This window comes from Panthera tigris, chromosome C2 (genome assembly GCF_018350195.1).
Source record: "Panthera tigris isolate Pti1 chromosome C2, P.tigris_Pti1_mat1.1, whole genome shotgun sequence".
Taxonomy (NCBI): domain Eukaryota; kingdom Metazoa; phylum Chordata; class Mammalia; order Carnivora; family Felidae; genus Panthera; species Panthera tigris.
The window spans coordinates 103,569,081-103,857,438 of record NC_056668.1 but is presented as its reverse complement, the minus strand read 5'-3'; the positions used below and the strand labels follow the sequence as shown (position 1 = coordinate 103,857,438).

Here is a 288,358-nt window from a genome sequence, read left to right as displayed (position 1 = left end):
TTTAAATTTAAATAAAATTTAAATTTTAAATAAATTTAAATAAATTTAAAATTTAAATAAAATTAAATAAATTTATTTAAATAAATTATCAGAGCCACAACATGCAAGAGATCAGAGATAAAAATACACAAGCTTAAAAGAGCATACTGTCATTAAAGGCCAGGTAACAGAAGAGATCAGAAAGCCAGGAAGTTAATTTATAGCTTAAAGGGAAATCGGGCACTGAAGGTCTGAAAGCCAAGGCAGGTAATTTTGAGAGAAGGCCCACAAGACTAGAGCAAGGACTAACAGATCTGATTCTGAGGCAAGGTCTCCTTCACACTCCCCAGGAAGATGGAAAATCTCCCATTCAAAGTCTGTGATCCTTTGACTGCCAAGTAGATTTATGATCACCTAAATGCATTTTGTTAACAAGATAAACTGAATTATGCATTAGGGCTGTTCTATGGCTCCCTTAACTCAGTTCTCCTCCTTGGCTAGTAACAAGTGGGCAAATTGAAATGTGCATGGGATGGGGCACCTGGGTGGCCCAGTCAGTTGAGCCTCCAACTTCAGCTCAGGTCATGGTCTCCCAGTTTGTGAGTTCGAGCCCACATCAAGCTCTGTGCTAACAAACAGCTCAGAGCCTGGAGCCTGCTTCAGATTCTGTGTCTCCCCCTCTCTCTCTCCCCCTCCCCTGCTCATGCTCTGCCTATCTCTGTCTCTCAAAAATTAATAAATATTAAAAAGAAATTGAAATGTGCTTGGGGACAGCTGATAGTTGTTTAAAAGTCAGGAGGTAAGTATCCCATCCCATACCTCAGATGTGGAACCAAGGTGCCTGAGTGCTTGAATCACATGAATGCTGAAGAGGTTGCTCTAGGGAACGTTATCATATTGCTGGGATCAGCTGTGTACCTAACAGAACTTAAATTTCAAAGTCCACAGGAAGCATAGTTAGAAAGGACTTCCCTTGGCTGCTGTGTATTTACAAGGCAGTTACTTAATAGATCAGGTTGCATATGGCTAGCCACCTCTGAGAACCTGGTTGGGGAGGATTACATTACCAGAACCCCCATGCTTGCTTATTAACAAGGAGGGGACTGGAGCTCCTAATACTGAAGAATTTGAGGGAGTGTTCGTAGACACAGATCTCGGCCTCTATATATGGGCAATACCATTGTTTCCATCTGTTCCGGGGACTGTGGTTAGAACAGGGCTCATCCTGCAGATTTGAGGTTGAGAAATGGTGAGCACTAAGGAAAGGGGAGGGGTTATCAGAGGTGAAAAAATGAAGGGGGAGTCAGGGAGTGGAGCAGGACAAATCCAGGGTGCAGATATCCAAAACATAAGGGAGGTTCCCAAACGCAGGTTATGGGATAGTTTAAATATCAAATATCAGGCAAGCTAAGGGCAGAACAGAGCAAGCAGAAATGTCAGAATAACAGTTCTGAGATGGAACCCTGTGTCCGATCCAAGGATTGTCTCATCCCAAGACTCCTTGGTTATTCCTTGCCAAAAAACACTTGCCTCAGCATGAAGAAAGAGCTATACTTCACTAACAAGAGTGGATTCTGACAATGTATATTTATTGAAGCTTACTGATGTCAAAATATGCCAGATATCCAGTGATCAGCTTGAAACAAAAGGAAAAACAAATGTGTGTGTGTCCATTTCCATCAGCATCCATAGGAGTTAGAGCTAAAAGAGACCTTGGAGATGCCCTAATCCAGCCCTTCATTTTACAGATGTGCAACTGAGGTCCAGAGTGGCCAAGTGACTTGCCTGAGTACACACAGTGAGTGGCAGCGCTGGGACAGGAACCTGCACCTCCTGATATTCTGGTCAGTGCTCTTTCCATAAACAGGGCTTTAATATTCACCAAATATTAAATTAGACTGAGTCTCCGGAGCATCAGCAACCACAGAATCATAAATTCAAAATCCCACAGAAAGGAGGAAGTGGGACACCCCTCAAGAGTAGGAAGTGAAATGAGAAAGAAGAGCACTGAAAGTACTGAAAGAGTACTGAAAGTTTAGCAAAGAGATTTATATTTGCCCTGGAAAAGCAGATGTGTGATCTGGGATGTATTAAGGAAAGCATTCAGCCAGCAGTAATAGAAATCCCAAGCTTTGAGGGCTGAAATGACTGGGGTCAGGCGTGTATTTTTCTCACCTAACAAAAGATGTCTGGAGACAGGCAGCTGCTGGCAGTGGTTTAGGAGCCCCACAAAGTCAGAGGCAGCACCCCTGTGATTCTCTTAGCTTTCTCCTGGTCACAAAATGGCTGCAAACACATATCCAGACAGGAACTGAGTTACAGGCTACCCCTCACTGCAAGGAAAGCTAGGAAAGGAAATGTTTAGGTTCTTCAGTACTTATAGTAGACATGAGCAAGGGAGAATGTGTTTAGAATGGGTGTTGGGGGAGGCAGTTTATAAACCTCCACCGATCCATCCTTGTGGCAGACATTACTAATCATCCAAACTTGGTTAGGGCCTCCAAACTCTTCCCAGTGGAGTTTTCTTTCTTTAGAAAAAAAAAAATGTTATCGTTTTTTTATTTTCGAGAGACAGAGACAGAGTGCAAGCAGGGGAGAGGCAGGGGTGGGGGTGGGGGGTGGGGACACAGAATCTGAAGCAGGCTCTAGGCTCTGAGCTGCCAGCACAGAACCCGATGCTGGGCTCAAACCCACGAACCGTGAGATCATGACCTGAGCCAAAGTCGGATGCTTAACTGACTGAGCCACTCAAACACCCTCCAGTGGAGTTTTCTAAGCATGTTCTCCCAACTAATCAAATCTGGCTCATGAGATGAAGCCCATTTGCTCTCCCTGTTTATTTTCTGCTTTCGTGGCAACTCTGAGGCATGACAGGAAAGTTCTTTTAATAAAGATAATAACAGAGTTTAAACATCCAAACTATAGACACACAGGAAGAGTTGGGATGGTCTTCAGTCTGACTCTTCATTTTACAACTAAAGAAACGAAGCCCAGAGTGGCTAGGAGTCTCATGCATGGTTACACAACAAGCCAGTTGAATGTGGTCATTCACGAACCGCGAGATCATGACCTGAGCTGAAATCAAGAGTTGGAGGCTTAACTGACTGCGCCATCCAGGCACCCCACTAATTCAAATTTAAGTAGTCACATGTGGCTAACAGTTACCATATTGGACAGCACAATTCTAGACCTTTCCTCCATTTCCTCCCCAACTCATTCCTCTTTATCCCTCAGACGCCAGGCTCAATCACAACTTTGATGCATAGTTTTTCCCTCTAGTCTGGAACCCCATGTGGTTGCCTGGACCTCATCTCTTCTCTGGCGTAATGTCACTTTCTAGTTTTGGCAACTCCACGATTCAAAGGGAAAAGCTCTGCTTTAGCCCTAGCTCCACAGACCCTCGTGGATGGCCCCCTCCTGATCACCACATGCAAGGGCACCAGGAGATTTAGGCATTTGCCATCCCACTGGAGACATTCAAAATAATGTTCTGAGGGTTCTTTGCCCTTTTGGCAAAGGAGAGTCACAAAATTATAAGTTTGCCCTCAGATGCCTTCATCTTTGAAGTGAAGCTTATGGGGGGTGGGGGGGCATCGCAACAACTAGTCTGTGGGAAATCTTCCCTTCTGTGAACATTGAACATTTGGAAAACAAGCCTGGACAATAATTCCTATTCTTGCCACTCTAAAGCATCTAAGTAATCACTCACTCACTAGAATGAAGCGATATTTCCATGGTATAGTGATCCCATCCTTGGTGCTTTTAGTGGATATGCATCTGTCTGGAGATGAAGGGTTCTTTTGCCTGCCACCATTGGAATCTCAGAGGCCAAAGGCTGGAGAGGGCATGTGGGCTCCTAGGATAGGTTGCACTTTCCAAAGTTGACCACGACAATAGCTCCCTTCTCATATTCATCACCCCTTGAATCTGGGAAGGCTTGTGACTTGGGAAGGTAAGTGACTCACACTTGGAGCTAACCCACCACGTAAGAAGTCCAGCTTCTCGGAGACTGCCATGCTGTGAGGATGTGCAAGCCAACGGAGACGAGGCATGTAGATGCCCCACTGGCAGTTATAGTCTTCTGTACTCCCACTGAGGCATCGGACATGTGAGTGGGAGCTTCAGACCACCCAGCCTTCTAATCTCCCCAACTGAGGGCCCAGACAGGTGAAGCAGAATAAATCCATCTGCATTGTACCCATTTCACATTCTTGGCCCACAGAATCTCTTGAGTATAACAAAATGGTCATTGTTTTATGCCACTAAGTTGGGGGCAATAATACCCACAACTGTTTCATGAGTCCCAAGGAATGAATAACAAAACACTGATCCTCACCTCCCTGCCAGCAGTTCCCAAACAGAAAGCACCCATCACCCCTACCTTGACTAACTGTCAGTCATTGCCCTAGGGTAAGGTAGAGTGGGTCTGGAAGGACTTTTCTGACAGGACAAATGTCCTAGAGGGCTGACATTTCCTAAGCCAGGTAGTATGATGAGTAGTTTACTACCTCAGAAAGGAACATAGGCTCCCACATAGAGGGCTTACAGTGGCAAGCTTGTGACCATGAGCTGGTGAGAATTTGGACTGAAATATTTTCCTGCCCCTGGAGCTTACCTGCTAGTTTAGTGATAACCCCTCAAGTAGAGGCCTCATTGGTAAAATTACTAAATTCTCTAGGACTTAGCTCAAAGAAAGCTCCCTTCTAAGACAAGAGACACCCCGAGTAGCTGAACTGGCTCGGGCTTTCATCATGGAGATACAATGGACAGGAGGCTTGGGAGTGAGGAGGAGGAGGTTGCCTTTGGAGGGAGAACTGTATGAGAATAAGACACTTTCCCCCCACCATCCTAGAGGGGAGAGAAAGTGGGTGCTGTTTTGTTCCTTAAGGATTCCTGATTAAACACTGAAGTTTAGAAAGGAGGTCCCCAAAAGACTTGCTCATAAAATTTGGGTTTTATTCCAGAAAGGGAGACTGATGTCTTGTCCTTTGGTTGGCTATTTGCTTGGTTACTGGGCTCCTACCCAAGTGCATGCAAATTGGACAAGGTGCACTGGGGAGAGGTGACATGGTAGATGGGGTCGTGGGAGGGGTGCAAGCATACCTCTCACATTCCCAGGTCTCAGAGAGATAAAAGAGGGCTCTGACCCAAGCCCTCAGGCACCACTTTTGGAGTATAGGAGGAGAACGTTGGGGCTAGAGGGTTACCAGATTGCTGAGCTTGGAGTAAAGAGACCTGCACAGCTGAGGAGCCTAGGGAAAGGCATTGTCTTGGAGGTGCCACCAAAGCCATGGATCAAATGCCATGGGGGGGAGTAGGGGAAGAGGCTGCCGACAGGGAAACTGGATCAGTGGTGACAGCAATCAGGAAGGGGACCAAACTTCAGTGCAGACTCTTGCTTAAGGAGACGGTCTTCCCTCTCTGAAGACACACGGCAAGAGGAGGTGGGCGGTGAAGGCAGCAGACCCCTACCCCTCCCACACTCCAGGCCCCTGGAGCCATGGGCTTAGCCTGGACTTAGGAAAGGAGGAAGATTTGAATCAAATATGAGGTTGAAGTTCTAAAACAAACAGAACTGAATTTTAACTGGATCTCACTATTTTAATAACTGAAATAATGCAGAGTTACAGAAGTGGACTGAGATGACATGAAAGAGAGCCCTCAATCCAGCCGCAGAGCATTGCTGGGAACAGATTTTAGAAAAACAAAGCTGTTTTATCTATGCACCCTCATGGGTTGAATAACCAGCAATCAAACTGGTTACACACTTAATTGACTCTGGGGCAGAGACTGCAGTGGGTAGGGTGTGAGTACTGGGTCTCACGGCCCTGGGGCAAATGCCGAGGGACCTTCAGCACAAGAGAAGTCTCTGAGCTCTCAGTTTCCTATTCGTAAAGTAGGGCTAACATATCCCATGTCCCAGACTTATGAGATGTAAGTGGAATCACGTCTGTACACATCCAAAAATAAAAGAGTTGCTTTTCCCTGTTTGCTCCTCTCTATGTCATCTTCCTGGTAAGGTGACCTCCTTCCTCCTTCCTACCCTCCTCTGTGGGTTGCTGTGCCTCGCCTGTCCATGGCTGAGCAGGTCTTCCCACTCCTGTGGGAAGCGAGGTTCTTTCCCACTCAGAGAGAGAACTCCCATTTTCCCCTCTGGTCACCCTCCATTCCATGCCAGATAAGTTCCCCCTGCAGGCCCTCAGCAGTGAACACAAGACACATCTTCTTTCTGCCTCAACAACTATCCTCTGTCCCTTTGAGAACCCATGGCCCCAGAGTTAGCACAGCCGCCAGAGGACAGACAGCCTGTTTTCCTTAGGGACCCTCAAAGAGGAGCCACTCTCCAGACCGCCCCCCCCCGCCCCAAGCCATTGACTCTTCTCAGCAATGTCATCCTGAAACAGCTGGGCTTAGCTTGCTGCACAGTGCCTTGATGGACATTTAAAAAAAATTGAGGCCTAACTTATCTATGGCAAAGTGCACAGATTTCAAGTGTACAATTTGATGAATTCTTACATATGGATATACCCGTGGAAGCACTTCCTGGGTCAAGGTTTTTAAAAAGCATATCACTCCAAAAGACTTCCCTTTCTCCTTCCCAGTCAATCACTGCCTCTGCCAGAGGCAACCAGCATTCTGATATTTAAAACCACATATTTGTTCCATCTGTTTGAACTTCTGCATAGAATCATACTGTGTGTAGTCTCTCCTCTCTGACTTACTGTGCTCAACATGTCTTTGAGATTCATCCATGATGCTGCATGTTACCAGTAGTTTGTTCCTTTCAATTGCTGAGTGATATTCCACTGTATGAATATACTATAATTGGTGTAATCGTTCACCTTGATGGTCACCTGAGTTTGTTTTCAATGTTTGGCAATTAACAATAAAGCTGCCATAAACATTCCCATCATGTGTTTCTATAAACATAAACACCCAGGAGTGAAATGATGAGTAATGGGGTGGATGCATATTTAGCTTAAATAGATATAGTGGGCATTGAATGAATGTTATTTGTTAGAATAAATGAGTGAATGAATGAATGACACCTCAGTGCCACGACTCTCAGATACTAACATAGGAATGTTATGAGTTTGGGGTAAAGGGGGGTTTATGGTAAATAAAGCCCTTTTGGCTGGCAATGGTTTCAGGAATGAGCATTCCTGAAGGGGGCTTCAAGGGGCAGGAAGGGAGAGGAGCCTCATGAAAGACCACCCCCTGGAAGAAGCAGGTTGTTGGGGGGTGGTGTGAGGTGCAGGCTGGCAGGAGATTTCCTTCAGTGCTGAGATCAGGGCGGGGAGAAGGGGGTGCCCAGGACGGACACAGAAGCCACACACAGCCGTGCCACAAGGAGAGCAGTAGAGTATGCTCCCACGGATTCTCCGGCATGGTCCCTAATTGGTTGCCTTCACCATGGGAATCTTTAGTCATAAAACATTTAGCTGCCAAAGCATTATCAATTCAGCCATATGGATAATGTATCAGCAATGGAATCCACAATTAGTGCAGCTGTCAGTCAAGGCCGCTCTGGGGAAAAACAGTAAGCCCAGAGCCCTGCCCCTCCCTTGCTGTTCCAGCTTCCCCTCCAAGATGAGATACCCACCCAGTGCCACCTGCTTTCTACAAGCACCGTGGGGTCTGCTCTCAAAGCTTCCCTTGGCCTTAGCTACCATCACTTCAGAACTGGCAGACCTCCCCTCCTCCCAGGAGTACTGGAATACTTTCTGTACCCCAACAGGGGATTGTGGGAGAGTAATTACTCTCTGCAATTAATGGTGAGATTTCAGACATTGGGAGGAAGGGGAGTTGAAGAAAGAGCATTGGAGATGTCCCAATCTCCCAAAATCTCACCTGGTCTGCCTCTGCATGTGATGGGTCCTGCTGATCACACTTCTCTGCACTTCTGGCTTTACTATTAGCCTCAAAGTAAAGATCCTTAACCTGCCTTACATGCCCCTTACTTAACTCCAGGCCTTGGCCCCACTGCTCCCTTCATTCTGACTACACCATCCTTCTCTCTGTCCTCCACACTCCAGTTCTTGTCTCAGGGCCTCTGCAAACATGGCCCCAGCCAACTTGTGCCCTCCCCCTACCTCCCACCTCTTGCCAATTCCCTTTATTCCTTCATCTCAACAGACTGTCATTCTTGGTCTTCCATTCTATAGAAGGTGCCCCTCAGAAACACAGGTGTCCTGCTTAGCTCTTATGACTATTGAAATTTTGAAAGTCACTTGTGTGGTACTTGGTTGACATCTACTCCCCCACAGGAACATAAACCACATTCGGACGTGGGTTTTCGCTGCCTAACTCAAGGGTCGGCATGTCATATACACTTATTACTCTAAACCTATGGCATTAAGGAAGGGAACAAATGGTCTCTATTCACCCCCATGCCACCCGTTTTAACTATCACCTTAAGGTAAAGTGGAACATCATTATCATTACTATCATTAATGGGCCAAAATCTTTAGTCATACAATCTCAATTGTTCACATTTGCTAGGGGAAAATGCTAGGTTTGTCTCTTCCCTTTGGAAAAAAAAATTTTTTTAAAGATGATTTTGCCCAAGCACTGGAATTGAGTTACAATTAGCCCCAAGGTTCAACTATCAGTTTTGATATTGTAACCAGCAGGAGGCTCTTGCCTGGTAGTTCTCAAAAAGTGACAGTTCTGAATTAGTCAAATTATCTAGTTTGTTAATCATTCAGCTCCTGGGCTTTCCTTTCTTCTCTCCTCCTCTGTCCATGGGTGATATTTGTTAAAACTGGCCCCACAAAGGGGGCCTGGGCAATGACCATAGAACCCTCAGTTGCCCAAGTGTTCGAGCCATATACAGCACATTCAGGCAGGAAGGAGCCCCATGAAAATGACTCTGGCACCCCCAACCAGGTTTTGCCACTCTGGGTACTAGAATATGGATGGGAGCTCTTTGTCAAGGTGACTCAACTCTAGAGACAAATAAACCTCAGATTTAGTCTCCTCTTTGCCGCTTACTGGTTGTGTGACCTTGGATAAGATGCTTCATCTCACCCAGCCTTTGCTGATCCCTCTGGTGACAGATGTTTATTGTAAAAACTGTCTATCTCTAAGCAATGAGACTTAATTTATTTAAATTTTTTTGTACCTAAGGTTCCTTATCTGCAAAATGGGGACAATAATATCTATATCATGGGGTTGTTATACAGATTAAATAATTTAATATGCAAAACTCTGCTAAAAAGGTGAGGTTGATGTTGGTGATGATAACATTACTAATAATGGTGTTGGTGGTTTTATACCACCGTGAGTAAGTGTCACATTCAGTCAAACTTAAGTCAAATCCCAGGTGTATGACCTTGAGGAAGTTAGTCAATCTCTTTAAGTTTCCACTTCCTCTGCAAAACGAGATAATCAATCTTGGAAGTGGGATGATAAGGAGTGCCTCCCTCATAGGGTGGTTGTGAGATTAGTGTTCAGTGGGGGTCCTGGCGTGTAGTAAGTGGTCAACAAACGGTAGCTGTTGTTATTGTTGAAATCGTTACTATTACACAACACCACAAGGGAGTCTTTAACTTGAGACCTTGTAGAGATGGCAGAAGGATCTTTTGGAAATGCCTGAGCTCACAGTCTGTACTGATAATAGATAACTTGCAAGGCAAAGTATAGACAATGGTCTATAAAAGAAACAAGGACCTACTGTCGATCTCTGGTTCCCCTTACTAAGCAGCATCCTTAGCCAGGAGGAGTTGGGCTAACAGTCTCAGTGCTGGTCCTGGCCAGTCAGCGTTTGGGGGGCCCACACTGCCCTTGTGCCAAGCCTGTTGTTGACGTCTGGTCCAGAGCCCCGGGGAGCTGAGTCTTAGTCATTGCTTAAGCTCCTGGCCAGGGAATGTTCTGAAGGAGGTTGGGTTTTACTTGTCGACAGGAGAGGAAGGACTGCAGAAGAGCCACTTTGTCCAGACTGTGCTGGCTCCGTGGCCTGCAGGGCATCCTCTCTCTTCCAGGACACACAGTATAAGAGGTGGGCTTCAAAGCCCCTCCAGGAGGGGAGGTAGGGGGGTGGCCTGGAGTCTGCCTGAAAAACAATCCCCCATTTAAGCCCAACAAGACACTCCCTGTGACTATCAAACATTTCCCAGCAACAGCCCCTGAAACAGCTCAGGCAAGCTTATCCTTGCTCATCACTGCTTAGTTACTTAGTGTCTAATATCTGGAGCAGCAGCGTCCCATCTGGTCCTCCTGCAGTGCTCGGAGGGAGACAAGATAGTTACAAGGCATCTTGAATTTACAGTTAAAGTGACAAAGGCCAGGGGATAGGCTTTGCTCAGGGGCAGACAATGATTAAGCAGAAAACCCAAGCCTCCAGCTGTTGTTTTTCTAAGTCTTGGGCCACGTCGCTCTCCTATAAGGAGGCATGCCATAGCCCTTGCTGACCTCAAAAAACACAGCTCACTTCCCGCTGCCACCACCCCTGGCCACCTTCCTGTTCCTCAGACAAACTAGCCCTTTCCCGGCCTCTGGGCCTTTGTACTCTCTGTGATCCCTTGGCTTAGAAGGTGCTTTCGTATCATTGGGAGTAGATGCCACTTCAGTGTACCTGTCACTGCCTCTAAGAAGCCTTCCCTGGTTACTCCAAAGGAGCATTATTCACCAGTCATTCCGCATCTCATCATCCAGCCCAGTGCCTTCATATTCCTTACCTCAGTCATTTTGTTTATTTTTGTCTCCTTCATTTAGGCAAGGAGCCTCAGGAACTGTGTTCGCCGCTGCCTCCCGGCACTTGGCACACAGCACCATCCTCAGACTCAGCAGCTACGACCCTTGCACTGGGCCCTGAACCAGTGCCCAGAGGACCTGCATTGGGCCCTTGAAGCTGTGTCCTCCCCACAGGGCCAAGCCCACCCAGAGCCACTGCCTGCCCTTCGAGACCAGACTGTGGGTGCTCCAGGGTGAGAATTCCCTGGCCACGTGGCCCCAAACCGCTTCCAGGGCTTGTGTGCGCCTTATCTCCCCGAGGGCGGATCACTCCACTGCTGTGAGACCCTGAAGCCTGAGGAGTGGCCAAGGGGGAGCATATGCAGCTGAGGCTCCTCAGACCCCTAGGCAAACAGGACAGGATGGTGGGGGAAAGGGGGAGGTTTCCAGTTGAGGGCTAGAGGCCGGAGGATGGTGAGGAAGCTCTCCATGCAATGGAGCTTTGATGCAGAGCTCCAAGGAGCCCTAGAATGATACATTTGAACCTGGTCTTCCCGGTCATTATAAGGGTATATTATTGAACAGTGTGTTATTTTGATTTGTAACTTAAAATTTAGACATATGGCATGTGGGCCTCCAATTATTCTCTCATCCAGAGCCTGACAAATGTTAGGAGCAGGCCCACTAACATACAGCAGACAACCATTAAACATTAGCCAAATAAATGTATAAATGAATGAATAACGTTTAAGCCCCTACACCAAAGCTTCTGCAGTGGCCACTAGGGGAAGTTTCCACAAAGAGTAAAGCCAACCAACCCTCTCAGTCTGGATATGTACAACCCAAGCAACGAGCTTATGCCATGGTGGGTCAAATCAAACTTCCTTGGGGATTGCTGAAGAAGAGTCACCTCACTTAGAACTGTAGCCAAAATAACCCTCCAATTTCGAAGGTGGCCTAGAAGGCAGCTTTGAGTTTTTCCATGGATTTTATTCCTCCTACTAGGCCTTCCTTCAACCAGTGTTGCACATGTGGCATATAGCTCCATCCTATTTTTCTAGAAACTATGGGGCTTGTGGATAAGCCCTGCTAAGATAATATATTAACAAAAGAAGAAAAAAGAGTTAATTTCATAAAATGCAGTAACTGCTAAGTCAACTCCTTTTAAAACATTTTAGAGATTTTAAGGTCAAGAATTAATGGTCCGCTTACTTGAAAGGAATCAATTTATTTCTTCAGTGTTCATTTTCAGAATCAATCATTTTGCGTCACCTAGAGAACTTAAGAAATTGAACCTGAGAGCACATTACCGTAAAACACTCGTCAGTCTATGTATGACTTCCAGCTACTACAAGTCTTTTTCACATAAATCCCAAAGATAGTTGATTTCTCATTGCTTTGCTCTCAGTGTAATGGCTGGTAATAATGTAGTTCTGCAGAGGCATTCTAAACAATGAGTAGCAAAGCACAGGGCTTGCCGGGATCAATTCAAACCAACAAATAGCTAGAGCAAATCTACATGGGTCAGGCATGTACTAGGTGCTGGCAGGGGCTTCCAGTGTCACTGAGCAGTACCAGTGACCAATTCAGGAAATGCGTATAGAAATATGTATTTACTTTTCCCTCCACTAGCTGAGTTATCCAGAAAGATGGGTGTGTTTGGGGTCGTGAATTATTTAAAGATTTACGCTGAAAAGTTGGAGAGCAATAATTAGATGTCAATGTAACTTTGGTCACATTTGTTAGGTTTCTGCTGTATGAAAACATCCAACTGATGTTTTCCTAAAGGCTGATGCTATTATCCCAATGCTGCAACTAATAGGTTAGGTGACTTTGGGCCAGTCACTCCACCTCCCTAAGCTTCAGCACGGATGGATGTCTCCAATGCCAATAGACTAGAAAACGCTGTATTTAATCAACATCACCAGAGGTTCAAACAGATCAGCTGCATGGCTTTGGAAGACAAAACTCCAGATGAATGAGGGGCATTTACTCGGGGGCATTTTGGCAGTTGCACACCCAGGGAACAGTGCTGACAGCAGATTAGTAAGGGCGGCCTGCATAGAGAAAGTCTTAATAATTCAAGCCCCTAAGCATCCTCTTTACTGAGAAGTGGCTGTGGATTAAATACACATCGAAATTACACACTCATCCAAATTAGATTTCAGGCTGAGTGTCATTATTGAAGCGGAGAAAATACAGCTGCAGCCCAAGGTCACCTGTTCTCAACCTTCAGTGCTGATTGGATCAAGGTTAAATTCTCCCAAACTGCCACATAGTTCACACTGCATCTGTTTGGATGTAATGGGACCCTTAGGGGGTGGAGGCACTAACTGCTAGTTGCAGGGGTGGGGGATGGGGGTGATCCCACCCCAGACTGTTCACTGACTATATATTTGACCTTGAGAAAATTCATTTTGTTCTATGATCACTAAGGTCTTGCCCACCTCTGACATTTTACAATCCATCACTTCTTCCTAAGGAGAATCAGGCCAAAATTGATGCTTTGGACATTCTTTCTCAAGTAGTCAAGGCAAAAATGTAGCCATGATTCCAGACATTGGCTGCACATTGAAGTCACCCGACGAGCTTTAACAATGATTGATGTAGGGTCCCACCCAGAGATTCTAATTTAGCTGGTCTGGGGGGTAGCCTGGCCTTTAATTTTAAACTTTTTTTTTAACGTTTTATTTATTTTTGAGACAGGGAGAGACAGAGCATGAACAGGGGAGGGTCAGAGAGAGGGAGACACAGAATCTGAAACAGGCTCCAGGCTCTGAGCTGTCAGCACAGAGCCCGATGCGGGGCTCGAACTCACGGACCGCGAGATCATGACCTGAGCCGAAGTCGGCCGCTTAACTGACTGAGCCACCCAGGCGCCCCTTAAAAGCTCCCCGGAGATACTAATGCATGTCTAGGCTAAGAACCCCTGCTTCAGGGAGAAAACTACATGGGGTGTGTGCCTGACACTGTTGGTTACTCTGTCATTCATAGATCAATTTTCCCTTCTCTTCATCTTATAAAAAGGCTAGAAAACTAAAATAATTTCCTCCTTAGACTCCCTTGCAGCTAAGAGGCCCATGTGACAACTTGTGACCAATGAAATAGAAGTGGAATTCCCTGGGTGGAGATCCCAGGAAAGTTTTTTAAAGGCGGGGATACCCTTTGGCATCTGCCCATTGCTTTCTTCTTCTATTCCTTCCTGTAATGCAGACGCCATGTCTGGACCTGCAGCAGCAATATTATCAGCAAATAGATAAGAGCCAAATGCTAATGTAAAGATGGCAGAGCAGGAAAAGAGAAGGGGCCTGGATCCTTGGGGTCTTCATGACCTGTGGTATCTGTCCTACTGTCTACCCCAGAATTCCTTGATGCATGAAATAAATTAATCCCTTTACTTATTTCAGCCACCATCAGTCACATCTCCTCTTGCATACAGCCCAACGCCACCCTTAAATGATACAGAACACGAAAGGTCTTAAAGAGTGTCCACCTTCTCAAGGTCTCAATTCTATAGCACAGACACAGAGTGAGAGACGATTTGCTTAGTTTAAAAATGGCCATTACACCTAAACTACTTTTACTCTTAAGCAAAAAGTCATGTTACTTGCTGTGGAAGGGTTCCCCACAGGGCTTATACTTTGACAGAATCGCCTGGAGCCTAGCTACTTGCTTAAGGTTATGGATCTTGAAAAACTGTGCTAATATTTAACTACCAATGAGATCCCAAACTGCCTCCCCAAAGCTGGCTAGGTGAAAGGCCTAGTGTGCTCAAGCATGTAAGGGTGGGGAGCTGAGAGTACAGTTGTATGGAACAGAGGCTCAATAAACCTCAGCAGCTTTCTTAAAAGATATGATCTCTCTCAATAACTAGCCCCAGAATCTATGCTGCCAGGGTGGGGGTAGGGGCAGTTACTTCTCTTGCAGCCTTCACTTCCTCACTTGCCCTCTAAGTCTCCTTTCTACATCCATACTCCTACACTTACAGGGAAGAGACTAAGTGTTAGCCATCCATATGTCCCCTGCACCTAGCAGAGAATCTGGCAGAAAGTAGGTGCTCACTAAATATTCGTTAAATGAATGAACACACACTTGTCCTCCCACTTGGCTCACACTCGTCTACATGGACCCACCATCTGTGCAGTGAGAAATCTAATTTGTTCCACTTACTAAATTGTTTTCTTCTCTTACTACCTTCTCCAGGTGACCCTACTGCCATTCCTACCTTCAATGCTGGTGTTAAGAAAAAGAAATGGGAAAACAATGGGAGAGATTTATAGATTGAGGGAAGTGATTTTTTGTTTTTAAGGACATGTGCATCTGTGGATGGTAGTAATCTAGTAGAGCAGGACAGGTTGAAGATTCAGAGGAGGGAGAGGAGAAACAAAAGGAAAAGGTCCTTGAGAAGGTGAAAGGGGACTTGAGTCAGGGCCCAAGTGGGGGCTGACCATTGAAAGAAGGAAGAGTACTTCCTCTACTGAAACAGGAGAGAAGGCAGGCCTATGTCAGTAGACTCGTAAGTTTGGCTTCTATTTTCCTAATAAAATAGAAAATGAGATCCTCAGCTGAGAATACCAGAAGCAGTAAAGGTACGGAAAATTGAGAAAGAGGAGCTAGTTTCTGAGATCCAATCAACCCATCAAACTGTCTTAACTGTCTAATACCAACTTACACAGAAAATGGGCATGGAGTTATTTTCTTGCACGAAATCAAAGTAAGTTTCTGCAGTCTCCCCCTACATTTCAGCATCATCAATTCCTACCTTTGTCCTTGTGATGGTAAGGGAAGAAGAGGCAGAGAGTCTAATTTGGGCTACAGCAAGTGAAATTTGGGAAATTCAGAGAAGTCAAAATGAAGCCACCTAGAACCTAAAATATGGCGATTGAGAGAAGCAAAGATTTAATAAGTAGTTTTGAGGTCTCTGGGCATCCTTTGGCAAAGCTTCCAATGCTTCTATAAGACTTATAGTAGAAACAGTAATCTTAACATCCCAAGATTATAGTAATTTTACCTTAGTCAACCCCAATCCATTCTACATGGTGACATTAATAGAGATATTCTAAAATACAGGGGTAGGAGTGTAGGAGGTAGAGAAAAAAAACTATGGGGTAGTTTTCCCTGTTTAGACCCCACAAAATTCTCTAGGAATACCTCCTAGCACACTGCAGGGAAGGGAAAGAATGGAAAGGAAGGGAAGAAGAGTCATCTCCAAAAAGAGGGTAGGTAGGAATTGCATTCTGGCCCAGAACCAAGAATGAGGAGGGGCCTGAACTTAGATCTAGTCCCGAGGAACCATGATTCTTGGGTTCACTTGTACACAGAGAGAAGGCTATGAGGCCCACAACTTGTGTGCAGAACTGAAGAACAATACTGACTTACATTATTCAAGAAAGCCCATGCCTATCCCCTGCTAATTCAGAGGCCGCTGTGGTTAATTCCCATCTTCTTTCTCCTTTGTCTATACTTCTCCCAGTCAGAACTTCTACATCTTCTTCCCTCTTCTCAAAGTGATCCCAGGGAGGGAAAAATCTAGATAACTCCATAATCTCAACATAAGTTTCAAATATTTGACCATGCCTCTTCTCCTGTCAAAGTGACTGACACTTGTAACATCAGAAATTTGTGGAGTTTCTGTGGAAGTAGAGTCTTGTGGTGGGTGCCTTTGTAAAGCACTAGCTTTAACATTGTGGAATTTTATCCACTTGAAAAGACTGCTATTTGTTAAGGAATTAAGATTAATGAGTTGACATGCTTTTATGATGGGAAAAGAGATAATTTTGAAATCTATATTCAGCCTTCTTCGATTGAAATATGAAATCACATGGCAGAGCATCTGGATGGTCTCAAAGCAGCGGTTGGCCAGAGTATGGGACTCAGTGGCTTTTGAAAGTGCACATTTATGTATTTAAAAAAAAAAAATTTTAATGTTTATTTTTGAGAGCGAGCGAGAGAGAGACAGAGACAGAGGGTGCGAGCGGGGGAGGAGCAGACAGAGAGAGGGAAACACAGAATCCAAAGCAGGCTCCAGACTCTGAGCTGTCAGCACAGAGCCCAACGTGGGACTCTAACCCACAAACCGCGAGATCATGACCCGAGCTGAAGTCGGACGCTTAACCGACTGAGCCACCCAGGCGCCCCTGAAAGTGCACATTTACTTTTAAACGAAAAATAAAAAGAAGAATGTTGGAGCGTAGGTAGCGGTAGTTATGCCGAGAAAATTTGCCTAGAGTAATCTGACATCATGGGAAATATCCTAGATCATTTGGCAGAGGAAATCCAGTTCTTCCACCAAGGGTGGTAGGAGATAATTCTAAGGAATTTAATGGATTAAAAGAAAAAAAGTAAGAGAGCAAAAGTAGAGAGAAAACAACAAAGGATGTTGAGACACCAAATATATATCTGCCCTTGGATCACAATTTTCTCTGCCACTGGGCATCTAACCACCCCTCTCCCATATATATTCATCTTCATTCACCTTTGACTCTCCAGTGATTTCCAATGGATTGTGGTTAGAATCCTAACAGATCTTGTCCAATGGTCTTCAATCAGGATCCCAATGAAAGACAAGCCAAGAACCCCATTTGCTCCTACTCTATTTGGAATACCTCCACATTCGCTCAACTTTCTATTAATGCCACTGACTTTGGAATTCTGGATAACAAATATAAGAAATTGGTTCTGTTGTCAAGCATCCTGAATAGCTCCTTGTTATCATCACCAAGATCTTAAGTGATGTGTTGTCCCCCTTGTGAGCTCATTAATCTCTGCTTTCCAGGGGGAGCTGTACAATTACAAAGAATGACTCAGTGGAGGTCTGTAACAGCTGTCTGACTGTAGTACCACCAGGCCACAGGCACACTTTCCTGAGTGGACCGGGAATGCATATTAGGGGCAGGCAGGGCAGGCAACAGGGGGTTTGAGCTAATCAAAGTGCAACGCTTGTTTAGAATTTATTGACGTGTTGTTAAATGTGTTGCAGTTTTTCCTAGTATGATGGCCATTTGTTTATTGATTTTTCAAAAGAGCTTTCAATATTGTGGTTTGTTTATCATGGGGGTTTGAGCTGTTGAAAGTTGACCTCAAAATTGATGTAATTAACTGGTTTTCGTTTGCTCTGTTTAATTGATGTTGTATTGCAGACAAAAAAAGTGTGTGTGGAGGGGGGGTATCCTTTTATAGTTAGCTGGATATTGTTTTTGGCTTTTAGAGCCTTCTGGTTACTCAACAATAACTTTCCAAATGTTAGCTCCACTCTGATTATTAGCTTTATGATGATTACTTTGCCATTATGCCTAATCAACAGCTGTGCGGAAACTCATTTTAATCATATTTTTCCTGCTTAGAAATTAGCAGATGAAGCATAATTACTACCAAAGAGCTCTCCAGTTCTGATTGGCTGCCTCCTGTCTAGTGTTATTGAAAATAAAAAATGAAAACAAACTTAAAGAACACATAAGGCTTTTATTTTTACTTCATAAATAAAGTATGAACTCTTGACTTTTTTTCCCATCTGGAGGCTGACAATGAGTTTCTCATTTCTCTATCCTGAGACCAAACATTTTTACCAGATGACAGTTATTTCATGAACTAGATTAATTAAACTAGATTAAAGGTGATCTTTACAGCATGTGACTTAAACAGCCACAGAGTTGTGAAGGATGGCAACATTTCTTAATTCCTTCTCCAGAATTTAAATAATGGACTTTTCCTTTCTAAATATTTCATAGAAGGATCAGAACTTTGCACAAGACTGGGGCTGGAATGCCTCAGAGAGACCATCTAATCTAGGGCTTGATTGTGGAGTAGATGTACCCCAGAGGGCTTCCAGAAATTCCCAAGGAGACCATGGCTCCAAAGAAGTTAAGACCCATAGAACGAATCCACCTCTTTTGTTTTACAAAACTAGAAACTAAGAGGGCCTCAGAGTCAGTGGTGGCAGAGGCAGGATTGAGAAGCAAGGTTCTCAGGACTTCCTGTGTCTCAGAGAAGCCACCACTTTCTCTCATCTGGCATCACTGTTAGCACCTCTTCCTGGAGGTTCAGCACCCCTCATGACACTGCCCTCTGACTTCTGCTCTGACAATAAATTTGGATGACGGTATGATGTGCAGTGAGATCCATTGGACAAATGAGCCATTCCGACCTCAAACAGTGACCAAAGATGATGGACGGTTGTTTGTTTCCCTGGTACCACTGATATTGAGTGCAGTCAGGAATTGATGAGCCATGGTTTATAAAAACTCCACTTCCAAAATGAAATGGTGGGTCTACAACACCATCAAGGACCAGCCGTGCAATTAAGCACCAGTCTTTAGATTTAAATGCTTTTGGGATGCCAAAGATTGCCATACTATTAACCAGTAACAGTTTGGAAGCTGTTGGAAGTACAATCCATATAACTTTATATAACTTCCTTGGGTTTCAGAAGTTATTGATACTTGATTATGAAATAATCTTACAACATCGGAATAAACATGGGAAGAATAGGTGAAACCTTCATTGTCTAGAATATCTTTTTTTTTTTTTAAGATTTTATTTTTAATTAATCTCCACACCCAACACTGGGCTTGAATTTACAACCCTGAGATCAAGAGTCGCATGCCCCACCGACTGAGTCGGCCAGGGGCCCCCATGGTCTAGGATATCTTACAGGTCTGAACATCAAAACAAGCAAACAAACAAACAAGCAAATAACCTACAGAGCTGATACACTGGAAAGCAACGTTGCTCAAACTTTATGTGTTAGAATCACCTGGAGGTTTTGACAAAACACAGATTGCTAAAGCCTACCCTGAAGTTTCTCATTCAGTAGATCTGGGATAGGGCCTGAGAATTTGCAGTTCTAGCACATTTCCAAATGAGCCTGATGCTGCTGATCCAGGGATCACACTTTAAGAACCACTTGTCCAAAGCTAATAATTATCAACTGCTACTGGCTTTACAGTACCATCTTCACACTTACATATACCACTAACGCTTGAATTAAATGCCTCTGAAATGCCTATCCCTAAGCAATCATCTGTCTGTCTGCCTCACCTTCCATTATACACACATCTGCCCCTTCCTCTTGTTCCCTCTCCCAAGCCATACACACAGCCTGCATTCCTTTAGGACGGGGGGGAAGGACAAGGGCAAAGGAGATTGATTTCTTTTTTGGATCTCCCACAAAGTCTAGCATAGTGTCTGTAAAGCTTGTTGCCTTGATTTGCAATGGAACAAAATTCAAGATAAGGGGGATAAGGGACTTTAAAAATCCACTCAGGCTTTAAGGTTTCATTATTCATCATCTCCATGGCAGGCACGGGTTAGCTGTTCACTAACTCCATTTCCCCCTGTCAATCCAGTGTACATAGCTGCATTATACTTTCCAGCCTCTCCTGGAGTAAGTTGTAGTCTTGTGACTGATTCCAAGTCAATGGAATGTGCATCGTTTCTGGGACTGACCACCCCACCCACACAGGATCCTCCTTGTTCGTCCCTCTCCAGTGGCTGTAGACAGTTTAGCAGATAAAATGCTGGTGAAGGACCCTAACATGAATGCAGCCTGGCTTCCCAAAGCACTGCTTGAAGGAGAATTGCTCCAATCAGGACCTGTTTTGAACTTTCTAACGGCTACAAGTAAACTTCTATCATCCACTAAGATTTTGGGAGTGCCTGTCTATCCTAGCCATAAATGATTCTACAGCCACAGCTCTTATTTCACAGGTGTCTAGACTGCGGAAATGGCATCTGTGGGGTCTTCTTGTTTCTGACTCTCTCTCTCCCTCTTTATTTGTGAGCATCCAACTCATTGTGTCTTGATGTAAATGGCTTCCGCTGTCACAGTAAGAAACTCCTCAAAGCCTTTAAGCCTGCCACCAACTGACAACTCTTACCCTGTTTTCCATGCGGTCCACATCCTATGGCTAACCATCTAAGTTAAGCACCTCTTTGAACACAGAACTGTTCATTAAGCACCCCCAATATGCCTACACAGTCCTGGACGTCTTTAGAAGAGGACTTACAGAGAGGTCAGTGCCCTGAGGTCTGCAATCCTGCTGCGTGAGTTCTATTTGTCTCTCCTGGCCCTGAAGAATTCAGATTCCCTGGGGCTCTCATTCTGGCTGAAAATATGATTAGGAGGTTTACTCCCTATTTGTGCAAAAGAGTCCAGGAACTTGGCAGAGACTAATTGTTCCTGACTCTGAAGGCCCTAGCTAAGATCCTTTGGAGGCCCTTGTGAGGAAGAGAGAGGAACTATTGCTTTTGCAAGTGTCCTATGTCCAGGTGTTGTATTGGACACTTTATGTGCATTTTTTAAATTAGTGCCTGCCCTGAATCCTTCTGACTCCAAAGCTAGTGTTTTTTTCTAGCATAGCATATAGTTTCTCAAAAATCTTTCCAGGAATATGCCACAGTGGGGAAACTCCAAACTCCTTGTGAGAGACACTATTTTTTTTTTTTATTCTTTTAAGTTTATTTATTTTGAGAAAGACAGAGAGAGTGTGGAGGGGTAGAGAGAGAAGGAGACAGAGAATCCCAAGCAGGCTCTACATTGCCAGCACAAACCCCGATGGGGGGCTCAAACCCACAAAACCATGAGATCATGACCTGAGCTGAAACCAAGAGTTGGACGCTTAACCGACTGAGCCCCCCAGGTGCCCCTTTAATTTTTTTAATATTTATTTATTTTTGAGAGAGAGAGAAGGTGGGAGGAGGATCAGAGAGAGGAGGAGACACAGAATCTGAAGCAGGCTCCAGGCTCTGAGCTGTCAGCACAGAGCCCAACATGGGGCTCAAAGTGGTGAACTGCCAGATCATGACCTGAGCCAAAGTCAGATGCTTAACTGACTGAGCCACACAAGTGCCCCTAGACACTCCTTTTTTTTTTTTTTTTTTTACCACCAGACCCCTAGTTGTGGTTTAGTTAGGTTTAGAATGTGCCCAACTACTAAACTACATATCCCAGATCCCTTGCCACTAGGGGCTGGGTACACAACTCATCCTAGCTAATATGGTGTAAACACAATTGTTTAGGTAAAGCTTCTAGGAAAGCTCCTTAAAGCAATAGCAGATAGCTAGAATATAATTTTTTTCTTTATTTGTGTATGTCTTTTTAAAAATATTTTGTCCTTCTTTCTTCTTCCTGCCTGAAACTCAGATGTCATCACATCTGGAGGTGGAGGTGATATATTATAACCGTAGGGCAACAAAATGACATCACAGAACCGCATACCAGCTCCATGCTGCCTCCCTCTGGATTTCCTTTACATGAGAAAAAAATGAAAACACGTATTTATTTAAGCCACCATTGCTTCAGGTTTTCCATTACTTGCAGTCAAACAAGATTCTAAGTGTTTCCCCTTTGAACCAATATACTACAGAAATGGTAGTAGATCTCCCGGCTCTTCTTGCTAAAACACATACCAGGTCTTCTGGCTCCTCTTTTCTCCCAAACCACACCCTCTAGAGTTTCTCTGGAGGGTCCCTACTGATGGGACTGTGGAGCGTGCAGGCTGAGATCCCAGCACCGAATAGGCACCAGCCAAAAGGGCAGTGTTTGTCTTCAAATGGATTCACCCTCCCACTGCAACTGAATCCTCCTACCCCACTTGAGCAAGCAGGCAATTATGTATTTAAAAGGACACAGAACAGCACTTATATGCATATGCCTAAACTACTAAATCATGGCATAGGTAATGGTCTTTCAGCTTATTTCAAACAACTATCAAGATTCCCCAGTTACACAGGAAGTTTTCCAAATGAGGCTAACCTGGCTCTAATCATACCAGGGTCCTTGCAATAGTGACAGTAGTGAGGCATTGTACCTTGCATGGCTTCTTCAGCAGCAACCATTGCATGGAAACAAAGATGAACAGCATGAGAAGACTGTTTATGAGACACATTTGAAACGCCCCAAGGATTCACAGAAATAACTGGGGAGAGACATTTGCTCTGATTACTATGGCTGTGTAGTAAATCACCCCAAAACTTACAGGCTTAGAACAACAATAAGAAATCAGTTCCAGGAATTCAAATGGGGCACAGAAGGCTGGCTTGGCTTTGTTTCTCAGCGTCCACAGCCTCGCCTGGCAGACTAAAAGGCAGGAAGCTGGAATCATCAGAAGATTCATTCATTCACATGTCTGGTGGTTGATGCTGGCTGTTGGCTGGGGGCCTAGCTTGGGCTGTCATCTGGAGAATCCACATGAGGCCTCTCCATGTGGCCTGAGTTTCTCACAACATGTTTCTAAGGGCAAGTGTCCCAAGAGAGAGGACCGTATTACCTTTTATGACCTAGCCTTGGAAGTCATCCTGAGTCACTTCTCTATATCCTATTGGTTCAAAGGAAGGAACCATAAACTCCAGCTCTTTAGGGAGGCATGTTAATGTCACATTGCAAGAGCACATGAGATGGAATACACACACACACACACGCGCACACACACACACACACACACACGCATCAGTACAGTTATCTTTGGAAAATACAATCTGCCACAACGTCGAAAAAATTTGGATGCCCTACTTTTATACTGGTGGGTGGGGGGTGGAGAGGGGAGGCAAGAGACAGGGATATACGGTTATTGCCATAGACCAAGTGAGAACTCAATGACCTATTCAATTTTATAGTTTGTATGTATTCTCAGGCCCTTGCTATCTTAGACAGTTTGGGCTATTATAACAAAGTACCATAGACTGGCTTATAAACAACAGAGATTTATTTCTCATAGTTCTGGAGGCTGGGAAATCCAAGATCAGGGTGCCAGCACAGTCGGGATGAGGACCCTCTATGGGGTGGCAGATTGCCAACTTCTCATTTCTTACTCACATGAGAGAAGGAGTAAGGGAGCTCTCTGGGGACCCTTTCATAAGAACACTAATTCCATTCATGAGGGCTTCACCCTCATGACCAAATCACCTCTTAAAGGTCTCATCTCCTAATATTTTCACATTTGGGGTTGGGATTTCAAAATATTAGTTCTGAGGTGACACAAACATTCAATCCATTACACGTGCATTTATTCCATTGTTTGGACTATAAGATCTGTTGTCCACATTTGCATTATTGTGTCTTTTCCTGTCCCAACTCCTCCTTCCAGCTCCGGCTCACATTTCTCCTCCTTGGTAGAGCTGACCGCCCCCCTCGCCCCCTTGCCTCTGCTGCTGCTCCTTGCCCTCCTCGCCAAGCTCACAGAATTCATTTCTGTTACACCTAAGTGGTTATATTACTCCTAATCAACAGTAGTTAATATCAAACATCAGTGGGGTATTATCTGAATATCCATTCTCTGATGTTCTTTTAAGCATCTAATATTTAAGTGTAAATTTCCAATTATATCTAGAAGTATATATTGACTTACTGTAACTACAAACCAAGATGCAGTAAACATGCTCGGAAGAGCTTGCCAAAATGTTACTCTTAAGAGCCTATTAAGGAGCTTTAATATTTTATTTTGGATTATGCAGATAAATTTTATAAACAAGGTTGTTAAAAAATAATGGGGATGAGAAAGCCTTTCTATCTCTTTCTTTATATCTGGGTAGAAGGATTAAAATACAAATCTAAGTCTTTACCCTACTGGGCAAGAAGTGGGGTGATTCTTGTTCAGTCCAGATTGATACAGAGACTCCCTGACTCCATGTCACTTCTCAGCAATGACCAACATCTACCGAGAGCCTATCATGTACCGGTTAACTTTAAGTACATCATCTCACTGGATTCTCACAATGATCCTGAAAAGGTACCATTATCCCAATTTCACAGAGCTAATAAATGGCACCACTTGGATATGAACTCACACTTGCCTAATTCTAAAGCTCTGTACTTTAGACCACCCGGCACACCCTCTCTACTGATGCTGTGGTAGGTTACATGCTACAGCCTTTTTAGGTGGGAGTTCACCAGGCAGGCAGGGATCTCCAAGCCCTACTGGAAATAATAAGATCAGAGTTCAAATCTTAGCTCTTCTTTTTTTCTGTGACCTTGAACAAACCACTCTCGAATCTCATTTTCTTCTACATCTATTCATTGAGCACTTACTATATATCAAGCACTTTGAATTATCTCATTTAATCCTCACATAACCTTATAAATTATTACTATTATTTACTATTATTACTTGCATTTATAGAGGAGGAAACTGAGGTTTTGGGTAGTGAGGTGACCTGTCCAAGACTGTAGAACTGATGGTAGAGCCAGATAAACCCAGGTCTGTCTGACTCCACACCTTCAACTCCTGACCACCCACATAACTGTCCCTATTAACACTTCCTCATCCATCTTGTTATAACAAACATGATATATTTGTGCAAGCATTTTATAAATGTTAAGCACGAAACAAGTGTTAGCTATTATGATTCTGGTTATGATAGGAAAACTGTGCGGGAAAAGGAACATTGACTCTCTGGGAATAAATGTCCACATAAACAGAGAAGTCTGGAATTCTGGAGCCAGTGTTCTCTGGAACCAAACAAAGACCGGCAGCCAGAATGTTGTGTTATTAGACGGTTCCACTTAGCACTATCCATTTTGTTCAGCTTTAAGAAAAAGTAAATCACTGCAAATGTCTTTCCAAACTGCTTTAATTATAGATTAGCCTTGTCAATCTTAATAAAATTGTGCCTCTGTTTGAGGTTTATATATGGAAAAGTGCTCACAAGCAATTACTTTTATTTCCCAAGTCTGTCATTTAAAAAATTCTTATATTCACAGCTTGATCCCCCTAACTCTATTCTTAGACTCATTTTTAGTCTGACTCTGTCTACGACTAATCCATGGCCTCATGATATTGAACAATTTAAATGTCACATTAGTGACATAGTCATTGATTTTATATTTCTGTGCAGACTAGTAGACTTGAAGATGAAAACAGTGAGGACTGTACTAAAAATATGTATTTACTTCTGAATAATCTGATTTTATTATTAAAACAAGATGAACTTTTTAAAATTAAGAAATCTTCAAGACTCACAATTCTAGGGTGGCTCAGTTGGTTAAGTGTCAGACTTCGGCTCAGGTCACGACCTCATGGTTTGTGGGTTTGAGCCCCGTGTTGGGCTCCATGCTAACAGTGTGGAGCCTGCTTGGGATTCTCTCTCTTGCTCTCCTTCTGCCCCTCCCCTACTGGCACTCTTTCTCTCTCTCTCAAAATAAATAAGTAAACTTTAAAAAAATAATTAAAAAATAAAAATGTTCATGGTTCTACAGAATGCTCTTAATTGGTGGCGAACAGCCCTTTCAGATTTTCTTGTGGATTTACTGAAAAAGTGGTACTTGCTTTGTTACCCTGGCAAACCCAGTCCATGGGAATTTAGCCTATACTGAAGAAACCTAGCTTCTTAAAGTATTAACTGGAGTTTCAGCTAAGAAAAAAAGTGGCAGTGAAGGAGTGTGGGGGGAGTTCCTTAGTCACATAAGTTAGGAAAATGCTACCTTCTATTGTTCCCTCTTATAGAACCACAATGTACCTTAACAAATTAAAGGTTCTGAAAAATCCTGCAGTAGTGAAGCTCATGTAGTTTTCTATAACTGGACATTTCCCAAACTTATTTGACCACAAAATGATTTTTCCAAATAACAATAACATCACATAGAACTTATCCTCTGTTAGACTTTGGTAAAGGCTATTATAATTGATTCTGAAATAAAAACGTCTGGGGCATGTGACCAACTACGTGAACTTCCTAAGACATATTATAGCTAAGAGTATAATTTTTTTTATTTTTTAAAAAAAATTTTAATGTTTGTTTATTTTTGAGAGACTGAGAGAGAGAGAGAGAGAGCACGAGCAGGGGAGGGGTAGAGAGAGAGAGAGAGAGAGACATAGAATCCAAAGCAGGCTCCAGGTTCTGAGCTATCAGCACAGAGCCTACATGGGGCTTGAACTCAGGGACTTCGAGATCATGACCTGAGCTAAAGTCGGATGCTCAAACAACTGAGCCACCCAGGTGCCCCAAGAGATTTACACTGAGATTACATCCTAAAGGAACTTGGTGATGCAGAGTAACACTGAAAAGCTCACAGCATACTCTAAAGACCCTACAAATTTGGCATTATTTATTTACATCACAACTTACTCCAGAAAGATTTGTTGTAACTTATTACATAAATATAAATGGCAAAATATGAATAAGACTCAAAACAAAAAATAAATTGAATTAGAAAATCAAGGCTATAATAAAGAAAAAACAAATATGGGGGGGAAAAGAGGAGGGACCAGCACAAATGTCACTAAACTTTAAATTTAGTTCTGAGCTGCCCAGCAACCAAAGCAAAAAGGGATTCTTGGCCATTTACATAATTAACCATGATGAAAAAGAAGAAAGTTTTAACAGGTCCAGTCTATAAGGAAAACAAGGCTTTTTTGAGCTGAATTCTAAAAGCAATCATTCAAAGGGAGAATTTCATTGGAGACATAATGCCTCCAGCCATTTTCCAAATGCAGTAACAAATTTATGTGGCTAATTCTTATAGCATTGCCAATGATAAAGCTCAGGGCCAAATATTAAATTCTACAAAGTTAATGGGTTCCATTTGTCTTTGGCTGATTCAGGAAGACAAGTTACAAATCTAATAAAATCATGATAGCCCTAAGACAAATTAGCTTTGTACTTCACCATTTTCAAAATCAAACTAACAGGCAAGAAAAGATAATGCACTCTTTTTGGTTAAATAAAAATAGCTAACACTTACATAGACCTCACTATGTGCCAAGCAGTATTCTAAGCACTTTATATATATCCATTCATTTAATCTTCATAACCACTCTGTAAGGTAGGTATTACATCCTTTATTCTACAGATGGGGAAATACACACTCAGAGATTCAGTGCTCAAGGTCACAGAGCAGTACTAACACTGTCTACTGTGCAGCAGTAGACAACTGAGGCCAACTAGCAACTGAGGCCAACTTTTCCATGTAGATGGGTGGGAGAAATGGGACTAGTTTTAGGCAACTGAGGGGGAAATACTACTCCCTTCAATCTATAGAATCAGAGGAATCATGTCATTTGTTATCACTGCATCCCGAGAGCTGTAGAAGATGGTTCAAGGCCACTGTATCAGTCAAGGTCCAACCAGAAAAAGAAATCATTCTGAGTATTTAAAACAGAGGGAATTAAATTAAATACAAGAAACTGGTTACACAGAAAGAACTAAGAAACCCCCAGGAAAGTGTGAAGCAGTCCAGAGATTAGCAACAATGGGAAGGAAGGAGCCTGGGGGCTGGCATTACCTACAGCAAACCTGCCCATGGGAGCCATGAAGGGAGCCATCAAAGAGCTCCAGGGCTCCCACTCAAGCTTCTCCCTTTACCCCTCTCCAATCTTCCACTGGCTGAACACTGCCAGAATCCCGATACCCTCTAGGGATCAGACCTTCTATGATACAGGACAGAGCTGTGAAGGGTGAGAAATGGATCTAAAGCAAAAATGCCCAAGACTGGCCCAGGTGTTAACAGTATAAAAGTGAAATTCTGTCTTCCAGTAGCTGGAGCATATGGGCCCCTCAGGAGGCAAATGGCCGGTAAATAACAGCTTCAGAAAAACCAGGGAATAGTTTCTTAGGAGAGGGGTACATGTTGAAAATATAAACAGGTTCATAAACCTAGGTAAATTAATTCCATAAAAATGCATTCAGTATCTATTGTGTCCAAGTTGCCAAGGCAGTCTCCTGCATGGTGTGGCCATGGCCCTTTGGAGTTCTGGAAGCTCTTCATGGATGTGCTCCCAACTCTAATCAATTCATGCTGTCCTATCTGAGCCCCACACCTGTATGGTGGTGTCTATCCCATGGAATGGTGAACAGAGTGGGTCCTGTGACTTGTGTGCAGCAGGATAAACCTTCCTGCAGGAGGTTAGAAGAGTGACCCAACAGCAAATCAGGACTATAGAAAGATGGCTTGCTTACAGGAACATTTGAGAAATTTGCCTCATGAATTTTGAATAGAACACAGGCAGACCGGGAGGAGTTGCATTCAAACAAAAACACAGCCATGAGTGGGGAGGTAATGTGGGTGCAAGGGAACCCTTCAGGTGAGCCCTGCAAAGTCGTCAAAAGGGTGCCAGTACACAGAAAAATGGGAAACCACTGTTCTACAGAGGCACAGACACAACGCCTACTACTGTGAACTGATTTCTAGAAACCTGAAGTTTAAGATATGAACACAACCGAAGCATGAGGTAGAAAATGAGAATTGCCCCTTTTGTAGCAACATGGATGGAACTGGAGAGTGTGATGCTAAGTGAAATAAGCCATACAGAGAAAGACAGATACCATATGGTTTCACTCTTATGTGGATCCTGAGAAACATAACAGAAACCCATGGGGGAGGGGAAGGAAAAAAAAAAAAAAAAAAAAAAGAGGTTAGAGTGGGAGAGAGCCAAAGCATTAGAGACTGTTAAAAACTGAGAACAAACTGAGGGTTGATGGGGGGTGGGAGGGAGGGCAGGGTGGGTGATGGGTATTGAAGAGGGCACCTTTTGGGATGAGCACTGGGTGTTGTATGGAAACCAATTTGACAGTAAATTTCATATATTAAAAAATAAAAATAAATAAATAAATAAATAAATAAATAAAATAAAAAAAATAAAAAATAAAAAACTAAAAAAAAAAAAAAAAAAAAAAAGAAAATGAGAATTGCCGCAAATGGGAGATGGTGTTAAGGGGATTCCTAGAAAAAAGAAACAACTTCTAAATAAGGAAGGTGGACTTGGGGATGAGTAGTATAAATTATGGAGGGTAAGTGACATTGGAGTTGCATCTGATTTGGTTTTGACCTGCAGAGATGGGAAAAGAAAATTCCTGGTGGAGGGAAGGGACAACATCTCTAAAGCAGGGAGTTGGAGAGCCGAATCAGGCAGTCACTTATTGAAGTAAAGAGTGCAGGAAGGGAAGGGGTGGAAAATAGAAATGAAAAGGAAGATTAAGATCATACTCAAAAAGGCCCTTTTAAAATTCATAGTCAGGTAAATCTACAATGGAAATTGTTAACTCACAATTTGAACGTTTGGTCTATATTGACAGCCTTTAAAGGCAAGTGTCTTGGAACACCATTGTCCGTGTCATTTAACGTTAGAAGCAGGACGCTGGGTACATGTTCCACAGCCCTGTCCAGGGATTAATTGCTAGCTCAGAGGCAGAGACACTAGTCCGGCTGCCCTGTAGCTATAAAGTCACAGGCAAGGTGCTGAGCAAGAACAAGCACTTCACACTCGATCCAGGTGTGCAGAGAATATTCAGAAGAAAGCATTAACAACCAATATTTCCTCATAATTAACGGGAGGCAAAGGGTATATTACTAGTTTCAAGTTAAAATAATGGAGTGTAAAAAGATTTCACCTTATTCATTTCATGCTATATGATTTTTCTGCCAATGTGAGCATTTGACTGGTACATCAACCTACTGACAAATATATTCTAACTTCAACAATCTGACCATTTAAAAAAAGAATGAGTGAGAATGAATTCATTCAGCTGATATAACTGGAATTCTAATTTCAGATCTTCTGGCTTCACTAAATATATCTCATAATATTTGCGGTTTAGTTTTTATATCTCCAGCAAAAGAGAGAGAGAGAGGGAGAGAGAGAGAGAGAGAGAGAGAGAGAGAGAGAAAACTTGCCATGAGAAATTGATAAATTGCTATAAAGCAAAATTTAAATTTAGAAGGCTACACCACTCATAAATAACATTGTATAGTCATTTTGTGTTTCAGAACCCAGTATAGCCTTACTTTTTCAAGCATATAACTTAGCATTATTGATGAGCACTGGACGGCTTAGTTCATGTATAGAGAGAATGGAACACAATGAAGGAGGGGAATTTCTTTTTTGTTTACAGAAATGCATACAAAAATGGCTGGCCTGTCATATTATCTAAACCATTATTAATGTGTTACTGAAAATGGCCAAAAAAGTGACAGAAATTATTTCCTCAGAAGAGTCTTGTATTCACGGTCTAGACCACAATCCAGTTCAACCCTCATTTTCCTTATAAATTGGCTGGTCTCTCATTGCAGCAGGGATTGTCAGAGAGATGACAAGTGTCTCGCCCACAGAGGCCCCTGAGCCATGCCCAAGTCAGGGAGTAAGATGCTTACTCACCCTCTTCGAGGAGCCCTGGATTCCACTTTCAGCGCAGCCACCCCTTTGCTCTGGCTCTAACCTCTCTTCACCTGGAAAAGGGGATAAGAATAACTTCAGCCCATCACACAGGAATGTAGTGAGGAGAAAACAGAACAATGCACACGGAAGTGCTCTGAAAAGCTGAAAGATCAAATACAAATGTAGATGTTAGTATCTTCATAAGGCCTTGAAAGTACTCAACATTTTGTTTCCAATTTCAAGCCTGGGAGAAAGATTTCTATTTCCTTTTGCATCTAATTTGAACAAAAGATACAAACATCTCACTTTGACTTTTCTCCTGCTTCAAGCATTTGGCTTGAAGAAGCGTTTTTGTCAGCAAGCTGCCAACTCATAGAGTTGAAAGGAAATCCAAACCTCATTCCAAGTCAGGGGTGTGGAGGTAGAGAGGATAGGAAACATTGCTGGAACTTTCCTGGTGCAAGAAGAAACTGTTCGGACTACAGAAGTAACTATAATCACACAACCTGTTACTGACCCTGCAGAGAACCAGATATGATTTAAAAATTGAACAACAGGAAGAGACGGCTTGACTCTTTCAAGCTAATCAAGGTGAGTATATCAACGTTGAGGTAGAAATTATGTAGGTTTTGCCCCCAAGCATGAGATGACAGTGAATTGTCTTCCCACCTTGGGAACTTGTCATCATGCAGTTTCCTCTGCCTGGAACACACCTTTCCTCTTCACCTTGTCTTTTCTTAAAGAGCCATTTTTTTTTAATTGATTTATTCTTGAGAGAGAGAGAGAGAGCAGGGGAGGGGCAGAGAGAGAGGGAGAGAAAGAATCCCAAGCAGGCTCTGCACTGTCAGCGCAGAGCCAGACCTGGGGCTTGAACCCACGAACTGTGGATCATGACCTGAGCTGAAATCAAGAGTCGGATGCTTGGGGCACCTGGGTGGCTCAGCTGGTTAAGTGTCTGATTCGGCTCAGGTCATGATCTCCTGGTTCATGAGTTTGCACCCCATGTCGGGCTCTATGCTGACAGCTCAGAGCCTGGAGCCTGTGTCTCTCTCTGCCCCTCTTCTGCTCATACTCCATTTCTCTCTCTCTCTCTCTCTCTCAAAAATAAACAAAACATTCAAAAAAAAAAGAGTTGGATGCTTAACCAACTGAGGCACCCCCTCAAGGAGCTATTTCTTAGGGAAGACTCTCCTGCTGACACCTCCACCACCCCCCATTCCAGTTCATGTGTCCAGTGTAAAAAACGTGAGCAAGCTAAACTCCTTTATAATCACTGACCATTGTTGGAATTAGTGATTCATTAACTTAACTGATGAGTGTCTGTTGTTCTTTCTCCCCTCCCCAGTAAGCTCTGTGAGGACAGGGAAGAGTTTGACTTTATAGAATCCCCACAACAGAATACAGCATCTCCTAACTCAGAGAGGGCCCTCATTAAATATTTATTAAATAAGTAATCAAAGAAATACGATCTGAAAAGAACGTCAAAGCAGATTATTTCAGATCACAAATTATTTCTATATAAGCACATTGATGTAAATATATGGTGCATTACAATAAAATCCTTAATTAACTGTTGCTCAGGGAGAACATATTGCAAATGGAGGGAAACCATAAAATGAGAAGGTTAATAAATCAATTTTAATAACAAGTTAATAGTAAGGAAATATGTTGCACGCTCTGAATAAAGATTTCTTATGGATTGGATGGTTTCCAAGGTCCCAACTGCCCATGTTTAGACATTTTGAAGAAGGGACGTGAAAAGGGCAGAACAACTGCTTCCCAAGCTGGAAGGCACATCTCCTTGTCAGTGAACATCAGAGAGAAACTCCCTTCTGGACCAGGTATCACGTGATAGAACAAAAAGTTACATGATGAGGCCACCCAATCTTTCTCAAGCTATCAGGACAGTTCCCAGAAGCGCAGGTAGGACAGCGGCCAGTTTTGTTGCAGCCTGTTTACTTTCTTCTGTTTTAAAAAGTTGAAAAGTAGCGCTAATTTGACATTCATTCATATGAGTGTAAATAAATGAGGAGGATAAAATTTTCAAACAATATTATTTAAGCACTACAGCAAGATAAAAGTTAGTGTTCTTAACTGCTATCAAGCTATACTCCGAGACCAGTCTTTTTTTGGATAAAAGTCAGTTCCCACCCCCCTTCCATCTGTTTTTTTTCTCTTGCACACACTTATTTACACCCAATTTGGTGCCAATTTTCAACAAAGTTAGGTTTCCTTTTAATTTTTACATTACGATCTTCCTTTATCTTTCAGGTATTCTATGGGACGTAGACCTATATGCTATCTTCCTCACTAACTGGAATTTATAACTATCTGTGAGCCAAGTCTGCCCCCACTCATTTGTGTGTTAAACAAATATAAAGAATAAGGACGCTGAGTAATAAAGATCATGTCTCTTCTGGAGCTTTTAAAGCTATAGTGTTTCTTTTTGTTCCTTCGAAAGGTTGTACGCGATAAATTACATTACAAATAAAAATGAATCAAGTGAGACTGAGAGGTCAGAGAAGAAATACAGAGGCGCCAGTTTCTGTAGAGGGTCTTTAATGGATGGTATTTTGAGGCATCAATTTGGAAAGAAAAAAAGTAAGTAAAAGTCCATTTCATACTCATTTTGCAGACCTCATCCTTTTCTTTGTTTTCATACAATTAACTGTGCCAGTGTTTTATTTTATACAAGATCTATGTTGATCTTCTACTCTGTCCTAATATTATGCAAACAAATTCTAACTCCTTAAAGGCAGACAGAAATTAAGCCATTCAAATGCTGTAGTTTAGTAATTTCAAAATAACAGTAAGTAAGGCATTTTCACCTATGTATCACCAGTCATGACACTCCCCCCTTAATTTTTGTCATTGTTCCTACTACTACTCACAGAAATCCTAAAAGATCAGATAATAAAGACCCAAACAGGTCTTTACATTTTTTTCAATTTCGAAACTAAAGCCCATCTCAAACTATGAACTGCCTTCATTCTTGAACTTACTTTAAAATTGTCAATTTGTTTTTTCTCTGGGAAAGTCAGAATAAGTCATGACCAAAGGGGAAACTGCCACTTGTTGCCCTTTATGGAGTCTCTCCTTCACTCCATTTAATGGCAAATGGGAGTGCAGACCTGGGTTTACTCGATGCCAGTGGAGGAATCCTTTTTTTTTCCCCCATAACAACAAACATCTAGCAGAGTTCCTTGAATATAGAAAATGTTCAATGTAAATCTGGCAAAAAAAAAAAACAAAAAAAGAGGAAGAGTGAATAAAAGAATAATGCAATTTTCATTGTTTAAAAATGAATCATTTCCACTCCTTTATCTGACTATGATTTGAAACCCCTTGATAATCAAGCTTTACCAAATAGTTTTAATGACTCAGTACAGAGAAATAGACCAGGGTACAGAGAAATGTGGTTTTAGGAGAGCTTAGAAAGAAGGACCTGTGCTCAACCAAGTTTCACATGAAACTTGGCAGTGGCATTTCCAAGCTTCTCCAGAAGCAAAAAGGATTGTTTTAGAGTATAAGGCAAAGTAAGGTGTTCCCAGGAGCAGAAATATTTTAAATGTTTTCATTTAGGCAGGGCAAATGGCCTGTTTAAATCAAACGAGGACCCCTAACCTTGGTTCATAAGGCTATTGGGGAGATACAGTGTGACTTACTCTGAGAAAAACCTGCTTTTATCTGGCCTACATCTGAATCCTGCTTGTCTCTACATTTTCCTTTGCTTTTACTTTTTTCTCTCATTGACTATGGAATTTCCTGTTTGATTTTTCTATAGGGGTCCTGGTGTGTAAGGGGTGAAGAAATGAATAAATTCTAATCCTAAAAAGATAACTGTTTCAATCTGCCTTAATAAAAGCACAAGTTCCTGGCTTCTCCACGGTGTCACTCTAAGACGCTTCTTGAGGCCACCACCCAGCAGATAAGTTGCTTACTGGTCAGGAACCGCGGCAACTCTCCTCCCTCCCGTGCACTAAGGGTCATCCCCAGGGAGTAGTGACTTCAAGGACAGGTCTTTCGTCCCCTGTGCTAAGTGAGAGCACAGACGCCCTTTAAAGACAAACTTTGCAAACAAGAATAACCTTGAGAAAGACCCTTATACGCAGATCAATGCTCAGGAACGGTGCCAACCACTTACAACTCCCCTTTGACATTTCACAGATGTGTTTCACGCTAGGGAAGAGGCCTCCTTCTACACCGAAACCCAAATCCATGCTTTGTGTCTTGGGTGCAGTGGGGGACTTATCGGATGAGCCGCTGGGGAAATACGTGCCCCCTATGCTCTCTTTGGTCAACTAGAGTCACCTTGGCAGAGGGTTCCCCTGCCTCCCAGGGGATACTTCTGTGGTGCCTTGACCTAAGCCTCTCCCGGGAATTCTTTATCTGTTCGGGAGGTCTTGTGGAGTGCAGCTTCACAGTCCCACGGATCTGCCCAGAACCATCCGGCGGTCCCCAGCCCCCAAGCTCTGGGACGGCTTCGGGGCTGCGCTAGCCATTAATGGACATCATCCATTTTTAATCAGAAAGATCAGAAGAAAGATGGTAAGCGAATCCCAGTCGCAAGTCAATTTAAATAACATTCCTGGGGAAATCCAATCACTTAAAACTGAGACACCTACGCTAGCAAGAGCCCCCGCCCGACTAGCAAGGAAGAGCGCGACGGCTGAATTAATCAAGATCAGGGGGCTCCAGAGCTGAGCGCGGAGCGTTAACCCTTCCAGCCCCGGAGAGTGACAAGGGGGCTTGCAAAAGCGCGGACGGCCAGGGCGAAGATGCCCACGGCAGCCACGCACAGGCTGCCTCTGCCATCTTGGGCGGCTCCGAACGCCCAGAGCTCTACCCGGGAGGCTGGGCGCTCGCGGTTAAGGTCAGAAGCTCAGGAAGCCGCTCCGGCTGCGAGGAGAGGCCGCCTCCCGCAGCCTCTACGCGCCTTGGGCTCCTCCTTCCGCCCAAGCGTGGCCAAGTGAGGACTGCTCCGGCCGCAGGTAGCCGAGGCGCGGGAGGCGGCGCGCTGGACCCAGCGGAGCGCCCAGGGAGGGGCCGACGGACACGCGGACAGACGGATCCCCCAACCCCCGCCCGGGACATTAGCAACGGTCTGCGCGGGCCATGTGGGGGCCCGGGGTCACAGCCGAGGGCCTGTCGGTGGCGCCCGCACCGCCGCCGCTGCTGCCGCTGCTGCTACTGCTGACGCTGGCGCTTGTGGCGCCCTCGCGGGGCGGCGGGGGCTGCGCGGACCTGGCGTGTGGCGAGCGGGAGCGCTGCTGCGACGCGGCCAACGCCACAGCGGTGCGCTGCTGCAAGCTGCCGCTGCACGCCTTCCTCGACAACGTGGGCTGGTTCGTCCGCAAGCTCTCGGGGCTGCTTATCCTGCTAGTGCTCTTCGCCATCGGCTACTTCCTGCAGCGCATCATCTGCCCCAGCCCACGCAGGTACCCGCGCGGTCAGGCGCGGCCCGGGCAAGCACGGCCCGGGCCGCCGGGGGGCGCGGGGCCGCCGGGGGCCGCGGGGCCGCCCGACGACGACGACGACGACTCGCCCGCGCTAATGCGCGACGAGGCGGCTGCCGGCTCCCAGGACTCACTGCTGGACAGTGGAGGCGGGGGCCGGGGAGGCGGAGGGCGCTCGGCCCCCTCCTGCGCCTCCGAGCACGAGCTTCGCGTAGTCTCGCCGGTCTTCCTGCAGCTGCCCAGCTACGAGGAGGTCAAGTACCTGCCCACCTACGAGGAGTCCATGCGGCTGCAGCAGCTCAGCCCCGGGGAGGTCGTGCTGCCCGTGTCGGTGCTTGGCCGCCCACGAGGCGGCGGCGCCGGGGAGTCAGACGGCGGGGAGGGCCGCTTCCCGCTCATCTGAGCGTCTACGGCCGCTCGAGGACCGCGCGGACAGAACGGGGCTAGGTGGGCTGCGGGTGGGACGCAACGGCCGAGGTGGTACCTGCCACCGCCAACTGCCTCAGACCCCGCCTGGTACCCGGGCCGAATCGCCCGTCGCTCGGCGACTGGGCTGGAGTCACTCCCGTTTCCCGCCCCCACCCCCGTTCTTCACCCCCCCCCTCGAGATCTTAAGTTTCCCTACGTTTCATTCGGTTCAAGGAAACGTTAGGCGCGCGCGGCGGGGGCCACAGCAGCGGACAACCCAGGAGCGCAACTTCGAAGGCCGTCCCTACCCTCAGCCTCTGCTCAGACTGTGTTCACTCGTAAGTGCCTGCTTTCCGAATCAAAGAGAACACGTGAGCCCTTTCGTGAGTCGGGAGAAAGGTAGCAACCTTTAGGGATGAAGGGAAAGGGACGCAGTTCCATACCTCTCCCTCTTGCCCAGACAGGTCACGGTCTCCGAAGATAAGCCAAGGGCTAGGAGCCGTGGGGGTGAGCCACCACTGGAGACTGCTGCGCGCGGTCGGGGAGATCAGCTCCTAGGTATGATTGAATCCCTCCCTTACGGAGAACACCCACCCTCCACCAAAAAAAACTTGCTATCTTCCTGGCCAAGTATAGTCACAGCTGATGGCTCACAATTTGATGAGGAATACCCAGGATATCCAGTTAGGGGGTGTACCTATTGAAGATACAGCATTTAGGTATATTGAAGACCGTATTTGTAATAAGGTACAGTTGGGCTTTTGATTTTTCAGTTACTGAGAAGATACTTATATTTATTTGTCTTTTATTTTTATATTTTTACCATGGATTGAACGTATCAGGAGTGTGTGCAGTTAATGACATGATAATCGTCTTTTCCTCTTTTTTAGGTCTTAATGGCCTAAATTGTCATTATTGTTTAATAAAATGTTGGACATTATTTCATTTACAATGGGGGAAAAAAGGAGGCATGGTCAAACGAGACAACATATGTGACATAAAACACATGACGGATATCTTATTTTCACTATTTGAGATGAATATATTTTATTTTTAGTACTGTGTCATAACATATAACTTTTTGTAATAACTATAGATTGTGTAGTCTAGGTCTTAATTGTGTCATTCACCACATAGTTATATGTAGAAATGATTGATACACGTATGCCGTACCATGAAGCATGATGTCATGCACTTTTCCCTCTATTTTAAAATACATTCCACAACATGATACAAAACATAAGAACTTGTGACTTGTGACTTCTCTTCAAAGCCATAATTGTGCAAGTAATGTACTACAGAAGGATTTAGTCAACCTATCCTAAGAAAAAAATAAATGTCATTGTTTCAGTTCCACCATCCTATGAAATGTCCTTTAAGCAAATGGTAATTTAAAATAATATATTAAAATGCATTATGTATAATGTACATATGTATATTGTATATGTACAATATACACATTGTATACCATATAATTATTATACTTTATGATTGTCATGAAAAGTAGGAAACAAAAGGTTTCTCTGCTTGTGGAAAGATGAGTGTTATTAAGAAAGATTTTACACGGGAACCACACATATGTACCTAGAAACACTGATTTTATGATCGAAAACTTTGACAGTCCTGAAATTGTATTAGAAGAAACTGATGATTTGATTAATTTGAGAAATGATTTAATTGAGAAATTACTGTGAGAAAATGATTTAAACTTTTAAAGGCGAATAGAAAAAGTCTGGCAGTTCTAAGAAATCTTAAAATGTCTGAATTGTAATAGAACAGAATGGTTTACTCTAAAGTTCTAAAAGCTAATGACCCTGTCATTGAAATCATTTGAAGTGTATTAAAGCATAGAAAAACATTAAAATCTTTCTCTCTGTAAATTGTATCAGATGTGTGACTATATGGTATGTATTAAAATATGAAATGTGTATCTTTGTTATTTATAAGCAGTCTTAAGCTGTGAGTTGGCAAAACAACGAGTTGAGACTACATGAATTGACAATGGCACAAGATTTAATGAAATCATAGCATATTGAATAATTGCGTATATTCATGTTAGTCAAACACTATAAATCTTAGTTTTACGTGTGGCTATCAATACTACCCACCATTCAAACAAACTGGAAAGTTGCCTTAATCTTTTAAATTATTTATCCTTTGAGGGTACACTGTTTTAGACACTTCTTCAAATTCCCCATATCTGAAACATCAACATAAATATCCATATATATATATCCATCCTGTATGTTGTTGCTATTACTAACATCTTGACCTTTGCAACAAAATCTTGTAAAAATATACTTATAATATGAATCAAGTATATTTCCTTTGTATCAACTATGGAACAATTCTCTCCCTAAGATTCAGAATGTCTGTAACGTAACAGTAATCATGAAGGAGATTACACTAAATTTTAAAATTACAACAAACTACGTTTGGTTTTTTTTCCTAGTCATCACATAAGCTTTTATGCACATCCCTCATTTAATAAAAATGAGTTTGACTCTGTGTTTTTCTTGCACTTCATTGATTTACCAAGCACAATTTTGTGGGAAAAAAATTCTTAAAAACTATTTTTATTAACGATGAATGAATGTGTTTCATGGTAACACAAACACATATATAACACACCACGTTAATACAGAACCTGTGTATTCACATTGCTAAAATATCTGGATAGAAATATTTTTAAGGTACTACGGGCAGTATTTAGATGTTCAATTTTATAGATACTACCTGGAAATTATTTATTACATAGAACTAGTAGAGAATAGAAATGTAAAAAACATTAATGTAGAAAAGTTATTCTCTCACTTGAAAATAATTCATGATATAATGATTTTACTTATTTTCAATCTTTTATATATAGGTCAGAGCACAGGTATATATATATATATATATACACATATATATACATATACACACATATGTATATATATGTGTATATATATGTATATATTTATGTATGTATAAAATCACCAGTTGCTTAAAGACATGACTATTTTCTGTTTATATTTTTATATATTATATAATTATACATGTGTATACACACACACACATATAAAATAATCTGCTTAAAAGCAATTTTGTTGTTGGTGTTCAATATCATGACAAAGGGGATAATGTCTTCTTGAGATAGAATGACAGTTTTAAGAGGCCATTAAATCAACCATGGAAAATGGCTTTGGCAATTATGCCAAAGGGCATGAGGTGTACTATATAAGGAAAACAAGATTCAATTGTAAAGGCTGAAGGGAATATTAAGGAAATGGCCTCGACAGTTTAAAAGACAATATGCTAAGTACCTTAATGTACTTTATGTATACAGTTTCTCTCAAGTGGAATTAATAAAGGAAACAGTTCATAGCTGGAACTTATTATGTTATAAACATGAATAGGGTGTTCAGATTTATACAATGTTCTGTACTGATTTCTGTATAAATTTTATGAACATAATTAATTTGGATTTCCAGATTGAAAGAAACAATGATGAATCGTTTTATTTTGAGCAGCCCAGCGTTAACCATCTCTGCAAAACTGTAAGTTGCTGACAACGAATCAGTGATAGAATATTTGGCAAGTTTATATCTGACTGCACTAGTTTACAATTTACTTTTTCATTCTCCTTTCATCCATTGGTAAAAGATGAAAAGCTAAGGGAAGGTATTTTATCAACAAAGAATGAATCAACAAGCAGCTAACTGTAAGGAATTAAGATATCCTTTCCTCCATAAAGATGGAGGAAAATTTTTAAAAAATAATTAAGACATCCTTCCATCTTTATGAAGGAAAGGATGTCTTAATTCCTTTTTTAAAATTTTGCCTATAAAGTAATCAAATGTCAAATAAAACCAATACTTTGATTATATTTAAATACATATAGAACCTAATTTTATTTATTTTCTTTTACTTACAGAATTTGCTTAAAAAAAAAAAGATTTTATTTTTAAGTAGTCCCTACACTTGATGTGAGGTTGGAACTCACAACCCTGAGATCAAGAGTCGCTTGCTCCACTGACTAAGCCAGTCAGGCCGCCCTCAGTTTAAATTTTATGACAAAAATTATACTAGGATGGACATTTATGTTTGCCATCAACCTAAAGATTATCACTTTTTTTTCCTCTTCAACTTCTTAGCTAAGCACCTTCATTGTCTTGATTTCTCCTAGTTCTTATTTTCTTTGTATGTTGTTATTATCTTGCTTTGAATTTTCAGTAGATGTTTTCACTGAAACACATGTTGTAGGACTCCAAGTTTCTCTTTTCTGTGATTTAGTATCACTCTGGTTATGGCTTGGCCTTTTGCACAGTTTCTTCTTTTGATAAATGTTATTTTTCTGAAGTGTTTTCTTTGTTTTTCTGTTTGCATCTGACTTATCTTGGTTTCCAGTTTTGAGCCAGGTAGTTTTCCTTTTTATTCATGGAAGGACTGTAAACATATTTTTCGTTCTTATCCATAGAGATTTTATCTTGTCACTGAGCAAATGATCGTATCTTTGCATCCCTCTAGAAAGAATTTTCATTTTTCTGGATCTCAAACGGTAATTCTTGATTTACCTTTTTATATTTTGCTTCCTCACTTGAAATTTTCTAGAGAGATTGTCAGCACTTTTCTCCCTGTCTTTCCCCTAAAAATGTGCCCTCTGCTATATTTATAAGGGCAGAGAATTAGACCCTTGAATCTTAGTAGTGACAGGGACCTTATTTTGGCTTCCAAACCTCAAGGACATTATTTGTCCATTGACTGCTATATCTTTATGCTTCTAGGTTTTCCTCACAGGCATCTTTGTGGTTTCCTCTGTGTCTGTCATTTTATCTGAGGAATAGTTAACTGTTTTCTTCTCATTCTTGCTCACAGACATTCTACTTGTTATACTAGATAAAAGATCATATCCTTCTGTTCTTACAGAGAGGACCTTATTTGAGCCTTTAGACCTCAAGGATAGTTTGATTTACCATTGATTGCTGTATCTTTTACATTCTTACAGATTTCTGCATGGGCTCTGAACTTCTGTATGTAGTATCACAGTTTTACTGAGTAGATTAGACAGTACCTCTAACTTTACATTTCTTTTATTCCTGCCTCTAGATGATCTTGAAGAATCCCTACTGTAGTGGTTCAGATTTTATCTAAGGAACTGTGAATAGTTTTATCTTCTGCCTCTTTGTTGGCTATGTTTGTTTCATCAGAGAAAGGATTAGAACTCTCCACGTTAACACCTGTTTTATTTTGGTTTGTGAGAATTTTTTTCTTATGTATTGACCAAAGATTTTACCAGATCAAAATTAATATTTATTATTTTCCTGGGTCCTAAAAGTATCTTCTCTTCATTTGTAGGTTTAGCTTTTTTCTTGCAAACTGTTCATTGGTTTGTCACGTTTCTCCACGTGCATGACCCCTGTTGAGCTAGCCAAATGATCAGATTCCCATAGATTTACACCAGTTTACTTCTTCCTCTGATGTTACAGTCTGTGTCTTTTTTCCATAGCTCCATCTTCTGAGTTTTTCTCTTGGAAGCTCTTCACAGTATTCTTTTAATTTTTCTTTATTTGAAGTATTTCTGTTGACATAAGCATCTGAGACTCTAGAGTTCTATATCTGTGTCTGGGATATAGGGACAATGCTGACTCAGCTTTGCTTGAAAATTAACCTCATATTTCTTTACATTCATCTCTGCACATTACCTGTTGGACTAGGCAAGTGTTTAGATTCTTGAAACTTTTATGTTTTTTAGGGTAAATCTTGTTCTTTGAGTAACTCCATCTTGCATGTTCTTAGGCCACACATCTTCAGTTTGAGAGGCATTAATTTTGGATTCATATTCACAAGGACTACAAGAGTTTACTTGGCTGAGATCTGGTCCACCCTTACTTTTGTGCACCGAATCAAACATTTCTTCAAATCCACTATAGTCACCTTCCAAACATCATGTCTTTTGTTTGAAGTCTTCAAGTGCATTCCTCTTTTTTCTTGATGGTTTCGATACAGTACTAATAACTATTGGCTCCAGATTTTCTTTTGGTGTTTTTTTTTTGAATGTTGTGTGGCTTTCTACATTTTCTTTTGACTGAAAAATATGTACACCATCCCGTGTATGTTCTAATATCTTTTCCTAATACTTGGTTTTCTTTTTTTTTTTAATGTTTATTTATTTTTGAGAGAGAAACAGAGTATGAGCAGGGAGGGGCAGAGAGAGAGAGGGAGACGCAGAATCTGAAGCAGGCTCCAGGCTCTGAGCTGTCAGCATGGAGCCCGATGCAGGGCTCAAACTTGCGAACTGTGAGACCATGACCTGAGCCAAAATTGGATGCTCAACCAACTGAGCCACCCAGGTGCCCCTCTACTACTTGGTTTTCCTGAGTATTTTTGACATCTTTTATTATAGCTATTTTAGGTTTTTCTTATAATCTCTCTGATGTATCTGAATCCTTCCTAAGTAAGGTTATGAGGAAGCTTTTAAAATTTGGAGTTGCTATATCGTAATGCCTGCTGACTCTTCTACTGGCTGCACCTTAGCAGTTTTCCTAAGGTTCTCTTTCATGCCTGTAGGATTTTCTGCCAACTCCCACTTCTGCTTTGGAGCTGTCTTGAGGTTCTTGACACCTGTCAAGTCTTCTCCTGGGTTCTTTTCTTTAGGAGTTTTGTCTGTTGGTGCCCATTGGGTCTTCTCTAGGTTCAATCTTTTCCACAGAAGTTTTCAGAAGTTTCTTGATTGTTGGTTCAGCTAATTCACATTCTCCCTGGGACAGCTGGTAGCTGTCCCGAGCTTCTTGTTGATTGTCTTATATTCTAAGGGTCCACCATTTGTTGTGTGATTTTCATAAGGCCCTTGGTTCCTGTTGAGTCTTCCACTGGGTCCACTTTTCCTAGGCATTCCAAACAAACTCCTGATAGCTCTGAGTGAGATTTTCACCTTTCCACATTTCCATCTGGGAGAGAAGGAGTTCTGGTTACTTTTGCTCTCTGGTTGTATTGCTCGCTTTGGTGTTTTTATGAGCTCTTTGATGCCTTCAGATCTTGTATGGAGTCTGCCTTTTCCTCAGTTGTCCCCAGTGGTCTCCCAAGGGTTCTGAGATTTTCTAATGGTTATGATTTGTGCTTTGGACTGTTCTAAGCTTTTTGTGGAGGTCACAACCATTTGTTTATTCCTCTAGTCCTGTTGGTGTTTGTAGGAATTCTCTGATACCTGCCAGGTCTCCCAAGGTTCTGGTTTCACTTTAGGTGTTTTCAGTAGCCTCCTGACACCTGCTAGAATTTCTACTGGCTCTGGGTTCAGCTTTCAAGTGTTCTAAGCTTTCTGTGAACATAATCATCATTTATTTGTTCCACTGGGTCTTTTGGTATTTATAGGAGCTGATAGCTGCCAGGTCTTCTTCCTTGGGTTCTGGTTTTATTTTAGGTGACTTAAGCATTCCTGTGAGGATTCGTAGTTTTTGCTGGGTCTGGTTTGTGCTTTGGCATATTCCTAAGCTTTCTGTGAAACGTATCACCATTTAGTTGTTCCTGTTTATTTTGGTGTTTGAGGGAGCTCTCTGATACCGGCCAAGTCTTCCACATGTTCTGCCTTCTCCTCAGGTGTTTGAAACCACCTCCTGAGGAGTGTTAGAGTTTCTACAGTTTCTGGACTGTTTGGGGGTCTTCCTAAGCTTTTTGTGGACACCTAATTTCATTTCAATCTGTTTATAATTAAGAATTTCATAAGTGAATTTCTGAAACTTATAGTATTGTGTGTGAGTTCTGGCAATTAATTTTGGTAGGTTAAATATCGTTTCTAGCAACTCTACCTCAGATTTAAAATTTGGTAGCAATTTATATTGTAGCTATTTTTCCAAAGAGTGAAATGCAAACATGTGCACTATTTTAGACATAAGCTTGGCAGCTGCTGTGAGAAGTGGCACTATTCCCTTGCTACCATGATAATGATAACAATGATAACTATAATTCATTGGATGTTTACATGTGGCAGGTGCTGTTCAAGGCATCTTTCATATATTATCTCATTTAAAATTCATAACAAGAGGAGCTAAGGACTAACCCCATTTTATAGATGAGAAAAGGGCAGCCAGAGAGGCTGAGTAGTGTGTCCAAAGTCACAGGGATCATAAGTAGAAGATCCAGGAGGCAGATCCAGCCTCTCTGACTCCAGAGTTAGTACTCTTAACCACTAAATTTTCAACATGCAATTAATTTAACCTCGTAGAATATTTTATTATTAGAGCTGTGGCTATAGCTGCAAAGCATCACATTAGAATCGTCTTTATTTTTTCACAAGCAAAATATGGTAGCTATTATTTGTTATTTGCTGCTCAAAGGAACTATTATTAGGGGTGCCTGGCTCAGTCAGTTGAGCATCTATCTGACTCTTGATTTGGGCTCATATCATGATCCCATGGTTCCATGAGTTCAAGCCCCACATTGAACTAATTCTGTGCTGTTAGCACAGAGCCTGCTTGGGATTCTCTCTCTCCCTCTCCCTCTGCCCCTCCCACTGCTCGCATGCTAGCTTTCTATCTCTCTCTCTCTCTCTCTCTCCCTCCCCCTCTCCCCCCACCATAAAATAAAATTTTAATTTAAAAAGGTCAAAATTAAAGGAACTATTATTAAAAATATAATGGAATCTAGGCCAGAAATCTTTAATGACTCATAAAATTGTTTGTGGAAATGCATAAATGTTTTATGGATAAAACCTGAAATGGTCAAGAAAAACAACTCATATATTGTTTTTTTGTGTTTCGTTCAGCCAGTTCCTTCAACACCCAAGTGTGCCTCCTTCCTGGTCTGACTTCATTAATTTTAAAAATTGAAAAACATTTCTTTAAAATAGCTGGCAAATCTTGTCCAGTATCTTAAAAAAATAACAAAAATAAAGAAAAAAAACAAAGGTTTTTGTATGCTCAGCATAAAAATGAGAAACATTTCATTCGAGTCTAACATTATAACTAAATCCTCAATGCCAGCTAATATGGAAACAAGGACAAAATAGCTTCCTAAATTAAGATTGTATTTATATGCTTGTGGTGGAATATGGTTGGTAGAACCTCCTACAGAATAACATAATGATTTAGAGTTGACTGCCCATGTGAATCTCCAGACTCTAGATTTACTAGTTATGTGACCATTAGCAAGTTGCATGACTTCCTAAGGCTGTTTTCTCTTCTGTAAAGTGGGGAGACTACCCACCTCAGATGGTTGTAATATTAAAGTATGTATAGGAAGCACTTAACATTCGTGGGGCCTGAGACAGAAAAATGTATTTCAAGTGCCAGTATATACACACTGGTTGACACTGGGTTCTTGGTATGAAATTCAGATAAAGTTGTGGAAATTCAAAAACTCCCAGTTAATCATGGGCACCGATGATTTGTGGATTAAGAGTAGAAACACTTTGATGAAAAACAAAAATTAACTGCACTTAAAAAAGTTGTCAGCTCTTTTTAATGACTGGTTTTGGCTGAGGTGATAGGCTGTGGGTGAAAGATTATGTAGGAAAAGAGAAATGGGATTTGGACAGACAAGGAAGAGTTGGAGTGGCAGACGAAATAAAATGGGAAGGGTTGAGAGTGTGGATACCTTGATGTCAAGGAGCAAGTGTAGTGGGAGAAAGGTAAGAAGTGCTAGAGGTAGGCCAGTGGAGTAGGAAACTGGGATACTGGATCTTGAGACTTCATACATGGAGAAGCTGTGGGTGAGGACAAAGTTGAAGAAGTGGTCTTGGAAGTGGGTCCTAGAGAGTGGACACAAGGCCTGTAGAAATAGAAGAGGGTTCAAGTTTCTGGGGGAATATAAGGAAAAGTAGAGGAGAGCAAGTCAGTGATGGCAAATGCATGGCCCAATGAACATTGAAACCCACCTCAGGTATGATAGAACTGAGTCTGACATAAAAGTGTTTAGACATTTCTAATTTTTAACCTGAAGAAGAGAAAGCCAAGGGAATATAACTGTCATGAAATATTTAAAAGGCAAACTTATAGAAGTGAAATTAATCTTTTTTTTTTAAACAGGGCTCCAGAAGGTAGAATGTAAAGGTAAAAAAAAAAAAAAAAAAAATCAAACTACAAATACATCAATTTTCCCATCTGCCCATCCACTCATCCATACACTATTCGTTCAGCCACCCAACCATTCTGTAACTTACACTGAAACTGATTTGAGGTCGTTTGCAAAAAGGACACACAAAACAAGATCCTCAAAAAGTAATTAAAGGAACCAAGGCAAAAGGGAAAAGCAAAGCTGCAAAAATAAGGTCATACCTTGGTTCTGAGTTTTATAGCAGGAAATAAAAAGTTCAATTAAAGGATTCAGTGTTTGTAAGTAAAAACCAGAGGTGCTTGAGAGAAGCATAAATCTTCCTGGTACTGAAATCTGGAAGAAGTTTCTCCTGTAAGTTCTCATAAAGAGGACACTGTAGGGACACCTGGATGGCTCAGTTGGTAGAGCATGCAACTCTTTTTTTTTTTTTTTTTAAGTTTATTTATTTATTTTGAAAGGGGTGGAAGGGGCGAGAGGGAGAGAGAATCCCAAGCAGGCTCTGCACTGTCAATACAGAGCCCACTGCAGGGTTTGATCCCACAAAATGTGAGATCATGACCTGAGCCAAGATCAGGAGTCAGAGGCTCAATTGATTGAGCCTCCTAGGTGCCCCAGAACATGTGACTCTGGATCTTGGGGTCATAAATTCATGTTGGGCGTAGAACTTACTAAAAAAAAAAGGTGGGGGGCACCTGGGTAGCTCGGTTGGTTAAACAGTTGACTCTTGATTTCAGCCCAGGTTATGATCCCAAGGTTTGTGGGTTCAAGCCCTGCATTGCGCTCTGTGTTGATAGTACAGAGCCTGATTGGGATTCTCTCTCTGTCACTCTCTCTGCCTCTCCCCCATTCACATGTGTTCTTTCTCAAAATAAATAACTTTAAAAAACACTGTAATGTCAAGAATGACATATTCAACCATTTTTACACTAAGTATGTTACATAGGGCTTTTAAACATGAGATCCTCAGTATAGGCATAATATTGTAGATCAGTACAATTTTGCAAGGAACTTAAATAATGTAGTTCAGTAACTCTTAACTCCTAATTACTTGGTCCAATCCCAAAACAGGTTATAGTCTAAGGAATAGATAGCCATATAACTTCCAAATACTTCTTCCAAATATTTCCCCCAAGTGTTTTAAAAGTCATTTTTGTTGGGAGCGGTTGGAAGATGGCGGCATAGGAGGATGCTGGGCTCACCGCGCGTCCTGCTGATCACTTAGATTCCACCTACACCTGCCGAAATAACCCAGAAAACCGCCAGAGGATTAGCAGAATGGAGTCTCCGGAGCCAAGCGCAGACGAGAGGCCCACGGAAGAGGGTAGGAAGGGCGGCGAGGCGGTGCGCGCTCCACGGACTGGCGGGAGGGAGCCGGGGCGGAGGGGCAGCCTGCCGGCCAAGCAGAGCCCCCGAGTCGGGCTGGCAAAAGCGGAGGGGCCGGACAGACTGTGTTCCGACAGCAAGCGCGACTTAGCGTCTGGGAGGTCATAAGTTAACAGCTCTGCGCGGAAAGCGGGAAGGCTGGAGGACAAAGGGAGGGAGAGCTGCTGAGCCCCCGGACGGCAGAGCTCAGCTTGGTGGGGAACAAAGGCGCTCGCCAGCGCCATCTCCCCCGCCCATCCCCCAGCCAAAATCCCAAAGGGAACCAGTTCCTGCCAGGGAACTTGCTCTCTCCACGCAAACACCCAACTCTGTGCTTCTGCGGAGCCAAACCTCTGGCAGCGGATCTGACTCCCTCCCGCTGCCACAGGGCCCCTCCTGAAGTGGATCACCTAAGGAGAAGCGAGCTAAGCCTGCCCCTCCTGCCCCCGTGCACCTTGCCTACCCACCCCAGCTAATACGCCAGATCCCCAGCACCACAAGCCTGGCAGTGTGCAAGTAGCCCAGACGGGCCAAGCCACCCCACAGTGAATCCCGCCCCTAGGAGAGGGGAAGAGAAGGCACACACCAGTCTGACTGTGGCCCCAGCGGTGGGCTGGGGGCAGACATCGGGTCGGACTGCGGCCCCGCCCACTAACTCCAGTTATACACCACAGGGGAAGTGCCCTGCAGGTCCTCACCACTCCAGGGACTATCCAAAATGACCAAACGGAAGAATTCCCCTCAGAAGAATCTCCAGGAAATAACAACAGCTAATGAACTGATCAAAAAGGATTTAAATAATGTAACAGAAAGTGAATTTAGAATAATAGTCATAAAATTAATCGCTGGGCTTGAAAACAGTATAGAGGACAGCAGAGAATCTCTTGCTACAGAGATCAAGGGACTAAGGAACAGTCACGAGGAGCTGAAAAACCCTTGAAACGAAATGCAAAACAAAATAGAAACGACGATGGCTCGGATTGAAGAGACAGAGGAGAGAATAGGTGAACTAGAAGATAAAGTTATGGAAAGAGAGGAAGCTGAGAAAAAGATAAAAAAATCCAGGAGTATGAGGGGAAAATTAGACAACTAAGTGATACACTAAAAAGAAATAATATACGCATAATTGGTATCCCAGAGGAGGAAGAGAGAGGGAAAGGCGCTGAAGGGGTACTTGAAGAAATAATAGCTGAGAACTTCCCTGAACTGGGGAAGGAAAAAGGCATTGAAATCCAAGAGGCAGAGAGAACTCCCTTCAGATGTAACTTGAATCGATCTTCTGCATGACACACCATAGTGAAACTGGCAAAATACAAGGATAAAGAGAAAATTCTGAAAGCAGCAAGGGATAAACGTGCCCTCACATATAAAGGGAGACCTATAAGACTCGTGACTGATCTCTCTTTTGAAACTTGGCAGGCCAGAAAGGATTGGCACGAGATCTTCAGTGTGCTAAACAGAAAAAATATGCAGCCGAGAATCCTTTATCCAGCAAGTCTGTCATTTAGAATAGAAGGAGAGATAAAGGTCTTCCCAAACAAACAAAAACTGAAGGAATTTGTCACCACTAAACCAGCCCTACAAGAGATCCTAAGGGGCATCCTGTGAGACAAAGTACCAGAGACATCACTACAAGCATAAAACATACAGACATCACAATGACTCTAAACCCGTATCTTTCTATAATAACACTGAATGTAAATGGATTAAATGCGCCAACCAAAAGACATAGCTATCAGAATGGATAAAAAAACAAGACCCATCTATTTGCTGTCTACAAGAGACTCATTTTAGATCTGAGGACACCTTTAGATTGAGAGTGAGGGGATGGAGAACTATTTATCATGCTATTGGAAGCCAAAAGAAAGCTGGAGTAGCCATACTTATATCAGACAAACTAGACTTTAAAGGCTGTAACAAGAGATGAAGAAGGGCATTATATAATAATTACAGGGTCTATCCATCAGGAAGAGCTAACAATTATGAATGTCTATGCGCCGAATACCGGAGCCCCCAAATATATAAAACAATTACTCACAAACATAAGCAACCTTATTGATAAGAATGTGGTCATTGCAGGGGACTTTAACACCCCACTTACAGAAATGGATAGATCATCTAGACACATGGTCAATAAAGAAACAAGGGCCCTGAATGATACATTGGATCAGATGGACTTGACAGATATATTTAGAACTCTGCATCCCAAAGCAACAGAATATACTTTCTTCTCGAGTGCACATGGAACATTCTCCAAGATAGATCATATACTGGGTCACAAAACAGCCCTTCATAAGTGTACAAGAATTAAGATCATACCATGCATACTTTCAGACCACAATGCTATGAAGCTTGAAATCAACCACAGGAAAAAGTCTGGAAAACCTCCAAAAGCATGGAGGTTAAAGAACACCCTACTAACGAATGAGTGGGTCAACCAGGCAATTAGAGAAGAAATCAAAAAATATATGGAAACAAACGAAAATGAAAATACAACAATCCAGATGCTTTGGGACGCAGCGAAGGCAGTCCTGAGAGGAAAATACAATCGCAATCCAGGCCTATCTCAAGAAACAAGAAAAATCCCAAATACAAAATCTAACAGCACACCTAAAGGAAATAGAAGTAGAACAGCAAAGGCAGCCTAAACCCAGCAGAAGAAGAGAAATCATAAAGATCAGAGCAGAAATAAACAATATAGAATCTAAAAAAACAGTAGAGCAGATCAATGAAACCAAGAGTTGGTTTTTTGAAAAAATAAACAAAATTGACAAACCTCTAGCCAGGCTTCTCAAAAAGAAAAGGGAGATGACCCAAATAGATAAAATCATGAATGAAAATGGAATTATTACAACCAATCCCTCAGAGATACAAACAATTATCAGGGAATACTATGAAAAATTATATGCCAACAAATTGGACAACCTGGAAGAAATGGGCAAATTCCTAAACACCCACACTCTTCCAAAACTCAATCAGGAGGAAATAGAAAGCTTGAACAGACCCATAACCAGCGAAGAAATTGAATCGGTTATCAAAAATCTCCCAACAAATAAGAGTCCAGGACCAGATGGCTTCCCAGGGGAGTTCTACCAGACGTTTAAAGCAGAGATAATACCTATCCTTCTCAAGCTATTCCAAGAAATAGAAAGGGAAGGAAAACTTCCAGACTCATTCTATGAAGCCAGTATTACTTTGGTTCCTAAACCAGACAGAGACCCAGTAAAAAAAGAGAACTACAGGCCACTATCCCTGATGAATATGGATGCAAAAATTCTCAATAAGATACTAGCAAATCGAATTCAACAGCATATAAAAAGAATTATTCACCATGATCAAGTGGGATTCATTCCTGGGATGCAGGGCTGGTTCAACATTTGCAAATCAATCAACGTGATACATCACATTAATTAAAAAAAAAGAGAAGAACCATATGATCCTGTCAATCGATGCAGAAAAGGCCTTTGACAAAATCCAGCACCCTTTAATAAAAACCCTTGAGAAGGTCGGGATAGAAGGAACATACTTACACATCATAAAAGCCATTTATGAAAAGCCCACAGCTAACATCATCCTCAATGGGGAAAAACTGAGAGCTTTTTCCCTGAGATGAAGAACACGACAGGGATGCCCACTCTCACCGCTGTTATTTAACATAGTGCTGGAAGTTCTAGCATCAGCAATCAGACAACAAAAGGAAATCAAAGGCATAAAAATTGGCAAAGATGAAGTCAAGCTTTCGCTTTTTGCACATGACATGATATTATACATGGAAAATCCGATAGACTCCACCAAAAGTCTGCTAGAACTGATACATGAATTCAGCAAAGTTGCAGGATACAAAATCAATGTACAGAAATCAGTTGCATTCTTATACACTAACAATGAAGCAACAGAAAGACAAATAAAGAAGCTGATCCCATTCACAATTGCACCAAGAAGCATAAAATACCTAGGAATAAATGTAACCAAAGATGTAAAAGATCTGTATGCTGAAAACTATAGAAAGCTTATGAAGGTAATTGAAGAAGATATAAAGAAATGGAAAGACAGTCCCTGCTCATGGATTGGAAGAACAAATATTGTCAAAATGTCAATACTACCCAAAGCTATCTACACATTCAACGCAATCCCAATCAAAATTGCACCAGCATTCTTCTCGAAACTAGAACAAGCAATCCTAAAATTCATATGGAACCACAAGAGGCCCCGAATAGCCAAAGTAATTTTGAAGAAGAAGACCAAAGCAGGAGGCATCACAATCCCAGACTTTAGCCTCTACTACAAAGCTGTCATCATCAAGACAGCATGGTATTGGCACAAAAACAGACACATAGACCAATGGAATAGAATAGAAACCCCAGAACTAGACCCACAAACGTATGGCCAACTCATCTTTGACAAAGCAGGAAAGAACATCCAATGGAAAAAAGACAGTCTCTTTAACAAATGGTGCTGGGAGAACTGGACAGCAACATGCAGAAGGTTGAAACTAGACCACTTTCTCACACCATTCACAAAAATAAATTCAAAATGGATAAAGGACCCGAATGTGAGACAGGAAACCATCAAAACCCTAGAGGAGAAAGCAGGAAAAGACCTCTCTGACCTCAGCCATAGCAATCTCTTACTCGACACATCCCCAAAGGCAAGGGAATTAAAAGCAAAAATGAATTACTGGGACCTTATGAAGATAAAAAGCTTCTGCACAGCAAAGGAAACAACCAAGAAAACTAAAAGGCAACCAACGGAATGGGAAAAGATATTTGCAAATGACATATCGGACAAAGGGCTAGTATCCAAAATCTATAAAGAGCTCACCAAACTCCACACCCGAAAAACAAATACCCCAGTGAAGAAATGGGCAGAAAACATGAATAGACACTTCTCTAAAGAAGACATCTGGATGGCCAACAGGCACATGAAAAGATGTTCAACGTCGCTCCTTATCAGGGAAATACAAATCAAAACCACACTCAGATATCACCTCACGCCAGTCAGAGTGGCCAAAATGAACAAATCAGGAGACTATAGATGCTGGTGAGGATGTGGAGAAACGGGAACCCTCTTGCACTGTTGGTGGGAATGCAAATTGGTGCAGCCGCTCTGGAAAGCAGTGTGGAGGTTCCTCAGAAAATTAAAAATAGACCTACCCTATGACCTAGCAATAGCACTGCTAGGAATTTACCCAAGGGATACAGGAGTACTGATGCATAGGGGCACTTGTACCCCAATGTTTATAGCAGCACTCTCAACAATAGCCAAATTATGGAAAGAGCCTAAATGTCCATCAACTGATGAATGGATAAAGAAATTGTGGTTTATATACACAATGGAGTACTACGTGGCAATGAGAAAGAATGAAATATGGCCTTTTGTAGCAACGTGGATGGAACTGGAGAGTGTGATGCTAAGTGAAATAAGCCATACAGAGAAAGACAGATACCATATGGTTTCACTCTTATGTGGATCCTGAGAAATGTAACAGAAACCCATGGGGGAGGGGAAGGAAAAAAAAAAAAGAGGTTAGAGAGGGAGAGAGCCAAAGCATAAGAGACTGTTAAAAACTGAGAACAAACTGAGGGTTGATGGGGGGTGGGAGGGAGGGCAGGGTGGGTGATGGGTATTGAGGAGGGCACCTTTTGGGATGAGCACTGGGTGTTGTATGGAAACCAATTTGACAATAAATTTCATATATTGAAAAAAAAATAAATATAGTCAAATTAAAAATAAATAAATAAAAAATGGTTAAAAAAATAAAGTCATTTTTGTTGTTTTTTAACATTACAAAAATGGTATTTAAATACACACATTGACCCTAAAGACTCTACCAAAAAAAAAAAAACCTTAGAACAAATAAATGAAGTCAGTAAAGTTGCAGGACGCAAAAACTTGTACATCCTTAAAATGAACTATCAGAGAAATTAAGAAAACTATCTCAGAATTGCATCAAAAAGAAAAATATACCTAGGAATAAATTTAACCAAAGAAGTGGAAGATCTGTACACTGAAAACTATAAGACACTGATGAAAGAAATTGAAAAAGACACAAATAAATGAAATGATATTCTGCTCATCAATTGGAAGAATTGATATTGTTAAAATGGTCATATTACCCAAAGTGGTGATTCAATGCAATCCCTACAAAATTCCAATGTCTTTTTCACAGAAATAGAGCAGTCCCAAAATTTGTATGGAAACACAAAAGACTTAAATAGCAAAAGCAATCTTGAGAAAGAAGAACAAAGCTGGAGGTATCACACTTCCTGATTTAAAACCATATTATTGGGGCGCCTGGGTGGCTCAGTCGGTTAAGCGGCCGACTTTGGCTCAGGTCATGATCTCGTGGTCCGTGAGTTTGAGCCCCACGTCGGGCTCTGTGCTGACAGCTCAGAGCCTGGAGCCTGTTTTGGATTCTGTGTCTCCCTCTCTCTGACCCTCCCCCGTTCATGCTCTGTCTCTGTCTCAAAAATAAATAAACGTTAAAAAAAAAAAATTAAACCAAAAAAAAAGATATCTATACACTTCCATGTTCACTGTAGCATTATGTACAATGGCCAAGCCATGGAAACAACAGATGAATGGATAAGGAAATTGGATATACATAATGGAATATTATTCAGCCATAAGAAAGAAGGAAATCCTGCCATTTGTGATAATATGGATGGACCTTAGGGCATTGTGCTAAGTGAAACAGATGAGACAAAGATGAATACTGTATGACCTCACTTACATGCAAACCTAAAAAAGACAAACTCATAAATACAGAGAGAAAATTGGTGGTGGGCAGAGTTAGGGAGGGGAGATAAAATGGGTGAAGGTGGTCAAAGGATACAAACTTCCAGTTATAAGATAAGTAAGTCCTGGGGATCTACGCTACAGCATGGTGACTATAGTTTATAATATTGCATGGTATATTTGAAAGTTGCTAAGAGAGCAGATCTTAAAAATTCTTATCACAAGGAAAAAAATTTTGTAACTGTGTGTGGTGATGGATGTTAACTATACTTACTGTGATCATTTTGCAATATATACAAATATCAAATCATTATGTTTTCCACCTAAAACTAATATGTTATATGTCAATTATATCTCAGTTAAGAGAAAACTCACTTCCCAAGCAGTGGACCAGGTTGTTGAGGATCATGATCCCAGATCCACTGCTTGTTAGGGCTGTGGTTTCAGTTGAATTGTTTAACTTCTTTGTGCCTCAGTTTCTTCTTAGGAAGCTAGAAGTAGTGCATCAGAGGGTAAAACTCTTAGAGCCTTGCACCCAGTAAAATCTATATGTGAGGTGGCTGGTATTGTCGCTGCAAATGGATTTAAAAGAGGAAGGGTCAAGGCTGACTTAGGCCATGAAGGAGTTTTCTTCACTGAGCTCTGAAGAGCTCTGAATTCCAGAATGTGTCAAAAGCCAACCTTTAGTACTTACCAAAAGCCTTAAAATCTACATAGACTTGATTGAGCAGTTCCCCCATGAAGAATATATCCCATGGAGATAATCAAGGGCCTATGCAAAAATTTGATTACAAGAGATACTCATTTGAAACACTGCTCTGATGGTGAAGTATTGAAATATTGAAAACTCCCTAATTATCCAATAGTAGGACACAGATTAAATAAATTCTGCTCCATCACACAAAGAGTCATGCTTAGCTTTTAAAATAATGTGTTAAGACATCTATTAATATGGGAGAACGTCCATGATATGTCATTAAATGAAAGGAACCAGTAATAAAATCATATAACAAACACAGAGACGAGAAAATTTCTGTTTTTAAACCCATATTTCATGCCACTACACTGAGATATTCCAACAAATGTATAGAATCTTCCAGCCCTTTTATGTTTAAAATTTCAATTACTCAGATACTAACAAGTATATCTTCCTTTAAAAAAAGAAAACATTATGAATAGTACTTTTAGGGAGGGGCCAAGATGGTGGAGCAGAATAAAAGTTCTCTACTTCTCTCCTCCCTGAAATGCAACTAGATCAGCAACAAATGATTTTGCACACCTAGAAAATTGATCTGAGGATTAACACAACAATCTGCATAACTTGAGCCACAGAACTCGGCAGGTATGCGGTGTGGATAGGTGAACTAGGGGAGAGAGAAGCCCTGGAGGGTAGGGAGCTGTTTTTGTTTGCAGAGAGAGGACAGAGACTGCTGGGAGAGTACAGGAAAGCACTCACCCTGAAAGCAGCTGGAGAGAAAGAGAGAGTGGAAACACCCACATGGGCTGAATAAGAAAGGGAGAAAAGAGAAAGGAGAGGGTTTCAATACCATTAGGACTCTATAAATAGGAGACACAGAGTTCGAAATTCCACAGTTCAATACCTGGTGGTGCTCTGGTGGGAAGTGGACAGCGAAGTCCGAAGTCCGAGGGGTCCTGGGCCACACAGGGAGAGGTGGTTTCCCTGCAGGGAGGATATTTGATAGAGAGGGTGCAGCCTCCCCAAAGGAAAAGGTCCCAGCAGACCCCAGAGAATAGTCCTCGTGTTGGAACAAGGACTCTGGAGTGAGGTGAAGCCTGGCGCCAGTCTTGTGTTGTGATTTGCCATAATCTCTAAACCTCTGCTGCTGCGCAATTGCGTGAACTTTTTCTGGGGTGGGCTGGCACCAAGACGCAGTCTCTGGGCCTCTGCAGCAGCGCGATCACTCGAGTGTTCCTGGGGGTAAACCAGCACCCGGCACCCGGCCATTGCTCGGTGAGACCCTCCCCTAGAGGATCGGAGTGGGCCAAAGCTGCAGGGCCTTTAGAAGTGAGGGGTTAGGAAACATCCCCGTTGGATAAAATTTGGGAGAGAGGTGCTGCCTGGCAGGCTGACGGCTTGGACATGGACAGTGTAGAAGCAGGAGTGGATGGAAGCCAGAGACAAAGGAGGAGTGTCTGGTGGCTAGTCGCTGAGAGCACAGAATTCTGATGCTAGCGCCTGGGAAGCTGGGTGACTCCATTTTCTCTTCTCCCATGCCTGCGCATATGTGCACACGAGCGCCACACCAATCTACCACCATAAGCTAGGAAACGCCACCTAGTGGAGAATGGAGCCATTACACTGAGCCCCGTCCAACTGCGGCAACCAAGCTCTACAGGACAACCAATAGTCTCTCCACATGCTTAGTGTACAGACTATAAAGTGCTTCATAGTTTGACTTCTAGGGGAAACTGGATGTAATTTCATTCAGATTTCATCCTGTTCACTGGTCCAACTATTCATTTTTTTTCTTTTGCTTTTCTTTTCTTATTCTTGGATACCGATAGCGAAAAATTTTATTTTTATTTTCTGTTTTTATAAAAAATTTAACTATATTCTTTATTTCTTTTTGTAAATTTTCATTCTATTTTACCTTATTTCATTTTATTCTATTTTATTGTATACGTTTTTTTTTAAAGTTTTCTTCCTTTTTTTTCTTTCCTTTTCTATCAAGCTTCTTTCAGCAACCAGATCAAAACACACCTAGGATATAGCTTCCTTTATTTTATTTTTTGTGTTGTTTTTAATTTTTTAATTTTTAATTTTTATTTTAGTAATTCTTTTGCTTCTTCCAAAATGATGAAAAGAAGGAATTCATCCCAAAAGAAAGAACAGGAAGAAATGACAGCCAAGGACTTAATAAACACAGATATAAGCAAGATGTCTGAACTAGAATTTAAAATCACATTAATAAGAATACTAGCTGGGGTTGACAAAAGCATAGACTCCCTTTCTGCAGATATAAAAGAAGTAAAATCAAGTCAGGACGAAATTAGAAATGCTATAACTGAGATGCAACCTCAAATGGATGCCACAGAGGCAAGGATGGATGTAGCAGAGCAGTGAATCAGCAATATAGAAGACAAAATTATGGAGAATAATGAAACAGAAAAAAGAGGGAAACTAAGGCGAAAGAACAGGATATAAGAATTAGAGAACTCAGTGACTCATTAAAAGGAATAACAGCTGAATCATAGGAGTCCCAGAAGATGAAGAGAGAGAAAAAGGGGCAGAAGGTTTATGTGAACAAATCATAGCAGAAAACTTTCCTAAACTGGGGAAAGACACAGACATCAAAATCCAAGAAGCACAGGGAACTCCCATTAGATTCAACAAAAATAGACCATCAACAAGGCATATCATAGTCAAATTCACAAAATACACAGACAAGGATAGAATTATGAAAGCAGCAAGGGAAAAAAAAAAGTACTTAAACTATAAGGGAAGATAGATCAGGTTCACAGCAGACCTATCCACAGAAACTTGGCAGGCCAGAAAGGAGTGGCAGGATACATTGAATGTGCTAAAACAGAAAAATATGCAGCCAAGAATTCTTTATCCAGCAAGGCTATCATTCAAAATAGAAGGAGAGATAAAGAGTTTCCCAGACAAGCAAGAACTAAAGGAGTTCGTGACCACTAAGCCAGCCCTGCAAGAAATTTTAAGGGGGACTCCCTAAGGGGAGAAAAGATGAAGCAAAACAAAAAAGAACAAAAGCAACAAACACTAGAAAGGACCAGAGAACATCATCAGGAACTCCAACGCTACAGGTAACACAATGGTAATAAATTCATATCTTTCAGTGCTCATTCTACATGTCAATGGACTAAACGCCCCAATCAAAAGACATAGGGTAACAGAATGGATAAGAAAACAAGATCCATCTATATGCTGTTTACAAGAGACCCATTTTAGACCTAAAGGCACCATCAGATTGAAAGCAGATGAAGAACCATCTATCATACTAATGGTCACCAAAAGAAAGCTGGAGTAGCCATACTTATATCAGACAATCTAGATTTTAAAATAAAGACTATAATAAGAGATGAAGAAGGGCATTATATCATAATCAAGGGGTCTATCCACCAAGAAGATCTAACAATTATAAACATTTGTGCCCCCAACCCACATGGAAGCACCTAAATATATAAATCAATTAATCACAAACATAAAGAAACTCATTGACAATAATATAATAGTAGGGGACTTCAACACCCCACTTACAGCATGGACAATAGATCATCTAAGCAGAAAATCAACAAGGAAACAATGGCTTTGAATGACACACTGGACCAGATGGACTTAACAAATATTCAGAACATTACATCCTAAAGCAGCAGACTACACATTCTTCTCGAGTGTACATGGAACATTCTCTAGAGTAGTCACATACTGGGACACAAATCAGCTCTCAACAAGTACAAAAAGCTTGAGATCATACCGTGGATATTTTCAGACCACAACACTATGAAACTCAAAATCAACCACAAGAAAAAATTTGGAAAGACAACAAATACTTGGAGATTAAATAACATCCTACTAACCAAGAATGAATGGGTTAATAACCAAGAAGTTTAAGAACAAATTAAAAAGTACATAGAAGCCAGTGAAACACCACAGCCCCAAAACTCTGGGGTGCAGCAAAAGCGGCCATAAAAGGGAAGTATATAGCAATGTAGGCGTTCCTGAAAAGAACGAAAGGTCTCAGATACACAACCTAACCTTACACCTTAAAAGCTGGTAAAAGAATAGCAAATAAAACCCAAAACCAGCAGAAGAAGGAAGATAATAAAGATTAGAACAGAAATCAATGCTATTGAAACCAAAAAATAAACAAACAAACAAAACAAAAACAGAAAACAGTAGAACAGATAAATGAAACCAGGGGCTGGTTCTTTGAAAGAACTAACAAAATTGATAAACTCCTAGCCAGATTGATCAAAAAGAAAAAGGAAAGGACCCAAATCAATAAAATCACAAATGAAAGAGGAGAGATCACAACCAACACTGCAGAAACACAATAAGAAGAGAGTATTATGAGCAGTTATATGCCAACAAATTGGGCAATCTGGAAGAAATGGATAAATTCCTAGAAACATATAAACTACCAAAACTGAAACAGGAGGAAATAGAAAATTTGAACAGAATCATAACCAGTAAAGAAATTGAATTGGTAATCAAAAATCTCCCCAAAAAACAAGAGTCCAGAGCTGGATGGCTTTCCAGGGGACTTCTACCAAACATTTAAAGAAGAGTTAACACCTATTCTTTTGAAGCTGTTTCAAAAAATAGAAATGGAAGGAAAACTTCCAAACTCATTCTATGAGGCCAGCATTACCTTGATTCCAAAACCATACAAAGACTCCACAAAAAAGAACTACAGACCAATTTCCCTAATGAACATGGATGCAAAAAATTCTCAACAAGGTACTAGCCAACCGGATCCAACAATATATTAAAAGAATTATGCACCACGACCAAGTGGGATTTATTCTTGGGATGCAGGGCTGGTTCAATATCCACAAATCAATCAATGTGATACATCACATTAATCAAAGAAAGGATAAGAACCACATGATTCTCTCAGATGCAGAGAAAGCATTTGACACAATACAGCATCCTTTCTTGATAAAAACCCTCAAGAAAGTAGGGATAGAAGGATCATACCTCAAGATCCTAAAACCCATATATGAAAGACCCACTGCTAATATCCTCAATAGGGAAAAATTGAGAGCTTTCCCCCTAAGGTCAGGAACAGGACAGGGATGTCCACTCTTGCCACCGTTATTCAACATAGTATTGGAAGTCCTAGCCTCAGCAATCAGATAACACAAAGAAATAAAAGGCATCCCTGGGTGTCTCAGTCTGTTAGTCATCTGACGAGGCTCAGATCATGATCTCATGGTTCATAAATTCGAGCCACATGTCGGGCTGTGCTGACAGCTCAGAGCCTGGAGCCTGCTTTGGATTCTGTGTGTGTGTGTGTCTCTCTCTCTCTGCCACTCCCCTGCTTGTGCTCTGTCTCTTTCTGTCAAAAATAAACATTTAAAAAAAAGTTAAAAAAAATAAAAGTCATCCAAATTGGCAAGGAGGAAGTCAAAGTTTCACTCTTCATAGATAACATGATACTCTATATGGAAAATGCAAATGATTCCACCAAAATGCTGCTAGAACTGATCCATGAATTCAGCAAAGTCACAGGGTGTAAAATCAATGCACAGAAATGAGTTGCATTTCTATACACCAATAATGAAGCAGCAGAAAGAGATATCAAGGAATCAATCCCATTTACAATTGCACCAAAACCCATAAAATACCTAGGAATAAATCTAACCGAAGAAGTGAAAAACCTATACGCTGAAAACTATAAAAATCTTATGAAAAAAATTGAAGAAGGCACAAAAAATGGAAAAAATATTCCATGCCCATGGATTAGAAAAACAAATATTGTTAAAATATTGATACTACCCAAAGCAATCTACATATTCAAATGCAATCCCTATCAAAATAACACCAGCATTCTTTACAGAGCTAGAACAAACAATCCCAAAATTTGTATGGAACCAGAAAAGACCACGAATAGCCAAAGCAATCCTGGAAAAGAAAACCAAGGCTGGAGGCTTCACAATTCCGGATTTCAAGCTGTATTACAAAGCTGTAATCATTAAGACAGTACCGTACTGGCACAAAAACAGACACTCAGATCAATGGAACAGAATAGAGAACCCAGAAATGGACCATAAACATATAGCCAACTAATCTTTGACAAAGTAGGAAAGAATATCCAATGGAATAAAGACAGTCTCTTCAGCAAATGGTGCTGGGAAAACTGGATAGCGACATGTAGAAGATTGAACCTGGACCACTTTTTGACACCATACACAAAAAGAAACTCAAAATGGATGGAAGACCTAAATGTAAGACCGGAAGCCATCAAAATCCTTGAGGAGAAAGCAGGCAAAAACCTCTTTGACTTTGGCCACAGCAACTTCTTACTCAACATGTCTCTGGAGGCAAGGGAAACAAAAGCAAAAATGTACTATTGGGACCTCATCAAGATAAAAAGCTTCTGCATGGTGAAGGAAACAATCAGCAAAACTAACAGGCAACCGACAGAATGGGAGAAGATATTTGCAAATGACCTATCAGTAAAGGGTTAGTATCCAAAATCTATAAAGAACTTATCAAACTCAACACCCAAAAAACAAATAATCCCATGAAGAAATGGGGAAAAGACATGAATAGACACTTCTCCAAAGAAGACATCCAGATTTCCAACCGACACATGAAAAAATGCTCACCATCACTTGCCACCAGGGAAATACAAATCAAAACCACAATGAGATACCACCTCACACCAGTCAGAATGGCTAACATTAACAACTCAGGCAACAACAGATGTTGGCAAGGATATGGAAAAAGAGGAACTCTTTTGCACTGCTGGTGGGAATGCAAACAGGTGCAGCCACTCTGGAAAACAATGTGGCGATTCCTCAAAAAATTAAAAATATAATTACCCTATGACCCAGCAATTGCACTACTAGGTATTTATCCAAAGGATACAGGAGTGCTATTTTGAAGGGGCACATGCACCCTAATGTTTATAGCAGCACTATTGACAATAGCCAAAGTATGGAGAGAGCTCAAATGTTCATCAACAGATGATGAATGGATAAAGAAGACATGATACACACACACACACACACACACACACACACACTAAAGTATTACTTGGCAATCAAAAAGAATGAAATATTGCCATTTGCAACAACATGGATGGAACTAGAGTATATTATACTAAGCAAAATTAGCCACTCAAAGAAAGGCAAATATCATATGATTTCACTCATATGTGGAACTTAAGATACAAAACAGATGAACATAAGGGAAGGGAAGCAAAATTAATATAAAAACAGTGAGGGGAACAAACCATAAATACAGAGAACTAACTGAGGGGGTGCTGGTGGGGTTGGGCCAAATGGTCAAGGGGCATTAAGGAAGACACTTGTTGGGATGAGCACTGGGTGTTGTATGCTGGGGATGAATCACTGGATTCTACTCCTGAAATCATTATTGCACTATATGCTAACTTGGATGTAAATTAAAAATAATAATAATAAACATTAAAAAAATAAATAAATAAAATTTAAAAAAGAGAAATTTTACAACAAAATCCCCTCTAACCACTTCTACCCTCAATCCCTGTCCACTCCTTCAACTTGAGATTTAACCACTGTGTAGTAAGTATCCTTCCAGAATATTCTCTGTATAATTTTACTACATAGAGATGTATTCATAGTAAATATATATAATGCTATTTTGCACATAAGGTTTTTGTTTCCATGCAATCCTATCACATATGTAGCTTCCTGTAAGCACCACCACAATCAAGATACAGATTTATTCTATTTTTACAGAGCTTCTCATGCTAGCCTTTATAGACTCATAGCCACAAACACCCTCTCTAATTAATCCTTAACTTTTAGCATCCACTAGTCTGTCCTCCACCTCTATGTTTTGTTATTTTTAAGAACATTATATAAATGGAATCATATAGTAAATAATCTTTACTATAATTCCCTAGACATCTACCCAAGCTGTTGTGTGTAGCAATCATTTTAACTACTGAGTAGTATTTCATGATATGGATGTACCACAATTTGTTAAACCATTCACCCATCTAAGCATGTTTGCATTGTTTTCAGTTCTTGGTATTATGAATTGAGCTACTATGAACATTTTTGTTTCTCTGGGATAAAAAGCCAAGAGTGTAATCATTGGGTCATATGGTATGTGCATGTTTATTTAGTATTGCCAGAAACTGCCTTACTTCTTCTGCTACTAGCTGTAACATTTGTTTTTACCAGCAATATATGAGTGATCCAGCTTCTCTGCATCCCTGCCAGCATTTGGTGTTACCACCAGTTTATTTTAGCCATTCTGATTGTTGGAGTTTCAATTTGCATTTCCCTAATGGCTAAGATGTTGAATACCTTTTCATGTGCATAATTTGCCATCGTATGTCCTCTTTGGTAAAATGTCTGTTCATGTCTCTTGCCCATTTTGTAATTGTTTCTTTATTATTTTATTTTATTTTTTACATTCAGATTTGATAATTCTTTATATATTCTGGTGCAAGTACTTTGTCAGACACGTGCTTTGCATACTTTCTCTTAACCAGTGACTTTTTAAGAATCTGTTTTTGTCAAATTTATACATGCACATATTTAAGTAGGGAAATAGTTAAGGCTATGAAAATAGGTAAGGCTGTGAAAAACAGCAGGACTGAACTTCTTGATGTCCCCCTCCCTAGAAGCAACCATTTTCAACTCCTTTAGCTGGCTCTTTTGCTATTTATGGCTACATCACTAAATAACATGTTTATTATTTCTTGATTTTTTTGGCATTATTTATGGCCTTGCCACTATGAAAAATGTAGATTTCCCCCCCTTTTTATTACCCTTCCATTTATCCCTCTCCAACATGTGCATCCCATTTCCTCCAAAACAAGCCCACAATCCCTTATCCCCAATTCTAGATCCAAAACACTGTTTCATAATTCACCCAACCTGAACTCATTTGACAGCAGAACTGATGAGAAACTACTTCTAATTTTATTCCTATTGCTTAATGTAAATATTCATGTTACACTGCAGAAATATCAATATGGTTGAGTAGGGAGTGATAGCTAAGACCCTTCTGGGGATGTTTTGTAATAAACTATGTGCTGTATTACAAAAAAATTTGAATAGCCATTGTATTTCTTAAACAAATTTAAATTCTGAAACATGTTTGGCCCAAGGGTTTTGGATATGGGATTATGGACCTGAATAATTATAATTTTAGATAAATATTCAGTGTTTACATTATTATGACTATGTAAATAAATTCAGAGGTAAACCATGTTATGTATGATTGATGATACTATTAATGTCAAAACCATGCAGAATTACTTTTATAGATTAGCACATTTTAAATTAAGTTAGAGAAGGATAACATAAACTCATAGAATAGGAATTTTATTTGATGGTTTTCCTATATGTTATTTGGCAGAAATTTAAATTGATCATCACTTCCTTGAAGTGTTTGCTCAAATTATACGTTTTCAGTGACACCTTCCCATTACACACTATTTTAAATCACATCCCCCCAGCAGCTTTCTATCTGCTTTGTGCTTTGTCTGTTGGTATCTGACATGCCATATTTTTTTAGTTATTTGTTTATGGTCTGTCTCCTTCCCACTAAAATGTCAGCTTCACAAGAGGACAAAAATATCTGTTTTCCTCACTAGTATGTCTCTGTCACCTGGAACAGTGCCCAGGCCACAGTAGGTGACATATTGAATAAATGAATTTTGGTGTTTGAAGTGTAGGTATTCATCAAGAATGAGAAAAAACAATTTTTTTAAGTTATTTATTTATTTATTTATTTATTTATTTATTTATTTTTAAGTGATTTCTATACCCAACATGGGGCTTGTACTCACTACCCCAAGATCAAAAGCCATATCTTCTTTGACTGAGCCAACCAGGTGTCCCAATAATGAGAAAAAAGATTTTATTCTGGGCAAACAAGTGCCACAAAAAGGAATTTTATTGACTTTTAATTATAATGTTTTTATTCTGACTGCTTTTGTCACTATTTTGACTGAGTAATGTTACTAGACTTATACAACAGAATTTTAGTTTCATTGCAAATACTGTTTACTATTTCTGTTAAGTCAGAGACAAATTCATTATACTCCTGAATTCATTAGTATAATGCTTTTTAAGGTTATCTTTTGTGACACAGCCATTCAGAACACATAGCAGGTAGAAAAAGATTATACTTTGTGCATTTTGTTGTGCATATTTTGTTTGCATTGACCTTAAAAACACAGAAAATGAAGAGAAAATAATATGTTAATGGTACCTATTGAAAAGCAGGGGGGGGTGTGATACTGGAAAATTGGCAGATTTTACTATTATGGGTATATAAAAATTCTAATTTAATCTAGCACATTATAAATGTTACTTAATCTCAGTGAGATGACATTCTAACATTTCATGCTAGACATGTGGAGTTTCCTGACTTGCAAACTCTAGTTAAGTGTGCAACGTCTGTCCAGGTCATGATCTCTGGTTTGTTAGTTCGAGTTCCACATCGGGCTCTGTGCTGACAGCTCAGAGCCTGGAGCCTGCTTCAGATTCTGTGTCTCCCTCTCTCTCTGCCCCTCCCCTACTCGTGCTCGCTCTCTCTCTCTCTCTTTTCTCTCTCAAAAATAAACATTAAAAAGAAAAGTATGTTACTTTACAGTAGAAGATTATTAGAAGACCATTTTAGATCATCTAGAACATCTAGAAACATCTGAAAAGTTGTATTACTCTAAAATGTTTGGAAACGGTCTATTGTAGAAATCACTACATTTAAAAAATTATGCACAGTGCATAGTAAGCATATGATGGCCAGACAGTGATGTCCAACAGCTCAAACCAAGTTGTACGGACAGAGAAGTTTTAGAGTAAAGCAAGCAGAATGAGAAAATGACTTTGTTACAGGCAAAGAAGGTGAAAATCTCATAAATTTTTTAGACCAAAGGTCATTTACCACTAAGCAGGAGATACTGTGGGCAAGGAGAAGGTAAAGATGGGTCTTTTATTTTTTTATTTTTTTAATGTTTATTTTTGAGAGAGACAGAGCATGAGCAGGGAAGGGACAGAGAGAGAAGGAGACACAGAATCCGAAGCAGACTCCAGCCCCTGAGTTGTCAGCACAATGCCTGACACAGGGCTTGAACCCACGAACCTGGAGATCATGACTTGGGCCAAAGTTGGACACTTGACCGACTGAGCCACCCAGGTGCCCCAAGACAGGTCTTTTTAAAAGAGTTGCTTTCATCACCTTGTCTTTGGCTTCTGCAGATGGTCTTTACAGAAACTCGACAAGTGATTCTGCCACAATTCTATCTACAGATCAACAAATCTGCAGAACAAATAGAAATATGTATATTTTTATTATGGATATTACCTTTTTATGCTGTATACCTTGTAAATTCTGATTTTTTTCAGTGTAAGAATTTACAAGGAAAATATGATTGAGGTATTTATCTAAACAGAATTTATGTAGCATACATTTTCAGAAATGAATATATTTTCTATATGTACAAAATGGCAGATATTTGAAGATATACTCATGGTAACTGTTTGCTATGGTAAACCATTTTCTAAAATATGCTTGCTTTAAAACTTGCTTACTTTTTGTTACAATTTATGTTCCATATTACATACCATACTCTCTGTACCAAAGCATTTTTGGAGGGATCATAATGCCCTCAAAATACCATTCATCTGTAACAGGGCCAGACCCCAGGTATTCTGCATAAACAATCTTCTTTAATGTTTATGAAATATACAAAATATTTATACATACATAAAAAACACTAAGATCAAGCCACCCAAAATGTATGAAATTATTAGTTTAAACCAAACAAGAAACTTCTACAATAGATATTTTTTGAAGCATAAGACCAAAGAACATATAACTGAAAGTTATATTGTGATTTAATAAAAGAGTATCTCTGGTCTTTGTCCCCCCACTTCTGGCACAAAACTTCCAAAGCCCTTGGAATTTCCTGAGAGATGGAAGTGTGTTATGCTAATAAAGTGACTCTAGAAGCCTCTAGATAGCTCCAGGGTGGGTGCTGGTCACCAGAAAAACCAGCCAGGTGAGTAGAGGACTAGATCTTCCAGCCACCTGGCCTCCAGGGAGAGGATGAAGCCTGGATATTAATCACAAGACCAGTGATTTTATTAAGCATGCCTGTGTAATGAATCCCTATTTAAACAAACAAACAAACCCTGGGACATTGACACTGGGAGAATCCTCCCGGTTGGTGAACACATTGATATGCTGGGAGAATGATGTGACCAGATTCCATGAGGAGAGGGCAGAGAAATGCAAGAGTTAATGGGATTAAGGTGCCAATCTGGACAAAAACTGATATATTGGAACAAGCTTTATGTGAAGTGGTTATGACTCTTATCTGAATGAATTATGGGAATGGATATTGTGTGTGGGGAAAATTACCTAGCATTATAAAACAGAAGGCATGTACATCCTTCCTTCAAGCCATATTCATTAAACATGTAAAATGGGAATGAATAAGATTGCCCAGGCCCATGTAATATAGAACAGAAGCTAGGGTGCTGTTAGGGACAAATCCTCCACATAATAGCCACATGTGGAGTGTAAACTATGCCTTATCACAAAAGCCCGTAAGCACCTCCCAGACATGACTACTGGGATTTTGGACTAGAGAATTTCCATTTGGAGGAGCAATTACTAGCTTGCTATGAGACACTAATTGAAACTGCCTCTGAATGAAGAACATAAAATAATCTTGAAACCTGAAATATCCAGGATGTCTTGGGTGATATCAGAGAAACACTCTAATGAGGAAGGCAGTGCCCAGAAGAGTTCTATAACAAAATGGAAATGGTTTGTGCAGGAACACACCAGCAGGGGAATGCACGGAGTTACACAGCATATTCCTGAGCAGGTGGACTCTTTTCCCCAGGAATGACTCTGGAACCATGTGAAGAGCTGCAGGATTCGATCATCACTTGGACGGTGCCCTGTGAACAGCTCTCAACTGACTAACAAATAGCCGCTCGGCTGATAGACGGCAGTTTTGTCATGAACACACAACATGCTGTTTGGAAGGCCACCACTCTGACTAAAAACGATAAAACAAATGGGGTTGGTGAGCTGCACTGCATGCTGTTTACCCTTATGGTCAGGCAAAAGGGCAATGGAAGATTAGCCTATAAAGGGGGGTGCCCTTACTGGGCATGGCCCCATGGAAATCACTATGGGAATCTGAAGGGTGCATTAAAGTGGGCCATGTCAGTGCCCATCAGAAGAACCCTCTTCCAGCATCAGAAGATGATTAGAATCAATGAGCAGATACCCTGGTGTGCTCACTTGAGGTAGCCACTTGGGTTAATGAAGGGAGTGGACTGAAACAATGCAGGGATGGGCCAAATCTAGACATACTCCTTTTGTACCCTCTGAGGCACAAAATGACAACAAGAACTGTTTTGTCTGCCAACAAGAGAGATTTAGAGGCTGCAGATGGCTATGGGGAAGATTCCTGGGGTGGGAGGGAATCCTTGTACATAGATGGCAAGTCAGATTGATGTCTGTAGCCCTGGAGGGCTACAAGTGGGTCCTGACAGAAATAGACACTGACTCTGGGTTGTGCTTTGCTGACCCAGTGGTAGATGTAAATGTTCAGAGTACTATAAAAGAAGTGGAGCAGAAGATATTGCACAGATTTGGACCACTGAATCACATTTCTTCAGACTAAGGAACACACTTTACAGTCCATCATATCCAACAATAGGCAGAGAGATATAGTAGTCTGCCTTTATCCGCAGGGGTATGTTCTGAGACCCTCAATGCATACCTGAAAGTGTGGTAAGTACCAAACCCTAAATATACTATGTTCTTTCCTATACCTACATCCCTATGATAAAGTTTAATTTATAAATTAAGCACAGTAAGAGATTAACAATAACTACTAAGGAAATAGAATTATAAGAATACACTATAATAAAAGTTATGTGAGTGTGGTCTCTCTCTCTCTCAAACATCTTATTGTGCTGTACTCACCCTTCTTCTTGTGATAATGTGAGATGATAAAATGCCTCCATGATGAGATAAAGTGAGGTGAATGACCTAGGCATTGTGACATTAGTGTTAGGCTACTATTGACCTGACAGTAGGTCAGAAGGAGGAATACCTGCTTCTGGACCATAGTTGACCATGGTTAGCTAAAACTGGAAATCAATACTGCAGATAAGGGAGGACGACGGTATCTTCCTCAGAGTAATACTTTGGTAAAGTATTAGAACAGGCAATCGAAACACTGGTTGTCCAAATGGGGAAGGGGGGGATAGGGGGAGGATGCTGGTATGACAACTATACTTTTTTTTCCTTTCCCATTATCACACTTAACTTTCTTTTTCCTACCTCATACAGTGGTCCCTGGGCCAAGGCTGCAACTATATTTCTGGAAGCAGGAATGATTCCTCAGCAACAAATTGTTTAAAAATATTTATATCAGAATTCCCAAGGGCCTGATGGGTGAGCTGTGCTTTCACTCTATCTGGCAACATTGGGGCTAACGAATCCAGTTATATTGCCTATTGGTAGAAATAGCCCACTAGTCCTGTACCTGTATAACCCTACCCTATATGAATGGGAGTAGACTTCGGGGGAGGCCTTTGCTAGACTTGTATTGTTGTCTGCAAGCTAGACCAGCAAAGTGGCTGAACCTAAGGTCCCTTCCAAAGGTGAAAAGGTTTGGGTATAAATGGAGAGGAGGAATAGTGGCTAAGAATAAAGGTATGAATAAATGTGTCGTGCAGTGTGAATAAAATGTGTTTCTAATATTAATGCTTGGAAAGAAGCTCAGAGCAAGAGATATTGTCTCTTAACTCAATTATAACAAATGCCTGAAAATGTGAAGCTGAGACCACTCCTGCTTTTGGAACTTGACAAGACCACATGGAATGAAGCCTGTAAACCTAAGTGCCCTCACTCTGAGAGACATTATGGTCATTGTATATGATGATTATTGGACTAATTACTAGAGACTGCATGGGATTCTAGTAATGTGCCAGAATCTTTTGGCTCTTATTTTTCAGTTTATGTCTATCATAATGTGATATGATATAACCCACTTGGATTGTTGGGAAGATAATACTGATACAGATAACCATACTGGGAACTTGATCAATAGCTCCCTATCCTTACCCCACATTGATTCCTTTAAATATTGCTGCATTTTTTATGCTCAGTTAGGTATGTACCTTTGCCATAGAAGATCCTATGGTCAAAGAGCAGGGGATGGTCTGAATATACCTGGTCTGAGGTGGGGTGTGTAGGGGGTGGGTGGTACAGAGCTTTCAAAATCTTTGGAATTTCCTGAGTGATAGGAGCACCTTTTTTATGCTAATTAGGTGACTACTCTGTGTGTGTGTGTGTGTGTGTGTGTGTGTGTGTGTGTCTGTGTTATGGAAGCTAGATAGCTTCAGGATGAGGACTGGTCAGCAGAAAAACCACATGGTTAGAGTGCTAAAACTTTCAACCACCTGACCTCCAGGGAGAGGAAGATTTCAATCACATGGGCAGTGATTTAATTAATTGCACGTATGTAATAAAACCCTGATGAGAAATTCAGAACAGCAAGTCCTACAAAAGCTTCCCGATTGGTGAGCACATCAATGTTCTGGGAGAATGACGGTCCTAGATTCTCTTCTCTCTACAAAGAGTAGGCATAATGAAAAACTCTATGCCCCAACCCCGTCCCCCACCCCTCCCAGACCTCACTTTTCTCCTAGACTTTATGCATCTCTTCTGCTTGGCTGCTCCTGAGTTATATCTTTTATAATAAAACTATAATTAAAAGTAAAGCATTTCAGTGAGTCATTCGAAGTACCAAACCCAAAGGGGGCATGGTAGAAACCCCCAAATTTGCTGCCAAGTCAGAAGTGTGGGTATCCTGGGGTCCCCGCATGTGGCTGACAATTGAAATAAGAACAGTCTAATTGGGAATGCTGTCCTTTAACTTGTGGGACCTGACACTAACTCTGGGTAGTATCAGAATTGAATTGTAGAACACCTTGTTAGTATCCGAATTGTTAGAATGCAGACATTTTTCATATTTTTTAACTATTAAAACTGTAGTAAAATAAATATGATATAAAATTTACCCTTTTAATCATTTTTCTTTTTAAACTGTTTATTGAAATATAACATTATATAGAAAACATTAATAAGTACAACTTATAAGTAAACTGCTCAATCATATTTCACAAACTAAACTCACTCTTGTACCCAGCATCTGAAGAAGCAGAATATTTCAACATTCCAGAAAAGAAAAGAAATATGTTGAAAAGACAAGAACATTTTCATAAAATAAATATACATTAATTAAAATGAAAATGAGAGAGGTAATCATTTTCCAGTGAATATGCATATACCCACTCTATAATATGCCTCTCCAAAATTTACATTATGGAGGACTTTCTAAGGAGTATTTGGGTTAATGTTCAAAAGCTTCTGTGGCAATATTTTAGGACATACTGAAAGTAGTCAAACAGGTTTATCATTTAAGGAGATTTTCACAAATTCAGACTCCAGGACCCTAGTGCGTGAACATTCTCAAGTCAGGAGAGTAATGAGAAAAATATTTCTTGTCCATTCTAGATATATTTCTAAAATTATGGTGCAGATATATATATAACTTACCATTTTAACCATTTTTAACTGTACCATTCGGTGGCATTAAGTATATTCACAATGCTGTGCGATAATCGCCACTGTCCATTTCCAGAACTCATTCATCCCAAACAGGAATTCTGTACTCATTAAACAAGAATGCCCCATATCCACCTCCCTCCAATCCCTGGCAACCACTATTCTCCTTTCTGTCTCAACGAACTTCCCTATTTTAGGTACCTCGTATAAGTGGGATCATTCAGTAGTCTGGGTTATTTCAGTTAGCATTATTTTCAAGGTTCATCCGTGTTGTAGCATGCATCAAAATTCCCTTCCTTTTAAAGGCTGAATAATATTCCACTGTATGTATATACCATATTTTGTTTATCCGTTCATCTGTTGATAGGCATCTTTTTTTTGTCCTTTTTGCTACTGTTAATAATCCTATGAATACTGATGTACAAATGTATGTACTGTTATACATTTTCATAAATCCATCCTCATGTATTTTTGTTGTATAAGTAAACTTTTGGAACATCTTATGATTTAGTGGTGAAATAAAAATTAATGCTATCATACATTTTAAAGGGTCCAATGGTTTATTATGAGCATTAATATTTGTTCATGCTGATGATTCAGGGATAAAATAATGGACAAAAAACTGGAATGTAAGCAATACTACATAGGTGTATCATAAGTATATGAGAATATTTTGCTAATTATTGGACTAAACTATATAAAAGATGAAACTGCATCAATTATTTTGTGCTTAGTCTTTCTGAATGTATTTTTAGTGGTAAATACACAGCAAGTACTTATACTTAAAGATTCTGCCTTTTTCTTTAGCAATAAAAATACAATTATCCTTGGTTAATCAGAATGTTTCAAAAGGTAAAATTTCTTAATGGTAAGCAAGGAATTTAGTGCTTTAGACCTATATGCTTGCTGGACTGGCTGCTTGATGATTGCTCTCGTTCTTTGGTAATTTCCATCTCAATTTTGGCTTTGATTTTCTCCCAATCTATTTGGAGCTGCAAAAGAAGAAAAGAAGAAAAATACTGATATAGTATAACACAGTTTTGCTTAATCCAAGGTAACCAAGAGTAAACAAAAAATAGAATGATGGCTTCTAAATCACTAGAGAAAAAAGAGAGCATGAAAGACAAGTTAAGGGGCACCTGGATGGCTCAGTTGGTTAAGCATCCGACTTCGGTGCAGGTCGTGATTTCCAGGTTCGTGGGTTCGAGCCCCGCATCGGGCTCTGTGCTGACAGCTCAGAGCCTGGAGCCTGCTTCAGATTCTGTGTCTCCCTCCCTCTCTCTCCCCTTCTCCCACTCACTCTCTGTCTCTCTCTGTCTTTCAAAAATAAACAAATGTTAAAAAAAAAAAGAAATAATGCTTAAATAAAAAATACCTTTAAGAATAAGACCAAACAGAACAATTACCACAATTAAAAGGAAAGATTCTCATCATGATTCAAAACACCAAAATCTAGGTGTAGCTGTTGATAAAACTACATCTAAATAGTCTCATGGAGCCTTCAGATTCTGCATAGGTGCCTCAGGGACAGGGGGAGAAGGTGGACTGTTCTCCTCCAAACAAGAGGAAAAATGGACAGGGCCCTAGCCATGAGGCCATGTTTCAAATGGGTTAGCATTTTACCTTTTTTTTTTTTCACTGAGGTTTCCATTAGAGCCTAGGTATGAGTAAGAATAGGGGAGCATTTGCTTCTCCTGAGCATACTCTGAAAAAGGGACTCCTTTACAACAACTATTAAAGTAATACAGACATGGTGATGGTTTAGACAACAACAAAAAGATATTAAAGAAAGTGCAGTGCATAATCAAGGCTAGGGGACATGTAAAAACAATCACTGAAAAGTGGTACCATTTTTATGTTTCCATTTTTTTAAATCTCTATGCCCAACGTGGGGCTCAGACTCAAAACCGGGAGATCAAGTCACATGCCCCACTGACATGGGGCCATTTTTCCAGCCATGCCTTCTACCCTGCCTTTCCCCTAAGCTGATTATACTTGCTGTTAGCTATGGACTCTGCCCTGACATCTGTGAACAATTTCTTTAGGAAAAAGCATTCTATTGTTTAGAAAAATTTGGAGATGACTACTTTAGGAATGTGTGTTGTCCCAGGCAAGGTACAGAAAAATTGGGTCCTAGATTAACCTAATTCCGATTTACAATGAAATAAGCCCCAACCCCTGAGACTGAGCCAAAAGCGAATAGGTTTTCATCTTCATATAGGGGAGTTGAGTGAAATAAGTAGCATTAAACCAGACTTAGGTACTACTTGCTGCCTGAGCAGATTTATTTTAAGTAACTGGGAGATAAGTTTAACCTTATCAGGGCTCTGTGCCTCTTTTATGCTAGAAGTTGATAAAGTATTGGTTCTTTTTTATTTCAATATCTTTCATCTAAATTTCTGCATGGCAATTTGTGGATATTTTTGCCACTTTGAAAAAGAGACAATTCCATATACTAGTCTATAATATATAAAATGGATGAATTAAAAGAATCCCTCTCACTCATAGAAGATGAATGTCTGTGGTAAGATGCAAGTGACCGCTCAATGAAAGGCAGAGCAAATGTTAAGACTATTTGAAAGACCCATTTTTCAATCAGGCCAGAACTTGATATTTTTAAATGGCAAAACACTCTATGTCTAACAAAACATTTGCAAAGAGAAAGACAAAACTTGATAAATGCCTTGGCCTTCTTCCAGCCTTAAATTGACTTACATATGTTTTTCAGATCAATCACAATAAAACCATATATTGACCGTACACTGAGCAACTGTTGCTCTGTTGTACCAGAAGTCCCTCAAGTAAATTGATGCCATCTATACTATCACTTGTTAGAGTACAAATGAGGGAGCCAGTTGACAGTTATCCTATTGAAAATGAATGCTTCACTTTCACTTTGGCATTTATCCAGTTTTAGAACAGTGTTCTACTGCTAATTTAGTTCTTGGACTAGAATACTTTTACTAGTGGGTTTTAGATAAGGATGTACTCATCATGACAGCTTTCAAGTGACTGATCTCTACACCAAGACACATCTTTTCCTATTATAGGGTGTGTTAGTACTATTTGGTACTTCTTATTCTAGTCCCTGGTAAATTCTTCTTATTCACATAGAAGTAATTTCAAAAATCATACCAAATGGCTTTCCAGAGAATACAGTGGCCACCAGACATGAATTTGCTTAATCTCCTTCTTCACACAAATTTACCTACATTTGTATTCATCTCTCTTTCCCTTCTGTCTCAGGCCAACCTCTTCACATACATCCCTGATCCCATCTTCTTCCACTCCCCTGGGACATCTGCCTTCAGTTATATTACTCACATTTTCAATTTCCTTGCTACACTGGCTGCTGCTCATCATCCTTCCCCCTCAATTCTGTCTCCCTGCAAACTACCACCCTCATTCTTCTTCTCATTCCTGACTCTCATTTTGTCCTCAGAACACTATAATGTGACTGTGCTCCTACCACACTTCATGAACTTTTCACTAAAGCCACCATCAAGTGTTTTCATTCCTCATCCTACATATGATTCGATTACTCATTCAATACATATTTAGTGCTTACTATACACCAAGGATTGTTCTAGGTGCAAGGCTTCAGCAGTGAATTAATTGATAAAAATCACAGTCTTCATAGAAAGATAAGCAAAGACAAATAATAGTGGAAGATCTAAAAATATATAAAATGTGAGAAGTGGTAAGAGTTTTGGAAACAGGGAAAGGAAATACTGAGTGCCAGGGGTGGAGTTGGGGGAAGGGGGTGTTGCATTCTTTTTTTATTTTTTTAATGTTCATTTATTTTTGAAAGAGACGGAGACAGAGCGTGAGCAGGGGAGGGGCAGAGAGAGAGAGAGGGAGACACAGAATTGGAAGCAGGCTCCAGGCTCTGAGCTGTCAGCACACAGCCCGACGCAGGGCTCAAACTCATGAACCATGAGATCATGACCTGAACTGAAGTCAGATGCTCAACCAACTGAGCCACCCAGGTGCCTCTTTAAAAGCCTGACGTGGGGCTTGAACTCACAAACCGCGAGATCATGACCTGAGCTGAAGTTGGGGGCTTAACTGACTGAGCCACTCAGGTGCCCCTAAAAATATATAAGATGTGAGAAGTGGTAAGAGTTTTGGAAACAGGGAAAGGAAATACTGAGTGCCAGGAGTGGAGGTGGGGGAAGGGGGGGTTGTATTTTAAACAGAGTGGTAGGAAAAGACGTCCCTGAGAATTTGACGTGAAGACCTAAAGGAGATTAGTGAGTCCATGGGAATATCTGGGGAAGAGCACACTGAAAAAAGGAAGAAAAAGGTCCTGATGTAGAAGCATTCCCTAGATCTTGTTGACCAAAGCTCTCTGAAAAATCTCTGACTATATAATACCATTTTCTTCTGGTTTGTGCTCTCCTTTCTCAATGTTCTCAGTCTTTTTTTCCTCCTGTTTCTTTTCCCTAGACAACCTCTTTTTTTAAGTAATTTATACTTTGTTTTACTTAATTTTTAAAAAATTTATTTGAGAGAGAGAGCATGTGTGCATGTGAGTGGGGGAGAAGGGTAGAGGGTGAGGGACAGAGAGAGAGAGAGAGAGAGAGAGAGAATTTCAAGCAGCCTCCACTCTGAGTATGGAGGGGAGTTTGATCTCATGATCCTGGGATCATGACCTGAGCCAAAATCAAGAGTGGGACGCTCAACCAACTAAGCCACCCAGGCACCCCTCCCTAGGTAACCTCTTAGCTGTTAGTATTTGTATTCATCAGGATTCCAACCACAACTTTTTTATACTTTCCTAGGAGATGACATCAACTTTCATACTTTCAACTATGCCTATATGGTCATGACCATAAATTTATTTATCATGCCCTGATTCCTCTTTGTCAGTATCCTTCAATGTTCACAATTATATTTCCAATTGCCTATTAGATATCTCCATCTGGATACCCCACAGGGACTTCAAACAAAAAAAAATGTATATTTTCATGTATTCAAACTCAAAAGGTCTACAACTTGTATATTCTCATGTTCCTTATCTAGATTAATGGCATCCCTCTCCATCTACCAGTCAACCACACCAGAAATGTTGAAGTTGTTCTCAAATGTCTTGCCTAACCAACCTAACTACCACCCCAACCATCTCCTGGTGAAACTATTATAGTAATCTCCTAACTGGTCTCCTAGTCACCACCCTTACCTCTGATCCATCTTCTACACCAAAAGGTATCTTTCAAATCATTCTCTTGATTGCAAACCTCCAAGCCTTCCCATTGCCTGCATTATGAAGTCTATTCTCTTAACATGGTATTAAGACCCTCCAATGTCTGGTCCCAACCAATATTCCAACTACTCAGTACCCAGGATCCAGAGCAGTTACTAGGGACTCCTTCCCATTCTTTCAAGACCTCACACATATGGTCTTATTATCATATATATCCTTTAACACTGACAAAATCCTACTCAAGATAATTTTGTGGAAAACTCTTTAGTTTCCATTTATTTTGAGGAATCAGGATTTTAAAAGGGAAAAGCAATCATGTTACTTCCTTTTAATGACTTCACATATGTCTTAGGATAGAGTCCAAAATCCTTAATTTGCCCTATGAAACCCTCAAGTTAATCTCCCTTTTGTTCTTTACTGTTTCCCATTTAAGAGCTTTCTCTCTGCCTGGAACATGCCCATCCCCACTTCCTCTCCCACCCCAAATCCAGTCAGCTTCTACTATTTATTCTTTAGAGTTCAGCTCAAATATTGTTTGCCTTGCTTAGAAAGTCTTTGCTAATCCCCACCACTCTAGATCAGGTTCCCTACACATCAAGTTTTTTTTTTTTTAATGTTTATTTATTATTTTTGAGAGAGAGAACGTGAGCGGGGAGTGAGCAGAGAGAGGGGGGAACAAAGGATCTGAAGCAGACTTCACACTGACAACAGACAGCTTGATGTGGGGCTTGAACTTCTGAACTGCAAGATCATGACCCGAGCTGAAGTCAGATGCTTGACCAACTGAGGCACCCCACCCATCAAGTTTTATAGCATCTTCAAGCCAATGATCACAATTGAAATTAACAACTGTATAATTAACTATAGCTTCCATTGAATATAAGCTTCATAAAGCTGGGGTCAGTGTCTGCCATATTTACTTTTCTATTTGAAATAGAAGGGGAGTACATTGTCTGCAGAAAGTACTCAATAAATATTGAATGAATAAGTAACTACCTACCAGATGAACTATCACCCACCAATATATATGTAGATACATAATAGATATAGATATAGATGTAGATACCTATATATGTAGATACATATATAGATATATATGTAGAGACATATATAGATATATATGTAGAGACATATAGATATGTAGAGACATATAGATAGATACATAGATATATATGTAGATACATATATACATATATAGATACATATATAGATATAGATATAGATATAGATATAGATATAGATATAGATATAGATATAGATAGATACATATATAGATATATAATCATAAGATTACAAGGCCTTAAAACCTGCAAAAGAGCTTAGGTAGTAGCTATGCCTAACGTGGTTTGTCTGAACTAGAGTGCTGGCTCTTCTGGATCTTCTTCAAAATTCTATACTTTCTGAAAGTCTGTTCTCAAGTTGTTGGTTTGCTTATATTTCCACTGTTTTCTTTCTCCTAGAATAATGTTTTAAACATTTCTTGGTTCTTCTACTTTTCTTCTTATACACAATATATTTGGTAGATTGTATATTCCTCAAGTGAATTTTATTGGCTGACTTACAAATTATTTTACAAATATTTACTGTTGTAGACCAGGTACAATGACTCTAGTTGGGGTCTTAGAAGACAGTCCACCTTGTATAAATCCCAGGTTTCCATATTTTAAACTAGAAATGCCCAAATAACATTTCAGGGCTCATGAATACAAACATATATGAAACTTTTGACTTCGTATAAGCTTCCACATTATGTACTATGAACCCACCAGAATTCACTAGATATCTAGAATAAATTTCTTAGTTTTTAAAAATGCTCTCTTAACACTTAGCAAATAAAATGTTTATATAATCAAAATTTTGGCTAAGGTAGATAAATAGCGGGAAATTTTTGAGTAAAAAATAATTTTCATCTTAAAATACTGCTTTATAATTTCTAGTTAGCTTCCAAATTACATTTATGAGGGAAAAAAAAGGATACTAGAATGTAGGACCATAGGGAGTCAAAGTAACCTATATAGTTTCAGGATTAAAAAAATCTCTGAAAATTTCTGCCACTCTTGTGATTGAAGTATTACATTTTGGTTAACAGTTGAATACATAGATAATAAGAAAGAAGATAAAAATGTTAAATTTTTGCTATCTAAAATACAATTTTAATTATAATGATGTAATAATTATAATATAAATTACAATAATTATAAGTTTGTGGGGAAGAGTTATATTTTCTATGTCCTCCAAAGCACCTAATGTGAAAATACTGAAAAATATATTGATGGCAAGGATGATGAAGAGGAAGCAGAGTAGTATGTATCTGCTTAAAATTATGCCATAAAGTAAATTTAACATGGGTGCTCAGTTTTAACATATCATCATATTTTCAAAACCATGACAAAAAGATCAGGTGATGGGTGATTCTCTAGGCTGCTTAGCACTGTAGTGGTGATGGCTGCTGTCCTACTCTGTAGATTAGAGTGTAGTCCTCAGAGGTCCCAGGGACCCTGAATTTGTCCCAGTAGTAGAGCAAGCTCTCATAGCCCAAACTCCTAGAGGATTCATTTTTAATAGTGAAGCTTCAAATGAAACAAATAGTCTGTGGAGCATCTGTAAAGTACACCTCTTCCTACCAAGAAACAGACAACTTGTGTCTGTCCTGGATCCAGATGCTGAAGTTGCATTGCAGAACTCCAAGAATGGTTTCAAAGGCTTTATACCTTGAGAGCTATTCTGAAGTCCAAAAATGCAGATCATGACACTCAGTATTCTAAATATGGTGTGAGGCAATAGAAAATATATAAATTGGTCGCTGCTCCCAGTTTCTGGCAAAGAACTCCTAGAACTCTTGTAGTTTCCTAAGTGATAACAGCACTAGGAACATCTTTTGTTCTAATATTTGGTCTTTGACGTCAGTTCCTGACATGGGGTTTTCTGAGTGATAGAAGCATCTTTTGTTTTAAAGACACAACTCTGGGAGAGTCCTTGGATGGCTTCCCGATGAGGGCTGATCACCAGAAAGACCAAGTCATGATTAGAAGCTAGGAATTTTCAGTCCTGCTCCCATTCCCTTGGGAAGGAAGAAAGGTTGAAAATGGAGTTAATGGCTGATCATGCCTATGTGATGAAGCCTCGATAAAATACCAAAGTACAGGGTTCAGAGAACTCCTGGGCTGGTGAACACATCCACACTGGGAGGGTAACATACCCCAACTCTGAAGAGACAGGAGCTCCTGAGGGTAGGACCTTCCCTGACCTTGCCCTAAGTATCTTTTCATCTGGCTATTCATCTGTACCCTTTATCATATCCCTTAATAAACTGGTAAACATTAGTAAATGTTTCCTTAGTTCTGCGAGCCACTCTAGCAAACTAATCAAACCAGAAAGGGGGAATGGGAGCCTCTGACTTATAGCAAGTCAGTCAGAAGTACAGGTAACAACCTGGATTTGTGACTTGCATCTGAAACCTAAGGCAGGGGTTACTGGGACTGCAGATCTATAGCTGGTCAGTCAGAAGCACAGGTGATAATCTGAGCTTGTAACTGGCATCTGATGGGGAGTGAGGGCAATCTTGTGGGAATGAGCCCTTTACCTGTGGAATCTGATACTATCTCCAGTTAGGCAGTATCAGAGCTGAGTTAAATTGTAGGACACACAGCTGGTGTTGGAGACTGCTTGTTGGCATGAGGGGAAACCTCCACATGTTAGGTGACCAGAAGTGAAGTGTTCTGTGTGAATAGTAAAGAAGACTTACAGGTGAAAGACTCATAGCAGGGAATAACTGTGTTTTTCCCTACATAAGAGGAGAAAGACTGAGTTTATCAAGTCATATGATAAATGTATAATGTTGGCTTTAGTAGAAATTGTAGGAACCTTCTTCCTACCTTCTTTCCTCTTCCTAAGGTTCCTCTAATTTACTCTGCCCTTTAGGACAGGTCAGAACATTCCATTTTATTCCATCTCCAAGGAGCAGCACTCCCACATAGTCTACAAGCTCCACAAAAACAGAAGCCATATCTGACTCAGCATCCAGCATAATACCTGGCCCAGAGTGAGCACTCATAAACATTTTTTTAATAAAATGAATAAAAGGCTGAGAAAATCAACTGGTTCACAGAGGTGGGAGGAAGGTTGCCCCTGTCTTGGGATTGTAAGTCTCTTGGGTCTGCATGGCTAGAAGTGAACTCTCTTTCTGTAGCCTGAGCCTAGATGGATCTAAGCAGGTAGCTACAATAGTCCTGCTTTAGGCACTTGGGCAAAATGCACATGGGCTGATACATACTGGAATGACTTTCTTCTAATTATAGTGATGAAACCTGAGATTCTGGTAGGGATCTGAGAGGCAATGGTTTAGCCTTCTTTGGTTCTAGACAGTGAAGTCTACCTGGGCTAGGCTCCACTCTGGGTGCAAACTAGCTCCCTAGAATTTTGCAAAGTGAAAAAGTATCCATTTTCTGGCCAATGCCCTCTGTGCTTATATATTTCCCCTGGAGCAGAAGGGACAGCTGGTGGAAGACAAAATTTAGGAGTTAGAAACCTTTATCCCAGCCATTTATATTGCTTATCTAAAAATATCAATTAGCACCCAACCTTAATACAAATTAAATACGAAAACAGATTTGAGTTCATCAAAACATGGCTTTAAGATTCCAGAAAAAAATCAGTAATATAATTATATAGTCAAAATAAGACTATAATATCATAAGGCAAAAAGTGATTTTGAGATTATGGTATGAATTATTCCAATTTTGTCTTATTAAGATGAATATTATGTATACTTACAAAGCATATACATTATCGTAAAATACTGTATAATACTTACACCTTCTGCATACTGCAAATACCGTTTATTAGTTTCCTGTTTACCAAATGTCTCCAAAAACTTTTGCCGGTAAGCAAGAACTGTATCAACGTGTGTTTTATATTTTACAGCCAATTCAAGTGCCCTATAATGAGAAACAAAACAGATAATCAGCATTGCTTGGATTAGAGTTTTGGGGTAACAGAGTGAGACAAATGGTCTATGTTGTTCCCTTTCCACTCATCCTTCAATATGGAACACCATTCCCTACCTCATCCATCTTGCAAATTCCAACTTATACTTCAAGGTCCAGATCAAACATCATCTCTTCTCCCTGACCAGCCCTACTTGTAGAAATAAAAGACCATTATCTTATCTGTGCTCCATGACATTTTATGCATACTATTATGACAGCACTGCTTACAGATATTATAATTATTTACGAGTCTGTTTCTTCCATAACCTGTACATTAACTGAAGGGAGATCTAGGTTTCATTTCTCTTTGGTGAGTATACCATAGTCTATGTATGGTAAATGTTCATTGAAAAATTAATTGAAATCACAATAAAATTCAAGTGAATGAACTCCCCCCCCCCAATGTACGTGGTTCCACTATCTTGACAATTTTTTTAAGTCTATAATTTATTCTGCTCCAGAATTTATTTATCTACAGTCTAGAATGTATTCTGGTCATGCTGATATCCTTTATGATAACACAGCAAATTTAAAATATTATAAAACCAAAATTTGTGGATAATACAAATCTGACAAAATCTTTTGCCATTTGATTCTTAGAATAAGTTAATACCCATTTAAATTTTATAATCCAATTAATATCTTTCAACGTAACTTAAGTTATTTTCAAGGTAATATTTTATTTAAATAGCAGGCAAGAACTAAATTAATTGCTAAAATCAGTGGTACAATACCAAAGACATAAAAATCTATGTATTGATAATTTCGAGGGAAATGAAAAGATTAATCCTCAGTTCTTGGCCTATTTGTGTATGTAGGTTTTGGAAAGTATCTCAGCCCATGATCCTGTGCATAACTCGTATGAGTTGAGTCAGGAAAAATCCAGTATAGTATAGCTCTCCTACACTGTTCACTATAATCTTGTTTTAAAGTATGGGAAATGGCCATCATAATAGCTAAAGCATATCCTTTTTCAAGTTCCCTTGCTTTCTCATATGATATATGACTTCTGAATAGGTCAATCATGATTTATGTATCAGAGCCAACTATTGTAAATCCGTTGTTTAGACAATACTGACTACTGACTAGATTTTTGCAACATGTGACCCTTCAGTAGGAAAATGTTTCATTTTTAGCATGCTTTGGTTTGACCTAAATAGTCACTTTAAAAAGTATTTTAGGGGTGCCTGGGTGGCTCAGTTGGTTAAACGCCCGATTTCTGCTCAGGTCAGGGCTCTGTGCTGACAGCTCAGAGCCTGGAGCCCACTTTGAATTCAGTGTCTCCCTTTCTCTCTGCTCCTCCCCTGCTCATGCTCTGTCGCTCTCTCCTTCAAAAATAAACACTAAAAAAAACTGTTTTAAGTATCTTAGATATGCTGTGTATATTAATTGACAGTTGATAGAAAACCGAGAGAAATATTAAGACAATATGAAAAGTTATGAATTTAAGTCAGGTGTAATACAAATGATAATGCCAAAATTCAGCACAATGATTTCTTATAAAAGTATATGTACATATTGCTAAATCCATGGATCAGTATTTGCTACCCATTACAATCTCCTCACAAAGTTCCCTCATTCCTCTGTGACTTTAAGTCTTTCAGAGAAAAAGAGGGACACAGAGAAGAATGTAGAAGTACTGCAATTTAGAGAAACAAGTGAAATGCAAGAAGGCAAAAACCAATTTATAGAGTATCAAAAGAGGAGAAATAGAAGTAAAGATGCTTTAATCCTTATTTTTTTAATTTTTAAAATGTTTTTATTTATTTTTGAGAGAGAGAGAGAGAGAGAGAGAGAGACAGAGTGCGAGTAGGGGAGGCGCAGAGAGAGAGGGAGGCGCAGAGAGAGAGGGAGACACAGAATCTGAAGCAGGCTCCAGGCTCCGAGGTGTCAGCACAGAGCCCAATGCGGGGCTCGAACTCACCAGCCGTAAGATCATGACCTGAGCTGAAGTCAGATGCTCAATGGTCTGAGCCACCCAGGCGCCCCATGATGCTTTAATCCTTCTAATCCTCTCTCATGTCACCCTCCATATATCCCTAAGGCTCTGACTCCAGTGTGGATGTGTGAGTGGAGACTCTGGTGAACCAGTCCTCTGGCACCTGAAAAATGCCATTTCCCATTCCTTTTTTATGACTGAACATGACTGGGGAAGGAATTTTTGATTGTACAAAACCAGAAGTATTCCAAGTGGGGAATACGTAACCATTTTTTGGTTGGGACTTTTCAAAAAGAAAATTATCTCCAAAGAGATCATTGTCATGGAACATTAGTACATTTAATTATGTATGAAGGATAAAATATAATGTCTAATACCACATTTAGATACTAGATGTTAAGTATTATCTATATTATAGTCATTATCATTATATAAAATATGTATTAATTATCTGATTGAAGAGCAATAGCTAAAGGCAAACATTCAAATTATATGTGCTATTTTAAATGTTCTCTAAAAGCATACACTGGGTAAGAAATGTTTCTTTATCACACAGAGAAGGAAATTCACTCCAAATTATATAAGGGTTATGGGAACAGCATGTCTTTAGCTTTAAAATGGTTATTTGGCAACCAAACAAATGTGACATTAGATTATGGGGCTGGAATAAATCCATGTATCCTCTCTGATTTTAAATAGAAGGAAGTTATATAAAAAGATTTTGTAACTTCAAAATATGATCTTTTACATAACTTTAATGAAGCAAAATCACTTTATATAACTGGTAGAAACAGAGAAATTGTTTTTTATTAATACATAAAGTTTCTAGTGTCTCTCTCTCTTAACTTCCATTTTTGAGAACAGATTACTACCAAATGTCCAAAGTGAACATCAAGTAGATGACCTGCTTACCTACAACTCTTCAAGGGCTGCAACTTATTAGGTTGCAGGTAATTTTCAAATTCAAATATGAATAACAGAAGCACAAATCAGCAAGACTGCTTCTCAAATGGAATAAACATATTAACAAAATGAAATGTGCTCCCTTCTAAAGGTTTTAAACAAATATAGAAATTCAGGGCTCTTAAAAGAAATCTAATATATTTGTCATCCAATGCTTAAATTCTATCCTTCCAGTATTTTAATTAATTAATGGATCTGGGCAATGATTATTAATGGCTGCTAACATCACAAAAAGAAAGACAACCAGTCATTGTGAAAATATATTCAACACTACCTCTGTGATACGAGGTGTTCCCAAAAGGGGAAAAAAAATATTAAACCTAAATCTAATCAAGTTTCTAGATTCAACACCAATTTATGGTTAATTCAAGCGGCAAAGGAACGTGTCAAATGACACCACAGAGATGCAATCAGCAAAATCCAGATTATAGGAAACTCTAAAGCCCCAGTTTCTGTAGTGGGAAAATTATAAGAAAACATAAGAAATAGGAAAACCTATAAATTAAAAGAAAAGAACATATCTAGGAGTCATAATGTATGGACATTTTTTGGATCTTGAATCAAACAAACAAACAAACCACAAAACAAAATAAAACATTGATGAGATGATCAGAGAAATAAGAACACTGAAAGGAATTATTGTTAATTCTTTAAAGTGTGACTGTGATATTGGTTAGATTTTTAAAAACCTTGAGATACATACTGAAATGCTTATAAATAAAGTGATATGATGACTGGGATCTGCTTATTAAAAAATGGTAGGGTAGGGGTAGATAGATAAAAGTGATGAAAGACATGTCAAACCTGAAAAAGTCAGCATGCCAATTTTATAACATAGTAACTTCAGGTGTGTATAAGCACTGCAGCCTCTTCCCTGAGAGATGAATACCTGAGAGAGTGAGGGGAGATACCTGATATGCCACAGCAAAGAGCAGTGTGCCACTCACTCTCAGAAAGCAATGTGTCAAAGCCTCATGTAGAGGAGAAGGCTACTACTGAGCACTCCTCATTTCAAATCTGATGGACTTTCTTCCTTAGCAACACAAATTTCTCATGGTTCTTCTCTCTGCCTGTCTGACTGCTTTATTCAAATCTTTCAACAGATTTCTTTTCTTTCACCCAACCCATAAATGTAGTTGATATCTTCTCACTCCACACATTTTCTGAGCAATTGTGTCCATTCTTTTCTTTCAACTGCCCTCCACTTGGCTAATGGCTGCTAAATCTACATCTCCAGTTCAAATCTTGCTCATGAGCTCCGGGTTCATTAATCAACTATTATCACATATCTCTTCACAAAATTTCAAATCCAACATGCCTAACACTGAACTCACTATATTGCCTTCCAAACCTGCCAATATTACTACCATCATCTATTGGTAGTAATTCAATCTGAGTTATTGAATAACTCATTCAATCTGAGTTATTGAAATCAGAAAATTGGAAGACATCCTAGATTCTCTTTTCTTCTTCACACCTCAACTTCTAATCAATCACAAGTTTAGCAAAGGCATAAATCTTCAATGGCAAACTACTCACAAATATAAATGTGAATAAATTCTTCTGTGATGTTAGGAAACTATTAAGTACAGTGGAAAACGTAATTTACCAAGTGGTAGATAGAAGAAACCATTAAGATCAATTGGGTTTTAGAATTGGTGAAGAACATTTTTATTACCTTTCCCAGTTATAGAGATTAATATTGATCTGGATCGCTTGATAAATAAGGCCAGCCTGAAGAAGTACCATTTCAGCCTCCTGTATGTTCCCACTAAACATTAGTATGTGAGCCATTTTTGATTCTTTAGATGGAAGATCTTTTATAGAATTGATGTACTGAACCTTATCAATCTAAAAAAAGAAAAAATATATGAAGTAGAGTAACAGAAAGGGAAGAAAAACTGCAAACATATAGGTAAGTAAACATTATTTACTTCACCAATTGCTGCATAGGCTATTTCTGCGGTAGTCATATCTCTATTAGCAACTGCCATAGCAGCTAGGCAAGCCCACATGGTTTGCTCCTAAAGTGAAATAGGAGAACAATTATTTCAACTAGAAGCAGAACTGCCTTAAAATAAACAGTGACTTAAAATATATAAAAGTTAACATTTTAATGAAAAAATTAAAAATTGTTGAGCATGGCACTGAAAAAACTAATAATTTAATAAATTAATCATGTGGAAATTTCACGTGGTACTTTGTTGAAATATATTAATAACACATAGAGAAATTCTTTTGAATACAAATTATTACAAAATTTCATTTCTAATTATCAAAGATTTATTTTTGAACTTATGATACACTTTTAAGATAATTCAAGGTTATAAACCCTCCAGTATTTCTGATGAGGTCAAAGAATGTAACTTACAAGGAGCCAGAGAAATAGTGAGGTTCTCAGACAATGCTATTACAGCAGATTTCTATCAATGACTCATTGTAAGGGAAAGCATCTAAAGGTCATTTTAAAAGTATTATTTTAAGCAATGCTAACCCATGTAAAATTAAAAAGTTCTGGGGTCAGGGGCGCCTGAGTGGCTCAGTTGGTTGAGCATCCAACTTCAGCTCAGGTCATGATTTTGCAGTTTGTGAGTTCAGGTCCCGCCTTGGGGTCTGTGCTGACAGCTCAGAGCCTGGAACCTGCTTCGGATTCTGTGTGTCATTTTCTCTCTGACCCTCCCCCTTGTGCTCTGTCTCTCTCTGTCTCTCAAAAATAAATAAAAATGTAAAAAAAAAAAAATTAAAAAAAAAAGTTCTGTGGTCAAATATGTTTGGAAAATACTGGATTCAACCAAGTGGATTCAACCAAGTGGGAAATGCTGGTCTAAAGTAGAGGTTCTAGGGGCACCTGGGTGGCTCAGTCAGTTGGGGTGAGCATACAACTTCGGCTCAGGTCATGATCTCGCAGTTCGTGAGTTCAAGCCCCGCGTCAGGCTCTGTGCTGACAACTCAGAGCCTGGAGCCTGTTTCAGATTCTGTGTCTCCCTCTCTCTGCCCCTTCCCCACTCATGCTTTGTCTATCTCTCAAAAATGAACAAACTTTAAAAAAAAATTAAAGTAGAGGTTCTTAACCTTAGGTGTACAAATCATCTGAGGAATTTTAAAAATATGCCCAGGGTTCATTCCAGATCTAATAAATTAGAAGCTCTCTTGGGATAAAACTTGGGAATCTGACTTTTTTAAAAAAAAGTTCCAGAGAAGATGTCTATATGTGCCAGTATAGAGAAACTACTCATTTAAATTATAGCTTCTTTAAGAGTAAATCACACAACAATATCTACCCCCCTGTGTTGCTCATGTCTTCACTTATTAAAAAAAAAAAAAAAGAAAAAAAAAAGACACGATCTCATTTGCAATTTTCCAGCCCTTAGCTGTTACCATTTCTTTTTTTTTAATAGTTATTTATTTATTTTGAGAAAGAGAGAGAGAGAGATTGCGAGTGAGTGGGGAGGAGCAGAGAGAAAGGGAGAGAGAAAGAATCCCAGGCAGGTTCCCCACTGTCAGTGCAGATCCCAATGTGGGGCTCAAACTCATGAACCATGAAATCATGACCTGAGCTAAAGTCGGATGCTTAACCTGCTGAGCCACCCAGGTGCCCAGCTGTTACCATTTCTTATCCTGCACAAAGATATGTGTAAATACACAATATATACACAAATATGGATCTAAAATAAAATAAAGTACCTTAACAAAACGACAAAGTCTTACACCATCTTCCCATTTTGAACTGCTTACATATTCATGGAGAATACCAGGATATGGTGATATGCTGATGTGAATCAGTGAGCCATCAGCTCTTCTTATAGTTACCTGATTTCCAACAAAACTCACAATATGGGGATTTTTACTAAATTCACTGTTGGGAAAAAGCAAAGTATAATTTATATTCTGAGCAAAATCTTTCATATACTAATTAGGGGAGTTTACACTTGACACAGATATAAAGTCTCCAAATCTCTAAAATTCACTCCCAAAAAAGTTAACTTCAGGGAGAATGTATATATTTAAATAAACATTTGAATATAACTTGCTCCAGTTGGAGCAAAATATAAAAGTTTAATGCGGCAAAAATTTATTATTTGGGAGCTATGCCTAAAAGCATTTGAAATAAAATTTTTTCTCTAAGCCTTAAGGTAAATTATACAAATGATTAAAAAACAGCTTCAGTTTTTGAAAGTATAAATGAATAGAAAATTAAGCTGATTCTAAGATTATTTTCTGATAATAAAAAGAGGTGAACTTGAAGTAAAGTAACTTCATTAGTTTAAATACTTTTAAAATGATGCTTCTCTGGTTTTGCTAAAGTTGTGAATTGAATATTAAATGAACTCAAAATAGATTTGAAAGTTAAGCTAAGTTTTGGAGTTGAGAAGTTTTGTATTCTTATTTTGTCAAGAGTGAGAGATCTTGCTATTTCCTAGAGAATTTAGGAATATACATGTATTTTCTGAAGCATATAAAATTAAAAAAAAAGACTCTTCATTAACCTTATATACTTTTCTATCTTTAATATTAATTTAGAAATTCAATTCTAGAGACACATAAATTCCTGAAAGTACAATAATTAATAATTTATGATAATCTGAAAAAGAATAAAGATTGACACTTTATGTACCACTGAAAAATCTTAAAAATGTCCATATTAAAATCACTAAACCACACTGAAAAAAAAAACCACCTGAGTTTTTTTACATTAGGCTTGCAACATTAGGCTTGAAAATTATATTTATGTAGGGAAAATTATATCCATAGAAGGAGCAAATAAATATAATAGTATTATACAACACTTTCAACTTGACCCCCAAACTTAAATCTCATCAAGCTAGCTTTAGCTGAACAATTTGGTAGAGTGAAAGGTACCTTTCAGGATTGACATCAAAGGCAAAAACATGACACTTTAGAGTTATTTATCACTATAAACAATTCCAACAGTAAATGCAGTTACCTTGCATCCCTTTCATATAACGTTTTAGGCAAAATGTCTCTGTCGACATAAACTGTATTGGGGTAGTACCACACTGTAAATCGAGTATCCTGAAGTCCACAAAGGATATTGCATGTATCACTCCATGCCAAAGTATGCACCATTGTTCCTTATTTTAAAAAGAATGTTAATGTACGATTAGTTCCACTATAATAAGTATTAAAATATTTTAAAAATCAACTGACACACAGGACCCCATCTAATTTCTGGTAGGTATGACTCTATTTTCTGATTGTATAATGGTGAAAACATTTGCAAAAATTCACTTAAAAATTTATGGGAATATTTGAATATTTTACCTAGAACCATCATTTTTTTAATTTGCAAGTCTTTCTTTCAATGCATTATTCAGAGATTAATTCAAGCAATCAAAAATTTAAATGTATTATAATTATTTTACCAAGTTTGATAATTTGTTCTTCCTTCCCAAATCGTTTCACTGAGGTGATATAGAGATCTCTATTTTTATCAATGAAGGCAATTTTTCTGTCATTGGTAAGTCCTTTTTGATCCAGAGCAATTTCCAAAATTTCATTCTAAAATTTAGAAAAAATGAAAATATTGGATTAGTTTTAGTGCTTGATATCAGATCATTTAAATTATTTAATTATAAAAATGTGTTTATTTAAAGATCAATTAAATATCACTCCCTTACTTAGAATGATAAACTGTCCCTGATAAATAATTTTAAACTACTGATTTAATTCATAAGCTAAAGCACAGTTACTTTTTTTTAATTTACAGGGGAAAGATGCCCCTTAAAACACTATAATATAATGTATATATTTTTGAAACTCTGGAAGCTGAGAAACACTTTTGTCCTCCTGTCCCACCTTTACTAGACAAAGTGAAAGGGTGAGGCAAGTCTGAATATCACAAGAGAGATCTACTAATTACATTTATGTTCCATAACAAAATGTACTCTAAGAGCCTATATTTTAAAGACTTATAAGAATACATTTATGAAAATATCTCATGTTTTAGACCCTTAAATTTTATAGATTCTCTCACATTTATTTCCTGTGAAACAGGAAACAACCTAGTGCTATAGGTATCACCATACTTACTTTATGGACAAAAAGACTGAGATGCATAGCCAGTAATTGATTTTGCTCAGAAAAAGCTGGTAACAAGCATATTTAGAATTTAAAGTCCAGATTTCTGACTTTAAGATTAGTATTTTGTCCACATAGCAAAGTATTTCTGGCATATGACGTTAATCTATTACACTGTTATACTAGCTACTGAAATGAATTTCTTTATAACTTGGAAATGGTTCAGTGTGGATTCATTTCAACTAAATCCAAGAGGGATTTATTTACTGCTTACTATGTCTTAAGACTTGCTAAGACTTAAAAAAAATTTTTTTTTTACACTTGCTAGGATTTGTTTTGTTTTTTGAAGGTGTTATGATTGTACCTTAAATGTCCATCATTTGAGCACATGTTGAATAAATTCAGATACATCCATAAAATGTTACGCTGTATGGTTGTGGGAAAAGGATTAGGAAAACACTTTATATATTGATATAGAAAGATCACCAGAAATAGTGTTGTGTGAGAAAAGCAATGTACAGACTTGTATGTTACATTTTTGTAAAAAAGGAGTTAAAAACATATATCAATTTTGTTTGTATATGCACTAAAAATCTCTGAAAGAAAAAGGGAGTTTAATAATGGTAATTACCATTATGAAATGGAATTGGATTGACAGAAAGGGGTGTAGGAGGGAGACTTTTTCACTGTATACTTTTCTATAATTTTTCATTTCTAAACCTTTTGAATTTATTTGTTATTCAAATTTAAAACTAATAATTACAAAAATTAGAAAAAATATATAGTCAGGCTTCACTAGTGGCATTGAACAATAAAGTTAAAAACATCTTTAGACCCAAATATATCTCTTACTAGAATAAATAAAATGTGTTCCTTTATTTACTTTATTTAAAAATTTTTTTCATGTTTATTTATTTTTGAGAGAAGAGAGACAGCATGAGTGGGGGAGGGGCAGAGAAAGAGGGAGACACAAAATCTAAAGCAGGCTTCAGGCTCTGAGCTGTCAGCACAGAACCCGAAGTAAGGCTCGAACTCACAAATTGTGAGATCATGACCTGAGCCAAAGTTGGAGGCTTAACTAACTGAGCCACCCAGATGCCCCTCCTTTGTTTATTTTAATTTTTTTAATGTCTTTATTTTATTTTGAGAGAGACAGAGTGCGAGCAGGGTAGGGGCAGAGAGAGAGGGAGACACAGAATCTGAAGGAGGCTCCAGGCTCTGAGTTGTCAGCACAGAGCCTAATGTGGGGCTTGAACTCACAGACTGTGAGATCATGACCTGAGCTGAAGTCGGACACTTAACCAACTGAGCCACCCAGGTGCCACCGTCCTTTGTTTATTTTAATGCTAAAAATCAGAAACCAATAAGCAATTCACAATTTGGGGTCTTTTCGTACTTCTATGGAACTTTTTTTCCAGTTTAACTACAGTGTTAAAACCTAAAGAAAATGCTGGCTAAGGACAGGTCAATGAGAAAACTGCAAGATGTTTAGAAATATAAAAACATTTTTATATACTGATAGGTGCTAGAAGTTTAATCAAGATAGTACATTTTATTAAAAAGCAGTAAAGAGCCTGAAAAATAGACATGTAAGTCAGATTCTTTTATCCAATTAATTTGCAATTAGTTTTCTATTACAGAGTTTACTAGTGCTTAGTCTTTATGACATTTTTTAGGCAAAATACTCTATGTAGAATGCATACCAGATTTAAATATAAGACTAATTTCTATGTTTTATTTTCCTTAAAATGAAAACACTAAATTTAAAAAAGGAAGTAAACAGTGGCTAATTAACTTTAGAAATAGTTAATGTCCATTACCTTATGAGAAAGAAGCTTCCCGTCACCTAATGGTTTTCCAGTTGATGCCTCAAAAAGGAAGATTACTTGAAAAAAAAAGTAAAGCATTAGTTAATATATTATATTAGAATTTTTATTGGTAAACTTTAATCCTAATGAGAAATTATTTAACTCTTTGGACCATACAGTATCTATCAGAATAGAAGAGCAGCATTAAATTCCTACTTATATAACAGGGTCATATTTCTTAGAATACTTCTTCCTAAACATACATTGCCTAATTAGAATAGTTATTAATGGTATGGCTTCACTTCTCCACAGGATTGACAATGGAAAGTCCAAATCTAGATGTAATTTTTAATTTTCAGAACTCTGATACAGACGAATATAAGATCATAGACAATCATATTTTACAAAAGAAAAATGTGTCAAGTGCCTACTATAATACTAGGCAAGGTGTTATGCACTGTTCCGTTCCCTGTGGTCAGTATACTACTGTGGTGTAATTAGTAATTTGCCCGGTTTTTGTCCTGTGTTCCTGGCAGGAAGCTTCAACAACCCTTGGAATATCCTGAGTGACAGGAATGTCCTAGTTATGCTAATGGGGAGACTCTTGGTGGGCCCTAGACAGCTTCAGAATTTGGTGTGTGGGAGGGGCCTGGAAGTTGAGTTCAATCAATGTGGCTAATAATTTAATTAATCATGCCCATGTAATAAAATCCCATAAAAACTCAGTGTTGCTTCCTCATTGGTGACAATATTGATATACTGGGAGGGTGATGTGCCCTGACTCCATGAGAGGGCACAGGAGTTCTGTGTTCCTTCCTAGGCTTCATCCTGTGTGTATCCTTTGTAATAAAACTATAATTCTATGCATAGCACCTTCCTGATACCTGTGAGTCATTTTAGCAAATTATCCAATTTGAAGGGGTCATAGGAGTCCCTGAATTTGTAGCCAGTCAGTCAGCAAAATGGGTGGCCTGAGGACTCCCTGAGACTTGTGGCTAGTGTCCAAAGTGAGGGCAGTCTTGAGGAAAATTTTGCCTTTAAGCTTTTGAGTCTGGGTTAACTCCAGGTTATTAGTATGAGAAACTAATTGTAATACACTCAGTTAAGGTAAAAATGGAATAGTTGGTGTCTGGAAGGGTAGGATTCACTACACCAACCCTAACTCATAAAAACATGTGGCTTGGGGCACCTGGGTGGCTCAGTCAGTTAAGTGTCTGACTTTGGCTCAGGTCATGATCTCATGGTTCATGAGTTCGAGCCCCATGTCAGGCTCTGTGCTGACAGCTTAGAGCCTGGAGCTTGCTTCAGATTCTGTGTCTCCCTCTTTCTCTGCTCCTCCCCCCGCTCATGCTCTATCTCTCTCTCCTTCAAAAATAAATTAAAATATTAAAAAACAAACAAACATGTGGCTTGGGAAGAGAAAGAATGAAAGAATGGGGATGAGGAATGTCTGACTCTTAGAAGCCACAAGGTCACCCATGGTATGAAACAGCAGCTAAGCTGCAATTAGCTGTGAGAAGTTAAAAGTCACCTATGGAATTTGAGATGATGGATCCATCTCCTGGGGGAGTTGGCTCACTAGATGCATAAGAAAATGCAAAATAATAAGAAAAGAGAAAAATATACAGTCCCATAGTTATTATAATATCTAATAGATAAAATGAAAGTAAGAGATGGGTCAAATATAGATTCTGGCCACTCTCAAATACAGCCTCTAGTATCAGGGGCCTCACTGAAGCAAGGTGTTCGAGAAGATCCTGATTCTGGTCAGCCTGAGGTACAGCCACTATCCTCAGAGCCATTTCCCAAGGAGAAAGTTATGCTAAAACAAATTATAAAAAAGGCTAAAATAATTAGACAATGACAGAAAGGAACATTAGAGATAAGGCATATTAGAGATAGAACCATCAAGGCCCTCATTCCAGCAGGGTCAAAAACTAAGAAATAGGATGAATACAGCAAACATCGGTGGGGTCAAAAACCAGAGGTTGGGTGAACCAAAGGGAGTCCATGTTCATGTTGGTCTCCCAACATTGAAGGTCTTTAAACAAATCTGCTTTATTCATCCTAGTTTGGAGGAATCTGGAAAGCTGTATGGCAAAATAGCAAAGAAAAACCTCACCTCCAATTGTCTGGGGTTACTCAATTTAATCAATATATGGGTTGATGAAAAGGACCAGTTCCTTGGCTCAAAACTCTATTGGGGACCAAGGTCTTATGCACAGGAGTGGGCAAAATGGTCAGGGGCAGAACAGAGAAGTTTCTAGGACTCCTTGATACGAGAGTCCGATGCACTATGGTACCAAAACCCACTGGTGAAGTTCTAATGGGAAATACAATTAAATTGAGAGAACATAGGAAAGCAAGGGTTAATATGGTTAAGGTGAAGTCTGAATGAACATTGGAGTGTTTAAACAAGAATTATATGAAGAGGCTGTGTCTCCCTTACCTGAACGTTTAATGGGACTGGGATATTATGTCTGACTTGGGAATATTTCTGCTACCTAGTGTTGTAAAACTAAAACCTGTTAAGCCCTACCGGAAGTCAATTACATTGAGAGGATAGAGAAATGCAAGAACTAATGGGACTAAGTTGAATGTTTAAATGAAAAATGGTATATTGAAGAAGCTTTATGTGAAGTGGTTGTGTCTCCTTTACCTGAATATATTATAGGGATAGATATTGCACCTAACTGGAGAAAGTTTCCCCTATCAAGTATTGCAAAATAAAAGGCATGGAAAATCTACCACTTAAACAATGTTAACAAGACATACAAAACAGAAACCACTGCCTGGATACATACAGGCCTTTAATATCAAATGGTATAGAATAGAAGCTGGAGGGCTAATAAAGATACATTCTCCGTACAGCAGTCTCATGTGGAGTATAGACCGGAGCTTATGACAAAAGCCTGTGAGCACCTCCCAGTGGCAGCTACTAGAACTCTGAACTAGACAATTTCCACTTGGAGGAGCAATTACTAGCTTGCTATCAGACATTAATTGAAACTGCCTCTGAATGAAGAACATAAAATAATCTTGAAACCTGAAATATCCAGGATGTCTTGGGTGATATCAGACAAACACTCTAATGAGGAAGGCAGTGCCCAGAAGAGTTCTATAACAAAATGGAAATGGTTTGTGCAGAAGCATACCAGCAGGGGAATGCACGGAGTTACACAGCATATTCCTGAGCAGGTGGACTCTTTTCCCCAGGAATGACTCTGGAACCATGTGAAGAGCTGCAGGATTCGATCATCACTTGGACGGTGCCCTGTGAACAGCTCTCAACTGACTAACAAATAGCTGCTCGGCTGATAGACGGCAGTTTCGTCATGAACACACAACATGCTGTTTGGAAGGCCACCACTCTGACTAAAAACGGTAAAACAAATGGGGTTGGTGAGCTGCACTGCATGCTGTTTACCCTTATGGTCAGGCAAAAGGGCAATGGAAGATTAGCCTATTAAAGGGGGGTGCCCTTACTGGGCATGGCCCCATGGAAATCACTATGGGAATCTGAAGGGTGCATTAAAGTGGGCCATGTCAGTGCCCATCAGAAGAACCCTCTTCCAGCATCAGAAGATGATTAGAATCAATGAGCAGATACCCTGGTGTGCTCACTTGAGGTAGCCACTTGGGTTAATGAAGGGAGTGGACTGAAACAATGCAGGGATGGGCCAAATCTAGACATATTCCTTTTGTACCCTCTGAGGCACAAAATGACAACAAGAACTGTTTTGAGGCACAAAATGACAACAAGAACTGTTTTGTCTGCCAACAAGAGAGATTTAGAGGCTGCAGATGGCTATGGGGAAGATTCCTGGGGTGGGAGGGAATCCTTGTACATAGATGGCAAGTCAGATTGATGTCTGTAGCCCTGGAGGGCTACAAGTGGGTCCTGACAGAAATAGACACTGACTCTGGGTTGTACTTTGCTGACCCAGTAGTAGATGCAAATACCCAGAGTACTATAAAAGAAGTGGAGAAGATATTACACAGATATGGACCACTGAGTCAAATTTCTTCCGACCAAGGAAGGAACACACTTTACAGCTCATCATGTCCAACAATGGGCAGAGATATAGTTTCTGAGAGTAGTGGTTTGGTAATTAGAATTAGAATGGGCAATAAAAACAATGATTGTCTAAAATGAGAAGAGAGGGAATATAGGCATGAAGAACTAGCTTACACGCCTTCATGAGTGTGTACTCACATTCAACATGAAGTGAACAAAGAGTGTGTCCATACTAGATAAATTCCTCTACAATTTCAGTGGAAATAGAGAACAGAGGGTGAAGAGGATGCTAGTATGACTATGCAATTTTTCCCACAGTGGGAGAATACTGGTATGATACCTATACTTTTTTCTTTCTTCCCCACATCACCTCAATGTTCTTCTTAACTTGATACAGTGGTCACAGGACAAAGGATACAACTACAATTATCAGAAGCAGAGATGATTCCTAGGCTGTTTTAACCTTCATGTCTATATTTCTAAGGACCTGATGGAGTAGGTTGTGCTTTCACTCCATCTGGCAAATTTGGGGCTAAATGTGAGTGCAGCTATACTGCCTAGTGGTAGAGATAGCCCACTAGTTCTATACAAATGGAGAGAAAGAGAAATAATAGCTGAAAATAAAAGAATAACTAAATGGGCATGCAATGGGGGAATCCAATTTTATATTAATTCTTCAAAAGAGTCTCAGCGCAAAAGCTAGTATTATTTGTTTGTTTTTCCAATATAATTAACTTACAGGGTTATATGTTGTTTCAAATAAATTAAATAAATAAAAATAAATAAAAATGTAAAAGCTGATATGGTTTAGTAGATCAAATACACCAGATGCTTAAGAAGGTGAAGACAACAAAAGACTCACTTCAGACCTAAACACATGTAGATTGAAAGTGAAGGGTTGGAAAAACATTTATGATGAAAATGGAAGCAAAAAGAAAGCTGGGGTAGAATACTTATATCAAACAAAATAGACTTTAAAAAAAGACTTTAACAAGAGACAAAGAGGATACTACATAATGATAAAGGGAACAATCAAACAAGAAGATATAACATTTGTAAATATTTATGCACCCAACGTGGAAACACCCATATATATAAAGCACCTGTTAACAGACAAAGGAAGAAATCTATGGTAACACAATAATAGTAGGGGACTTTAACACCTCACTTTCATTAATGGATAGATCATCCAGACAGAAAATCAATAAGGTAACAGTAGCTCTGAATGACATATTGAACCAGATGACTCTAACAGATATATTCAGAAGATTCCATCCCAAAACAGTGGAATACTCATTCTTTTCAAGTGCACATGGAACATCCTCCAGAATAGATCACATGTTAAGCCACAAAACAAGTCTCAACAAATTAAAAAGGACTGAAATCATATTATGCATCTTTTCCAACCACCTGGTATAAAACTAGAAATCAATCAGAAGAAAAAAATCAGGACACAAATACATGGAGGTTAAATAATATGCTAGTAAATAATGAATTGGTCAACCAAGGAGTCAAAGAGAAAATTAAAAAAAAATACATGGAGACAAATGAAACCATAATAGTCTAAAATCTTTGGGATGCAGCAAAAGCTATTCTCAGAGGGAAGATTATAGCAATATACACATATCTCAAGAAGCAAAAAATAAATAAATAAAAACTCAAGCAACCTAACTTTACATCTAAAGAAGCTAGAAAAAGAACAACAAAGCCCAAAGCCAGTAGAAGAAAGGAAATAATAAAGATTAAAGCAGAGGGGCACCTGTCTGGCTCAATTAGTAGAGCATGCAACTCTTGATCTCAGGGTTATAAATTCGAGCCCCATATTTGGTATAGAGATTACTAAAAAAAAAAAAATTTTTTTTTAAACCCTGGAACTCTATACCCATTAAGCAGTCCCTCTCTCTCTCTCTCTCTCTCTCTCTCTCTCTATATATATATATATATATATATACACACATATATATCATAGACACTAAAAAACACAATAGAACAGATCATTGAAACCAGGAGCTGGTTCTTTGATAAGATCAACAAATGAATCAGATCAGAAATGAAAAGAGAAATAACAATTTACACTACCAAAATACAAAGGATTATAAGAGAATACTATTAAAAATATATGTCAAAAATTAGACAACCTAGAAGAAATGAATAAATTCCTAGAAACAAATAACTTTTCCAAACAGAAGCAGGAAAAACATAGAAAACTTGAACAGACTGATTAATAGCCATGAACTTGAATCAAAAGTCAAAAAGCTCCCAAAAAACAAAAGTCTAGGACCAGATGGCTTCACAGGTGAATTCTACCAAACATTTAAGAAGAGTTAATACCTATTCTTCTATAACTATTCCAAAAAACACAAGAGAAAATATCTTTCCATTTATTTATGTCACCTTCAATTTCTTTCATCAAGGTTCTATACTTTTATTTTTTGTAGTGTCTTTATCTGTTTTTGGTATCAGGGTAATTCTAGCCTTGTAGAATGAATGAATTTGGAATCTTTCCTTCGAGGATCAGGAAGAAGGCAAGGATGTCCACTCTCACCAGTTTTATTCAACATAGTACTGAAAGTCCTAGCTGCAGCAACAGAAAAGAAAAATAAACAAAAGGCATCCATATTGGTAAGGAAGAAGTAAAACTTTCACTATTTGTAAATGACATGATTCTATATATAGAAAACCCTAAAGACTTCACCAAAAAACTAGTAGAACTGATAAATGAATTCAGGAAAGCTGCAGGATACAAAAATATGCAGGACTCTGTTGTATTTCTATACACTAATAATGGAGTAGCAGAAAGAGAAATTAAGATAGCAGTCCCACTTACATTTGAATCAAAAATAGTAAAATACTAGGAATAAACTTAAGCAAGGAGGTGAAAGACCTGTACTCTGAAAACTATAAAACATTAATGAAAGAAATTGAAGAAAGATATTCCCCACTCATTGTTTGGAAGAACAAATATTGTTAAACTGTCCATTCTACCCAAAGCAATATACAGTTCTAATGCAATCTCTATCAAAATACCAATAGCATTTTCAACAGAACTAGAACAAAAAATCCTAAAATTAGTATGAAACCACAAAATACCCCAAATAGCCAAAACAATCTTGAAAAAGAAAAAAATAACTGGAGGTATCACAATCCCAGATTTGAAGATATACTACAAAGCTGTAGCAATCAAAACAATATGGTACTGGCACAAAAACAGACACAGAGATCAATGGATCAACAGAGTTCAGAAACAAGCCTATACTTTTATGATTAATTAATATATAACAAACGAGGCAAGATTGTACAATGGGAAAAATAGTCTCTTTAATAAATAATGTTGGGAAAACTGGACACTAGCTACATGCAAAAGAATGAAACCACTTTCTTACATCATGCACAAAAATACACCCAAAATGGGTTAAAGACCTAAATGTGAGACCTGAAACCATTAAATTCCTAGAAGAAAACATAGGCAGTAATTTCTTTGACATCATTCATAGAAACATTTTTCTAGATATGTCTCCTCTGGCAAGAGAAACAAAAGCAAAATTATACTATTGAGACTACAACAAAATAAAAAGCTTTTGCACGGTGAAGGAAACCACCAACAAAACAAAGAGACAACCTAATGAATGAATAGAAGATATTTGCAAATTCTGTATCCAATAAGGGGTTAATTTTCAAAATACATAAAGAATTTATACAACTTAACACCCCCCCAAGATAATTCATTTAAAAATGGGCAGAGGAAATGACCAGACATTTTTCTAAAGAAGACATACAGATGGCCAATAGACACATGAAAGATGCTTAACATCACTAATCATCAGGGAAACGCAAATCAAAACAAGATATCATCTTATACCTTTCAAAATGGCTACACACACACACACACACACACACACACACATATGCACGTGAAACAACAAGTGCTGGTGGGGGTATGGAGAAAAAGGACTCTAAATGCACTGTTGGTGGGAATACCAACTGGTGCAGCCTCTACGGAAAACAGTATGGAAGTTCCTCAAAAAATATAATTACCATATGATCCAGTAATTCCAGTACTGGGTATTTACCCAAAGTGTTTATGTTTTCATAAACACTAATTCAAAAAGATATATGCATCCCTGTGTTCACTGCAGCCTTATTTATAATAGTCAGGATATGGAAGCAACCCAAGTGTTCACCCATAGATGAATGGATAAAAAAGATGTGAGATGAAGATAGATAGATAGACAGATAGATAGATAGATAGATAGATACACAGATATATAATGGAATGTTACTCAACCATTAAAAAAAATAAAGTCTTGACATTTACAACAACATGGATGGATCAAGAGTATATAATGCTAAGTGAAATAAGTCAGTCAGAGAAGGACAAATACCACATGATTTCATTCATATGTAATTTAAAAAACAAAGAAAAAAAGAGACAAACAAAAAAACACTCAAATATAGAGAACAAACTGGTGGTTGCCAGAGGGGAAGTGGGTACGGGGATGGGTGAAATAGGTGAAGAGGCTTAAGGGTACGCTTATCATGATGAGCACTGGCTAATGAATTACTGAGTCATTATATTGTATACTTGAAACTAATATAACACTGTATGTTAATTATACTTGAATAAAGAAAAAAGAAAAAGTGAAGCTATATATTGCTGAGACCCCACCTGCTATTGCAACCTGACAAGATTGAATGTAATTCTATATACCTGAGTAGCTTTGCCTTGGAAGACATTTTAGTTATATAATGTGATGATGGATTGGACTAATTATTAGTGACTAGAGTGACTCTGGTAAAGTACCAGTGTCTTTTCACTCATTTTCAATACAGTATAGCACTGTCATTGTTGGTAAGATTGTAATATTGATATTGATCGACAAATGTATTGGAAATATCTGAGTTAAAAGCCTCCTATCCCAAGGCCCCTGACTGGCTCAGTTGGTTAAGTATCCAACTTTGGCTCAGGTTATGATCTCACTGTGTGTTCGAGCCCTGTGTTGGGCTTTGCACTAATGGTGCAGAGCCTGCTTGGGATTCTCTCTCCCTCTCTTCCTTTTCTGCACTTGTGTTCTCTCTCTCTCTCTCTCAAAATAAATAAATAAACATAAAATAAATTAAATGAATGAATGAATGAATGAATAAATAAATAAATAAATAAATGCCTCCTATCCCTAGTCCACACTGACTCCTCCAAGTTTTAGGCATATTCATACAGGTACTATTTTTGAGAATGATCCTTTTGCTATAAGGGATCTATGGTCAAAGACCAGGAGTGGCCTGTGGTGTAAGAAATAATTTGTTTGGTCTTTGTCCCGAGTTAATGGACACAAAACCGTTGGAATTTCCTGAATGATGGGAGTGTCACTGTTACACTAATGAGGTGACTTTCAGTGGGCCCCTAAGACAGTTTCAGGATAGGGGCTGGTGACCAGAAAGACCAAGCACATGATTACGGGATTGGGATGTTCAGCTCTCCCCCTAACCCTGACCTCTGGAATGAAGACTGAGTTCAATCACATGGCCAGTGATTTTTGTAATTGTGCCTAATTAGTCATGTAATAAAAACAAAACAAAAAAACTCTGGACACCAAAGTTCACTGAAGCTTCCTGGTTGGTGAATATATGGATGTGCTGGGAGGGTGACCACTTTAATTTCATGAAAAGAGGGCATAGAAGCTCCTAGACAACTCACTATGTGTATCTTTTATAATAAAACTGTAATCATAGATATAGAAACTTCCTGAGTTGAGTCATTCTAACAAATTATTGAAGCTGAGAGAGTCATGGGAGCCCTTGTATACGCAGCCAATTGGTTAGAAGTAAAGGTGGTCTGGGGATGCACCAAGACTTGCAGCTGACATCTGAAGTCAAGGCAATCTTGTTGAGGACTCTTCCCTTAGCATCACAATTTAATTGCAGTACACTCCATTGGGGTAAAAAACAGATGGACTACCAACAATCGAGAATCTCTGTAAGTGATCAATATTATTTTACAAATTAAAATTCATGGCCTTACCACAGAATATTCAATTCACAGTTCCACAGTACCAGAATGTTTGGTTTTGATCAGAATTTTGTTTTTATTTTTTAAAGTAGGCTCTATGCCTAACATGGGTGAGATCAAGAGTTGTGTGCTCTATCAATAGAGCCAGCCACGGCCCCTCCCCCAAATCTTTGTATCCAGGGTTGGAGAAATCTCTTAAAGAAACCACATTTGTCAGAAACACTTAATTTGAGAGCTCAGCTAGCTTTCAGTCTGAGAATTTCCCTGAACTCCTGAGGGAAGTTTCCAGAACTATCTTTTCCATATCCCCAGCAAGCCCATTGATTTTTAGAGTTACATTAGGAAAAAGAATACATGCAAATAAGATGCAGTCCATAAAATAATTACTTTTTAATTGGATCACCATTATTATAGCATTAATTCTAATTTTTCTTTTTGACAGCTGTTAACAATGATTTCTTTTCCTAACTGATAGCTGAGGGAAATAACTCCCTTATTGAAATGGAGCAGATATTTTGAAATTAAATACTTTCCATAGATTATCAAGAGTTGGTTTTAAGACAGACAAAACATTTGTTTGGAAACCACAAAATATTCAATGAGATCATGTAAATTTTAAAATTCCGCTATATAAAAATGAAACCTTCGGTAGCCTGTAACAGCTCAATTTCCCTCCAATTTATCTCCAAAGCTACTTAGCCCGGGTCCTTACTTCACATGCTCTGATTTCAGGTGAATGGGTATTTGGTACCCATACTCCTCTACCTCTACCACATTCTTCACCTATACATTGTCATTCTACCTGCCCAGCTTTCTCTAAGATATTACTCTATCAACCATCCCCATTTTCTCCTGGACCTTTACCTGCACCTTTTTGCCTGATTCATTTTGAGCACTACAAACACTTCAAAGTTACCTTCATTCAAAAAAAAAAAAAAATCTTCCCTACTCTTGAATAATCTGTTAATTCCTTGCCTCTCTTAATGCTAGACTTCTTGAAACAATAGGCATTTCAGCTTTTACAACCCCTATCCACTGTTCAACTTATTACTATTTGCTGTTCTACCTTACTACATGATGCAAAGGCTCTTGCATGGATCACCAATGACCCCTATGTTTCCCAATCAAAGAGTCTATTTTCAGTTTTCAAGAGTCTACTTTTAGTCTTTACCTCCCAGCAGCATTGGGTGCTCCTGACCATCCTCTTTCTTGAAACTCTTATGCAGGCTACATATAACACTGTTTTCTCCTGACCCTCTCCTATTTTGGACCACCCCTCATTCTCTTTTGCTAACTCCTCCTTATCTGGTGACCCTTTCTTCTAAGCTTTTGTTTTAAGTCACCTTTTCACAGCACATATTTTCCCTGATTTCATCTACTTTCATGACATCAATCATTATATAAATAATGATAATTCAAAGTTCTCTATTTCCAACCTCAGCTTTACAACTTGAAGTAGGTCAAGTTGTAAAAATTATAGATGTTGTATTGAAGCAGCCAAGAGCAAATTCTGCCTCTGCCCCCTCCTTTGTTTCACCAAAGGCTTCTTCTAATCTCAAACATGACAGTGGTACAAAGAAAAGTGTTCTTTTCTCTTTTAAAAAGATTTTCAGGGGGTGAGGGGAAGATTGTTGGGAGTGTTTTGGTGATTCTCTTTAAGTGATCTCCAAATTACTCCAATCCAAGATTCATCCCCAATGGAGCAATTTCATATGATCAAACATGCAAAAAGTTTACAAAAATGAACAGACAGAAATGGCATGAAACGACAGTGGCATGAGTAGTCAGCCAAAGAATTGAACAAGTTATACAGATCATAAAAATGCCAAAATATGTATGACATGATAGGTAAATTCCAGAGGTCACACTTATAGTATATTATTAGCTGTTAGTAAATCTTAGGAATGTTGAGTTTGAGGTCACTGGCTATATTCACAGAGGAAATAATTTTGTAACAATAAGTTATGTTTTAAAATTGCCAACTTTGCTCAGAAAAGTTAAAAAGAAAAATACAATAACAGAATTTTTAATTAAGCATGGCAACAAAAATTTTTACATTTTGGCTTCCAATAAAAAAATGCTTTGGGCTTTGCTAAACCCATTTTCTTTTCATAGCTATACAAACTAGTAACTTCTTAAAAATAAAAGCATTCTATCCTTTGATGACTGCACATATTACAAAGAGACAGAGGTATATGGATGGACTTGCATACTTCTTTCCACAACTGTAGGTGGCCCTGATCTAAGGGAGGCTGGACCTGTATTTTAGTGTTAGTATGTAGCAGAAACTGGTAGATAGAACAACTAAGGAGTTGGGGGCTGAAAGAGTTGCTTCTAAACATAAGTAACTGCTCTCTAACTTCTACTCTCCCCTTATCCAGACATTTGTTTCAAAGAATCATCCAGACTAATATCATAGCCTATCTGTGCAAGTGTTTGAGGAGAAGGAAGTCAAAAGCAGTAGTATCTCCACTACTTAATCAATCACCCAAAGTGGTAGAATACTGTACTTGGTCCAAGAATCCTGCTTATAAAGGAGCTCCCAAATTAGGAAGGAAGCACTGTTTTTGTATGTGAATGGCCCCCCTTGAAGGAAACTTTCATAGGTTAAAGATTCTAGGTACTTCACTTGTGCTTTCTATAATTAGCACATGCTTCTATTTAACCATCAATGAATCCTAGCTTCTTTTAAAAGAAACATAAGGAAAATATTTTCCTACTCATTTTACATCAGTTTACAATAATAATTTTATTTTGGTCTTTTTGATTTTCTGTTTACAGCCAAACAGAATTGCATGATTATCTTCTTCAACAATCAAAATTTATGTAAGTAAAACAGATAATTTATTGGCAAATAATCCATATTTCTGAAAATGTTGATAATTCTTTCTAGCTCTAAAGTGCTATGAATTATCAAAGTATTAAAGAGTAATGAAATATGTTTCAGATATGAATTAAATATAGACAAATTCAGAATAGGGATGTCTGGGTGGCTCAGTTGGTGAAGTCTCGGACTCTTGATTTCAGCTCAGGTCATGATCTCACAGTTGGTGAGTGTGAGCTCTGCACTGACATCATGGAGCCTGCTTGGGATTCTCTCTCTCCCCTCTCTCTCTGCCCCTCCCCTGCTCATGCTGCTCGTGCTTTCTCTCCTCTAAGTAAAATAAATAAATAAATAAAATTCAGAATAAGGTATATTCAGTTGTAAATATAAGTTCCTTATTACAGCTTCTATCTAAAATATGCAGTGTTGAACAAGAAAAGTACAGACAACTCAATGATCACTGGGATTTTCAAATTTAAGTTTACTGAAGAAAAAAATCTGACCTCCAAGTTATTAACAATTACTCAGTCATCGTAAATGTGTCTGCTATCTAGATACTATCTTACTTGATTCTCTTTTTTAGCCAGAAAGGAAGTCCTTCAAAAATAAAACAATCACCAAATGTCCTCTCTCAGAGAAGGTCTAAGGCATGAAGACACAAACTCTGTTTAGGAGAATTATATTTCTACCAGTATGAGACGGGATGGGATCTGAAAGTACTGAAAATTAAAAAGCCGGATTTTCTTAGCTCCTGGATTAAGGTTTCCACAGCATAAACTAACAAAATTAACCATCACGTCAGATTTTTTTTGTAACATGTCACAGTGATAAACAACATTTGGCAATATGTACCAAGAGAGAAAAACAATTATTTAATGTTTTTTCCACTAGGCTTTGGGAATAACTCACTCTTACTCTTACCTCACTGGCTCTGCTTCCTCTCATCTATCTCTAAATATTGATGTGCTCAGTCTTTGGTCCTTTCTCTGCCTATACTTACTTCTTGGATGATTTCTTTCAGTGCCATGGCAGCATCTGTATACCAGTGACTCCCAAATTTGTATCTCTAGTCCCCAACTCTCTCCTGAGTCCTAGGCTTGTCTATCCTACTGTTTACCCTCCATTCCTGCTTGAATGTCTGAGAAGCATTCAAACTTACCATGACCAAAATATAATTCGGTTTGTGGACCTCCTCTAAACTTCCTCCTTCCCCATCTTCCATCTCATTCATCCAGGACAAAAATGCGTGCCTCTTCTCTTTCTCTCATCCAACATCCCTACCATGGCCAAGTCTTTATATGATCTAGTTCCTGCTTATCTATCTTTCTGTCCTCTCCTCCCACTCTCTGCCTAGCTCATGTTGACCTAGTCTCATGGACTTCTAGCAGTTCCTTTTACATGCCAATCATCCCCACCTCAGAACCTTTGCACTTGCTTGTCCTATAGTCATTCCCCTACCTCACCTCCAGCATGCTCTATTCCGTTACCTTGCATTTTCTTCACAGCACATATCATTAGCTGACTACTTATTATAATTTGTATGTTTATTTGTGTGTCTTATTCACTGTTGTATCTTCAACTTCTAGAAAAATACCTGGACATAGCAAGTACTCAGTATCTGTTGGATAAATGTCATTGAGATAGAGCAATGCCCTAAAAAAATCGTGTCACTGTACTATGGAATTCCAAAACATCTGACATATTTATATTTTTTTATAAATATTAATGGAATCTATATTTTTATATGAAAATTTTAAATTCATAACTTTATTTAATTAATTCAAAATATATATAAATATAAAAATATTTATAAAAATATACATACATATAAGCAAAATACATAGCACAATGAAACACAATATTTACTGTATTTACTGTTACCAAATGAAGGAAAAGGAACATTTTAAAAGATCACAAAACTTAAAAAGTAACAAGACATTTTTAGGACTCACAATCATGAACTCAAACTCTCTACCAACAACTACTAAATATATAAAGATTTATTACTTACCAATAAGCTTTGATGTTGTGACAGTACTTATCTGTTCTATCAATTGGGTATAATATGTCAACTTTAGTTCTTTAATTAATTTATGCTTAGGACAAATAGGAAGTTCATAATTCTTTCATATAAAGTGAATATATTGATAGATGAGAAAATAAAAGAAAGGAAATTTTACAGTGTTAACAAATTTCATGGAAATGTGACATGGAAAATTATAGAAATACACTTACTTTTTTCATCAGCTTTGTCTTTTATTGCTATGGTATCATTACTCAGAGATACAGTCTGTGCATTCAGAATATCTGTTCTCATTCCAGGAAATTTTGGAGAAGAAATGAACCGGCCTTCATAAGAATATAAATAGATACCACCACCATCTACAAGAAGAAAATGTCTAAAAAAAAAAGAATAAAAATACATTCTCAAATAGAAGCTTACTCTATTTTCATTTTTATATGAGAGAATAGTGTATTCTTTGGAAAAATCTAAATCAAATTTTTTTCCTTTGAAAATTTATGAACATTGCAAAAAACAATTCAAACAACAAAGAGAAAGCAAAAGATCTCTTGCAATTCTATCTCTAAAGAGATAACTTATGGCAAAGTATGGGTATATTATAATTTCATTTTATTAAGTCATTGCTTTTTAAAATTTTTTAAATGTTTATTCATGTATTTTAAGAAAGAGAGAGAGGGCAAGGGAGGGGCTGAGAGAGGGAGAAAGAGAATCTTAGGCAGGCTCCATGCTGTCTGCCTGATGTAGGGCTTGATCTCACAGACCATGAGATCATGACCTGAGCAGAAATCAAGAGTTGGGCGTTTAACCGACTAAGCCACCAAGGCACCCCTATTAACTCAGTCCTGATACACATTTATTTTATTTCAAATTATTCACTGTATTTTTTTGTTTTTATTTTGTAATGTTTATTTTCACAAGAGACAGAGTGTGAGCAGGGGAGGGGCTGAGAGAGAGGGAGACACAGAACTCGAAGCAGGCCCCAGGCTCTGTGCTGTCGGCACAGAGTCCTACCCAGGGCTTGAACTCACGAACCATGAGATCATGACCTGAGCCGAAGTTCAACGCCTAACCGACTGAGTCACCCAGGCGCCCCTAAATTATTCACTGTTTTAAAGAATGCCTAGTGTATACACATTTCTGTATGTCTACCTTATTTCCTTAGTATAACTTCTAGAAATGTAATAATTGGATGAAAGGGCATATACTTAAACAATTTTATTTTTTTATAAAATGTTTTATCTTGAGAGAGAGAGAGAGAGCGCACAGGTGAATGGGGAAGGGGCAAAGAGAGAGAGAGGCAGAGAGAGAGAACCCCAAGCAAACTCCATATGTCAGTCCAGAGCCCTACACGAGGCTTGAACCCACAAACCATGAGATCATGACCTGAGCTCATGACCAAAATCAAGTCAGACACTCAACTGACTGAGCCACCCAGGCACTCCTACTTAGAAAATTTTAATCTTTATTGTTAAACTGCCCTTTGAAAGGCTGTAATAATTTACAATCATACCATTGCTATATTGGAATGCCTGTTTCCTCAATGCTGAACACAGTATTACTTCTTAAGATCTTAAGTTCAAAAATTTAATATCCTTGATTCAGAACTATTTCTTGACCCAGGAATTGTTCATTGTTCTTTCTTGCCATGGAACAAATATATACATTTTAATTAAATTAATACTTGAGTACTGGTATGTAGTTTATTTGATTGAAGGCTTTGGCCCTTACCCATTAGTGTATGAAAACAGTATTTGCTAATGTTGACAAATGATACATCATATTAGTATAAATTCTTTCTTTGTTTCAATACTAAAACTTTTTCTATCCTGAGTAAGACACTATAAGTTTTTAACCTCCTTGTGAGTAAACAGTTTTCAAGGAGCAAAGTTTTCTCAGTACAGAAATAAGACAAGCCAATAGGTGGTAAGAAAATTATTCTTTAACTGCCTAATTAGTTATGCCATTAACAAATGCCTTTACTAAGAGCATATTCAATAAATACACTTATAAGTAATGTGTAAATGAATAAATTTGGAACTATTTGAATAAAAATAATTTCAGAAATATGGTGTTTTAGATAGCTGAAATCTTACCTTTTTAAGTGGCAAAGATGTCTTTTTCATATTAAAAGTTTATGATATAACTAAATAAAGAAATATATTTCAATTTCATTAAACAGATGGTACAAAATTTGACACAATTTTCTTGATCACTCAAGGTCATCAATATGATGACCATACTCTTCAGTAACTGTTTAACTGACAGCTTTGGTATACAGGAGAATCTGTTCATGCATCAGAATAATGAAGCTATTCAGCTATACAGTTCTGTGCTTTTAGTTTTCTCTATGCTGCTTGCCAGGCAGTCACTTTTCTTCTTGTCCTTGTGCCAGCCTCTAACAGCCTACGAGCATTCCCCTTCTGGTTTGCTATTTATAAAAGGCCGTGGGCTAGAAAACCTGATAACAACACTATTAAGAGACTGCCTAGGTGGTGAGTAAAGGAATAAGGAATAAAGTACACGGTTTTAGTGCAAAGATTTCACAGGTAGCTATATTAGGTAATTGTTGATTCTATTTTCAAACTTTATTCCAGGTTTCATTGGATTGTAGCTTTCTAAAACTGATGGTTCAGTAGGATATCACTGTACTTGATTGATGACAGTTTTCACGAAAAAGTGTGGGTTCTTGAGCCATAGCTATTTCAACCTTACTCTAGTTTGTTGGCCCGGTGTTCTATAGTCCTGTATACACTGAAAGTGTGGGTAAAGAATATTATTTTTGAAACTTCAGGTCACAGCCTAGTAGTGGCTCATAAAATCAATGTGTTTCAACCAATATTTAAAACCAAAAACAAGAACAAAGGGGCACATGGATAGCTCAGTCAGCTAAGCATCTGACTTGATTTTGGCTCAGGTCATGGTATCACTGTTTGTGAGTTTGAGTCCCGTGTTGGGTCTGCACTGGCAGTGCGGAGCCTGCTTGGGATTCTCTCTTCTCTCTCTCTGCCCTCACTCTGTTCTCGCTCTCTCAAAATAAATAAATAAACTTAAAAAAAAAAGGTTTTTTTAAAACCTTTTTTTTTTTAAAACCTTGTTTTTAAAAAAAAAAGGTGTTCAAAAAAATGAACACCTTTTAAATTTCTCAATTAAAAATTTTAGTGTAGTAAATGCTAATATATATATATATATATATATAAACTTATATATATATATATATAAACTTATATATATATATATATATATGAAACCTATATATAACCCTCAAGAATTTTTTAAGAATGTAGAGAAATTCTGAGAGCAAAAAGTTTCAGAACCACTGACCTAACAGCTTATTCTCTTACTTTTTCTTCTTTAAAATAAATAGAAACAGGGGCACCTGGGTGGCTTGGTTGGTTAAGCGTCCGACTTCGGCTCAGGTCATGATCTCATGGTCCATGAGTTCGAGCCCCACGTTGGGCTCTGTGCTGACCGCTAAGAACCTGCAGCCTATTTCAGATTCTGTGTCTCCCTCTCTCTCTGCCCCTCCCCTGTTCATGCTCTGTCTCTCTCTCTGTCTCAAAAATAAATAAACGTTAAAAAATAATAAAATAAAATAAAATAAAATAAAATAAAATAAAATAAAATAAAATAAAATAAATAGAAACAGACTGACTCCAAATGACTAATATACCATTCTGTAAATGACATGCTTTATACAGTGTTTTACTGCAATCTGAAATATTTCAACCCCAAATTCAATAGTCAAACAAGATAAACAAATTACCTTTCTGCCTGCAGAATTAAACTAACAGTTCCTTCTTTTAGATCAAATATAAGAGGTGTATTCCAGTTCTTCGTACTAAAAGACAAATAAAAAGGACACTTATTAACATTTAAAATACCAAATGCTTTTTAATAAATAGATATGTATTCATTTTAAATAGTGTCTTCAGTTTCACAGTAACTGTATATATTTCTATTACAGCACTTGGCACATTGTTCTGAAATCATTCACTTACATGTCTGTATCCCTGACTAGAAACCAAATTCTGTGTAAGTAGTAAGTACTCAGTAGTAAACATTCAATAAATGTTTACTCTAGGCATCACAATATGTGAATTGAGGAATCGTAAGTGCAAGTTCTGTCATTTATTAGCTATGTGGTTTGGGCAAGTCATTTTATGTTTCTTATCTGATACAGCAGCAGCATGGCACGGTGAGGAAAGGATGAATTTTTGGCTAGACAGATCAGGATTAGCAATCCAGTTTCACCACCTATTGTCCATATGATCTTAATAAGGTCAACCTCCCAAGCATCAATTTCCTTATTTGTAAATTGAGATAATGACGACTCAAAGTGTCTAGCTAACTGCCTGTTATATACTAGATAGTGAATAAAGAGACATTATAATAACAATTAACATTATGAACATGAATATTTTTCCTGTAGGTCTCCCAGTGTCATTGTTGGGCTAAATGAAGATTTCTGTGAAGCATTCTGTAAACTGTAAAATACTATATAAATGTAGGCAATGATCATACTTATTGAATAAATTGATAAGTAAATAAACAAACAATTCCTTTAGTTTTTATAATAGGGATTCAAAGATAGGAAATGGGGAGAGAACATTTAAAACTGAAAGACTCACCCCAAATAATCAAAGTTGCACAATTTAAAATATTTTATCATTCCTATATATTCTGACTTCCTCTCAATTACTTTCATGGAACCAATTCTTTAAATCAGATTAAGTCTCATATTCAGATCCAGAAAATGGGGGAAGGGAAAGGCTGCAGTAAGTGGGCGCACTGGTGGGAAATTAATATTGGCTAATGCAAAGAGTCTAATACCTATTTCAATAAGTAAAGGCATGCGCAAAACAAAACAATGAATAAACTATTAATAATAACTAGGCCTGGGGTCACAGGTATGATAAAAACATGTGCTTTTGTACATTAGAAAAAATATCATAGCATGCTTCATGTACATAGTCATTAAAACTAACCTTCATTCTTTGGTAAGAATAGTGATTGTGGATTTTTTTAAAGTCCCCTTGCAAAATATCTGAGAGTTATGACAGTGGAGATAGGTATATATATATATACCTGCCACAGAAATATAAGCTCCTTAAGCCACACTGTCAAATAGAGTAAGAGTATTTTCTATACAATGATATGAAACTTCAAATGAAAATTTAACAAAGAATACTTATATATCATGTTCCTTTTTCTGGAACTTCTTTTCATATAAACCACTATACTGCTTACATGTTTGTTTTAAAAATTATATTTTTATTACTAAAAAAGGGCAACAGTTATTAAGAACTTGGACTCAAACCCTAGCTCTTCCTTTAGGAAAGAAGTAATCTGATCTAGAGTGAGTTACTTAAATACTCTCTGTGTCTTTCAGTTTCTTCATCTTGGAAAATGGGAACGGTCATACTCAACACACAGGGTAAATTAGACCATGACCAAAAAAGATAGTATAATAGAGCTCAATAAAAGATAGTTTTTGTTATCTAAAATACTAGTAGGTTTTACAATTTAATGAAATATATTTTGGTGACGATCAGTCTCAGCACTATCTCATTCCCACTACTGCTCCCTGGTATTTCACTTTCAGAAATATTTTGTGCCTTAATAAATGTCTTGACAAGAGAGGGGAGGCAAGACTAACTTATAAAAGAATAAAAGCAATTTTATATTCTGTCACATATTAACTGGTATATGAAGATTAGGGTGACAAAAAAAAGTAAAGAGACAAAAAAAATTAAATAACAGCTGCTAAACTTTCAGTAAATATTTTAAAAAGCCACCTCTGATGCAAGTAACACATGATACTAATCCTCCAGATTCAAACATTCTGTCATTGCCAATAAACTAGCAGAATAAACCCCTCACATGGGGTGGTTAAGAGACCTACTGTCTTCAAACGAACCCTAAACTGAAGAGATCTTCTCTTTTTGACTCAACCCCATGAAAATTAATTATTCACATTACTATGTGCGCTAAGTGATTGTGAAATTTCTTCACATCCGATAATCCCTTCTCTATATATCAACTGTTTAACTAGGTATCTTTCTTGACTTTTCCCAAAGTCATACTGTTGTTCACTTTCATGTAAGAAAAATATTTCCCTTATATTGAGCTGCTTATTTCTTTATCCCCTCTCTTCTCTGCTTCTCCCATTTAATTCTTCCAGGCTTGGCTGCTGTCCTAAGTTGTACATTCTGATTAGTAGTAGACTTATGTATAGTGGGTGAGAATTTTTAATAATTAATTATACCAATTTTTATTGTTGATAAAACTGTATACCTTTGTCTTGCACATTACTGGGCTTAGGAATTCAAGACACTACTACCCTTCATGTTTTTTGATTCATTAATTTATCCAAAAACATTTATTTACTAAGTACCTACTACATGTTGAACACTAGGTGTATAGATGTGACTCAGACACATGTAGTCCCTATCTTCAATTTTATATTCAATGATTATAACCACATAACGTTACGAATAGAAGCACAAAATGTAAAAAAAAACAGTCCCTAACTATTCACAATTCTTGAAATTATCAGAGTGGTTACATTAGTTTTCTGGATAGTTGAGAAGTCAGCTGGTGGCATGCTAGAGCCAGCTTGTACCAAGTGGTGTGTTTTCAGGAAGTTTATAAACCACATATTAAAAGCTATTATTGGGGCACCTGGGTGACTCAATCAGTTAAGCCTCTGACTCTTGATTTCGGCTTAAGTCATGATCTCACACTTCATGGGATCGAGCCCCACACCAGGTTTTGTGCTGACAGTGTGGAGCCTGCTTGGGATTTTCTCCCTCTCTCTCTGCCCCTCTCCCACTGGTGCTCTCTGTCTCTCTCAAAATAAATAAACTTAAAAAAAAAACTATTATTTAAAATTAAATTATATAAACTTATACTTAACATATTATATTCAAAAACAAAGATAATAATAATCCAAACTTATTCCTTCCAGATTATTTTATTACATTTTACTATTATCTATGCACTTGAGATTATATACATCTGTTGTGTCCATATGGTGGCAATTCTATATAACGGTTTGCTACTATGCATCCATCTCTTTTCATTTCGGCCTTCAGTGACATCATAATGGTAGCTTAAACTGGCCACGGTAGAAGTATTTACATTATAGAAGTAGGTAAACACTGCAAATTGGGTTTGTTTGTTCATTTCCAGAAAGCCAGTTCAACACTTTTCAGCACATATTGAGTTACACTTTGAAAAATACCATGTATATTTGTTTTAGGCATAAGTTTCTTGGATGTACTGAATTATTCTCCATTTTCAAATACAGGTAGATTGAATATATTTTCTTCCATCATTTCTGGACAACTCTGGATTATAATTATGAATATCCATGATTACTTTGGGCTATGATATTAAGCTTGAATACTTCCTTGTATCCCTATTGAACATCTTTCAGCCTATTGTCAGGCCACTAACTGTCCCTTCTCTTCCAGTGGTTAGGTGGGTCTTTTTCCCACCATTTATCAGCTGCTCCTCTGGGCTATGAAGTTATAGTTGTTGTACTAAATTCCTTAGAACTGTGAGTAAAGTAAGAGTAAACACTATCTCAGAGAAGGTATTTTCTATCATAAAAATGATTATTAACTGATGCACAAACTTTATTAGATCTATTTTTAGTGCTCATAGCTCATTTTTAAACCATTTCTTGGTTGGGAGTTAAGTTTGGAATAAGTGAGGTTTTAAGCAAATTAAGTTTAAACCAACCCATGCTGATGTGAAAGCTCGAAAATAAATACCTCATCACAGACAAAACTCTGGATTTTTAAGAAATGCAAGATGCTTACGAGAACACATAACATTGAAGAGATGTTGAAACAACTAAGTGTGCATAGTTCAAAGATGCTTTAATCACTCTATCACGGAATTCCAGTAAATCCACTGCATCATTAAGAACGTTACGAACCTAAACAAGGAAAAATGAAATACCAACAAACAACATTAAAATACATCAAAATTTTAACCAGGTAAATTAGTAAGATTTTGAAGCATAAAAAAATTCAGGGGCACCTGAGTAGTTTAAGCATCTGACTTGATTTCGGCTCAGGTAATGATCTTGTGGTTTAGGTCATGAGATGGAGCCCTAGATTTGGTTCTGTGCTGACAGTGTGGAGCCTTTTTGGGATTCTCCCTCTCCCCCTCTCTCTACTCCTCCCTTCCTTGGGCATGCATGCATGCATGCACACACTCTCTCAAAATAAATAAATAAATGTTAAAAAATCAACCAACAAAAGAAATACACATAAAATGTCCTAGAAATAAGTATATTTCTAACCTGAAAGCCAATTTGAATGGTCTAGCAATGGAGAAATAAGGTGAAAAATGCTATAACATTGAGATATAGCTATATATATACGCATAGAAGTTGGAAAGAGATTGTATGATTTCTGCCCCAAACAGAAAAATACCTTCTTAGGGCTAGGTTTTACTTTAAAATTTAAGTTCTAAAAAAAAGAGATACAATAATTTTAAAAAGTCAAAATGGAGTAGGAGGTATTAGTAAAGAAACCAACTGCACAGTCAAGCTGCACAGAGGGGCACAAGTATTTCCACATGTAAAAACACAGAGATAATGTATAAGAAAGCTAAGCACCAACTAACAAAGATTTCACCTATAATAGTCAAACTGTTAAAAAGTCAGTAACAGAACAAAGTTTGCAAGGATTTTAACACTTGGCAGTATCTGCTAACAACCTTGATATTAATGGGACAATCTGCAGCAAATGAAGAAAAATGTTGAGCAAGTTAAATTTATCTAATCTTTTGTCGATACCAGAATGGGGAAGACACTGTAGCAAGAGGTAAAAATAGAGAAAAAGAGATTAATTGTACCTATAAGTTAGCATTTCTTTAAATTCCCCTCAAAATATTATCATCTTTCTAAATATAATATGACAATTACAGTATTAATGAAGAATGAATGGGTATGGAAAAAAAGAAAGATAAAGTCAAACTTCTTTTAACTACTTCTTTAAAGCACTTCTACCTATAAGGCATATTGTATTTTTATTATCTGCTCAACTCCCATACTCACCAAACTAGTAAAACTGCTATAACCATGATGGAGATAGCAACATTACATATACATATATTCCTTGACCCAGAAATCTTACTTTTAGAATTCTATCACAAAGATAAATAAGCAAAATTATGAAATAACACACACACACACACACACACACACACACACACACACACACACAGTACCACTAATGTCTTTAGAAACCAAAATTTTCTTACAAAAGAGCTATAAGTAAGAAATTAAGAGTAAAACTCTATAATCTTAAATTTGAATTTGAAACTTCAGTATACACTCATGATGTATTTTTATCTGTCAAAAACAAATACACTTTGGGGCTCCTGGATGGTTCAGTTGGAAGAGCACGCAACTATTGATCCCAGGGTTTGAGCCCCATGCTGAATGTAGAGATTACTAAACAAACAAACAAACAAGCAAACAAACAAAACAAACACATTTTATCTAGAAGTAATTATCAAACCAGCAGCAAGGAGCACACCCAGCACACACCAGGATTATGGTCTCTAGATAACATTTCCCTCCCAAAAGGAGCAAGTCCTTCTTGTAAAAATTGTTGATTCCGAGTCTGGGACAGGAAATATATGAGAAGCCTATAATATCTTATCAGAAATACAAGCAAGTTATTGAAGTCATCTCAAAAGAACATAGGAGCCAATTGGTCAAAGATGGGACCATTTGAACATTAAATAGAATAATGACTGCAACAGATTGAAACACAACAAAAATGTTAAAATCTGCAAGTTTATAATGATAACATCAACAAACAATAACAATAACAAGATACAACAACAACAATAAAAACAATAACAAGATTCGTTGGGAAATCACCTCATTATCTGAAGAATGGTAAATACAGAAAATACTTCAGAACTGTCTCAACTCAGGGTAACCAAATGGTTGAAAAGGCAAATGTCTTATGGGAGAACTTTACTAACAAATCCAGAAGGAATGATAGAAAAAAAAAGACTATCATTTTGCAAATCCCAATGAAACATAGTTTTAGACCAGTATTATCAATGGCTACTAAAAATATTAAAGTAAAAGCCCAATGGGCTTTTCAGGCTTTTTCTTCATGATAGATGAGTCAGACTCACAACACCTGGAGACACTGATTCATCCTAACATCACTAAAAGAGAGATAAATAGACATGTGTGTCTCTTGATGTGATGCAATAGGAAGTCCACAGCATTACTTACAAAGTGTTCTTTATACTTATCAAGGTTCTCAATCTAATAACCAGTCTACAAGAAATACTGGGCCTAGATGAACATGTTAAATGGAATCATCCCATAGAGATGCAAACAGGTAAATGTGAAAGTTTTAGCAAAACAAACCACCTAGTTTCTTAAATAAACAGATAAGAACGAGGAGAAATTGCTTCACATTTAAACAGACTGAAGAGACAAATTAGCTAAATGCAATGTGGAACTTTGTTTCCTGATGTAAACAAACCAACCATCTAAATATATATTTAGAAAATAATTGGAGAAGTGGGACCTATTATCACAGAAAGATATATTTAGGAAACAACTGGAGAAATGTGAAATGCTACCATGGTTATGTTAAAATAAATTTTCATCTTTTAGACACTTTTTGAAAGTCTTAATAAAAAAGAGTAATGCTAGACTAATGGTAAAAAAAAAAAAAAGACACTGATATGTTTGCTTCACTCTTGAATGAGTGGGGGAAATGACTGCAAAATGAAGAGTAGTCTGATGGTAGGTGCTTTAAAGGAGCTGGGGTTGTTTTGGGAGGAAGAAATTATTGTGGTCTGAAATCAGCCATGACGGATAAGGAAGACTCTCACCTAATCTCCAAACCCAGTAATACATGGCAGAAAGAAGAAAAGCACTTCTACTTGAAAAGGCTGTGGAAGTAACACCAGTCTCTGGAATCAGCCAGTTTTTACTTGGAACAAAAATGTGAAGAGTGCTTTCAATGAAAAGGCTGGGTTGTGTCTGCAAAGCCACAGATGTGTGCTGCAGGTTGCATACTGCTCAACTCCAGGGCTCTCGAATAGGTCCCCTAGAACTAAGCAGACCATGACTGTAGGTGGTGACTCTGTGAGTCTCTCTAAGTCCAAGGCTTTTTTAGGTCTTTCACAAAGGGGAGACTACAACTACCTTACAGATCCCCATGCTCTAATTTTAAAGAGACCTAGATCAGCCCACTTGTCTCACATCAAGTACTTTTAGTTCCATTAGCCAGCAGAGCCACTCTGCTGAGTGAGAGCCACTCACTGCCTTTGCCTCCCTGCTTCTGGACCAGGAGTCAAGCACATCGGAGACATCACACTCTCCATTTTTGTTCCATCTCTGGACCTGAGAGATGTTTCCCTTGTTTTTGAGTCCAGATGAGTCTTTTTAAAAATTACCTTTAAATATTATATTAAATAGACATATATTATTGATCTCTGTGGAGCCATAGATATGTCTCTTTTTCCAAGTGTGAACTTATGACACCATCATAAGCCTAGGCTCCCAGAGACCTTTTTAAAGGTCCAAAATACCAACCTCTCCTAGAAACATTTTAAAGCTAATGGAAGAAAATGAAAGTGTTTTTTTTTTAATGTTTATTTATTTTGAGAGACAGAGAGAGACATGGCATGAGTGGGGGAGGGGCAGAGAGTGAGGGAGACACAAAATGCAAAGCAGGCTCCAAGCTCTGAGCTGTCAGCACAGAGCCTGACGCAGGGCTCAAACTCACGAGCTGTGAGATCATGACTTGAGCTGAAGTCGGACGCTCAGCCAACCTGAGGCACCCAGGCGCCCCCCCCAACTTTTTTTTTTAAGTAGGCTTTACAACCAGTGTGGGGCCCAATGTAGGGCTTGAACTCGTGACCCTGAGATCAAAACTTAGACAGTTAACCAACTGAGCCACACAGGTACCCTGAAATGAATGTTTTTAAAGGAAGTTATATGTTAGTTTCTTTATAGCAATATGATACGTAGTGAAAAAAACTGGCTGTTAATACAAGTTTAGGAAAATTCAATATTTAATAATACAATTGTATAGGCCTCTGCCATTATTCAAATTACAAACAGATTTCTTAAAATTCATGTTTGCCTAAAGCTTCACATGGGGGAACTCCCTTTTTTGTGAATCTGGAACACTAGAACTTAAACAGGAATAAAACATCCCAGCTATAATAACAAAACTAAAGACATTCTAGTAATTACGGTTATAATTTCAAAACTATGGTGAATCCCACATCAGAAATGTCCTGTGCCGAATTTTAAAATGCACCCGTTTACTCTGTTCAATTCAGGGAAGTTCCAGGATTAACTTCTTAATACTTGTGTCACCCAATACTTCTACCTGACCACAATATTTAGACTCCTCAGATTGACATAAATCCAAAAATTCTGTTTCCACATTTGTAAAATACTCATTTAATCCTATACATAGATATAATCATAGTAATAGTTACCATTTATTATTGTTTTACATATATCGACTCATTTAATCCTCAAAATCACTCTATTGTTAACTCTTACCTTTACAAAAGATAAGGTGACTAAAAATCAAATAATCTTGAATTATAGCAACTATTAGGAGCCAAAGCTGTGCCCCATGCTAAACTGAGTGTCAACAGAGAGAGAAAAGTAAAGTTGAAACTTGAGAAATGCTTCATCCCCACCTGTACCTTCTCCCTTCTAGGTACTTCCTCCTAACGGAGACATCAACTATCTCTTTCAGAAAGAATCATCCATTAAGATTCAGCCTGAAGGCAAGGGGAAGAGGAAGAAAACTCCTCACTCTAGGTTACTGTACACAGAAAAGTTGAGGTCCAAGGAGACAGGTAAGGCAATGAAGCATTGCTGGTAGCAACTGCCAGGTCAAGGTCTACATGTAACAATTAGGACTCAACATAATCTCTGATTTCTGAATTAATGAAACACAAATCAACCAACAGTCCACTAAGCTTCTAAGGAAATTGTAAAACGCTAAACCAGGCAAACAAAAAATGTGATTGTTCAGTCCCTGTGACAATCTGTGACCCCATCTTACAATAAAACTAATGGGTGAATAAAATGTATAGTCCTCAGAAAGGGAATTCTCCCAAGTAGGATATCTTCCCAGAAAAGCATACCAGAGTTGCTAATTAACCAAGCAACTAACTCTACTGCAAAGAAAAAGAGTTCTCAGTATATTCCTGGCCAGCTGGATTTTAGCTATGGACCTGGTCATCATAGTGTGTTGTTTTCTCTCTCCTCTTTTCCAAACTGTTTTCATTGCAGCTGTTCCGTTTTCCCTTCATTAGTGTAAGTTAGGAATATGGGGAGAGGGAGGAGAATAATTAAAACTCACATTTATTTATAGTTTTCTAGACCAGAGATTTAGAACTGAATGGAATAAGTAGATGAGTCTAAATTATCTTCTTTTAGGGAGGGATGGGTTTGTTTTCAATTGCATACAGAATAGCTGCATTAGTTAGTAGTGCATTTCTGAATTATATGTATATGAATAAGTGTAAGTATATCTGGTAGGTAGCTGGTAAGGTGGTGGTCAGTGATCTCTACCTATTGTTATTCACATCAGTGTAGAAGTCTCTCCACTTGTGTATGGATAGGATCTAGGAGCTTGCTTCTAGTGAACAGAATATGGTAAAAGTGATGAGATGCTACTTCTGAGTTCAGGTTATAAAAAACTGTGACTTATGGGGTGCCTAGATGGCTTAGTCAGTTGAGCATCCAACTCTTGGTTTCGGCTCAGGTCATGATCTCACAGTTTCGTGGGTTCAAGCCCTGCATTGGGCTCTGTGCTGGCTCAGAGCCTGCTTGGGATTCTCTTTCCCTTTCTCTGCCCCTCCCCCACTCAGATTGTCTCTGTTTCTCTCAAATAAATAAAAACTTAAAAAACAAAACTGTGACTTACATCTTGCTCACACTTGCTCTGGCCCTTCTCACTTGCTTGTTCTAATAAAGCAAATGGCCAAGTTGTAAGCTGCCCTTTGGAGAGGCTACATACAAGGAACTGTAGGTGGCCTCCAGTCAACAGTCTAGAAGAAACTGAGTCTCTCAGTTCAACAGATCATGATAAACAGAATCCTGCCAATAACCATGTCAATGAGCTTAGAAGCAAATCCCCCCCTAGTTGAGCCTTCAGATGTGACTAAAGCCCTGGCCAACACTTTGACTGTAGCCTAGTGAGAGACTCTAAGCCAGAAAACCTAGCAAAGCCATGCCTGGATTCCTGACCCACAGAAACCGAGAAATAACAAATGTTGTTGTTTTAAGCCACTATGTTTTAGAGTGATTTATTATGCAACAATACATAACTAGTCAGTAGGGTTGCTAAACAGCCGAAGGATAAGCCATAGCAGATAAATGTTGGTTTTTGTCTTCCCAGAATCAAATGCTCTTTTCTGGTAAATATGCCTTGGTTTCCCTCTGGGGAACCATTCTCTCCATTATTCTCAGTAACCAAGAGGTTTAGATGGGGTTGATTCATACTCCCCTCCATCTCCCAACTAAATACTCTAAACCTAGACTTGACACATGAGACCCAGTGCTGAGATTTCTGTTGAAATTACTGGAAGGAGAAAAAGCACTCTTCTTGATGGATCTTAAGTTTATAGAAATATCAAGGCCACCAAAGAGGGAGAGGTTTTGTAAAAAAAAAAAAAAAAAAAAAGCCAATACAGAGAAAAAGAAAGTCAAGGAAGAAAAAATGATGAAATCTTGTTATTTAAGACTTTGAATTCAGTAATTCCTCAAGTCAGTCCATTTCTTGACTTCACATAAAGAAATAAGCTTCTTTCTTCATTGCTTACCTTAAATCAATTTGAGATGAATTTATGGGGGAAAAAAGAGATTTTCAACTAGGAGGTTCCATGAAAAGGGGGACCAAATTTGTTCTCATCACAATTATATTTCCCATTGCCTAGTCCAATGCCTGGCAAGTAGGGATCACTCAATAAATATCTAGTGAATGAGTGTATGAAAGTATTTTAAGAAAAACCACTGAATAGGCCCAATTTAGCAAAAATGCAATACAAATGTTTTATAATCACTGAGAAAGTAAAAACAATAAAAACAGTGTTCTAGTTCTAAAATTTTGAAAGATTACTTACAAACATTATTGTAAGTACAAAAACAATTTGGATTAGATAAGTCATTTAAACACCTCCACTGCTCATTTTATCTCATGTAAAAATCCTCTAATCTCTAGGATGACTCCTTTTTATTATGTAAGAAGAACTCCTCTTTCTAGATATATTCTCATCATGGGGCATTTTTGAAATTAAGGCTAGAATTTATTTAGCAATACTATTAGCTAATCGCCCCCCATGCACTATATGGATAAAATAATTATGTCCCCAAATCAATTGATTAGAACTCACAAGGCATCTTTTGTCATATACACAACACTATAAATAATGCTTTAGTTCCCAGGTTAATTAACAGAAATACCTACTTATATATAACATCACCTAGATCCAATAACTAATTTACAGGAAATACAGAAGATAGAGGAGTATGTCAAACCACACCATAGGGACACAATCAATAAAGTCCAGACTGTGGTAAACTCTGCTGGACAAACAATTTGGTTCCTTCAGCAAATAAAGTGCAGGGGTAAAACCAGAGATGGAAGGGGAACCTATATTTTAGGAAACTTAAAAGACATGTCAACCAATTGCAACATGTAAACCATTTTGGATCCTGATTTCAAAACAAACTTTTAAAAATGTGACATGTGGGAAACAGCTGAAAATTTGAACACTTTCTGCATATTTGATAATATTAAGGAATTATTATTTTTAAGGTATAATAATGGTATTGTGGTTATGTTAAAAGAGTCCTTCTCTTAGCTGTATACTGAAAATTTCACAGATAAAATATGATATCTGAATTGGCTTCAAAATAATTGGGGAAGGAGGAAAGTAGATATGGACAATGCCTGGGCCAGGCTTGGTCATGGGTTGGTTGTTAGGGCTGGGTGATGAGTACACAGTGATTCATCACACTATTCTGTCTACTTCTGCATATGTATTAAATTCTCCATAAAAGGGGAACCTGGGTGGCTCAATTGGTTAAGCATCCAATTTCACCTCAGGTCATGATCTCCTGATTTGTGAATAAAAGCCCCATGTCAGGCTCTGTACTGACAACTCAGAGCCTGGAGCCTGTTTCAGATTCTGTGTTTTCCTCTCTCTCTCTGCCCTTCCCGCTCACTCTCTGTCTCTGTCTTTCTGTCTCTCTCTCTCTCTCTCTCTCTCAAATACAAACATTAAAAAAAATACTCCATAATAAAATGTTTAAAATTTTAAAAATAAGTAAACAGAACAAAGAAAAACTATAATATACCTAATTATTACAAATCTAGTGACCATATGATCCAAATAAAAAAATCTGGATACTTAGGCTAAAGAACATTTGAGTAGACTTAGAAATTACAAGATACATGCTTCCAAATAATTATAATAGTCTGAATTCTGAATATGAAGACAGAGGCAATTGATACAATAGGAGGAAGAAGAGTTAGAAGGTACAGTTCTCCTTTCTCTGGCAGAGGGTTTGCCATTGGTACATTGTCTCTGGCCTCTTCCTCGTATCTTTTGTCAACTAACTTTTAAAATATTTGTTGACCAGGCACCTGGGTGGCGCAGTTGGTTGAACATCTGACTCTTGCTTTTGGTTCAGGTCATGATCCCGGAGTCGTGAGGTCGAGCCCCCCTGTCGGGCTCTGCACTGAGCATGGAGCCTGCTTAAGATTCTCTCATTCTGGGGCTCCTGGGTGGCTCTGTCAGTTAAGCATCTGACTTTGGCTCAGGTCATGATCTTGCGGTTCATGGGTTCAAGCCCTGCGTGGGGCTCTGTGCTGACAGCTCAGAGCATGGGGCCTGCTTCAGATTCTGTGTCTCCCTCTCTGTCCCTCACCCACTCTCACTCTGTCTCTCTCTCAAAAATAAATAAACATTAAAAAAAAAAGATTCTCTCATTCTCCCTCTGCCCCTCTTGCCCACTTACACACTCTCTCTCTAAAATAAATAAATTAAAAAATTTTAAATTTATTTGTTGAGCATTTATTATATGCAAGACACTGGGCTTGAGTGAAATAACAGTATTGTACACTTAAGAAGCTTATAGTGCATAGATAACCCCCCTACTGGAGTTCTCTGACCTGAACAACATTTCCCTCAACTTTCTAGTGCTACATCCCAACCGTCCTGTCCTTTAAAAAAATTTTTTGTTTAATCTTTATTTTTGAAAGAGAGTTTGAGTGGGGGAGGGGCAGAGAGGGAAGACACAGGCTCCAGGCTCCAGGCTCCAGGCTCTGAGCCATCAGCATAGAGCCAGACATGGTGATCAAACCTACAAACTGTGAGACCATGACCTAAGCTGAAGTTGGACACTCATCCGACTGAGCCACCTAGGTGCCCCCCAAACTTCCCATCTTATTTCACTCCAAAAGTACCTGTTTTTCACTTCCTACCTCCCAATAAGAATTTCCCACTGTTTTCCTACTTTGGCTAGCCTTAGGTAATTCTTAAAAGGAAAAAAAAATTTTGTAAACAGGTTAAATAAGCTTATACAATTATAAATTAACAAAATAATGTAACCCTGACAGTGACTAGCAGGCTAGGCCTGCCATGGGGTCAGGTCCAGGAGTTAAATCTAACTTATTGCAGCTTCTTCCCTCCTTCCGGAACTGAATCCACATAGTCCCTAAATGCTTCAAGTTTCACCATCCCTGCCTCAACCCCATAACCACAGTAGCTGTGGGTACTCAGGTTCTGTATCAGTGAAAGGTTCTTATATTATGTCATGAAAAAGTCACCAATGGCATTGGTGAAATATATTTAATATGACTGAATTTTTATAAACTTGGTTTAAATACAATTAGTGACGATAACTCCATATTCTGTAGAGTGAGCTAATGTGAAAAGAGGCAGGTTTAATCAACGATGGAACATAATCATACCTGCATGGTCCTTCGTTTAGTTAACGTTACTTGAAAATTTTTCCACTCCCAACGCTGCTCCACCACATGTGCAAAAACAACATGCCCATTTCCACAGGCTCCAGCGATCTGAGTGCCATCAATTGACCACGCGATGTTAAATATACTGCCGGTGTTGGGCTTTTCCAAAGCATATGACCACTGGGGAAGAAAGAATGAGAGTAAAATCAATTCACTGGGAAAAAAAAATTTAAAGGAGTTTTAAATTGAGCATACATTTTAAGATAATTTTTTAAAAGAATGTGGTTTATCCTAGAATTGAGAAATTTTTTTCTTGATAATTGTGTACTGAACAGAAGATACAGATGTAATTTTTAAAGTACACTGTAGAATTATATGATAAAAGTGTATAAAATCTCTCAAGAACTGCAAAACACTCACACTGTTTCCATTCACATCACTACTTTTAAGTAATAATGCTGAATTGGTAAATAAGAAGTCTGTAGAAAAAAAAAAAGACACCTTACTTTTCTTAAGGACCTCTATAGTCCTTACACTGAAAGGATGATTATAATATATCAATAATTTTATGTCACTAAAAATTGAAACTGAAGACACAATATAACTAAGACATCTCTGACACACATTTTAAATCATGAAAGAATAGGTTAATGGACCTTTTTTTTCTTGTTTTTTCTTTCATAATGTAGTAATATAACCTCTTCTAGAATCTACTTATCTCTCTGAGAAAGTTATCTAAAGGTATCAAGAAGCATCATCTAAGACAAAGGAGACTTACGTGTGTGTGTATGTGTGTGTGTGTGAATAAGACAGTCAGAAAAAGCCTTTTAAAAGATGACATAACATGCATTTTCTTTCATTTTTCAGATGCAAAATATGTATTTGCTAGAAGGATGATTTATTTATTTGACTAAATTTGCATACATTCCCTTTCCATTCTTCCAACCTTACAGCTTAAAGTCAAATTGAATCTTGATTTTTTTGTTGTTGATATTTTGGTTGTTCTTGAGTGCATATTTATTTTGCTGTACATTATTGTTGTTTCAAATATATTCATTGTTAGCTACAGGTTCAATGACAAAAAATGTGGAGAAAATTGAAAAAATATAGAAAAATATTCATTAATTCATAGTACTATCAAAAAAGATTTTAAATTCTCAATAAAGTTCATACATACAATAAAAATGCTGAATGACTCTTACTACTCATTGACACTTTTTTCAACTGTCCTTCAAACCTCTACCTATTGCTTAAGTAAAAGGCCCTATAAGAAAGTTATCGAGGAGGAGATAATGAACAAACTTTCCCTTCATCAGCAGCATAAAAATGTTAAAAACCTCCTTTTCTGAAATTAAGAAGAGTAAGTTCAACAAAGGAAAATATACAATAGTTGAAGTCATCTTTTTAAAAATAAGTGAAGACAATATCAACAATACAAACAATCTACTTCTGGCAATAAAAAAATTTCATTTATGTTTGACAAACAGAATTATGACATACTGCATGACTACTATTTTACATAAAAATTATGTGGTTGGTATAGACAAATGAAACTCAATTTATTAATATGTAATAATAGATTGGACTAGGCTTATGGCACATCTATCATTCTAAATTTATTCTCATGGTGTAGATGCAAGAGAAATCTTATTTTATTTTTTTAAAATGTGTATTTATTTATTTTTGACAGAGAGAGAGACAGCACAAGTGGGACAGGGTCAGAGGGAGAGAGAGAGAGAGACAATCCCACGCAGGCTGCTCACTGTGAGCACAGAGCTCGGAGTGAGGCTTAAACTCACAAACCATGAGATCATGACCTGAGCTGAAATCAAGAGTTGGATGCTTAACTGACTGACTGAGCCAACCAGATGCCCCAGAGATCTTATTTTAAATTGTATTTTAAAACCATAGATTCATATTTTAAAACTATTTACTTTAAAGTATGATTTTAAACTACCAAAAGAACCAAATCAGCCAGAAAGAAACATCTTACTAAAATTAAACATAACAAAATGTATCTAAGAACTCCTAGAGGCCTAATCCTAGCTAAGAGGAGAAAAGGGAAAGGGATATTTAGATAATACTTTCATCACCCTATATTCCTCTGATGTCTTTCATACTCCAGGTACAACAAATATAAAATCTGCACAACAGGGACGTCCACTCTCACCACTGTTGTTTAACATATTGTTGGAAGTCCTGGCCACAACAATCAGACAACAAAATGAAATAAAAGGCATCCAAATTGGCAAAGAAGAAGTCAAACTTTCACTTTTTGCAAATGACATGATACTCTAAATGGAAAACTTGAAAGACTCCAACAAAATACTGCTAGAACTGATACCTGAATTCAGCAAAATTGCAGGATATAAAATTAATGTACAGCAATCAGTTGCATTTCTCTACACCAATAACGAAGCAACAGAAAAATTGATAATTGCACCAAGAACCATAAATAATTTATAATTATTATTCATTATATTTATAAATAATAATAATTATATTATTATTAAATTATAAACCATTTATAATTGCACCAAGAGCCACAAAATACCTAGGAATAAAACTAACTAAAGAGATAAAACATCTATATGCTGAAAACTATAGAAAGCTTATCAAAGAAACTGAAGAAGACACAAAGAAATGGAAAAACATTCCATGCTCATGGATTGGAAGAATAAATATTGTTAAAACATTAATACTAACAAAGGAATCTACACATTCAGTGAAACCCCAATCAAAATAGCACCAGCATTCTTCACAGAGCTAGAACAAACATATAATCATAAAATTTGTATGGAACCACAAAAGACCCAGAATAGCCAAAGAAATGTTGAAAAAGAAAACCAAAGCTGGAGGCATCACAATCCCAGACTCTAGCCTATACTACAAAGCTGTAATCATCAAGACACTGTGATATTGGCACAAAAACAGACAAACTGACCAGTGGAATAGAATAGAGAACCCAGAAATGGACCCACAAATATATGGCCAACTAATCTTTGACAAAGTAGGAAAGAGTATCCAATGGAAAAAAGACAGTCTCTTTAGCAAATGGTGCTGGGAGAACTGGACAGCAACATGCAGAAGAATGAAACTGGACCACTTTCTTACATCATACACAAAAAAAATTCAAAATGGATGGAGGACCTAAATGTGAGATAGGAAACCATCAAAATTCTAGAGGTGAAAACAGGCAACAATCTCTTTGACCTCAGCTACAGCAACTTCTTACTTGACATATCTCCGAAGGCAAGGGAAATAAAAGCAAAAATGAATTACTGGGACCTCATCAAGATAAAAAGCTTCTTCACAACAAAGGAAATAATCAACAAAACTAAAAGGCAACCAATGGAATGGGAGAAGATATTTGCAAATGACATATCTGATGAAGGGTTAGTATCTAAAATCTATAAAGAACTTACCAAACTCAACACCCGAAAAACAAATAATCCAGTGAAGAAATGGGCAGAAGACATGAATAGACACTTTTCCAAAAAACACTTCCAGATGGTTAACAGACACATCAAAAGATGCTCAACTTTGCTTATCATCAGGCAAATGTATGAATCAAAACCACACTGAGACCGGTCAGAGTGGCTAAAATTAACAACTCAGGAAACAACAGATGTTTGGCGAGGATGTGGAGAAAGGGGAACCGTCTTGCATTGGTGTTAGGAATGCAAACTGGTACAGCCACTCTGGGAAACAGTATGGAGGTTCCTCAAAAAATTAAAAATAGAATTACCCTATGACCCAGTAATAGCACTACTAGGAATTTATCCAAAGGATACAGGAATGCTGATTCACAGGGGCACATGTATCCCAATGTTTATAGCAGTGCTACCAACAATAGCCAAATTATGGAAAGAGCCCAAATGTCCATCAACTGATGAATGGATAACATAATACAATATACAACATATGTATTATTATATTGTATTATATAAGATGTATAATATATACATATATATGTACATATATGTATTGATACAATATACATATATTATATGTACAATACATATTATATTGTATTATACTGTATTATATATTATATGTATAATACAATACATATATTGTATTATATAATGTATATATAATATATACATATATATGTATACATATATGTATTATTAATACAATATATACATACATATGTACATATAATATTAATACAACATACATATATAATATATACATAATATGTATATGTATTATATAGTATGTAATAATATGTATATATAATATATACATATATGTATATATTATATATGTATTATTATGTATTATACGTATACATGTATACAAATACATACATGTATGTATACAATATATGTATATTGTATACATACATGTATAATACATATTGTACATATAATGTACATGTACATATACATATAATGTGCACATACATATATGCACATGTAATATTAATGCAATATACACATATATAATATATACATACATGTACGTATAATATATGTATTATTAATACAATATACATATAATGTATTATATGTATAATACATATTGTATTGTATTATAGTGTATTATATTATATGTATAATACAATACATATATTGTATTATATAATATATACATATATATGTACATATATGTATTATTAATACAACATACATATATATATATATATATATATATACACACACACACACACATACACACACAAAATGGAATACTACTTGGTGATAAAAAGAATGAAATCTTGCCATTTGCAACAATGTGGATGTAACTGGAGGGTATTATGCTAAGTGAAATAAGTCAGTCAGAGAAAGACATCATACGTTTTCACTCATATGTGGAATTTGAGAAACTTAACAGAAGGCCATCAGGGAAGGGAAGGAAAAATAAGTTACAAACAGAGAGAGGCATACCATTAAGAGACTCTTAAATACAGAGAACAGACTGAGGGTTGATGGGGGTGGGAGATTTGGGAGGTGGGGAAAATGAGGATAGACATTGAGGAGGGCACTTGTTGGGATGAGCACTGGGTGTTGTATGTAACTAATGAATCACAGGAATCTACTCCTGAAGCCAAGACCACACTGTATATTAGCTAACTTGACAAGAAAGTATTAAAAAAAAACCCAAAACCCTATGTCCAAATGTTTATAGTGACATTATTTATAACAGCCAAAAACCTGAAAGATGCAAATGTCCATAAAATGATGAATGGAAAAACAAAATATGTTATATTCATATAATGTTTGGCAGTATTATTTGGCAATAAAGAGGAATGAAATAGGGCGCCTAGCTGGCTGAGTGACTCTTGATCTCGGGATTGTGAGTTCAAGCCCTGAATTGGCATAGAGCGTACTTCAAAAAAAAGAAAAGAAAAGAGAAGAGAAGAGAAGAGAAGAGAAGAGAAGAGAAGAGAAGAGAAGAGAAGAGAGAAGAGAAGAGAAGAGAAGAGAAGAGAAGAAAAGAAAAGAAAAGAAAAGAAAAGAAAAGAAAAGAAAAGAAAAGAAAAGAAAAGAAAAGAGGCACCTGGGTGGCTCAGTTGGTTAAGTGTCCAATTCTTGAGTTTGGCTCAGGTCATGATCTCTCAGTCCTGGAATTGAGCCCGGCACTGGGTGTGGAGCCTGCTTGAGATTCTCTCCCCCTTTCCCTCTGCCCCTCCCCTGCTCAGGCACATGCACGTGATCTCCCTCTCAAAAAAGGAATGAAGCAATAAAACATGCTGCAACATGGATGAACCTTGAAAACATTATGCTAAGTGAAAGAAGCCAGTCACAAAAGGCCACATACTATATTATTCCATTTAGATGAAATAGCCACAAGAGAAAATAAAAGAAGATTAGTGGTTGCCATGAGACATGGGGAGGGGAATAGGAGTGACTGCTAATGGGTATGGGTTTCTTTTTGTGGTGATGAAAATGTTCTGAAATTCTGAAATTAGATTAGTCAGTTGCACAGCTCTGCACTAAAAATGACTGAATTCTACACTTTAATAAAAGGGTGAACTTTACAATATGTGAAATATATCTCAATAAAATTGTCATTTAAAAAGAAGAAAATAGGTTTACGAACAAAAGAATGTAAAAAAGAAATTTTAAAACTCTGTAGTGTTGGTATGGCTATTCTGAGCATTTTCACTAGTGTTTTTAAATAACTAGGATTTTTGGCTAGGTGAAAGCAGATACTGAAGTAAGACTGGTGAGGGTAAATAAAATCCTATAGTTTCTGGATTTGAACTGGAAGTATCAGTTTGAGTTTGTGAAAAAAAATTCCTAGCTCTGTCCACTAAAAAGGGCTAGAAAAGCAATGATCAACTTAGTAACAGTGAGCACCCCTAACACTTTAGGGTTTTCTCTCAATATCATTTTCCATGTTTTCACAAAATAAACCTGGGCACACTAAAGAAAAAGCTGATAGGAGATGTGGGTCAGAAAAAATAAAGTATGAATTTGGAACATTTTGTCATACTTAGAAAACAAGGGAAGTGATAAAAGCCTACAAGATTCTGACAAAAAAAAAAAAAAGGCTGGCTAAAATTGGGCTGATTTGAGCATTTTATTTATTGGAATACACCAATTATGTTAAAATTAGTGAGTTTATGACCTTAACAATAACATTTATTGGTTGTATTTGGAGACTACAAGACTACAAGGCTACTGGTGTAATGAATCCCCATTTACCCATTACCCAGTCTCCAGCAGTTACCAACTAATGGCTCATTCTTAGCTCATCTGTACTACCACCTACGTCTCCAAGGCCTAGATTATTTTGAGCAAGTCCCTGACAGCATATCATTTCATCACTAAATATTTTAGTATATTTAGTGATGAACACAAAGACTTTTTTTTAACTTAACCTCAACAACATTAAACAATAATTAACAATAATTATCCAGTCACTGTTCAAATTTATATTTTTGGAAACTAATAGTTAAAGAGAAATAATCAGGAATTTATTCTGCCTTTGTTATATGAACTATACCCCAGGGTAACCAACAGTCAAGGAGATGTTTCTTTTTTTTTTTTTTTTTTTAATTTTTTTTCAATGTTTTTTATTTATTTTTGGGACAGAGAGAGACAGAGCATGAACGGGGGAGGGGCAGAGAGAGAGGGAGACACAGAATCGGAAACAGGCTCCAGGCTCTGAGCCATCAGCCCAGAGCCCGACGCGGGGCTCGAACTCACGGACCGCGAGATCGTGACCTGGCTGAAGTCGGACGCTTAACCGACTGTGCCACCCAGGCGCCCCAAGGAGATGTTTCTTTTGTAGAACTATTGCAGTTAGATGAAGAAATGAGAATTAGAATATTACCATTTTATGAGGTACCTGGGTGGCTCAGTCAGTTAAGGGTCCAACTTTGGCTCAGGTCATGATCTCACAGTTAGTGAGTTCAAGCCCTGGGTCGGGTTCTGTGCTGACAGCCCAGAGCCTGGAGCCTGCTTTGGATTCTGTCTCCCTCTCTCTCTGCGCCACACCCCCCCCCCCAACTCCTTCTCTCTGTCTCTCTCTCTCTCTCAAAAATAAATAAACATAAAAAAAAAGAATATTACCAATTTGCAGTTGTAAGTGAATTAGTAGATCTAGACAATGATCATCATTTGCTAATAACATAAGAGAGACAATCAGACATTAAATGCTTCCTGCTGGAAGTATACAATATCACCTATGAAGTTCTTACATTTTTTTCTTAGTTTTTTTACTTATTTTTTTCTTGCCAAAAAAATCAAACCTGATTCTGATCAGGACTCTAGATCTAACTACCAATTTACAGGAAATAAAGGAAACAGAGCAACATGTTAGATGACACCATGAGACTGCAGATGGCAAAATCTAGACTGTGGGAAAATATAGGATATGACCAGTTTCTTCAACTACAGAAAATTACAAGGGGAAAAAATGTGGAAGGGGAACTTACAGATCAGCCAATCACAATGACTGTATCTTATCTGCATCTTGATTTCAACAAACTGAAAAAAAAATTGGAAAAATTTGAACAGTGACTGGATATTTGCTAATATTAAGGAATTATTGTTAACCGTTTTTAGGTTTAATAATGGTAATGAGTTTAGGTTAAAAGTCTTTGTGTTCTTAGTGATATATACTGAAATATTTAGTGATGAAATGATATGCTTTTAGGGATTTACTCAAAATAATCCTGGCCATGGAGAAATAGGTGGTAGTACAGATAAGAATTAGTCATTAGTTGATAACTGCTAGAAACTGGGTAATGGAGGTTCATTATATAGTCAATTCTCAAAAAGTGATCACTGGGCCAGAAGCTTAAGCACCATCTGGGAACTTATTGAAAATGCAAATTTTTTGGCCCTACCTTAGATCTACTGTATTAGAGAGACTGGAGTGGGGCCCAGCAATCTATTTTAACAATAACTCTAGGTAATTCTAATGCACACTAAAGTTTGAAAACCAGTGCTTTATGTTATTTTCCTACTGTATTATCTGAAAGTCTAATAATAAAAGTGAATGAGGAAATAATAATTCACTAATAAAAATGAAATGAGGAAAAAATGAGGTTGATGAATGTGTAACAGGGAAAAACTTAGCATGTTGACTCCATATTGCTTCTACTTCTCTTGCTACTGTGACCTATAGCTTAGAACATTCTGCTTAGCCCTGCACTTAGGCGTTTTACAGTTAAGGTTTTCAGAAACTGCTTTTTACCCAAAATCTACCACACCCAAGGAGATAAGGAAGTACATAACAGAAATGACTTGCGGTGTTTAAGATTTACAGAAACACGATGACCGGATTCCTGTACGCAAAGATCAACTGACCAAGAACAAAGAAGTTACGTGACCTTTCTCAGATGTCTACTGGTGTCAGTCACCTTTTAACTTCACCCCCCTTTCAACTTCTCCTCTTCCTAACATAAAAGCAACTCAAATCTTATGCTCTGGGGAGATGGCTCTTTGGGACAATAGTCCACCATCTCCTTGATTTTCTGACGTTCCAAACAGAGTCATTCTCCTTGCCCCAATATCTAGCCTCTCAATTTATTGGCCTGTTGTGTGGTGAGCAGAACAAGCTTGGACTTGGTAACAAATGTAAGAAACCAAGTTTACAATGTAACTATGAGAAGCTGGATTAGTAGCTAAGGCACAGGTCATGTAATTTTTCTCAAGAGCTGGCAGATGAATTGGCAGAGAATGAACAGTGAGCCAGTTGCTAATGATAGTCTTAAACCAAATCACATATTTTGCTTTTCTTATAGAACAGTGACTGTATGTTAAAATCATATAGAGAATATTAAAAAATAGACCCAGGTTCCATCCCAAGAATTTCTGGATTTAATTAGTTAGAGTCCTGGGTTTTGGTATCTTTTATAAAAGCATCCCAGAGGGAGGGAAGATGGCGGCGTAGGAGGACGCTGGGCTCACCGTGCGTCCTGCTGATCTCTTAGATTCCACCTACACCTGCCTAAATAACCCAGAAAACCGCCAGAGGATTAGCAGAACGGAGTCTCCGGAGCCAAGCGCAGACGAGAGGCCCACGGAAGAGGGTAGGAAGGGTGGCGAGGCGGTGCGCGCTCCACGGACTGGCGGGAGGGAGCCGGGGCGGAGGGGCGGCTCGCCGGCCAAGCAGAGCCCCTGGGTCTGGTTGGCAAAAGCGGAGGGGCCAGACGGACTGTGTTCCGACAGCAAGTGCGACTTAGCGTCTGGGAGGTCATAAGTTAACAGCTCTGCTCGGAAAGCGGGAAGGCTGGAGAACAAAGGGAGGGAGAGCTGCTGAGCTCCCGGACGGCAGAGCTCAGCTTGGCGGGGAACAAAGGCGCTCGCCAGCGCCATCTCCCCCGCCCATCCCCCAGCCAAAATCCCAAAGGGAACCAGTTCCTGCCAGGGAACTTGCTCGCTCCACGCAAACACCCAACTCTGTGCTTCTGCGGAGCCAAACCTCCGGCAGCGGATCTGACTCCCTCCTGCTGCCACAGGGCCCCTCCTGAAGTGGATCACCTAAGGAGAAGCTAGCTAAGCCTGCCCCTCCTGCCCCCGTGCACCTTGCCTACCCACCCCAGCTAATACGCCAGATCCCCAGCACCACAAGCCTGGCAGTGTGCAAGTAGCCCAGACGGGCCACGCCAACCCACAGGGAATCCCGCCCCTAGGAGAGGGGAAGAGAAGGCACACACCAGTCTGACTGTGGCCCCAGCGGTGGGCTGGGGGCAGACATCAGGTCGGACTGCGGCCCCGCCCACCAGCTCCAGTTATACACCACAGCACGGGGGAAGTGCCCTGCAGGTCCCCACCACTCCAGGGACTATCCAAAATGACCAAACGGAAGAATTCCCCTCAGAAGAATCTCCAGGAAATAACAACAGCTAATGAACTGATCAAAAAGGATTTAAATAATATAACAGAAAGTGAATTTAGAATAATAGTCATAAAATTAATCACTGGGCTTGAAAAACAGTATAGAGGACAGCAGAGAATCTCTTGCTACAGAGATCAAGGGACTAAGGAACAGTCACGAGGAGCTGAAAAGCGCTTTAAACAAAATGCATAACAAAATGGAAACGACAACAGCTCGGATTGAAGAGGCAGAGGAGAGAATAGGTGAACTAGAAGATAAAGTTATGGAAAAAGAGGAAGCTGAGAGAAAGATAAAAAAATCCAGGAGTATGAGGGGAAAATTAGAGAACTAAGTGATACACTAAAAAGAAATAATATACGCATAATTGGTATCCCAGAGGAGGAAGAGAGAGGGAAAGGTGCTGAAGGGGTACTTGAAGAAATTATAGCTGAGAACTTCCCTGAACTGGGGAAGGAAAAAGGCATTGAAATCCAAGAGGCACAGAGAACTCCCTTCAGACGTAACTTGAATCGATCTTCTGCACGACATATCATAGTGAAACTGGCAAAATACAAGGATAAAGAGAAAATTCTGAAAGCAGCAAGGGATAAACGTGCCCTCACATATAAAGGGAGACCTATAAGACTCGTGACTGATCTCTCTTTTGAAACTTGGCAGGCCAGAAAGGATTGGCACGATATCTTCAGTGTGCTAAACAGAAAAAATATGCAGCCGAGAATCCTTTATCCAGCAAGTCTGTCATTTAGAATAGAAGGAGAGATAAAGGTCTTCCCAAACAAACAAAAACTGAAGGAATTTGTCACCACTAAACCAGCCCTACAAGAGATCTTAAGGGGCATCCTGTGAGACAAAGTATCAGAGACATCACTACAAGCATAAAACATACAGACATCACAATGACTCTAAACCCGTATCTTTCTATAATAACACTGAATGTAAATGGATTAAATGCGCCAACCAAAAGACATAGCTATCAGAATGGATAAAAAAACAAGACCCATCTATTTGCTGTCTACAAGAGACTCATTTTAGACCTGAGGACACCTTTAGATTGAGAGTGAGGGGATGGAGAACTATTTATCATGCTACTGGAAGCCAAAAGAAAGCTGGAGTAGCCATACTTATATCAGACAAACTAGACTTTAAATTAAAGGCTGTAACAAGAGATGAAGAAGGGCATTATATAATAATTACAGGGTCTATCCATCAGGAAGAGCTAACAATTATAAATGTCTATGCGCCGAATACCGGAGCCCCCAGATATATAAAACAATTACTCATAAACATAAGCAACCTTATTGATAAGAATGTGGTCATTGCAGGGGACTTTAACACCCCACTTACAGAAATGGATAGATCATCTAGACACACGGTCAATAAAGAAACAAGGGCCCTGAATGATACATTGGATCAGATGGACTTGACAAATATTTTTAGAACTCTGCATCCCAAAGCAACAGAATATACTTTCTTCTCGAGTGCACATGGAACATTCTCCAAGATACATCATATACTGGGTCACAAAACAGCCCTTCATAAGCGTACAAGAATTGAAATTATACCATGCATACTTTCAGATCACAATGCTATGAAGCTTGAAATCAACCACAGGAAAAAGTCTGGAAAACCTCCAAAAGCATGGAGGTTAAAGAACACCCTACTAACGAATGAGTGGGTCAACCAGGCAATTAGAGAAGAAATCAAAAAATATATGGAAACAAACGAAAATGAAAATACAACAATCCAAACGCTTTGGGACGCAGCGAAGGCAGTCCTGAGAGGAAAATACATTGCAATCCAGGCCTATCTCAAGAAACAAGAAAAATCCCAAATACAAAATCTAACAGCACACCTAAAGGAAATAGAAGCAGAACAGCAAAGGCAGCCTAAACCCAGCAGAAGAAGAGAAATCATAAAGATCAGAGCAGAAATAAACAATATAGAATCTAAAAAAACTGTAGAGCAGATCAACGAAACCAAGAGTTGGTTTTTTGAAAAAATAAACAAAATTGACAAACCTCTAGCCAGGCTTCTCAAAAAGAAAAGGGAGATGACCCAAATAGATAAAATCATGAATGAAAATGGAATTATTACAACCAATCCCTCAGAGATACAAACAATTATCAGGGAATACTATGAAAAATTATATGCCAACAAATTGGACAACCTGGAAGAAATGGACAAATTCCTAAACACCCACACTCTTCCAAAACTCAATCAGGAGGAAATAGAAAGCTTGAACAGACCCATAACCAGCGAAGAAATTGAATCGGTTATCAAAAATCTCCCAACAAATAAGAGTCCAGTACCAGATGGCTTCCCAGGGGAGTTCTAACAGACGTTTAAAGCAGAGATAATACCTATCCTTCTCAAGCTATTCCAAGAAATAGAAAGGGAAGGAAAACTTCCAGACTCATTCTATGAAGCCAGTATTACTTTGATTCCTAAACCAGACAGAGACCCAGTAAAAAAAAAAAAAAGAACTACAGGCCAATATCCCTGATGAATATGGATGCAAAAATTCTCAATAAGATACTAGCAAATCGAATTCAACAGCATATAAAAAGAATTATTCACCATGATCAAGTGGGATTCATTCCTGGGATGCAGGGCTGGTTCAAAATTCGCAAATCGATCAACGTGATACATCACATTAACAAAAAAAAAGAGAAGAACCATATGATCCTGTCAATCGATGCAGAAAAGGCCTTTGACAAAATCCAGCACCCTTTCTTAATAAAAACCCTTGAGAAGGTCGGGATAGAAGGAACATACTTAAACATCATAAAAGCCATTTATGAAAAGCCCACAGCTAACATCATCCTCAACGGGGAAAAACTGAGAGCTTTTTCCCTGAGATCAGGAACATGACAGGGATGCCCACTCTCACTGCTGTTATTTAACATAGTGCTGGAAGTTCTAGCATCAGCAATCAGACAACAAAAGGAAATCAAAGGCATCAAAATTGGGAAAGATGAAGTCAAGCTTTCGCTTTTTGCAGATGACATGATATTATACATGGAAAATCCGATAGACTCCACCAAAGGTCTGCTAGAACTGATACATGAATTCAGCAAAGTCGCAGGATACAAAATCAATGTACAGAAATCAGTTGCATTCTTATACACTAACAATGAAGCAACAGAAAGACAAATAAAGAAGCTGATCCCATTCACAATTGCACCAAGAAGCATAAAATACCTAGGAATAAATCTAACCAAAGATGTAAAAGATCTGTATGCTGAAAACTATAGAAAGCTTATGAAGGTAATTGAAGAAGATATAAAGAAATGGAAAGACATTCCCTGCTCATGGATTGGAAGAATAAATATTGTCAAAATGTCAATACTACCCAAAGCTATCTACACATTCAACGCAATCCCAATCAAAATTGCACCAGCATTCTTCTCAAAACTAGAACAAGCAATCCTAAAATTCATATGGAACCACAAAAGGCCCCGAATAGCCAAAGTAATTTTGAAGAAGAAGACCAAAGCAGGAGGCATCACAATCCCAGACTTTAGCCTCTACTACAAAGCTGTCATCATCAAGACAGCATGGTATTGGCACAAAAATAGACACATAGACCAATGGAATAGAATAGAAACCCCAGAACTAGACCCACAAACGTATGGCCAACTAATCTTTGACAAAGCAGGAAAGAACATCCAATGGAAAAAAGACAGTCTCTTTAACAGTCCTGGGAGAACTGGACAGCAACATGCAGAAGGTTGAAACTAGACCACTTTCTCACACCATTCACAAAAATAAACTCAAAATGGATAAAGGACCTGAATGTGAGACAGGAAACCATCAAAACCTTAGAGAAGAAAGCAGGAAAAGACCTCTCTGACCTCAGCCGTAGCAATCTCTTACTCGGCACATCCCCAAAGGCAAGGGAATTAAAAGCAAAAGTGAATTACTGGGACCTTATGAAGATAAAAAGCTTCTGCACAGCAAAGGAAACAACCAAGAAAACTAAAAGGCAACCAACGGAATGGGAAAAGATATTTGCAAATGACATATCGGACAAAGGGCTAGTATCCAAAATCTATAAAGAGCTCACCAAACTCCACACCCGAAAAACAAATACCCCAGTGAAGAAATGGGCAGAAAACATGAATAGACACTTCTCTAAAGAAGACATCCGGATGGCCAACAGGCACATGAAAAGATGTTCAACGTCGCTCCTTATCAGGGAAATACAAATCAAAACCACACTCAGATATCACCTCACGCCAGTCAGAGTGGCCAAAATGAACAAGTCAGGAGACTACAGATGCTGGAGAGGATGTGGAGAAACGGGAACCCTCTTGCACTGTTGGTGGGAATGCAAATTGGTGCAGCCGCTCTGGAAAGCAGTGTGGAGGTTCCTCAGAAAAGTAAAAATAGACCTACCCTATGACCCAGCAATAGCACTGCTAGGAATTTACCCAAGGGATACAGGAGTACTGATGCATAGGGGCACTTGTACCCCAATGTTTATAGCAGCACTCTCAACAATAGCCAAATTATGGAAAGAGCCTAAATGTCCATCAACTGATGAATGGATAAAGAAATTGTGGTTTATATACACAATGGAATACTACGTGGCAATGAGAAAAAATGAAATATGGCCCTTTGTAGCAACGTGGATGGAACTGGAGAATGTGATGCTAAGTGAAATAAGCCATGCAGAGAAATACAGATACCATATGGTTTCACTCTTATGTGGATCCTGAGAAACGTAACAGAAACCCATGGGGGAGGGGAAGGAAAAAAAAAAAAAGAGGTTAGAGTGGGAGAGAGCCAAAGCATAAGAGACTGTTAAAAATTGGGGCGCCTGGGTGGCGCAGTCGGTTAAGCGTCCGACTTCAGCCAGGTCACGATCTCGCGGTCCGTGAGTTCGAGCCCCGCGTCGGGCTCTGGGCTGATGGCTCGGAGCCTGGAGCCTGTTTCCGATTCTGTGTCTCCCTCTCTCTCTGCCCCTCCCCCGTTCATGCTCTGTCTCTCTCTGTCCCAAAAATAAATAAAAAACGTTGAAAAAAAAAATAAAAAAAATAAATAAAAACTGAGAACAAACTGAGGGTTGATGGGGGGTGGGAGGGAGTGCAGGGTGGGTGATGGGTATTGAGGAGGGCACCTTTTGGGATGAGCACTGGGTGTTGTATGGAAACCAATTTGACAGGAAATTTCATATATTAAAAAATAAATAAATAAATAAATAAAAATTTAAAAAAACAAAAAATAAAAATAAAAGCATCCCAGATGATTCTAATGTGCAAACAGAATTAAGAAGCAGTGTCGTAACTTTTCAGTGTTTAAGAATCTCTGGAAGAGGGGTGCTTGGGTGGCTCAGTCCGTTGAGCAGATGACTCTTGATTTCAGCTCAGGTCATGATCTCAAGGTCATGAGATCGACCCCCATGTCAAGCTCTGGGCTGAGCGTGGAGCCTGATTGAGATTCTCTCTCTCTCCCTCTCTCTCTGCCCCTCCCCCACATGCTTGTACTCTCTGTCTCTCTGTCTCTCAAAAAAGAAAGAAGAAAGAAAGAAAGAAAGAAAGAAAGAAAGAAAGAAAGAAAGAAAGAAAGATAGAAAAGAGAAAAAGAAAAGGAAAGAAAAGAAAAGAAAAGAAAAGAAAAGTAAAAGAAAAAGAATCTCCAGAAGAGCTCAGTAAATTTTCTGGCCCTCATATCCCAGAGGGTCAGGTTCAGTAGGATGGGGTGGGGTGGGGCCCATTAATTTGCATCTAACAAGCAGGCAATATAGATGCTGCCGGCCTGAGTATATCCTAACATAAGGAATAGTTTGGTTAAAGAGAGAGATAAGTAAGTGTTAATTGAGAGGGATATTTAAAAATTCATCTTCAGGGTTCTTATTAGTATCACTAAATTACACCTAAGGAGGTTCCCTCATTTCTTTCTAGAGGTTGAAACACAAATGTGAATCTAATATTCCATGTCGTATTTGGGGAAAAGAAGAGACTTAGAGTGTTAAAAGTCTCTTTATGGGCGCCTGGGTGGCTCAGTCAGTTGAGCGTCCGACTTTCGGTTCAGGTCATGATCTCACAGTGGTGAGTGCTGACAGCTCAGAGCCTGGAGCCTGCTTTGGATTCTGTGTCTCCTTCTCTCTCTGCCCCTCCCCCACTCATGCACTGTCTCTCTCTCTCTCTCTCTCTCTCTCTCTCAAAAATAAATAAACATTAAAAAAAAATTTTTTAAGTCTCTTTAAAGCACAAATGATAAATAGATCTTTTTGACTTATCAATAATTGTTAAATTATTATTTATGGACAAATTATTATGTATGGACATGTGGACATATATATTATTATATGGACAAAATAACCTTATCGTCCAACCCTCCCTCCCAAATTTCTTAACTATTAAAGACCCAAGTTCTGATGATTTGCTTGTATTTTTTTTGTTACTAGAGTCATCTAAAAAAAAAAAATCACTTAATTTTATTATTTTTATTTTTTTAGTTTTATTTTTTTAAATAAATCACTTCTTACTTTTAATAAAATTTTAATAAAATTTTCTAACACTTTTTTTTTTTTAGTTTTTTTATTTCTTTATTTTGAGAGAGAGCAAGAGCTCAAGTGGGGCTGGGGACAGAGAGACATAGAGAGAATCCCAAGCAGGCTCCACACCATCAGCACAGAGCCTGAAATGGGGCTCAAACTCATGAATTAGGAGATTGTGACCTGAGCCAAAACCAAGATCCAGATGCTTAACAGACTGAGCCATCCTAGCGCCCCTGAAAACATAAAAATTTAATGTAACTTAAGTATCATGATATGTATTCTTTGAAGTTTGTTTTTAGGGATAAGTTGCATGTTGCAGATTTTATTTTACTTATTAATATTTAATAATTTATTGTCAAGTTAGCTAACATACAGTGAGTGTATACAGTGTAGTCTTCACTTTGGGAGTAGATTCTCATGATTCATCACTTACATACAACACCCAGTGCTCATCCCAACAAGTGCCCTCCTCAGTGCCCGTCACCCATTTTCCCTGCCCCCCAACTCCCCCACCCCCATCAACTCTCAGTTTGTTCTCTGTATTTAAGAGTCTCTTACGGTTTGCCTCCCTCTGTGTTTGTTAACTTATTTTTCCTTCCCTTCCCCTATGGTCTTGTTAAGTTTCTCAAATTCCACATGAGTGAAAACATATAACTATCTTTATCTGACTTATTTCATTTAGCACAATACCCTCCAATTCCATCCATGTTGTTGCAAATGGCAAAATTTCATTCTTTTTCATCACCAAGTAGTATTCCATTGTATGTATATGTATGTGTGTGTGTGTGTGTGTGTATATATATACATACATATATATATACGTATATATATATATACATACATATATATACGTATATATATATACATACATATATATATACGTATATATATATACATACATATATATATATATATATATATATATATATACACACACCACATATCTTCTTTATCCATTTATCAGTTGATGGACATTGGGCTCTTTCCATAATTTGGCTATTGTTGATAGTGCTGCTATAAACATTGGGGTACACGTGCCCCTACAAATCAGCACTCCTGTATCCTCTGGATAAATTCCTAGTAGTGATATTGCTTGGCTGTAGGATAATTTTATTTTTAAATTATTTGGGGGTGCCTGGGTTGCTCGGTTAAGAGTCCAACTTCAGCTCAGGTCATGATCTCGCAGTTCGTGAGTTCGAGCCCCGCATCGGCTCTGGGCTGACAGCTAGGAGCCTGGAACCTGCTTTGGATTTTATGTCTCCCTCTCTCTCTACTCCTTGCCCACTCACACTCTGTCTCTCTCTCTCTCAAAAATAAAACATTAAAAAATTTTTAAAAATATTTTGAGGAACCTCCATACTGTTTTCCAGAGTGGCTGAACCAGTTTGCATTCCCAACAATAGTGCAAGAGGGTTTCCCTTTCTCCACAGCCTCACCAACATCTGTTGTTTCCTGAGTTGTTAATTTTAGCCACTCTGACAGGTGTGAGGTGGTATCTCAGTGATTTGTATTTCCCTGATGATGAGCAAAGTTGAGCATCTTTTCATGTGTCTGTTAGCCACGTGGAAGTGTTCTTTGGAAAAGTGTCTATTCATATGCTCTGCCCGTTTCTTCACTAGATTATTTGCTTTTCGGGTGTTGAGTTTGGTAAGTTCTTTATAGATTTTAGATACTAACCCTTTATCAGATATGTCATTTGCAAATATCTTCTCCCATTCCATCAGTTGCCTTTTAGTTTTGTTGATTATTTCCTTTGCTGTGCAGAAGCTTTTTATCTTGATGAGGTCCCAGTAATTCATTTTTGCTTTTATTTCCCTTGCCTTCAGAGACATTTCAAGTAAGAGGTCAAAGAGGTTGTTGCCCTGAACATAGGTTTTTGTGTAGACATGTTTTCATTTCTCTTGGGTAATACCTAGGAGAATTGCTGTGTCTATTGTAACTCTCTTTGACCTTTAGGAGAACTGCCAAACTCTCTTCCAAAGGCAGGGCAATTGTCTGAATATCTACTGTGAGCACAAGGAGCCAACAATCAAATCATTTAAAGTCATTTGTAACACCTTCTCTCTAGGTGGACATACTAACAACTAAATACATAATTAGGGCCACTTGTTTAATATCCTTTTGAGTTTTAGGAGCTGCTTTCTAAAAATTTCATTTTGTTTTGGGGTACATGGGTGGCTCAGTCAGTTAAGCATCCAAGTCTTTATTTGGCTCAGGATATGATCTCACAGTTCATGAGACTAAGCCCCAACTTGTGCTATGAGCCGAAAGCAAGGAGTCGGCTTGGGATTCTCTCTCTCTGCCCCTCCCCCACACTCTCTCAAGCATCTACTCTCTCTTTCTCTCAAAATAAATAAACATTTTTTAAAATTTCATTTTGTTTTGTAACTAAGTAAAATATTTACATGGTTCCAAAGTTCAATTCACCAAAAAAATTATAGAGCAAGGTAAAGTCAAACAAGTCTCATTTCTACCCATTCTCTCCCCCATTCTCCTTCCCCACACAGATGACTATTTTTTATTTTGTTTTATCCCTTACATCTTTGTCAGTGTGTGTGTGTGCACCAGCTTTACCTAAGAAAGGGGTGTGGGTCTATTTTATTTGCTCTCCCTTTTTTGGAATATATTCTAGTATACAGGAAGGTTTCTATTTTTAATCTTATGATTACCTTTATACAAATTACCTTTGTAAAAATCCCTTTATCTTCATGCCACCTTTGGGGCATTTTTCTGTTGGTTGTCCACTATAAGCAACATGAAAATTAGGAGATATCCTCCCCCCTCTCTTTTCCCTACATCTGATTTTAAGTAATATATTTTTATTAAGAAAGCAACTTTGACTCTTCATATACTTCTCATTCTACCCCATTTTTGTAATGTTGATGCCTAGAGCCAATACATACAATACTGTATCCTTCAGAGACACATTTTGTCCTGGTTCTACAGATAAATCTATATCTAGTGCTCACAATCAGTACTTATTTTACTATAAGCCTAGTCATATTGTTAACCTGAAGCCAATTCTCCAGTAGACTCCTTGAAACACTCACGGGAACAATATTCCTTGAGTTCTCATATGTTTATACCAGCTTGCTTATTATGATCTTTAAAATTCAGAATGGCTAGATATAAAATCTTTGGCCCACCTATTCTTTGAGTATCCTATGTTAACCTACTGTCTCCCTGCATAAAGCATTGCTATCGAAGTCTGATGACATTTTTATTTTCTTCCTTCTATGAGTGACTTAGTCTTTTCCCTGGATGCCCATAAGATTTTTTTCTTTTTCTTGTAACTCCTATAGTTTTATTAGCATATACAAGGGTATTGGGTCAATTCTCCTACATATCTAGTATGCCTTTTCAATATCAATTTTAAATCTCCTATGTTTGAGGAAATCTTTCTTCAATGGTAGCTTTTAGTATTTGTTCTATTCGTTACTTTGTGCTTCTCCTTTGACGACTCCTATTATATATACTTTGGATCTTTACCTTCTGTATCTATCACTTTCTATCAAAACTTTGTATCTCTTTTGCCATTTCCTGGCTTCCATTTCCCATTCTATTTATCCCTTAAGGCATTTTCCATTGTATTTATTTGCTCTTATATTCCTTCTAGTTTTGTCTTCACTTCTGTAATAATTTTACCATTTTTGTAATTCTCTTTTGAATTCTGCCATCTCTCTTAAAAATTTCCTTTTCTCCAGTCACTTCAATTCTTAATTTTCCTGGTTTTGACTTACATGGTTATTTCACAACTTTTGTCATGTTTTTAATATCCTTCAACTTGTTTTGAATTATTTGGCAGGGCTGGCCTGTTTATGGTATGCCTTCATTGTCTTTCACAACATTATGTAATTTGACTATGATCCTGTTCTAGGACTATGATACTACAGATTTCTGCCCAATTTCAACTGCTGTTCTCAGATTGGCCCATCTCATTTTTCGGGATTTGTTGGTGATTTGGGAGTTCTTTCTTCATGGTCTTAGAAGCCAACTGATTTTCCTCTGCTTCCTCACACACAGATGCTGATACCACGCATACCTGTTAATGATATTTTGGAAAACCACTTGTATTTGGGAGCTTACAGTAATAAAGCATCACCTAAGTTTTGTTGTAGTTGCTACCTGTGGGTTTTTGGTTATATTCTCTTACTTTCTCTGTTTTATGAGAGAGAAGTTGACAGGATTCAAAAATTTTGCCACTATACCTATAGATAAATCTCATAGACATATGGTTAAATGAAAAAAATTAGACAAAAGTAAAAATACTGTATGATTCCACTTACAATAAAGGTCAAAAACAGATAAAACTAATCTATGGTGACACAGTGTGAATAGTAGTTACAATGGAGGAGTAACTGACTGGGAGGAGGCACAAACAAAGTTTCTGGGTTGTTGATAATATTCCATAACAATATGGGTGGTGGTTTCTTGGATATTTACATATATAAAAATTTACTGAACCGTACACATAAGATACTGTATATGTTATACCTCAAGTTTTAAAAATGCTGCCTCTATCATTATCTTTCCCTTCAACCTATTTTATTGAAATTATACTCATGTTTTGCTTTCTTAGTTTGAGTACTTTGAGACATAACATAATATTGAGCTAAAATAAGTATACAAAAGTAAAGGACACACAAAAAATGTATTCACAGTAATCATGACCATGTAAAAAATACATCCATTCAGGGGTGCCTAGCTGGCTCAGTGAACACAGCATGTGACTCTTTTTTTTTTTTTTTTTTTTTTAATTTATTTTTGGGACAGAGAGAGACAGAGCATGAACGGGGGAGGGTCAGAGAGAGAGGGAGGCACAGAATCGGAAACAGGCTCCAGGCTCCGAGCCATCAGCCCAGAGCCTGACGCGGGGCTCGAACTCACGGACCGCGAGATCGTGACCTGGCTGAAGTCGGACGCTTAACCGACTGCGCCACCCAGGCGCCCCACACAGCATGTGACTCTTGATCTCAGGATTGTAAATTTGAGCCCCATGTTGGGAGTAAAGATTATTTAACAAAATAAAATTTTTTTAACGTTTTATTTATTTTTGAGACAGGGAGAGACAGAGCATGAACAGGGGAGGGTCAGAGAGAGGGAGACACAGAATCTGAAACAGGCTCCAGGCTCTGAGCTGTCAGCACAGAGCCTGACGCGGGGCTCGAACTCACGGACCGCGAGATCATGACCTGAGCCGAAGTCGGCCGCTTAACCAACTGAGCCACCCAGGCGCCCCAAAATAAAAATTTTAAAACAATCTGTTCAAAGACTTGAAAGGTACATAGATACATACAAATATGAAAATATTTGATGTTTTTGGAATGATCATGGGAATGATTTTTTCTATTTTTTTGTGTTCATTATTTTTATTATATTGCTTTTTCTTCAAAATACAAGCTTTTCTGTATATCTAATTGAACTATTTAATATTATCACTATTTGTGCCTTCACAATACTGTGAGGTTTTCTATTTTTTTCCCTAATTCAAAGCAATAAATTGATTGCAGCTAACAGTTTTCTAGGATATGGAATGTGAAAAGGTAAGTAAAAATAACTTTTGGCTTGGTTAAGTACAAATAATTTCTAAAAACACAAGATAAGCAAAGAACAGAAAAAATAGAAAAAGCAGTAATTATAAAAGAAGTTTATAGAACACAAATGTGACCTGTATTCACAATATGATATTCAAGTAAAACATCAATGTTATTTTGAGCTGCCTATAAAGAAGCACTATGTCACTGAGCAAGAGCACAACAATTGATTGCTGGTGTGCTTTTGAGAGACTTAGCAATGTATTTTTTTTTCTAAAGGCAGTCTTGAAAAATTGTGAGGCTGGCCGTTTGGTTTTGGCTTTGGGAAAGTATCACTGGCACCTCCCCAAATATCCAGAACTTTGATCATGTTCTATGGCCAGTCAAAATCCTCCCCACAAAGGGCCATCTCCCTGGGTAGTAGTATTTTATGCTTTTCTCACCCAAAATCTGCTCTCAACTGGCCAAATTACTTAGAAAAGGACCTGATAAGAACAAGTTTAATGTGCTACTCTTATAACACTAATATTTTTTAAGAAATAATAATTTCTTAAGTCAAGCAATAAAGCTAAGGGAAATTTTGTTATCAATAAGAAGGTGGCGAAAGCCTTACCCAGGACATCTCCACCCACATAACTCATTGCTAAGATTGGCCTGGAACAGCAGTTGCAGATACAGTTTTCTATTACTGTTGTAACAAATTACCACAAACTTAGAACCTTTCATAGGTCATAAATCCAACACTGGTTTTATTGAGCTAAAACCAAGGTATTGTTGGGGCACCTGAGTGACTCAGTCAGTTAAGTGTCCGACTTCAGCTCAGGTCACTATCTTGCGTTTTGGGAGTTCAGCCCCGCATTGGGCTCTATGCTGACAGCTCAGAATCTGGAGCCTGCTTCGGATTTTGTATCTCCTTCTCTCTCTGCCCCTCCCCCACTCGGGTCTCAGTCTCTCTCTCTCTCTCTCTCTCTCTCTCTCTCTCTCTCTCCTCTCAAAGATAAATAAACATTAAACAAAACTTTTTTTTAAATCAAGGTGTTAGCAAGGCTACATTCCTTTCCGAGGGCTCTAGGGGAAGATCCATTTCCTTGATTATTCAGGGTGTTAGCAGAATTCAGGTTCTTATAGCTGTAGAATGGAGGTCCTCATTTCCATGCTGGCCTTTGGTAGCTTCTAGAGGCCACCTGAATTCCATTGGCTGTGGTGCCCCATTCAGAGAAAATATGAACATCTTAGAATCCTGATGGGAAAGTCCTTAAGGATCAATTTTAAATTATAAATCTATGGACCCTAAAAAGATGTTACTGCAAGTAATTAGACACGGCCTAAAAGTATGGAAAAATCTACAGAATTTCTTTAAAAGGGAAAAGAGGGAAGAAAGGAAAGATAATTTAACAAAAATGATTTAATAAAAGGAAGTAACATCTTTCCTTAAATCAAAATAAAGGATTTAAAATTTTTCACATGATTGGTATCTCTGACAATGACTAATCAGAATATGTGAACATTAAGAGTTTAGTTCATGAGGCATTTATATATGTAGAAGATAATATGAGAGAGATTTTAGAAGAGGAAACTATACCACTTCTTCCCCAAATGGAGGGTGGAGGAACAACGCCATACTGTGTAGAAGGAGTCATACTTACGTGGATTGGTCCATGTGTAATGGGAGCATATGTGCACTGAAAGAACATTTGTCAACAAAAGTAAACTTCTGTGTTTGTAGATGTAGGTGATTATATTTAGATTTTTTGGTACCAAAATCAGAAAAAGGCAAGTTCAAATTTGTGCTTCTTGGTTAAAAAAAAAAATCTCTAGTCATTAAAAAAAAAGATGTTTTAATGTCTTTAAGTTATTCGATCAGAGAGAATGTTTACTTTAACCAAGTTTAGTCTCATCCTAAATAAGTACAGATATATCTAAAAATTTACCATTATTCTATTCCTTCTCTATTCCACAATAATGATAACCTCTGCAATTAAATAACTATGTTATTTAATTATCTGTCTACATATCAGTACTCTCAATAGAGGGTGAGTTACTCCTAGAGGACAGATATGGATGTTATTCTTTTTTTAATTTTTTAATTTTTTTTAACATCTATTTATTTTTGAGAGAGAGAGACAGAGAGTGAGTGGGGTAGGGGCAGAGAGGAGAGACACAGAATTGGAAGCAGGCTCCAGTGAGTGGGTTTGTGAGTTCTAGCCCCAAATCAGGCTCTGTGCTGACAGCTCGGAGCCCGGAGCCTGCTTCAGATTCTATGTCTCCCTCTCTCTCTGCCAGCTCACACTCTGTCCTTCTCTCTCTCTCTCAAAAATAAACATTTTAAAAAAATTAAAAAAGAAATTTTAAAGTAGCCTTCTCAAAAACATCAACCAAACTGATTAAGTGGATCAATTCTAGTAATGACCTAGTCAAAATGCTCCAATGTAAGTCATTAATTGAGTAACATTAATTGTATTAAGTAAACGTAAGTCATTAAATCCAAAACAGTATCTTTTGTTTGTACAATGATCCATTAAAATGCAACATTTATGGGACACCTACTACGTGTTAGGTGTTGATTTTAAGATGATTAAAAGTTAATTCCATAATAGAACTCTGATTTTGTTTTGCTTGGTAAATTTCTCAGTTCTGGACAACAGTGTCACACTGTAAAGGAAGCACAGTTCTTTGACCTGGCTTTCGGAAGATATCCCTGTAACCTTTTAGCCAATTCTTCTTTTTGGTTAATGGTTTCTGCTACTTGTATCCAACTATAATAAAATGTAGAGTAAGTTTGAAGTTATAGGATAAGCCATACTTCTCTAGCACTGCTTGAGTTTTTCCCACTTCTAGTGTGCCATGTGCAGTGCTGCCTCTTCCTATGTCACAACCTAAGTATAATAAATATTAAAACACAAAGAAACAAACAACACACTACTACTGCTTAGGAGAGGAAGCAAGCAGTATGTCCAAAGCCCATGGAAGAGGTATCACAGAATGGTGGAATTGAAAGGAAAGAGGCAATCACTTAGCCTAGCCCATTTAACTTTGTGAATTCACCACTAGAAGCTTAATTCCAGAGCTCTACAACTATGCCAATACTACTCCCACATTAAAATAACATAAAATAAAATAAAATAATTAAATTAAAATGAAATAAGCAATCACACTGGACAGTACAATATGGAGAACAATTGAGAATGCATCTATAAAGTATTGACCTATTTATTAAAGGATGTTACATACTTTTAAGAGAAGAAACCATTTTTTCCACTGTATTCTGTCAAACTGCTTAGGCATTCAGTTTCCCACCAAGGAAATAAGAGATATTTATACTAAAAACATGACTTGACTATAATAACTTACAAAAGTACTTCCCAAATGCCAACCTCACCCTTCTCTTTACTACTCCTATATAAATATACTACTAAGTTTAAAGGATTCTCAAAAGCATATATCTTTAGCCAAGTTGGATGAATTCAATTCATAAAATTGTGTGTTCACAAATTAAGTTTAGGTAGAAGAGAAGACAGATGAAAAGTTTCTTACATTTCTTTGTTACACTAATGATTTTTAAAATCAATATTCTCTCTCACACACCAGGAATTAGCATATTGCAGGCTATCTTAAATTACACATGTTGGCATATATAATTGACAATGAAAAGTTACATATAGCAGTAAGACCAGTTACTACAGGTGATGAATCATTGCAATTATCTTAATTGAATGGAAGAATGAATGAACAGAGGGGAAGTCTTTTTATTATAATGACTGAATATTCATGAGAGAAAATGAGAATGGCAAGTTATCCTACACAAGCAATAGCACCACCTGCTGATTAATAAAAGCAACAACATCGGTTAATTTAAAAATCTGGCCAAAGGTACCTTATATATTCAGATCTTTTCCCTTGAATTCTGCCCCATTTAATGTAATATAATGCAATTCATTTCATTACTATACCCTGTATTATTTATTTATAACAACTAATTTAATTTGAAAGTTTCTACTTTACATGTTTGAATCATGCATTTCTTCAAAATCAAAGGTAAAAAATAAAATTTATTATGAAATCTAGGGAAAAATTATGCTACTATGGCTTTTAATTTTTATTCCATAAATAATTTACTTATAACATAATTTATTTTACTAACCCTCAATAATGTATATTTAATTTCTGTCTGATATTCCCTGACCACCTCACCCATCTTCCTTACCCAGCCTTATTTTTTTATGGCATGCATTACCACTTAACATATTAAATATTCATTTTATTTGTTTGTATATAGTCTTTCAACTGCTGGTATGACAATTCTCAAAAGCAGGGAATTTATTTTGTTTACTACTGTTTCTTTAACACCTAGGACAAGTGGCTGGCATATAACAGACTCTCAATATATATTCATGAAGGAATTAATGAACATGAAAATAAACGAACAAATGAATACACAATGCATTTTTAAACTTCCTTGAAAGGGTCAAAAGTTTCAGAGATCTTGATAGATTCTGTCAAATTATACTTCAGAAAAGTTGTACTCCCTTTATTGCTCCCTTTATTGCTTTTTGAGGCCCATGTTCCCATTTTCTGATGAGTGAAAAATGTTACTACACTGTGAATTTATTTGTATGACACTCATTATTGAAGAGACTGATCATATTTTTGGGTTCACAATATAATTCTTTTATAACTCATTTTTTTTTCAGTTCAAGATTTTCTATTTGATTCCTTTTTGTAATTTCTGCTTATTGATATTTTCTATTTGTTCAAACCTTGCTCTGGTTTCTTTTAGTTCTTTATGGTTTTCTTTAGCAATTTAAGCACATTTAAAGTTTTTGTTTAGGGGTGCCTGGGTGGCTCAGTCAGTTGAGTGTGTGACTTTGGCTCAGGTCATGATCTCACGGTTTGGGATTTTAAGCACCCCCCCCACCCCCCCATCAGGCTCTGTGCTGATAGCTCAGAGCCTGGAGCCTGCTTCAAATTCTGTCTGTCTCTCTCTCTCTCTCTCTCTCTCTCTCGCGCGCGCGCGCGCGCGCGCGCGCGCTCTCTCTCTGCTCCTCCCCCACTTGTGCGCAAGGGCATGCTTTCTCTCTCTCTCAAAAATAAATAAACGTTAAACAATTAAAAAAAAAAAGTTTTTGTCTAATCCAGTGCTGGGCTTCCTCAGGGATGGTTTCTATTTTTTTTTTTCCTTGTTAATGGGCCATACTTTCCTGCCTCTTTTGCATGCCTTGTGATTTTTTTTGTTGTTGAAAATTGAATGTTTTGAATATTATAATGTGGTAACTCTGGAAATTAGACTCTCCTCCCTCCCTAGGATTTGCTGTTGCTGCTTTTTAAGGGTTACATTAATTTGCTTATTTAGTGACTTCTCAAACTATTTTTAAAAATTTTATTTATTTAAAAAAAAATTTTTTAATGTTATTCATTTTTTTTTGAGAGAGAGAGAGAGAGCTAGTGGGGGGAGGGACAGAGAGAGAGGGAGACACAGAATGCTGCTTTGGAAAAAGCAGGCTACAGGCTCTGAACTGTCAACATAGACACCAAAGTGGGACTTAAACTCACACACCACGAGATCATGACCTGAGGTGAAGTCGGACGCCCAACTGACTGAGCCACCCAGGCACCACTTTTTTTTTTAAGTGATTTTTCAAACTATTTTTGCAAAGACTGTATTTCGTTCATGTATGGTCACCTAAGTCTCCATTCCATTATCTAAGTAGTCAGTTAGTGATCTGACAAAGCCAAAAAGAAAGAAAAAATATTCTCCTACTCTTTGCCAATTGACTGTGAGCTGAGGTACTCCTTCAATACTTAGCCAGACCACCCATAATTTTCCTTTGCCTTCACCACCTGCTTGTACAGAGCCCAAAGTACAATAATACAATATTGCCAATACAATATTGTATTGTATTGTAATACAATAATACAATAATCTGCCAATAATACAAGCCTAGCATCCTCTCAAGTTTTTTCTGAGTGTATATCTGGCCCTGGGCATGTGTTTTGTATTACAGAATCCCCAGTATTTGTAAGAGCCCTATAAAACCCTTACTTTTCCATTTACCTTCCTCCTCAGGCTCCTCTTTTCCAAGCTTTTTGGTCTATCTGCTACTTGCACCATTCACCATCCCTTGCCCCCAGAAGCCATGGGTAGTATCCTTTCAACAGATGCCACCTGGGAAGCCACTGCAGCTCAGAGATATTTCCAAGGGAGGCAAAACAAAGACACTCCTCTGTGCTGGCCCCTCAGGGAACCACCAGACAGGTCAAAAAGCATAACCACAGTTTTTTGAAAACATAGCCCATGTTGTTCCCGCTGGCACTAACAAGCCACACCTGAATGCAGGCTGTCATCCCCATAGCCACTGCCAAGCTGGGAACAGGGGATGGTAGGCAGGTAAACGAAAAATGCCACAATGGTTTCTTAACAAATTTAGCAGCCTCTTCCTTCATTACACATTCCCCTTAGTTGTGGGAAGTTTTGAATTAGATTCCAGAGCTCTGAAAAAATTGATTCTGACATTTTTGCCAGTTAATTGTTGTTTGAGTGGAGGGAACAATTCTTGGAGTTCCTTAGTCCACCATTTCTGCAACATCGCTCCTCCTTTGCTAATTTTTATTGAAGAACTTTTTAAAGACCTGTACTGCATCTGTACAATTGATATATTGTCATTAAGAAAGGTTCACACTTGGGGTTCCTGGGTGGCTCAGTTGGTTAAACGTCCAGCTTCGGCTCAGGTCATGATCTCACAGTTCATGAGTTCAAGTCCTGTGTCGGGGTCTGTGCTGACAGCTCAGAGCCTGGAGCCTGCTTTGGATTCTGTGTCTCCCTCTCTCTCTGACCCAACCCTGTTCATGCTCTGTCTCTCTCTGTCTCAAAAATAAATAAACATTTTTTAAAAATAAATTTAAAAAAATTATTTATCCAGCAAGGCTGTCATTCAAAATGGAAAGAGAGATTAAAAGTTTCCCAGACAAACAAAAGCTAAAGGAGTTCGTGACCACTAAGCCAGCCCTACAAGATATTTTAAGGGGGACTCTGAGTATAGAAAAGAGAAAACAAAACAAAAAAGACTAAAGCAACAAAGACTAGAAAGGACCAGAGAATGTCACCAGAAACAGCAACTCTACAGGCAATACAATGGCACTAAATTCGTATCTTTCAGTACTTACTCTAAATGTCAATGGACTAAATACTCCAATCAAAAGGAACAGGGTAATCAGAATGGATAAGAAAACAAGACCCATCCATATGCTATTTACAAGAGACTCGTTTGAGACCTAAAGACACCTACAGATTCAAAATTAGGGGATAGAAAACCATCTACCATGCTAATGGTCATCAAATGAAAGCTGGAGTAGCCATACTTATATCAGAAAAACTAGATTAAAAAAATTTTTTTAATGTTTACTTATTTTTGAGAGACAGAGAGAGACAGAGCGCAAGCAGGGGAGGGGCAGAGAGAGAGGGAGACACAGAATCTGAAGCAGGCTCCAGGCTCTGAGCTGTCAGCACAGAGCCCAACACGGGGCTTGAACTTGTAAACCTGCAGGAATATGACCTGAGCTGAAGTAGGACTCTTAACCTACCAAGCCACACAGGTGCCCCCAGACAAACTAGATTTTAAAATAAAGACTGTAACAATAGATGAAGAAGAACATTATATCATAATTAAGGGGTCTATCCACCACAATCTAACAATTGTAAATATTTATGTCACCAACGTGAAAGCACCCAAATATATAAATCAATTAATCACAAACATAAAGAAACTCGTTGATAATAGTAGGGTACTTCAACACCCCATTTACAGCAATGGACAGATCATGTAAGCAGAAAATCAACAAGGAAACAATGGCTCTGAATGACATATTAGACCAAATGGACTTGATGGATTTATTCAGAACATTTCATCCTAAAGCAGAATAAACATTCTTCTTGAAACCACGTGGAACATTCTCCAGAAAGGATCACATACTGGGTCGAAAAGCAGCTCTGAACAAGTACAAAAAAATCAAGATCACACCTTGCATATTTTCAGACCACAATGCTATGAAACTTGAAATCAGCCACGAGAAAAAATTTGGAAAGGTAACAAATACTTGAAGATTAAAGAACATTCTACTAAAGAATGACTGTGTTAACCAAGAAGTTAAAGAGGAAATTAAAAAGTACATGGAAGGCAATGAAAATGAAAACACAACAGCCCAAAACCTCTGGGATGCAGCAAAGGTGGCCATAAGAGCAATCCAGGCCTTCCTAAAGAAGGAAGAAAGGTCTTAAATACACAACCTAATTTTACACCTAAAAGAGCTAGGAAAAGATCAGTAAATAGAGCCCAAAACCAGCAAAAGAAGGGAAATAATAAAGTTCAGAGCAGAAATCAATGATATTGAAATAATAATAATAAAAAAGTAGAACTGATCAATGAAAGCAGGAGCTGATTCTTTGAAAGAATTAACAAAATTGATAAACCCCTAGCCAGTTTGATCAAAAAGAAAAAGGAAAGGACCCAAATTAATAAAATCTAGAATGAAAGAGGAGAGATCACAACCAACACTGCAGAAATAAAAACAATAATAAGAGAATATTATAGGCATTTATATGCCAACAAATTGGGCAATCTGGAAGAAATGGACAAATTCTTAGAAACACAGAAACTACCAAAACTGAAACAGGAAGAAATAGAAAATTTGAACAGAACCATAACCAGTAAAGAAATTGAATCAGTAATCAAAAATCTCCCAAAAAACAAGAGTCCAGGGCTGGATGGCTTTCCAGGGGACTTCTACCAAACATTTAAAGAAGAGTTAACACCTATTCTTTTGAAGTTGTTCCAAAAAACAGAAATGGAAGGAAAACTTCCAAACTCATTCTACAAGGGCAGCATTACCTTGTTCAAAGACCCCACAAAACCATACAAAGACCCCACAAAAAAGAACTACAGACCAACTACCCTGATGAACATGGATGCAAAATATTCTGAACAAGATACTAGCCAACTGGATCAAACAATACATTAAAATAATTGTTCACCACAATCAAGTAGGATTTATTCTTGGAATGCAGGGCTGGTTCAATATCTGCCAAACAAACAATGTGACACGTTACATTCATCAAACAAAGGATAAGAACCACATGATCCTCTCAATAGATGCAGAGAAAGCATTTGACAAAACACAGCATCCTTTCTTGATAAAAACCCTCAAGAAAGTAGGGATAGAAGGATCATACCTCAAGTTCATAATGGCTATATACTAAAGATGCATTGTTAATATCATCCACAATGGGGAAAAACTGAGAGCTTTCCCCCTAAGGTCAGGAACACGACAAAGATGTCCACTCTCACCATTGTTATTCAACATAGTGTTGGAAGTCCTAGCCTCAACAATCAGACAACACAAAGAAATGAGAGGCATCCAAATCAACAAGGAAGAAGTCAAACTTTTACTCTTTGCAAATGACATGATACTCTATGTGGAAAACCCAAAGACTCTACCAAAAAGCTGCTAGAACTGATACATGAATTCAGCAAAGTTGCAGGATATAAAATGAATGTACAGAAATTGGTTGCATATCTATACACCAATAATGAAGCAGCAGAAAGAGATATCAAGGAATCAATCCCATTTACAATCGCACCAAAACCCCATACCCAGGAATAAACCTAACCAAAGAGGTGAAAAATCTATACACTAAAAACTATAGAAAGCTCATGAAAGAAATTGAAGAAGACACAAAGAAATGGAAAAATATTCCATGCTCAAGGATTGGAAGAACAAATATTGTTAAAATGTCAATACTAGCCAAAGCAATCTACATATTCAAAGCAATCCCTATCAAAGTAACACGAGCATTCTTCACAGAGCTAGAACAAATAATCCTAACATTTGTAGGAACCAGAAAAGACCCTGAATAGCCAAGGCAATCTTGAAAAAGAAAATCAAAGCAGGAGGCATCACAATTCCAGAGTTTAAGCTGCATTACAAAGCTGTAATCATCAAGACAGTTTGGTACTGGCACAAAAACAGACACTCAGATCAATGCAACAGAATTGAGAACCCAGAAATGGACCCACAAATGCATGGCCAGCTAATCTTTGACTAAGCAGGAAATAATATCCAATGGAAAAAAGACAGTCTCTTCAGCAAATGGTGCTGGGAAAACTGGACAGCGACATGCAGAAGAATGAACCTGGACCACTTTCTTACACCATTCACAAAAATAAACTCAAAATGGACGAAAGACCTAAAGGTAAGACAGGAAGCCATCAAAGTCTATAGGAGAAAACAGGCAACCGTCTCTTTGATCTCAGCCGCCACCACTTACTTGACATGTTTCTGGAAGCAAGGGAAACAAAAGCAAAAACAAACTATTGGGACCTCATCAAGATAAAAAGCTTCTGCACAGCAAAGGAAACAATTAGCAAAACTAAAAGGCAACAGATGGAATGGGAGAAGATATTTGCAAATGACAGAAAGGGTTAGTATCCAAAATCTATAAAGAACTTATCAAACTCAATACCCAAAAGACAAATAATCCAGCGAAGAAATGGGCAAAAGACATGAATAGACACTTTTCAAAAGAAGATATCCAGATGGCTAACAGACACATGAAAAAATGCTTAACATCACTCATCATCAGGGAAATACAAATCAAAACCACAATGAGCTACCATCCCACACCTGTCAGAATGGCTAAAATTTACAACTCAGGTAATGACAGATGTCGGTAAGGATGCAGAGAAAGAGGAACCCTTTTGCACTGCTGGTGGGAATGCAAACTGGTGCAGCCACTCTGGAAAACAGTATGGAGGTTCCTCAAAAAATTAAAAATAGAACTACCCTAAGACCCAGCAATTGCACTACTAGGTATTTATCCAAGGGATACAGGTGTGCTGTTTTGAAGGGGCACATGCACCCCAATGCTTATAGCAGCACTATCAACAATAGCCAAAGTGTGGAAAGAGCCCAAATGTCCAACGACAGATCAATGAATAAAGAAGATAATGTGTATACATATACATACACACACACACACACACACACACACACACACACACTCACACACACATAATGGAGTATTACTTGGCAATCAAAAAGAAAAATCTTGCCATTTGCAACTATGTGGATGGAACTAGAGGGTATTATGCTAAATGAAATTAGTCAGAGAAAGACAAAAATCATATGACTTCACTCCTATGAGGACTTTAAGATACAAAACAGATGAACATAAGAGAAGGGAAGCAAAAATAATATAAAAACAGGGAGGGAGACAAAACATTAGAGACTCTTAAACATGGAGAACAGAGGGTTGCTGGAGGGATTGTGGGATGGGAGATTGGCTAAATGGGTAAGGGGCATTAAGGAATCTACTCCTAAAATCATTGTTGCACTATATGCTAACTAACTTGGATGTAAACTAAAAATAAATGAATTAATTAAATTTAAAAATAAATAAGTGAAACTATGACTTACATGTGAAAAAAAGAAATGTTGAACATGTAGGTGAATATAAGACTATCTTTATTCTCTTAATTTCTTTAAAATGACTATGACTTTTAAAGCGAAAATTACAACATGCTGTGTAATGTGATACTTATGACAACTATAGCATAGAGAAGTAGCTAAATGGAGCCATATGGATACAAGATTCTTATATTTTACACAAAATGGTATAATATTAACTCCAAGTAGTGTATGAGACAAAATAAGCACCAAGAAATGCCCATTCTCTCTAGGTAAAGGACCAGGCAGAAGGAGGTGTTGCAGAATGGAATCCTTTTGACATAACTACCCTACTTGGGCACACACCATGAAAGAGGCCATGGCACTCTCCCTACAGTGTGTGCCTAAGAGACATTAGGATGGAACCCTATGGAACATTCCCACTCTGCACCCAAAGAACAGAGGTGACATCCCTCCTCCTCCCCACATGGTGCTGCCAAGGCTATGAGGTGGATCTTGGTCAGACCATTCCAGCCCTGCAATACTGAAGCAGCAGCCCTCCCCAATGAGCACTGTGAAGAGTGACAAGTAGGGTCCTGTCTCCTATCCCCAGTTTGCACTAATGATAGCGAAGAGGCAGCATTGACTCCTCTCAACAAGTTAGGGTAGGATTATGGAGAGGAGGGAGCAAGAGAAAGGTATTAAGTCTGTGTCTGAAGGCTTTGCAACATCATCAAGCAGCCCATCCATACATGCAACCCACTAGAATCAACACAGTAACACCACGACAACTGTACTGCAGTGCGGAAGCAAATACCACTTAGGTTTCAAATTTGCCTCTGGGTTAAAAACAGGGCAGACCAGAATAGCACTACAATGGCTTTAAAAATGAAACTGATATTTGAACCACAGTCCACAAAAGTGAGCCAGGACATGAGTTCTGAATCGATATAGGTAACTGCCTGATTAAATAGAAGATGTAAATAGAAACCAGAGTTTCATATCAGCTTAGTCAGTGTCTTTTAAAAATAAAAATTCTAATTTTATGGTGAAATTTAATGGGAATATTAAATTTATTGTATAACAACTGAGTTAGAGCAGTATACCTATTCACAAAAATAGAACAACTTCTGCTTTTTCAGCGTAGGGAATATACTCAATGGTACTGTAATAGCATTGTACGGGGACAGTAGCTACACTTATAGTAAGCACAACAGTATATACACACAGAGTGGCCAAAGCACTATGTTGTATGCTTGAAACTAATGTAATGTGTGTCAACTATATTTCAATTTAAAATATCTGCTTTTTCAAATATTCCTGTCATCAATCTAGTTACATACTTGTATTGTAAGAAATATATTCAAACCAAAATCTAATCTGTCATTAACAGTCTCCAAGCAGTTGAGCTTCTTCCTCTCCACTAGAAATATTTCTTGAAAAACATTAAAAGACAATGTTTACAAAAACCACATTTTCTCTAGACCTAATATTTCACAGATAACCTGAAAGTTAATATCACCTTTATTCTTTGAAGCTTTTTTTTTTTTAATGTTTTTATTTATTTTTGAGAGAAAGCATGGAAGCGAGGGAGGGGCAGAGAGAGAGGGGATACAGGATCTGAAGTGGGCTCTGTGCTGACAGCAGAGAGCCTGATGCGGGGCTCAAGCCCACAAACTGTGAGCTCATGGCCTAAAGCCAAAATCAGATGCTGAACTGACTAAGCCACCTAGGCACACCTGAAGCTTTTTTTTTTAATGTTTGTTTGTTTATTTATTTTGAGAGAGAGAGAGAGAGAGAGAGAGAGCAAGTGACAGAGGGGCAGGGAGAGAGGGAGAGAGAGAATCCCAAGCAGGGTCCATGCTCAGCATGGAGCCTGACAAGCATGACAGAGTGATCGATCCCATGAACCTGAGATCATGCCCTGAGCCAAAATCAAGAGTCAGATGCTTAACTGACTGAGCCAGCCAGGCACCCCTCTTTAAAGCTTATTTTGTAAAATTACTAATTTTTGTTAAGGAATCCTAGATAAGAATTTTTAATAAAATTTTAGGAAACACTGCATTCAACTAAAAATTTGTGAAGAGCTCTCAAAATAGAAATCTGATAAATGTGTAGCAAATGTGAGGGTACAGATCTTTCCTGAGGACCAGATTCTTATATCTAATATTGAAATTCTTCCACAAAGCCAGGCTTTGGATAAATGATTACTACTATTTAAACTTTAAGTTGCAGATTATGAGAGAAACAAAAAAGAAATAAGGAGATAAGAGTGACATTTCCAGGTTGAAGAGAACACGTACTTCTTTTTTTTTATGTTTATTTATTTATTTTGAGAGACAGGGAGAGTGCAGGCACAAGCAGGAGAGGGGAAGAGACAGAGGAGAGAGAGAATCCCAAGCAGGCTGCACACTGTCAGTGTGGAGCCAATGCGGGGTTCAAACCCACCAGTTGTGAGGTCATGACCTGAGCCAAAATCAAAAGCGAGGTGCTTAACCCGCTGAGCCACCCAGGTGCCCCTGTAGTTATTTCTTTTTCTTTTTTTTTCAAAAGTGTGTTTATTTTGAGAGAGAGACAGACATTCGGCCACAGAATATGCTCCTGGGTGAATGATTACTACTATTAATTACACAACTTTAAGTTACGAATTATGAGAAAAACAAAATTATTATAGCCCCAAAATAATTTTCCTTTTTTTAAAGTTTTATTTATTTACTTTGAGAGAGAGAGAGAGAGAGAGCGAGCATGAGCAGGAGAGGGGCAGAGAAAGGGAGAAAGAGAACCCATGATAGCATGGAGCCTGATGTGGGGCTCAAACTCCCGAACTGTGAGATCATGGCCTAAGCCAAAAAATCAAGAGTTGGAGGCTTAATCGACTGAATCACCCAGGAACCCCTATCCTCAAAATAATTTTAAGTGAGACACATGCTAAGGAAGAACCAGAAGGATAAACTGTATGAGATTTTTTATCTTTTTAATTAGACTACTCTTTTTGGTATCACCTTCATTACCATTTACTATTTCATCTCTAAAGCGTTTTTTGTATACTAGAGCAAGCTTTACCACTTTTAGAACTCAGAAGAAATAATCAAATATCTCACATGTTTTATTTAAGTGTTCCTTCAAGTGTTGTCTGAGGAACACCTAACAAAGGTAACCAGGGAACTTCTTAAAAATACAAATCCCTGGACCCCATTCTACTGAGATTTTGATTCATCACATTATAAGTGGGGGCCCAAGAAGCTGCATTTTAGCAATGCCCCGGTGATACTTATGAATGTTAAAATTTAAGTAACTTGTTTTATTATTGTAATGATTGCACAGGGATCTTAATAAAATTATGTCACACAAACCCAGTGCAAATTATACCACACCATAAGAAGGTGTTATCCTCAGGCCAGCACCCAGACAATAAGGTACTCAAATCAAAACCCCGGTAATTATTCTTGACTCTTCCCACTATCCCTTTAATGTTTTTTTTTTAATGTTTCTTTATTTTTGAGAGAGAGAGACAGAGAGACAGAGCACGAGCTGGGGAGGGGCAGAGAGAGAGAGAGGGAGATACAGAATCCAAAGCAGGCTCCAGGCTCTGAGCTGTCAGCACAGAACCCAACATGGGGCTTGAACTCATGAACCACAAGATCATGACCTAAACCAAAGTCAGATGCTTAACCGACTGAGCCACCCTGGTGCTCCAGACTCTTCCCACTTTTTATAGGAAGAGTTCATCTCCTGAACCTGTCCACTTCTTCCCATCTCCACTGCTATTCCCTATCATTCAGGACAACATCACTTTCTTGTACTACTGCAAAAGCCTTTAATTAACCATCTTGCCTACAGTCTACTGTCCCTCTAATCCATCCTCCCTGCTGACCTCAGAGTATACTTCCCTAAAAATGCCAAATCTGATAATGTCATTACTTAAAGTGAAACAGTGGCCCAGTACTGCATGAGGATAAAATGCAAACTGCTTCTAATTTTTCTAACAGACTATAATTCCTTGCTTTTGCATGTTCTCTTCCCTCTCCTGTACCACTGCTCCTTTGATACCAAAGCAATATTTCCAATATTTGAATATTATCATGTTACTACCCACCAGCCACGGCTCTCTACTAACACACACCATTTTTCCAATTTCATTGTTTTAGCTGTTCAAAGGAAATCTTATTTTGATGTTCAACTAGTAAAACTGATTAATGTAGAGCTCTTCTGATTTTGGCTGGAGAAGAAGACTAGGAGCTCAACCCCCTCACCTCTTTTCTACCCTACAGCAACTCCTAAGAGTGCTCCACAGAAAATAATTTGATTTTTAAAAGCCAGACTCTTTTATGTGGCAAACACAGATCGGGTCCAAGAGTATCTTATCTCCTGGTACTATTCCAAGCAAAATCTTATTGACATTGCACAAAAGGCACCATACTGGGATACACGAAAGGTTCCTTCTACCTGCAACTCTCTTCCCCCAACTTATTTCCTTGAAGGACTACTAATTCTTCAAGTCTCAGCTCTCTAATCAATATCCACAGGCAAAATTAAGTTCTGCCACACCTTCATAGTGCTTGCACAAAATAAACCTCTTGTATAGCATTTATCACACTGTAGTATGAGTCTTATACCGATTCTCTATTAAACTGTCACAACTTGAGTGAAAATCTTTACATCTCCCTATCCCCAGTTTCTAAAATACTCTCCAATGAGCAGTATACAATGAGCAGTATAAAAGTAACATCTATTGAATAAAAGAACATATTTAAAATGCTATTCAAATCCTTAAAATATTATTATAATATATTCAGTCTGTTCAGTCAAATAAGGTAAAAAAAAATCCTTTTAGAAAGTTTAATTTTCCAGAATAGTTAATATTCTAATAATAGGTTTGGTATTTAATGAAGTCATTAATTATTCAAATCAATTCAACACCCCACATTTTAAAATTTTTAAATATTTTCATCAAAATAGCAATTTAAAATAATCATGTTTAAATCAACTTATTGGTGAATTATGGGGTATCTACTGTGTTATACAGATAACAGAGACCCATTGAGCTGTGGGATCTTATAAACTGTCTAAGGAGTCAACAATAATATACATAAAATTAACATGGAAAATATAAAAAGATAATACATTGTGAAAATGAGTATATATTCTATAGACTTAGAATCATTGCTGAAAAATCAGATAAAAATGAGATTATCTGATATAACACCTTGATGTTATAGCTAAAATAAGAGAGACCTTAGGTAAGAGGAAGTTAGAAAAATGAATACCTATGGAAGGTATCAGGAAAGGAAGTCAAACAACAGATGGGCCTTAAAGAATGGGTAGGAGGTGCCTGGGTGGCTCAGTCAGTTAAGTGTCCAACTTCAGCTCAGGTCATGATCTCGTGGTTCCTGAGTTTGAGCCCCACATTGGGCTCTGTGCTGACAGCTCAGAGTCTAGAGCCTGCTTCAGATTCTGTGTCTCCCTCTCTCTCTGCCCCTGCCCCACTTGCACTCTGTGTCTCTGTCTCAGTCTCTGTCTCTGTCTCTCTCTCAAAAATAAATAAACATTTGGGGCACCTGGGTGTCTCAGTCGGTTAAGCGTCCGACTTCAGCTCAGGTCATGATCTCGCGGTCCGTGAGTTCGAGCCCCGCGTCGGGCTCTGTGCTGACAGCTCAGAGCCCGGAGCCTGTTTCGGATTCTGTGTCTCCCTCTCTCTCTGACCCTCCCCCATTCATGCTCTGTCTCTCTCTGTCTCAAAAATAAATAAACGTTAAAAAAATTTAAATAAATAAATAAATAAGTAAACATTTAAAAATTTTTTTTAAAAAATGGGTAGAATTCAGTAAATATAAGACAGAGGTGAGAGCATTCCATGAAAGGAAGGATAAGTAAGGATGTTAATGATGGGCAGAGGAGATTCATGAGACTGATTTGAGCACAGATACAAGTTAGGGAGCTGTGGGGAAAAAAGACTAAATGGATTTTATGGCACCAGGGTTCAGACAGTTTATAAAGCCAGGCAGAAGACTTCATATTTTATGTGGCACAAAAAAAATTACCAGAAAACTTAATAGATCATTTATAAAGCTTTAATAATTGTAAGTTAACTGTCTTATTTTGCATTCAAGGAAAATAAGCCACAGAACAATTATGTGATTTCCTCTTATTTAGGAATAGTATAGAATAACCCTACTCCAAACTCGGCTGCTTCTGGAACACTTTGATGAAATAACTCATTATTCAACTACAGTGGGTAAATGCTCTTGAGCTTCACTGCTTGCCTAATTTCTAAACAGAATTTGGATGAAGAGCACTCTCTTGTGAGGAACAAGTCCCCCATGTATTCAAACATGAATTCTTGACAAAAACCCAATTTCTCTGGTTTTAAGATGATTATTTTTAAAATTTACTATCAATTCCATACCAAACATATGCAAAATTTCTATATGAAACATATTGACAGTTTTAAAAAAAAAGTTTAAAATTGAACTCTCCCTTTTGATTGAGTAGAAATCTTTACTTCTCCATCTTTCATAACCATGCTTAAAGTATTTCCAGAAAGAAAAATAGTAAAGAATATACCCATTCTTCAAACTGTATGGTCCCATAAATCTGGAATTGACTGAACCAGTATATTCAGAAGACAAATCAGAAAGATGCAGTCAAATGCATTCATTGAAAATATTTTTTAAAGATTGTGAACCAGGTGTGTTATGCATTACCACATTTATGACAGCACATCTGTGATTGTTCACCATTATAACTTACCCCAGTTTTATCACACAAGCGTAAAGTATGAAATGATCCAACAGCAAATAATTCTCCATCTGGAGCCCAGGCAACTGAGGTAATAGGATGCTCATGAGGTTGTGAATTGTACAGAGGACGGCCATAACTATCCCATACCTAAAACAGCAAATTAAAAAATCTTTTATAACACTCACCACATTATTACAGACAAGTTTGTCCTACAGTAAGGTATCAATTAAAGACTCATAAATCATTACTTTATAATAATAGTAATTAAATGTCTTTACTACCACACAAGGGGGAAAAGCTGTAATCTTTAAAACCTATATATCACAAAAAATACTTTATGATAACATAATAATTTTCCAATTTCACCACATCTTTGATTAATCATATAAACTACACACCTTGAGTCCTTTTAAATTTAACAATACATTTTTGAGATGTTGTTTTTTTGCTTAAATTTTTTTCTCAGTAAGTGCTCTATCAACTTTCCCTACAAGTATTTATTTCAATTAAATTTCCTCTAATTCCAGTTACATTAAATCTTATTCTTTATTATAAATTATTTTGGTCTGAAGCTAAATAAACAATGTTTAATAAGCCAGTAAAAATTATTTTTAAAACTTCAACTAAGGGTGATTTAAATATTCAGCAAAACTAGAAGTTGCATTTATGTTGCTACTCATTAAGTCAAATTCTATGGGTCAATGAGAGAGGTCAATGAGAAAGTCAACACTTTAAAATATCACTTAAAATTATAAAATATCAATTTGTTGAATTATTATAGTTACAAGATGTAGCTAAAGTGAAGGACTAAAAGCATATTCTTATATGCTGAATACTTTTCACCTAAATTCAATTCTTTCATCCAGGTGATAGATTCAAATGTTACATACCTTATATTTACAATCCTCACCAGCAGATAAAATTAGATCATTGACAGAGTTCCAATCTACTTTTAAAATAATGCCATCATGAGCTTTCCACTATGAGAAAAAAGTAAGATATTAATTATAACTTCAAGAGCACTGAAAAGTTGTTTGCTTTTTTTTTAATAAAGGACATTTTGCCTAATGATTCTCTCATCCTGTCCTTGGAGATTTCTATTTTTCTTTCATAGCTGTTATGTATAATCTCATTTTCTTGTTTCATTTCTAATTTAAAGTAATGAAAACATTTAGCACTATGACATCCACTATATAGCTTACATCCTTATAAATCTCTTCAGTTGCCTAGACTCCAGATGGAAAATCTCTTGCTGTTGAACTATTTCAAGTTTGACATGTATGTGATGACAGTGTTATGAATCCAAATCTTGCTTTCTTCTATACAGTTTATCCAATCAAAGATAATGCCTTTATTCTTATTTACTAATTTTCTTTTTTTTAACTTTTATTACATGATCATCTTCTTTAGTACTCTGTTCATTCTCCTCTGCATATTTTCCTAAGCTTCATTCTCTTTACCTGAATGTCTCTAGAGTAGTCACTGAACTCTATAAGAAACTGCTACTGCATTTATCATATAACAAAAGGATGTTTTCCACAGATACGTACATATTCTATTATATATATATATAGAGAGAGAGAGAGAGAAAGAGAATGCCTACATATATACATATATATATATATATATGTGTGTGTGTGTGTATGTCACCCAGAAATTGGCAATCTAGAAAGTAAGCATGGATGCTTTCTTGCTTTTTAAATACAATCCACGTGTCCATTTAGCTATTACCACAAGTAATTAAAAAGCTATCTTTTATCATGTTTAGGCAGAATAATACAACTTAAAAAGAATTAATTTTCCTTGAAGACCATAAGGTACATTTTAATGTCTGAGCCAATTAACTTCACATCAAAGAGTAACCAATGTTAAGGGCTCTATTGACCCTTCCCAACCTATTGTTCTTAATGTACACAGAGTAAAATTAAATTAGGGTCAAATAAGCTCTAAGAAGAAGCAATAATTCATAGCTTGTTTACTGAAGATATATAAAAAATATGCACTCTGAAAAACAAATGTTTTGATAATATATTTTAAAAAGCAGTAATTCACACAATTTACTGCCAACTTAATACAATGTCCTCAAATAAACTACAAGGACAAAAACAACAAAACATAGACACAGATATGGGTATATACAGATACACACACACACACACACAGATTCTCAAGAGTCTCATTTCAAAGCTGTAAAAATAAATTTTTGCATATTCAAAAGTTAGGAATAAAATAGGATTTAAACTTTTCTTCTACTATGATTTAGGATTATCAGTTTACATATTACATATATTTATATACTATACATAAGGCATAGACAGTTTTCAATTATATCTCCATGAATTGCACAATCTGTGAAATTCCTTTGAACAGAAGCAAGCTCCTTGAAGGCAGGAACTGTTCTGTTTCACTTTGCATTATGTCACACACGGCATGGTGCTTGGTATATAGTATGTATGCACTACATTTTCACTGAATAAATAAATTTTTAAAAAGTCTCTTCACTATAAAACCAACTTCTGGGTCTCTAGAAGAGTCCCTAGAGCTTTAAAGGAAAATCAGGTATTTACTTTTGAACTGTATTCTACAAGCAAGAATTAATTAAGCGTTCCTTTTGTGGACAATACAAATTTTAATGTGTTTATGCCCAAGGAAAACTGCTGCAGCTTTAGTTTACCAAAAAGAAAAAAAAGAAAATTTGCATTAAGTTACTAATTATACTTCAACTCTTCTTCCACTCTAGCTGAATTTTGACAATGGATACTTTTCTTTCCCTCCACTACATGCTGGCCCATAAGCTCTACTAGACCACTAAACTATAATTTAACTTCCTGAGTTTCATTTATATAAGCCTAATTACAGGTATCTCAATAAATCACATAACTATAAACTAAAGATTCATCTTGCCTGTTTTGCTGTACAATTTCAAAGTAGAGTTTTGGAGTCTGAGTGGTGTGGAAGGAGTTTGACTAAAGGCAGGCAGAACTAGTTCTCTTTTGCAGCTTCTTCTGTTTGCCCAAATTTTTTACCTTAGTTGCCTTAGAGCAAGGACCTGTATCTTCTATTTCTTGTTTGTCGCATAGTTCTTAGCAGAGTGTTCTGCATGCAGTAAAAATTTAAATGCATGTTGACTTTATAAAATATATATAACATAACCTACATAGAAGTTGTAGAAACTCAATACATTTGTAGAAACTCAATATGGAAACTCAATAACATTTCTATCCCCTTACTCCCCAAATCTATTACCTACTCAGCTATTAAATCTGATGCTGCTTCTTAAATCACTTTTATACCCATTGTAGTTGGTCAGTCTCTAACACCAAATCCCTTACTCAAGACCCAGTCATTTCTACATCTTTTTTTTCTGACCTCCTTGGCTCTAATTTATTGGGGGCTGACTAAAAGGTAGAGATGACATAATAACTCATAATAATAACTATAGTAATGAGTACTCTATATTGAGTGCTTACTCTATGCACTCAATATGCTTATTGTATACACTGTCCTATGCACTTTGCAATTTAATTCATTTAATCTTCACAACAATCCTACTAAGTGGGTATTAGCATCACAACTAAGAGATGAGAAAGCTGAGAATCAAAGATATTTTATAACTTGCCTAAAGTTACATTTAGATAAATAAGTGAACATCCTAAAACCATGTGACAAACTCCAAAGCCTATGTTTTTATTACCAACACTACACTGTGTCATTATCAAAATAAAATATGATTCTGCATTTTAACAATGAAATCAAACATCAAAATACTGAATATAGGCTTAAGGTTTCCCATTAATTTGTCCTACTCTGACTTGTCTTAACTGCCACCATTGTTTTGCTTCTATATAACTGGTAAAATTATATATACCTAATTTGTTCTAAACATTACATTTATGACCTCTCCACTCTAAAAATACCAAAGAAAGCAATGGTCTTAGAGAAAGCTTAAATGTATTGAACAGATGATGTTGAAGAGGAGGAGGAGGATGCTAGTTATAATGATAAAAAAAACACAGTCTAAACTTTTAAAGTTTTATGATTTCACCCTGTTTTGTCTTAAATCTATACATGTGAGGCTGATTGTGCTAAATTTAAAGATGCCTGCCATGCCAAATCATGAGACAATTTAGTAACTCTAAACACATTTATGATTTGCTAGAATAATGTAAATTGGATAAGGAGGAAGTGAACCTTGTTAGAAACATAACCAGATATCCCCTATTCTGTAATAAAGGCTAATAAAAACACACACTTAAAAGTCAGACATAAAGAGACCACCCAGAAGAAAGAGACTCCTAAGAAAGTGACCTCTTATTTAGCAGTCCAGCAGGTCCTGATAACAATTTGCAAATACCTGAGAAGTACCTGTAAAACTTTAGCATTTGGTTGAAGAGGTTTAATGATCAGCTGCTTGCCTGCTGTGTAAAGAACCTTTTCTGAATCAGGGCCCCACACTACTGAATATACTGGTGTTCCTGTGAAAAGGAAAAGAAAAAAAAAACTGATAAATTTTCATTATTATGCCTTATAATAAAAGAGCTAGTTAAGAGGATCAAAAAAGCGCATATTTTCAGACCACAACGCTATGAAACTGGAAATCAACCACAAGAAAAAATTTGGAAAGGTACCAAATACTTGGAGACTGAAGAACATCCCACTAAAGAATGAATGGGCTAACCAAGAAGTTAAAGACAAAATTGAAAAGCATATGGAAGCCAATGAAAATGATAACACCACAATCCAAAACCTCTGGGACACAGCAAAGGCGGTCATAAGAGGAAACTATATAGCAATCCAGGCCTTCCTAAAGAGGGAAGAAAGATCTCAGATATACAACCTAACCTTACGCCTTAAGGAGCTGGAAAAAGAACAGCAAATAAAACCCCAAACCAGCAGAAGACAGGAAATAATAAAGATTAGAGCAGAAATTAATGCTACTGAAACCAAAAAAACAGTAGAACAGATCAATGAAAACAGAAGCTGGTTCTTTGAAAGAATTAACAAAATTGATAAACCACTAGCCAGTTTGATCAAGAAAAAAAAGGAAAGGACCCAAATAAATAAAATCAAGAATGAAAGAGGAGAGATCACAACCAACACAGCAGAAGTAAAAACAATAATAAAAGAATACTATGACCAATTATATGCCAATAAAATGGGCAATCTGGAAGAAATGGACAACTTCCTAGAAACATATACACTACCAAAACTGAAACAGGAAGAAATAGAAAATTTGAACAGACCCATAACCAGTAAGGAAATCGAATTAGTAATAAAAAATCTGCCAAGAAACAAGAGTCCAGGGCCAGATGGCTTTCCAGGGGAATTCTACCAATCATTTAAGGAACAGTTAACACCTACTTTCTTGAAGGTGTTCCAAAAAATAGAAATGGAAGGAAAACTTCCAAACTCTTCGTATGAAGCCAGCATTACCTTGATTCCAAAACCAGAGAGAGACCCCACTAAAAAGGAGAACTATAGACCAATTTCCCTGAAGAACATGGATGCAAAAATCCTCAACAAGATATTAGCCAACTGGATCCAACAATATATTAAAAAAATTCTTCACCACGACCAAGTGGGATTTATACCTGGGATGCAGGGCTGGTTCAATATCCGCAAAACAATTAACATGATTCATCACATCAGTAAAAGAAAGGACAAGAACCATATGATCCTCTCAACAGATGCAGAGGAAGCATTTGACAAAATACAGCATCCTTTCTTAAAAAAAGCCCTCAAGAAAGTAGGGATAGAAGGATCATACCTTGAGTCAATAAACCCCATATATGAACAACCCAACACTAATATCACCCTCAATGGGGAAAAACTGACAGCTTTCCCCCTAAGGTCAGGTCCACTCTCGCCACTGTTATTCAACATAGTATTGGAAGTCTTAGCCTCTGCAATCAGACAACACAAAGAAATAAAAGGCATCCAAATCAGCCAGGAGGAGGTCAAACTTTTACTCTTCGCAGATGACATGATACTCTGTATGGAAAACCCAAAAGATTCCACCAAAAAACTGCTAGAATTGATTCATGAATTCAGCAAAGTTGCAGGATATAAAATCAATTCACAGAAATCAGTTGCATTCCTATACACCAACAATGAAGCAACAGAAGGAGAAATCAAGGAATTGATCCCATTTACAGTTGCACAAAAAACCATAAAATACCTAGGAATAAATCTAACCAAAGAGGTAAAAAATCTATACACTGAAAACTATAGAAACTTTATGGAAGAAATTGAAGAAGACACAAAAAAATGGAAAAAGAGTCCATGCTCCTGGAGAGGAAGAACAAATACTGTTAAAATGTCGATACTACCCAAAGCAATGTACGTATTCCATGCAATCCCTATCAAAATAACACCAGCATTCTTCACATAACTAGAACAAATAATCCTAAAATTTGTATGGAACCAGAAAAGACCCCCAATAGCCAAAGCAATCTTGAAAAAGAAAACCAAAGCAGGAGGCATACAAGCTGTAATCATCAAGACAGTAGGGTACTGGCACAAGAACAGACACTCAGATCAATGGAACAGAATAGAGAACCCAGAAATGGACCCACAAACGTATGGCCAACTAATCTTTGACCAAGCAGGAAAGAATATCCAATGGAATAAAGACAGTCTCTTCAGCAAATGGTGCTGGGAAAACTGGACAGTGGCATGCAGAAGAATGAACCTGGACCACTTTCTTACACCATACACAAAAATAACCTCAAAATGGATGAACGACCTCAATGTAAGACAGGAAGCCAACAAAATCCTCGAGGAGAAAGCAGGCAAAAACCTCTTTGATCTTGGCCGCAGCAACTTCTTACTCCACACGCCTCCAGAGGGAAGAGAAACAAAAGCAAAAATGAACTACTGGGACCTCATCAAAATAAAAAGCTTCTGCACAGCAAAGGAAACAATCAGCAAAACTAAAAGGCAACTGACAGAATGGGAGAAGATATTTGCAAATGACATAACAGATAAAGGGTTAGTATCCAAAATCGATAAAGAATTTACCAAACTCAACACCCAAAAAACAAATAATCCAGTGAAGAAATGGGCAAAAGACATGAATAGACACTTCTCCAAAGGAGACATCCAGATTTCCAACCGACACATGAAAAAATGCTCAACATCACTTGTCATCAGGGAAATACAAATCAAAACCACAATGAGATACCACCTTACACCTGTCAGAACGGCTAACATTAACAACTTAGGCAACAACAGATGTTGGCAAGGATGTGGAGAAAGAGGATCTCTTTTGCATTGTTGGTAGCAATGCAAGCTAGTGCAGCCACTCTGGAAAACAGTATGGAGGTTCCTCAAAAAATTAAAAATACACCTACCCTATGACCCAGCAATTGCACTACTAGGCATTTATCCACGGGATACAGGTGTGCTGTTTCAAAGGGACACATGCACCCCCATGTTTGTAGCAGCACTATCAACAATAGCCAAAGTATGGAAAGAGCCCAAATGTCCATCAATGGATGAATGGATAAGGAAAATGTGGTATATATACACAATGGAGTGTTACTCAGCAATCAAAAAGAATGAAATCTTGCCATTTGCAACTACGTGGATGGAACTGGAGGGTGTTATACTAAGTGAAATTAGAGAAAGACAAAAATCATATGACTTCATTCATATGAGGACTTTAAGAGACAAAAGAGATGAACATAAGGGAAGGGAAACAAAAATAATATAAAAACAGGGAGGGGAACAAAGCAGAAAAGACTCATAAATATGTAGAACAAACTGAGGGTTGCTGGAGGGGTTGTGGGAGGGGGGATGGGCTAAATGGGTAAGGGGCATTAAGCAATCTACTCCTGAAATCATTGTTGCAGTATACGCTAATTTGTATGTAAATTTTAAAAAATAAAAAACAAAATTCTGACCCAGTTACCTATCCATTAGGAAAGTGAATGAAGGTGAACAATTAATCTATGAAATATTAATCCTACTATATTTCTAAAGCCAAGCTTTTAAAATATTGTCTGGAACTCCTAAGTCAGACTATTGTAGCAGTTGGCTTTCTGTGAATGAATAAATGAATCTTTCTGTAATTTACATTTTCACTAAAATGAAATCTGAATCTGAGGATTTATGGGCAATCAATAAGATTTAATTGTTTATTTAAATGCAAACCCAACTGATGCTAATCAACAGGGAGTAATCAGTAATTAACAGGGAGTAAATTTCAGTAAGATAAATGTTTGTGTTCAAGTGGCACCCTACTTCCTTTATGCCATTTTCTTCCTAATCAGAATATAATTCAGCTGTAAGTCTCAGTGGTTTAAGGGATTTAGAAAATCTAGTTTAGACCTAATCCAAAAAAAAAAAAAAACAACCACCATAAAGTATGCCTTCTATTTATTGAGTTTTATATTGGGTCTTAATATGCTATTCAATCTATGACATCCAGGATTGTTCTCTATCAGAGGAACCTACAGATGGCCAACCTCAGAAGGCACTTCTTCGGTACTTGGTAAGTATGTTCTCTTGTAATATTCTCTGGAAGTAGCCAGGAGCTGACCTGGCTGGGCTTCACAAGTAAATCTCCAAATGAACAGAATTCCTCTCTAATAAATTTCTCAGAAAATGTAAATCAAAATTTGAGATATTTCAAATGTGGTTCTTGATGATTACTGGAAGGGAATAGGGGCGGAAAGATTATTTGATACAATGAGAAATATAGGTACCTTCTTTATTCCCAGTATTATAGTTGTAATTATTGTTCAAAAAAAGTAACTTAATATGTTTTAATTAAAGATCATCATGAATATATTCAGTAAAATTACACTTTCCTGGGGTGTTTACTAAACTATGACAAACATCTATCCTCAAGGAAATAATTCAGTAAATACAACTCCCATTGAGTTATACAGGATGTGACTCTAGCCCTTTAGTTGTGGTAAAAGGCACAGTTGGGGTATAGGATGAGGAGCTATGGACGCTTTTGTCCTCTTTAACATTGAATCTGTTGCCTCATTAAGTCAGCTGTGTCACCATTTCCTTGCTTATAAATCTTACAAATCTTCAGAATTCTTATCTTCCGTGTTGGAACTTAGTGATTATTCACTTCCTGTTTAAAAAATATTTTTAAACAATAATACTGTTTAAAAAACAGATATAATAATGTATTGTATAAAACAAAATAAGCTTATAGAGGAAAAGTTAAGCAATTCCTTTGTAATACATGAGGCTTTTAATCACATTTGTTCAATCAGAACACAAATATAGGGTTATGATAGGTAAGATTAATAGCCAAGTCTCATTAGTTAAATCTTCTTAACCACCAATATTCAAAATGGGTATAACATCAAGAACTAAGAGAAGTCTTCATTTTATTCAGCTCTTATATTTATAATAAAATGTTAAGTGTAAAACTAGTATATTCATGAAAGTTTTCTTTCCCAAAAGGAGACATACAATACAATTTCCAATTTGGGTAGTTCGGATAAAGATTATTACTGAAAGTAGATAAATTAGCTTCATAAAGAAAATTATGGTTTCTATTATGATGAAATCTATCCCACTTGCACTTCAAACAAATCTGTAATATTTAAAATGTTTTTTAAAAAATATCCTTATTAAAGCATTGACTTACTCCCAGAGCCACACTTCACTTCGCAAAGTCAGTATGAAAATAACAAATATAGCCTTCAGGTTGAATAAGTTTACTATAAAAAGTTTAGCAAAATATGTAATAAGATGTTATTAATTCAAACATTAACAAAAAAATGGACAAAAAAACAAAAGTAGTTTCAGAAGAATTAAATAATGTCTTGCTTTTTATGTTGGGAATTTTCATTTATGCTCCATTTCAGTTAAGACACTCAAAAAGATCTTGTTTTTCTGACTTTGTACACTAAGATCACATGACCCTTTTGACATTTTTTAAGAAACCACATGCACCTGGGGTTGTGTTAAATGTCAGACCCTTATCTCTCTGTAAAACAAATTATCTAAATTCTTTCAACCTGTTGAAGGCATTTTAAACCACAGAAGAGGAGACAAAAATGTATTTCGATTGTTTTAAGGAAGTGCATGGTCAAATATACCATGTTTTTCACACTCATACTAAAAAGTAGCCCCTAAAATGTTGTTTTTGTATGTTTTTAAGAATGCTTTGAAACAAACTCTTCACTACTACACTGAAGAATTAGCTATCTTTGCCTTCAATGTAATATAGGTCTACATTGGGTATAAGTAAAGTACTCAGAGCAGAGTCTGATACTATATAAGCACTATCTGTTAGCTACTACTACTAGAAATTACTTTGTAACACAATAAACAACCAGCTGTTTATTGTGTTGTTCATGATAGTAAGAACTCAATGTTTTGGGGTTGCCAAATCATTAAGAATTAGAACACCAAGAATTATTCCTCTTTCATTCTACTTGTAGGGACATATACTAACAATAAATCAAGTGGGATTTATTCCACACAAAAGCAACTTTTGGGTTATATATGTCACTGGGTCGGTACAGAGAAAAAGCTTAAATGAATGCATTTGCATCTTTAGTTTCTAGCCTCAGCCACCTCTCCCTTGGGGATGGCAACTTCCCCTATAGCTTCATCTTTTACCTTTCCGAAACTGACTCTCACTTTAATATTTCAGCCTTTACCTCTGAGCTCTAACACATTATTTCCACTTGCCCTGAAGACTTCAAACTCTACATATTCAAAACTATTATCCTTCCACACTAACCCCTCATTTATTCTTCTGTCTGTATTTTTTCCCTTTTACAAGATATCCATTCCTCTCAGCCACTAAGAACTATTTACTTTTTTCAACTACTATCATCGCTGCCTCTGTTCAAGCCTTATTGCACACTAGCATAGAACATTCCAATAACCTCCGTACTGGTCACCCCAATTTATTTTATTTTTTGGTTATTATTATTTTTAATTTTTCTGAATGTAGTTGACACAGTGTTACATTAGTTTCAGGTGTACAACACAGTGATTCAATTTCTCTATATGTTATGCTATGTTCACCACAAGCATAGCTGCCATTTGTCATCAAACAACACTATTACAATATCGTTGACTATATTCCCTATATTGTGCCTTTTATTCCTGTGACTTATTCACTCCATAACGGGAAGCCTATTATCTCCCACTCCCCTTCCCCCATTTATCCCATCCCCTCACCCCCTTCCCTCTAGCAACCAACTTAGCATAATACCCTTTAGGTCCACCCATGTTGTCTCAAATGACAAGACTTTACCTTTTTTATGGCTGTGTAATATTCCATTGTACATATATACCACATTTCCCTTATCCATTCATCTATCAATGGATGCTTAGGTTGCTTCTGTATCTTGGCTATTGTAAATGATGCTGCACAGGGGAGCATATATCTTTCTGAATTAGTGTTTTTGTTTTCCTTGGGTAAATACCCAGTAGTTGAACTACTGTATCATATGGTATTTCTATTTTTTAATTATTTTTAATTTTTTTAATGTTTTATTTATTTTTGAGAGAGAGAGAGAGTTTGAGTGGGGGAGGGGCAGAGAGAGAGGGAGACACAGAATCCAAAGCAGGCTCCAGGCTCCGAGCTGTCAGCACAGAGCCTGACACGGGGCTCGAACCCACAAACGGCGAGATCATGACCTCAGCTGAAGTCGAACACCCAAGCAACTGAGCCACCCAGGTGCCCTTATTATTATTTTTTATTTTAGAGAGAGAGAGCAAGAAAAGGAGTTGGGGTGGGGGGAGGGAAGACAGAGAGAGAGAGAGAGAGAGAGAGAGAGAGAGAGAATCTCAAGCAGACTCCATGCTCAGCACAGAGCCTGATGCAGGGCTCAAACCCACGACCCTGGGATCATGACCTAAACAAAAATCAACAGTCAGATGCTCAACCGACGGAGCCAGCCAGGTGTCCCTATTTCTATTTTTAAGAGGAACCTCCATACTGCTTCCCACAGTGGCTATACTTACATTCCCACCAATAGTGCATGAGGATTTCTTGTTCCTTACATCCTCACCAACACTTGTTGTTTCTTTTCTTTTTTATTTTAGCCATTCTGACAGATGTAAGGTGATATCCCATTGCGGCTTTGAATTGCATTTCCCTAATGGACAGTGATGGGAAGCATCTTTTCATGTGTCTCTTGCTGGTCACCCCATTTAATCTCTATTTCCTCTCATTTATCCTACCTATTACTGCTAAGGTTATGTTCCTAACAGATAGTCTTTATCTCTTATTCTTTTGCTTATTTTTTTTAAGGTTTTGTATTCTGATAAAATAAGATCAAAACTGCTTCATTTAGCATCCAAGACCATCAATGTCTTGGTCCCTCTAGCAACACTATCCCTCATACAGCCTACCCCTGGCCCAAGGGGTCTGTTCACATTCACCTGACTTCCATGCTTTATGCTATTCTGCCTCTATACCTTTGATCATCTAACTTCCTCCACAGCCCCACTCCATTGCCATTTTTTTTTTTCTGTTTCGATAGCTTTATTGGAACATGGTGGTAACACAGAACATGGATTTGGGGACCCATCGCAGACACTCCTCCTCTAGACAGCAAGTGCCCCACGTCTCCAGCCAGCAGAGGCTCTAGGAAGCCTCCAGAAGGGTGGGGCAGCTCAGAGACAGACCCGAAGGAGGCCCCTGCAGTGGCAGGTGGTATGTGGGCACGATGGGTTGGAGCCCTGACCAGCTGAGACCGTGATCAGCCAGACCAGTCTTATGGCTCCAACCACTTGGCCATGACTTAGAGATCCACCTGCCTTAGACTCCCAAGAAAACTTGAGGAGGGGATTCTGGGGCTTCCAGATGGAATCCAGACAAGAAATTGAGCATCTCTGAGGGCCACTGGGGCAAATCAGCCCTACTCCATTGCCAACAAGCCCATTTACTTCCCTAATTTATTTATCCTTCAAAGCCCAATCAAAATATATTCTAGAGGCGCCTGTGTGACTCAGTCAGTTAAGTGTCCAACTCTTGATAGCTCAGGTCTTGATCTCAGGGTTGTGAGTTCAAGCTCTGCATTGGGTTCCACACTTAACGTGAAGCCTACTTAAAAAAAAGCGGAGGGGCACCTGGATGGCTCAGTTGGTTAAGCATCCCACACTTGGTTTCTGCTCAGGTCATGATCTCACAGTTTGTGAGTTTGAGCCCCACGTTGGGCTCCACACTGACAGCGTGGAGCCTGCTTGGGATTCTCTCCCTCCCTCTCTGTCTGCCCCTCCCCTGCTTGGTCACTCTCTCTCTCTCTCAAAATAAAAAAACTAAACATTGAAAAAAAAAATTTTTTTAAGATATTCCAGGAATATTTGCCAGGAAGCCTTTCTGATACTTTCTTTCCTCCCCAAAGCATTCATCTCTGTCTTCCTGTCCTCTCACAGCATCCTGCATTGTGTAACAGTTATTTATATTTCCAGTTTACCTCCTGTACTAAATTCATTATAGATAGATTCCATTTTTGTCATTCCATTCTTCCATTTGAATATAATATAGGAGGAATGTCCTCAAAGGTTTGCAGTATTACTCTATTCCAATTTTAGCCTATAATTAAAATATACAATGTAACACAAGATATGGTTTAATTATAATTATCATTGGCCCATACATTATTTTTCTCTAATAAGGAAAAATGACTCCTCATAGGTACCAGTAAGAATTGTTTCTAAACTAAGTCACATTTTTCAAAAAAAAAAACCAAAACCTTTAGAATTAATGCTTTTTCTGTATTAGAGAAAAAGGTGATGACTACGACTTTTTCTATGGGTACATCTGGCTCCAGTCATTAAGAAATGAATTCAGAATTTTTTCTATTCATCAAAAATAAATACAATTAACATAAACACGTAGTAAAAATCACAAAGATGCTTTCAACATTGTTTGCTGAATTCCAAGTTTTATGATAACTCAGGTTTGTGTTATTTCATTTTCGTACCAAAATTTCCAGTTTTTATCCTAAAAGGAGGCTGGAGTCCCTGACCCCACCTACTTTGGCCTCCTTACTCGTGCCTTCAGCATCCAGCTCTCAGTAGTTCATAGTTCAGGTTTATAATCACCCTCAAAACTTGTAATCTCTAATAAATCAAATATACCTTATAAATAACCTGATATTTTTCCTTCAATGTTGTTATAACTTAATTTTTCCAATGATTTTTCCCAGAGATAAAATGGGAAAAGTCTATGCCTTATTAGGAAAGTGTGGGTGGCACCAATGATCAAAAACTCAAAAATTAGATGCATAGTTCTACAGTAAATCTGTAATTCTTAATCTAAAAAAAAAGATATGATTATTCAGTTGAAATACCAATAAGTTAACCAAAATAAGAAAATCTATATAATTTATTTTTGCTAATTAATCTCATAATTAATATAAACCTTGAGTGAGGAAAATAAATAAGATTCAAATAAGATAAAAATGATCAGCCCTTTTACAGCCATTTGATGTTAAGAAAATTATAGCTGGGGTGCCTGGGTGGCTCAGTCGGTTAAGCGACCGACTTCAGCTCAGGTCATGATCTCACAGTCCGTGGGTTCAAGCCCCGTGTCGGGCTCTGTGCTGACAGCTCAGAGCCTGGAGCCTGCTTCAGATTCTTTATCTCCTGTCTCTCTGCCCCTCCCCTGCTCATGCTCTGTCTCTCTCTGCCTCAAAAATAAATGAAAATATTGAAAGAAAGAAAGAAAGAAAGAAAGAAAGAAAGAAAGAAAGAAAGAAAAAATTATAGCTATTTGGAATGTCAATGGAAAATATATTACATGATATGATGAATATATAATAAATACTATACTATACACTATTTATATGAATATATAATAAATACTATATTATATGACCTAAGCAGTATTTTCGCTTTTAAGAGAATCTATTTACCCATCTATTTGGAGGAAGAAAAAAAAAAAAAAGAGTACTACCCATCCCTATCTAAAATAAATATCATACACAAAAACTAACTCAAAATGGATCATAGACCTAAATGTAAACACGAAAACTATAACACTCTTAGAAGAAAATATAGATGTAAATCTTCATGAATTCAAGACAGAAGACCAAATTTGTGTGTGAAATGTCCTGATTTTAATATCGATCCTGTACCATTCTAGTGTGCCAGATTCAGCCCATAGACCACCTGTTTGTGACCTCAGATTTATAAAACGCCCTTAATTTATAAACATATTATGCTTCCAAGTTGCCATTGCAAATTTGGGAACTCTGAATATATTTCTCCATAAAAGTAAAATAAGAGGCAATTTGGTTTCCAGACCCATTACACAGGTAAACCATCGTACCGAACTAATAGTACTATGTCAACTATCCTCCATGATTAACACTGTTTATATTAAAAAACATATTCTAACTTTCAACTTTAGACTTCAGAAAGTCCAAAATGGTAAATGCAAGGGCAGTAGAAGGGCAGGAGATGATTGGGAAGAATTTAAGAAAACAAATAAGTAACCTTACAGGGCTACTAGTGAAGAAGGGTCTTAGACAAGAATTCCAGTTGCTATAATGGGTAGTGAAAGAAACTTTTGGAATTTCTCTAAATATCTGTGGCTTCTGTAAACAACAAATTTAATAAGAGAGAAAAGAAAGGAAAAAAGGACGTGTCTCAGCAGCAGCAACAGCTGAAAAGAACCATAGCCCCAGCTCCAAGGGGGCAATAATTTCTAGAAGAATTCTGTCAGTTGCTTATAAGTCAGACATCATATAGTGAGAATGCCAAATAATTAGCCCTAACAAAAATTATAAAGCCAAAAATAAATCCCCATTCTTCCTAAAAAATCTAAATAAAATTTATTTTCTAGAGGTACATTTTATTGCTAAAGTAAGAATGGATTGACATTTTTTCCTAACTAAAATTCACCCATATATGTTTCTATGAACTCTGAATTTTCTATTCATGGATAAATATTCTATTTGGAGATTATCTGTAGCAAATACTTAACCTCAGGAGATAACCATTACCTAGTATTTATGATTACCTAAATAACTACTACCTATTATTTATGGTGGCCCTTTGCTAAAATTTGGTTAATGTGCAGCTAAGGAAATGTAACTATTTTAACACTATTCTAAGAGTACACATGACTTAAAAAATTAAATCTGGAAATTTTTGGAAGTCATTAACTGGAGATACCTCACAATATGACTTTATCATATAATTCTAAAGAATTATCTACAACCTGTCTCTAAAGATCAGCTGATATGTGTTCAGATCAACATTAAAACTGCTTTACTATTACTAGATAAAATCTAATTAGGAAAATAAATCTGCTACATGCACACACACACACACACACACACGCACACACACAAAATCCCAACGGGAATGACCACTGGATTGATTTTATGGGCACTTCTTTCCAATTAACATAGAAAACTAAGATGTTGCTCTAAGTACTTGTAGTTTACCAAGTTTTGAATCATCAAGGTATCTGCTCCCTTCCATGAGTAGACACCAAATGTAGAATACAATTTAGAAAGGATGATAATATTATGAGCTTATTAGGACTTTTTAAGTACGGAGATACTTTCAATGTTTTCTATTACTATTATTTACTTAAATAGACACCCAATCCTATTCCAGGTAGTATATGCTCATAAGGCCTCAGAATTATTTTTAAAAGAATCATTAGCCTTTAACTGCATTTATATAGATTGACTAAAAAAGCTAGGGCACCAGGGTGGCTCAGTCGGTTAAGCGTCCGACTTCAGCTCAGGTCATGACCTCACGGTCCATGAGTTCAAGCCCTGGAGCCTGCTTCTGGATTCTTTGTCTCCCTCTCTCTCTGCCCCTCCCCCACTCGTGCTTTATCTCACATCTCTCTCCCTCTCTCAAAAATAAATAAACATTAAAAAAAATTTTTTTAAAGAAAAGAAAAAGCCCTTGAGTGTTTCTTCTATTTCTTGGCTCAAATAATACAGTTATCATGGCCTATCAGGCAACATGGAAAATAAGAGGAAAAAGTGTAAATAGGAATAAGAGATTTCAGGTTTGAACCCAACCTAAATCTGTCTTAAGAACTATAATAGTCTGTTTTTAAAAGAAACTGTTAAGACATCTTAATTGATTATTATATGTACCTTGCTGAGCTAAAGTTGATCTTAGCATCCCAGTCTTTGACCAGATTTTTATTTGTCCATCTTCTCCAGCTATAAAGAGAGAATAATAATTGATGTTTTCATCTATAGAAAACAAATTTAAACATTAAATGTGCATATAAAAATCAATATATCATATTAACACATATTTAAAATTCGGATACAATTTACTCATTAAATGACAGTGTTTCATAACTATAAAATTTAATTGAAGTTACTCTGAAACAATTTTATCAGAGTAAGCCCAACTTCCATGCCCAAAATTTTTATTTTTTTTCCTTTAATCTTAGAAGACTTATGAAAATATTATTCAAATAATACTTTCATTTTCACTGAAATCTCCACCCTACAATTCTAAGAAAAGTGCCTTCAGTGCAAAAGAAGGGTTGCAGGCAAATTCCAGTGAAGTGGGGAAAGAATGGAGTGAAGTAGTAGCCTTCTCTTTTGAATAGCTTGCCTAAAAGAAAAAAGAGGAAGTTGTATCTAGAGAGAATTATTTGTTAAAGGCAGGATTATTTCATTATTCTCATTTTCAAGATGGATAATATCTGAATACATTTATATGCTGAAAAAGAAACCCCTGGAAAAGGACAAGTTGAAAAAATAGACAAGAGAAGGAACAACTCACTGAAAAAAGTCCTAAAAGAAAGCCCAGGGAATAGGTTGGTGGTTTTACTATGTATTCACAAACTCTTTGTTATTCCTCCTTTTAATAGGTGGAGCTTAATTTCTCTCTTCTTCACAGTGAGCTATACTTAGTGACTTTCTTCTCATAGAATGTGGTAGAAATGATAGAGAATGACTTCCAAGGGTGGTTCAAAAAATATATTGTGTCTTCCATCTTGCTCTCTCTTGGATCACTCACTTATGAAGCCTGCTGTCATGTTGTTACAACACTCAAGCAGCCCTACAGAGAAGACCGTGTGGCGAGGAAGTAAGGCCTGCTGCCAACAGTCAGAGAGGAACTAAGGCCGCTTGCCAAGAGCATGTGAGTGAGCCATCTTGGAAGCAGCCCCAATCAAGCCTTCACATTATTAAAGCCCTATCCAACAACATGAGTCTGAGACAGAACTACCCAACCAAATTAAATCTTCCTTGTCCCACAGAAATTGTAAGATAATACATGTTTACTGTCTTAAGCCATTACCTTTTGGGGTAATTTGTTAGGCAACAATAGATAACTAATACCATAGACAAAGATGAGAATACTTGCAGTAAAGCACGAGATGGGAGAGAGATGGAATGGGGGTAAAGGTCAGTTCAATAAGAATATTTTGAATTTTAAAATTTTAAAGAATTACAACTTTTATTTATCTCATAACTGACCATTTCAAAAGTCTTGACAGAATATTCTCCATAAATCATATATTATTAATATGACATTCTGAATTATAACATTATCTAGCAGGTTAGTTCAATGCTTTGCCAATTATCTGCCCTTAAACAATGAAAGACACTATTACTAAAGAAAATATGATTCAAAGAAAATTTTCCTTTAAAAAATTCGTTTAAAATGTCATTTTTGCGACAACTTACCTGTAACTAATGCTGTTCCTTCATAATTCCATCTTCCTGCAAGAACTGCTCCACAGTGAGCTTCTACACTTTTTTCCACTCTTCCTAACTTAGAAATCAGATGAAATTTACCTAAAAGAAATTATACTTGAGAAATCTATTTGGATTTTCTCAATCAGCAAATATCCGTTGAGTTCCTACTGCTAGATTAGCATAGTGCTAGGCACCGGAGACATAAAGACAAATAATATTCCTACTCAAATACTTGTTCCTACTGTCTTTTTTTAATGTTTATTTATTTATTTTTGAGAGAGAGAGAGAGAGAGAGAGAAAAGGAGAGAGAGGCAGAGAGAGAGGGAGACAAAGAACCCCAAGCAGGTTCCGCACTGTCAGCACAGAGCTCTATATGAGACTCGAACTCACGAATTATAAGATCATGACCTTAAGCCAAAATCAAAAGTCCGACTCTTAACCGACTGAACCACCCAGGCACCCCAATTGTTCCTACTTTCAAGGAACAAACAAATCTATTGGTAAACAAGCCTGAAAACAAAATTAGAAAATCTTGAAACAAGTGGTGTAATAGAAATATGTACATGATGCTATTATGATAGATTAGAGGGACAACAAAACTTCATTGGGATATGGCCAAAGGGGGCCAAGAGAAATGTCAAGAAAGCCTTCTAATTCAGCAGGGTTTTGCAGTCTTTGTTGTTGTTGTTGTCATTGTTGTTGTTTGCAAGATACCAAAAAGCTGGTAAAGGTGTAGAGGACAGGAACCAGGACAGTTAAATGGTGTTAAACAATAAACTGAGGCATAACAAAAAATTTTAAGAGTTTATTTGAGCAAAAATCTCTTCTAATTGGGCAGCACTTAAACCAAAAGTGGTTAAGAGTATTCCACCAACAGGAGCTCAGGGAAAGACTTTTATAAGGAAAAGGTAGAAGCAAAGTATGGAAATTATTGATTGGCTATAGCCTAAGGCCTAGTTGGCTGTTTATGACTGGTTGTGCTTTGGTTTCAATTTCAAAACTTTAAAGTGTTTACAGACAGATTTTGGTTTGCTCAGGCCAGCCAAAGGCATTAGGGCCATCTCTGTTTAATGGTCTTGTTGTTAACTAATTTAATAATTGATAATTCCAAATTTCAAAATACTTGCTTTATATGATTTTACACTGTGCCAGGCACTAGGTAGACAAAAAGGAGCAGGCTATTTGGTTGCTGTCCTCAAAAAGTTCACACATATACAGGCAAAAAGTAAAAACTGACAACTTTAAAGGACATAAGCAAACTATCTAAGAGATGTCAAGGGGATACATCAACTGTACAAAGAATAACTACTACAGAAAGCTGAGAAAAGATAGTGTGGTTTTGAATAATCATGAAATCTAGTAATACATAGCTCATAATAATATAATTAAGTACAGTGAAATTAGAAACTTCCCCCAAATCAAAAAAATATATTTTTCGCAAATAATCAATGTGGCTATCTAATCAAATTTTGCTTGCAAAAATTTATTTTGTTTGAATTTACTTTTAGTTTAAGGCTTTTCAAGAATCTGGCTTAATATTAACAATTCACTAAAAATATATCTAAGATGCATAAGATGGCTTTAAAACATTTCTCTGGAAAAGTCTCATACAGATGACTTTGAAATATTTAACACCTAGCACCCTGTGGTTATTTCACTAACCACCTACCCATTCTTAACAAAAAAGTCATTCCCTCTTTTTTACACACAGTGCACATTATTTGCAGCTCTGTTGCAGTTTTTATTGGGCTGTGATTCATATCAGGGCAGAAGGCCATATCTTAGTCATATTTTTATTTGCAATAATACATTTACATAATCAGCATTTGTTAAGCTTAACTAATTCAGTAACCATCTCCTAACTTAAAAAAAAAAAAAAAAAGACTACTCTGGCACCTTTTTTTTGTCATTCCATCCGATAGCTTTCTTTTCTCATCATTCATTTTCTAGGACCTTAACAATAAGCTACCGTTTTCCTTCATCTAACTACCCACTAGCAGCATCTACTTTTCCCTATACATTTTTCAGTGTAATAAAAATACTTTGAATTCAACTGTCATTATTCTCTTCATGAACTAACTCAAAATTATATGGGATTTACTTTTTAATGCATTGCTTTACAGAGAATATGCAAGGGGGGAAAGCCTCAAAAGAGGAAAACTGTAAAGATGACAAAGTGGAAAGCTACTTCTGTGGCCATTGTTTACTTTACCCAGTTCTGTTCTCACTAAAAGTTAGCTTACTGCCTAGCACAGAATATCCACATACTAAACAACTGTTGCATATAATGAATGAATCCATCACCAAAGAGATTAACCAAATAACTCTTTTTTTTTTTTTAAGTTTTTTTTAACGTTTATTTATTTTTGAGACAGAGAGAGACAGAGCATGAACGGGGGAGGGTCAGAGAGAGGGAGACACAGAATCTGAAACAGCCTCCAGGCTCTGTCAGCACAGAGCCCGACGCGGGGCTCGAACTCACGGACCACGAGATCGTGACCTGAGCCGAAGTGGGCCGCTTAACCGACTGAGCCACCCAGGCGCCCCTAACCAAATAACTCTTAAACCAGAAATGAAGGATCCAGAAATTTCCTTTCAATCCACTCCATATTTGAAAAATTGTATGTATTTATATCGTTGATATTTTTTAAAGTTTGTTTGTTTATTTATTTATTTTGAGAGAGGGGAAAGGAGGGGCAGAGAGAGAGAGAGAGAGAGAAGGAGAGGGAGAGAGAGAATCCCAAGCAGACCTGAACCAATATCAAGAGTCAGATGCTTAACCGACTGAACCATCCAGGTAACCTCGTTGATATTTCTTATCCTAAAATACCTAATACGGACTTTCTGACAAGTGTTAAAAATTATTCTTGCTTCCTATGACCTTACAGAAGACATACACTGGGACAACTAGGGTCAGCTCTTTGCATAGATTTGGCGCTCAATAAACCTTTGGCCTTAATATTTTGTCTGGTTACAAATTGCTTTAATAGCATACCCAGAATAAAGCATAAATATAAAATTACATATATAAAATATTTTTATTTTTTTTAATTTAAAAAAAATGTTTAAGTAGGCTCCATGCCCAACATGGGGCTTGAACCCAGGACCCTGAGATCAAGAGTGACAAGCTCTACTCATTGGGCCAGCCAGATGCACCCACATATCAAATACTGTATTTTTAAACTCCTGGTTATCCATTTAACTATTTTGGTTCTGCTCTCTAACTTTTCTATAATCTTTTTAAAATGCAAGACCAAACTAGAGATCAATTTATTCCCAATTATTTGCTAGGGGTGGGGTTGAGAAGAGAATATAATCAATATGATTCATTTACTGATTTATTGAACAAAAAATGGATTTGGATAACAAACTTGGATATTTATATCCTGAGGTATAAAATTAACCTTTTGTTCATTAAATAAAAAATAAACTTTTTAAAAAGAAGGAAATGTTATAAAAGAGAAAAAGAACAGAGGAAACATTAAAATTATATAAAACACATTTCTTAAAGTTAGAAATGCCTTAGGAAATGTCCATGGAAACATGAGAGAGCTTGGAATAGGGTGTTAGGAAAAAGGACACATGAGCACTTTTGCAGACTGCTTAATAGAAGAAATGATTTGGCAGACGGTTGCAAAAAGCCACAGAGATCTGTAACCAACCACCAACTTATGATAAAAAGAAATGAACACACAAATTCTTTTTCAAGTGGGATTTTTAAATGGACAAATTAACTATTAAAAAAATATGGGAATTACTTCAAGATACCTAATACAATGTATTAAAAAATCATCTTTTGTTGGGGGGTCTGAGTGGCTCAGTTGGTTAAACATCTGACTTCTCTATTTCCACTCAGGTCATGATCTCACAGTTCGTGAGTTCAAGTCCCACCTCAGGCTCTGCACTCACAGTGCAGAACCTGCTTGGTGTTCTCTCCCTCCCTCTCTCTGCCCCTCCCCCGCTCACGCTTCCTCTCACGCTCTCTCTCTCTCCCTCTCAAAATAAATTAATTAAAAACTTTTAAAATATTTTAAAAATAAGAAAAAAATTATCTTTCTGTAAATATAATTTAAGAAGTGTTTAACAGCTTTACAAAAGATTTTATACCAGAATTCCTTTATATGGCAGCTCCCCAAATCTATTTTACATAATTCAATTATTTTTAAATGTAAATCTTTTAACACATTGTTATAGAAATAGATCTTCTAAAAAGTAGTATACAGCTGCATGAAATATTCAAAAAGAAGTAGTAATGTTGGGAGAGAATTACTGGTAAGATAAAATGCTTGGCAAAAGTCTGCCTTCTGTATTTCAGGACCTGCTGGCGAATCTCAGGGATCTCTTTTGGAATGTTACCACCACAAAGAAGAGAGAGGGGCTGAGGGGGAGGGAACACTGAAAGAGTGAAGAGCAAACTCAAAAACACTACCTTCTCTGCCAACATTGGGGGAGAAAGTTGGTGGCAACTAGAAAAGAGAATCTCCTGAGCAATAAATTAAATTTTGAAAAAAAGAATTTTTTTAAGAACTGGGTTAACATCATACAAAATGAAAAAGTCCTAGAGATCTGCTGTACAGTATTGTGCTTATAGTTAACAATACCACACTGTATATTTAAAAATTTGTTAACAGGGTACATCTCACGTTATATGGTTTTTTAACCAGAATAATATTTTTTTAAGTATCATATAACAAAGAATATAGCACTGATATATAAAATGACCTCAAGTGTTTATCTGGCAGAAAACCCCTTGACCACCTCCCGTTGGCATATACTTTATTCTTTTTTGAACATTTCTTTTTCATTTATGGATGATCCTTTCTATCTTATCCTTCTATTTCTTTTCTTTGATCTACCATACTTTTCCCTCTCTTTCATAAGATCCCAAATATTCCTCATCCTAGCTTAGAAGAAAATACTCAACTACTCTGCTTTGGTTCTCTTTTTTTCCCACATCTAGTTGTGGCATGTTATGTTACTTGTTTTTTTTTATACAGTAAACCTTAAAAAAATGAAATGTTAGTTTCTCATAAGTCATAATATAGTTATATTTATATATTTAAATAAATTTTGCAAATTTATCTTTTAAATTACATTTTTAATTTTTTTCCCTATCATAAAGTGTTCTATCTAAAGCCAATTTGAATTTTTTTATTTAAAAAAATTTTTTTTTCAATATATGAAATTTATTGTCAAATTGGTTTCCATACAACACCCAGTGCTTATCCCAAAATGTGCCCTCCTCAATACCCATCACCCACCCCCCCCTCCCTCCCACCCTCCATCAACCCTCAGTTTGTTCTCAGTTTTTAACAGTCTCTTATGCTTTGGCTCTCTCCCACTCTAACCTCTTTTTTTTTTTTCCTTCCCCTCCCCCATGGGTTTCTGTTAAGTTTCTCAGGATCCACATAAGAGTGAAACCATATGGTATCTGTCTTTCTCTGCATGGCTTATTTCACTTAGCATCACACTCTCCAGTTCCATCCACGTTGCTACAAAGGGCCGTATTTCATTCTTTCTCATTGCCACATAGTACTCCATTGTGTTTATAAACCACAATTTCTTTATCCATTCATCAGTTGATGGACATTTAGGCTCTTTCCATAATTTGGCTATTGTTGAGAGTGCTGCTATAAACATTGGGGTACAAGTGCCCCTATGCATCAGTACTCCTGTATCCTTTGGGTAAATTCCTAGCAGTGCTATTGCTGGGTCATAGGGTAGGTCTATTTTTAATTTTTTGAGGAACCTCCACACTGTTTTCCAGAGTGGCTGCACCAATTTGCATTCCCACCAACAGTGCAAGAGGGCTCCCATTACTCCACATCCTCTCCAGCATCTATAGTCTCCTGATTTGTTCATTTTGGCCACTCTGACTGGCGTGAGGTGATATCTGAGTGTGGTTTTGATTTGTATTTCCCTGATGAGGAGCGACGTTGAGCATTAAAGCCAATTTGAAATAGAGATCCAAGCAACTATTCTTTGAGTGTAATTAAGTAATCTAAATTCAGAGAAACACTCAGACAACAGAAATTATCAAGACTAAGTATACTTACTATCCATATTCACCAGATAAAAGTCAATCCTAATATACTATTGAGTTAAAAAAAAAGGGAAAATGCAAAGAAAATATATGGTATGCTACCTTCTGTGTAATACAAAAGGTGAAAGGAGAAAATATGAACTATCTGTTTACTTTTGCCAGAAGACAAACAGGAAGGATGAAGGATAAACCAGAACTAAAGAAATTGTTTACCTACAAGGAGTAAACAGAAACAGGATGTATAGGATAGGGTGAGGAGGAGTAGTGACATTGCTCTGAGTATATTTCTTTTTTTTTTTTTTTAGGTAATTTATTGTTGAGTATATTTCTTTTTTTTTAATATCTTTTTTTTTTAACGTTTTATTTATTTTTGAGACAGAGAGAGACAGAGCATGAACGGAGGAGGGGCAGAGAGAGAGGGAGACACAGAATCGGAAGCAGGCTCCAGGCTCTGAGCCATCAGCCCAGAGCCCGACGCGGGGCTCGAACCCACGGACCGCGAGATCGTGACCTGAGCCGAAGTCAGACGCCCAACCGACTGAGCCACCCAGGCGCCCCAAGTATATTTCTTAAATATAGTTTTGTCTTTGTGGAATGATGCATATTAATGTTTTACATATCCAAAAAATAATCAAATCAACAAAGATGGGGGAGAAAGGAAACTTTCAATGGAAAACAAACACAAATAATACTTTAACTATATTCTAAATGAATAACATACCAACAGTTAAACAAAGGGAAAATGCAAGTAACTTTTGAACAGAGGACTTTAACTCTATATACTCAGTATAAAGATAAAAATGAAAGTAAACAAATATTAAACTCTAGTTTTCTGCAGTAGTATAGATTAGCCATTCTGAAACAATCTACTGTGTATTGTAGAATTGAGCAAGTGAGTAAATATATTGAGAATAACAGGAGCCAGCCTCCCTCACTGTTTCCAAGTATAGAAAAAAGAAAGACTAGAATTAACCCTGTGGTGTTGAATTGGTGGCATCAGAATGAACTTACGATTTTTAGTATAGAAAGGAAGGAAGGAAAGAAGGAACAGAGGAAAGGGAAGGAAAGAAAACAAAGAGAGGAAAGAGGAAAAAGAAGGGAAGAAGCGCAGGAGAAAGAAATCAATAGCTATAGATACGTACAGATTTTTGTTTTATTTTGTCTTGTCTTGTTTTAGAGCGAAAGAGTGCACATGTCAGTGAGGGGAAAGGAGCAGAGGGAAGGAGGGAGGAAGAGAGAGAGAGAGAGAGAGAGAGAGAGAGAGAGAATGTTAAGCAGGCTCCATGCTCAGTGCGGAACCCTACGCAGGGCTCAATACCACAGCCCTGAGAAACCTGAGCTGGGAACCCTAGGAAACCTGAGCTGAAGCAAGAGTCAGACACTCAAATGATTGAGCCACCCAGGCACCCCAGATATGTACATTTTTTAATATACATTTATATTCCTATTTCTTAGCTCTCTGAGAGGCCCTTGAAGCAAACACACCCCATTGAAATATTTGCTAGCACTCTCACCTTGGTTTTTAAATACCAATAAGCACCAAGAAAAGAACAGGCGTCCTTGGAGAAAAGGATAGTTTGGGGACTGGGATTGATAAAGTACAAGATGAGCCCGAAACATTTTGTACCAGCAAAGAAGTGCTCAAAAAATAATGAGGAAACATTACCAAACCCCCCCCAAAATTCATTGGAGCTGGCCTGATAGGTCTCCACTGGCCAAATCTGGGACAATTTTCACATTAAAATTTAAAAAATGATAGCAACAGGAGACTCAAGAAATAAATAAGATTATGAGTCTAATCTGACATAAGTAAACAAACACGGGTGAGAGAGGGGAGGCTCTTCTTGCAGCAGAATACCAACTAATCAATATGGAAGGAATTATGAAGTTTTAAAAGAATCACCATTTGGCATCCATCTTAGTAATAAATGATTCAGCCAAATATCATCAATAGATGCTTAAATAGTGGGAGGAAGTTTAAGGAGGAAGAGAACACTTTTATGTAGTCTGAAAGTATCCTCTCGTAAGTTATTTATTAAAACAGAAAAACGGTAACTTTACAGTGGCTTGATTTAGTGAATACAACCTTTCAAAGTAATCAAAGTTAACATCACCAATAATAATGCTGGGTCAAACCAGCATCACAAATCTCTCAATCTGATACTTTAATTATTGCTGCTAAGAAATATGTAAACTGAATCTAATTATGAGGAAATATCAGACAAACATAAACTGAGGGACACTCTGTAAAAATAACAAGCCTGTATTCTTCAAAACTGTCAAGATCATAAAAAAGACTGAGGAGGCTCTAGATTAAAGGAGGTTCAAGAAATATGACAAAAGCAATGTGTTACTCTGTACCAGAAAAGAAAACAAATTTCTATAAAAGATATTATTAGGACAATTATTAAAATTTGAATATGAACTATATATTCAATTTAACATCAATGTTAAATTTCCTGATTTTGATCACTGTATTGTGGTTATATAACAGGAAATCCTCATTCTTGGGAAATGCACTGAAGTATTTATGGTTAAAAGGGCATGTCTATAAAATAACCTTAAATACTTAGGAAAAAGACATGTGTGTGTTTGTGTGTAGTGTCATAGGGGGTGGGGGAGAAGAGAGGGAGAGAGCCAATGATAAAGTATATGGGACAAAATGTTAACAATAAATGAATTTGGATAAAGATATGCAGGAGTTATGTGTATAATTCTTACAACCTTTCTGTAAATGTGAAATTATATCAAAATTAAAAGTTTTTTTTAAAAAAGTCAACCCTTCATTTTATCATCTGAGGTAAGCCAAATTCTAGCTGTGGTTCAGAATTAATCTTCTAAGTGCCAATTACTTTCACACAATATCTCATTTAATCAACATTCAGAAAAAATAAGGTTAAAACAACTATCATAAGTTGTGTCTGTAAAAGAAGTGGAATCTGATGTGATCGTTTGTCATTACATGCCTTCCTGTCCTCGTTACAAAAGCCCTCTTCTCTTTCTCTTTCCCTTTCCATGGTGGCCTGGGGCCTGTTGTATTCAGTCAACCAGTATCCCATTCCCTTGACTAAAGTGATTCTTTCATGGGCACATGACCCAAGTTTGCACTTGCCTGCAAGAGATAATGAGGAAGCAGCACCCTCTCTGCTGACATTTCTTTTCTAGGATGAGCCTTGGGCTGCTGGCTGCCATCATGCTCCCCTTGTGGGGAGAGCCCATCCAAGAGATGGTAAGAACAGGGGCCTAATGCAGCTGTGCTTGAGGATCTACCCCTGGAGTTAGATGAACCAAAAAACTCTATCTGTGCATAAGTAAGCCACATAAGTTTCCATTACTTTTGATGAATGTATTTTTAATTGACATAGTAGGTAAAGTGTAATACAGACAAAAACAGGTCAAGTTGTTTCTATGAAAATAAAAACATTCCCTCAAAAAGTAGAAAAGTCATGCATTTTACTCACCAGTAATAAAGCTACAGTCAAATTAAATAAATCTCCAACTCTGTTAAGTAGAAATTAACATGTACTAGAAAATAAAGACAATATTTAATAGCTTACTAAATGTTGCATTGTGCCCATGTTTTTTTAGTGTGGTTATGTCATAAAGTTAAACTTGAAGAAATTAGGAACCAAAACTTATAATAGTTTAACAATTATTTTCTGTGAGATCACAGAAAAAGTAAAGGCAAAAGAAAGCTCAGATCAAATCCCAGGATATGCCAGTTTAATTCACTTCCTTTCATGACAATAGTTTTATAGCCTATACACAAACCAAATGACTTCACAGAATATGGATTAAATGTGTAAATGAAGGTATGCAGATCTACAAATATCAGCTTTGTAAAACAACTAAAAGCATAAGTCATACCAAGATACTATGTCTTTTAAATACAAAGATGAGCATATAACATTTATCAAAAACTTACCATCAGAACTTGTAAGGACAAAGCTTTCTGCTTGAGTTTGCTTCTTTATGCCTAAACTTTTTGGAAACCAGTGAAGATCTATTGGGTAAATATCATCAGGAAGCTTTACTATCTGACTTGTTTCACTTGTTAACAAGTTCCACTTCACTATCTGGTGGTCATCACTACATGAATACAGTTCTTCAGCAGTAGTCCAGCCCACACAGCTGACTAATTCTTGATGTGTCAACATGTTAAGGAGACATAAAACACACAAAAGCCTTAAATCTTAATAAAATAATTCACAGATGCAGAGTATAAGAAAAAATAAGGTCAAATGTTTCAAGGTTCTCTATATATTTTCATTTCATAACTTTCATATTTTCTCCATAAAAAGGAAAATAAGTATCTACCACAACAGTTGTAAGAAGAATGGAAAGCAAGAAATCCGCATGACAAAAGAGGAAAAAAAGAAAGATCTGGTGACATGAAAAATTTTAAATTGTGGTATGAAATATTCCATAAATAAGGCCAAATGATACACAAAGACATCTAACAGATCAAAAGGTATGAAAGGATATACACTAAACAGTTGGGGATAGGTGAGAAGAAAAGGGAACTATAATTTTAAAATTTACATATATCTGTATCATTTATTAGAATAAACATGTATTATTTTGATAAGTTTTAAAAAATCAAGGGTTGAAGACTGAAATCTAACAGTAAAATACCTGCTTAACTTACACATTGTAATAACAACTTACCTAGGAAAAAACCTACAGCCTAACTGCCAAAACTAAAATCTTACCAAATTTTTTTACATTAAATTCAGGAAACAATTCAGTTATAATTTACTGCACCTACATGGTGCATAGCACTAGATAGATATGAACCCTAAAATTCCCACCTTATTTAACCCGTTTGTTCAGTCTCTGATTTATCACAAGGATTTCTACAAATTGAGGTGTTCAAGTTTAGCCATCTCTTCCTCCATCAGAACAAGCTGCTTACCCTGGCAGAACTGTGTATCTAGGGAAGGCATTTCAGCTCATCATTTACGAGGGACCTTTGTCTTCCTTATATCTGGGTTTCTGTATTACCAGATCATTCCTAGTTGGGTTGTTTTTTCTCTTGTTATTGTATAATCCTTTTACTTCCATCGCTTCTCACTACTGGTTTTTATTGGCTTATCTGAGCAATCAATAAACTCCAATGGAAAAAAAAAGACAATGTGCTACAATTATTCTGGAATATTCTAAGATTTTTTAATACTTCAAAATGATAGATTAAGAAAATAACCAAAAAGGTAAAAGAGAAATTATATGAAGAGTTTAACAGTTTGTACAAATAGGTAATAATGTGGCATTGTAATATTCAGAACTCAAAATATAATCTAAATAAAAGGACCTGACTATCACTAGATCATTACTGAAAAAAGTGCTCCAATACAACTGCTATAGCCTAAACAATGTCAGGTAAAACCAAGAAAGGAAGAAAATACACATATATGTGTGTGTGTGCGTGCACACACACACACACACACAACACACCCATTCCAAAACAAAAAAACATTAAGTTTACCCTTATATAAAGTGATGTGAGTACATGTCAGACATGTGTGATGTTTCTTCAAGAGTATGGGAGAAATGAGGGGACTAACAGATTCAGAAAGTTTAGAAACTGTCATCATTCTTCAACTTGAAAAGGTAAAAGCAAACAATGGACACAGTCAAAAATCTGTAAAATTGTATAAAGCATAAACTCCTGAAGGCACATTTTGAAAAGACAGTAAACATGATTTAAGGAAAAACAAAGGGAATTATATCTTCACTCTAAAGGTAAAATAAGATAATATAAATTTTTAAAGTTTGATCAAATGTCCAAACAGTCCTTTGCTATCTCTGATGAAGGACCACATTTTTCTCTATTTCAAATATATTGTAAAACATTTTGTAAGATAAAACATAAATGAATTATTAGAAAAATGATCTTATATTTGGGTGTTGTGATAATGTCAAATTGCTACAAAAATTTCTTACCTCTTACTTTCTAATTTCTGTACGTGTCCCTTCACAGACCTGCAATAAAGTCTACAGATGATTCTTATAGAAGCACTGATATAAATAACTAAGAATGAAGGTAGAGAGGCCTGTCATATTTTCTTGACACATTTTTAGGTATTCTTACTAACAAAATATAGGGTCATGCATTTGAGAAAATATTTATAATTGCTACCTTCCCACATGAAATAATAAAGTCTGACTGCTCAGATTTCCCCAGCTTATCCTCCACTTTATCATGAGTATGAAGAAACAGAGCAGAGCTCAATGAAAACATACGAGATCACACTAGCAAAGAAATTATTTGGTTTTTAAAAAAGCTGCTCTTCAAGATCCTACTAAACAAAAACTGTGTTTTATGTACTTAAGCTTAGTACTTAAGTAGGGTAAGAAAAATGTCAATAAGAATTTGAAAGTAAGATTTAGAGCAAATAGTTTGCTATGGAAAATTACCTGCAAAACATGATCTCAAATATTGGAAAAACAATGTAGCTAAATTGCCATTAAAAAGAATTTTTAAAAATCTACTCTTTAGAATATAAAATAGAAAAAAAAAACTTTTAACAATACTCTAGTAAGATGATCACAATAAGGTTTGTAAGTATCAAAAGGATATGTTTTGGTTCTTTTAAAAGAGATATCTTCAGTCTCATGTCTCCACTTTCAGCAGAATTTTAAAATGCCACTTGATTGCATTCACTGTAAAAATAAAAGTTAAAGGGAAAATATAAAATCTGCATTAAAAACAAACACATGTACACAAAAAAATAAAAGCAAACAAAACATATTAGCACTCCAAGGACACTGAAACACCTTTAATACCGCTGGCATCAAATACACGGAAAGAGGAAGAAACTAGTCAGTGTGCTAGTCCTGCCAAGGAGTGACTGGAAGCCTTGGGTTGGACTCCAGAGGTCCTCTACAACCTGCCTGAACACACTAAATCTGACCAGGTAAATAATTTCCAAATGCTGTCCTGGGGCCAAATCAAAGGACTCTGTAAACTGGAAACCCCTTAATGGCAGATCAATATTGGTCCTATTGAATGGTTTATACATTAGAATAAATTTCCAAGGTCAGATCAAGGGATCAAGGCCTTAATTTTAATGGACCCCACATGGAAATATTATGACATCAACAACCTAGTGGTCTAATCTGAGTGTACATTCTTTTTTTTTTTTTTTTTAGTTTATTTACTTATTTTGAGAGAGAGAGAGAGAGCGCACACGCATGCCTACATGTATGAGCACGAGTAGGGGAGGGGCAGAGAGAGAGGGAGAGACAGAATCCCAGGCAGGCTTCTCACTGGCAGTGCAGAGCCCAACATGGGGCTCGAATTCACAAACCATGAGATCATGACCTGAGCTGAAATCAAGAGTCAGAAGCTTAACCAACTTAGCCACCCAGGCACTGCAACCTGAGGTGTACATTCTACTGGAGGTAAATACGCTGCCCAATAGTTATGGTTGCCATGGTGGCAATGTGAAAAATAAGTGAGTTATTTAAGGAAGAGGTAATAAATCTCTTATAAAAGTTACATAAAAACCACAATATAATTGCCAAATAAAAATATGGAAAAAGAAGAGTAATACTCCCCCAAATAACCATGTCATCAAACAATATAAATCAAATGGAGCTTCCTCAAAAAATTAAAAAAAGAATTACCCTATAATCCAGTAATCGCACTACTAGGTATTTACCCAAAAAACACAAAAACACTAATTTGAAAGGATATATGTACTCCTATGCTTATTGCACCATTATTTATAATAGCTAAATTATGTTAGGAGCCCAAGTGTCCATTGATAGATGAAAGGATAAAAAAGAAGTGAGACATATATGTATATATAATGGAACACTATTCAGTCATAAAAGAATGAAATCTTGCTATTTGCAGCAACATGGATGGGTCTTGAAAGTATAATGCTAAGCAAAACAAGTTGGTCAGAGGAAGACAAATATTATATGATCTTACTCATATGTGGAACGTGGGAAATAAAACAAAGGGGAAAAAATGAGAGAGAGAGAGAGAGAGAGAGGGAGAGAAACCAAGAAACAGACTCTTAACTATAAAGAACAAACTGATGATTATGAGAGGGGAGGTGGGAGGGGTGATGGGTAAAAAAGGTGATGGGGATTAAAGAGTGCACTTACCATGAAGAGCACTGAGTAATGTATAGAATTGTTGAATCACTATACTGTACACCCGAAACTAATATAACACTGTATGTTAACTATACTGGAATTAAAAAAAAAAAAAAACTAAACAAAAGGTATAAACTAAGAAAATGCTAAATTGAGTCTAATTTATAGTGACAGAATTCTGAGTAATATCACTAACCTAAAAAGAAAAAAAAAAATGAAAGTGTATTTAAAGGAAAAAAAACAACAACCCTTCACCAAGTAGAAAATTACTGCTAAGTACATTAAAGGAGGTGCTGAGTATAGATTAAGTATTCAGTAGGCCTCCCTTAGATAATTTCTCATTCTCCCAAATCCAAGAAGACTTTTAGATCAGCAAGGTAGTAAATACAGCTGTATTTCAGAGCACCTTTTTCACTTACTCTGCTCATAAATTTGTTAGACTAGGTCGGGGTGAGAGTAACAATAGGGACTGTTAAAAAAAAAACCACAGAAAAAAATCTGAAGTTTTATGGTCAACCAATATGCTATTGGGGTCAGAAACCTTTCTCTTCCTGCTAGTTCACCTAGGGAGATTTCTGTTCTTCAGAAGTATGCATCTGTGTATAGTAGCCAGAGCAAGAACACACTTTCTCCTAGGCATTCCTTCCAAGCTTACTTTTTGGTCCTTAGGAGCACCTTTTGTACTTTTCTCAAAACTCCTTCCTCCCTTTCATCAGAACTTCTCTAATTACAGGGGAAACGAGCAAAAACATTTACGAAATGTTGCTTTTTCACAATAATTCAAATTCACCAAGCTTATAAGGATTTTAAAAGAATAAAGGCAGAGAAATAGTTGCTTCTGGAAATGACAACACAATAGATAAGAAAATATATATACAATCTGAATATATAATTACACTCAGACACTTAAAAGATCTTTAGCAAAGACATGATGTATCCTACATCAAAATACCTCAAATTGCTGAAATTCATAACACTTAAGAATAATTCCTTACAAAGATATTATAATCCCATATAAATAGTAAAGGCAGTATGGTGTTTACAAGAAAGGTATCTGCAACCATTCAGAAACGTGGTGCCAAGGAATCAGAGGGTGGCATTCTAACACTGGGAAGATTCTCCCTTGCTCAGACAGATTTTCCCCATACATCCTATTTAGCTGAGATCATCTGCATAATATGTGCATTATGATGTGAGACTGGAGAGAGGAATAATGGAAAAGTAGTATTCGAGCATAGCCAATTTGGGGAAGTGCAAAGCTGTCTGAGGACTGCACTGAGGCTTTTTTTTCTGGTCACCAAGGATCTGACCAGTCAATAGTATTTGGGGAGAGGGAGTGGCTGGGGTAGGGGAGATAATTGTAAGAAAATCTCTAGAGGATAGCTAACTTGATTTATTTTGCAACTTTATATGGGAAGCAGATGGGAACAGCTATGCCTTTGCTACTAAAAATCATTGATCATTGATAAATTGCTTTTGGTTCAGTATGGGTCAACATTCATGGGGCTTAAGAGGAAAAAATATGCCCAGCAAACCCTGATAGTCCAGCTACCAAAATATACTCCAAATCTGGTCACTTCTCTGTGCCTCCATCATAGTCCAAAGCCATCATCATCTTCTACATCCATTACTGCAGTAAACCCAGAACTAATCTTCCTACTCCTACACTTACCACTTCAAATTCTTCTAAGTACAGCAGCCATAATGCTTTTAAGGTTAAGTCAGATCACAACAGCCAGTATTAGTCAGTATGGCTAAGACACAAGTGAGTGAAGGGAGTGGCAGGAAATTGGGAACGAAGAGGAGGGACACACAGATCATGAAAGGGCTTGGAAAACCACGATAAAAGCTTTGGTTTTTCTTCTGAATGAATGGAGAAGCCAGTAGAGGGTTATGAGCAAAGAAGTGATATGATCTGACCTACATTGTTAAAGTGGCAATATGGATGGTATGAAAAAAAAAAGATCAAGGATGAGCAAGACTGAAAGCAGAGAGGCCAGTTAAGATTTCACTAATCCACAAGAGAAATCAAAGTGGCTTGAATGAGGAGGGTAGTAATGGCACAAATGGTATGAAGTGGGCACATTCTGAAAATATTTTGAAAGACGATTCCACAGGATTTGTTGATGTATTGGGTTTAAGAGAAAGAAGAGCCAAATAATGACTCTAAGGTTTCAACAGGTAGAATGTAGTTGCCATTTACTGAGATGAAGAAGATGGAGCGAGAAACAGGTTGGAAGGAGGATATCAAAAATTCTGTCTTGAATTTGTTAAGTTCAAGGTGTCCATTATACATCCAAATGGAGAATTCAAGGAGAAAATGGATATCCAAGTTTGGAGTCAAGAGAGAGGTCAGAGCTGGAGATCTCAATGAGATATTAGTTTGTGGATTATCAGCACAAAGATCATATTCAAAACCACGGTGTAAGATAAGACTTAGAACATAAAAATGTGGTAGCTTCAATGGTCTAGAAGTCCTAGGGAAGTCTGAAGAATTGTCAACATTAAGATTCAAGAGGAAGTGGGGCACCTGGGTGCCAGAATCTTCTGGTTAAGTGCCAGAATCTTGACTTCAGCTCAGGCCATGACCTCACGGTTCATGAGATAGAGCCCCACATCAGGCTCTACGCTGACAGCACACAGCCTGCTTGGGATTCTCTCTCTCCCCTTTCTCTCAGCCCCTTCCCCGCTCAAGATAAATAAACATTTTTAAAAAAAGATTCTAGAGGAAGTAAAACAGAGAAAAATAAGTGGAGATACATAGACAATGGGATGCTTAAAACAGATTTGGGGAGAGAATGTAGATATTGGTAATGATAAGGTAGGTTAAGACTGTCAAAGTGGGTGTATGAGATCAAGGAACCAAGAGGCCAGGGAAAGGAATGGATTTATTTGTGGATGTTAAATCACTGAGAATAATGATAATAATAGTGGTGGGGGATAAAGACAGCTAGCCAGGTGCTAAAATATTCATTGAATGAGGAAAAATAGAAAAGAGACCTACAGCTGACTACAAAAAGACAGGATAAAGAATGGTTTAATCTGGTAGGACTCCTTTTAAAGGGACTAGGGAATTTTAAAGAGGAAGAGAAAGAGACTCAATTGTCCAGATACATCAGTGAAGAACAAGGCCCTTTGACATACAGGATTCTGGGAGGCAAAACAGCCTCCACTTGATGAGGCCAGGGGGAAAGCAGTTTCCTTAGATTTAAGGAGATTTCCTTAGATTTAACCAGATTTAGGTTAGACTAACAAGGTAAAGCAATCATTCAGAGTAAAAGTTGAGGATGCAGATTTGGCCAATGACACACCGTGAGTTCAAAAAGGTAGAGTTTTAGATGGGGAGGAACTAAGAGTTTGGGACAGATGGTGGGAAATGGTAGAAATGGCCGGCTGCCCCTCCAATATTCACTCATCCCTGCTTCTGTGGTAGTAGAATCTGAATTTTTACTGTATACCTTGCTACCTAGAGTAAAACTATGTTTCCTAGGTGCCCTCAAAACTAGTGTGGCCACATAGGGCATTAACAATTCTGAAACCCACATGGAGATACTACAGCATCATCAACTTAGTGTCCCAATCTGGGATTTACACTCTGGGGGGTTAGACAACAATGCTCAACAGTTGTGGTTAGCCACAGCAGCAATATGAAAAGTAAATGAGTTACTTAAGGAAGCCATTTTATTAACTCTTATAAAAATTTTATAAATCACAATATAACTGACAAATAAAAACTTGGAAAATAAGGGGTGCATGGGTGGCTCAGTTGGTTAAGTGTCCGACTTCAGCTCAGGTTGTGATCTTGCAGCTCGTGAGTTCAAGCCCCGCGTCTGACTCTGGGCTGACAGCTCAGAGCCTGGAGCCTGCTTGGGATTCTGTATCTTCATCTCTCTCTGCCCCTCCCCTACTCTCTCTATCTCTCTTTCTCTCTCTCTCAAAAATAAATAAACATTAAAAAAACATTTTTAAAAAAAAATTGGAAAATAAAAGTAATACTCCTGGGGCGCCTGGGTGGTTCAGTTAGTTGAGCGTCTGACTTCACCTCAGGTCATGATCTCACGGTTTGTGGGTTTGAGCCCTGCATCAGGCTCTCTGCTGTCAGCGCAGAGCTTGCTTTGAACCTTCTGTCTCCCTCTCTTTCTGCCTCTACCCTGTCCTCACGTGTGCTCTCTCTCTCAAAATAAATAAATAAACAATAGTTTATTTTGAGAGAGAGAGCGAGAAGAGGGGAGGAGCAGAGAGAGAGGGAGAGAGAATCCCAAGCAGGCTCCACACTGTCAGCATGGAGCCCCACACATGGCTCATCTCATGAGCCATGAGATCACAACCTGAGCCAAAACCAAGAGCCCAATGCTTAACCAACTGAGCCACCCAGGCACCCATCAAAAATAAAGACATTAAAAAAATAAAAAGAGTAATACTCTCAAGCCATGTTATCAAGGCCATGTATCACAAAGCAGCAACAAGATAGAAGGAACCAAGATTCTTGACCTTGTGGAGAGTCTTATCAGCCTTGTATCACCTATTCGCAGATAGAGAATAAAGTTTTATCACGTGTAAGTTACCATCATCAATGGCTAAACCTAATAATGAACTAACACAGGGAATTAAGAGTCATAAATGTGGACACTGATGTATACACGGATGTAAGGTATGCTGGAATAGTTCCAATGGTCTTTCAAGGGAAGGTGGATAGGCAATTTAAATTGTTGCCTTCTTTCTGGAACTGGCCTCTTAGGTAGCTTGTAGTTTGATGCAGCATTTTGTAAGGGAGGAAGAAGCAACCTTCCTAAGAGCACATGGAACTCTGTGGGATTCCTTTTCAGTCTGTTAGGATCTACTTCCATGGGCAGTTTAGGGAAGGAAAGGAATTGCAGAATTATAGAGTAAATAAATTTCACCAGCCTTTTCTCCTAATTTTCCCAACCTTAAACTGTGGGCTCAGTCTCTGTACCTCCTCTATAACTACACTCATCACCATGGTGATATCACCTAGTTTCATGGCTTCCTACAAAGTCAAATATATTGACTACATAGTGACAACTTACAATTTCTTATCTCCAGTTCAGACCTCTCCACTGAACCTGAGTTTTATATCTAACTGATTATTTGACAACTTATCTGAATGTCTAACAGACATCTCAAACTTGGGATCCAAATAAAACTCCTGATCTTTCCTCCAACTTCACTCCTTCCACAGCCTTACCCATCTCAGTAAATGGTAATTCCTTTCTTCCACTTGCACAGGCCAAAAACTTTAGAATTACCACTGACTCTTACATCCAAATCCAATTTTTAAAAGTGAAAACTTTTACACTTTGTCTTCAGAATATCTGATTTTCACCACTCCCAATGCTATGACTCGAGTTCAAGGTGCTACCATTTGTTAACCTGAATTATAATAACCTCCTAGTTGGCCTCTAACCCCTCATGATCTGTACTCACCATGGCAGCCAAAGTGACTGCTTTAAAATAGATCATGGCATTTCTCTGCTGAAAATACTCTAATGGCTTCCTATCTTACTCAGAGTTAAAACAAAGTTCTTACAATGGTGTTCAATGCTTTTATTAATCTAATTCCTCTAATGGTTAATTTTATGTGTCAACCTGGCTACACAATAGTGCCCAGCTATTTGGGCAAATGCTAGTCTAAATGTTGCTGTAAATGTATTTTTTAGAAGTGTTTAACAGTTACATCAGTCAACTTACAGTAAAGCAGATTACCCTGCATACTGTGAGTGGGCTCCATCTAATCAGTTGAAGGCCTTATGAGCAAAGACCATAGTTTGCTAAAGAAGGAATTCTGCCTCCAGACTGCAACACAGAACGTTTGTCTGAGTTTCCAGCCTTTGGACTCAAGACTACAACATCAACTCTTCTTTCTCTGGAGAGCCCTAATATACCCATTATTTCTCTGACCTCACCTGTTTCCTCACTCTTTTCACTCAAATTGCTCCAACCACATGAACCTCTATTTTTCTTCTAACATACTAAGCATACTCCTGCCTTGGGACCTTTGTACTTGTATTCTTTGTCTGAAATCCCTGCCCCTCCCCCATAGCTGCGTGGTTTACTCCTCTACCCTCATTTACATGTTTCCCCCAAAGTCACCTCAGTAAAGCCTTCTCTGTATACCCTATTTAAGGCCATTTGCCATATTATGCATTTTACTTACCGTTTCCCCTTCTAAAATGTAAGCTCCTTAAGTGTAAGAATTTTTGTATTTAGTTCATTCCTATATCCTCTGCAACTAAAACCATCCTTGCATACAATAAAATGGAATCAGCAAGCATAGCTCATAAGTGTAGAAGTTAAAGGTATATGAGTGTACATATAATGATATTTAAGTGTAGAGGCTAAAGGAAGAAACAGAATAGTAGCTATAAAGGCCTTTTAAACTAGGATAGACCTCAGTATGTTTGGGAGCAAAGGAGGAAGTACCAGTGGAGAGAGAAAGATTGGCAATACAACAGAAGTAGAGGATAACTAAGACAGCATGGTCCCCCATGAAGTCATTTGATCATGGACACTGATAAACTGTTCATTTATGAATGAACAGTTCACAGAAATATATATACAGACCATCAGAAGGCAATCAAAAACATGAAACAAGCCTCAGTTATAATTAAAGAAATGAAAACTAAAACAACTAGATACCATATTTCTGTTATCAGAGTGGTCAAGTGCAAAATACCCAGAATCCAGTGCTGGTGTATGGAGAAACAAATACTCCCATACATTACTGAAGGACAGGTAAATTAGTGCTAATGGTCATTCATTCTTTTGCTCTCCACTCCAAAACCTTTGACTGCTATGAGTCTTTTCCCCATTATAAAAAAAAAATTATTACCTCTCTAGCCTTCCTTACAGCTAGGACACAGGCAAGTAGCCCAGACTCCGCCAATCTGACACATCTGTGCTTTATTTTGGGTTAGAAGCTACTGATTCAATGGAAGTATCATATAAGGAATCTGCCTCAGGAATAATTCCTAGTCACAGGAATTTATCATATACATACAAATGTACACCAAGATATCTATGCAACTACATAAGCCTGTTTATTACAGAACTCTGTATAGTTCTATCAAAAATGAAATTTAAATGTTTATGACAAATCACACACTCATGTTGTGGATATATGTACTTATAATGTGAAACAGGGTTAGAACCAAGAAACTAGAACTAAGAATTAATGTTAAGAATTAGACTTAACATTGTGCTAATTGAAATAATCCAGTCACAAAAGAACAGATAATATATGTTCCACTTACATGAAGTACCTAGAGTAGTCAAATTCATAGGGACAGAAAGTAGAGTGGTGGTTGCCAGGGGCTGGGGGCAGGGGAGAAGAAGAATGAGAAGTTATTATTTAATGGGTACAGAGTTTCAGTTCTGCAAGATGAGAAGAGTTCTGTAGATAGATGGAAGTGATAGTAGTATAATAATATAAATGTACTTAATGCCCCTGAACTATACTTAAAAATGGTTAAATGGTTTACAAAAAATGGAAAAAAAGAATTAGATTTAAGAATTAAAACTAAGAGGTAGAATCACTAACAAAATGAGAAAAATTTTAGGCAGGAAAGAGGGAAGGCATAATTTATCAACTTATAGATAAGAAATAGACAAGCCTCAGTAGTGAACAGGAATGTGAAGAATAGATAAAGCACAAGAGCTAGATCATACCAAGTTCTGTTTGGGTCATTTGCATACTGGCTAACCTTTGGGTATTGATTAAAACTAATACCCAAGTCCCTATTTTTGACTACCCAAGTCCCTATTTTTAAAAGCGCAATTTTTATGAACAGTTTTCTAAATTGATAGCTCTGATCAGACTCCTGTGACTCTTTCCCAGGAAAGCAAGGAGGAAGAGAGAGGCAGATCTTTTACTCAGGTTTGTCCCACCATAAAAATACTTGCAGACTTGGGGCACGTGGGTGGCCAAGTCAGTGAAGCTTCCAACTCCTGATTTCGGCCCAGGTCATGATCTCACAGTTGGTGAGATCCAGTCTGGCAACCAGCTCTGCACTGACAGTGAGGAGCCTGCGGGATTCTCTCTCTCCTTCTCTCTCTGCCCCTCCCCTGCTCACTCACTCTCTCTCTCTCTCTCTCTCTCTCTCTCAAAATAAATACTTTAAAAAAAAAATCACTTGCAGACTAGAGCTAAGATTTCTTGCCTGGCAGGGAAGAGAGAAGCAGGCTCATCATTTCCAGGGACAGATTCAAAGTCATAACAAGCAAAGGAAGCAGGCTTATGAAAGGCCATAGAGTTCAATTACTAAAGACCTCCAACCCCATCCCACTCCAATTCCTGTATGCATTTGCTAAAGTATATGTGTATGCTGTGGTATTTACATTTCCCTGCAATTCTAGCTATGATTATACCTAGCTCTCACCAACCAGACTTTTATTATTCTTGTTTGCTATATTTATAATCCTTTTGCAGGGTGACCTGATAAATTCTAGCCTATAAACCATGTGATTCTCAAATCTGGAATAAGAAGTCATCTTTCGTTCATCCTTTTAATTCATCACCTAGCATAAAAGAACCACAGTCAGCAATATGCTAAAGTGCTGTGCAACTATTTAAAAAATGAAATGAATCTGTGTGTATTGAATCTGTATGTATTGATACAGAAAGATGTCTATAATGTTTAATGACAAAAGCAAAGTTAGCAGTATTATATAAAACACACTTTTTTGTATAAATAAAAAGGGATATATGTTTAAGCTCGTGTATTTTAAAACATTTTTCTAGGAAGAGGAGCAAGACAAAGGAGACCTCCGTGAGGGTAGTGACATTGGGATGAGAAGGGAGGCTTTTAATGATCATTTTATGTTTCTGTACTGTTTAAAGTTTTTACCATGTTCATAGTATTTTATATGTCTATACACTTATATATTTAGCATAGGGTTATCTGATTGGATGATGGCCCAGTTTTCTTTACACATTTCTGCATTTGAAAAAAAAAACTAATAATTTTTTTTCATAGGATCACCATTCTCATTCTCTTTAAAGTCTCTACTGTATTTGACCCTCTTATTGAAACTTTTACCTACTGATCTTCCAGATACTGTATTCTGTTTCCTTCCTTATATAAAATAGGGCTAACAATACCTACTTCACAGGTTGGTTATGATTAAATGTATATAAAATATCCAGTAAAGTGCCTGGAACATAGTAAGAACTAAATAATTATTAGCTATTCATAGTGAAAATTGGTTTTTGTCACTCTACATACATTCACTCTTTTCCTAGCTACAAAGAATTTTTCTCCACTACCCCACTTTTAGCCCATGTGGCTTCAGTGAAGCCAGCATGAGAGAGACTAAAGCCAATTAGAACATTCCATTCCCTTTGCACAGAGACTGTTTCACAGGTGGCCCAGGACTTTTATTCAAATAAATGATGGAGAAGAAAAACTCTCCTTACCCCTGGTCTTTAATTTTAGAAGATTTGAGGCTGGAGTTACCATAGCCATCTTACCGCACCAAGGGAAGGGCCTGTAGGTGCCAGAGACCACTATATGAGAGTAATGCCAAGACAACAGAATGCAAAGCAGAGCAAAGAAATCCTGTGTCTTTATTTGAACACTAAATCCAGTGACACTCACCTGATTTTTCGATTATGGAAGCCAATTTATTTTTTCTCAAGACAATTTAGATTAGGTTTTCTTGTTACCTGTAATCTAGAATCCTGAGACATTACATAATCATTTCTTTCTAGATTCTAAGAAGTGACAGTTTCTGGTGCTATTCTCTCTTTATTTACAACCTTAAAAACTAATCTATTTTTATGTTTCAACCATTCACATAGTATCATCTCATCCTATTTTCTTCCCTAACCTATATTCTCTTTCTCTGCTGCCCACTGGATATATCTTTCCTAATTCCAACCTACATGAATAAAAGTAAACTCATTTTTCAAAACAGTCTTTACCCAGAAAACCATTCCATTTCCTCACTTCCTTTTTTTTGTGTTAAGATAGGTGAGAATTTCAATAACATTAATGTACTAATATACGAAGTGCATGTATATACATATATATACACACACACACGTATTATACATATGCTTATGTGTCATATATAAAATGTATAATATGTAAATGTATAACATTGTATTATCAAGATGAATATACACCATTATCTATGCTGTTCTATAGTCAATTTATTAATCTTTCCTTTTTAAAGATTTTATTTTTAAGTAATCTCTACACCCAACTTGGGGCTGAACCTTGACCCTGAGGTCAAGAGTCACACGTTCCACTGACTGAGCTGGTCAGTCCCAATCAATTTATTAATCTTGAACAAATTCTCTAAGTATTTATTCATTACTTACATAAACCCATGTTTATTTATTCATTTTTATTTATTAATTAATATCTAATTAATCCAAATATTTATAATTAACTAAAACTTGATTAATATTTTTAAAGGTTTATCCACAAATCTAATATCAGACTTTATGAATGTTGAAACCACATTAGAAGACAGACAAAAAACATTTTTCTTTTTTTGGGGAGTGAAAGAGAAAGAGGGAGAGGGAGAGTGTGCGTGGGGGAAGGGCACAAGGAGAGGAAGAGAGAGAATCTTAAGCAGGGCTCAATCCCCTGACCCTGGGATCATGACCTGAGCCAAAATCAAGAGGGGGCACCTAACCAACTGAGCCACCCAGGAACCCCCAAAAACATTATTATGATGACAACAAAACTTAACTGTGCACTTAAGGAATTGCAAATGTGGATTTGAATTCTAATTCCAATTGTTCTCTTTGAATTTATTCTTATTTCTTCCTATGTGGTACAGTTTCACTTTTAAAATGTAAAAAGTGAGGGTTCTGTTCTCAGACTGCCTGAAATTACACATAATGGTTGTTAGTAGATGATTTTGGATCAGAAAGATGAGACTTGCTTTACTTTCCCAAATGACTGCAAGTTAGTCATCCCAATCTGACCAGCTTCTTTTTATAATTAAACTGTTAATTTCATGAGAAGTATCCAAAGTATTGAAAGGGATCAATCAAGTCTTTTTTCTTGACTCTAATCTCTTCCCAAATCACTTCTTCACCTGTTCTAAGTGTCCTACTTTCACTTTAGATTTAAGTCTACTCTGTAGCTGTTTGCTATGTCTTTGCTACATCATACAATCTGGCTTAAACATGTTTTAAAAATACTTGTTATGGGGCGCTTGGGTGGCTCAGTCAGTTAAGCATCCGACTCCGGCTCAGGTCATGATTTCACGGTTTGTGGGTTCAGGCCCTGCATTGGGCTCTGTGCTGACAGCTCAGAGCCTGGAGCCTGCTTCGGATTTTGTGTCTCCCTCTCTCTCTGCTCCTCCCCCACTCACACTCTGTCTCTCTCTCAAAAATAAATAAACATAAAAGAATAAAAAAAAAAAAAACTTGTTCTGAGTGGGCATGGTTAGGTTCCACTAAATCTAAAGCCATAGGTAACTTGATTTATTGAAATAACATTTCTTTCTCATCTGTCATTAAGACCTACTGTTATTTAGAGCGATCATCAAAGACAGTAAAACCAAGAACTATCTCTAACTTATTTTTCTTTCTATCCCCTCATCACTAATTCAGGAATTCACCAACAAAAAATAGTATCTGACTGACTTTAAGTGTTTAGACTCTTAACCATTAAAAACCAGAAAAGCTGTATATTTTTCCTCCTAAATGTGCCTGGATTTTTTCCATTCTACTGTATAAGCACTTTTCACCTTCCACATAATAAAGCTATGCCTGATCTACATCTTTTTCCTGTCTTAACACATCCCATATAACTGGTGTTATTTTTTTTTTCTTTTTTATCAAGTCATTCCTTCGCTCAAAATTTTTCTAATAGGTGTTTCCTCTATATCATATCTACCATCCAAAATCTGGCTGTCAAGACCCTTCATAAGCTGATCTTTTAACTTGACATCCCATTATTCATCCTTAGCACATGCCCTAATAAGGTCAGTGTTGTAAACACAGTAATATCAAATGCTTACAGCATATGTGTTAGAGAAAATTATAAATAGTCCTATGAGGTAGGCATTATATCCTGATTTCATGATAAATAGTCTCAGAAAAATTGATAAATTTTGTAAATTATCCAAGCATATGGTTAAAAAAAATGATGGGATTTGGGATTTTGTTATGTTAGTTACATCTTTCTACTACATTGTGATCTGTGACCCTTATACACCACTCAGTTTGGTCTAGTTTTTGCTTTTTTCATGGTTGATCTCTCCAACTCAGGTTTTGTAGTATTTTACAAACTTCAAAAATCCAAATGATTCCAGAAACTTTCAAAGAGAATCACTACATTTTCTTGATATAACCAACAGTCAAATTTTTTTTCATTGAGTTTTATTGTCTATACTTTGTCATATGAAAACAATAATGATTTTTTTCAATTTTAAAGGTATAGTATAGTATGGAGTCAATGCTCCTGCAAACCACACCAGTCTCTCTGAACCTCACCAAATTCTTACAGTTGGCAGGGAGTGTCCTCTACACCCCTCTTGAGAATCACTGAACCTGACATAATGCTCCTGGGGTCAGACTTACAATACTTACTTAGAAGTTAATGTAAATTCATTCATAAAGCAGACTTATCAGTGATTCAGTATGTCAGCCCTAGATATGCAAAGGTTAAGGGGGGTAAAACGGCTCCCAGTTCTCAATGTCAACTACATAAGCATCGCTGAATAAATACTTATAGGAGATAGTCAAATCAACCAGTGGTTAACATAACGGGGGATTAGGATTTGGGAATCTGATCAAAGTGCTGGGAAAACTAACTCCCCAGAAAAATGCACAAACACACGGAATTCCGCATACAACTTAGCGGGGGACCGTGGGAGTGTCAGGAACTCCACTGAATCTCAACCACCTTACCACCAGGACTACAGACTCCAGGTTAAAAATTGACTAACAAAACTAAATTCTCTGGGAACAGGAATATTTGCTTAATAATCCTTACTATACCTTGTACAGTGTAACGCATTCAAGTTGCTTGAGAAATATTTGCCCACTGATAATTTTCTCATAAAGACAATCAGATGACACCGACAAATCATTTCTTCCATTACGAAATCTTTCAAATGATTTTAAAAGCCCGAAATCTCCTTTCACTAGTGACACTAATGACCTAACACCAATAAATTCGAAATTACGTTGCTATTCACATGTAGACTATACTATTATTCGCCAATCCAGGTTTTCTGTTCTTCTTGTCCCTCTACTCCCTCCAAACTCTGGGCTTCCTGCTTCGGATCCCAAAAGCTACGTCCAGAGCCCCACTGCTTCCAGGGAGACGGAAAATAACTGATGCCCTATGCCGCATGCACTATTAAAACAGGTATGGTGGGATCCACTGATGGCCACAATTTCCAAACCCTTTCCTCACTAAATCCAGAGGTAAAGAGATTTACCTTAAGTTGCAGGAAAGCAGTGGCGATTTTTCCCACAGAGCTGGGACCAGTTACCAAGAAGCCTCCCAACCTCCCTGTCACCATAGTGATTTCTAAGAGCTACGCACACTCCTTCTTCTCGCGATACTACCGCGCCGCGGGTCACCCAAGCCCGCTCTCTCTTTAAGGGACGTTAGGGGACGACTGAGCCCCTCCCCCCCCCTCCCCCGCCACCTAGGGGGTGGAGCCCTACATTTTTTTCCCTCTTGTTCAAACCTCTACAGTTCGAGGTGTTTTGTTTTGTTTTGTTTTAATATTTTTATAAGAGTACTGTTGTCGTAGGCCTCAGGCAAAACTGTTTCGCTCCGCGTTTTCACTTAGAAACGTCTCCGGCCGCCAGGGTCCCGCCAAGGATTCACGCAGGCGTGTACGCGACCAGAAGATGGCGGTGGTAGTCGCCGCATTTTTTTCAAATTAGTGATTCCCAGAAAGCATTGCGCGCATTTGTAACGAATTTCCGTTCGAGTTTGTATTTTAGGCGCCATTTTCGAGTGAAGGACCCGGAGCCGAAACACCGGTAGGAGCGGGGGTGCTGTACAACGGTTTCCAGCTTTGATCTGACTGGGCTGCCCCGCAGGTAAAGTACTTCTTTTCCTGATCAGGTTGTCACACTCTTACTTCCTGCCCCGTCTGCGGGCGCCTGGAAAGTAGAGGCCTTGAGCTGGAGCAGCCGAAGTCTGGGCTGAGGCTGCCGCCGGGAGATTTCTCTCGCTGTCACCCCTCCCCCCTCGGCCGCCTCCCGGCAGTCGGGACTCCCGCGCGCTTCGCGCGGGCGCCACTTCCCTGAGCTACTTAAGCGTCTGTCGGCGGGGGTGCGGGACTACGCGGACTCTAAGCCTTGCGGATCTCCTCTCAGAAATCCTAGTCTCTCGGGGCAAGGGCGTCTCCCGTGCCCCGGGCCCCTGACCTCTCTTCTCTCAAGGGACTAATCACCGGGTCTGAGCCCTTACTGGTGACCTTTTGTAGTTTATTGTCCAACGAGACTCCGCAGCGGGCCCCGGAGAGACAAACCCCACCACCCCAAGACGATTGAACTGGAGCAGGCGCTGCCTGTGTCCGATTTAGAAGTCGAGAGTGGTCCACCCCAGTCTCCGGCCGCCTTTCCGGGTCGGACGGTGGCGAGGAGACTTGGAAGCCCTCGGGCCGTCAACGGCGCCAAGAGCTAAATGGCGGGGAAAGTGGGCGGTGAGTCGCCCGTTAGTCTTAGGTACCTTAGGAAGAGTTGATGGTCCCTCAAACCTGAAGGTAATAGAACTCTCAACAAAGTCTGTGCGCTTGCTTCCCTAGCCCCGAGAGCGTGGGAATGTCAGTAAATGCCGGCTTATGGGAATTATTTCGTTAGGAAATCAAAGGAAAATATTCTTACACCCTTATACTGTGGGAGGATGAGGGTGAGGACCCATTAGGAAAATATAAAGCACTTAAGCAGTTCTATCCTTGCTTGATTACCGAGCACGTCTAGGTTTTCCCACTTGATTCGGACTTAAGACGAATCCCGCCTTTTTGGCACTTGGGTTTTATGTGCCTTGTTTAACGAGCACCCGCTGGAGTCGAGCGGGGATTTTTAAAAGGGGCTCTCGGAAACGGATGGACGGAGTTTCCTCCCGAGTCGGGTGGGGTAGGGGCTTAGTCGGTTGCAACGCGGGGGCCGGCGGGAAGTGTACCGGCCTGGTCCTGCAGCCCGGCGGGCTGACTTGCTCCCGGCTCTCCCCCTGCCCCAGCGACCATGCCCCGTAAAGGCACCCAGCCTTCCACCGCCCGGCGCAGAAGAGAAGAGCCGCCGCACTCCCCGGACGGCACCAGTAGCGACGCGGAGCCGGAACCCCCGCCTGGCCGCGCGGGCAGCCCGGCCCCTGCTACCGCAGGTGAGTACCCCGCCGCGACTCGGCAGGAAAGCGCGATGGTAGACCCGGGTGGGTCAGCGCCCAACCCGGGACTGGCTGGTGTTTGGGGGCGCGGAGGTGAGGGGCTGCGGAGTTGACGTCTGTAGGTCAAGAGGAGCAGCTCAAGAAGCTGGTGGGATTTTCAGAGATTGGAGTGGTCGTGCAATTTCGCTTGTAACGGTGCCGGAGGGGATTGGGGCAAGTTCGTGGCTGCAGTTACGAATTTCTGTTTGTGGCCTTTTATTTCCGCGGAAATCGACATGGTCAGCCAAGAGCTAGTGGACTTTGTTCCAGACAGAATTAACTTTATTGTATGTTAAAGTTGTTTGACGCTAACAACCTCCCAGGTCTTAAATTGTTTTTAAAGAGATGACAATTTACTCGAAACTACTGTAGCTTTTGTGAGTACAGGAATTGGATGACATTAGGCAGCCCCTGGGACAGTGCCGCTGGAGCTCTTTGAGTGTCCAAAGTGAGGGTTCCTGGTGCTCAGATACGGAGAAAGTTGGATCTAGAACCTTAGGATTTAACCACCTGTTTAGACGTGGAACAGAGAATCGGGTTGTTGTGGTTTTCCCAGATTTGCTTTATGTTGTAGTGTTTTGACTCTTAAGAGATATATTTTTGTGGGATTTTGTGACTGGTGGCGTTTCTTTCAAGAATTTCTTTTTATATAAAACGAAGCTGAAATTCTCATTTCTCCTGAGTTTAGGATAATACTACATTTAAAGTGGAAAATACAGATTCCTAGGGTTCATAAATAACATTTCCCCAAAGATTAGCAGGCAGTAGTCCTCCGAACTAATTGCACTAATGCAGGCTTTTTTTCCCCCCTTGCCCTCCTTTTCCTTTGACTGACTTAGAGACACCAAGTGAGGAAATTGATAATAGAAGTTTAGAAGAGATTTTGAATAGCATCCCTCCTCCCCCGCCTCCAGCAATGGCCAATGAAGCCGGAGCTCCTCGGCTAATGATAACTCATATTGTAAACCAGAACTTCAAATCCTATGCTGGGGAAAAAATTCTGGGACCTTTTCATAAGGTATTTGACCATTTTAAATAACTATTAATAGGGTAATGTGTATATTTCAATTTTTATCATATTTATCCTGCTTGATAACACATGGTATGTTTCCTGTGTTTTTTAACAACTGAAATTGGTTTTTGTTTATCCTGGTTATGTTTGGTACCTCTTTAGCTGTTAAGTTTTCCTCACTGAGTAGAATTGGTGAGTTTTTTGTTTGAAGGAACTATTTTCTTTATTAGAATGAATTTTATAAAGAAAATAAGCTAGAATTAGGTGTTCTTTAAAGCGTTGAAGCTTGTTATCGAGAATATGATATAAGTAAACAAGTTGAAATGAAAACTTTTACTTAATAGTTTCGCTGCAAGTAAAAAGGGCAAGCGTTTTAAATTAAAATCAGTATGGTATGACCTTTTCTTTAACTTCAATTTAATTTTTTTACTGTTCTTTTTATGCAGCGCTTTTCCTGTATTATTGGGCCAAATGGCAGTGGCAAATCCAATGTTATTGATTCTATGCTTTTTGTGTTTGGCTATCGAGCACAAAAAATAAGATCTAAAAAACTTTCAGTGCTTATTCACAATTCTGATGAACACAAGGATATTCAGAGTTGTACTGTAGAAGTTCATTTTCAGAAGATAATTGATAAGGTAAGGGACTTCTGACTGTTTTAGTTATTTACAGCCTCAAGTGTGGAACACAGGATTTCCATACATTGCACATTTATTATTTTTGGCTTAAATAGGCTTTTAAAAATTAGTGTATGGTTAAAGCAGAATGGATGGATACTGATTTCGTTACTTCCAAGATCATATTTTCTTTGAGTAGTGGTGGTGGCAGCCATTAAAATATTAAAATTTTTAGCCAGGGCAATGAATTATAAGTAGCTCATGATAGCTACTTTAGAATAAAACATTGAGCAGTTTTAGTATCTTGAGTGCCAACACAGGCATTCTTTCAGTATAAAGTTATGTTTTTATTGCTTTCAGATAAATTACCTAAACTTGAAAATGTAACCGATGACTAACTTTATCATCTCCATTGTTTTAATTAATATTAGTAGTCTTGTGTGTCTGTAATGTGAAAGAACTCTACTTCAGTTTACCCTTTTAAAACAGGGGAAGGGTTAATACATGTGTTTTCTAGAAAAGGAAACAATTTTAGCTAAAGTGTCTATATTATCTACGTGGTTCTGGTTCGGTTGGTATTGGTTTTTTTCTCATCTAATAATTAACTTTGGAAATTCATGGCTTAAAAATGACTAGTTGGAACCTAAAAATACAGAAAACTCCATAATGAAGCAAGGATGTGATTTGGATTCTAAGTTTTGTATTTTAGATTTTTTTTTTTAATATAAAGGGCTTTAGTTAAATTTACATGGTATCTGTATTAATTTTGTTTTTTAGTGCTTTTCTATTGTACAATTTAGGTTGGAAAATTAGATTGCCACTAAATCAGGTTTGATTTCATTGCGTATTATAATTATGTTCGATTCGTGTAAATTTTAAAAGCCGTTTGTCAAAATGACAAAGCTTTTAAGGGAAAGCAAGTTTTACTATTAAAGTAGATTTGCACATCATTTTTTAAAATCCAGTTGGTTTTTTTAAAAATTGGGGGAATGTAGTTGTCAGTTCTTTGCAACTGTTTATACCTTCCAATGGCATATTGTTTACCAAAAAAAAAGACAAAAGCTAAGCCAAGTTACGCCATTCCTACCTTCCTTTCTTTGGATCATTTCTTGCAGCTTTTCTAAGTGGACTAGTAATTTAATCTGTCAACATGGTTTAATAGTTGGAGTGAGTTTATTTCAGATACGGTGAGATTCTTGTACCCCTTCAAATACTCTTTTTCAGTCAGTAGAATTTTAGGCTTGTTTGGAAGTGGGTTTTTTGTTTTGTTTCTGTTTGTTTGGCTTTATGGTTTTTGTGATCTATGAGGAAAGGGATCAAACAACTTGGAAACTATTCTTTGCTAAGAGGGTTATTTCTGAGAAATATTGCCAGTTTATGTGCATGTTCAATTGAAGTTTTTAATCCATAGGATTAGTTTCAATATGAAGAGTGAAATTTGGTGCAGATCTGTGACTTAATACCAACAATTGTTTTCTGGTTTTGTTTTTCCACAAAACAGGAAGGGGATGATTATGAAGTCATTCCTAACAGTAATTTCTATGTATCCAGAACTGCCTACAGAGACAATACTTCTGTCTATCACATAAGTGGGAAGAAGACAACGTTTAAGGATGTTGGAAATCTTCTTCGAAGTCATGGAATTGACTTGGACCATAATAGATTTTTAATCTTACAGGTGAGTTTATTAAAGATTTTAGACATCTTCTTACTCGTTACTTTTTTTTCAATAAAGTTTAGAGGGGTATCCCCCTGTTGGATGCATCCTGTACTTTTTGAGGCCTTAAAGTACTGTAGCAGCACATCATGGTTTACATACTACAGTCAAGATGCGAATCATTATTTGCTGCTCTAGAAATTTAAGGAAATTCATTCAAAATTATTTTTTCACTGTAAGACGCACATTTTATGTTTGGATGGACTGACATACTTGTTCCGCTCTAGCAGCACGTAAATATTGGCGTAGTGAAATAAGTATTAAACACCAATATTATTGTGCTGCTTTAGCGTGACAGGGATATAACAGCTATTTGTTATTACTGATTGTATTTTCCTTTAAGATAACATTTTAAATGAGATTCATTATCTTTTTATAGTCCTTTAATTTTATTTTTATCTCTACTAATATTAAATAGCAAAAACATGAAAAGAACTCTGTACACTTAGTGTTTGACAATTTTACTTGAGCACCTTACTAATTTTTTTTTTTTTTTTTTTTAACACTACAATGGTTAACTAAAAGCTTACCCAAGCTGGTTTTTGTTTTGGTTAGAATGGCCTGTTTGAACCACTAAATACTGAAAGATCAGAAAGTAACTGACATTTCATTCTGAAGTATTACAACTCTTGAAGTCTTTTTAAGGGCTATAAAACTAAGTACCTGGTCTTAGGTTGAATTTTATTAGAAACCCTGTCTTCTTTATTAAAGATATGTTTTACCAGCCTTGCTTGGTAAGAAAAATACTTTTTCTTCCCTATCTTACCTTTAAAAAAAGTTATCAATGTAAAATATGACTTTATCAGGTACATTAAAGTTCCTTTTTGATTGGAAGCTACTTTCTTTTCCTGTGTTCTATCCAGAATCTCTCAAGAGCGTAATAATAAAAGCAAACCTATATTGTGATTTAAAATAGTTGCTGATATTATTTAATAAGTCTTGTGACTGATTTTAAAGTAAGTTGGGAATTTTGATACTAAAAGTTTCATTAGGATAACTGAGTGTTCTCAATTGGTTCTCATTATTCTGGAATGACTTATATTGCTATCTTTTGTTACCAGGCACAGTGCATTTGTAATACTTCTGTAACCCAGACTTATTTGAAAATGAATGTTAGGGGAAATCAGCTGCAGATACAATTCTAAACAATTGAATTTACATAAATGTGGAATTAAAGGGGTGTGTGTGTGTGTGTGTGTGTGTGTGTGTGTGTGTGTGTGTGTGTGTTTAATCAAATTGAACTGTTTTATGGACCTTCATATTATGGGATTTGGTTTGGTTAACTATGGATTAAAAGTTATTTCATTCTGTAATACTGTATTTGATACTACCATTTTGCAGCAACCTATACTCCTGTTTATTTTTTATTTGCTATTTACTATCCTGGGATAATCGTCAAAATTTTACACCTGTGCCAAGACTCCTTAAAGTGGACTGCATTTTAACCCTTGCAAGGGTAAATTTTTTTCCCCTTGGTGCAGCCTTTCTGTACATAATTCAGTAATAAAGAAAACTAAATAAAGTCACAATTTCCTGAAGAAGTAAAAAACAGTAATTTTTAAATTGTCAACTTTATATTAAATATGTGCCTCTGAAGCACGTAGGATGCTTAAACCATTTGTCCTCATAATAATTTCACCTTTTTGTGTCATTTTAACAAATTATTTAAAACATTTTTAATGTCAAGGTAAACTTACTTCCCATGTAATAGATTCATTTCCGTTTGATTAAGTTTACAGATAGGAACCTTGGGAGTTCACCTGTTAGGAAAAAGAAACAGGGATTGGACCGGTAGAACTAATGATGCCCTATTTAAAAGCTTGAGGGAAAGTGGCAAAATCTATAGATTTTTATTTAGTTCCGTATCAAAAACTTAGACTCTTGCACTAGTTTAAAGCAGTTGGAGGTAAGTAAGAATATGGTTTTTTATTAGTTCTCTCCTACATCTCTCTTAAAAAACTAGCTGGTGGGGCACCTGCGTGGCTCAGTTGGTTAAGCGGCCGACTTCGGCTCAGGTCATGATCTCACGGTCCGTGAGTTCAAGCCCCGCGTTGGGCTCTGTTCTGACAGCTCAGAGCCTGGTGCCTGTTTCAGATTCTGTGTCTCCCTCTCTCTGCCCCTCCCCCGTTCATGCTCTGTCTCTCTCTGTCTCAAAAATAAATAAACGTTAAAAAAAAAAAAAAATTAAAACTAGCTGGGATTGGAAGGCTGGAAACTTGGAGTCATCATAATATCAAGAACATAAATGATTAGTTTGAATAAAATGTATAGATGTTTGGCCAGTGGTAGTAATTAACAGCCTAAGTAATCTAAAGTAAAGTGAAAATTTATTTTTAAGATGAAACACCACTAAATTTGGGGCACCTGAGTGGCTCAGTTTGGTTGAATATCAGTGCAGGTCATGATCCCAGGGTCATGGAATCAAGCCCTGTGTTGGGCTCTGCTCTGGGCATGCAGCTTGCTTAAGATTCTCTTTTTCTCTTCCTCTCTCTCCCCCGTCTCCCTCTCCCCATGCACACAATCTCTCATCCTGTCTCTAAAAGTTAAAAAAACAAACAAACAAACAAAAAACCACTAAATTTTAGAAGCCCATAAGGGTAAAATTTTTTACAGTGTTTAGTTGGTTTAGTGGTTTCTTGAAGTAGGCATTTCTAGTATTTGAATTCATTTTAAATTTCATTAGTTGACTATTCAAACGTATACCTAATGGGGCACTATGCTAAGATGCTGTGAATGTTAGAGATAGTTAAAACCCTGTTTCTTGTTCTTGAAAGCGCTTACACGTGCCTTCAGAAAGTGTTAAGATTATAACTGGCCATGGTACTTTTCATGTTTATACATGTCCGCATTTATATATACCTTAATTTGAAAGCCTTTGTCACATTGTAATAACTATTGGTGAAAATAAGTAGGATTTTATTAGCTCTCCATGGCATTTCATGGTAACTATGATTTACAAATGAGGTTTAATTGGTTTTGGTGCATTTGCACCAAATGTTAAAAATTAAAAGAATGTTAACTTTCAAATGTTAAAAGTTAAAAGAATGACAACCTTCATGCTTTTATTATGGTTCAAAATTACATTAAAGATTGCTGTTTCAGGAGTGGTTTTGTAAACCCCTAAAAGCTACAACTGTTAAGGCAATTTTAGTTTTGTCAGTTTTCAACTTCATATGGTTTTTGTCTTTATTATTATAAAACCTGAATTAGAACTTTAAATAGGAACCAAGATTTTTTTTTATTCTACATTCTGCTAATAAATTTTTATTCTCATTTGCTCTTTGTGAGCTACCAGAGGCCAACAAACCAAATCACCAAGGTTAGTATGTGCCTAAAATTAAGTACATCAATAGAAAGGAACCTATACCCCTGTTAGTAATTTTCCAAATTAGTAATTTGGAAGTTGGATTAATTTTTACTTATATTTCTTCTTCCTTTTTCTTTCCTGTATACTTCTAAGGCTGGCATGTCATACAAATTTTTGGGGTTGTGGTCTTTTAGCCTGTACAAATAAATTTGTGCTATATCTAAAGAATTTTTAGCTCTATCCGTAGCACCTAAGTTATCCAAGTGTTTGATTTAATAGCCTCAGCTTGAAAAAAAGTAGGAAGCTACTCCTAAGCAACCAGGATATCAAGCAGCCCACCCACTAAAGCGTTACCCTTGCTGTTGATGTACTTATTTGAGGCAGATACTACCTTGGTCATTTGGTTTGTTGGCCTCTGGTAGCTCACAAAGAGCAAATCAGAATAAAAATTTATTAGCAGAAGGTAAAGGACAATAATAGTATGGTGGAAAATGGAGAAAATAAAAAGATTATCAAGAGAAAATAAAAACTCAAAGCCTAGTAATTTGGGGCCTTTTAGTTTTAATGCAAATACCCATATGAGAAGAATCCTTCAGGTGTTATTAGGAAAAAAAGTTTGATAGCTGTGTACTTGAATTTCTTATGGTTCATGCTTGCTAAAATTTGGATTCCATTTGTATAAGAAGAACATCACTATTTCTCAGATATTTAATCTATATTTTGTAAAATAGATTATCAAAGAAATGGTGTAACTGAATCACAGTATCCTGATTTGTCACACTGTAAGAAGTTAAGATATAAGCCCTTGGTATTACAAATATTGAAATATGTTTGCAGTTTTTATGTTACTCTTAAAAATGATAGTTGATATTTTACAGGGTTGTGTAATGTCTCTAATACAATATGAATATAACTTAAAACCATAGGAAGTTTGTAGTAAATAACAAAAAAAAGTAAAACCTTATTCAGGTCTACTGAAGCTAAGAAACTAGAGATAACTATGGAGACCTATAAAACTTTGCAGGCTTCACATGCTAGCATGATAGTAACTTGAGACTTTGTGTCTTCATGCTGCCATTATTTGTGATTTAGAGCCTTAAACTTTAAATTCAGGTTGATGCTTTAAAAATTTTTTTTGAAATGTATGGAGCTTAATGCCCTTTGAAATGTATGGAGCTTATTGCCCTAAGTTGAAACTTAGAAAGCAAATAGTAGCAGGTGGTAAGGCAGGCAAAGGACATCAAGGAACAGAGCCATAAGAAAGGTTCCAGGCTGTAATTGGAATACCATAGTAGTCCTAATAGTCAAGTAACAGGTAGAGGCCTAAATATTCTAATAGCTTGTTGAAGCAGTAATGTGAATCTGACAATTACTGGTTGAAAAAAAATGAGTGCCATTGTAATAATCTAAAACTGAATGTTATGTGGCACTTGTAATGGAACTATTTTGGTTCAGATATGTCCTTAAGCATTTTTATCTTCAACCAACTGTGCAACCTTGTTAGAATGTAAAGAAATCGTAATTGTATATCTGCATTTTAACTAGGGAGGAATAAGTAACTCAAAAGAGGCAGCCACTCTGCGTTACCCAAAGCTAGGCAGTTTCCTAATAGTGTTATTCCATCCTTGAGCAAGTAATTCGGCCAGGAAGTGTGATGCCTTTAGGAATATTTTTGTCACTGTAAACTGCTACACTGAGTCCTAACTTCTGGCTACCTGAAAAATGTATACTTAAGTAATACTTTATGCCCATTTGACTGTGTTCACGGCATAGTTTTTCATTCATCTTAAAACAGATGTTCAAATTGAATTAGGGCAGTATATTAGAATATCAAGTGTCAGATAATTTTTGTTGTTTGGATAGTAAACCCAAAAGAGTTAAACCACTACCTCAACATAAGTGGTTCTCGGCTGGGGGTAGTTTCGCATCTGTGTCCCTGGGACATTGATTGTTGTCTGGAGACATTTTGGGTTGTTACAGCTGAGGGTATGGGAGAATGCTGTTAGGATCTGGTGTGTATGGGGCGCCTGGGTGGTGCAGTCGGTTAAGCGTCCGACTTCAGCCAGGTCACGATCTCGCGGTCTGTGAGTTCGAGCCCCGCGTCAGGCTCTGGGCTGATGGCTCGGAGCCTGGAGCCTGTTTCCGATTCTGTGTCTCCCTCTCTCTCTGCCCCTCCCCCGTTCATGCTCTGTCTCTCTCTGTCCCAAAAATAAATAAAAAACGTTGAAAAAAAAATTAAAAAAAAAAAAAAAGATCTGGTGTGTAAGAGGTCGGAGATGCTATTAAACATCCTGTGCTGCCCACCATAGACCCCTGCAACAAAGAATATCCAGAGCCCTAAATGTCAGCGTTGCTGTTGATTAACCCTGCCTAGTTAAAAACTGAGTAAGACTCTTCTTCAATGGCTGGCATTTGCCCTGTTGTAATCCAAAACTTTGGACATAATTCTAGGCTTAAATCCTCTCTACGACTTGAAACTAATACTGCATACATTTGGAAGGACCTGATAATTGAAAGAATAAAATGTTTTATATAAATACATAGTTTAGTTTAAACACTTAGTTTAAAGCACTAATTTATACATAACTGAAGGTTATAGAGAAAAAAAACAAGCTCTTTGGATAGTGTTTTACTTCATGTTTGATAATCATGTTCGTTGTGTTGTCAGACTACAGAAGAGTGACAGTATATAAAAATATTAAAAGTTATGCCTTTCAATGACTAAATTTAAGGTGAGCTGTTTTATTTTTAAGGTTGGGTTTTTTGTTTTGGGTTTGGGGTTTTGTTGTGTGTGGGATTTTTAATGTTTATTTTTGAGGTGGGGGGAGGGACAGAGAGAGAAGGAGTCAGGATCTGAAGTGGGCTCTGTGCCAACAGGAGAGAGCCTGATGTGGGGCTTGAACTCACAAGCCATAAGAGCATAATCTGAGTCAAAGTCAGGTGCTTAACTGACTGAGCCACTCAGGTGCCCCTGTTTGTGTTTTGTTGTTTTTGTTTTTAAGTATACTTCATGACCAACATGGGGCTTGAACTCAAAACTCTGAGAGAGTTGCATGCTCTACCAACGGAGCCTGCCAGGAGCCCCAAGGTTTTGTGTGGTTTGTTTTTGTTTACTTTATATTTATGTGGGAGCTTTTGGTAACTTTGACTCTTTGTCATTACATTAACAAGATACACCCCAGGTTTTTGAGGTTTATTCACATTTAAATATTTTGCATATTTAAATTGAGGAAGTAATAGGTTTTTTGTGTGTTTTTCTTGATTTTTTTTCACCTTTGCTATTTGCTGAAATAAAGGCCTGTATTTTTTTTCTACTTGCCTCTTCCTTTTCTTGTGTTGTAATAGCACAGGCAACTACTCCTGTGAAGTAAAGTAGCAGCATTTTGCCTGAGCATGTTCAGACAAAATTTTCTCCACCATGAAACTAAATGGCTGCCTGGCAGTCAGCCTTGAAGGTTACTGATTGTGGGGTTTTTTTTCTTCTTTTCTGTTTGTAATTGAGTTGCATAAATACAAATATATAATGTTAATCTAAGAATTTTAATCACACTTCAAAGCTGTTATATTAATGATTGCAAATAAAAGTTTTCCAATTTCATATGTACCAGGAGCTTTCGTTAGTTTTCAGTCAGTTGGTTATCTTCTCTTACTACCATGAGGAATAGGTAATTTCCTTTTTTATTTAATGGTCTTGTTTTTAGAAAGTTTTAGAACATTAAGTTTGAGACATCCTTATAAATCTTAGCACTTCTTGAGGAGCTCATAACCCCAGGTTTATAGAGAAAGTTTAATAATAAACCATCTTGGGACAGGATTCCTACTGCAGTTAAGCCATGAAGGATCTTGAAAATTCTTTGTTTTAGAACAGGAGCTCTAATTATGTTAACTAACAATTGGTAATGTTGCCAAAGTAATTATAGATTATATGAATACCTTGCTCAGTTTTGCCTTATACAAAAGTCAATACTTTTTTTTTTTTATATATATATATTGAATGAAATTTTAAGCTAGGGAATCTTTCTTTGGCTGTGTACATGTATGTGAATGTATATTATAATTTGGTAAGAGTTTATGTAAGGGAGTATAAACATTTCTTACCATCAGGGAAAATGAAAACTATCAAAAACATTTTTGTTTATATCTTATTAAATTTCTTTAAGCTACTGGTTTCTATCATGTATTTGTTCGTTAGTATTGTGTTTGTTAATTGTTCCTAATTCTCCCTTAAGATTGTTGTAGCTAAACATAAAGTGAATGTGTAATACAACTTTTCTTTTTTTAAGGGTGAAGTTGAACAAATCGCTATGATGAAGCCAAAAGGCCAGACTGAACATGATGAGGGTATGCTTGAATATTTAGAAGATATAATTGGTTGCGGACGGCTAAATGAGCCTATTAAAGTCTTGTGTCGGAGAGTTGAAATATTAAATGAACATCGAGGAGAGAAGGTGAATCTTCTATAGATTGTTGTTGTAAATCAGACTGTTTTGTTTATTGAACAAATTCTACTGAGTCAAATACTAAGTTTATAATCATATTTATTGAAAAAATCTTTACTGTTTTAGATTGAATTTTATATTTCTTATTTACCTTTAATTGAGCAGTGTTTTATTAATATGGTAGATATTTTTGCCTCATGTTGGTATATTTGAAATTCAGGTATATACATGTGTAATATATTTGAATAATCCATACACTTTAAATTTTTGTAGTTAAACAGAGTTAAGCTGGTAGAAAAGGAAAAGGATGCCTTAGAAGGAGAGAAAAACATAGCCATTAAATTTCTTACCTTGGAAAATGAAATATTTAGAAAAAAGAATCATGTCTGTCAATATTACATGTAAGTACATTAATTTATCAATTTTTATTAGTTTCTGACATTAAGTAAGCCCTTTTATCTGTATTACAGAAAAATAAAGACTAAAGTAGAAAAAAACTAAAAATTGTTTTGTAATGAATATGTTAAATTAATTTTTTACCATAGTACTAAATGGTAATTGGTTTAATTTTTAATTGTTTTAATTTTTATAATTTTAATTCCAGTATAATTAACATGCCATTATATTGGCTTCAGGTGTACACTGTAGTGATTCAACAATTTTATACTCGATTGAACAATTTTATACCCTGTACTCATCATGATCAGTATACTTTTAATCCTCTTCACCTCTTTCATCTTCCACCCACCTCCCTTTTGGGTAACCATCAGTCCTCTTTAGTTAAGAATGTCTTTTTTGGTTTATCTTTTTTTTCTGTGTTTGCTTCTTAAATTCCACATATGCATGAAATCATATGATAGTTGTCTTTCCCTGACTTATTTCATTTAATGTTATATTCTCTAGATCCATCCATGTTATTATAAATGGCAAGATTTCATTCTTTTGTGGCTAATACTCTGTGTGTGTGTGTGTGTGTGTGTGTGTGTGTGTGTGTGTGTGTGTGTGTCACATCTTTTCTATCCATTCATCTATTGATGGACACTTGGGCTGCTTCCATAGTTTGACACTTGTAAATAACGCTGCAATAAACATAGGAGTGCATATATCATTTCAAATTGGTGTTTTCAGATACTTTGGGTAAATTGCAGTATTGGAATTACTGGGTCATATGGTAATTCTAGTTTTCAATTTTTTGAGGAATCTACATACTGTTTTCCACAGGGGCTGCACCAGTTTGCATTCCTACCAATAATGCATGAGTGTTCCTTTTTACCCCACATCTATGCCAACATTGTTATTTCTTGTGGTTTTGATTTTCATTCCCCTCATGATGAATGATGTTAAACATCTTTTCACGTGTCTTTTGGTGATCTGGATGTCGTCATTTGAGAAATATCTGTAATGTCTATTTGGTTTTTTAGTGTTGATTGGTAGAAGTACTTGCATAAGTTCTTTATTTGGATACTAACCCTTGATCAGATATGTCATTCACAAATATCTTTTCATATTCAGTAGGTTCTCTTTTAGTTTTGTTGATTGTTTCATTTTTTGTGAGGAAGCTTTTTATGTCTTCGCAATAATTTAATTCTGTTTTTGCTTCCCTCCCCTCAGGAGACATACCTAGAAAAATGTTGCTACTGCCAAAGTCATAAAAATTACTGCCTGTGCTCTCATCTAGAACTTCTGTGGTTTTAGGTCTTTAATCCACTTTGAGTTTGTTTTTGTGTATGGTATAAGACAGTGATCCAGTTTCATTCTTCTGCATATAGCTGTCCAGTTTTTCCAATACCATTTGTTGATACTGTCTTTTTCCCATTGCATGTTTTTCCCTACTTTGCCAGAGATTAATTGACCATATAAGCAGGCATTTATATCTGGGCTCTCTGTTCTGTTCCATTGATGGATATGGCTGTTTTTGTGCCAGTACCATACTGATTTGATTGCTACAGCTCTGTAATATGTCTTGAAATCTGGGATTGTGATACCTCCCGTTTTGTTCTTTTTCAAGATTGCATTGGCTATTCGGAGTCTTTTGTGGTTCCATACAAATTTTAGGGAGTATTCTGCTCTGAAAAATGCTGTGGGTGTTTTGATAGGAATTGCATTAAATCTATAGATTGCTTTCGGTATTATGGACATTTTAACAGTATTTGCTTCCAGTCCATGGGCATGGGATATCTTTCCATTTGTTTGTGTCATCTTCAGTTTTTTAGTTTTATAGTTTTCAGAGTACAGGTCTTTCACTTCCTGGATAGTTTAATTCCAGGTATTTTAGTTTGTGGTGCAGTTGTAAATGAGATTATTTTTTTTAGTTTCTCTTTCTGCTGCTTCATTATTAGTGCATAGAAATGCAATGGATTTCTGTATATTGATTTTGATCTTATCTTAATGAATTCTTTTATCACGTCTAGTAGTTTCTTGTTTAGAGTCTGTTAAGGTTTCCATATATAATATGTCATCTGCAGATAGTGAAAATTATACTTCTTCCTTACCAATTTGGATGCCTTTTACTTCTTTTTCTTGTCTGATTGCTATGACTAGGACTTCCAGTACTATGTTGAATAAAAGTGGTGAGAGTGGACATGCTGAACTTAGGAGAAAAGCCCTCCAGTTTTCCCCACTAAGATGTTTGCTGTGGGTTTTTCATATAAGTCCTTTATTATGTTGAGTCTTGTTCCTTGTAGACCTACTTTCTTGAGGATTTTTATCATGAATGGATGTTGTACTTTGTCACGTGCTTTTTTTGCATCTGTTGAAATGATCATGTGGTTTTTATCCTTTTTCTTATTCATGTAATGTATTGTGTTGATTGATTTGCAAATGTTAAACCACCCTTGCATCATGGGAATAAATCCTACTTGATCATAGTGAATGACTTTTTAAAATATATTGTTGGATTTGGTTTGCTTAATATTATGTTGTACATTTTTGCACCTATGTTCATCAGAGATCTTAGCCTGTAGTTCTTTGTAGTGTCTTTACCTGGTTTTAGTATCAGGGTAATGCTGGTCTCATACATAGAATGTATTTGGAATCTTTCCTTCCTCTTCTGTTTTTGGAATAGTTTGAGAAGAATAAGTATTAACTCTTCTTTTAAGTGTTTGGTAGAATTCACCTATGAAACTGGTCCCGGACTTTCATTTGTGGGAGTTTTTTGATTACTGATTCAATTTCATGGCTGATAATCAGTCTGCTTCAAATTTCCTAATTCTTCATACTTCAGTTTTAGGAGATTATGTTTCTAGGAATTTATCTATGCTAGGTTGTCCAATTTGTTGGCATATAATTTTTTTCATAACATTGTCTTAATAATCCTTTGTATGGTGTCGGTTATTTCTCTTTCATTTCTGATTATGTTTGAATCCTCTCTCTCTTTGATAATTCTCGCTAAAGGCTTATCAATTTCATTGATCTTTTCAAAGAACCAGCTCCTGATTTCATTGATCTGTTTGTTTTTACATTGATCTATTTTGTTTTCACTCTAATCTTGATCATTTCCTTCTACTGATTTTGATTTTGTTCTTTTCTAGCTCTTTTAAGTGTAAGGTTACATTGTTTATTTGAGATTGGTTTTGCTTCTTGAGCTGGGTCTGTATTGCTCTAAACTTTCCTCTTAGAACTGCTTTTGCTGCATCCTAAAGATTTTGAAAACACTGTGTTTTCATTTGTCTTCATGTATTTTTTTTTTTTTTTTAATTCTCTCTGATTTCTTGGTCAACCCCATTCATTGTTTAATGAATGCTATTTAACTTCCATGTGTTTGTGTTCTTTCCACATTTTTTCTTGTGGTTGGTTTCTGTTTCATAGTGCTGTGGTCAGAAAAGATGCATGGTCTGACTTGTATCTTTTTTAACTTATTGAGGATTGTTTTGTGACCTAAAATGTGATGTGTTCTGGAGAATGATCTGTGTGCACTTGAAAAGTGTTTTCTGCTATTTTAGGATGGAATGTTAGGAATACATCTGTTAGATCCATCTGGTCCAATGTATCTTTTGAAGCCACTGTTTCCTTGTGGATTTTTGTACATCACTGGATAGATGTAAGTGGGGTGTTAAAAATCTACTGTTGTTGTATTACCATTATTACTTCCTTTATGTTTGTTAACAGTTGCTTTATGTATTTGGGTGCTTGCTGTTGGATGCATAAATATTTCCAATTGTTTTTATCTTCTCCTTGGATTGTTCCCTTCAGTAGGATTATATAGTGTCCTTCTTTGTCTCTTGTTACAGTCTTTGTTTTAAAGTCTATTTTGTTTGATACAAGTATTGCTACGCTTTCTTTTCACTTCCATTTGAATGATAATTGCTTTTCTATCCCTTCAGGTTCAATCTGCATCTTTAGGTTTGAAATGAGTCTCTTGTAGCAGCATCTAGATGGTCTTGCTTTTTTATCCATTCTGTCTCCCTATGTCTCCCCTATGGGAGCCTGCAGTCCATTTACATTCAAAGTACTTATTGACAGATATGTACTTGTTGCCATTTTATTACTTGTTTTATGGTTTTTTCTGTAGTTCTTTTCTATTCTTGCTCTTCTCAAGAAAGCTTGCCAGCTTTCGTTAGTAATATACTTGCATTCCTTTCTCGCGCATTAAGTTAATGGTCACATCAGTGCACCCATTCTTTACTCCTTTCCTGCCACATTTTGGGTATATGGTGACATACTTTACATCCTTTTATTTTGTGAATGCTTTGACTGGTTTTCATAGATATACTTAATTTCCTGCTTTTGTACTTCATACTTTTCTTACTGACATTTCTTGTCAGGCTGGTTTAGTGGTCATGAATTCCTTTAATCAAGTTTGGGAAACTATCCTTCTGTTCTAAACGATAGCCTTGCTGGATAGAGTTTTCTTGGCTGCAGGTTTTTTCCGTCAGCATTTTTTGAGTATATCATGCCACTCCATTCTGGCCTGCAGTTTCTGCTGAAAAATCTGCTAATAGCTTTATGGGGTTTCCATTTTATGTAACTTTTCTCTTTTTAAAAGATTTTAAAAGTCTTTATCACTACTTTTTGCTATTTTAATTACTATCTGTTTTGGTGGGGATACCCTTGGGTTTATTTTTGAGGGGCTCTCTGTGCTTCCTTGATCTAGATTTCTGTTTCCCCAAGTTTGGGGGAGTTTTCACTATTCTTCCAGTGCAATTTCTGCCCCCTTTTCTGTCTCTTCTCCTGAGACCCCTATGATGTGAATGTTATTTCATTTGATGCTGTTACTGAGTTCCCTAAGTCTCTTCATTTACTATTTTTTTCTCCTTTTCAGTTTGATTGTTTTCCATTACTCTGTCTTCCAGGTCAGTGATCCTTCTGCTTCCTCTATTCTACTATATATTCTCTTTAGTGCATTTTTAGTTTCAGTTGTTGAGCTCTTCATCTCTGATTGGTGCTTTTTTAGGTTTTCTGTCTCTTTGTATTGAGGGTCTCAGTGAGATTCTCCCCTCTTTTCCTCAAGTCCAGTTAGGATCTTTGTGAGCATTACTTTAAATTATCAGGTATATTGCTTTTCTCGGTTTTGTTTAGCTCTCTTGTGATTTTGTCCTGTCCTTTCATTTGGGACCTATTTCTGTGTCACCTCATTTTGTCCAACTCTCTAGGTTTTCCTGTGTGTTAGGATAGTCAGCTACGTCTTCTGCTCTTGGAAGTAGTGGCTTTATGAAGAAAAGGTCCTATAGTGTCCTGCAATGCAATGTCCCGTGTTCACCAGAACTTGGCACTTCAGGGGTGTCTCATATGTGTTGCATGTAACCCCACTGTGGGTCTGAGCTGCATGTGCCTTCAATCCAGTCATGTGCAATGGCTCACTCTGCCTGTTGGGCAAGGTTTGTTCCCTGTGTTGTTAGTGGGCCAGTCTGGGGCCACTTGAGTCAGACAGGCATTTGCCAGAGATGCAGTAGCACCAAACTGCAGGACACTTTCCCCGTTGTCCCTTGAGAAGTTTTCATTGGTGGGTAGGGCCTGCAGCCAGACCAAATGACTGCTCCCAGCCCACTGCTGAGGCTCAAGTCAAACTGGTATGTGTGGTTACCTTCCCCTCTCCTCAGGACAGGTGGCACTTTGGTGTGGTGCTGGCTTCTGTCTGTGCTCCTTGCACATTGCCAGGCTTGTGGCACCACTTTGGATAGGCTTTGGCCAACGGGCATGCTGGAGGGGGCAGGACTGGAGGAGAATTGGGGTGGGGGTGGGGGTTGAGGAAGCTCTTCGCAAGATAGATGGAGAGTATTGGCACTGCACTGGTTCCCGAAGGTGTCTCTGTATCTAGGCTGGGAGATAGGGGAGAAAATGGTACCTGCCAGCTCTCTTGTTTCTCCTTAATATATCTGCCCTCCGGCACATGCTCTGAGATTAGTAAATAAATTTCTTTCACATATACTTCAGTCTTTCAAACTGTTGATTCTATGCTCTATCTCCATGGGACTTTTTGTTGTGCTGTCTCTTTAAGGGTCGCAGTCTCTGTTTCCTTTCAACCTCCCATCTGATTTTTCCAGGTGTGACATCCCACTGATTGTAAGAACTCTCAAAATTAGTCCCCTCTAGTTTTTAAAGCCAAATGGGGAGTTGTCTTCCCCATGCCTGGGATTCTTGTAGTGAGGGTCTGTTTTTCTCCCTTTTTCATGCTCATAGCATTCCTGCCTCCGAAGAACAGTTCCAATGGGTCCCTTTAGCCCCAACCACCTTCTCCACCCTTCCCACCCTCTTTAATGTGGCCTCTTCTCTACATGTAGCTGTGGAGGATGTTCTGCCAGTCTTCCTCATTTTCTGGGTTTACACTGATAAGGGTGTTAATCTAGTTGTAGCCTTGGGACAAGGAGAACTTAAGATCATCCTACCTGCCACCTTTCCCTGAAGTCCTCAAAGTTGACTTTTAAGTATTCTACTTTAAGTTGGGAGGTGGGTTCACAAGTGTTTATTAATGTACTTAATAGTTCTACACATACATTCTCTATTATGCATGTAATAGCCAATCTAATTTTGTTTGTATGGAACCAATTTTGTTCCTAATTCTAGCTTTGACCCTGAATTAGGTCTGTACTGCAGTACCCCCTGTGCCTCACCCTGTAGCCCTAGGTAATTAATTGTAAATTGGTTGTAGTTAAGAATACTGTAGAAACCACTAATTTTACTAAGTTATTACACAATTTTAGAAATGGCATTTTAGGATCTCTGATTTTTATTTTCCTTTTTCTAGTTATGATCTGCAGAAACGAATTGCTGAAATGGAATCTCAAAAGGAAAAAATTCATGAAGATACCAAAGAAATTAATGAGAAGAGCAATATACTGTCAAATGAAATGAAAGCTAAGAATAAAGCTGTAAAAGATGTAGAAAAGTAATAATCTTTTGGAAAGTACTAAAGTGTTTAGGTTGTTGTTTTTACGTGTATTTTATATATATACATATATATATATATATATATATATATACATATATATATATATACATATACATATACATATACACACACACACACACACATATATATATAAACTTTATGCCAGCACATAAATGTAATGCCAGCTGTAATTTGCTAACTTATAAAATGGTCTCCTTTTTCAGAAAAAGAATAAAAAACCTAATTGCCCTGCATCCAGTTGATCATCACAAATTCAGTGCCCAACACTGGTCCTAAATTAACAGAAGATGCTGCCTCCTAGTGGCAGAACACAATAATACACGGCAAAAAAAAAAAAGTTTAACCTGGCAGCTTAGTTGTCTTAAGAATAAACAGTCCACACATCTTAAGAATTAGGTTACTCTAATTCTTAATTAGTAATTAGGTTACTTTTTTTTTTTTTATTTTTTTTAAGTTTCATCATGACCCTTCTCTATGCCTTCTCACAGTATTTGGTGACACCAATGTCTCTTACCTATGTGATTTTTTTTTTTTTCTTTAAAATGAGTTTTACATTGTGGTAATGTATTTCTATACCTTGACTCTATAGTAACCAGGAAATGTAGTATTTCCCATCCAGTTTAGAAAGGCAAAGCAACTCTTGTAATCATATTTTAATGGCTCCCTCAAATTTAGTGGAAGGAGAGAACCAGTTTGAAAATGGTTAGCTCTAGAATCTTACCTTGTAAGAGCTTGGACACATTTACAGAGGCAGTGTCCCAGGCAGAACATGTAGCATGACTTTGAAATAAATGAGTATCTAAAATAGTGACTAATAATTCTCTTTATTTGTTAGGAAACTGAATAAAATTACAAAATTTATTGAGGAAAACAAAGAAAAATTTACACAGCTAGATTTAGAAGATGTTCAAGTTAGGGAAAAATTAAAACATGCTTCAAGTAAAGCCAAAAAACTGGAGAAACAACTTCAAAAAGATAAAGAGAAGGTAGGTTTTGAAAGAAATCTTACAAATTTCATATCTGAATATCAGATTTAATTTTCATGGATGTGCCACTCCCTCATTTTTTAAGCAAATGAGTTGGGATTCTGAATATTAAGTGTTCTAGGATTTATCTCTGATTGTGACTTTTTTTTTTCTCCAAAGGTAAATTTTGCATTCATTGGCTTTGAGATTTAGAGTTTATGTTTCTGTGTCATATATTGTTGGGAAAATACTTATCAAGTCACCAATTCTATTTGATAGTAAACAACATAGTTTTCCTTTTCTTAATGTAATGGTTTAAAGAGATGTTTTTGGTTATGTATTCTGAAATTTTGAAAACATTACCTGCCTCCTAGAGAGTATCAGAATAAGAGTTCTCTCTTGGAAAGGAGGGAAGGGGAAACTCAAAAATCTACAGAGGGTGGATTAGCTATTCTGAGGTTTTAAAAACGATTAAGTTTGGAACAGAACGCATTATTTCCTAGGAATCAGTCCCTAATGATCAATTGGCAGTCTTTCAAACTATTTTCATAACTAACAGATATTAATAGATATGACATCTAAGTCCCTTCTCCCAAAAAAGGCTTTGTACCATATAACTACATGTTAGTTATAATATAGGCTCTCCTTTATGTTGTATTTTTCCAAATGCATTTGTTTACAAAATACTTTCCACTCAGTATGGGAATAAATCTTGGGCAAATCAGTGTTTGAGGGTCATCATTTTTGGGAAATGTTGAACTCTGGTGCTGGATAATCTGAACAAACCAACGTGGATTTGAGGGTAATGCTTAAATTGGACAGACTAAGCCAACTGTAACTCTTATAGAGGTATTAGTCTTTAGGCATCAAATGTCAATAAGTGGTTATTACCAAAGGTATTAATGGAATAAGATATTACTCCTACATGGTGACTCTGGAAGGGTAATGTGAAAGATTTTAGGATTTCGGGGAGGCCACGGGGTGTAAAAGTCATCCATGGTAAGTTTCAATATACCATGAAGGACAGTTTAGGAAATTCCACATAGCCAGAGTATATTAATTGGTGAAGAAGGATAGTTATAGCCTGAAAGTAGAACAGAAGGAAGAAAGACCTGAACGCCAGCCAAGGAGAATTCTCTTCCATAACAAATGAGGAATTCATAGAATTTACTGTTAAATTAAGAGCACAGAAATTGCAGTAAATGGTTAAGAAAGTATTTGCTAAAGCCAGCTAGTTCAAGTCAAATTACAAAGGAAACCACAAAGACTTAGAGGATACTGAGAAATGCTTTTAAATAAGCCAAATACTGATGATACTGGATAGCCTAAAGGTACATGCTCCTCCAAGTTTAAATTGTTTTACAATCTTAGGTTGAAGAATTTAAAAGTATACCTGCCAAGAGTGAGAAAATCATAAATGAGACAACAACTCGAAATAGTGCCCTTGAGAAGGAAAAAGAGAAAGAAGAAGAAAAATTGAAAGAAGTTATGGATAGCCTTAAACAGGAAACACAAGGGCTTCAAAAAGAAAAAGAAGTAAGATTCTTTATCAGTTGGTGTCTAGGTGACTTTTTTTTAACTTGAAGAATGTTTTTGTGTGGTAATAGTAAAAACTCAACTGTTAGAAAAATTTTGGACTTACAATATCTAGCATTCATAAAAATAGCTTAAATTCTTTTTGTTTTCTACTTTCCCATTTAAAAAAAAAAGTTAAATGAGAATTTATGGTGGAGGCAGGAAATGCCCTTATTTGATTTCATCAAATAGCTTTTTGTCTTCTCTTAATTAGTTAACACCTGTAAAAACATGGAACCACACTAACCACAAGTTGATAAGTACCTTTCTTTTCTCCTGTAGCACTTGTATAATAGTTTATGGCTCTTGAGTCAGTTCTTGGTTTGAAATCCTACATCAGTCATTATCTCTCTGTATAGGCTGTTAGGTCTCAAAGTCCTCTTTCTCAAGATGGAAGAAAATATTACCCATCTTGTGAATCTTTTTAAAAATAAAATGTACATACTCTTACATAAAGTGCCTAGAAAGTAAGAAATTAATAAAAATATTAGCTATTTTAGCACTTCATTAATAGGAGTATGAGGTTGTCATATTGATATGTCTTATCAACCCAATGAGAGTATAAAGCATGAAGCTTAGCTGTCTTTGTTTATATTCACAGCCTTTTTGACAGAACTGAGTATGCTGAGTAGAAATTGTAAAAGGTGCACCTGGGTGGCTCAGTTGGTTATGTCTGACTTGATTTGGGCTCAGGTTGTGAGTTCAAGCCGCACATTGGCCTCTGCGCTGACAGGGTAGAGCCTCTTGGAATTCTCTCTCCTCCTCTCTCTGACCCTCCTGTGTATTCTCCTTCTATATCAAAATAAATATATTTTAAAAAAGAAATTGTAATAGATAATACTAATGAGTTGAATTGATTTATGTTCCATAAGTTATGTAAGACTTAAGTACCTAAGTTATAGACTTCTATACAAACTTTGTTAATTGTACTTCAGTAAAGTTGTATTGGGTTTGTGGGCTTTTTAAGCTACAGATTTAATAGATTCTGTTTTGGAATGGGGCATGTTCTAATGCCATACTACAGAACTTTATAACATGCCCATGTGATAAAATGGCAATAGGTAATGCAATAGCTTTCATGAATAGTATATATGGATACAGATTTTCACATTTGCTCATCTAATACATATTGAGTACTTCTGTGTATCTTGGCAACGTGTATTAATGACAAAGCCAGGACACCCATCCAAGTGTCTTCATTCCTCAATATAGTAGCTAAAAAGAGGTTCTGCCACTTGAGTGATTGCATGACTTTGAGCAAGTTACTTAAACTGTAGCCTGTTTCCTCAAAATGAGCATAATTATGATATTCACCTCATGAAATTGTTATCTTCAAGAATTCATATATAACATTCGTAATAGGCCTAGAACATTGTGAGCAGTGTGTACTTGTGTGTTAGTGTTCATGGTTTTTACCATTTGACATTTAAACTGATTATCTGATGATTTTGCACATAACCCCATGGTCCTGGGTCTGTTCCCTTATGTGCAAAACAAAAGGATTAAGCTTTTGTAAGTGCTTTCTTACGCCATTATTCTAATAAATAGATCCTTTCTACATAGTTATGGTAGCCCCAAATTTCTGCTCACTTGTCAAATATAACCAGTTTCGAGTATTACCTGGCCTTAACCTCTAAAATTTACAAAGGTTCATGGGGTGCCTGGGCAGCTCAGTCAGTTGACCATGTGACTCTTGATTTCAGGTCATGATGTCACAGTTTGTGAGATCAAGCCCCTCGTTGGCTCTGTGCTGACAGTGCAAAGCCTGCTTAGAATTCTCTCTCTCCCCCTCTCTCTGTTCATCCCCTCTTCTCTCTCTCAAAATAAATATATAAACTTTAAAAAGTAAAATTTACAGGGGTGCCTAGCTGGCTCAGTCATTTAAGCGTCAGCTTTGGCTCAGGTCATGATCCTACAGTTTGTGAGTTCGAGCCCCGCGCTGGACTCTGTGCTGACAGCTCGGAGCCTGGAGCCTGCTTTGGATTTTGTGTCTCCCTCTCTCTCTGCTCTTCCCCCATTCATGCTCTGTCTCTCTCTCCTTCAAAAATAAACATTAAAAAAAATTTTTTTAATTAAAATAAAATTTACAAAGATTCTCAACATAAATCTACTTGAGGAAACTTTCTGCTGAATAGTCTTTACACTTAGCCATTTCAGGTAAGGTAATGTGGAATACCATGGATCTAGAGTTTACACTCAAATTTTTGTTTTTTGAACACTCATTTTTGTTGGTGTTTTAATTTCCAAAAAGCATATTTACATCTAGTTCATTAAGTGCTTGTGAAATCAATTGGGAAGAGACTATGTACAGTGAACATTGGCAACCCGGCAAAAACTATTAGTGTGTTCAGCTTGTAAGAATTATTTATTTTTATGTATTATGTTTGTAGAATCTTTAAAGTTGAATTCAAGATGTATGGTTTCTGTTTCAGCTTAGGTTTGAAAACATGTATTTCAGATTTAATGGAGTCCATCGTATTTTAACAGAGTCGAGAGAAAGAACTTATGGGTTTCAGCAAATCAGTAAATGAAGCACGTTCAAAGATGGATGTAGCTCAGTCAGAACTTGATATCTATCTCAGTCGTCATAACACTGCAGTGTCTCAATTAAGTAAGGCCAAGGAAGCTCTAACTGCAGCATCTGAGACTCTCAAAGAAAGGAAAACTGCGATCAGAGATATAGAGGCAAAACTCCCTCAATCTGAACTGGAATTAAAAGAGGTAAATCTTTGCTTCTGTATTTTTTCTGAATATTGTTTATCAATCCAAGTTTTCAATTTATATGTTTGTATATTTATATTTTTTAATCTAAACATCTGAACTGGCATAAATGTGTAAGAATGAATATATAAACCAATTAGTGTAATTTTTTCTGATACTGAATTTATGGAAGTCATCAGGGAATTTCATGACCAATTAGAATTTTAATGTAAACTTAAATTGTATTCAGTGACCACTTCTGTCTTGTTGGTAATTCAGTTTATTTGGGGGGTAAATTATATTTGTAACTTGAGCTTTTACTTTATACTCTTGACTGGTAATAGAGGTAATAATTTAAAGCCAGGAGGGAGGAAGAATGTCAGGAAAAGTGGTTGGTCTAATTTAAGAGATTGAGAAACTGAGAGTTTGGGGATTTATGTACGTGTGTATGATTCCTTTTGTTGACAGCCTGGCATTTTTGTATAGCAATAGTGCTATTCACCTACCATATTCCCTTTCATTTCAAAGCTATGATTTTTTAAAAAGAAAATTACATATATAATAAATATCTTTCATTATTTAGAATGCAAAGCACACTATAACCATAGTCCTGCCCGGTCCCTTAAATTCTGGGTCCTATACCAACGTCTGTTTTTGATTAGTGCAGACCTTAGGAATTGGAACACACTTATGCATAACTTTGTGGTATGGAACTGAGATTTCCACACACTAGCTCTACTCGTTCTATCAATCAGTTTACTACTAGAACCATATTGCACTTAGGGTCCTTGTTATTGACCCAAATAATTTATATTCCTTTAAAATAGAAAACCCATCCATATTTAGAAACCCACACCCAGCAGTTTGGAAGTTTAGTTCTGGTTCAAGTGTTTTTTATTGGTCGTCTTTTTTGAGGCATTACAACTAATTCTATGCTATTAGAATTAGGTTGGGCGTATGTTTCTGGGATTCATTTCTTTTTCTCACTTTTAGAAAGAAAAAGAACTTGAAAAACTTACACAAGAAGAATTAAAATTGAAAAGTTTGGTTCGTGATCTTTTCCAAAAAGTTGAAGAAGCAAAGAGTTCCGTAGCAATGAATCGAAGTAGAGGGAAAGTCCTTGATGCAATAATTCAAGAAAAAAAATCTGGCAGGATTCCAGGAATATATGGAAGATTGGTAAAGTAGATTTATTTAGAAATGGCTCAAGATACTGTAAATAATTTTCTTTCTTTGACTTAACTATAATACTGAGTTGCTGTAACATTCATTTTTGTTTAAAAGACCTTTTTGCTCTTAGTACTCCGTCATGGTAAAATTCTTTGTGGTATGGATTATCTCATATTAAACGTAGTTTTTTATCTTTTAGTTTTAGATAACTACCATTTAGTACCAAGAAGGAAAAAAACTAGCAATGATAAGGAAATTTAACAAAACCACTTTATTCTTTTTTTAAAAAATAAAGAATTTGATAAATTCTGGATTTTATACCATTATACTGAAGATTGTGGCTAGAGTTTAGGGAAATCGGGATAAGGCAGAAACCCAAGGCTAGCAATAGTGGAGACCATTACTGCTCTTGAATTTGAAGAGGGAAGGGAGCTGTAGCCATGGCTACAGGGTGGCCAGAAGGAAATGGGGAAAATATTTCAACCCCCTTCAACTCCTACCCTGCCATCTCTAGCTGTTACTTCACATTTTCTAAAGCTTAGAAAACCAAGGAACCAGTTAGTGCAGTCCCTGAGTCAGCCTTCCAGAGAAAGGAGAAAAGAGAATGATTTGTAAGTGCAAATGAAAATTACCGAGCAGAGTTGCTTCCATGTCTCCAGGCCGTGTGACTTACACCTTATTTACTTGGGAGATATAATTTGAATCTCTTCTTTTGCTTTCAAAGAAAAAGCTAGTCTGTATGAATGCTGCTTCATGGCTAATTAATAGGTTGATAAACAGGCAAATATGTTTTATGGGGACTTACATAATCTTAGCTGGCTTTCAATAGTTCAAAAAAATTTTTTTTTCTGTTTACTTATTTTGAGAAAGAGAGTGCACACAAGCTGGGGAGAGGCAAAGAGAGGGAGAAAATCCCCTAACAGGCTCCATGCTCAGCACAGGATTTGATCTCCCACTGTGAGATCACAACCTGAGCTGGCCACTTGACCAATTGAGCCACGCAGGCGCTCCAATTTATTTATTTATTTTGTTATTTTTTAGAAAGCAAGCAAGAGCAAGGGAGGGAGAGAGGGAATCCTAAACAGGCTTCACACTGAGTGTGGAGCCCAATGCAGAGTTTGATCCCACGACCCCAGGATCATGACCCAAGCCGAAATCGACTCAAATGCTGAGCAGTCGAACCACCCAGGAGCCCCCAAATTTCATTATTTTAGGAAGTTATTATTTTGCTTATGCTGTAGTGCTTTTAAGGTTGACAGATTTGAAAATCTTTACATTGTACGTTTTTGTTTTCATGAAACAGTTCATTTTGTGCTCATTAAAAATCCAAACTTTGCATATCTTAAAAATTTTTTTAAAGGTGCATTAAAAACTAGTAGTGATTGAAAAAAGGGGAAGGTTGAGTGAGAGGAACACATATTTTTCATTGTGTACCTTTTGTGTTTTTAAAAACCATGTGTAGGGGCACCTGGGTGGCTCAGTCGGTTAAGCGGCTGGCTTCGGCTCAGGTCCATGATCTCACGGTCCTTGAGTTCGAGCCCCGCGTCGGGCTCTGTGCTGACAGCTCAGAGCCTGGAGCCTGTTTCAGATTCTGTGTCTCCCTCTCTCTGCCCCTCCCCCGTTCATGCTCTGTCTCTCTGTCTCAAAAATAAATAAAACATTAAAAAAAATTTTTTTTAAATAAATAAAATAAAAATAAAAACCATGTGTAAGTATAGTTTTTCAAGTAAAAGTAACTTGAAAAATATGTAGGAATTATAATGAAATGATCCTGTGCCTAATTATTGATTGTGCAATGATTTTTTTTCTCCCTGCCTCTTATTATTAGGGAGACTTAGGAGCAATTGATGAAAAATACGATGTTGCTATTTCATCCTGTTGTCATGCATTAGACTACATTGTTGTTGATTCTATTGATACAGCTCAAGATTGTGTGAACTTCCTTAAAAGACAAAATATTGGAGTTGCAACCTTTATAGGTTTGGATAAGGTAGGTATTCATAATAAGCTACCTCTAATTTAATTTTAAAGTACTAAATTGTTTTCTGTATTTGAACTCTAGCTTTTTTCTTTATAGTTATTTAGTGAACAGCTGGTAGGTTTTGAGGATATTTTAGGCCGTGGGGTTATATAGTTGTAAGAAAAAACCTTGCAATGCCTCCCTTAAAGGAGGAATATACATTCTGATATTAGAGTGACTGATAGCTTGGCGTTTCTAACTTCCATCATCAGTAACTGCTTTTAATAAAACAAAAACCTTTACAGAGATAGAATTCACGTACCATAAAATTAACTATTTTAAAGTGTAGAGTTCATTGGTTTTAGTGTATTTATAAGATTGTTAAATTATGACCACTAATTTCAGAATGTTTTCATCACCCCAAAAAGAAATCTCATACTCATTCCCAGTCAAAACCTATCTCCTGCCACCTGCAGTTTGTACTCTGCTTTTTGATTTACCTGTTGTGGATATTTTGTATAAATGGAATCATACAGTCTGTAGGTTTTTGTGTATGTTGTCTTAGGTTTTCAAAGTTTATCCATGTTGTAGCATGTATCAGCAGCTCATTCCTCTTTATTGCCAAATGATGCTCCTTGTGTGAATATACCACATTTTGTTTATCCATTCGACAGTGATGAACATTTGTGTTGTTTCCATGTTTGGGCTATTATGGCTAATTGCTGTTATGAACATTCATACACAGATTTTTGTGCATACCTGTTTTCAGCTCTCTTTGGTTAATATCTAGGAGTAGAATTGCTGGGTTACCTGTTAACTATTTAACATTTTGAGGAACTGCCAAACTCTTTCCCATTGTGGCTATACAATATCCTACCTGTAATGTATAGTTTCCAGTATCTTTACATCCTCACCAACACTTGTTTCTACATCTATTTTATTATAACCATCTTAGTGTTGGGTATGTAGTGGTCTCTTACTGTGGTTTTGATTTGCATTTCCTGATTACTAATGTTGAATATTTTTTCATGTGCTTATTGGGCATTTGTTTATCTTCTTTGAAGAAGTATCTATTCAAATCCCTTGCCTATTTGTTCATTGCTTTATTTGTCTTACTAGTAAGTTTTAAGAGTTTTTTCATATATTTTGGGTGCAAGTCTCTTGTCACATATATGTTTGCAGATGTTTTCTCCCATTCTGTGCATTGTCTTCACTTCCTTGACAGTGTCCTCTGAAGCACAGTTGTTTAAAATTTTAATCATTTTGTCGAATTTTGTTTTAAATGTTTTGTTTAAATGTTCTTATGTTGTGTGTGTCATATCTAAGAAACTACTGCATAATCCAAGCACATGGTGATTTACCTCCTGTTTTCTTCTGAGTTTTGTGGCTTTAGCTTTTACATTTTGGTTTTTAGTGCATGTTCAGTTAATTTTATAACACAGAGTAAAGTGTACCTCTACTCTTAGATGTAGATATCAGTTGTTTCAGCACCACTTGTTGAAAAGACTATTCTTTCCCCATTGAATTTTCTTGGCATCTGTCAAAGATCAACTGACCATAAATCTGAGGGTTTATTTCTGAATTCTCCATTTGTCTATGTATCTATTCTTATGAGTACCACACTGTTTATTTTAAATTATTTTATTTATTTTTTAATTTATATCCAAGTTAGTTAGCATACAGTGCAATAATGATTTCAGTAGATTCCTTATTGCCCCTTAGCCATTTAGCCCATCCCCCCTCCCATAGTCCCTCCAGTAACCCTCTGTTTGTTCTCCATATTTAAGCATCTCTTATGTTTCATCCCCTTCCGTTTTTATATTATTTTTGCTTCCGTTTTTATATTATTTTTGCTTCCCTTATGTTCATCTGTTTTTTATCTTAAAGTCCTCATATGAGTGAAGTCATATGATTTTTGTCTTTTTCTGAGTAATTTCACTTAGCATAATATCCTCTTGTTCCATCCGTTTAGTTGCAAATAGCAAGATTTCATTCTTTTTGATTGCTGAGTAATACTGTATTGTATATATATACCATGTCTTCTTTGTCCATTCTGTCCATCAATGGATATTTGGGCTCTTTCCATACTTTGGCTATTGTTGATAGTGCTGCTACAAACATGGGGGTGCATGTGTCCCTTTGAAACAGCACACCTGTATCCCGTGGATAAATGCCTAGTAGTGCAATTGCTGGGTTGTAGGGTAGTTCTATTTTTAGTTTTTTGAGGAACCTCCACACTGTTTTCCAGAGTGGCTGCACCAGCTTGCATTGCCACCAACAATGCAAAAGAGATCCTCTTTCTCCTCATCCTCGCCAACATCTGTTGTTGCCTGAGTTGTTAATGTTAACCATTCTGACAGGTGTAAGGTGGTATCTCATTGTGGTTTTGATTTGTATTTCCCTGATGATGAGTGATGTGGAGCAGTTTTTCATGTGTCGGTTGGCCATCTGGATGTTTTCCTTGGAGAAGTGTCTATTCATGTCTTTTGCCCATTTCTTCACTGGATTATTTGTTTTTTGGGTGTTGAGTGTGATAAGGTCTTTATAGATTTTGGATACTGAACCTTTATCTGATATGTCATTTGCAAATATCTTCTCTCATTCTGTCAGTTGCCTTTTAGTTTTGCTGATTGTTTCCTTTGCTGTGCAGAAGCTTTTTATTTTGATGAGGTCCCAGTAGTTCATTTTTGCTTTTGTTTCTCTTGCCTCTGGAGACATGTTGAGTAAGAAGTTGCTGTGGCCAAGATCAAAGAGGTTTTTGTCTGCTTTGTCCTCGAGAATTGTGATGGCTTCCTGCCTTACATTGAGGTCGTTCATCCATTTTGAGTTTATTTTTGTGTATGGTATAAGAAAGTGGTCCAGGTTCATTCTTCTGCATGCTGCTGTCCAGTTTTCCCAGCACCACTTGCTGAAGAGACTGTCTTTATTCCATTGGATATTCTTTCCTGCTTTGTCAAAGATTAGTTGGCCATATGTTTGTGGGTCCATTTCTGGGTTCCCTATTCTGTTCCATTGATTGGAGTGTCTCTTCTTGTGCCAGTACCATATTGTCTTGATGATTACAGCTTTGTAGTATAGCTTGAAGCCCGGGATTGTGATGCCTCCTGCTTTGGTTTTCTTTTTCAAGATTGCTTTGGCTATTGGGGGTCTTTTCTGGTTCCATACAAATTTTAGGATTATCTGTTCTAGCTCTGTGAAGAATGCTGGTGTTATTTTGATAGGGATTGCATGGAACATGTAGATTGCTTTGGGTAGTATCGACATTTTAACAGTATTTGTTCTTCCTATCCAGGAACATGGAATATTTTTTCCATTTTTTATGTCTTCTTCATTTTCCTTCATAAGCTTTCTATAGTTTTCAGTGTATAGATTTTTCACCTCTTTGGTTAGATTTATTCCTAGGTATTTTATGGGTTTTGGTGCAATTGTAAATGAGACTGATTCCTTGATTTCTCCTTCTGTTACTTCATTGTTGGTGTATAGGAATGCAACCAATTTCTGTGCATTGATTTTTATATCCTGCAACTTTGCTGACTTCATGAATCAGTTCTAGCAGTGTTTTGGTGGAATCTTTAGGGTTTTCTATATAGAACATCATGTCATCTGCGAAGAGCATATGTTTGACCTCCTACTGGCCGATTGGATGCCTTTTATTTCTTTATGTTGTCTGATTGCAGAGGCTAAGACTTCCAATACTATGTTGAATAACAGTGGCGAGAGTGGACATCCCTGTCTTGTTCCTGACCTAGGGGGAAAGCTCTCAGTTTTTCCTCATTGAGGATGATGTTAGCAGTGGGTCTTTCATTTATGGCTTTTATGATCTTGAGGTATGCTCCTTCGATCCCTACTTTCTTGAGGGTTTTTATCAACAAAAGGATGCTGTATTTTGTCAAATGCTTTCTCTGCATCTATCGTGAGGATCATGAGTACCACAGTCTTAATTACTATAGCTTTGTAATAAGGTTTGAAATCAGTAGTTCTCTAATTTTGTTGTTCTTTTTTTAATTAATTTTTTAATTTTTTATGTATGTTTATTAATTTTGAGAGAGCATGTGAGCAGGGAGGGGCAGAGAGAGAGGGAGAGAGAGAATCCCAAGTAGGCTTTGTTCTGTCAGCACAGAGCCCGATGAAGGGCTCAGTCTCACAAACCATGAGATCATGACGTGAGCTGAAATCAAGAGTTGGATGCTTAACCAACTGAGCCGCCCAGGCACTCCTAATTTTATTCTTTTATATCAAGATTGTTCTAATTTCCATATGAATTTTAAGATTAGCTGGTCAGGGGTACCTAGGTGGCACAGTCAGTAAAGCATGTAACTCTTGATCTCTGCTCAGGTCATGATCTCATGGTTCTTGAGATCGAGCACCCCTTTGGGCTATCCACTGATGGTGTGGGACAACCTTGGGATTCTGTCTCTCTTCTCTGTTCCTCCCCAGCTTATGCACACTCTCAAAGTAAATAAACTTTAAAAAAAAAAAATTAACGATTAGTGGGTCAGTTTGGGGAGGAGAGGGAAGGCAACTGGGATTTTGATGCAGGTTGAATTGAATCTATAGATCAATTTGGGTTGCCATCTTAACAATTTTAAACCTTAACAATCCAGGAACTGGGGCTGTCTTCCATTTATTTAGGTCTAAATTCATACTATAATATTTTACAGCATTTAGTGTATAGGTCTTTTGTTGTTAAATGTATTTCTAAGTTTTTTGGGGTTTTCTGTCTTGTTTAATATGATACGATAATTGGAATTTTTTAATCCCACTTTTAAGTTATTCATTACTAGTGTGTACAAGTACAATTAATTTTTATACATTGATCTTGTATCCTACCAATTTGCTGAATTCATATTAGGTTTAATAGTTTTGTGTGTGTGCATTCCCTAGGATTTGTATATATAATATCATGTCATCTGTGAATAGAATTTTATACTTTTTAAATAATGGTGAAATAATTATGCAGATATTCAGAACCTTGTATACATGTTCTTACATGTTACATGTGTATATTATGTAAGTAATACCCTAAAGAAATGATACATTCTGTTTTTCTTTCCTTTTTTTTTTTTTCTTTTTTTAACTTTTAGATGACAGTATGGGCGAATAAAATGACCAAAATTCAAACTCCTGAAAATACTCCTCGGTTATTTGATTTAGTAAAAGTAAAAGATGAGAAAATTCGCCAAGCTTTTTACTTTGCTTTACGGGATACCTTAGTTGCTGACAACTTAGATCAAGCCACAAGAGTAGCATATCAAAAAGATAGAAGATGGAGAGTGGTGACATTACAGGGGCAAATCATAGAACAGTCAGGTAATGAAAGTGTTTTTCCTGGGGCGCCTGGGTGGCTCAGTCAGTTAAACATCCAGCTTTGACTCAGGTCATGGACTCGCGGTTTGTGGGTTCTAGCCCTGCATCGGGCTCTGTGCTGACAGTTCAGAGCCTGGAGCCTGCTTCAGATTTTGTGTCTCCCTCTCTCTTCTGCCCCTCCCCAGCTTCTGCTCTTTCTCTCTTTGCCTCTCAAAAATAAATAAACATAATTTTTTTAAAAATTTTTTTAGTTCTTTTCCTGACATTGAGTTTATTTAATCTTGTTGGAATACAGCTAAGTCTGACTTCTCTGTTTTATAGGTACAATGACTGGTGGTGGAAGCAGAGTAATGAAAGGAAGGATGGGTTCATCAGTTGTTGTTGAAATCTCAGAAGAAGAGGTGAGCATATATAAAATTAGAGTCAGACTTTTTTTAAAGCCTTCTGATGTGTAACATACATACTATAAAATTAAGCCTTTTTAAGGATACTCAGATTTTAAATTAACAGATTGGATTTTGTATAAATGATATATGTAAGCTGTGGGATTTTTTAAATGTAAAATCCTTTAAAGTTCTAAAAATAAAACGTTAATTTAGAAAGTATGTGCTCAACATATGTATCTTTCTAATATTACATTTGGATCATATGGACATTTCATAATTTAATCAATCATTATTTAACATTTAATGTTTTTTCACATATAATTGGTATAGTCCATGATTGTTTTTTCTATTTCAAAATAAGTATAGCAAAGATTTCTGATATGCATTTCCAAGTTTTATTTCAAAATATTTTACATGCCCACAAGTATGAGAACGTCAAGATGCCTAGAAAAAATTACTGTGTTCCGTTATCAGAACACTATACTTTTTCCTTGGATACTGAGCTTTTTCCAAAGAGGTGTACCTTGATTTTTTTCCCCATATTTTGAAATAGTTTATATCCTTCCACTTAAAATTTTGAATGGTATAAATAGGTGACTGTGCAACACTTAAAATTGTCTTTCCATCTGATTGTGTGATACAGAAATTAGTTTGACCATCTCCTAAGCTTTAGGATTGGGGTTTGGAATGGGGATTTTGGTTTTGTTCTAGGCTTTAAAATCAGAAGTTGGGGTTTTCTTCATTCCTAAATTGATTTCGCTATTAATCTGAAATGACTCTTAGAGAAAACTTATTTCACTGGTACTCTTTGTAGGTAAATAGAATGGAATTACAGTTGCAGAAAGACTCTCAAAAAGCAGTGCAAATCCAGGAACAGAAAGTACAACTGGAAGAAGCAGTAGTTAAGTTAAGGCATAATGAACGAGAAATGAAGAATACACTAGAAAAGTTTACTGCAAGCATCCAGGTACTCTTTTATTAATATTAGCTAAAGCTATTGGAATTCAGTAGCATTTGGCAGAAGCGTTTTGTTGTTTGCTTATAATTTTAGAAAATAAGGGAGAAGAATGGTTCTCTAGGTGGAAGGCCTGTCTCTTGATTTCATTTCCCTGAGTGTTAAAGTCCCTATTGCAGTTTTCCTCCAGCCACGGCTGTTCTTTGTTTGCATTTATACACCTTGGAAATGTGTCTTCCCTTAATATCTGTGTAACCCTTTAATTTCATTCTCTTTTCAAAGTAGAATGTTTCTTAATTATGAAAAAGCAGTGCATACCCCACTGATTTAAAAAACAAAAAACAATTTGCCGGAAATATCCAAAAGATGATTGCCCTTACAGTTTATGTATATTCTTCAACTTTTTGATATAAATACCTAGTCTGTGTTTATGTCCTATATTTATACAGATATGTGTATAGATTTTTACTGAGTCATGTTAATTTTTCTTAGTAAATTGTGGTTTTCTTTCCAAGCCAATGTAAATTTACTTTTACAGCTGCATTTGAGTGTGTTCTTTATGTCACAATTTGATAAATGCTTTTCTATGTTATTATGAATACTGCTATGTTTAAAATATCCTAGTTAGAGGCTTCTGGCTGGCTCAGTCAGTGGAGCATGCAACTCTTGATCTCACTCTTGTGATTTCGAGCCCCACATTGGGTGTAGAGATTACTTAAAAATAAAATCTTTAAAATAAATAAATAAAATATCCTTGTTTGGTATATCTTTATGCACCCAATTATTTCCTTAGGTTAGATTCCTAAAATTATGGTTATTATCCACTATGTGTACAGTGTTAAAGGTATTGTTGTATGATGCCAAATTGTCTTCAAATAGATGGTTCCAATTAATTTACTTTTAGTAGCATATGTAAATAATTATTTTTCCAAGTCTTTGAAAACTAGGAGGTCTTCACTGTGTTTTGAGTTTGCTATTCTGTACCTAAAAGTGGCATTTTAACTTGTATTTGTGATGAATTACAAATTTCATGTGTTTGTTGGCCATTTTCATGTTTTATGTTAACCATTCATGTTTTCTGCTCTTTTCCTATTAGTATTTGTCTTCTTCTTAAAGATTTTAAGTGTCTTTTTTTATTCAAAGTGTTTAAGGCAAATATCATTGTTATAGTAAGTTAAAATAATTATCTGTAATGTTAAAACATTTCTGTAGCGTTTAAGGGAGCAAGAAGAATATTTGAATGTCCAAGTTAAGGAACTCGAAGCTAATGTGCTTGCTACAGCCCCTGACAAGAAAAAGCAGAAATTACTAGAAGAAAATGTTAGTGTTTTCAAAAAAGGTATGTGTATGTGTTTAAGGGTACACACTTCCTTCTTTTTTTTTCTTTTTTTTTGAGATTGCCAAAAATAGGTTTTTAATATTTGAAATGTTTAAAATAGTTTGTAGAATAAAAATAGCAGTTGTGTACTTATGTGCAAGTCAGCTGCTCTGTTTTATAGTTTCTATTATTCTTTTTTTTTTTTTTAATTTCTTTTTGAGAGAGAGAACGCACAATTTGGGGAGGGACAGAGGGAGAGGGAGAGAATCCCAGGCAGCTCCAACACAGAGCTTGACCCCACGAACCATGAGACTATGACGTGAGCCAAAATCAAGTGTTGGAAGCTTAACCAACTGAGCCACCAGGCACCCTCTATGATCTCAATCTTAAAAGGTTATAAAGTAAGTACTACTAAGTACTTCATTTAGCCAATAAGAAAACTTAAGGCACAGAATGGTTTATATAATTTGCCCAAAGTCGTCATATATATAGCTTGTAGAGGAATTGAGGACCAGAGCAATCTGATTCCAGAACCAGTGCTCTTAATTTTATACTTTGTGTACTTTGGCTCAGTCTTACCCTTCAAGATAATAGTTATTTTATGGATTTAGGAAACTGAGTATCTGGGGAAGCTAAATCACTTTAAAGCACACAGGAAATAAGTGGTATACACATGAAGAAAAACAGTCTTTGAAAACTTAAAAAACATGTTTTCCTTCCAGAACTTTTTTCTTTTGTACATGTAAATATTGTAAGTGTTCTACCAGTATACATAAAGCAAGAAAGGGAATTCATAAGCTTATAGCCAAAATTGGCTTTGAAATTTAAATCCCCTGATCATGCACTTGAACAGCCCTGCTTCTCTTTTCATGTTAGCTTCAATCAAACAGATGTGCATCTTATTGCAGGAGGGGGAATGATAGGTTATAATTAGATCCCTTCCTGGCTTACAGTATTTTAGCTAGTGAACAGCAAACACAGCCTTTTGTCACATCCTCAGGAAAGACCCCTGTTACAGTTTAATTTGTGAACCCAGGAGGGCACATACTGATTGTCCAACCAAAGAACTAGTTGGGGGCTAGGGCGCTTGGATGGCTCAGTCAGTTAAGCTAAGCATCCGACTTCAGCTCAGGTCATCATCTCACAGTATGTGAGTTCAAGCCCCATATCAGCCTCTGGGCTGGCAGCACAGGTCCTGCTTTATATCCTGTCTTCCTCTCTGTCGACTCTCAAAAATAAATATTAAAGAAAAGAAGAACTAGTTGGGGTGGACTTGTAGTAATTATTCAAATGCTCCAAAAATGAGTTTTCTTCCAACAGAAAAAGAGATAAAAAGATATTAAGTAGACCTACTTTGCACATTGAATATTCACCAGTACCCATATTAACTTTATTTTTTTTTCTCCCAGATCTTTCTTTTTTAAGTTTATTTTGAGAGACAGGCTAGGTGGGTCAGAGAGAAAGAAAGAGAATCCCAAGCAAGCTCCGCACTGCCAGTGCAGAGCCTGACACGGGGCTCAAACTCATAAACCGCAAGATCATGACCTAAGCCAAAATCAAGTGTCGGACAGTCAACTGACTGAGCCACACAGGTACCCCTGTCTACATTTTTAATATTAAGACATTCACAGGGTGCCTGGGTGGCTCAGTTGGTTAAGCGTCCCGACTTCAGCTCAGGTCATGATCTCACGGTCTGTGAGTTTGAGCCCTGTGTCGGGCTCTGTGCTGAAAGCTCAGAGCCTGGAGCCTGCTTCAGATTCTGTCTCCCTCTCTCTCTGCCCGTCCCCTGCTCATGCTCTGTCTCTCAAAAATAAATAAACGTTAAAATTTTTTATTTTTTATTTTTTTATTTTTTATTTTTTAAAAAAAAAAACATTCACTCAGCATCTGCTGCTGGCCATGACCAGGTTTGTTTAAGTGCCGGTGATTGAGCAGTGAACAAAATGAAGTCCTCTTTTTAAGGATCTCACGCTTCAGATTAGGAAGCTAAACAAATACATTGCTTTTTGTATTGGGTGGTGCTGAGTGATAATAAAATCAGGGTTCACAGGACAGGGTGGAGATAGGGAATCACAGTGGTTAGACAGGCCTCTACTAGAGAGACTTAAGCAGAGAGACAACAGAAGTATGAGTGCTATGTGATACTTGGGAGAAGAGCATTTTAAGATCATAGAGGTACATAGGCCCTGAGGCAGGAGTATGCTAGGAGTCTCCAGGAACACAAGGAAGCCAAAGTGGCTAGCGGAAGAATCCAGATAATGTAGGGCCTTATAGGCCATGTCTCTGAGAGAAATAGCCACCAGAGTGATGTACGGTGGAAGCGGCATCATGTGACAGGTTCCCCCCCCCCCCCTTGCATTTATTTTGGATCTGTATTTTGTTCTTGCAGACACATTAGCTTAACTCTTTCTCCACACAGTATTTGTTGTGACTGGTTTGGTGGTACCCAATTGTCAGATGAGCAGCCAAAAATGTATGTGTGTCATTTATAACAACATTTTCACAGAGACTACTGGAATCTGTATTTCATTCTTATTTGAAAAGGAAGCTTTGACTTTATTAGGAGCCATATATATATATATATATATATCTCCTCTCATGGAAATACTGGCTATTATTAATAGACTAACACTATTGGGTAATATCAATACTGTTAATATCTTCTGTGAAGTACTCATTTCTGCAAGTATCTCTTTAAAATTAAATTTCATTTTAGAATTTAAAATTAATTTAAAATTAAAAATTTTTTAGAATAGCTGTTTATAGAGAATGGGGGGGGGAGGTGGTTATAGAATAAAGGCTTCAAACTTATAGATTACATATGCCACATAGTTTTTCCTTCTACTTCTAATAGACTTGCTACTATAGATATTAAAAAAGAAATGCATGGTAGATACATACTTAAAGAAGAAAATGTTCTGAAAGTTGGAATCTTTCCAGGGGCATTCTGGCCCACCCCCAGTATAAGTTGTGGTGCCAGCACACATAGTAGCTGGTGTTTTGACCCATAAGTGAGCAGAGCACGCAAGTAGCTTAATGGAATTTTAATTTCAGAGAACATTGCCACTGTGAGCAAAATAATTCATTAAATAGAGTATTTTGGGGGGTGGAGAGGGATTACGAGTCTTGGCAATATAGAACTTTTAAATGTGTGTATTTAATAACCTTAGGATAAAAAGACGCTACAGAAGGCCAAAAAGAAGACATTAGTTGTTTTTTGTTTCAGGAGCCAAGTGGTGATTTCAGAAATGTAAAAAATGAGTTGTTGGAATCCATCTCTGATAATGTAGGACAAAAAGGGGAAATGGTAAATTAATGAGATATGTAGACTTGTTGGAATTAACAGCCTACCTGACGAAGAAGAGACAGTGGAGGGGAAGCAGTCATTAAGTCCTCAGGCAATCCTGTTTTCAGCAAATCCTGCCTGCCTCCTATGCCAAATGCCCATATTCCTCCTGTAGGAGCTTTGTGGGATTCTTTCCATAAGTTAGCATTTCTGTTTACCTTTCTAGACATAAGATAGCTTGAACTCATCTTTTTGCCACCTGTCATTCTTTCTATATTGTATAGTGATCAGAATTCAAATATGGAGAAGAGATTCTACCCTGGCTAGTGTAATCGGGATTTGTGTAGTGTATGTGTGTGTTTAAGAGAGTATTAGACTGTTTACAGAATCACTGGGTGGGATAACTAAAGAAGGAAATTCTAGGTTGAACATCTAAGAATGATATCTAGAGCCATTCTGTAGAACCATCAAAGGAACTATACTGCCTCTTTTATAATTGGAAAGTCATGTCTCAAATTGGGAAGATGGCACTGCAACTACTAACAATAGAAGCACATTGCATCCGTTCTAATTCACGCCATCAAAGTTAGTGCTATTGCCTGTCAGTATTCACAGAGCTTTTGACTGAACACCAGAATTTCTAATGCCACCAAGAAAATACAAATTTCTGTCACTGCTTGCCAGCAGAAACATGTTCATCACGTATGCCTTACAAATTATGTGAGTTTTTTCAATTGAATGGACCCTAATTATGTCTGAAGCCTAGATATGAAGGAATCTGAGAAATCAAATTTTAGTTTTCTGTGCCATAGAGAAAACTGCCAGTTCATCCTCCCTCCCCCACGTTGTTACAACATGTGAGGGAATACTTTAAGTTAGGTAAGCAAAATAAAACAACCACAGTTCTTTTTTATCACAGACAAGTTAATAGGCACATAGTCTGAGGGCAAAAATCATTATGAGACCAGTAGTCAGTCAAGGAAGTACGTAAGAAAAAGTTGCAGAGATTTTTGGAAAATGCCTGAGGGCATGAAGCCATTAAACAGGGTGTGCTTATGGTTAAGCCAGGTAATTTAACCATGTGTTATAATACCATTTGTTCTGACATGGGGTATTCTAGTTTATTTTGGGGGGAGGTATTCTAGTGGGTTTTTTGAGATTCACTTTGCCCAAATTTGTAAAATTTCTTTTGCATGCATCAGGTTAAGTCATATGACTGAATAAGTTTACATCTAACAAGTGATGTGTGTGAACCTAGAAACATGGAGTTCTTTCTTTTTATTTCAGAATATGACAGTGTGGCTGAAAGAGCTGGTAAAGTAGAAGCTGAGGTTAAAAGATTACACAATATCATCGTGGAAATCAATAACCATAAACTCAAGGCCCAACAAGACAAACTTGATAAAATAAATAAGCAATTAGATGAATGTGCTTCTGCTATTACTAAAGCCCAAGTAGCAATCAAGACTGCTGACAGGTAGAGTATGTGTACTACCTAACTTGTCATCTTGCTACATCCACTGTGGAAAAGGGGTTTATATTTAAATGTAATGCCCTTCAAACATTTCCACTGTTATTTATTAAGCCTGTCTGACATGTTTTTACCTAACAGGACTTTAGTAAAGGGAAGCCTATAAACATTTATTTTATGACCATTTTTGTGTGTGTTTTAAGTGGTAAACAGGTATGCCGTGACATACAGAACTCCCCAGTTATTGTGTGCACATAAAAATTAGAGTTTTGTTTCTCTGGCTTAGAGGAATAGATGGTTGTTAATTTAAATAGATTTAGATCTTAGGAAAATAAGAGGTAAAAACGAGACCTCTTGGCAAAATTGTCTTGGCAACTTTCTAGTTTACTTGATTATTCCATTGTTCCAACTCAACAAAAAGTTATTAACCATTCATAGATTTTGTTTTTATTTTTTTAAATTTTTTAAAATGTTTGAGAGCGCGAGCGGAGGGAGGAGCAGAGAGAGAGGAAGACACAGAATCAAGCAGGTTCCAGGCTCTGAGCTGTCAACACAGTGCCAGATGCAGGGCTCAAACCCATGAACTGAGAGATCATGACCTGAACCAAAGTCAGAAGTTTAAACGACCGAGCCACTCAGGCGCCCCTCATAGATCATGTTTTTAAATTAATTTTTAGAATATTTATTGGTGTTTCTAAAGAATTAGAGCTAAATTTAGGTATACAAAATGTTGAAATGTAAACAACTGTTTCTTTTATCTTAAAATTATAACAGATTGCATATTGATTATCTGGTTCATTTGTGTATTTGGTTCGGAGATAAAGCACTAATAAGCCATTTGTTTATGTTAGGAGCAGAAGTTTGCCTAAACACATTTGTCAAAGTAGAAGTAACTTTTTTAAGGGAAAAAATAGTCCTTGTTGCCCTAACTGGGAGGTAATTTTTTATTTGAGTGTATAACTTCATGGGTATAGAGATTTAAGAATCTCCAGTCTGATAAGACAAAATAATAATTCAATGGACAACTTTGCTTCATGATCTAAGTTTCATCACCTTATACTGAGAGGTTAATATACAACATCTCAGAAGTGTTATGTATAACATAAAAACCAAGGATGGTTTTAGTAAATCATTAATTTTAACATCTGTGATAGAAAAATGTCTCATTAATATCATGGCGTTTGTTGGTAAGTTGTCAGAAGCAAGATAAATCACACGTTACTACATCTTTAATACATCATTTTGCTTGTTTAGAAATCTTAAAAAAGCCCAAGACTCCGTCTTTCGCACAGAGAAAGAAATAAAAGATACGGAGAAAGAAGTAGATGATTTAACAGCAGAACTAAAAAGTCTTGAGGACAAAGCAGCAGAGGTTGTGAAAAATACAAATGCTGCAGAGGTAAGATTTGAAGACAGGAGTGAATGGTATTTGAAGCAATTTAAAGGGTTGGGATATGTGACATCAGCTTACACAGTAAGCACACAATAGGTCAAAACTTTTATAGCTGTATTGTACAATAAAAATGAGTACTGTATTGTAACTTTTCTGTAAATAAACTGTAAAATGCATGGGATATAGGAAGAGATTGCAAACTTCATCTCTAATGTGAAAATACCTGTTCTTTCCATTTGGGAGGGTCCTACCTATAGTAGTTCTTCTTGGTTTCTAGGAATCCTTACCAGAGATCCAGAAAGAACATCGTAATCTACTTCAAGAACTAAAAATAATTCAAGAAAATGAACATGCACTTCAAAAAGATGCACTTAGTATTAAGTTGAAACTTGAACAAATAGATGGTCACATTGCTGAACATAATTCTAAAATAAAATATTGGCAAAAAGAGGTAAGATTGTTATCATTTAGTTAAATATAACTTTAAAATATCCCTTATGAAAAAGAGCTGTTTTTTGTTTCTGTTTTGTGTGTGTGTACTTTTGAGATGTTATGATTCTTAATTCCGAGAGAAAATCACTAGATTTATAGAGAACATAGTAACATATAGTAATTGTTATATACAGAAAAATCTGAATAATGGGTACATTACTCACCATCTTCACCCCAAGGCTGATTCAGAGGTTTAACAGAAGACTTCATGAACACTTCGGAACACTAGAAATATTTTTCTTGGAGTCTTTTGAAAAATAATTGCTACAGAAATTAGCCACAATTCCTTAGAATATATTGTTTTAGTAGATAGGTAATTTGTCATGTTGATATAATTTTTTTAAACAATAAATTACAGTTCTGTGACATCCCTAATGCTCATCTACACTGAACTTTTAGATTTCAAGAATATCATTGCATCCCATAGAAGATAATCCTCTTGAAGAAATTGCAGTTCTGAGCTCACAGGATCTTGAAGCAATTAAGAATCCAGATTCTATAACAAATCAAATTGCACTTTTAGAAGCCCAGTGTCATGAAATGAAACCAAACCTTGGTGCCATTGCAGAGTATAAAAAGAAGGTATGAATAAACTGTTAATGATTTAGTCAGATTCTTTTTAGTCCTTAGCCTAAATTGTCAACTTTAATTTTATATAATTAGCAGCATTAGCTCTCATCTCAAATGAATAACTGAATAGGTATTTTTCTCATGATATTTTTTTCATAGGAAGAATTATATTTACAGCGGGTAGCAGAATTGGACAAAATTACTTGTGAAAGAGATCATTTTAGACAGGCATATGAAGATCTTCGGAAACAAAGGCTTAATGAATTCATGGCAGGTTTTTATATAATAACAAATAAATTAAAGGAAAATTACCAAATGCTTACTTTGGGAGGTGATGCTGAACTGGAGCTTGTAGACAGCTTGGATCCTTTCTCTGAAGGAATCATGTTCAGGTTTGTAATTAGTACTGAGTTTTGGATCCTCTTGTTAACATATCTCTACATATTCTCCAGACTCTATATTTTAGGGGTGGGATGTGAAGGTTAGAGCTACAGCTTGAATGTTTTATTTGATGATAAATACTAATTCATTTACATATGGGCAGTTTGTTAGCATAAATCTTGGGCAAGCGGCAAATATTTAATTTTACACAATATTTGTCTAGTTCATCTTTTAATTTTTGAGCCATTTCAACTTAACATCAAGATTTTAAAATTGCAAAGCAAAAACATATGTGCTGGAAATGGAAGAATAGCAAGAAATATTTACTGACTTGCTATTTAAATCTTAAGATTTTGGTAGGTGTTCCTGTGTATTCATCCTCCAATAACATTTTTATAAAATAACCCCAAAAAGTTTAGATTTGTGAAAAGCAAATTAGAGATCCCCGAGGAAGGTGGTAGAAGCCATTTATGGAAAACCGACCATGAAGTCGTTACCTGTGCAAGTAATTTGACTAATAAGAGATTTTCTTAATTCAGTGTTCGACCACCTAAGAAAAGTTGGAAGAAGATCTTCAATCTTTCAGGAGGAGAGAAAACACTTAGTTCATTGGCTTTAGTATTTGCTCTTCACCACTACAAACCCACTCCCCTGTACTTCATGGACGAAATTGATGCAGCCCTGGATTTTAAAAATGTGTCCATTGTTGCATTTTATATATATGTAAGTAATCATTTAGAGGTTTTTGTTCTGAGAATTTTATTAGGTTCCCTAACAATACACATGGAATTCATTGACTTATTTCTTACTTTTGAGCTTTTCCCCTGTACTTTAATTCCATGTCCTATGATATCAGAGACCAGGTCCTTTATTTGAACCAAGTACTTCCTTTTTGGACAAGTAAAATATAAATTGATAATGTAAAGTAGCAAAAAACACAACTAGAATCTCTGATCTTCTGCCTAGATATTATCTCCACTAGAAGACTTCTGGCAACCATGCTTCCAAAAATACCCAAATGCTTCTCTTATCTACTGTGTCATGAATTATCCATGCCATCATTCATGTTCATGTTAATTATCAGAGTAATGTTGAATTGCAAAAAAAACCATTTCAGGGAAGTCAAATTTAGATGTTGATTACAGGAATACTTGTTATTACTGAACACTTCTAACCTATTTTTTTTTTTTCCTCTTTAGGAACAAACAAAAAATGCCCAGTTCATAATAATTTCTCTTCGAAATAATATGTTTGAGATCTCAGACAGACTTATTGGAATTTACAAGACATACAACATAACAAAAAGTGTTGCAGTAAACCCAAAACAAATCGCATCTAAAGGACTTTGTTGAACTTGTTTATATCCAGGATTCCTCAAACTGAATTCACATAGATTCAGCCTATTGTATTATTGAGATTTTCTCTTTGTAAAGGATTATAATATGAAGTACATACTCCTAAACTGGATCATGTAACTGGTTTTTATGCTATTAGGAGACATGTTATAAGTCTAATAAAATATTCTCTGTACCTGCTTCTTAGGCTGTAAGAATCTGACAGTTTGGTAAACAGCAGCAGGCTATGGAGAAAAGTAAGATGCCTGCAGGGTGAGGTGATTTGTCCTTAGTCCCAAGTTGTTGCCAGCAGAGTTAAAATTAAAAGGAAGTTCATTGATGAGCAATAAAGTTCTGAACTAGAGCATGTTAACCAAGAGGCAGCAAGCATACCATCATGCATCTTTGACCTACACGGGAAGAGCCTACCAGCTACTTAATTGAATAAATTCTTAAGGTATTCTATTTAATTTACTAATTTAGACAATCATTGTATCTACAACCCAAACACTGGGAATGTTTTGTTTTTTTAAACCGTTGTGAATTCTGCATGATGAGAAGTTAAATATTTTATGTGCTTTTCTAAAACTTGTGTTTAAAACTTCCAAGAGAACCAGCAAACTGAGACAGTATCTGAGATAACTCATCAGTTGAAAAGGAATGAATACCCACTATCTTTGCCTCATAAAAATATGTAGGGGTTAACAGCTTCCTTAGTATAAATGGAAATTATATGCTGTTTGTCTATCCAATTACCAGGGGTTTTTTTCCCCCGCTTTAATTTTCTACACTGCATTAGCTCAGTGTTATAGTGCTACTGAAAGTTGGCAACCACTTGGTTTTCAAGAGGAATTTTTTGGTATTGATTAAAAAGTCTTTGCCCTATTTGATTTCTAGATATTGATCCTAAGGAAATAAAACTAAAAGCTCTCTATTCAATGATTGTTTAGGTACTAAAAAGATCCAACAAAGATGGTTTGTATCATAACGGTCATTAAATATGTAAATACATTAGCATGTACTTAAATAAAGTAAAATCTGAAACTCCAGTATGGTCATTTGTTTTAAATCAAGATTATATAGAAGGGAAAAGTAAAACTATAATCATGCTTTTTCAGTGGGTGAGAGTAGTGGTAAATGGAATTTAACTCTTACTACATGTAGAGTTAATTCCCATAACCTATATGAATTCCAAAGATACCACTCCTGAGTTTGAGCACCTTATTGTGACACTCAGTGCAAGTAAAGTAGCAAAATAAGTTTATTAAAATATTTTGTTATACATAAAACTTAGAAATATATCAAGATTATATACTTTAAATTTTATAATTTCATACTCCTGGTAAAAATTACAAAACAGAGGCAGCATGTGTAAGAATCAGTTATTTGTATTCGGGACTATGTTCATGCATACTACATAAAATTTGTAAATAGTTTTGTCTACTAAGAACTGGCAAGTTACAAAATGTTTGTCAAACCTAAAATGTTCATAGGTATATGCTTCAATTTTTAGTTATAAATGATTCTTAGATATAAATTAGAAGCCTTAATTTAATTAAAAAAAAAACTGGCTTAAAGTTTTGATACCATGACAGCAGGACTTTCAAAATAATTATCAAAATAATACATGGGTTCTCCCATATGCTGGCTGTATGACCTTGGACAAATTACTTTGGGGTCTGTTTCCTTATCTATAAAAAGTAGAATACCTACTTCAGTAAGTGCTTGACCCATAATAGCTAACAAATATCAGTGCTTACTAATTAATACATGTACTCAAAAAATACATGGCATTTGTGTTGTGACTAAAATTTAATGCAACTTCAGCGTAAAGTTACTATGTTGTATATTTCAATACTTCAATCTCTCTCCCCTCCACTTCCATTAATACCCTGCAAATGTTCTTTGCCCACATGACTATTGTGCTAGATAATTCTAATCATAAATTTAATACAGCCAGCCATTTTTGTGTTAAGACTTCTCAGTAGGGGCACCTGAATGGTTCAGTTGAGCATCCGACTTCAGCTCCGGTTGTGATTTCACAGCTAGGGAATTCGAGCCATACGTCAAGCCCTATGCTGATAGCTGAGAGCCTGGAGCCTGCTCATGTTCTCTCTCAAAACTTAAAAAAAAATAAACAGGAGTAATTTAGAACTATAGTCATATTAATTCATGACATTTTATATGTAACCTAGGACCAGGAGCATTCCCTAATATGACCTGAAAGTCTGAGCTAGGTAGGACTCCTAGGGAATGGATCCAAGAGCAACAGCTGATTTAGGATTTCTGGAAAGCAAATAACCTTATATTTACAGTTCCATGGACAAAAGAGCCAAAAGTCCTACCACAAGCACGATTCCAGTCCCTGTTAATAAGGGAACTAATTAAAGGAATTTGACTTAATAACTACACAGACTCCCATTTAAGCAAAATTCAAGAAAAGATTAAATTATTGGTACTTTGATATTCACATAAGCAAATCGCAGAAAACTTAAGACCATTTTTAAAACAAATATAGTTAACATGATGCCACCTAACTCTAATGAGGATGGAATATATCAACAATATACTATTCTAATAACATGTTTTTAGATCTTTTATCCAAAAATTGGTAAGACTAACTAAAGCACTAACCAAAAGTCAAATTTACACAAACCATAAAGACCATTATTTGCAAGGTCACTGTTCCCTAACACATTTCCAAAATCAGCAGTTTGTTAGGAATGAATGTTGATAGATTTAATGCAATGTTTATCTAAAATACATTAATGTATCATGTATGTTTGATCAGAAATAACCTTAATGTAAGCAATCCCTTACCACTTTTAGACTGCTGCTTGAATTTAAACCTCTACTCACCCTCCTGGTTTAGCCCAAAGGCTCCGGGGCCACATCAAAATAAAGGTATATATGCACTTGAGGGATTTTGCCATCTTTTAACCTAAAAGCTATGTATACATAAAGAACTGCAACACTAACCAACCACTGCAGCATGTGATGTAAAAGAAATAATAATGATAAAAGACAGGACTGGTACAGAAATATTTCAATGTCACAGCGATAAAGTCAGCGTCAAGCAAAATAAAATAGGATAATGTATTAAGTAGTTACTAGATATTCTAGTTTAGACACATTCTGTGTCATTTCTGACATATTTCCATCTAAGACACATGGATGGTTTAACATTTCTATGTATTTGTATTTGCAACTCTGATAATTTAGTTTGCTATTTATCCATGCTACCCTATTTCTCCCTTTAGCAATTGTTGGTCTCTGCTGTACAGAATAAGCCTATTTAATCAATTCAGATTTGAATTTTCAATGAGAAAATATTTTCCACATGCATTCCTTCAGTAAATATAAAGTGTGACATAGCATATTCTTTAAATCATGCAAATTGTTAGATAAACTTTGGTAAACAGATAGAGAGACTTCAGAAAAACATATTGAAGTGATTTCATTTAAAAAGGTGATTATGTGTTGGTTAAAAAAAAGGATCAACATCAGTATTACTGAAATTAATGTAACTATAACGATGTTTAAAATCTTAAAAAATTCGACTTCTTTTTCATCCTTATCAGGCCAGGAACATGGCATCCTCTTTGAAGAAATTTTCATTTCAGGAATGAGAAGTTTCTTAATTTGTCCAATTTCTGTTCTGCTCCAATCTTCTTTCAATATTTGGCTTACTCGAGGATAAATTTCAACAGGGTAAACCTCAGGAAGTGGTCTTTGTTTCAAAATCTGTACATGTTGGCGGATATCATCAACTTTTTCAAGAAATTTCAGTGGAGACTCTTCCTGTAAAGATGTTGTCAGTGTCATTAATTCAAGCTGCTGCTCTCTTATTTCTTTCATTCTTTCAATTTGTGGAGTGTATTCTTGATTAATCAGATTGCTAACATTACCAAGAGCAGCTAGGAAGGTTTTTTTTTTCTGTTCTAATGTATCACTAAGCTCCTTAAAATACTGGAGAACAACTTCCTTATCACTTTGGACCATCTTCTCTGAATGAGATTTCTGTTCTTCCAGCTTTTCAATAAGACGAGTAAGATCTGTCCAGTGTGTGTCAGTTAACTGTTCAAGCAGTTTTTGAGGTGTATCCTTTTCTTTCAGATAGGCACTCTGAAGATCATCTATGGGATGACCATGATGTTGACCTATGGTAAGGCAATGACCACAAACTAATTTTTTATCTAGGAGACAGTAAACATTTAATGGTTGTCTGTAATGTTCAGGACAGGTAACGATATCTGGATGGTCTTCTTGCTGGTACTTTTCAATTATAGCCCTTAATGCAAAATTAACAGGTAAAGATTCAATACCACTTGGAGCAATTTCAATAATACTTCTGCAATTGGGGCACTTGAGTGGAATTCGTAAAGGTCTCCATATATAAAAGTTCCCAGATGCTTGAAGAACATTTTCCAAGCAATTTCTACAAAACGTATGAGAGCATGGTAGTACACGAGGATCTTCAAAAATACTGTAACAAATGGGACATGTTAACTCGTCCTCAAAATTGTGCATTTCCTGTCAAGAGAAAAAAATACTTTAAGCCTACTTACAACAAAGATACCTGTACATACTATGTAAAGTTTCAGGTGTTAACCTCAAAACTATTAATATATTGTGCTTGTCATTTAAAAGACAATAAGATGTTTAAGATTTTTTAAATGCAGCCTTCTGAGTAATACAACTCCTAATATGTAACAGACTGATCATTTTTAAAAATTTACTCACCTTGGGACAAAAAAACATGCTAAACAATTCTAATTTATAATTCTTCAATTAAAGTTATTTAAGTTTGCTGCTATGCAAAAGTAAAATGCAGTCTTCTACTGAAGTCTACTTAATGATAATCTGTGCAACTTTTTACATTCTAAGTGCTAAAATCAAAACTGCACAAATAACTGGAAGTCCTAGCCACAGCAGACAGGAATAAAAAGCATCCATATTGGTAAAAAAAGTTAAAATGACACACTACTTTATATAGAAAACCCTAAAGACTCCCCCAAACTGTTAGAATAAATGAAGATTCAGTAAAGTTGCAGGATACAAATTAATGTTGTATTTCTATACGTTTATTAACAAAGTAGTAGAAAGAAATTAACACCCACATTTACCAGAATAAAATACCTAGGAATAAGCCAAGGAGGTAAAAGACCTGTACTCTGAAAACTATTCAACACCAATTGAAGAAACTGAAGATGACATAAATTGAAAAACATGCCATACTCCTGGATGGGAAGAATATTGTTAAAATGTCTATACTACCTAAATCAATCTATAGCTTCAATGTAATCTCTATCAAAATACCAACAGTACTTTTCACAGAACTAAAACAAGCCTAAAACTTGTATGGAACCACAAAGGTCCCTGAGTGCCAAAATAATCTGCAATCCCAGATTTCAAACAACTACAAAGCTGTAGTAATCAGTATGATACTAGTATAAAACCAGACACAAAGGACACTGACATGGGCAATCTATGGACAAAGGAGACAAGTACATACGATAAGGAAAAGATCATCTCTTTAATTATATTAGGAAAACTGAACAGCTATGTGCAAAAGAATGAAACCACCACTTTCTTTACACCATATACAAAAATAAAGTGGACTAAAGACCTAAACATAAAACCTGAAAACTCCCTTAAAGAAAACAGAAAATAGTCTCTGGGACATCAGCCTTGGCAACGTTTTACTCGATAGGTCTCAAGAGAAACCAAAACAAATAAATTACAACTACACCAAAATAAAAAGTCTGCCCAGCAAATGAAAAGGCAATGGAAGAAGACATTTGCAAATGATACCTGATAAGAGGTTAATATCCAAAATATATCAGGAACTTCTTTAACCCAACACCAAAAAACAATCCAATTAAAAAATGGGCAGAGGATCTGAATTAACAGTTTTCCAAAGACATCCAGATGGCCAACAGACACAACACAATGTTCAACATCACTGCTCATCAGGGAAACGCACCTCAAAAACCACGAGACCTTAAGTTTGTCAGAATGGCTAGTATCAGACAAGAAATAAGTGTTGAGGATGTGGAAAAAGAAATCCTGCATTGTTGGTGGAGTGTAAACTGGTGCAATCACTGGAAACCAGAATGGAGGTTCCTCAAAACACTAAGAACTGAAATCCAATACAACCCAGTAATTCCACTACTAGGTATTTATCCAAAGAAAATAAAAACACTAATTCAAAAAGATATATATACTTCATGTTCACTGCAGCATTATTTGCAATAGACAAGATATGGAAGTAACACAAGTGTCTATCAATAAGTGAATGGATAAGATCTGGTGGGTATGTACATATGTACATATAGATACATGCATTTATATATGTATGTGTATAATACATATAGATACACAATGGAATAACAATCAGCCATAAAAAAATCAGATCTGGCCATCTGCAACAAACCACATGGATGGACCTGGAAGGTATTATGCTAAGTGAAATAAGACTAAATACCATGTGATTTCACTTACATGTGGAAATCCAAAAAAACAAATAAGCAAACAAAAACACCAAAACAGACTCACAAATACAGAGAACTGGTGGTTGCAGGGCAGGGGTGGGTGGGATGGTGAAATGGGTGAAGGGGCTTAGAAGGTTAGGAGCCTTACAGTTGTAGGATAAGTCACAAAGATGAAAGATACAGCATCGGGAATACACTCACTGCATGGTAGCTGCACTTGTGTGAGCATAGCATAATATATAGAGTTGTTGAAACACTGTATTGTATACCTGAAACTAATGTAATATGCATCAATTATACTTAAAGGTTAGGATTTTTTTTAATGATGCAAATACAAGCAAGATTAAACATTTCACCTAAATAACAAATTGGTATTAGCAAAATTATAGTCTTTAATTCAAGAGAATTCATATTCCCAGTTGGCTCAACAACAGTTTCTAAAAAAAAAGTATTAATAATTTCTCTAATTACTGCTACTATAAATTTCCTAGCTTCTTGAATTGAAATACTAGTATGCTTAAAGCCCAGAATCAGCATAGTGTAATATTCCAAAGTAGTAATTTGAATATTTGGAAGGGGAAAAAAAATTTTTTTAATGTTTATTTATTCTGGAGAGAGACAGTGCATGTGGGGGATGGGCAGAGAGAGGAGGAGACAGAATCTGAAGCAGGCTCCAGGTTCTGAGCTGTCAGCACAAAGCCCGATTCAGGGCTTGAACCCTTAGTCCTTCCAATAAAAATCAGTTTTCAAGATGAAGTGTTGATTGGGGTTAACTATGAATTACTGACCAGTAGAGTGTTAGTGGTAAAGAACATCCTCAGTCCTCTTTCCTTAGTGAAAGAAACCCAGCAGTGGTAACCTCTTGGCAAGATATTTTTGACATTTCCAACAACAGAAGCCTGAAATTTTGCACCCTACCTCCTCTTAAAGTCTTAGTTTGTACCTGTTTTCAAATGCAAGTCACAATCTTCAGGACCTACTTAGCCCTGATAGAGAAAGATCAAGTTACACCACCATTTAGAGAACCTTAAAGAGCAAAACAAAAAAATCCAAGTCCCATTCATGTAAAATATAAAGGTTACACCAAATCATCCTCTACAAAACTAACTTTTAAAAGTTTAAGAAGACATCTACAAATAATTCTGTACTTTTAATTATTAAAAACCTCTTTAGATTTTTTGGCTCTATGCTCTTTCATCATTTTGGAAATCAAACTCTTATTCAAGTCTCATTGGGCCCAGCCTCCTCCCCAAATTAGATCCCGTATTAATCTCACTGAATGCTGTACTGCCAATTTATAGCACTTAACTGGAGTTTATTTAAGAGAATTTTGTAACATTTGCCTATATATTAAGATGTAAGCCTGCAATAAGGGCAGGAATTATGTCTAAACACAGAACCTGACACATAGTAGGTATTCACTCAATATTGGTTGAATAAATACTCCCTCTTAAGACAGCAATGTTAATGAAATGTCAGATCTTAGTTTTGTTTTTTAAATAGCAAAATCTCTATTTTGTTTAGGAAGAGCTATAATAGGAGAGTCTACAAGTCTATCAAAAAATACTCCATTCAGATTGACAATATTCAGAACCCTAATGGGCCAAGATGTGTCACATAGATAGTAAGCTTAAACTGTGAAGCATTCCAGGAAACTAAAGTAACTGGGCAACAGTACAGAAGATGACATTCACTGCAGGTAAATGCAAATGAATGCATGTTGGGAAGCCTTCGTGACAGCTCTAATCACACAAAAACCATCCATGAAAAACAAACCTGTTCTCAGAGGACTTTAGTGATGTCAGAATTCATAATGAAGGAATAAACAAAACAGCACTTTGCAGGGAAAAAATAACATTTGAGCAGTAGACACATATTCAATTTAGATTTAATATTATTTAATGTTTTAAGTACCAAAATTAGGCCTAAAACAGAATCTAACCCTTCCCTCCAAAGTCCCCTATTTGTCAAAAGCTAGAAAACATTTTCCCTGAGAACCCATCTGGGGACCCCAAAAGCTCAACTTTGTTTAGAATGAAGATATTCACAACATTATTGAAAGAAAATGTCAGCTCTTGAGTTCACATAGAAAGCAAATATGGTCTCAAAAGTTAACTTTCATATAATTAGAAATTTGTGGATAACTTGAAGATACATAAATCAAATTCCACTCTTGGAATTTGGAAGACTACCCTCTTGCTGAGTTATTAAAAAAGGGTTTTAGGCAATAAATTTATGACAAGTCAGAACTGGTTAACAGAAGCAAGCCTTGCTGAAAATAACTCTGTAAAATAACTGGTTATTGCCTGAGAAACAGAAGATATGGGTGGTTATCATGCTTAGAAGCTAATTCTTCCAAAAACTAGTACAGCATTTCATGCACTAGAAGTTTTCCATATCCAGCCCAGACTTTTGGGGAGGGTGGAGAGGAGAAAAAAACTTCACCTATGTATATTTTCTAGGATGAGTATCTTAGATTTAGCTATGCTGTATGTATGATACAACACTGGAAACTAGAAGGCAGTGAAGGAATGGCCTCAAAGTTCTCAGGAAAAAATGGCTTCCAACCTAAAATTCTATACCCAGAAGAATAAATTTTGAGGGTAGACTGAAGACAGTTGACATGAGAGGCCTAAAAATGAACACTCATCCACCCTTTCTAAAGAAGCTACCTCAGGGAAATAAGAAAAGCAAGAATTCTCACTCCGTTAATGGTGAAATTAAATCCAGGACAACTGTGCAGCAAGTATAGGGAACAAGTCATCTGGAAGAAGATGACAGATCCAAAAAGAAGGTCTTTGAGAAATGGAACTGACAGACTTCTCATCTGAACATAAAGGTAATGACAAAACTAAATTTTGGGAAAAGTGACTGAATTACATGGGGCACCTATGTGGCTAAGTCAACTGAGGACCTGACTCTTGGTTGGCTTCGGTCATGATCTCATGGTTTGTAGAATCAAGACCCCACGTTACTTGAGCCTGCTTCGGATTCTCTCTCTCTGCCTCCCGCCCCACCATCTCTCTCAAAATAAACAAAGAAAAAAAAAAGTTTGCCATTTGTTCTGAAGATAGATAATATAACAAGACTCCAAAACCTAACAAACACAAACTAAAAATCAACTAATTTCAAAAATGGATACTGTCCTAAAATCCCGAACACAGTATTAGCAAAAACAAATCCAGAGTACATTAAAAGAATACAGAACAATGACCAAAATGAGGTTCTTCCCAGAAATGTAAAATTAATTTAATAAAAAGGAAATTATTAAGTCAAAGGAGAAAAACTGTATGATCATAAAGGATGTGGAAAATACACATAATAGACGATAGTAAACAATTCACAAAGATAGAAAGTGAAATAGTGCTAGAGGGAGACAAGATGGAGAGTTATTGTTTAGTTCCAGTTTGGGAAGATGGAAGAAGTTTGATGCCAATGGATCGTGACAAGTTGAACAAAAATGTGAATGTACTGAATGCCACTAAACTGTATACTTAAAAATGGTTATAATGGTAAATTTTATGCATATTTTCAACACAATAAAAACTTTCAAGTTTTTGCCTATTATCTAGTCTTTCCTCTGCAAAATTAATTGTAGAATCTATTTATATTATTTTACACTTTTAGAAAGCAAAGAAGTAAAATAAAAGTAACCCATGTAAAATGTTTTCCTCCAGTGAGTACTAAAACCCCCAAAACACTAATAACTTATTTCCAGATTTCCTGCTTCCCTTTTTAAAGTCACCAAGAAATAAATATAATAAATCTTTTTCAGAAAAAAATTTGAGGCTAAATCATCTACTTAAAAGTCATTTCACAAATTTCTTGTGTTTCAGTGTCAAAGATAAACACACTTCTGAATTTCTAAACTTTTTATGCAGTCTTTCTCCAGAAAGCTGATTTCCTATGGAGCCTCCACAATGTCCAACTAGCATATTATGGATGGTCAGTACACATAATAGATTATGGAGAAATTAAGCAATACAAAAAAAAAAAATATTTTCCATTCTATTAACAGTTTAGTGTGTAAACTACTTTTTAAGTTTTAATTCACTAATAATGCCTTTCATCTCTACACATGAACAGTAATAAAACATCCATTACATTTTACAACCTCTGAAGAGAAATTATGTTTACCACATTATAGAGTTAAGTGACTTGCTCTAGAACTTACAGTGTGAGTCAGCTATAAGTCCGGAAAAATTTTGATTGGGTCTCACATATTTTGGCCCTGATACTACGCATATGTAATGCAATTTAAGATTACTTTAGAGGTGCCTAGGTGGCTCAGTTGGTTCAGCATCCGACTCTTGATTTCAGCTCATGTCATGATCCCAGGGTTGTGGGATCAAGCCCCACATTGGGCTCGGTGCTAAACGTGCAGCCTGCTTAAGATTCTCTCTCTGCCCCTCTCCCCAGTTTGCATTCTCTCTCCAAACTAAAAAATAAATAAATGCTTTAAAAAAAAAAAAAAAAAAGATTACTTTAGAAATACTACAATTGTGCCATCTATATACATAGGGCAAGATTTTAAAAATACTTTTATACACATAAACATACAAAAATAATGAAGGATTCCCATAACACTTTCAAATTAAAAAAAAAAAAAACATCCTATGGTCAGACAGGACTTTAACTCTGCCCATTTGCACTGTTCTTGTATTTTCACATTAACCTATTTCCCCAACCTAAAAAAAAAAAAAAAATATATATATATATATATATATATATATATATATATATATGCAATTTAACCAGGAACTGAAATGAGAAATTAAGGTTTTCATTGCTTATTCCATAATACTTTTCACAGTGAAAATCTATTTGGTGGAAAACATCCAGCAATATGTCTGCTGAAAGGCAATGTTTAATATTACCTAAAATCAAAATTTCACCTTGCCAGACTAGGTAAATTATGGTACCTTACTTCAAAGGATAGCTATATAATCATCAAAAAAATGCAAACCAGTATGTAAATGGATAGTAAAATGGTGTCCAGGTAACAATAAATGCAACCTGCAGATCTGTATGTATAAGATGATACCATTTGTGTTTAGATGTACACAAATCCTTGTAAAACTTCTGAAAGAGTATACAAAAGTGACTAACTTCAAATTATAAGTCAAATGAAGGAGTTGTTTACTTTTCATTTTATGCTCCTCCTAGACGGCTTGAATTTTATACAACAACACGTCTTTTTTAAAAAAATTAAAGAATCTCAACTTACACTTGAAATCATACACTTAGTAAAAATTTACTGAAAATTTATTTTGTATTCACTTACTGGTTCAGAGCTTACCTACTTTGTTGATCTTCTGGCTTAGCGACTGAATATACTTTATCTTCTCCAACTTTTTCAGATTCTTTTATTCGTATTCTAAAATTAAAATAATTTTATCTGAATGTTTTCAATTTACATTCTCAAAAAATGTATTAAATATGACATCATAGGAATGGTTATTTCACTCTGATGTTTATCTCCTCTATGCCTCATTGTGTTTTTACAAAAATAGTGACAAATATCAACAGTTGGTGGAGAGGTATCACCTGTACCTTGAAAAGCCCAACAATTCTGTGACCAAATAAATTGTCACAAAGGACCTCTTTTTGTAACGTCAAGTATCTTACGAGCTCTTGAAAATGTTAGCCAACAATGGTGATGACGGAGCAAACATTCACGCTCATTTTAGACTGCTTAAAGTTAACTTGAAGACAAGAAACATCCATGGACGGAAAGATCTTGCCAGCTTAAAATAATAAACTCTGATTTAGGGTATCCCATCATTATTACGTCCGTACATCTCTCAGTTCTGCCATTTAAATGTTGTGGGACCCTGGGTCAGTTTTTCCCAATGCCTCTCAGAACTGAGGTTTCACACTTGTAAAATGGGCATAATTACACCCACTCTGTTAAGTCTCAGGAGAACCTCTCACAACGAAGGGCCTCAAAATAACAGCCTTCTCTTTCTCGAAGGTTAACGACAAATCCTCCCGAGCCTCCCTCCTAATGCACTTCCACGGCCCCGGCGCCCTTCGCCCCCCAACCACGCAAGGCAGACCAGTTCTGTGGAGTGCCGCTCTTCTCACCCTCCACCACAAAGGGCTGCTCCCTCACAGAGAAATGCAGTCCACAGCGGAGGGAGGAACACGAGATTCCCCAAACTCCCCACCTGGGACAAGAGAGAATAAATGCAGTACTCATGCCCACCATCTCCATCAGCAAGCAAGCCCCTGGACTCTCCTCCAAATACACCCAGTATACCAGCCTGTGCTACAGGGAAAGAACAGAGACCCAAAGTCGCATTCTCGGACCCAAAGGCACGCTCCTTAGACTCACCCCGGGGAGGAAGAGACAGAGCTACTTCCACAGGCAGAAACAGCTCTACGGCCTCCAGGCTAGGCGTCCCCGAGATGCTCTGCGTCCCCGCCCTCCTCCGCCCTGAGGGATTTCAGGTGCCCAGATGGGGCGGGGCCTCGCGGAGCCTCAGGGCGCAGGCGCAGTCTCCTGGCAACATTCAACTGCGTAGCATCCGCCAATGGGAAAGAGCGCGGGGCCCCTGTTCAAAAGTAAACTGCCCGCAGCGCCTGCGGAGGCAGAGACGTAATTGCGAGGGCCTGGCTCCAAACTCTGGGCCAGCTTCCTGCACCTGCGCAGTAGGCGCGGGCCCGCCTCTCAGAAGCTCTGGAGGCACGCGGTAGGAGGCGCTTTAGTGCGTGCGGGCGCTTCTAGCGGCCAAAGTCGTGGGCTGGGCTCCCTCTTGGGGCGGTGAGATGTCCGCGGCTCCGGGAGAGGTGGGGCCTGGCGGTGGCTGACAGTTTCTACAAGAACGTTTCATAGGACTGTGTTTTACTTGGAGCCAATGCGGCACGTCCAGATTCTGGACTTGGACGCGCAGCGTCTCCCTTTGTTACCTCACAAGTTCCCGGTAGCGGGACGTCACCGACCCTGAGGGGACACGCACACCGGTGCGCAAGTTCCGTCCCCCCGCCCTCCAGTCGGACCTGGACCCTAACTGAGTACCTGGCTGAGCCTAGGGGAGGGGTCTTCTGATTACCTACAGTTTTCTTAAAGAGAACTTACTCTGTGACAGCTAGTGGGACTACAGGACTCATCAAAGACCGTCTCCCTAGTCTCCCCCACCTCCTTTTCCAACTTCATGAAATTAATCGACTAAAGATGACTGTTGCTCAGAATTCCTGATTTCTGACTCAATCTCTTCACCCTATTTCACCTTCTTAAGCCCCTAGACTCAGAAAACATACAGTTCAGTAGTCCTCTTCCCTTTATTCTTGAGAAACTTTATCCAGCTGTAGCTCAAGACTCATCACAGCTTCCATCTCTTTAACTGTACTGAGAAGTCATGTACCGCTCTGCCAAATAAAACAGCCTTGGTATACTGTATATTGCCAATACATTCAGGTATTAGGCTCTCATGCATTAAATTATAGAAAAATATTAAACATAACATAAAACAAGATAATAGCGTGAGTCCCAAATTTCAGATGTCTTCACCAATCCAGTTACTGAAAGTTTTGCTTATGACGTATGGATTCTGCCAGTATCCCAAGATTCCCACCGTTACATGATGGTATATATTCATTTCAGCTTTATTATGCATATACATTTTCTATCTAAACACTGGTGTCATTGATAGATTTTTAGTTTTCTGTCAAAATAATATGGATATCGTTCCTTAGCAATAAATGCACTATACTTCTATAAAAATTATTCTCTTTAAAAGAACTGAACCAGTAATATTAACTATGGATTTGGGGTGATTATGATGAGTCAATGTAGATTCATCATTTGTAACAAATGTACTATTGTGGGATCTTGGAATGCAAAGTCCAAGAAAGAATTCTTGAAACATTGTGTGGTACAATTTCGTAAGTTTATTTAAGTAGCTGGGGGTCAGGACCCATGGGCAGAAAAATCTGCACTTTTGCTCTTTGAAGTTGGTGGTTATATGCTTAGTGCTCAAGGGGGAGGGGATGTACATAGAGTGTTAAATCATAAATGTTTTCTTTGAGGGGCGCCTGGATGGTTCAGTCGGTTAAGCGTCCGACTTCAGCTCAGGTCACGATCTCACGGTCCGTGAGTTCGAGCCCCACGTTGGGCTCTGTGCTGACGGCTCAGAGCCTGCAGCCTGCTTCAGATTCTGTGTGTGTGTGTGTGTCTCTCTCTGCCCCTCCACGACTCGCACAGTCTGTGTGTGTGTGTGTGTGTGTGTGTGTGTGTGTGTCAAAAATAAATAAAGATTTAAAAAAATTTTTTTAAATAAATGTTTTCTTTAAATTTCTACTCCTAAAACTACTTTCCCAAGATTTCTCTGGTACTTATCATTCAGCTCAATATTAACTAATGGTGAGATGTACAGGCAGTCATGAAACCCTTTAAGAATGTAGCAACCAGCATGTATTGGATCCTTATCAAAACTATGCAGGCTGTAGGTGAGCCTACTGGCCTAAAGGTGAACATTTTTCTGCTTCTATCCCTCATTTCTCTCCTTAACAATTTTGGTCCTTAAATCTTTAAGGTTGTTGAAGGGTGAAGGGCTCATCTTCTGAACTTCTTCAAGCTGACAGAAAAAGATGGTTGTAGAGATGTCCCTATAGACTGAAATTGGTCACTATCTGTTTCTACAAGTAGATTACAGAAGGCCACTGCTATAGAGTCCACAGTGAACATCCGGGCAGTAGTAAGCTGTCAGCTGGGTGAAGGAGTCAGGAATTGCTTGCTTGTATCTTGACAATAGGACAGAACAAAGCGAGTGAGACAATGCATTAGTATTAATATTATAATGAAAATAAGAGCAATGAGAAGACCATTTGGCATAGACCATAGTCCACTTCCTGACTAGGAATGTAACCAGTCATTAAGTGGCAATGTAGAGTCTTCAGGAGGAATAGTTTGACTATTGATATCAGTAAGTAAGTAATCCTGTTATATTTTTGTTAAAATCTGGAACATAGACACAACATTCCACTTTAATAATGCCATTCATTCCTCCTTGTGCTGCTCTTAAGACATTTAATACCATTCTATTTTGTAGAATTGCTTTACATATTTGAGTTACTTTAGTGTTTAATAATGTAATGCTATTTTGAGAATCATTTGAGGCCTTAATTGTGTATTTATCAAGGGCCTCTGTGTGCCATCTTCTAAACCTACTGATGGAAGAAAAATAGATGTCAGATGCTCATACCAATGGAACATGGATCTTTTCCATCGTTGCTTTAAATATGGAAGATTAGCTGGACTTATGACAGTCCTAGTGCTATGGCCATGCATCCGGGCATAACCTATAGTACATCTTCCAGTCCAGCCTGGTGGAAGCCAGGGCCACAAGTTTCGGTCACATAACCACTGATATCCATTGTGTTTCATTAGGTGCGAGCTATCTGATGCCTGGTTGCCTTGTCTAATCAGTAGCAAACCAAAACGTTGCCTATAAAATAATGGTATGGTCACAGACTTCTTGGGGGGGAGACGTTCCATTTGGCAAGTACTATTGGACCATGAATCAGGGGTATGGTTTTTCTGTTCCCATCATAAAAGGGCCTTTTGGCTTAGTTGTCCTATCATAGGAGTAAGCTACATATATCTATCCCATATTTGATATAATCCTTCCAGGGTGTATCAATAAGAAAGACTATGTAGTCAAGAAATTTGTTTCCATGAGCCTATTTGTGGGTTGGAATATTCAGTTAAAATTTTGAGAGTTTGAGGATAAGAGAAAGGCCTCCAATGGCTCAGAGAGTCCCGTGTAACATTTATCATAGGCCAACAAGAAACATTCTTTTTAGTAATAGAAACATGCCTATATGTGCTAGTATGGGGGTGACTTCTTGGGTGTGGTTAAAGATGGCCACTGTATGCTTTGCAAGAGGCTCTGCTTGTAATTTTACATCAATAGAGGTGGCTCCTGGGACAAATAGGACTAAGGGATAAAACCATTAAGAAGCCTTCTTTGCCTGGTGTCTAGCCTTAATATCCTAATTACAAGGAATTGCTGGCAAGTGGGAGATGACTTGTCCCAGGAGATAAGGGCATCCCCAAGTGCATTCTCCAATCCAATTATAAGGAAGGTGGGGGCCATCCACTATCTCCGCAAGTTCATAGTTAACTCCATGGAGTGGGGTATGCTCTGACTTTTAAGGAGCAATTTTGTTATTCCAGCCACATAGAATTGATCAAGGTGATAGCTGAGTTACTCATTTGTTGGGGAGTCCATCCCATTGTCCAGCTGTTTAAATAGTCATATGTCCATGATGTCCCTTTTATTATCTCCATAGAGTAATAAGCAGAAAGATTATATATGAGTTATTATGGCCATCGGTCAGAAATTCTCCTCAAGTAGTCCAGCTTAGGCAAACAACAAACATTTAAAGAGAATTAATCAAACCTAGAATCTAACATCCATAAGGATGCATTATTGAAAGATAATATTTCTAAATTCACCCTTATTTCTAGAGAGGGCAAAATCAAGACTAACTCATTTGTAAAACAAGTCCAGTTATAACAAGGTTGGCCTGATTATTTACACAAGCTGAGCAACAATAGTGATTGATCACACAGATTCTTTAAAATCTGCTTTGCTAGGACTTTATATAAGGAATCCTTTTTTGTTATTATTTATTTATTTTGAGAGAGAGAGCTCATGGGTGGGGTAGCGGCAAAGAGATTGGGGGAGAGAGAGAATCCCAAGCAGGCTCCACACTGTCAGCAGGGAGCCTGATGGGGGGCTCAATCCCATGAACTGTGAGATCATGACCTGACTCAAAAGCAAGAGTCAAACTCTTAACTGACTAAACCACCCAGGTGCCCCTAGAAGGAATCTTTAGATTAAACTTTTAATAGCCTCTTGAGGCCAGAGCCAAGCTAAATATTTGCCATCAGACTTTCCTGCAATACCTATAGATTTGGGTGTATCCCTCTTCTTAAGGTCCTCAAAATATCCTGAGGTTTCTTGCACCGGGCAGGAAGTAACATTCTCTACTCACCTGTTAAGGTTGCTGGGAACTCTGTAAGCAAGGTATCAGGCTAACATTCTCAAGGAGCTTTATTGGCTCCATAAATTCAGCATTAATTCCTTAGAGCTGTCTGGTCATACCTCAGTCTCTGCATGTCTTTCTCAAATATGACATTCCAGTCAAAGCCTTGGTAATCTAACCAATGTTTCCAGTGGTGTACTATTACAAGAAGAATAGATGCTTATTGAATGTACAAAAATAATTATAATTGCCATGGAAGAAAGAATACTCAGTTTCTGAATTCTAGAAGGTTCAGGTAGGGAAAAAAAATTAAATGCTTCCATTTGTCCATAATGGAATATTTTATCATCTTTCTCAGTTCATTCAGTCCTATGTTATTAATTTTTGCTCAGTTTGAATGCAACTTTCCCATTACTTCTGGAAATTCTTACCCAGTTCAGTTTTATGATTTTACAGATATCAAAAACCTGTATTTGTCAAAAGTCCTTTTTATGAATCTCCTTGAAGACAAAACAGATTTTGCAAGTGCATCAGAACAATAACCATAAATGACCAAAAAACAAACACACAAACAACTCATAAATGGACACAGTTAAAGATCTGATATGAGAGCTCATTTGAAAAGGAAATCCGGTTATTTCTGTAATGCACATTTCAATAATTCAAGTAATGACCTTATACCAGCAGATATTAAAACTTCAGGAATTTCATATATTTTCTAGAATAGTTGGAGCAACAACCTAAGACTAATTATTATTGGTTTGACAGTGCTTTCCAAGTAACTTAACATACCAAATAAACAAGCCTATTCAGTAAAAAAGACTTCATTTACAATTCAAATCTGAGGGGATTTTGTTAAAAACCTCAGAAAGTTTTAAAGCGAATGCCTCAACTGGATTATAGATCATTAAAAATTCAATATTTACATTTAACCAAGGTGGCAATAAGGGATTCTACAAAAGATTATACAATTGTTAGTAAAACTTAACTCCTTTAACATTGAGAAGTTTTAACTTTCTTAAGTAATCAAAGACCTAAAAAGGCAAAACACAGAAGTTTGGTTTTCTGGGCAGATGAAGTAAAGAGAAGAAAAAAACTTTGTTTACATATTCTTATCAAGAGCAGTCCAACAATCTAAGAAAACTGTCATTTTATTTTTTTTATTTAAAAAAAATGTGTTTAATGTTTACTTTTGGGAGAGAGACAGAGTATGAGCAGGGGAGGGGCAGAGAGAGAGGAGACACAGAATCCAAAGCAGGCTCCAGGCTCTGAGCTGTCAGCACAGAGCCCGATATGGGGCTCGAACTCACAAACTGCAAGGTCATGACCTGAACTGAAGCTGGATGCTTAACCAACTGAGCCACTCAGGAGCTCTGAAAACTGTCATTTTAACAGAGAGAGAAAAGAATTTCAATCCTACACCAGTGTACTTTTAAAATCCATTCATTTCAACCTTAGTACTGACCACATATAAAATTCTTTTCCAAAGATTTCTCTTACAAACTTTCTACAACTTCCGTTTTCATTCAGATTTTGTCCTAAGTATTTCCTATGTCCTATGTATTTCCACTCCTTTTGTCTTTCTTATTAAAAACACATCTTTTCTTGCACAGAGTTGCTTCTCTTACTTCCATCAGTCTTCATTACATTTAGCAGAATTTTAACTCTTAGAAATTTTAGTGTCCAGTGAAAATTAAGTAGTAACCAATTGCAAACTGCTATACCAGAATTCTTTAGATATGAAATTTGTAAATATATTTCATAATTTCTTAAAACATGTTCTTCCATACTATGATCTCTCAATAAAGCATAAAGCACGTTTACCAACAGACCCAAGTATCCTCAGTTTCTCTGCAATAAGAAGCCAAAAGCAGACAAACCTACAATCAGTAACCAATACTTCAGTATTCTGTCTTATTTGGAAAAGACTTAGATATCCAATGAGTTTAACCCAATTTGTCATCTAACTTAGACAAACTTTAAAGTTCCAAGTTCCCAAATATTTTGACAGCTATTTTTTTTTTCTTTAACGTTTATTTATTTTTGAGACAGAGAGAGACAGAGCATGAACGGGGGAGGGTCAGAGAGAGGGAGACACAGAATCTGAAACAGGCTCCAGGCTCTGAGCTGTCAGCACAGAGCCCGACGCAGGGCTCGAACTCACAGACCGCGAGATCATGACCTGAGCTGAAGTCGGACGCTTAACCGACTGAGCCACCCAGGCACCCTGACAGCTATTTTTACGATTACCCATGAGAACTTCGAGACACACAAATTTAGCTATCATAGTAAGCCATCTTTTCCTGACAGATTGCAACAGAGATAACATGAGTTTTTTGCACTTTAGTAAGCCTTGGTAGGATAAAAGTTTTACATTTAATGCTGGTAACTCTAAAGACATGTCTATCTTAATTAAACTAACATTTAAATTAGGTTACTATGTTGCACCTGGGGCCAGCTAAAAGTTAATCAATTTGTTCCTCACTATGAATTTTCACCTGGGGCACCAGTAGGGAAATGAAGTGGGCAGTTTAAGTGCAGGGAGGGGTGCTCTTTGTTCCTTGATAGCGAGGGTAGGGGAGCAGGAGCCATTGGCACGGGAGGCCTGGGGATGGTATAGGAGCAGGTTATGCAAGCCCCGTGCATGATGGTGCAGAAATGGGGGGAGGGGGAGGGGCTGCAGAAGAAGTGAGGTTAGGCCAGGAAGGCTGGAGGTGGGGAGGTGGATAAAAGCCCCGGGGGGGGGGGGGGCGGGCAGGGGGGGTGTCAAGAAAGAGGACTCATGGCCCTAAAGCTTGTCAGCTTGGACAGATGAACAGACACACGTTTTCTTTCCACACACAAAAAGTGAAAATAAGCAGTCCATGCCAGGCTGGAGAAGACAGGGAACCTCCAGGAAACTAACAGAGTTTCAGCATCTGCTTGGGAATATTCCTTAAAGTCCCTGTCCCGAGGTAGACTAACCAGACATTCGACTCCAATTATTATAGCCATTAGCCTGGGAAATAGAGGAGGCAGGAAACCCCACGTATATCAAGAGTCAGGCAACATTCATCCAGTCCTCTCAAGATATATTCCAGATTTGACACACAAAAGAAGCAAACAAAGAGGAGATGAGTGATTCAGCAAAAACAGAGGGAGGCAGGTACAGGATCTTAGCAGCAACCTGGGCAGGGGGTGGGACACAGTGAGAACAGGACAGAACACAGAGAAGGTGGCAGATTAACAGAAGTAGAAGGGCCTGAGGCAGCTGAGCTGATGGTGGCTTCAGGGCGGGAGGGTCATATCCATATCCCTAAGGATAAGGGGGTATCCTTAGGCCCCCTAGAGGACTATGGACAGATCAACGTTTTGGTACAGGACCATAAAGGCCTGACAATATGGGATTTCAGACCATTTTCCCTGACACCTAGAAAAAAAGGTCCCATTGGTAAATAGTATTGAAATTTAAGGACCCATTAATGGGCCATTTTTCATCATCCTCCAGAGAATATTGAGGCCAGGCATTATTACAAAAGAAGATGGGAACTTCTTCTTTAAATCCTGTTGTCCAACTTGACTCCAATGTGTTAGGAGACGGCCCAAAGGGGAATTGAAATTGAGGAAGTTGATCCCATAGTCAATTCCTACAAAACTAGGAGAGTACCCCAACTAAGTAGGAGTCCATTACCAAAATCCCCCTCAGCTTCTGACTGGATCCCATTAGGAATATTGCCAAAGGTCCTGGGGTTCCAAGTGGTGGGAGGCATCCCTGTTTCTCAACTACTCTGATAACTTTGTACTACATGAGAAGGGATGTCGACCTCCCTTCACTTCCCCTTTGCATTCTAGACTACCATGGGTGCCAGTGAATGGACTGAAACTATGTAGAGACTGGGGCTGCCTCTTTCCATTTTGGGGGAGTTGATATATTTGATGACCAATAATAATACCCTTTGTAAGCCTCTAGATCTAGTACTAATGGATGGGGTAAAGGTCCTGGACTTTGCCAAGAAGGGGCAGCTATTTTACATCATATTAAGTTATCCTGTATCTAAGCTAGAAGTGCTTTCAATCTAGAGAGCAGGATCAAGAACGCCAAACAACCCATGGGTAAGGACAAATGAGAGACATGGAAAAAAACAAAAGTATGGAACTTCTATCTAATCCAGGCTTTATCCATGATCCATGAGATTTATCCATGATCCAGTCCCAAGGGAGCAGTCCCCTATTGGGTGAGTGTCCCAACTGGGTAATAGTTCTGGCCAATCCTTTTCGGGAAGCATGCAGTCAGACCTATCTTGGATTTTATGCTCATCGAGTTATTTAGGAGGAAACCTTACACAGAAGTCTTGAGATAGGTGGACATCCTAATGACACATGTGGCTGTCCTGTGCCTGACAAGAATACATGCATTAAAAGAACAGAAAAAAACAAGGAGAATCTGATTTCTGAGCTTAGTGCTGTTAGGGCTGAGGTAATAGTCAGAAAGCAAGAGTCCATTCCTCCCCACAGTGTGGCCACAGGCAAGAGGTTCTCTCTTGAGCACTCAAACAAGACATGTTCCAAAGGGTCAAACTATTCAGGACATCTCTGATAAAGAAAAATAAAAAACAGGAAGGAAACAAAGCCTGGGGGTAAAGAAGACTTACCAAGTTGCACTGATGCTCTTGGAGTCACCCCGTTGTCCCCATACGGGCCACCAAAAATACCGTGGGATTGTGGAGCACAACTGCCAAGAAAGAATTCTTAAGACATTGTATGGTGCAACTTAGTAAGTTTATTGACGTAGCACAAGGACAGGACCTGTGGCCACAGGTCAGCCAACTGGGCTAAAGGTGAGCGTTTTTCTGCTTCTATCTCTCATCAGTAACACTGTGGTGGAGGATGTTGGTAATGGTGGAGGCTATGTATGGCAGGTGTGGTGCAGGAAATATATAAGAAATCTCTGTACCTTCCCCTCAATTCTGCTGTGAACCTAAACTCTAGGGATAACAGTCTTGATCAAAATTTTTTTTTTAATTTTTAGTGTCATTATATCTAGAATTAGTTACTGTGACTAAATAATGCTTTGAGCTACTAAATTTTCCACCTGTGTCTTTCCCTCTACCTCCTTACCTGAAAAGAATTCTATAGCAAGAGAGCAGAAGGAGCTCTTATTAGACCTAACTGGCTTCTGTTTTCCAAAGAGTCTCAGCCCATTGAGGAAAATAACGTATAAGGGAAGAGGCTGAATGTTTGGGAGAAGCAGAAAGAAGTCTGACAGCCACTTTAAACTACAGATTACTCAGGTCCTAATAAAGAAGCTATTGCACCTAACTAAAAGGGCTACATCCATTTCTGCAGGGAGACTGGCTTAGAGGCCCATGGGTTCCCAACTCTGCCAAAGATTTCTGTAACTCAGCACGGCCGGGAAGTGGCAGAGAGCTTTAGGAGCCAAACAATGGCAGCCTCAGCAGTGACAGTCAACTTGCCATACCTGGGCTTGTGAGCTGTGCCCCGGGCACTCTACACTATGTTGGCCTGGAAAGGTTGGATAGAAGGAAATATTCAGATGCAGAAGTACATACTTAAAATCCATAAGCTGAAAAATCTGAGGTGGTAAAGTGCTCACCTACCAAAAAAAAAAAAAAAAAAACAAACAGGAGGGAGGGAGAAAGTTGAGCTTCTTTGGGTCTCTACCCATATACTTACATCAATCTCCTTTTGACAGAATACAGGAAGAGGATCAAAGATGGTAAATTTGTGCCATTATTAACAGGTTATCTGAAGAGGAAGCAACGAAACATGAACTTTATGTCAATCTTTGGTGCTCAAGTTAAGGTTCCCTGCTCAGACATTCTCGGTCTCAAGCACCAAAAGAGAAGGCCGCAGTCACAGAGCAGTGCCCTACAGGCGAGCTCAAACGCTTTCTGATTTGGGATCTTAATAGCTACAGAATTTAAACAGCCCCCTGTTGTCTCCCATTGCATTGCCCTCATCAGTGTTATAATAAAGACAACCTGTGATTTCCCAACGTCGGGAGGCACCTGTGGTTCATCACTAGGCCTTCAAGGAAAGCACAGCAGCAGCTGGTACTGTGATTACAGCAGCAGCGCATTGAGGACAAGAGTGAGGAGGGTTTCCTAACAGTCCAGAGAAGTTCACGTTAGCGGCAAAACCTCATTTTCAGAGGAAAAAAAATCTACCAACCATGTGGGCATCGTTTGCATGATTGCCTTAATGCTGAGTTTGAGCCCAAAGTTGATACTACTACCTAAAAAGATATTAACTATGCAATTTTAAACACTCAGACAGACATAGAACTTATTTTCACACAGCCCTTTCCAGCTGTATCTCTAATTAATCCTAATTAGTCTCCCTTTCATTTACTTTTTATCATTAAGAATCATTTTATTTCAGCGGTGCCCAGGTGGCCCAATCAGTTAAGTGTCTGACGCCTGTTTTCTGCTCAGGTCATGATCTCAAGGTTCGTGAGATCAAGAGCCTGCTTGGGATTCTCTCTCTCCCTCTCTCTTTGACCCTTCCCCTCTCATGTTTTTTCTCTCTCAAAATAAATAAACTTAAAAAATAAAAGAAGAATTTTATTTCAAATTCCACCTTTTGGGGGCCATCAGCTTTCAAAAAATTGAGATATAATTGATATAGAACATTATATTAGTTTCAGGTGTACAATATAATGATTTAATATTTGCACATATTGCAAAATGATCACTGCAATAAGTTAACATCCATCACCACGCAGTTACGATTTTTTTCTTATGATGTGAATTTTTTTTATTTTTTTATTTTATTTAAAAAAATTTTTTTTAATGTTTATTTATTTTTGAGACAGAGAGAGACACAGCATGAACAGAGGAGGGTCAGAGAGAGAGGGAGACACAGAATCTGAAACAGGCTCCAGGCTCTGAGCTGTCAGCACAGAGCCCGACGCGGGGCTCGAACTCACGGACCGCGAGATCATGACCTGAGCTGAAGTCGGATACTTAACCGACTGAACCACCCAGGTGCCCCACGATGTGAATTTTTAAGATCTACTCTCTTAGCAACTTTTAAATACACAATAGAGTATTAACTATAGTCACCATGCTGTATGTTACATCCCCAGGACTTATTTGTTTTATAAACTGGAAGTTTGTACCTTTTGACTCTCTTCACCCATTTTGCACCACTCCCCCCATCCCCCCGCCAACCTTCTACTTCTGGCAACAACCCACCTATTCTCTGTATCTATGAGTTTGGAATTTTCAAGGGGATTGTTTGTGTTTTAGGGAGGGAGGGGAGTTAAATTCCACATGTAAGTGAGATCTTTCAGTATTTGTCTTTCTCCACTGACTTATTTCACTTAGCATGATGCCCTCAAGATCCATGTATTTCGTCTCAAATGGCAAGATTTCCTTCTTTTTTATAGCTGAATAATACTCCATTATATATTTATATATCTCATAACATCTTTAGCCATTATCCACCAACGGATACTTCGTTTGCAACCATACCTTGGCTATTGTAAAAAATGCTGCAATGAACATGGGGTACAGATACCTTTTTGAATTGGTGTTTGTTTTCTTCACATAGATACCCAGAAGTGGACCATATGCCACTAACTTTTCTTAAATGCTCAGTTTTAACCTTAAAGGGTGTCTGTAACCTTACATAAATTTGGGAATCTCTTAATTTAGGCACCTTTCTAGGACATTATGTTTGTAATTGTTATGCCATCATCACATTTATTTTCATTATCCAAACTTCTTTAATTTTAAGAATGTTTTCCTGTAACTCATTCATAGAATTTTAATTTTGATTTTGCTTCAGTCTTGTATCACTCTCTAATTTCATCAAACTAATTTTTATTATTTGCCTAATAAATGTACAGCATGCAAGATGCTAAGAACACAGGTCCTATTTGCCTAAACAAGCTAATCCACAGATATAGTAGAGTTAAATGTAGTATCAGATAAACTGTAATGTACAGCGATCATCCAAGGGGCCCAGACCTGACGCTGCAGAACGCCCCAGATTGTTGGTGACTGGTGACCAGGTAGTTGGAGCTGCACGTATGTGATCCAGAGAGAGGTTTCTACAGTAGACACAAATCAGAGTGGCTGGCCGCGACTATTCAAGGAGATAGTTAGATCTCCTTGAATCATGGCTGTACTACACAACCTTTCCAGGTTATGGTCTCTGTTACCGGTACTCAGAATGGCAAGATAAGTCTGGGATTGGCTGACGCCTTCCCACCGCAGCTGGCAGCACAGCTGAAAAATCAAGAAACGTTCATCTTTTAAGTTTTAGAGGCAGGGAATAACACACCCCTGTTGTTTAAATCCTCCGCTGAGACACTGCCCTGTTTTCTTTTAAAGGAGAAGGACTCGGACTGAACCAGGCACTGGACGAAGTCATTTAGTATCTCACTTCATCTTCACAACCACCCTACAAAATAGTTACTATTTTTTTTCTTCTTTACTTCTTTTTTCTTCTTCTTCTTCTTTTCTTCTTTTTCTTCTTTTCTACCACCCTATAAAATAGTTGCTTATTTTTTTGAAAAAGAGACAGAGCACAAGCAGGGGAGGGACACAGAGAGAGGAAGACACAGAATCCAAAGCAGGCACCAGGTTCTGAGCTGCCAGCACAGAGCCCGACATGGGGCTGGAACTCACGAACCGTGAGATAATGACCTGAGCCAAAGTCAGGTGCTCAACTGACTGAGTCACCCAGACGCACCCTTATCTCAAGATTCTTTTTTTTTAAATTTTTTTCTTTAACGTTTATTTTTTGAGACAGAGACAGAGCATGAATGGGGGGAGGGGCAGAGAGAGAGGGAGACACAGAATCAGAAGCAGGCTCCAGGCTCCAAGCGGTCAGCACAGAGCCCGACTTGGGGCTCGAACTCGTGAACCACAGGATCATGACCTGAGCCGAAGTCGGACACCTAACTGACTGAGCCACCCAGGCGCCCCTCAAGATTCTTAATTATATCTGCAAAGACCTTTTTTCTGAATTAGGTCACATTTCTCAGGTTCTGGGTGCTAAGATGTGGACACATGTTAACCCACCATACCTTCCTACTAAGATCCCTGAACATTGTACTTGTCACATATACAGTGTTGAGGGCTTCACAGACTCACAGAAAACTAGGTAATGAATCCCAGGGATCATCTCTTATTTTCAGCAGAATAAAGTGAGGCTCAAAAGAGAGGTGCCTTGTTCAAGGTGACACAGCAAGTTCACAGCAGATTCAAGGCCACAGTAAACTTTCTGAAGCCCCATCCAAAGGCCATTTCACATCATCAGAGGATGATTAATATACATCATTGTGTAATTAAAAATGTTTTCATCTGTCAAAGAATCATGATTAAAAATAATGATCAGGGGGCACCTGGGTGGCTCAGTCAGTTAAGCATCGACTTCGGCTCGGGTCATGATCTCACATTTGGTGGGTTTGAGCCCCGTGTCAGGCTCTGTGCTGACAGCTCAGAGCCTGGAGCTTGCTTTGGATTCTGTATCTCCCTCTCTCGTTCTCTCTCTCTACCCCTCCCCCATTTGTGCGCGCTCTCTCTCTCTCTCTCTCTCTCTCTCAAAAATAACTAAACTTTAAAAATAAAAATAAAAACAAGCGAAAAAGAACAATGATCAGGGGGTGCCTGGGTGGCTTTGTCAGTTAAGCAACTGACTCTTGATTTTGGCTCAGGTCAGAATCTCAGTTTATAAGTTTGAGCCCCATGTCGGGCTCTGTGCTGACAGCACTGAGCCTGCTTGGGATTCTGTCTCCCTCTGTCTCTGCACCTCCCCCACATGCTCTCTATCTCTCTCTCAAAATAAATAAAAATAAACCTGGAAAAATTGTTAAAAACAATGATCAGTACGTCTCTGTGGCAAATTTCTCTCAGATCTCAGGCCCGGGAAAAAGTTTTTTTCCCACAGCTAGACTATGGTTCACATAGCTATGAAAGTTAAATAATTATATCTATTTGTGGCTGGCTGCTAAGGTATTAGGTCCGAATCTGACCAATTTCCTCTTCCCCAGCCAAAAAATTACTTTTCCTGAAATGGCTTTTGTATTAGAAATTTCAGTTACAGCTTCAGGGGTGCCTGGGTGGACCCATTAAGTGTCCAACTCTCAGTTTTGGTTCAGGTCATGATCTTACAGTTTGTGGGACCAAGTCCCGTCCTGCTCTGTGCTGACAGCACAGAACCCACTTGGGACTCTCTCTCTCCCTTTCTCTGCTCCTCCCCTACCTGTGTGCGCTCTCTCTCTCTCTCTCTCTCGCTCTCACTCTCAAAATAAATAAGTAAACATAAAAAAGAAATTTCAGTTATAGCTTCAAGATACAAGATATTAAATACCAAACTGAACCATGAGGCAGACCACCCTGGAGAACTTAGGGAATACAGGGGTTTTGAGAACTGGTGAGGAGTATTAACCTCTCACCTCCAGAGAAGGTGTGCAGGGCTGGGAGATGATATGTGAGGATTCCCTTTATAAAGGTCTGTGGGGCTACTTTGATACATGCCTCTCTCACCTAGTGTCTGCCCCTCAGCACCAAGCTGGTGAGAAGGGCTCAACTATACCCTGCCCTGCAGGGAGGGAGTGGACTGGCATTTACTAAGTCCCACAGAAATCTGAGCAGTGACCGCCAGCATGAGAAGAACTGGGCTGCAGTCTCAGAGGTGGTGGGCGATACGGAGCACAAGTGTCCCCAAGGATCAGAGGAGCCGGTACGGGTTTGCCTAAGGTCCTGCCCACTGTGCCAACCGGACGGGCAGAGGAATCTCAGCAGGGAAAGGCTGAAAGTGTCCTGGCACTCCTAGAGGCTGCAGAAAGAGTAAACGAGGAGCTAGAGGGGAATACATCCACCAGCCCAGCAAAGTCCCTGTGAGAAGCCCCCACGGATAGACTCCAAAGAGCTGATGAAAGAGCTTCAAAATCTCCAAAGAGCTGCAAAAGAGTATCCATGAGAAAAGAGTCCGCTTCAAACATCTCCCAGGCCCAGAGAATTCACAGGTTTCCCATAGCATCAGTCAGGTGAGAACTTTCCCTCCCTTCCACCCTAGCCCCGACACAGGAAAGATTAGAGATAGTACGAGATAGTACATAGCTGGGGGTGGAGGTGGGTGAGAGGAGGTAATTTATAAAGAAGCCAGCCCTGTACCTTCCCAGGAGTCACCGGGCCTCCTGGAGCAGGATCGGAGGAGGAGGGAGTAGCTTGCAGTTTCAACGGAAGTTAGAAACTTGGACAAATGGGCCTAATTGCTGAAATGAGACTGTGTTTTGTAATTTAAAGGAACCCCGGGACTTTTGGTACCAAATCGTGTGTGTGTAGCCAACCAGAACATTCAGGCCTATTGGCATTTTCCTCCAGGATCATGGGAAGAACTTTCCCCACTGAGTACATTTTAAAGGAACCTTCCCCAAAGAACAAAATTTTTAAAGTTTGCTATGTAGTTGATACGTTCCTGTTCAAATTATCAGTCACGTTGCGTTGAAAACAAAAGTCACAATCTCCACCACCTTCCATGAACAATTGGAGATCTATTACTCTTAAACAAAAAGATGTTTGTTCCAGGGGCACAATGTTGGCAGTGATGTCTGCCAGCTCGTGATGGCTTCAGCAGACTGCCCTGTTCACCACACATGGCCTTGCTTCCCTGGTTTCACTGGACCTCACTTCCAATCACCATCTATTCACTTTCTGCATAGAGAACAGCTTAAACGTTTTTTTTTTTTTTTTTAAGTTTATTTATTTTTGAGAGAGACAGAGACAGCGTGAGCAGGAGAGAGGCAGAGAGAGGATCCCAAGCAGGCTCCACGCTGCCAGCTCAGAACCCAACATGGGGCTCGATCTCACAAAATCGTGAGATCGTGACCTGAGCTGAAACCAAGAGTAGGACGCTTAACCAACTTAGCCACCCAGGCACTCCAGCCATTTCTTATTTTATAAGCTTCTGACTTCCATACTCACAGAATAAGTCACTTTTCCTACAATGAGTGATAAAACGTTCCTTCTCTAAAAGTAATTCTGGCATCAACTGAAGGGACACTGTGGTTTTCATCCTGTACCCACTTGATGGCAACCAAAAGTGAGTCATGCGCTTATAAAAAATAACCCACTTTGTGCCTTTATGAAGATAATTTTTCCTTTTCAGTAAAAATTACATAGCTGTCAAAACTATGAAACTCACATATATGGGGAGACCATGCTTGACTACAGTTCAGTGCTTTTGGTTCCTAGCAGTTTTTAGTGTGTTATATAAACTTCCTATTCACTCACAACTTCTGAATCCCTGTTCTTAAAACCTATTCAATCCAGCTGCAGGATTGACTAAAGTAAGTACTGCCATATTAATGACCAGGTTACCAAAAACGAGTAGCTAACATTTCCCACAGAACAAGGATCTGGATCTTATAAAACTGGGAGCTTTCTATTATTTAAAACTATTCACCTGAAGAATGATCCATTAGTAAGTCAGAGATGATGGACAGGATTATTTTTATAACTCAAATGATCTTAGATTATGAAGAATGACATATCATTTGCAGCTGGCAAGGTAGTTACCACAGGGGGAGAAATTCTTGCCGAAGCTCCTTCTAGCTCTGGTTATAACATCCCAGAATATTTCAGATTTCCTCGATG

General features: G+C 37.7%; 4 protein-coding genes and 1 long non-coding RNA gene across 12 annotated transcripts; 3 read left to right on the top strand and 2 right to left on the bottom strand.

Annotated features, from left to right (window-relative positions):
- Positions 1-35,815: 35,815 nt before the first annotated feature.
- Positions 35,816-36,926, top strand: CC2H3orf80 (chromosome C2 C3orf80 homolog). The gene is made up of 2 exons (XM_042956582.1): positions 35,816-36,640; positions 36,836-36,926. The coding sequence occupies exon 1, from the start codon at positions 35,853-35,855 to the stop codon at positions 36,594-36,596; it is 744 nt and encodes a 247-aa protein (XP_042812516.1). The 5' UTR covers positions 35,816-35,852; the 3' UTR covers positions 36,597-36,640; positions 36,836-36,926.
- Positions 36,927-72,594: 35,668 nt separating this feature from the next.
- Positions 72,595-213,000, bottom strand: IFT80 (intraflagellar transport 80). Of its 6 annotated transcripts, none has more exons than XM_042956575.1 (20): positions 212,920-213,000; positions 197,653-197,735; positions 194,998-195,219; positions 185,018-185,128; positions 183,464-183,532; positions 170,763-170,872; positions 167,288-167,377; positions 166,407-166,544; positions 125,877-126,056; positions 115,692-115,810; positions 111,629-111,703; positions 108,078-108,241; positions 93,009-93,073; positions 90,534-90,669; positions 90,095-90,242; positions 88,834-89,005; positions 87,084-87,173; positions 86,828-87,000; positions 82,073-82,196; positions 72,595-73,045 (listed from the first exon to the last, which is right to left on the bottom strand). In XM_042956575.1, the coding sequence occupies exons 2-20, from the start codon at positions 197,687-197,689 to the stop codon at positions 72,935-72,937; spliced, it is 2,334 nt and encodes a 777-aa protein (XP_042812509.1). In that variant the 5' UTR covers positions 197,690-197,735; positions 212,920-213,000; the 3' UTR covers positions 72,595-72,934. The 6 variants fall into 6 exon arrangements, with proteins under 6 accessions (XP_042812509.1, XP_042812511.1, XP_007086315.1 ...); XM_042956577.1 differs by lacking the exon at positions 212,920-213,000 and adding an exon at positions 212,842-212,860; XM_007086253.3 differs by lacking the exon at positions 212,920-213,000 and adding an exon at positions 212,610-212,738.
- On the top strand, positions 96,167-108,279 carry LOC102971222. Its single transcript, XR_445583.3, has 3 exons — positions 96,167-96,380; positions 105,800-105,844; positions 108,165-108,279. It is a non-coding gene; the product is annotated as an uncharacterized LOC102971222 (long non-coding RNA).
- A 123-nt stretch (positions 213,001-213,123) lies between the features above and the next one.
- SMC4 (structural maintenance of chromosomes 4) lies at positions 213,124-259,307 on the top strand. The gene is made up of 24 exons (XM_042956574.1): positions 213,124-213,225; positions 214,370-214,513; positions 215,395-215,573; positions 216,014-216,205; positions 217,686-217,862; positions 225,492-225,656; positions 225,921-226,048; positions 232,831-232,971; positions 233,831-233,981; positions 235,332-235,496; positions 238,023-238,256; positions 239,229-239,414; positions 241,234-241,395; positions 246,450-246,675; positions 246,994-247,073; positions 247,873-248,025; positions 249,226-249,352; positions 253,905-254,094; positions 255,343-255,487; positions 255,759-255,932; positions 256,373-256,555; positions 256,703-256,935; positions 257,464-257,647; positions 258,124-259,307. The coding sequence occupies exons 2-24, from the start codon at positions 214,375-214,377 to the stop codon at positions 258,274-258,276; spliced, it is 3,867 nt and encodes a 1,288-aa protein (XP_042812508.1). The 5' UTR covers positions 213,124-213,225; positions 214,370-214,374; the 3' UTR covers positions 258,277-259,307.
- Positions 259,308-259,584: 277 nt separating this feature from the next.
- Positions 259,585-272,276, bottom strand: TRIM59 (tripartite motif containing 59). Of its 3 annotated transcripts, XM_007099245.3 has the most exons (4): positions 272,016-272,276; positions 271,090-271,571; positions 270,052-270,129; positions 259,586-262,791 (listed from the first exon to the last, which is right to left on the bottom strand). In XM_007099245.3, the coding sequence occupies exon 4, from the start codon at positions 262,786-262,788 to the stop codon at positions 261,577-261,579; it is 1,212 nt and encodes a 403-aa protein (XP_007099307.2). In that variant the 5' UTR covers positions 262,789-262,791; positions 270,052-270,129; positions 271,090-271,571; positions 272,016-272,276; the 3' UTR covers positions 259,586-261,576. The 3 variants fall into 3 exon arrangements, with proteins under 3 accessions (XP_042812515.1, XP_007099307.2, XP_042812514.1); XM_042956581.1 differs by lacking the exon at positions 272,016-272,276 and having other exon boundaries at positions 259,585-262,791; positions 270,056-270,129; positions 271,090-271,821; XM_042956580.1 differs by lacking the exon at positions 271,090-271,571.
- Positions 272,277-288,358: the final 16,082 nt, after the last annotated feature.

Excerpts from the sequence above, each read along its gene's own strand:
- CC2H3orf80 (XM_042956582.1), top strand. The coding sequence starts at position 35,853 with ATGTGGGGGCCCGGGGTCACAGCCGAGGGCCTGTCGGTGGCGCCCGCA.
- TRIM59 (XM_007099245.3), bottom strand. The coding sequence starts at position 262,788 with ATGCACAATTTTGAGGACGAGTTAACATGTCCCATTTGTTACAGTATT.
- IFT80 (XM_042956575.1), bottom strand. The coding sequence starts at position 197,689 with ATGAGACTGAAGATATCTCTTTTAAAAGAACCAAAAC. Across the intron at positions 126,057-166,406 it reads GCTTGTGTGATAAAACTGGG|TGGTCATATGCTTTGGAAAA; the intron begins GTAAGTTATAAT and ends TTTCTTCCCCAG. Across the intron at positions 115,811-125,876 it reads CTAAACGAAGGACCATGCAG|GTTCGTAACGTTCTTAATGA; the intron begins GTATGATTATGT and ends TTCCTTGTTTAG.
- SMC4 (XM_042956574.1), top strand. The coding sequence starts at position 214,375 with ATGCCCCGTAAAGGCACCCAGCCTTCCACCGCCCGGCGCAGAAGAGAA. Across the intron at positions 255,488-255,758 it reads AAAATACAAATGCTGCAGAG|GAATCCTTACCAGAGATCCA; the intron begins GTAAGATTTGAA and ends CTTGGTTTCTAG. Across the intron at positions 256,936-257,463 it reads TCTGAAGGAATCATGTTCAG|TGTTCGACCACCTAAGAAAA; the intron begins GTTTGTAATTAG and ends TTCTTAATTCAG.